We start from the raw sequence: 254052 nt of genomic DNA, 5'->3' as shown, positions 1-254052 counted from the left end.
AGTGGCAAACAGCTCCCAGATCTGCTGGGGAAAATCTGCCAAGCGTTACAGAGCTCGCTGTGCCCCCGTAGTGTCAGGGCTGGTTGTGCAGGAGAAGCTGCTTTGTGCCCTGTGTTTTTCTCCAGAGGTCGCTGGCAGGTCGCCTGCACCGTGCCCAGCAGGGCAGCTCCACGGGGCACTAACATGGGCAGCCACACAGCCACGAGTGTGGGCAGCAGCCAGGACAGCTGGGTGAGGCTGGCTCCACACTGCTGGGTGCTCCCTGGGCCATTCTGCTGGCTCCACACTGCTGGGTGCTCCCTGGGCCATTCTGCTGGCTCCACACTGCTGGGTGCTCCCTGGGCCATTCTGCTGGCTCCAGAGTCTGCTGGGTGCTCCCTGGGCCATTCTGCTGGCTCCACACTGCTGGGTGCTCCCTGGGCCATTCTGCTGGCTCCAGAGTGTGCTGGGTGCTCCCTGGGCATTCTGCTGGCTCCACACTGCTGGGTGCTCCCTGGGCCACTCTGCTGGCTCCACCCTGCTGGGTGCTCCCTGGGCCATTCTGCTGGCTCCAGAGTGTGCTGGGTGCTCCCTGGGCCATTCTGCTGGCTCCAGAGTGTGCTGGGTGCTCCCTGGGCCATTCTGCTGGCTCCAGAGTGTGCTGGGTGCTCCCTGGGCCATTCTGCTGGCTCCAGAGTGTGCTGGGTGCTCCCTGGGCCATTCTGCTGGCTCCACACTGCTGGGTGCTCCCTGGGCCACTCTGCTGGCTCCAGAGTGTGCTGGGTGCTCCCTAGGCCACTCTGCTGGCTCCAGAGTGTGCTGGGTGCTCCCTGGGCCATTCTGCTGGCTCCAGAGTGTGCTGGGTGCTCCCTGGGCCATTCTGCTGGCTCCACAGGGTGCTGGGTGCTCCCTGGGCCATTCTGCTGGCTCCAGAGTGTGCTGGGTGCTCCCTGGGCCATTCTGCTGGCTCCAGAGTGTGCTGGGTGCTCCCTAGGCCATTCTGCTGGCTCCAGAGTGTGCTGGGTGCTCTCTAGGCCATTCTGCTGGCTCCAGAGTGTGCTGGGTGCTCCCTGGGCCATTCTGCTGGCTCCAGAGTGTGCTGGGTGCTCCCTGGGCCACTCTGCTGGCTCCAGAGTGTGCTGGGTGCTCCCTGGGCCACTCTGCTGGCTCCAGAGTGTGCTGGGTGCTCCCTGGGCCACTCTGCTGGCTCCAGAGTGTGCTGGGTGCTCCCTGGGCCACTCTGCTGGCTCCAGAGTGTGCTGGGTGCTCCCTAGGCCATTCTGCTGGCTCCACAGGGTGCTGGGTGCTCCCTGGGCCATTCTGCTGGCTCCACAGGGTGCTGGGTGCTCCCTGGGCCATTCTGCTGGCTCCAGAGTCTGCTGGGTGCTCCCTGGGCCATTCTGCTGGCTCCAGAGTGTGCTGGGTGCTCCCTGGGCCATTCTGCTGGCTCCACAGGGTGCTGGGTGCTCCCTGGGCCATTCTGCTGGCCCCACAGCATGCTGAGCCCTCCCTGGGCCATTCTGCTCCAGCAGAATGCAGAGTGACTCCCTTTCAGGCTGGGGTGCCTGGCAGAAGGGTCACTTCAGCAGCACACCAGTGTTTCAGCCTGGGCACACTGCCACCACTGCCACAGGGCCACCACAACCCCCTGCCCACAGCTCTGCCACACTGCTGAGCACCACCCTGGACTTGGAGCTGCTGCTTGTGCTGCCTCCCAGTCAATTCCAGAGGACCTTGGGCTCGTGCTGGCTGGCTTCTCCTGGGAAATGCCTGCTCCAGGTAGCCCCAGCAGTGTCCTTGCTTCCTGAATGGTGGCTTTTCATAACGATTAAAGAGTGTGTGTTGGGGAGGAGAGAAGTCTAATAAAAGCTTTGTTGAAAGGATGGAGCTGTTTGAAGTGCATTTCCCATCTACCTTTGCTTGGCTGCCATATATGGATTTTTGTTCTTGTCCTTTCTTTCCTAATGAGGAGATAACAGGCCAGGGGGAGGTTCAGCAAGAACACCCAGGCTACAGAAATACTTCTCTGATGCTTCTGCCTGGATAACTCAAAGCTCCATTTCCAAGGGGTTGCTTTGGTGGACCCTGTGCAACTTCTGCCAAGGGACAAAAGGAGCACTGGAGTGTGCTCAGCCCTCCCAGACAAAGCAGCATCTTATTCCTCTGGACAGTGCTCAGCAGGGAATTGTCTGCTATCACTCCAGCCCAAGGCCAGCTCCCTCTGACCTGCAGTGCCTTCACAAAAGGTCAAAAGGCCCCATGCATGAGCCAACATACCTTTGGGCCCCACTGGCCAGGTTTAACAGGATTTGTGAGATAACACAAATCTTAAGACACGAGAGAGAGCATCGCTTACCTGCCTGGTAATGATTTGCCTCTGGGCTGGCAGGGCTTGGCAGGAGCAATGACTTTCCCATTGGAACTCAAGTGAGTCACCACAGCTGAGCAGGCTTTGCAGCTTGTCCTTGCTGTCCTGGATGGGATATTGGCCTCATGAGAGTAAAGCTGTGCAAATAAAGACACCAGTGTGGAGCAGCCCCGGTGTGTGGGCTGTGCTGGGACCAGCTGTGTGCCACCCTGGCTCTGGTGCTTGTGCCTAAGGAGAAAAGTCACAGAGAGAGAGAGAGTGAGGACAGTAAGAGACACAGGGGCTTGATGCTCCCTTCACTTTTTATCAGGAAGCAAAACTTCCTACACCAGCTGGCCTTCAGGAAGGAGGCAGGTGGGTGAAGATAGCCAGCAGCTCCCCGGCCATATCCCTACACATGGGCAGGGGACAGTGGGTGGGGAAAATGTGCTCAGATGCTGTGTGGGGAGCAGGTGAGCAAAGTCTGGGTATGTTCAGGGTTGATTTGCTCTCCCAGGTCGGCAGCTCGTAGCCAAACAGGGCTAACGGCCGGGGGAAGTAACAGCGTTATTAACAGCACGAGCTTCTGGCAGTAAATTAAAAATCTTGGCTGCCGCCCTTGGCTCTGCTCTTGCCTCTTAGAAGACATTAATATCACAGCTCCCCAGCATTCCCATTATCACTTCATTAAGGATCCAATAATGATAAATGTGGATGGTTTTATTTTGCACAGAGCCTGATTAATGGCCAATAATTCACTAGGTGTTAATGGGGCCCTTCCTTTATGGAGGCATTGGAAGGGGCTGCCTTTCATCTCCTCCACAAGCCACAATTTTCACCATTTTCGCTAATGTGACAGATATAACACAAACCTTGCAAGAGTGGCTGAGGCCTCTTGAGAAACCTTGAAGAGCATCGTGCCTGGGGCAGCCCTTGCTGTCGTGGCCATTCCTCAGCATCTTTTTCCTCTTTTTCCTCTTCCTCCTCCCCTGTGCTGCTGGCAGTGCCTGCATATCCCAGGATATTTGGGGACAAAAGCAGAGCAGCAGTGCAGTCACTGAGGCTCTCCACACAGGTGTGGTGCAGAAGGGTGTTTGTGCGCCACCCTTGCAAGGGGGTGCAATGCAAGGAGTGGGCTCGTGCCGGCCTCACCCCAAAGCAGCCTGGCACCCCTCATCTGCATCCCAGGAGGGCTGGGGAGCCTGGGATGCAGGATGAGCTCAGGCTGAGGCCAGCAGTCCCCCTCCAGCCCCCGGGGACAGCTCTGGTGGCTCCTCTGAGGCCGGCTCCCGTGGCACAGGGGCTGCTCTCTGCCGCAGGAGCCCGGCGTAGTGCACGGCTTCAATCCCTATATGAAGTGGGATGTATAATCACATAGGAATAAAAAGCCATACAAGACAGCAGGCTGGGAGATGCTCCGTGCTGGAGGATGATGGGACAGTCCCTCTGCCCGGGCTGCCACGGCCCTGCTGGGATGGAGCCGGACCCCAGGGAGCCCCAGGATCCCCCCAGCCCCTGCATGGGGTCTGTGGGGACACACAGGAGCCCTGCGTCAAGCAGAGGATAGAGGCGATGTGTCAGCCAGGAGAAGGCTTGGGAGGCCCCAGAGCTGCTGCAGAGGGAGCCCCAGGAGGTGCCAGCACTTGCTCCCAGCTCTCCTAGCTAACAAGGGCCTCCCATCCCAACTCCCTGCTAGGAGCTGCGATAAGACCTGCTCTGTGCAGCACCCAGACCTCCTTCCCTCTCACAGTGCCCATGTGGGAGCACCACCCTGCAGGAGCTCCTCCAGCCTCGTATCCCTCTGCTTGTACCACCATTGTACCACCATTGTCCCCCAAGGCTTTACCAGCCCCACCAAGGCAGTGGGCACCACAACCCTGCAGCCCCACCAAGGCAGTGGGCACCACAACCCTCCAGCCCCACCAAGGCAGTGGGCACCACAACCCTCCAGCACCATCACAAACACCTGGTGAGGGGAGAAAAAAGAGCCAGCCTCCTCCCTGTGGCAGTCAGAGCATCCTTCTCCATCTTACCAGGGAGAGGAGCCCAGCAGCTGGAGCGAGCAGTTGCAGGGAGCTGTCAGCACCCAGCTGTCAGATCCCAAATCCCCTGGCAGCCCATTAGGAGCAGCTCCTGGCTGCCTGCAGGAGCTCTTGACAGGGGACCAGGCACTAACATGGATCCTCCTCTAAGGAGGTGGATGTGGGTGGAGGGAAAGCAGGGAGCTGTTCCTCAGAGAACACTCCGAGAGCAGCACTGGCACAGCCAGGGCAGGGAGCCCACCCAAGCAGTGCTGGGGATGTAGCCAAGGGTGGCCAGCAGAAAGGGCTGTTTGTGCCACCTCCTCTCCCCCTGCCTTTCTGCTCACATCCCAGCAGCAATTCTGGCATCCACAGGATGGGAGAGCTGGAGCAGTGCCTGGGGCAGGAGAGAATGGGTGCTGGGTGCAGGCTCATGCAGTGCAGCCCAGACTGAGAAGGGAAAGGTCTTCTAGCTAAAAAAAAAAAAAAAAAAAAAAAAAACCAAAAAAAAAACAAAACCCCAAACTAACAAACAAAACCAAGACAGACAAATAAAAACTCCACACCAACCTCCCACCAAAAAAAAAAAAAAAAAAACAAAACCAAACAACAAAACCCCCCCAGCAAAGTACCAATACACTCTCTGGTTGCCACACAGCACTAAAAACTCTTTTTGCTGGCCCAAGACAGCACAGCCAGCCAGCAGCCTCCAGCTGAGCACTATGGTGTTGTCTTAAGCAGCTCCAGAGGGGCTGAGCCACCCCAGGACCATCACCCTGGGCTCTCCTTAAGCCAGCAGGAGGAATTCCAAGCCTCAGGCTGCCTTTCCATGCCACAGGGTAGCACTGGGAACATCCACACTCTTCAAAACACTGCCAGAAGCCTTCCTCCACCCCCAGTGCCCAGGTTTCTCCAGGGGCTGGGGCTGTGCAGGAGGGTGGGCTCTGCACATCATCCCTCGTGGGATGTGTCTGCCCACACTGCATGGGCAGAGTCCTGAGGCAAGGCTCTCCACACGTCCCCTCCCTGGGCAGCGCAGGCAGAGGGCTGCCAGACCCCAAGGAAGGGGGATCCATCCCCACAGAAGCTTTTTTCAGTGTAAAACCTGGAGGGTTTGGCTTTCCACATCAGAATTCCAAGGCTGTCACCAAGAGCTGTGAAGAGGTGAGCGTCAAACCACATCTGCGCCACTTTTTGGGAGGATGGAGAGGACGCAGAGGGGGACAGCCTTGGCTTTCCCTCGGCCAGGCTGTGCCACGGAATTTGCCACATTAGGCACCGTGACTCTTTCAGAAGCACAAATCCCACAGTTTGAGGGGCCTGGCCCAACGAAATCCCCAACAAAACGCAGACAGGAACGGAATGGTGCCGGGCATGGGGGTGGCAGGGAGGGGACACTCCCAGGGACCCAACACCTGAGGGCAGCGCCGGGTCCCCATCGCTCCTTCAGTGCTCCAGAGCGAGTCGGCAATTACGGGATCATCAGCTGATGAATTGTAGGAAAAGATGCGTTTGTGAATCACCGCACCCCGGCTGGGTACGAACACTGCCAGCGCTGTATTTGGGAGCAATTACTCTCCCCGAGCATGTGAATCATTAGGTATAATTACCCTAATAAATAAAAGGAAGATAACTCCAGTCTCTAGCCTAATCTAGAACAAGCGATTTTCGAGGAGAGCTGTATGAAATAAAAGCAGGAGCACAAGGCAGAGGGAAAGCAGGGAGAGGAGAGCTTCAAAACCTGGATGTGCTGTTAATCCTTCCCACAGGAGCCAAAGCCAGCCGGCAGCAGTGGAGTCTCTCCCACAGGTCCTCACTGGAGTTTGGTGGCAGAGAATTTGCCATAGAGGGCTCAGTTTGGATGCAGCAGGGTTGTCCCTTCCCAAGGCAGCATCCCACCGGAGCACAACTTCTCTTGGCAAAAGTTTCCCTGCTACAAAAATGCAAACAGGTTAAAAAAAAAAAAAAAAAAAAAAAAAAGCCAAACAGATTTATTTTGGAGACGATGGGGGGAGGGCAACAGTTAGTCTAATGAAACCGTTTTGCTTTTCCCCTGGGAAACACCGGAATGAAAAAAAAGAAAAAAACAACAAAACTCTAAGCCCACCCCACTCAAAGTTGACATTTTGAAACGAAGCAGCAATTTTCTTCTCCACTTAAAATGTCATCACAGACTTTTGCTGTAAAAAAAAAACAGCTTTCCCTGAGTGACATTTTGAGGGGAAATGTTGACTTAAAACCAGAAGGAAACCCCCAGTCCATGCAATGAAATGTTTCGAGCTGAAGTGAGACTCCTTGCAGGGAAATTGATATTTTTTGCAGAGAAAAAACAAAAAACCCACCCCCAGCTACACATATTTAGTGGTTTGAATTTCCCACGGGAAAAACCCATCTCAAGGAGGCAAGACTTTGGGAAAGGATGGAGCAACATCACCACCCTGTTCTGGAAGAAACAGCAAACAGCATCCCTGATTCTGGGCAAGGTTCCTCAAAAGCTTTGCAAAAAATCAGTAGTAGAGTCTGTTTGTCCTAGCAGGTGCCAGGCAGGTGGAGCTGGCTCTGTCCTGTCCCTGCAAGATGCCCAGCCCTCAGTGGGGAAGATGCCAAGGCCAGGGGGTGCTGGCACTGGATTGGGGAGCCCTGGTGAGCAATAGCAGAGTTTATCCCACAGCCTTTGGGGGAGAAATTGGATTTAGTCTGTGACTCATGGGAATCCTGCTTGTTCCCCAGGGAGAAAGAGGATTGTGGCTCACTCCGCCTGTGCTTGCAAGAGGGGCTGGGCTCTGCCCAGAGATGCTCCAGGAGATGGGGCTGGGCCTGCACTCTCCTCTTAGGTGGGGTTTGACCAGGAACAATCTGTGCTCGGGCTCTCCCTGGGGCCACAGTTATTGCTGCCTGGGTTCTGTTTTTTTTAATAAACCTGTAATATGAGAAGCCTGCCCAGGAGAGCACAGGGATTATTGGCAAATATCAGTTCCCATTTGCCAGGCTTGGAGGGGCTTTAGCCACAAGGATTAGCCAGGAGCAGAGGGAGGGACACAAAGCACCGGGATGGGACAGAGCAGAACTGACTCCTTTGAACGCAGGGCTGCAGCAAAATCCTGCAGACAAGGATCCTCCAGCCTCCAAAGGAAAGGCCTGGGTGGGAAGGGCTGTGGAATCCTAATTAGCTTTTTGATATTAATGACTTGGCACAGAAGCAAACAAGGCAGTAACAGTGCCTGGCACAGCTCCTGCTGCCACATCCCAGTCCCGGCACTGGGCAGCCTGCACGAGGGGCTTGGTGGCACAGCCAGGGACGTGGGGACCCAAAGAAGCAGCAGCAGAGGGGGAGACATACCACTGTGGGACAGGAACTGCTCTGGGATGACGGCACAGGGAGGATGCAAAGCATGCAGGATGTGAGGGTACACAGCAGGACATGCTGTGGTTTCTGCCACCATCACCAGGACATGCCACCACTTGCACGGGGGCTTTCTGCACGGCCAAGGCTGAGTCACTTCATCCCAGCAGCCCAAGGGCAGGGCACCCATCACCAGCTGTGCCAACAGGTACCTGCTGGCTTGGAAACACAAGGTGTGCAAATAAGTCTTTGTGCTGGACATCTGTGTCTAATCCCCTTTTAGGGGCTCCAAAAGCTTTTGGGGCACCCAGCAGGCAAACCAAGAGGAGCCATGGGGTGCAGGCCAAGGGCCCATGCCAGGGGTGCTGGGGACACTCTGTTATATTCATGAGAGCTGTTAATTTTCAAATGCTGCAGGGCAGGGAGGGGATGAGCCTCCCTCTTGCCCAGGAACACTCAGTGACCAACAACTTCTTGTGTCCAAGGCTGACAGCTGCTCGAGGAGGCAAAGGGGCTCCCCACACATCACCTCCAGCACTCTGGGTGCAAACCTAAGAGCCACCCACCAGCAGCTGCTGGATGCACAACCCAGCCACAGTCCCACCACCCCTGAGCTCAGTGTGATGCCAAAAACAAGCAACACAAGCACTTCTGTGCGGAAGCATAACCTCAGACACAGCTTTTGCGTCCAGCTCACCTCTCCCCTGCCTATACCAGAATGTCCAGCAACAAGCCCAGCCTGGGAGGACACGAAGTCTACCCCAATACCTGACTAACTTAACTCGACTTATCTACACAGCCCCACAAACAACACCACACCCTCCCCTTTACTGCTTTAACCTCTTATAAACCCTCCTGGAAAGGCAGGAATCGCTGTGTGCTGTGCTGAGCCACCAGAAGTTGATTAAGCCCTAATTAATTGCATTAAGGTCAGCCAATGTACTCTGTTGAGGAAGAAAGCCAATAATTAAACTCCACGTGTGGTGTGCTTCTGCCATTAGCTCCCCAGGCTCGGCGGGTCACAGCCAGCGCCGCTCGCCAGCACATGGCCCTGGCACTCGGGCAATAATGAAGTGCTGGGCATAAAACCATCAGCACTTCAGCGGCCGGGTGGCACAGCCCACCCAGCAGGGCTGGGGACAGCAGGGGGACACGGGCTGCATGGGGAGCATCCTCTGCAGGGCACCCAGAGCAGGAGGTGGCTGTGCCCCTGGGGCTGGCACAGGCCCTGCCTGGGAGGGAAAGGCTCGGGGAAGCCGACAATGGGGTTTTGTGTGGTCCCGACAGGAGCACCTGCCCCGCGCTGGGAGCCGGCCAGGGGCACCATATGGAGGGGAGCTGGCCCTGGCTTGGGGCCAGGCCGGGTGGGACACAGCCCCGAGCCCGGGATGGGACCCTGGGAGCCACTGCCCCTCCAGCCTGGCAATGAGACCAGAGGCACAGAGACGGTGGGCACCAGGTGGGTGTGAGCACCGCTTTGGTCACGGCCACACCAGAGACACTGCAGGAGGGCCCGACCTTGGGGAACCTCGCCTTGCCCTGGGGCTTGGCAGCAGAGCAGGGAGTGACCGAGGGATGGGCAATGGGGTCCCGGCATCTGGGGAGAGGAAGGAGTGCAGGGCACTGGGGGCTCTGCCCCGTCAATCCCGCCCTGGCAGCAAGCTCATTTAAGGCTTTTCTTTGCTCCCAGCTGAAAAAATAAAGGCCAAGGTAATCTGCCTGCCTGTCCCTCTTTGTCTCGGGGATAATAGCAGCCAGCGCAGTGTGGAGCCCCCCAGGGCTTTGCAGATTAGAGCTTTCAGAGATGTCTACAGTGAGTGCCTGGACAAAAACGAGAGGTGGTGGAGCAGAGCAGGACGAAGGGGACCTCACAAGGTCACCCACTCCCTGCCTAACTGCATCTCCCCTCTCTGTACCCTGCCAGTGGCCAGGTGGGTGATGGGATGGTGGCCAGCAGATGGGACAGTGGCACAGTGCTCCTCTGGGCCTCCCAGCTCCAAAGGCTGACCTCTCTGAGGGCAGAGTTATAACTATGTCACAGCAGCTTTTTTTTTATAATTTACATTTTGATGATTCTGATCGTTACACGTCCGAACTGGGGATGGAAATAGAGACAAAACCACGTAACCTGCCACAGAAACCACAACAGTGTGAGCTGCTGCTCCTGTTCTCACAAGGACTTCTCTGCAGGCCACCTACAGAGCCAAAATGACTGGCTGGAGACATGGGAATCGCCGTGCAGGGCTGAGCTGCAGCTGGCTTTTCAATAACTCAAAGGGTCAAGACACCAGAGAAAAAATCCCAAACCAGTTCCCCTATTTCTCATGAGTTTTGTCTGGCAGGAGGCGTTCCAGCCCCGGCAACGAATATCCACTCAGGAATGTCTCATGTTGAAAAGCACACACACAAAAAAAAGGGGGGAGGTGGGAGGAAACCCTAGGCCCGGCCTTCTTTCCGTGTGGCCGAGTTCAAGCGGCTCGGAGAGGGCAGGCAGGGGCAGGCAGGGCTCGGCAGCGCGCAGGGCCGAGCACAGGAGGCGCCATGCCTTGTTCATCCCCCTCCCCACGCTCTGCTCGGGCTGTGCGTGTCCACGCGAGCCCCGGGATGCGGCCGGTGCCCGACCGTGCCCTGCTGCCCTCCGTGCCGTCACCGCACGCGTCACTGCTCCGAACACGGCCCGTGGAGCCGGCGGGCCCGGCCAGCGCTCCCTCCCCACGGCGCTCGGAGCCCCACACTCCGCTCCCGCTCCGCCCGGGTTCATCCAGCTGAGCAAAGCCAGCGGTGCCCAAAGCCACGGCAGCGTCCTGTACGAACTTTCTGGGGACAAGGGAGCGGGCGCTTTGTGTGCGCACCCCGAAAAGCCCCGCATGCCCTCTGTGTGCTGCCCACCGAGCATCACCTCCTCCCTGCCCGCCAGAGCCAGCCTAGCCATGGAGAAGGAACCAGACAGAGCAGAGGGCAGACACAGACGCCAGACAATAAATCCATGGCTAAACCTGTGGTCCTCGAGAGCCCAGCTCCGGGCTGAGCAGAGCCCACCGCTGCTCTGCCCCCTCGGGGTGCCCACACCTTCCCCCGGGCGCAGCACCCACGCCGGCTGCCGCCCGGGGTGATCCACGGCATGCCACTGAAATTTTAGCTCCGGCCTCCGTAGCAGATGGAGATAAGGACAAAACTACTCCCTCGCTTATAAACAAGGGGCCAGATTCTGCCGCCAGCATCCGGCAGGCGATACCCGAGCCGGCGAGGCCGAAGGCAGCCACAAAGCGGCTCCATGCCGGGATCGCAGCCGGATCCGGCAGCCTGCCCGCGGTTCGGGCACGGAGCAGCCCCGGCTTCTCCCTTCACCTGGGGCTGCTGCGAATCCCGGCAGCGCAGGAGGAGCCACGCAGAGCAAAGGCGGCTCGGGGAAATGGGATCCCCGCCTGGGGACGGTATCAAAGACACATGCAAAAGGGAAAATAAAAGACCAACCAACCCCCCCCCCCCCCCGCGTCCCTCATCCTCGTCCCTGCTCCAAACAAAGGCAAACCTGGGCATAGCAGCACACACCTGAAACACAAGCCCCTGAGACCCCAAGCCCCCTGCGAGCCCAGGCCGGCTGAGAGGCCCCCAGCCCCACGGGACCGCCGGGGACCAGCAGCACACACAGACCTGAGTGACAGAGATGCCCAAACCGAGACACGGGGCCCGTGACCAAAATCATGCCGGGGGAAAAGCCCACCCTGGGGAAAGCAGCTCCGTGGAGGTACCTGTGTCAGAGCGGCAGTGCCCCCAGGCGCGGGCCATCCCGACACCGGGAGGTGGCAGGCATTTATTGGGGCTGTCCCCCGCGCTCGGCACCGCGGCTCCGGGGCGGCAGGGGCTGCCATTGGCTCCCGCGCCACCCGGGCAGCATCGCTCTCCAGGGGCTCGCTCTGCCACGGCCAACTTTACAAGGGAAGCATTTTTTTTTTTTTTTTCCCTGCTGAAACAAAGACGAGGGCTCCAGCGAGCGAGAGCACGGATGAGAAAACAGGAGAGGGAGGGGGGGAGAGTGGGCTGGAAAAAAAAAAAAAGTCCACACAAACCCACGGATCTTGAAACAAGAGGGAAGGATAAAAAAGAAACCAGAGGCTGCAGAGGTAGACGTGGAGATGGGAGGATGAAAAATTGCAGAGGGAAGAGGCGGCAGCCGGGAAAGGAGCAGGGAGCTCAGCCGTGTCACATGTATCACATCCCCTGAGAGCCACCGGCCACCCCGGCAGCCCACCGAGGCCACCCGGGACGATGCAGGGAACCTACAGGGAGTCTCTCGCGGGCCGGGGCTCTGCGGGGAGAGGAGATAAGGGCTCGGCCCCTCCGGACACGACTCCTGCCTCCCAGGGTGTCCCCGCTCAGTGGGCTCTCCCCCAGGCGCCCCCGGCCCCACCGAGGTGGCCAGAGCAGTGACCGCTGGGGAAATGGGGGACACCAGCGAGCGGCCCGGGGGTCCCCCGAGGTGTCCCTGCCCCGGATCCACCTGCCACCAGGCAGCCGGAGCCCGACCCACGCCCACGCCAGCCCCCGCCATCCCCCGGCCTCGCTCCCCGCGGGCACCCGAGGAGCCCCATCCCCCCGGGCCGTCCCCAGGACCACCGATCCTCCATCCCGGAGCCTTTCCGCCCGGCCGGCCAGGCAGCCGCCTCCCTCCCGGCAGGACCCAGCCCCGGCTCCGGCCCAGCGCCCCCGGGCAGCGGCAGCAGCGGGAACACCCCCGCGCCGCTCCCATCCCCGGCCCGGTACCGCCGCTCCCGCCGAGCCGGGGCTGCCGCACCTGCCCCGCCGCCCGCTCCTGCCCCGCTCCGAGCTCCCTCCCCTGGAGCGGCCGCGCTGCCGCTGCCGGTGCCGGTGCCGGTGCCGGTCCTACCTGCGCGGCGCCGCCGTCCCCGTCTGCAGCCGCCGCCGACTCGCGCTGCCGCGGGGGCGGGCAGCGGGAAAGGGGGGGCGAGCGCCCCCTCCCCGCCCCCGGCCCTGCCCGGCACCGGCCCCCAGCCCGGCCGGGGCTCCCCGCCCCCTCCGCAGCCTCCGCTGCCCGACAGCCCCTCGGGACCCCCACGGGCTCCGAGCGAGCGCAGGGGGAGCCCGGCCCGGGATGGGGACACGGCCCGCGTGGAGGTCACGGCACACATGTGGGCTCTCAGAGGGAGCCCGGGACAGGGATGCCCACCTTGGGAGACCAAAACATCTCAGGCGGGATGGAGCATCGCCACCGTCCTCTTTCCCGCTGGCTTCTCTCTGAGCAGCGGCAGGTGCAGGGAAGGGCTGTGACTGTCCCTACACACATGGCAGTGGGGTGCTGCAGGTGCATGCTGTGCTGGTGATGCAGCTCTGGGCCCCAACATGCACTCAGTCCCACAAACCACACACACATGAACACTCCTCTGTGTCCTCCAGCTGGCTACTGCCACCCCTGCCAAACCCTCCCGGGCAAGGTGGCTGTCACCCACTGTCCTGGGTGAACCAACTCAAAGGGGACATTGGGGGACATGGTGTTGCACCCCATCCACATACACACAACCTCTTCTGATGTCTCGCCGCTGGTTTGGCTCCCTCTTTATCTCTGAGGGCTGGCATCAAGGTGGCAGAAAAATCCAAGGGGAAAGTGCAGATGTCACCCAGGCTTGGTGTCATTCATCCCCTGCTCACTCCCAGCCCCACAGCGCTGCTGGCTGGAGCGTGGCACGGATGCCAGGCCCTGAACCACGGTGGCAGAGGCGGCCCTGGGGCTTGCCCTGGAAAAGGAGGGGATGGCAGTGTGTGGGAGCTGTGTCCCACGAGTACCAACTTCCCAGGACAGCCTCAGGCTCTACCTTAGCAGCTTGGATTCACCCAAACTCCCCTGCCTCTCATACCCCCTGTCCCAAGCCATGCCATCCCTCTAGCATTAATAAAGCCATTAATTAGTAGATTGGAGATACGGGTCAGAAATGCCACTTTGGAGCAAGCTGGAAGTGCTGCAGCTGGGATCACAGCGATAAGCAGGTTCAAGGAGGCAGAAGATAAGTTAATACCAGGGCCAGTGTTTAATACAGGCAATTCCTGCCCAGGCCATTCTGGAGCCCCGAGCACACCGAGCCCGTGAAGACGAGCAGGGCCGGGCCGGGCCGGGCCGGGCCGGGCTGGGCTGGGCTGGGCTGGGTCCCTCGGGAGAACCGGCGGAGGGGGAGAGCGGGGCCGCGGCTGCCGCGCCGAGCACGGAGCACAGAGTACACAGCACCGAGCACCGAGCACCGCGCACCGAGCACCGAGCACCGAGCACAGAGCCGCCTTTCATTACAAAGGGCCGGGAAGCGGCTCCGCGCTGCCAGCAGCACTGACACCGTGCAAGAGGGGATTTTTCAGGCTGATGCAGCAACAAAGGCAGTTAAATCTAGCCAGGTAAGAGGCTTTCGAGGTTAGCTGGCTGTTCTCACAGCACAGGCTTTCTTTTCTTTTTTTTTTTTTTTTTCTTTCTCCCCCCCTCCTTCTTTCCTCCCTCCTTTTCTAGGGGGAATTATTTTTGGTAATCCATGTGTTGCTGCTCGTTGGGCGCTGGAGCAGAAGTAAGCAGGTAAGCGGCACTTTTATCCCCAGCCCAGCTTCCCACCACGGCCAGGACTCCAGTGAGGGGCTCTGAGCTCAAAGAAAAGCAGCGAGGCTGGGCCAAGGCAGCTGGAGCGGCGCTAAGCTCACAGCAGCTGGGAATTCCTTCTCTTTTTCCATTGAAATGATGGCAGGGGGAAGCTACCTGGAGAGGAGCAGGTTCCACAAGAAGCACCTGCTGCACTGCTGGAGCTGTGTGTGCTGAGGTGTCACTGGGGGGTTTAGGGTGATGGCACCCCCCTGGAGTGCCTCGCTGCCTGGCAGGGCCCAGGGGTGCTGGGCATGGAAAGCCACCCATGACACCCACGTCCGTCCTAGGGCAGGGGATGCTCCCATCACTGCTTCTGCAGGGAGTCCAGGAGGTTCAGGCATCTCAGTGGGACATTGTGGAGATAGATCAGGATGAAGCCCAGACCCTGGAGCCTGTTGAAGGCCTGGAGGGTGTTTCTGAAGGGATTTGTGTTTCTGGAGACCTGCATGCCAGCCCCAGTGCTCCCTAGGGGAACACCCTGGGCTCCCACCAGCCCTGCCAGGTGGAGGATGCTCCAGTGGCCTGTGACTCATCACGTCCTCCCAGTGCTTCACACCAGCAGTGGGATGTGACAGGACCCTGGAGGCTGCAGTGAGCCGTGGCAGTGATCAGTGACTGTGCTGCCACGCAGGGACCCACGGCCCCCTGCCATCCCAGGCTCATGGCCATCACAGCGTGGCCACAACTCACCTCCCTGATGGAGCTCATCGTCTCATCCTCTTCTGGTGGCAGCTCCTCACACGTCAGCTGCTGAGCCCAGGAGCCCCTGTGTGGGTCCAGCTGGGGCAATGGTGTTGCTCCATTCCCTTTGCATCACCCTGGTGCCATGCAGTGCTGGCTGCTTCCTGTAGCTTGTGCCCACACTGTGCTCTGGTTAATGGTGCAGCCACCACCACCGAGGTGCCCAACACCCTGCTCAGACACCTGAACCCTGCCTTGGTGTGGGATGAAGGTGGTTGAAAATCCCTCTTCCTCCCCATCATCCTCCTCTTCTCCCTGCCCAGCCAGCGTCCACCACTGCAACAAGATTAAACCAATTGCACCATTATTTGTTCCATATTTAATAAGGGTTTGAGGAGCAGATCTCCCAGCAAGCCCCTGCTATCAATCAAACCCGCACAGAGTCCCCCTTCGTGCCTGCCTTTCCAAGAAGAAAGAAAACAAAATTGGTCTAATTTATTATTCATTTGTTCATTAAGTCTGTATTAACCAGATATATTATAAAGGAAAACAGGATTGCGCCTTTTGATCAGCAAACCCTCTGCTCATGAATATCCATGAGGCTCCCCCCTGCCCCAGCACCTCTCCCGTGTGATGGAGGGGGCAGTGGTGGGTGCTGGCACCGGGCTGGTCCTGGCACTGCTCAGGGCTGGGAAGCTGCTCTCAGCTCTCAGCTCTGTCTGCTTGCAGGGCACTGGGGATCAGCTGTGCCATCCCACGGCGCTCCAGAGCTCAGCACTGACGAGTGCCCACAGCTGGCAGGGAGAGGCCAAGCCCTGCTGGGCGCAGGAGGCCGTGGGGACGTGCTGGGGGGCACTGGGGTGATGGGCTCCCCTCCCTCGCTGCCTGGGGCTGAGCAGGAAGCCGAGCAGGTGGTGTTTCCTCGGCGTGAACAAGCAGCATATGTGCCTGGATCCCCGGCGCGTGGCGGCGGCGCCGATGCCGCGACTCCCCCTGCGCTGGGGGAGGCACACGGGACCCCCAGTGCCAGGGACGGCCTGCAGGACCAGCACAGACTGCAGGACCAGCAGCAGCACGAATCCCTGCTCCCTGGGATCCTCCATGCGCCTCCCGGGCCATCCCAGGGAGGATGGGAACGCCAGGAGATGTTGCAGGGACTGGCTGGCACCAGGTCATCAGCTCATGGTGGCGGTCCCCCAGAGCCAGCAGCAGCGTGTGGAGAGCCGTGTCCCAGCCCAGCAGGATGGTGGATCCCAGCCCTGCCCGGGAGCTGTTGCACCCTGCAGCAGCAGTGGGCGTACACGCAGAAATGCCACATCCTCATGGATGTCCATGCACCCATGCAGTCCAGCCAGACCTGAAAATAGGTTGGTTTAAAAAATGCATCACTTTGAAGTTATGTAAATGAAAGGCAGCGGCAAACAGAGCATGCTGGCAAAAGGGTTTCCAATTTTTTTTTTTCCTCCTCGCCAGCTTCCTCCAGTTAAAATTGGGTTGCAATTCATTAATAAAGGAACAGTTGTACTGAATAAGCTCCCGTGCTTAAATCAGGACAGAGAAGCGTAATTAACCCAGCTCCAGTCTGATGTGATGGAAGAGGAAAATGCTCTTCTGTTTTGGTCCCTTCCCTTAAAAGCCCGCTGCGTTCTCCCGGCCTCTGGGGAACGGAGCTGAGCTTCTTATTTAAAAATGAAGCTCGCAGCCTGACAGAGCGGGTTCATGTATATATATATAAAAGCTGTCATGATGATATTTTATTCATACCCCTCTTCCCCTTCCCTTTGCTTGGAAAATCCAGGAGCAGCCAGCAGGCAGTGTGGAGAGAGAGAGAGAGAGAAAGCAAGAATCCCCTTTTAAAAGTGAATTACAGATGCAAGTCACATTAGTTGAAGCCCCACGAGGCGGCAGATTCCTGAGTGCCAGGGCTGGCCCCGGCGGCTTGGCCAGCGCAGCCCTGGCACCGCAGCTCCCACCCGTGAGACAGCGGGAGGGGACGGGGGGTGGCACCGGCTGCACTCCACTCATTTGTACAAGATTTGTCCTCGCTCCTCTGAACGCAGCGACCACCTAAATTGCAGCCTCATTAAGGGCCACAAAGGGCTCCCTCTGGCCGTTCCTATAAGTGGGGTTCAGCCCATTGTCCTGGGCTCCAGGTGAGAGGATTCCTTCTCCACCATTATTTCCGGGGCTGGCTCTCCACCTCTCCCCCAGCAGTGTGTCTGGATGAGCCAGACGCTGTCCGGCCGCCGTGGAAGCGGCACGTGGCTCTGCATGTTGATGGAGCATCCCTGCGGCTCGGCTCGGCTCGGCTCTGCCCGGCCCTGCTCCCCCTTCCCCCGCCGCCGCCGCCTCCCCTGCTGCACAAATAGCTGCTCAATGGGGGCATGGGAAGGCAAAGTGGATTTTGGGGGGGTCTTTGGGTGGCGAAGAGCTGCCCACAACAAGGGTGTTGGGTTTGCTGTACAGGGCAGGGAGTCTGGGGAGGCAGAGCAGGACAGAGCGGTCCATTGAAACTGGGAGTATTGCAGGACTGGCTTGATGTGAGAGGCTGAATTCCGCACAGGAGCAGACCCATCAACATCTCCTCTGCCCCTGCTGAAGCCACACTGTGTCACCTGTCCCTGTGTCACCTGGGGTGAGGTGAATGCCCAGAGGGACGCAGCCAGTGATCCCCAGGGCTGTGGGAGCACCCCAGAGGAGCAGCCCTGAGATGGGGACACACAGAAGGAGCTCTGCCATGGGGAGGTGCAGCAGCTCCCCTGTGCCACAGCGCTGCCCAATTACTCTGGGTATGGAGCTGGAGCAGGGGTGGCACTGCTCCATGGCACAACTCCCCCATTCTCTGGGCACCTTCTCCATATTCCTTCTGCTTCACTCCCAATGCCTGCCCGTGTCCACCCCTTGTAGCTCTGCCCCAGGGGATTTTGAGGCTGTAATACTTTTATTAAAACTAACAGGTTGGGTCCCAGAGCCCAGAGATGCTGGGCCCTGCCATGAACCCATCATACCCCCCACGAACAGCTGGGTACTGGCGTGGAGGGAACAGGGCGCTGCCAGGGCTCATCCTGCCCTGCACACACCAGCATGCCTGGAAAGCCTTGATGGGGCAGACTGAATCCCTGGGGATGAAGGAGATGTGGGTGATGCCAGCCAGCCCTTTTGTAGCAGAGATGTTTCTGGTGAGGAGAAAAAAAAGAAAAATCAGTGTTTGTTTCTTTCTGAGAAGATTGCTCTCTGCGCGCTCCTTGTATTTAGTTATTATTAAAGGGTTGTTTTGCTGTCAGTGAAAGCCTGCAATTACAGGCTCTCTCTTCTTTTCCTGGCTGTCACTATTCCCCATGAAAGCATTGCCCACAATTTTAGCATTTCTGCATTTCAATGTAAAGAAAAAGAAATTCGGTTTTGGCTGACACTTGCCATGTGCGCGTGGCTGGTTTCAAACTCCTCTGATTGTCCCCCCACAAAAAACCATCATTTTGGGGGCTCAGACCAGAGCAGAATGTCGATGTGTGCACTAGCAGAGGCTCTTTGGTCTTTGCTTGTTCAATCCATATCCAGGCAAAAAGCTCACAGAAATCTTAACAATGCCAATGCTGTGGTCAGGAAACCAACACCACCTCACACCCTTCTCCCATAAGTGTGCTGTGCAGAAAAAAATACACTATTTTCACTGAAGATCCTTATAAATTTCCCTTGGTCAAATAATTCAAGGCTGATGGCTGGAAACACACTTGGTGCCCTGTATTTGTCTGTGCCAGCTCCACATTGTGCCTGCCGCACCATAAATCCCTTCCCTGACCCCGTGAAACATGGGATATCCCCAGCCAGAACCAGCATCCATGTGGAGCCAGAGATGCAGCAGATGGGGCAGACTTGGCTCTGCTGGACCCCAAACCCTCAACATTCCTGGAGGAATCCCCCCAAAGTTCATGGGGACGCTTCTCCTCCCTCTGAACCCTCCTCCCCGGCTGTATCACCACTAATCTAATGTGGCTAATTTTAAACGAAGCTGCCCTCCCTTGACATGCATCTCCCCGTGGCATTGAAATTAAATGTAGGCTGTAATTTGGCATTTGAGAAGCGAAAGGGATGGTGGCCCTAAGGGAAAAGATAACAGCTTGGCTGTTTGTGTTAAATAGCTGTCTGCGAGCTTCAAACTGCAGCCGGAGATTCAGCTCACGGCGGGCAGGCTGCCAGCCCCCGGCCTGCTTTGGCTGCAGCTCCTCCACAGCAGCAAGCTCGGAGGGGGGATCCAGCCCCGACCCCCCAGAGCATCTCACAGGGCCTCTGCTGCTCCCCAGGCTCCGCGGCTCCTGCTGAGCTGTCTGGCGGGATCCTCGCTCCAGCTCCAGGGATGGATGCACAGCCACGGGGAGGGGGGAGCGCAGGGCTCTGGGCATTCCGAACCTGGCACGGCCATCCCAAGCCCATGCTGCCCCCTGTGAGGTGGTGACATCCCTGCCGAGTGCTGCACCAGTGTGGAATTGCAGCTGGTGATGCTGGCATGTGGCCTCAGCACGGCACACAGGTCCCCAGATTGGCTCCAGACCCCAGCTCTCCTTGCAGGTGAAAGCTCTGTGCCACCTGAGGACTTTGCTTGAAATAAAAGTTTGCTTCCCTCCAATCCAATGTTTCTCATGGCCTGAAACAAAAATTAATTTTAATTTCAAGCTCGCTTTTTTTTTTTTTTTTTTTTTTTTTTTTTTTTTTTTTGTATTTTAATAGATGCTGTTAATAAAAGGGAGACTTTGAGATGGCAATTTCCAGCAGCAGAACATGCCTGTTTTGGGGGCAGTTTGTTTTGAACTGAAAAAAAATTGCCAAGGCAGTGGGAATTTGCCTGTGCCCCTGGGTTCACTGGGGGCACGGGGCAGGTAGGGGATGGAGGAGGCAGATGTCCCCGTGGCCAGGGCCAGCTGCAGCCCAGGGATGGGGATCCGCGATGGGATGGTTACCTGGGGCACCCCCAGCCCTTCATCCTTCCCAGCCCACCCACCTCCATCCCTCTGCCCTCCTCCTTGCCCGCACCCAGTTCCCATTCCCCAGGAGCTGCTCGTCTCTCCCAGCCCTTTGTACCGCTTGTCTCCATCCTCCCCTTTGTTTAGCATTTTAATTATTTTAATTACCTTGTTTGCCAGCTTATCGCGGCGCTCAAACCCATCTGTGTGCGAGCGAGCAGACACAGACTTTTATCTGCAGCCCGCCGTCAGCCCCATTAGCATTTTTTACTCCGGCTTTGGTGGAGGAGAGGAGAAATTTGCATTTCTGCCTGGGCCGGTGGGGCTGGCACGGCCGTCCCTCGCCTCGCAGGGTCACCTCATTCTTCCCAGAAGAATGGGACTAATTTATCTCTCCCCCCTCCTTGTATCCATTTCAAATGAGAGAGTAATATAATGACAAACATAGAGCCCGAGTGGGGGCGATGCCTGAGCCCTGCCATGGGGTTTTCCCTCTCCAGGGAGGCAGGTGAGGTGAATGCTGTCCCCAGGAGCACCCTTGCATCTCCAGGAGCAAGGTGTCTTTGGGGAAAAGCTTCTTTTTGTTGAGTTTGGGTGCTAAAATGCTGCTTGGCGGCAGGGACAGGGGTCAGAGGCAGGGATGCTGGACCCAGCTGCAGATGGGAGGAGATTGGGACATGGCTGGGGCTTCAGGCTGAGGTTAAACAGCAATGCTGCTGCAGTGGCAGCTGCCTTCCAGGTGGGCTGCATGCCCCCCACTGTACTTCAGGGACAAATGAGAGATGTCACTGCTGGAAACCCTCTCCCAGCATCCTTTTAGCAGTACTTAAATGCTCTCCCAAAGAGGCCCAACCACCAATAAACCTGCATCAGCTCACCTTCAAATGCACTTCGGTGCCCTATTTTCACTGCACAACAACAAATTAACAGCCCCAGGTTTGGGAATGACTGCCAGTCCCCCAGCAGGGCTCCCCTGAGTGGCCCAAGACCCCTTTTTACTGCCCCAAAGCATTGCTGTAATCCAGCTGTGAGCTGCACCTGGAGCCCTCTCCCTGTGTGCCAGGCTGGGAGAGCAGGGGTCCCCGAGGGAAAGCTGGGTGGCCAGGGCTGTTCATGGGTACCCAGCTGTGCCATGGTGTGAGCAAGGTGGAAAACACCCCTTGGAGCTGGGCTGGGCAGCCAGGAGCTCATCCTCACACAGGACACCTCATGGAGAAAGAGCAGCCCATGGAGACAAGCTGTTCCATGGAACCAGAAACCCTTGAGGAGAGAGGACGTGCACCCAGGTCAGGATAACACTTGGGGACAGGATATTCCTTAGGCACAGGGCCTCAGTTTAGGACAGGGTGTTCTTTGGGAACAGGAGCCCATCCATGACAGGGCATCCCTTGGGAACAGGATCCCCTGTTCCAGGATAAGAATGCCTCTGTGGGACAAGAGTCCCATCCAGGGCAGGATGTCCCTTTGGGACAGAAATCCCATAAGGACAGACAGGATGCCCTCAGAGCACAGGCCAGGCCCTTTGCTGCCAGGACTCTCAGATCCCCCAACATCTGCTTCTAAACCCTCCTTTAAACACTCAACACACCTCAGTGTGTGAATAAAGGGTCTCACACTTCTGATTAGTCACCACGAAAAATGGAGTGAATTAACCAAATTCCAGAGCAGAAGAAATCTCCTAAAATCCTGCACACCTTTCCTGCACCCAGCAAAGTCCTTTAAGACCCAAGGAAAGGCAATAAAGGCAATTCACTGGTTCCAAATCTGTTAAACAAAGGAATCAGAGACAAAAGGATCCATCAGCCCAGAGAGTCTTGAGGGAGACATGGAGGACAGTGACCCCAGCAGTGAGGAGCCCACCATGTCTCTCCACCACCTGGGAAAGCAGCAGGCCAGTGTTTTACTGAGGTCTGGGCTGCAAAACTTAACAAGGAAGAAATTCAAAAGAGAAACTTTACTAAAATAGCTTTAGGAAATCATCTCACCAAAGGGATAGGAGGAAGAACAAAGGAAGGTGGAGGGAGCAAACCCAAGGGAAGGGAATATCAGGACATGGCACCATTCACTGAGTCTGATAAGGTGATGATGCAGGGGGGAAGGAGGAAGGACTGCCCAGCTGCCTCAGCACAGCCCAGTGCCACTTGCTGGCAAGGCCAGGCTTGGCTGTGTGGTGTGGGTGGTGGTATTGAAGGGCAGGTGAGAGAAGAGCAGCAGCCCCAGTGTCCAGCCATGTCATGCTCTGGGTCACAGCCACTTCCTTCCCAAGCACGTCACCAGCTCCGTGCTCCACTGCTGCTGGAAAGCGTGGCAGATTCCATCCATAATTTACAGGGATATCCATCTGGGAACTGGCTTGACAGGCCTGGGAGAGCAGCACTGCTCTCCTGGCTCCTGCTCTTCTTTTAATTTAAAAATTCTTTACATTGAGGCATGGGATGAATAAGGCCAGGGGCAGGCACCATCCCCTCCCTCCCCTGTCACTGCCTCCTTGCCTTGCCACAGCAGGTCCTTGCAGCTCCCCAGGACACAGTTTGGAGGTGACTCCCACACCTTTAGCTCAGCTTCTCGGGACAGGCTGTCTTGGGAAGCTCCCAGAGATGCTGCAGCTCCAGGGCCGGGCTGGAGGATGCTGGTTGCTGTGGAAACAGCAGGGCCAGATCCAGGGACAGCAGCATTTCCCTGCACCTGGGACCAGCTCCTCTCACCTAGCTTGCAGCTGGAGAGCACAGGATGCAGAGAGCTGTTCTGGTGGCACCGGGCTGTTCCCAGCCCCAGTCTGTCTGCTCCCAGTCCCATTTTCCCCAGGGATCAATGGATTTACCCCCTGCCACCCTGTGTATGTCATGCACAGCATGTTCATTGCACAGGGCTCCCTGGGGTGGAACAAAATGCTTTGTACCTGGGCCACCACCTCTCCCCCAGCCACCTGGGGGATCCAGCCATCCCCCAGGAACAGCGTGGCACAGCCTGGCAGCTGCAGGCCACCACAGCCCAGGCCAGGAAAGCCTTTTGCACCAGCACCACGACTTCACTCAACCAGGGCACCACCCAGGCTCTCCTAAATGTCACCCAGACCTGCAGGAGCTGGGACACAGCGGCACAAGGCACACAGTGCAGCCAAACCCTGCCATCAGCCAGGCTGTGTGCCAGGCTTCCAGGCACCCCAGGCTCATCCCTGCTCCACTCTGGAGCAGCTCAGCTCCTTGCAGGAATGCCAGGATGATGGAGGAGCCTGCCGGAGTGGAGGAAGCCAGGTAAACCTCTCCATCCATCAGGGCCCCCACTTTCTGCTAAGCACATTAGGGGATAATTAAGTAAAAATAGGCCTTCCGACCAGTGTAGCTCATTAAGGGCTAATTAAGTTAATTAGTGCCAGGTGTGGATTGCAGCGCTTGCGCGTGTGGCTGTTGTTTGCTGTAATTGCATTTTCTCAGCAGCTTCCTCCGCCGGGCTGGAGCGCTGCCAACAAGGGAGGGATTCAGTGCCCGCTGTTGGTGCAACACGGGGCAGCTGATGGGCACCCGGCGATGGCACCGCACCAGGGACAGTTAACCCTTCTGTCCCCGTGCCCCCCGAGCGCCTCTCCCACCCCAAAGCCAGCGCCTGACCGTGCCTGTCCCTCTGGTGTGCTCCTCCTGCCTGCACGCAGGGCATGGACAAGAGCCGGTGCCACAGCAGTCCCCAAAAGCAGCCGGGAAGGCGGGGGACAGCCCCCCAGGGACAGCACCGAGAGCAAGAGCCCTGAGGGTGTGTGAGGGTGACAGGCAGGGATGAAGGGCAGGGATGGAGCAGCGAGCACAGCCATGTATGCTGGTCATTCTGGTGCTGAAAGATGAAAGAGGGATGGTGGAGAAAAGGGTGGGGAGGAAGAGAAAAAGGCAAGAAGGAAGCAGAGAGGGTGAGGAGAGATGCTGGGCTCTGATCTCTGCTTCCCGCACCTGGGAGCAATTAGAGCTCCTCCGCCTGTGCCCCGCAGAGACACTGAAGGGATGAAGATGTGACAAAGACCAGGCTATTTTTTGCTGAGGTTACTGTCACTAATAAATGGAAACTCTCCCTTGACACGTGTTCCTGTTCCTTCCAGCGTCTGGGCATTTTGCATCCTCCTGCAAGCGCAGCCTTGGCGGTGGCAGCCTCACTTGGAGCTGACCCACACTCCCCCCAGGGAGGCAAGACTGGTAAACAATTCTGTGAAATACAGCTGAAAGGCACTGAGGGGATGGAAAGGCTGTGCAGGCACCCCATCTCTCTCCCCACGCCATTAATCCACCTGCAGTGAGGCAGGAGCCAGGCAGGGAGCTCCATCCATAGCCCGGGATGGAGGCTGGGGAGCACAGCCAGTGTTCTGGGGCTGCCTTTCCTGCAGCCTCCATCCGTGGAAAGTTCCTGCTGCCTGCACCACTGTGGCAAGGAGATGGGGAAAAGGGAGCTGAAGGGGAGGCAGGAAGAGAGCCGGGTCCTTGCATCCCCACAGTGATCTCTCAGCACTGAGATAATTGTCTGCTGGTGACAGCTGAGGTCAGGCATGACAGATACCTTGGGAAGAGCTCCTGGCTCCGAGGCCTCCCTGCAGCAGCCCAGTTCAATACTGGGGCTGAGAGGTAATTTTCCCACTCTTCCCTAGCACAGGCTGTCTCCGGGTGGATCCAGGTTCAGGTGATGATCCTTCCATCATCCCTGCCTCCAGAGGGCACAGGGCCCCACCAAACAGCTCCACACGTGGGCTGTAATCCCTGGGGAGGGACAGGGAGTAGTTGGGTACCCAGCCTGAAGGCCTGGAGCTCCCATGGGGTGTGATGAGAGCACCCAGGCAGGAGCAGTGCCCACCTGGGGGTCAGTGGGGTGCACATGGATCTGCCTCTGCCCTCCATCCTCCCATGTCCAAAGGAGGCTTTTTCACCTTCCTCTGATGCACCAGGAATGCCTGGAGCACCAGGCCGCCCCACTTCCTCTGCCATGGGAAAGGGGCTGGGCTGGGGGGTCCTGCAGCCCCCTCGGATGGCTGGGAGGCCGGTGGGCACATCCTGGGGCTGGTAACTCATCCCACATTCCCTCTGCACTGGCTTTGCTGCAGGGGGACTTGGCTCAGCTGTCTCCTGCTGCAGTGCTGAGAGTGGGGCAGGGCAGGAGAGCTCAGTGCTGGGCACGGAGAGGCCAGGGTGAGACACGGAGCCTGATGCCACCAACTTGGCACCTGCAGCAGAGAGCTGTGGCCAGGCAGGGCAGCAGACAGGGAGGGAAGCAGGAAGGGCAGCAGGCAGGGAAGGAGGCAGGGCAGCAGGGAGGGCAGCAGGCAGGCAGGGAAGGAGGCAGGGCAGCAGGGAGGGCAGCAGGGAGGGCAGCAGGCAGGCAGCTCTCGGCGGCGGCTCCGCAGCACCCTCGGCTCCCGTCCCCCGGTGCCGGGGCGGCTGACAGGATCATTACAGCCGCTATCTGGGCTCACGGGCTCATCCCTCTCCCTTTCGCCTTTTGCATAATGGATAGGCTGTGAGTAATGGGAAATGGCAGCCCAGCCGCGCTTGCTGGCAGCCCCTTAATGAAGAATATGGAAATCTCATCAGTCCAATCAGGCCAGCAAATGAAACTGCTTTCCCCCGCCGATGTGAGCAGAAGGCTAACGACCCGCGCTCCATCCCGCGCCCAGGAAGCCCCCCCTTCCCTTTTCCGTGTTGACAAGTGAGCTGTGAACTTCATTTTTTCTGGCAAGCAGAGCCCCAGCTCATCTTCCCTGCTCCCCTTCCCCAGGCCTGGGCCAGCAGGTGTACCTGAGCCTTCCGCTTGCTCCTCAAGGGCATCACTCCTCACTCGTGGTGGGGTCACCATCTGCAGGTGTCACCCATCCCCAGCTCCTGGTCCTGCCTTGCATCCTCCTGCTGTGCCCGAGCCTCCCAGCACCAGCTTTGCCATAGGTGCAAGTCGGTAATCCATGGTGAGGATGTGGGACATAGGTGGTCCCCCAGCTGCAGTCACCTGGTACCACTGTGTCCCCACAAGCACTGAGGTCTGCTGGGCTCATGTCCATAGAATCCCAGCACAACTGAGCTTCATGGACTCGTGTCTTCTCCTGGAGTGACACTTGCAAAGAGCTGCAGTGTGAAGAAGCCACTGTTTCCTCTCTTCTCTCCCTTGCCTGTCACCCACAGCCTTGGGCCTGGTACAGGGCACAGGACCATCTCCACTCACCTCCTGCAGCGTGCACCGCCTCTGAGCAAGACCTCCAGTCATGGCCCCTTGCACAGTGACACCCCTGGTTGTGCCAGAACTGGAGCATCTTCCAAGGGGCTCTGAGCCCCAGTCACACAGGGGCCACCTCCCACTTTGGTTCATCTGCAGCCTTGATGATGTACCTTTTGTCCCCTGTCCCCATAAGCACTGTCCCGGTCCTGAGCAGCCTAGAAGTGCCTCCACTTCAGGTCCCACAGGTTTTGCTGTTGCTCTGGGCTTCTGAGCTGTTGTCTCCATGGAGCTATAAAACACTGTCAATTTGGCTACCATGGTGGCCTAGAACTTTGACTTGTGTGTCTGAGAAAGCCTGAAAGACTGAGAAAGTCTATAGTGGGGCACAAGACATTGTCAGTGCTGGGCTCTCAGTCCACACTGGGATCTGTACAAGGATGGTCACCTTGCATAAGGACCTGAGGGATGCGGGTTCTGCTCTGCCTCAGACTCATTGCACTCATTGCTGTTTGCCCTAAATCTGCAACACTTCATAGCTGGACTTGCCGAATCAAAAATGTGGCAAAAACTGGATATTCGCACAGCAGGTCCTGACCTCCTGGGCACCATCCTCTGGCCTTTGCAGCACTTCAGGCAGGGGAGAGCAGCAGCATCCTCGCCTGCATCTGTCTGCTCCGTGGGCAAAGGCAGGAGGCTGGCAGGGAACCGGCCACTCGCTGGTTTGGGGGAATGTTTAATTATTGCTTTTCACAGGCAGTGTGTGGCTCCTAAACTGACGGTGTGAATTTGCCCAGAAACACTGAGGTGGGTTCAGGCTTTAATAAAATCCCCAGCTATGTGTACACCCAGGGCATTCAGCCATGCATAAATACCTTCCGTAGCATATGCTTGTGCTACAGCAGAGGATGCTAGCTCAGGGCTGGAGGAAGCCATTCGTTTCCATGAGTTATAAGATCATATCTGGAAACAACTCTAGCAAGCCAAGATGAGCGCAGCAGCGGAGCTGGCGCTGGTCCCCGGCGCGGGCTGTTTGCACACACCAGTAATGATGTGAACGAGCGGCTGTTCAAGGGGCTGATCAACATCAAACCATTGAAATTAAAGGCTGAGGAGAAGCAGAGCCATAAACATTTATTGCAACACTCTGCATATCATCAGCTGCTGATTTGGAGGCAGTGGGAATGTGCGGCTGAAATAATAGGATTTATCGGAGTCTGAGATGAACTGTCCTTGATGGATGGTTGGAGAAGGGAAACAATGTGCCATCTCCAGCACAAGGCCATTCCTAAAATACAGCAAGGGGGTGGGGGGGCCGTTGCCTTTATTAACACTAATCTCTCTCCATTTTAGAGCCCACACCAGCCATCAGACCCAACTGCAGCTGAATGAGGAAGCCAGCTTGAAGACAATGCGCTGGAATATCCCAGAGGACTGGAAATCAGAGTTGTGGTCTCTCAACACTGAGTGTGTAATTTGCTGGAAAGTTGACACCCTTTCTGCTTTGTCTTGATGCCTTTTCCATTTGTTTGATCCCCTTTAAATTTTAGTCTCTGTTCTTCGGACAGAAAAAGCAAATCTAGGAATTTCTTCAGCTGCTCTCTCTTTGCTTCCCATTTTTTTTCTGTTGCTTCACTAACACAACTCAACTTCATTAGTAATGACACTGACAGTTTGCCTTTTAAAGCAAACTCCATCTCCTGTCACCCACCAATGCAATGGAACCCCACCTTTGGAGGGGAAGCAGCTGCTGTGCTCCCCCCAAACAGCAGGGTAAGGCAGGAGCCGATGGCACTCAGAGCTCAGCTGCTGTAATCAAATCGTCTCCTGTCACCTTGAGCACCCTGTAATGCTCCTACAGCTAACAGGCTGGGAGGAGGAGAGGGCTGAGAAAAGCAGTGTCAGAAGAATGTAGGAAGAGAATAATTTGATAGATTTTTTTTAGTTTGATGGGTTTGTTGTTTTGGTTTTTTTTTTTTTTTTTTAACATTGATCTGAAAATTGAAGTTATGGATTGTTTTTTAAAAGGGAACTTCAGGAAAAAAAAATCTCTCTTCCTCCCTCTTTCTTTCTTTCTCTCTCTCTTCTAACAGTGATCTCAGGGAAGTATTTCCAGGCAAAAGCCTCTGACTTACAGATCATTCAAGGTGTTCATGCACATCAAAGTACCTAATATTTGAAACAGGAGAAAAACCGAACTTAATCAGATTTACAAACAAGTTAGCTTTGGCTGCATTGAACATCTGCTGCAGCCCCCATGGAGAGGAACTGTCTCATACCCCTCCTGGGAACTTTTGGGCAAAGCTGGATGCAGAAAGATCACTGCTGTGACAAACTGGCCTTAATTTGCCCTCTAAAAAGAGGGGGGCAACGTTACAGCTAACCTTTCATCAACACTCTGTGGCACTGACAGGACAAACACATCCGGATCAAGGCAAGAGGAAATGCAACGCTGTCACTGTCCCATCTGAGACATCCCTGAGAGCCCCAAATTTAGAGCACCATTCATACTTCACTGGTCTCTCTACTACCCCCTCAGCACCAGCATCTCTGATAAAACAAGCCTCCCCAGGAGCCTCTAACTCATTTTTCTTGCTCAAATGGGTTGCAGAAGGGACTTGCTTTTGTTTCCACCAACACAAAGCCGAAAAAAACCCTCAAAGCTACATCCGTATGGAATGTGGGTGGTTGGAGAAAAATGGGTTTCCTGCTGCTTTGTATGTCCTAAAGCCTATTAACTGGTACTCTGTCTCTACCACTTCTTGTTTTGCCTGACAGGTTAAGGCCGCGTTGGCTTGATGAGACATTAGTGGCAGAACTTTTCCTGTGCCAGCCTGACACAATTCCCACTCCCACAGCTCCAGTGTCCCCCATTGCTCTTGAAGACACCATTTGAGGATGTTGCACCACATCTTCTCACTGAGAAGGGAGTCTGTAACCCTCTGAAGATTGCTGTGAACTGTGCAGAAACAGAACTGGTTTCCTCAGGGCTGGTGCAGCGAGGGACGAAGGCGGAGTGGGGGAGCAGGGACACCTAAGCAGAGATTTTCTCCCTGTTCAGCTGCTTTGGGCATTTGGCTTCTTGTGGCCCAAGTTCCTCTATCCTCAGTAGTGACAACTGCAGTCCTCGTTCCTGCTTGTGGTCCACAAGCAGCTTTCTTCTGCTGCACCTCCTGACAGAGATCTGTTTGTAAGTCCACCTAAGCCTGCTTCCCCTACCTGCCCTGACTTCCTCTGTCCCACAACATGGAAACATTAAAAACATGAATGCTAACACTCCTGCAAATGCAAGAAAAGGGACCTTTTTGTGTGGCTTCACATCTCAGGCTTGCTCAGGAGCCATTTTCAGCACTTCAAGTTGGAGTGCTTTTGAAAAGGAAAATCAATGCTGAGGCAACGTGCCCAAAAATGAGGGGTCAGTAGGCTGGCGTGGGGGAGGTGCAGGTGATGGAGCAGCAACGGGAGAGTGCCTCCAGTGTGTGATCCCTCATTGTGGCTGAATCACTAACCCTAAACACATAAATCAAGCCCAGCTTGGGGATCACGCCTGCAGGCACACTCTGTTTGATCCAGGAAGGCTCACTTCAGCAGCAGCTTTTGGAAAGACTTTGCCAAGGCTGCACAATGAGAAGGGCTGCTGTGTGTTTCTGTTTTAGCATTGACACATTTGCCCCATTATTCATGGCTGGTCTGCATTTTGCTTCCTCTTGGTTCTCAGCCTGCTTTTTCAGTGGGTTTTCATGCCTTTGAGGCAAGCAGCACTGAAATGGTGCCAGTCCTTTGTCAAGAGCCAACTGGGCATACCCTGGGCTTTAGTTTTTGCTGGCGACAGTCCCAGGAGAAGGTGTCTTGTGGTCCTCCATCACATGTGTTGCCTCTCCTCTCTGCTGTCCAGCTCACTAATCAATTTTTAAATCTATTAGCTGATTTTTTTATTTTTAAGTAGACATGATGAAAGAGTAGGGGTCTCAAAGACAAGCGTTAGGAAAACTGGTGTCCAGACCTTTTTCCTCCATCTTCTTGCAGCGCCAGCTGAAGTGAAAGGCTATGATGTATGAGCTCACTTTTAATCAGGTAATCCAGCTGGGAGAGAGCAATACCATAACAATCCATTCAGGATTAAAGAAAAGCTTCTGGCAGTCCCTCTCACCATCCATAAGACATCCATTGTCTCTGCTACGAGCTGCAGGCTCTTCTCTGCTGGGCAGAGTCCCCCAGGATGGCCAAGCACTGGGACACTGCCCATAGCAGGAGCCACTCACTTCTCAAGGGGTCCTTATCCACTCAAACATCACCAGCTTGGCCTTTATCTTCTGTTTATGCCCCCAGCAGAACTGAACAAAACCCAGTGGCCATCCTTCCCAGCACCCCATCTCTGCCCACGCCTTGGGCTTTGCTCAGGTGCCCTGAAAGCAGAGCAGAGTGGGGCAGGTTGAGTGGGAAACACAACTGCATTGCCAGGAATGGATCCTCAGAGTCTTCTGCCCAAATTGTGGGTTGATTTGAGTGCTCCCAAGACACTATGAAGTCTGAAAGCCAGGAAAAGAGTGGTGCTCTGGGGTTCTCCTCTGAAATAAGCTACCTGAGCCCAGGCACATGTGTGGTCAAGTCAGGCTAGAGTTTCTCTAGGGTGGTTTGGCCACTGCTGAAGCTGCTAGCTGTGCAGGGGGACAAAGGGAAAGATTTGCTTGCCTTTCCTCCATTAAGGCACCACTTGATGTGTGCCCACATTGCTTCTTCTCTGAAATGCAGTGCCAGGAAGGTGCTGCTGCTCTCCCAGTCACTGGCACAAGGAAAGCAAACTGGCTGTCCTTGGCATTTGATATAAGGCTTTCCACAAACACCAGCTAATGGGAATTCCTCACTGGTGTCCCTGGGAGTTTCAATATTGGATGTCAAGGCAGACTTTTGTCTTCTCAGCAGGCAGTTGGACCTGATGTGCTTAACCCTTTGCAGCCCAAACCAGAGGGCGAGGGACTGAGCCTGGCAGGGCCTCAGAGTGGACTCCAGCTCCCTGCTGTGCTTGGCTGCTCCATGCCCTGGCCTCAGCTGCACAGCACTCCTGCTCCTGCAAACTCAGTGCACATCCAGCTTTGTTTTATTGTCAAGGTGCCTCGGAGGACGGGGATCCAGGAGGATTACTGAATGCCTCGCAACTCGGAGCTGGCAGGCGCACGGGGCACACTGAAGGGTTTTGTTTGTGCCTGGTGAGAGCAGCTGTGGGCAGGAGTGGGTGAGCAGGGAAGTTACCAAAAGAGAAATAAGGAAACAAAAGGCGAGTTGGGGCAGGGGGGGTATGTTTGCATGGGGGAGGGCAGGAATTTCTTTTCTTTGTCGGAAAGTCTAAAGTGCCTTTCTTTAGTGCCTCGGTCGCTGCATGGGGCCTTGGTCAATAACATTCCTCCCTCACCCTGCGGAAGGAGACGGGCCAAGCAAGACACGGCTGAATGAAATTCCTCTCACCTCACCCCGTAAACATCCCAAGAGTCTGGCCCCATTATGGCTGGGTACAAAAGTCTGGGTCCGAGGCCGAACAAAAGGATGGGGAAGAAAGTGCAGGTTGCCAGGGCAACGCTGTCCAGGCTGCCTGGTTTTATCAGCAAGGGGCCTGGGTTTTCTGCCTGAGTTACGGGAATATGAGGCAATTTATTTCCACCGCAAGACAGAGGCTTTGGAGGGCAGCCTGGTGAGGTCTGGCTTTGCTTTTGGTGCTCGCAGCAGGGCAGGTGAGGTGGGAGCAGCCCGGGCAGTCTCCAGGGTACCCTGACAGCCAACAGCATCCTGGGGAGCACAGCAATGCCCAGGGAGTGTCCTGCAAAGGGTAACACACAGTGGGGAGCCTCCAGGGGGTCTGTCCAGTCTGCCCTTACAGGGTGTGGGCTCTGTCCCAGCCTCCTCTGCAACACAGGGAGTCTGCTCATGCCTCTGTTCAGAGCCCATTCATCTCCCTTGACTGAGGATGGAGTTATCCCGACTTGGGGATCCCAGTACCCTGGCAGGCTGGGTTAAATTGGGGAAAACTAGTTTTTCAGTAGCTTGACAGAGAGGGTTTTACAGTTTAATTCAGACAGGCTTTGCTATTTGCCTTCCAGATGAAGGCATGGAAAACATGCCTTGTTCTAGGCCTAGTGTTGTCTGCACTAGAGAGGATCTGGTTCATGCCCAGAGAGCATCAAAGTTGCCTCTGACAGGTCTGGATTGCAGTGGGAACATCTGGACCCAGTGTCTGAGGGTCAGAGGAAGCAGGACTGCCAGGCCCCCTGGCACAGCATTTAGCAAAGCTAATGCAAAGCCTTAAAGCTCCCTGAGCCCTTGAGGAATGGACCTGGGATGTGTTGGCCTCACGTTGAAAAGGATGAGTTCAGCTCTGGGAAATTCAGTTCCAGCTGGATTCATATCCTCTCCTACCTGTTTTGAAACAGAGCACCCAAGAAAAAGAATACTCTAGAGATCAGGAAGCAGTGTGGACAACGTCGCAAACTAGCTGACCTAAATCTTAACAAAGGGTGTTATGACACTAAGGAAAATATCATTCAGGCATCCACTCATTACAGTGGCTCTATTGAGTAGCAAAGGTGTTCATGATGTGCCTCCCAGTCAGTCTGAAGAGGATGATAATGCTGGGTGTAGGGTCAACATGCAAGATAATGACAGTACAAAGCCTGAATGTAATAACAAAATAAAACACAACAGTCAGACACGTTGATGTGTTACAGCCAGGACAAGCAGGTATTTGTTTGATTTCCAAACAAGCCAAAATGCCAAAATGCAGGTGTGATGGCAAGGTTTCCAGAGGCAGAACCTCTTGCAGAAGAGAAAGAACCACACTGAATGTTGTGAATGCAGTAGCCATTCCTGGTTTGCTTGATGTTTTTACTGTGGGGCTTGGGGAGTGTGTAGGATGGGTCAGCAGCATGCAAAGACCTGGAACAAAACTTGCAGGCCAGCTCAGTTAAAGGGCTGGAGCAGAACCAGCTCAGCAGGCCGTGGAGAGCATTCGGCCGAGACTGCCTGCTCATCTCAATTCATCTTGACAAATTTCTAGACAAATGCACCAAGCTGTGCTCAATGGAGTGACAGGGAAATTACTAATTAAACTGAAGATGATGGGGTTAGTGGGAAGAAATAGAAGCTGGGCACAGAAGCTGTACCTCTGGACAGAGGCAGTAGCAGGCTGGACAGAGTTCACCACTGGAGTTTCTCTGGAATCGATCCTGGGATTGATCTTGTTTATTCTCTCCATGAATGATGTTGTCATAAGAAGTGGAAGCGCTTAGGTTAAGCCAGCTGATGACGCAGAAGGGGGAGGCATTGTGAATGCAGAGGAGACAGGAGATCAAACAGAAAGCAGCAGACAACCTTGAGCACGGAGACGCAGGAACGAGTTGAAATTCAAGAGCACGAAATGCAAGACTAATCACAGGGTTGGGGTTTTTTGTGCTAGACAGGGAGTGTGTCAGTTGGACATGACTGAGGAGGAGGTGAACTTCGTTGTAGCAGTCATGGGTGATTATGAACCACCAATGAGCTAAAGGCACAAAAAGGCGAACGAGACCCGAGGGGTTTGGGATATTGCCAGTGGAAGCAGGAAATTATTAATAGCATTTGCGAAGTACTGACAAGACCTCATCTAGCATTGGGTAGGAGTCCTGGACAGGTAGGCTGAAATGCTGCCAGAAGCGGTGCAGAAAAATTCTCTGAATATGATCAAGGGAGTTGAGATCCTGTTTCACAAATAAAACAAAAGATGGAAGGAGTTATCTTCTCCATTGGTTTGCTAGTGATATCCAAGCACACCAGAAAACCTCAGTGATTAGAAAGCAAGGATCCTGACAACCCCAGACACCCCATGTCCCTGTGTGTCCTGCCCACTGAAACCACCTGAGCTCTTGCCCTCCACAGGATCTCTCTTGCAGAGAGACCCTTTACACGCTGCTCCTTCCCCCTCCTCGCCTTCTTGCCTGGAAACTGATCCCCACTTCAACTCTAAATAGGCAAAAAGAAAAGGAAAGCCAGCAGACTGGGGCTTTTGTACAGCAAGGCAGATTAGGGGCCTCCCAGGGACTTGCAGCTTGTAAGAGGGAAGGGCTTGGAAAAGGAGGGAGGTAGGGGGGTGGCCCTGCTCTCCTCCACAGACAGTGAAACTCAGACCTGCCTTTGGTCTGCTCCTTGCAAAGTCTTTTTTGTCCACCTTCCTTCCTTTCCCCCCCCCCGCCTGACATTGTGGATCAGCTTTTGGGGGACTAGGATCTTTTCAGTTCCTGCAATGGATTTAATTCCTGAAACGTGTGTCCTGTTCCCCTCTTTCATGCTGAATCAGCAAAGCATTCACCCAAACAAAAGCCAAATCTCCCTCCTAGGGGCAATCAGGAAAAGGGGTCCCTGCAGTGGTCTCTGGTTTGCAGACAAAAGGTTCCTTGGACTATAGACAAGCGGGTTAGTGCCACCATGGATTATAGAAACAGCTGTGGAAGAAGGATTAGCCACCACCTGTGTGACAAAGGCTACAGGTCTCCAGTCCCATGGCAGATGCTTTGTGCTACCTGTCTGCCCAAGCTTGACTCTCAAGGTGCTTTCTTTACTCTCAGCTTGCCTCCCTCAAATGCAAAGTGCTTAGGCTAAGATGAGCCAGACTTGCCTAGACCCAGGCTTGGACAATCTCAGCCTCTTTTAATTTGAATTGACCCATTCCCTCTTTCCTACAGCCCAAGGCCTCTTTCCCTGTGGGCTGTGGGAAATGCAATGCTGGGTACAGGGCAAGCACAGGCCCTGCCAGAGCAGTGCTGGGCACAGGGCAAGCACAGGCCCTGCCAGAGCAGCGCTGGGCACAGGGCAAGCACAGGCCCTGCCAGAGCAGTGCTGGGCACAGGGCAAGCACAGGCCCTGCCAGAGCAGTGCTGGGCACAGGGCAAGCACAGGCCCTGCCAGAGCAATGCTGGGCACAGGGCAAGCACAGGCCCTGCCAGAGCAGTGCTGGGCACAGGGCAAGCACAGGCCCTGCCAGAGCAATGCTGGGCACAGGGCAAGCACAGGCCCTGCCAGAGCAGTGCTGGGCACAGGGCAAGCACAGGCCCTGCCAGAGCAATGCTGGGCACAGGGCAAGCACAGGCCCTGCCAGAGCAGTGCTGGGCACAGGGCAAGCACAGGCCCTGCCAGAGCAATGCTGGGCACAGGGCAAGCACAGGCCCTGCCAGAGCAGTGCTGGGCACAGGGCAAGCACAGGCCCTGCCAGAGCAATGCTGGGCACAGGGCAAGCACAGGCCCTGCCAGAGCAGTGCTGGGCACAGGGCAAGCACAGGCCCTGCCACTGCCCCCCAGGCACTGAGCTGCTCCTCGTGCAGCAGCTTGGTCTGCCATGGGACACTGGCTTTATTAAAGCCTCTTGACCTGAAGGGAAGTTGCCACACCTTTCAAATGCTCTGTAATGTCCTACCTGTTGGTGTGTCCATGCAGCACCCCATCCCTTTAGCCCTTCTGGGCTCAAGCTTTGTCCCCAGCCATAGTGTAGACCCATCCTCTGGTAGGGAACATCCAAAGCTAAAATCATTACCAGTTTTGAAACATTCAGCTATTTCAGTGAACTCAATTGAAAAGCTTTTTAGGAGACTAATAATCCTACCTCCCTAGCAGAGATTGAATAATGTGCAGTAAATCCTGCCTCAGGCTTCGTGCACTGAACAACACTGTGGAAAAGCCTTGTGAGACTTTTTGCTAACAGTGAAAAGTCTGTCCTGTGTGTGGGATGGACATGGGTCGTCTGCAAAATATCTCAGCTGTGAAATGAACACTGAACTTGCTGCAACCAGATTGTTTTGGACAATTTCATGTGTAAATGCATGTATTATTCTATAACAGTCACTTATACAGTCCTTTCTGTCAAAGAGTGTTTGAGTTAAACTTTAAACAAAAAACTTCACCAGAAGAATAATCCAACACTGGAACTGTCTGCCCAGGGAGGCTGAGAGGTCTCCATTCTTGGAGATACTCAAAACCGGCTGAGATGTGGTACAAATCAACCTGCTTATCTGTCTCTGCTTTGAGCCAGGTGGTCGGATGAGGTCTCCAGAAGCTCCTGCCAACTTCAACTGTTCCTTCATTTTCAAAAAGCTGTAGAAGGATGATTTAGCCTCTAAATTTCAGGACACAAAGTTTGCCATGGGAATGACCATCCAGATGCAAAAGCACAGAGCCTGCAACCCCTTGAGCAGAGGGCAAGGAGACACCCTGCTACCCACAGAGCATGAAAAGCCTCTTCGCTTCTTCCATTCAGCCAAGAGAAAAAGACAGCAGTGGTGGCCTGAATTATGGCACTTGTGGGTTTTTCCTGTTGCTGACAATAATGAGGGGCAGCATTAGTTTCCAGGCAACTGATTTGGTGTCTTTCCAAAGGCCTCTGGCAGTGGGGCTTCTCACTGAGGACCCTGTTTTCTTCCCTTCCCTTTGTAAGTATTACACTTTCACCTAAATTGCACTCCACTCTCCTGGTTGCAGGTTTTTTGACATCCTTGCCTTCAATTTTCAGATCCTCACAGTTCTTTTTTTAAACACAGGCTCTCCTTGTGGAAACCCCCATAGTGGGTGGATCTGCAGGGGCAGCAACACCAAGTGAAGTGTGGCAGAGATGAAAAACTGGGCTGGTGAGGGTGGCAGAAGACACAGTGGAAAGGCACAGCCACAGAGAAGGGCATGAGAACCTGGTGCTTCTTGTAATCTGGAACGACAAGACTAAAGGAGAAAGACTGGGAAACTGGGATCAGCACACAACTTTGGCAGACCTTCATGTCTACAAACCTAAAAATGCTACAAACCACTCAAAACAGTTTTATTTTAACTAAACCAAGTCCTCACCTTGGATCGTGGTGATACTGCAGCAGGACCTGAGGCAAGGGGCACCCATGAAGCTGCTAAATGCCACAGCACATTCCCTGCTAAAACTGGGACCACCTCACTGCTGAGCCTGAGACACCTGAAGGAGAATAAAAACAATGGTCTTTACCAGATAAAGCTTAATAAAGCTAGGTATTTCCAAGAACAAAGGAAATTAAATTCTCCAGACTACACTGTAGAAGTGACCCCCAATGTTCTGTGTCCCAAACCCATATATAATTGTAGATGTAATTCTTTTAGGCATAGAGACATGACTTTTTAGAATCAGAATATTTTTCCTGGAATTTTACTTTTAGTCTTTGAAATGGAATGTTCCGGAAGGGAAGGAGAAGTTACAGGTTTCTAGGAATATCAGGGATCAACTGTTTCCTAGCAGAAGGCAAGCCAGGAGCCAAAGGTGATCCCAGTACAGAATCTGCCCTCTCCAGCCAGGGGTTACATCCTGGGAAATGGGGGAACTAGAGCTGGGAATCAGAACGTTCAGACCAAAACAGGGAGGCAGCAAACATTCCATTTCATACAAAATGAAATGAGATCCAACAGGGAAGAGGAGAGGGAAGGTGGAGGGGGATCCATTATTCATGAAGGCAACAGTAGTACAACAGAGCTTGCACAGACCCATGCAGAGCTGGATAAGGTTACTGCAGAAACAAGGGTTGGTAATGGTATGCCAAAGCTCTGCTTCTTGGGTGTAGAAAGAGAGAGCCATTGAATCCTTCCTTTTCCTTTCTTTTCCTTCCCTTTCTCCTTCCCTTCCCTTCCCTTCCCTTCCCTTCCCTTCCCTTCCCTTCCCTTCCCTTCCCTTCCCTTCCCTTCCCTTCCCTTCCCTTCCCTTCCCTTCCCTTCCCTTCCCTTCCCTTCCCTTCCCTTCCCTTCCCTTCCCTTCCCTTCCCTTCCCTTCCCTTCCCTTCCCTTCCCTTCCCTTCCCTTCCCTTCCCTTCCCTTCCCTTCCCTTCCTTTCCCAGCAGATAATGCTGTCCTGGTGTGTATGACATCAGAAACAACCTTCCTTGGAAAGCTCCATTCGTGGTCCTTGGAGGAAGATTTGGGAAGTTAGAAACCTGTAGAGCACAGGAGGAGGGAGAAGCAGACCCCAGAGAGGTGGCAGACACGTGAGATCAAGGTTCTCTGCCTCCCACCAAGGCTGATCCTGATTTCCTCAACAGGGAAACCTCTCAGGGCTTGGTGCTTGTCTCAAATGACAGCATGTGTTTGCTATGGCTCTGTGGTTTCCCACAAAGCAATGATTTTTTTTTTTTCTTTTTTTCCTGTTTGCTGCTTTTTCTTTTTTTTTCTCCTGGAAACCAGAGCTGCTGGCTGCTGTCTGGCAGGCTGGCTGTGGGACACCATTTGCAGATGGATTGGTGAGCAGGTACCTGTGTCATGCTGACTGTTACAACATGGAGGGCATATCCCAGCAGCTGTCCCGAGGAATTAAACATCCCTGGCAGGTTGGACAGGAAACTGGGCTCTGGCTTTGCCCTGCTTGGCTTGGAAGCATCCTGAGAGTGAAAAGGAGAGTGAGCCAAAGGGCTGGATTGGTTTGCAGAGGAAGGGCTGCAGCCTTTATAGCTTTTAATGGCATCACCTGCAGTGGTTTCTGGGACTACTTAAACTGTGTATGATGGGCTAACTCTAACCCTTCTTTCAGGCAACAGTGGTGGCTGTTACCTGCACCACTGTTACTGCTGGAACTCAATCGGGTGTGTGCAAGGAGGGGATTGTTTCCTGGGCACTGGGTGGTGTGTATATACAACACAGATGGTGGGTAGGACAAGCAATGGGAGCATTTTGCTTAAACTGGTATGCTCCTGCTCACCTTTTGGTTGATGTGTAGGGGAGAGGCAATAGGGAGAGGATTATCTATTAAAAACACAATCAGATGTGGAATGTGAATATGGACTGTGGGCTATGAACCAGGGGAAAAAAATCCACCACTCACTGCAATGCTTTTGTTTTGCCTTGAGTAGAAGCAGATCTGAAATCGTGGAGGTGGTAGGAAGTATTTCCTACCCTGGGCAGCTTGTGGAAGGCAGGAATGTGTGCAGCTTGTGCAGTGCAGGTGATCCCTCCACTCAGCAGCTGAGGAGGCAGCAGCAGCTGCAAGCTCATGCCAGCAGCGTGGTGGCCCTGGGATTGGGGCACCCTTGTAGGGGCCACCTTGATGGACCAGAGCATGGGCTGAATCAGGCCCTTGTGCAAAAAGAGCTCTTCCTCAGCTGAGGGAGGCTTTGCAGGATCAGACCCTGCTGGTGCTGCAGGAGGTGCTGACACCAAATCAGTGCATGTCATCACCAGGCTGTGCCTGGAGGGAGGTATGGCTTGAGCACACTGCCTTGGATCATGTTCCATGCATGGTACTAGGGCTGCCAGGCACTGCAGCCAGAACATTTAGTGCTCACCTGGAATAAATTGCATGATATATTTAGAAAGCCTTTTTTTTTCCCCCATTGTTTTTAATTGCATTCAGCTTTTTTGATATTTCTGCCGGTGGTCGGCCACATGGTTTTGCAAAAAAAAAAAAAAAAAAAGCCACCACTGAGCAGCGTGTGGGCCCTGTGTCTGCCTGTGAGCCAGGTCCCATCTGGCTGTAATTACTAGCTTCACATCAGCAGAAGAGTGTAATATTTAAACACAAATGTTTGATGTTTGCATAGCAAACCTCAGGATGGAAAGCTCTTGATAATCAGCCTGCAGGGAGGAGGTGGGCTTGCTGCAGGTGAGCACTGAGGTGTGTGGGATGCAGCAAGGCTTTGTGGGGTTTTATGGGGATAGAGAGAAGAGCAGCACTGAATTCAGAAGCCCTTCATGCTCCATACAGCATTGCACTCCTCATCCTTAGGCCTTTGGACTATAAGCCAGGCAGAGCAGAGTGGTGCAGGGCAGGTGACCCTGCCAGGGATCTCCCATCTCCTCCCACTCAGAACATGTCAGGAGGTCACTGGAGCCTGCAAAATGGTAGAAGAGCTCCTGAAATCAATACAGGCTCCTTGCCCTGAGTAGTAGCCATCAGGATGGATAACAACCCTCGTTAGGTTTCAGCAGCTCAGGCACCAGCTATGCCTGGAGAGCAGGGAGCTGGAGCCAAACTCGTAGAAAAATGGACAATCTATTGCACTGGCCCTCAAAAATTAGGATTGAGACCACAGCAAGCATTACCCACCTTCTCTGGCAGAGATAAGATCCAATCCAAACAGTACCCTTCCAAAGAACCTTCCCCTGCTTGTAGTGGACACAGTGTGTGTGGCACTTTGCTTCTCTGCCCTTCAGTCCCAATCCTTGGGGAAGGAAAACAACAAGCTTGTACTTCACCCTGCTCCAATTGGGACGACAAGTGAGAAAACAGCTTCGTCTGCTCCCAGGCACCTCTGGAAGGTGACAGACACATGTGCTGCCTGCAGCATCCTCTGGTTAGCATTAAGGTCCAAGCACAGCCATGCACACCCAGCCAAATGAGAGTCCTGGAGCTGCTGGCCCCTGTGCCACCTCCTGTAGGGTACACAGCACCCTGGCTTTGTTTCTGACAGAGAAGAAAATCCATGCCTGGAGATGGCTTTTGTTCATAATGCCATCATGGTGCTAGCAGCTGGCTCTTCCTGAGCTTGTCCAGACAAGGTTCAACCTGTCACAACTTGTCATTTTATAAGTGCAGGAGGCTAGAGCCTAGGATAACAGGATAATAATAGGATAACAAATGCCTCCTCACTGTCTCAGGGGGTTTGGGGACCTATTCTCTGCAGCTTGCACACCCAAGGTGAGCCAGCCCCACTGTCGTCACTGCCTCCGAGGAGCATTGCTCATCTCAACAAACTTTAAAGCTGCATCCTGACAGACCAAAATAAATAAATCAATAAATAAATCGTCCGTCTCGTCTACTGGATCCTGCAGTTTATTTCCTCGGCGCTGATGAAAAATAGTTGGATGCTTAGTAGCTTCATGAGACTAATTATGATAAACAGCCCCATCGCTGCTAATATCCGGACATTAATTCCCAGATGGAGCTGCAGAAAATGTCAGGAATGGAAATGTCAGCTCTCTAAAAGGACCTGGCAGGTATTGAAGTGGGGACTGGAACGTCAGCAGAGGAGGGAGTAGGGGGAGATCTGGGAATTAGCAGAATGTCGGTACACATTTGGAAGCTATAATTCCTCTCACTTGGTTGCCCAGTTCCTCACAGCAATGCCACAACTGCAGCTTTCTTCACATTTTGCCTTCTCTGAGCTCTGCTCCCTGGACTGAGGCAAAAGATTGGCACTCACTAAGCAGGTGACAATTTCTTTGTGCAGAAGAAGCTCAGCCTTAAGCTTCAGGAATCTCCTTCCCACTGAGATCCCCAGAAATGTCACCTGGTCTCTGTCTACTGGACACAGCAGTAATTCCCTTTACACTGGGTGTGGGGCAGGCAGGCAGAGAGGCAACAAAAGGTCACACCCAAACTCTGCTCCCATCCTCCTCTGGGTTTCATATCTGCATTCATATTTACATTTCTACAATTACCAGTTGAATATAAAAATACTATGGAAAACAGCAAAAATATTTCTTAGGGTTTTTGTTCTGGTTTTAGGGGGCTTTTGTTTGTTTGTTTGTTGGTTTGCTTGTTTATTTGGATGGAGTTTGTTTCTGGTTTTTTGTTTGTTTTTCACCAACGGTTTAAAATTGTTTCTTGTATTTAAAAGAGCTATTTAAGGAGAATATTCCCTGCCAAGTGAGAGGTACTTCAAGGTAGACGGACCAGCCAGACAAATTGTATGAATGCTCAACTACTGACAGCACTGTGTCAATGATGACAGGAGTCAGGCTGGCACCTGGTGCAATAAATCAGCTGATAAACAAGTTCAAGAAACTCTGTTTTGAAGCCATTTTAAATCAAAAAATATTAGGTTGTCCTCTCTTGGTGCAAAGACATGCACTGGTTTTGCAGCTCTGTTCAGCCTGCTGGTTTAGGCCCTGTTCTCTAGAGCATGTAAAACAGCAGTGTTCTCATGATGATCTATTCCAGCTTTTGGCACATGCTTCCTAGTGGAAAAAATATGAACAGGTTGGGGATTCCTTGATCAGATGCCAGTTGGTTGAAAGAAAGGCTTTTCACAGGAGTCTGTTGCTGTTTGTCAGCAAAGGCTGGAATTTTTGCTCAAAGCCAGATCATTTCAACATTTACCTGCTGAGAGGAGATTTAACATTGAGCCTGACAGGTCTGGTTCAGACCACAGACTTGAACCAGAACTTTCCACAGCCCCCAGCAAGTTCTCTTGAAGCCAAGATGCCTCTGTCTCTCATGAAAAGCTTGAAGTTCCTCTGGAAGCTTCAGGGAAATTTTCCTTTCTATAAAGAAAGCAAGTAATGGGGAAGTAGCTGCACCATATTTGCTGTGGAGCTACAGAGCTCCAAACCTCCTGTGTGTGTTCTGACAGATGACACCTGCATGAAATCTGGCCATTGGTCTGTTGGGATGTCTGAGGAATGTAAGGGTCCAGCTCCAGGGAGTTTGGGAGCTGGAGGGTGGGATACTTGGGAGCACTATAGGTATCATTATTCCAGAGAGGGTTAGTGGCAGAGGTGCTCCCCAGTATGGGCTCTTCTTGGAAAAATCTCCCAACTTACTGGGAGCTTCCTGCCGGCAAGCTCTTTCTGTCAGCAGCCCCATGGAGAACAAGAGCATTGCATTTGAGGCACTTCTGGCCAAATCAGCTGAGCCAATTGTGTGAAAATGGCTCCTGCAAGCTCCTCTGCCCACCACTGCTGAGCTCTCATCCCTGAGGCTTGTTTATCCTCTCCATCCCCACTGCTTCCTGCCTGCTCAGGCTTGGCCCTGGTGATCTTCACTGTCATCTTCCTCCTTGTGGACAGCCCCGTGCTTTTTGTGTGTCTTTCCTGGGGCAGTAACCTCTGCCTGCAAGTTCCCTGGGGAAGCCTTCTGGCTGGGTTAATGGTGTGATCCCCAAAGTGAGAGAACACACAGTGAGGAGATGATGTACTGTGGCACAGTGGTGGAGGTGAAGGATAAACTTAGTTAACAAGAATGTCACTATCAGAGCCAAAGTCTCATTCGCTTTCTGAAGCAAGAACTGGCTGCAAAATACAGAACTTGCAGCTACAAACTGTTCCCTGGTCCCAGCCTGACTGAATTCAAGGTAACAGCCTTGTGTCAAGAGAGCTGTTGAAAGCAGCAGGAATATAAAGAGAATCTGGCTCGATACCACCTCCTCAGAATCAACCTGCCCCTTCAGGAGAAGTGCTGAGGCAACAAGAAGCCAGACCTTGTCCTGGCTCTCCCTGCTCTGTGAGCTTCTCAGAGGTTTGTGTCTTGAGGACTTTCTGTCAAATGTACTTGTTAGCATTGTCAATATGTGGTGCTTTACTCCACATTAATGCTGTATCTTGTGTGTAGGAACACATGTAGGTGTGGAGACAGAGAATTCTAGGGCCTTATTCTCTAGTGGCCTTGTGCTTCAAGGATCATTTACACTTTCAGCAAAATGTGTGTGGGGTGGGGATGGAAACACTGCTAAATCTGATGGGGCCTGCCACCCACGGCAGGGGGTAGGTGCAAGTGATGGAACAAAACAACCAGCACATCATCTCCAAGGTCCACAAAAGTCAGGATTTTTGCTATTTTATTCTTCCTCCCATAACTAAGGGAAGGATGTTTGTAGAAGCGAGTTTTTGTGTGATATGGGGTTTTCTGAGCTATTGGATTTGGATAGATGCAGGAAAGCCAATTGAGTGAAAGTGCAGAGCAGGAAAAGTGGCTCCCACAGCTCAGACCATGTACAAGAAAAGCTGGGCTCTTCAGTCAGAAAACAGCCCCAGACACAGAATGAGCCACTAGCATGTTTTACATATTTTAGCTCACATCCTATCACTTACTGAAACTGGTTTGATTCTCATGTCTGGCAACTGTGTGAGAGCTCTCTCCCTCCCTGTGAATCCAGACTCTGCTAATCTTGGCTCATGCTTCCACTCCAGTGCTGTGACAGGAGACAGGGAGAACAGTGTATTCCTTGTCCCAGAACAGCCCTGCACTAATGAAAATACTGCTAAGTCACTGACCAGCGTGTTTCAGCAGGGACTCAGGAACCTCTTCTTGGAGAACTGTTTTCGTGGGAACTCAGCATCGAATCTGTGGCTTCAAAAGAGCCTATGGAAGAAAAGGAGCACTAAGAGGAACTGTCAGAAGAAAGACAACACTAAACCTTTTGTGCAGAGCCATCCAGGGACTGGATCTCAGCTCAGACTGATATGAGAAGGTGAAAGCACAGAGATGCTCAACTGCGCCAGCCATCACCACTGCCACTTGGAACCTGCCCTTTGCAAATGGGTAAGGAACACATTCCCCTGCCTGGTCTTCCTGGGCTAAAGGAGCACCCATAGAAGCAGGACACAGTGCCAGAACATCCTGCAGCAAGGCTCTGAGAACCAGAAAGGCCTTTTGAGGGCAGGTCAGGTGGCAGCACACGACTGGAGAGCAGGTGGCTCACACACCTGTCTGCTTTCTGTTCTGGCCTGCTGGGTTTGTGAAGGCCCAGCCAGTCAAATCAGTGGGGCTTTCACCTCCTGACTTGCTGAAGTATTTTGTGGTGAACTTTGAAAGCCTGGTCCAAAATGAAGCCCAGCTGACCACAGGAAGGGCAAGACCTGCTGTGAATCCCAGCCCACTGCAGGGGGATGAAGCCAGCACAAAATGGATGCAGATTTTTCCATGCAAAGGGCAACGGGGCTCCACCATTGTTTCCTCTCAATCAGAGAAGCCATCTGGGATGTGACTCCAGGGAACTCCAGCAAGAGCTGTAATTATATCAAACATAATTGAGGCAAGCCAGCAGCGCTCCTGACTTAAGTAAAGCTATGAGGCCAGCAATATGACAGAGGACATACACCTGGGAGTTCCTCCAGCATCCGCTGCTTCCAGTGGGGTGGGAGCAGCTCAGCATGGAGAGCAAACCCCCTCAGAGATCTCCTTGCTGCAGGGGGCTGATCCTGTGCCCACCCTGGCAGCAGCTGAGCATTGCTGTGAGCGAGCTTGATTATCTGGAGAAGCTTGTGCTTCTTGCCTGAGGCTCTGTCTGCCCCACCTTTCTCTGTCCAAACCTCACAGTGCAAATTTTTGGGTGGCACAAATGCCTCACCCCCTTGACTAGCAGGCCCTTTACCCCCGGCAGGTACCCAGGCAGGGAGAGGAGTCAGTGCTCTTGGCCTGGCTCTGCTGCCTCCCATGGCATGACCCCCATCCGGTGCCTCTTTGCCTAATTCTCTGCCCAGTGGGCATCCCTTGGGCCAGCCTGCCAGCTGTGATGTCCTGCTCCTCTGGCCCTGCTTTCTAGGACTTGCACCTCTCCCAGGGGCACAGCTGGGAAGCAGCAGGATTCACTGTCAGCCTGGACTGGACCAGCAGGCATTTGGGGTCTCAAAGGAGCTACAAAGCAGCCCCTGCTCACCCGCCTGTCACAGCTCTCCTCCTGCAGGAGCCTCCACTCCTGTTTCATCCTTCCCTCCTCCTCCTCTGCCCTTTGTACTCCTTCACAGTAGATCTCTTATGGCTTGGGGGTTTTTTTTCTCTTTAAATCTTTTCCTCTCTGCTTTTCCACCTCCTTCCTCTCCCCCAAAATAATCCAAACCTGTTCCTCCTCACTCCCCCGCAGGGCTGGCACTGCTTGTCCCTTCCCCACCATTCCCTCTGTGGGGGACCAGCTTGTCAGGGCCTGTTCAACAGGACTCAGTGCCACTTTTCCCTCTCTAGGGATGACATATTCTCCAGGCCCAGCAGTCCCCCATGCCCACCCAAGGCTTCCATGGGCACACAGGGTTCATTTAGTCTAGCCAAGGTGCAGCTCTACATCAGCACCCCGCCTGCCTCCACTCATTCTGGGGATGGGACAGAGGAAGGATCTGCTGGACCTTCCTGGTCAGCGATCGCAGGGTTGGCAGCCAGCTGGTGCGGGAGGTGGCACTGGGACAGCAGTCATGGCGAATGGGGCTGTCCCCAGGGCATTCGGTGGCTACTTGCCGGGATGCCGAGCACCCTGGGGCTGGCAGCCACGGGCTGCTGGTGGCTCGGTGGCACTGCTCCACAGCCGTACCCTCTGCTGGCAGCTCCGCGTTGGCCCTAGTGCAGTGACTCAGTGGTGACCCTGAAGCGGCACCGGCGACTCCGTGGTGTCGCCGTGGTGGCAATTCAGGGACGCCAGCGGCAACTCCGTAGCGGTGACTCTTAGTTTGCTACAGGGGCTCTGCGATGTCCGTGCGGCGGCAGCTGAAGTGGCACCGGGAGCTTTGCGGTGTCCCTGCGGTGGCTCTGGGGTGGCAGCTGCAACTCGGGGTAGACCCCGCTTCCCCAGGAGAGCGCTCTCCCCCCCCCCCCCCCCCCGGGTCGGCCGTGGTGCGGCCCGCGGCTCGGGCCCGCGCTGCCCCGCGCCGCCTCCGGACCAGCCCAACGGCCCGCGCGGGGGGAGCGGCTGTCTCGGGCTGGAGCCTTCTGCCCTCCCCTGCTCCCGTGGCAACGCCTGCGGCGTCGGGGCGGACTCGGGCCGGTCGGAGCGCACTCGGGCCGGTCGGGGCGGACTCGGTCGGGTCGGACTTGGGTCGGTCGGTGCGTACCGCCCGCAGGCAGAGCCGGGCAGGGTCCCACCGGCCCCCGGAGCAGGGGGCTGCAGGCTCCGAGGAGGGGCTCGGGGTCCGGGCCGGGAGGGCGGACGGACGGGCGCGCAAGTGTGAATCATGAGGGAGTCCCCCGTGCATTCAGCACCTGGGAGCGGCGGGCAGGCCGGGTTCCCCGGAGCCCTGGGAGCGGTTGGTGCCCCGGGTGGGCTCCGGGAGCAGCTGTGGCGCTGCCCCGTCCCCACACGCCGCACGTTAACAGCCCCCGGGCCGCTCCTCCCGCACGCGTGGGCTCTCGGCAGTGAAACCTACAGCAGCGTTTGTTTCACCCGCGCTGTGCCTGGTCAGCGACACAAACCACGTTGTGCCTGGTCAGTGACACAAACCGTGCTGCAGTGACGGTGTAAATGCCTGGCGGGCTGTGCTGCGGCCCCGCGGTGGCTGAGGGCCCAGGCCGTGCCCTGAGCCCCGCGTAACGAGCGGCACCGGCCGGACCCGCCCGCGCCGCTCCCCCCCGGGCCCGGTGTGCTTGCCCGGTGCTTCCCCGCGGAGAAAAGAATGCCTTTAAAAACCCAGAGGAAAATCAATTTTAAAACTCTGCAAATTGTTGGAGGGAATGGGCTGCTATAAAACTCGAAATTACTTTCAACTCTCGTTTTAGAGTAGAAGGGTTTTGAAGTGCGGGATGATGTTTAAAGCGGTTTGTTGAGAGCACATCACCTTGTCTGAGCTTATATTGTAGGGCTTAAATTATAGGAAGAGGGAATTTCTGCATGTTGGTGTCCAGATGGTCTAGTAGCTGGGATTCTGGCTATGCACAGATAAATAGATTTTAGATAAATACTAGATTTCAATCTGTGGTTTTGCTTAGGGGTTAGATGATATTTAAAGTACTATTCTCTAGTTCTGTTGCAATTTTTAGCCATTTTAAACCTTATTTGAAAGAAAAGAGTCCCATTTTGTCAAAGCTTTGGATCAAAGAATTGAAGTAGAGGCAACAGATCAAAAAGCTCATACCAGACGTTGAGCAAGACATGTGGGAGTTTGACTCTTGGATGTGTAAAGCCTGGATTTACCGAGAAATTGTAATTATAGTTTTGCCACAATGACACACAGACGCTGTAACTAATGTTGTGTCAGCAGTGCCATAAGAATATGCTCTCACTTTGAATAGTTCAATTTAGCATAATACCTCGTACCTGGTATATCTAGGAAACATGCTTTTCAGGTGTGAGGGAGCATGACTAAACTAGTGCAGAGATAGGTGTCTCAGCACTCAGGAAAAGATTTTATAGCTAAAGATGGGGCAGCTTGGTGCCAGCCTGATTTTTGCCAGCAAAGAGCAGGGAGATGCTCCCAGGTGTGCAAGGGGTAGAGAAGGGTTACTGAGGAGGGCAGAGAAGCTGCTTTCAGGAAGAAAAGATGAACTGGATTCCTATTTCCTCCACCTTTGTGCCCCTCCTTGTCAAAGGAGAGCCTCAGTCCTGAGGAAAGTGCTCCAAGTAGGGAAGGACTGAAGGCTGTGAATGTGGCAGGTGTCCAGCCTCTTGCCCCCAGCTGGACTGTGAGGGGGCACTGGGCAGTTTCACTGCTCTTCTTCAGGATCCCTCAGACAACCAGGGAATCCTTGAGCACAAACTGTGTGGTACCAGCAGCAATTGCTGGCTGAAAGCTTGAACTGCCATGGTGTGCTCGCTGCAGGATGGAAGGTGTTGTCACCCTGGCAATCCATGCCAAGCTCTGCTGGCCTGGGATGTCACCCCTGGATGGAGGGAGGGGAGGACAGCCCTAGGTCTGCATGCTGCCTATTCTCTCAAGGCAGTTGGTGTGGGAAGCTTGGAAAGAGGGAGCTGCTCTGCAGTAAACTTCTTGGCTCAGCAGTTAGGCCGAGTAAAAGAGAGGGGGTCTCTTCTCATCACTGAAACCAGCGTGGAGACCATTCCTGAGAGGTGCATGGGACCAGCCAAACCTGAAGATAGCTCCCCTCCATACTCTGGGAACCTCCTTGTTGGAAAACCCAGACACATCCCAGCAGCTGGGGTGGCAGGAGAGTAGGATTCCCTTTGTGCTTAGCAGTTCTCCCATATCCACATCAGCTTTAGTGCTCTCAGACAAGCTGTTTTAATGATTTCTTTGGGGAGTTGCTGGGAGAACTTTGGATGCCTTGTTTCGTTCTTTATTTTAAGTGGTGTGTGTCAGGTTTTTTTGCAATTGCAAACACAGGGACCTTCCCTCTGGGCAGCTGGGAAAGCATGATGGATGTTTCTGATCTGGACACTGGGTAGGGGTTTGTTTTATTTTGACATAAGCTCTCAGGATGGACTTTGCAGAGGTGTGAGTGAGCACACAGTGAGCAAAGTAGAAAGAATAAGGCTTGCTGTGGGCTGTGTTGGTACACTCTTCCCCAGTCATGGAAACTTGTCTATCACGGGCAGCAGCCACCTTATTTTGATTCTAGGCAGAGATTGCCAGTCCTGCTAAACTGGGAATGGGTTCAGTCCCTCACCCCTACTAAAGGTTCAGATGAACCTTGTGTCCTGGAGCTGGCTGCTTTAACTGGGTGCTTATAGGGTTCTGGTGGTGGGAGGCACAAGTCCAGCGAGCCCTGTTGGCAGGCTGGCCCTGCTGCCAAGGACAGAGAGGATGCTCAGGTGACACATCAGGAGAGGCCCCGCAGGGCTGTTCCGCCTCGCTGCTTTCTCCCAGCCAGTGCAGCAGGCACCAAAGAGTCCAGCAGTGATTCATCAGGAATCCTTGGATCTTGGCTGATTCCAATCAGTCCTGCTGGGCTGCTAAAATAGATATGGCCAGAGCATAAAATAGCTAATAAAAACAAAATCCTCCATGGAAAATTCATTCTTCAGGGTGTGAGGTTCCAGTTGCCATGCCAAAGCACAGCTGAGAGGAGAGAGATTGGAGATTTTCTAGCTTGAAGGAGGGGAGGGGGTATTATTGATCTCATCTCCCAGGTCTTTCCAATCTGTTCGTTTACTCCATTTCACTTAAAAGATTCGCATCATGGTAACCTTGATTTATTATCTGATTTCTTTTTTTGATTCAACCTCTCAAAATTGTGCACTGGCTTGAACCTGCAGTAATAAACCATCACAGTTATTCCCTCTTATCTCCGGCATGCATGTAATGCTTTCTGTGCTGTACCCGGTTCATTCTCACAGGCAGGCAGCAAGGTGAAATTCTGGAAAGATTGCCCTCTCTCATCAGGAGTATAGGGCAAGCAGAGTTTTCACTCCATTCAAGAGCAGAGCAGAGAGGGCATGGCAGGAAGGGATCTGCTGGCGTTGTCTGCGGGTCAGGATGGGGCTCCAGACAAGTACTGTGCCAGCTGTGGCCTTCAAGACCAGGCAAGGTCATTCCAGAACTTAGCTGTGGAGAGCTGGAGGACTCCTGCTGCAGAGGCTTGGCTGCCTAAGAAGGGTCCTAGCAAGGGTGCAGGAGACAAACCACTAGTCAGGTAGGGCTGGGTGAGGAGGCTGGGTCCAGCCCTGAGCAGGAATTGATCAGTAAGCTGTATTGGCCTGGAGTACCTTTGAGAGATGCCATGGAAAGCTTTGACTCATAATTTATAGGAATAAGCTACACAGGTATGTGTACACCATCATATCAGTGCATGCATGTGCAGGCTGGAGGGGTTTGTGTCACTTTAGCTGTTCTAATTAGTTACAATAGCCATCTCTGTGTTTAGACAAGCCTAAAACCAAGGGTTGCATTATCCTCCTGCCAGAAGTCTGAGAGCTGTTCTTAATTGGTATCTCTGAGTGCACAAAGGTTTTTATAAAATAAAGCTGTACAGCTGTGATATTTGCCCGGACTTGAGTCTCCCAAGGTGGAAGAGCAGAAATTATTTGTGAGCTGAGCAAAAATATCCCCTGCAGGAGGAGAAAGAGGGGAGCTTCTGGCAATATTTTAATATGTGTTAGGTGATGCTTAAACATCTGTCATGAATTATTTAAATGAAAGAGGCAGACTTACACCTGGGAGTAGCTGTGTTGGTATCCTAGGCTGTAGCCTGCTCCCACTGGAGTCAAGTGTGACTAGGTTTTTAAGGGATTTGGGTGCAGCAAGAGTAGTACTTCTCTTGTAGTCCCAGTTTAGTCAGATTCTCCTGGCAGCCTTTTGAACGCTGTCACAGATCAGGGAAGCCCCTGCTGCTTAAGGAAAGCAGCTTTTCTTGTGTATGCTGCTGGTTTTCCCACTCCAAACCCCACCTGGAATAATAAAGTGATCTGTTTCTCCAGGGTTAGTGAGCCTTTGAGGCAGCCACATGAGTCTGATGGCCCCCAGGTCGTGAATGGTGTGGAATCAGGGGATGGAACCTTCCGTGTTACCCACTCATTGCAGCAAGTCAAGGATGTCCAGCACTGTGGGAGGGTGTGGAGGAGTGCCAAAGATACACTGTGTGCCAGGCTCAATGTCTTTCCACTCACAGGAAGCCCAGGGTTACGTCACAGCGTTGTTGTCCTGAGAAGATGGACAAAGCAAGGAAGGAATTGAGGGATTTTCTGAATAGGAGCCAACCTAGCACCAGCAGTGGGGCTTCAGCTGATGTCCCTACTCCAGGACCCTCCACTAGCTCGGGGGTAAGTGCAAAGAGCAGCTCTTTCTCCAGCAGTGTCCTGAAAGGAAAAGCCTGATGGTACAGCTGGTGTGGACACATACAGGCTTCACCCCAGGTCCCAGCCCTTCCTTTGCTCCAAGGCCTTTGTGCAAGACCTTGATCTTTACAAAGTGAAGCCATGAGGCTCATCCTGGTCAGAGCTGTGCTGCCTTCCTCTGTAACCAGTGACAGCACTGTCACAATTGCCTGGTTTGGGATGCCAGTATGGCAGGGCAGGCTGTGGTTGTGGTGATATATGGCAGTAAAACCCTAATGACTGGCTGCCTAATCTGCCCCCAGCCAACATCCTAAGGTGACATCAGGCCACATGCTGCTGGGAGATCCCCTGCCCCTGAACTTTTCAGGTATTTGTGTCTCTGAGCCTTTTCTGACCATTACTCACAGTCTCAGTTGTCCCTAAAGTCTGGTAAAGTCAGTCTTATAGAGACATTTTATCTCTGTACCTCTATGATCCCCACTCACAGTATACCACAACTGTGCTCTGACACTTCCCTTACATTCCAGGGTGCCTCTGGTGGCCCCCACACGTCCCAGTCTTTGGTGAACCAGGCAGAGCAGGAGCAGCACACCCCTAAAGGTAAATGCACTGAGAGGGAGTGAGGTGGGGCAGGAAACTGGGCCATAACTGTTCAGGTTGCCTATAGTGGGCATGCTGGGAATTAGGCTGCTGCCTCTGGGTTCCTGCTCTGCTTTCATTTTCAGTGCTCAGGAATGGTGCTGAGCTGCTTGAATATCCCATGAAAAGTGAATTTCATTTAGAGGTGAAGCAAAGTGATCTGAGTGGGTGATAAAACCCTGCTTCCTTTTCTCCTGGATAGATCAACTTCCCCCAGAGTTCAGGGTGGACTGTGCTGGTGCCTGTGGGAGTTCTGGTCCTGCTGCCAGGAGAACACTGAATTTGCATGTGTTCTTACTGTGCATGGAGCCAGCAGTGTCCCTTTCCTGTGAAAATCATGGAGTATTCTGAGTTAGAAGGGACCCACAAGGATCATCAAGTTAAACTGCTGGCCCAGCACATGACAACCCCAAAAATGGGACCTGCCTGTGAAAGCTGTATTTGTGATTTAGATATAGCCAAAATCATGGCCTTCCCTCATTTATTTATTCTGCACCCAGCTGCACCCCAGAGCAGATTGTTCTCCCTAGATGCAAGGGCTCTGTGTGTACAGAGCTGCTGGTGCCACCTGCTTACAAAAACTTGTGTCATGGATGCTCAAATATAGGAACAGAGAATGGCTGAAAGTTTGCCAGCACTCTCCTGGCCCCTAGAGCACTCCTGGGGATATGGATCATAGACTGGCAGTGGGTGGGAAGAAAGTGTGTGTGTGAGAGGATTTTAGAGAAAGATGGGAGCTGTATATACCACCCTCCTGTGCTTAGATGTGACATTTATTTTCATGAGTGAGGACAAATGACTGCTTCCTCAAGTGAATCTTGACAAGCTAGACTCATCTTTAACAAGTGGAGACAGAACTATTTATGATCTGCTGCTTCTTCAAGGGGGAAGAAGCCATCAGGTTGGAAATGTAAATGCAAATGAAACACTAAGTATTGACATAAATAGTTGATAGTGCACAAAGTGCCATAATGGATGGTGCCAGGATTTGGCAACAATAAAGTGACTAAATTGGAACAGCTGTGCTCCTTGACAACAAATACAAATCAGGGCCATTCTGTAAAGACCCCGGGCAAGAGATGTACACGAGGCTAAAGAGCTGCATTTTAGGGATTCCTCAAAATTACTTTATGGACCATGCAAGTGTTTAAGAGCACATTCATGCCAGGCTAGCTGCCCTTCCTGAGGGAGGGAAGTAGAGAGAGAGGAGCCCGTTAGTGGCTGTTTCCTTTAGTCTCTAAGCAGATAACGTACAGCTCCAAGGGCTGAGCCAGGGGGCATTTTAGAAGGACAAGGGAATGACCTCTTAGAGGACCCTTCCTGTACCTAACCATCCTGAAACATGTCTGGCTTTGGCATTATTGGCTGCTCTGCACAATTGCTTTGAAATCAAGGGTCACATCCATGACTCCAGAAGCACATGCAACACAGTGAACAATTGGGTTCAAAGCCTGACATTCAAAATACCCAATTCCAAACCAGAACCTTGGGTTTCTCCTTGATAGAGTGTGAAAGTTCATCAAAGGAAAATCTCTCTCACTCCACTAAAATCTATTTTTAGTTCAATGCTTAGCTCTGTCTAGGGAATAGTGCTTTTTAAAGCTTGCATGCAATTACTTAATTTAGGTTAAGCTTCAAATTCCCAGTTTGCTGCTGTTCTATTATTTGCAACTTGTTTAGCAATATAAACAGTTTGGTTTATTTATGGGGTAAATGACATGGTTTAATTTCTGCCAGTTCTTGGAAACGTATACTTTTTTCTTAGTCCAAATTTCTGTTGAAAATGTTTGGCCAAATGGTGAGATTGTTGGCTGTTTAACTCAATTTTTTCTCACACCGTTGCTGATGTGAGTGGGTGGTTTGATTGAGCAAAAGCTGAGAAGAGAGAGGTTTGTCCCAAGGTGTGAATAGGCACTTCAGGAGACAAAGATGACCTGTGCAGCTTCTTTTCCCCCATAATATTCATAAACCCTTTATCACTACCTTGACCAAGCTCCTCTCAGCTAGGACTGACTCTTGGTCTCAGGGCCCCCCAGAGAGGCAGGGGGATCCTTTCTGAGGGTGATGGAAGCATTAGAGACAGTAATTGCCCACTGTTATGTAGAGAGTCTGCAGCAAAGCTGGGAACAAACAGAGCTCCTTAGAGCCAGGTCAGTGCCTTGAATCCCAGAAATCTACATGACAGTAATTCTCAGTGGAGTTTTCTTCTATACTATTATTTTGATACTGGAAAACCATAATCACATATTGTAGCAGGAAAAAAAAGGTCTTTCTTTCTGTTTCTAATTTGATGTCTGCTTGATTTCTCTTACAAATCTAGTGAAGTGACTTCTACAGACAACCCAGTACACAGCAGAGTTCTCCTTTGTGTGTGAATGTAAAGCAAAGTGATGCCTGGTGGTTTCAGATGTGTTTCTCTTTGTTTCTTAGTCACAAAATTCAAGGTGCCTTCAAGCTTTAAAAGCCTCATGGAGGATCAAATGGTTGGACCATCCACTGAGATCCTTGCTGAGTCAGATTTCCCTGAACAATCATTTAAGCCCAAAGTGCAGATGCCTTTCAAACGTGTTCCAGGGCAAAACCCTAGGAAGGTTGAAGTAGAGAGGTAAGTAACCAGAAAGTGGCTAGAGGCATCACTGTGGAACAGACACAGCAGATTAGGGTGTTCACTTTTGCTTTTGAGGCATAACATGTCAAAAATCCTTGAGAAAACCTTTTCCTGTAAGGCAGTTGTCTCCAAAGTGGGATGTGTATGAATTGCAGAGGGTGCAGAAGACAATTCACTGGGATGTGGGAAGAAAACATTGTTTATGTCATCTTTTTGTCATTCTTTTTTAATTTCTGGTTTTGTGTATGCTCTATAATGTATTAGTACTGTAGTACAGTATATAATTTATAGATTGGAGTACCTGATCTTTCTAGGCCACTTCCACTGAATTATTTTTTGCTTTAAATGAAGAAATATACATGGATGCAATGTGTACCAAAAATGTTTTTACCAATAGGGGTGCACAGTGAAAAACTGGAGTTGTAGGCATGGGAATGCTTGTAGGCACATTAAGTGGTTATTTCCTCTTCTGATGTAATCCAGGAGGAGACGGCTGTATCTCACCTTTGACATTGCTGAGCTCCTGGCCAGCAAGGGCATAGACTCCAATCAGCTGATGCCAAGGCACTATGACCCTGACAGTATGCCACCTATTGAGGACACAAAAGATTCTGTGTTTCCCATCTACCTCCCATTACAGGTAAGAGAGGACGTGAGTACCTGTGGTCTGTCTCATTGCTTATATCACAGGAGGTTTCTGAGGACACTTAGCCAGTATTGACACAACAAGCAACAAAGCAAGGAAATGCTTTGGAGCTGGCTTGGGCACTGAAGGGTCTCTACAAGATGCTGAGCATCTTCTGCAGGGTGCCCACAACTTCTATCAAAACTAATAGTGCTCCTCACTGGCTTTTGTGTGTCCAAAGGAAAGGTGTCTCATGTTTCCTTCTGAATGCAGGAGTCAGCAGTATTGCTGCAGGAAAACTCTCCAGGTGTTGGTTTGTTCTCCCTAGGAAAGGGCTGGAGGTACAAATACTGCTGCTTGGGAGAAAATTGTCAGCCAAATATCAGCACAGATTTTGCACCTGGACTGATTTCCATATTTTGTAGCCTATTTAGGAACTGCATGTTAATATTTTCCTCTCATGAAATTTTTTATTGGGTGTTTTCTTGTTTCTGGAGTAAATCCTAATTTCCCTCATGTCTTTGCTTTTTAGGTATTTGACAATGATGAATTTGACTGTCGAACTCCAGAAGAGTGGATGTCACTAGGGCTGGAGCCAGGATCTTCTGATAGAAAGCCAGTGCCTGGAAAAGCACTTTTACCTACAGATGATGTACTTGGACATGGTAAAACTTGAATCAGTTCCTGCTCAAGCAGGGCAGCACTAATGGTTACAGGCCTTTTCAGCAGAAGGGAACATGTAGATTCTGATGAGTGTAGCTCTGAAAAGCTGTATCTCATTTTGGCCAGGCTCAGGCAGTCAGAGCCAGAGACCAGGATCTCACTGACTGCCAGTCCTGCCCTGGACCATTTCCACTTTGTTAAAGTTGCCTTTGCCTTTTGGTTTTCTGTCAGCACAGACAGAATTTCTCTTTATTGGTGCATAGCTATCTTCATGGAGTTAGGGTGTTCTAACTCGTAGGGCACAATATGTTCTGCCTGGATTTCTCTGCAAGTACAGGATCAGAAGACTATAGTGAACATACAAGTAGTAAACCTGGGCCAAATTAAGTGATGTGGACATTGTTTTCCAATCATTTGGAGCCTTCTCAGTGAGAAGGCATTACTAGCCAGCTGTGGCTGCAGCTCACTTTAACACATCTGCAGTAGGTTTAAAGCCTGGGAGCTGGCATCTGCAGCTCTGGAGCAGCCTCCAGAGGCTTGGCTGTCTGCAAAACTGAAGCATAAAACATAAACTCTGTGTATCCTTGGGCAGCCAGCACGTGATGGCTGAGTTCTGCCTGCAGCTGTCTTGGGGAATACCACACCTGATCACTCCTCAGGTTGAATGGACAGCAATATGCTGCCCTGACCTCCAGTATCCATATGATATCAATATAAATAGATATCTGTCTGGTGTGTGCAAAACGTTGAAAAGTCTAACCTGTAAAACCTAAGTTCATTATTTAATTGGTCACACAGAAGCTCTGTGAGATTGACTGATATTCAAACAAGCAAATGGATTTGACTGTGGCATCACCACTTGGATCAGGAAAGTCCATTTGCTGGGACTTCAGGAGAACACACTAACCCTGTTTTAATCCTTGGCTCTCTCAGACGACCCCAAAAGCCAGGAGTTGATCTACAAGTGGATTGATGTTGGTGTTCTGGATTATGACAAGGAGACAGATCTCTACTTGGTCCATAAAACAGATGAGAAAGGTCTGGTGCGTGACGAAGAAGGGAGACCCATCATCAATGGAGGAAGAACTCCAGAAGGTGTGTTTCAAATGAGGTCTTTTGGGACCTGTCATATAGTCTGAGAGCCAGTTTATTACCCATGCTTGTCCTAGCTGGACATGAGAAGGACACCAAGAAGTCATTTAATCCCTTTAACTGTTATCTCTGTTGATATGTGTCTGTTAAGCTTATCTGAAAAAACCTCCAGGGAAGAGAACTCCACATCTTAATTTGATCCCGTTTGAGGTTTTCCCTTTGTAGACACCTTTCTTTTTATTCCTTCTCCCTATCCTTCCTGCCTTCAAGAAAAGTAAAATGTTGGGCTTTCTGGGTCAATGCCATTTTGAAAGGGAATGTGGACAGATTAAAATGAAGTACCCTTCTCCTGAAAGGTTTAGAGATGCTCCTTATCTCTTGCTGTCCTCTGCTTTGGTCCCTCATTTTGATCTCCCGCAAGCAGCCCAATTATCCTGTCTATCAAAAAGCTGCTGTCAGCACTGCGAGCCATTCTGAGTTTTGTTGTCCCTGCAGCCTCTGGCAAGCTGTACTTTGATTTCCCAGGAAGAGCTCCACTGCTGCCATGTCAGTACTGGGTGCCTCGGGTGTGCCTGCAGTTCCTGGCCGAGGACCCGCAGGTGTTTGCGGAGCGCGTGGCCTGCGCCGACAGCCTGCGCAAGAGGACGCAGGGGCTGCTCATGTACCACCTGTACGTGGACTGCATGCCCACAGAGGGGCTGGACACCATCAACGAGAAAAGCCTGCAGAGGGTGAAGCGCTTGGCTGTGCAGACTCCCAAAATGAAGGATGAGAAGAGGTAAAGTTTTGGGGTTTTATGGTTGAGATGACTTCTGAGGTATTAGAAAGTTTCTTTTTCTCCCAGCCCCACGACTGAAGAAGTCGAGATTCGTTGGTTCTGCATTTCAAGGTTGTTTGTTTTTTCTTATTTATTGCATTCTTTCTCTGACCTGCTGAGATTTGTCCAGCAGGTCAGGTTGTGGCACAGCCTCCACCTTTGGGGTGGTGTTAACTTTTTATACTAAGAACTATGTGTACTTTATTTACAATAATTTTTCAATACCTATCACCTATGTTAGACAGTGTGTTTCTACTCTAAACCAATCAAAAAGTGTCACCATCTTAGCAGAAGATGGAGGACAAGAAGGAGAAGGACAGGACACGCCTAGATTCTTTCATCTTGCTTCTTAAACCCCCATTCTAAAACCCCAAAATTCTACTTTTTCACTCTGTGACAAATTAACTTTTATTCTACTCAAACTCTTGTGGCTTGTAAATCCTCACACAAAGTTGGTAATTGTTTCCATGGTCTAAAATCAAAGGCACAGGTCTTTTTGACTCCATGCCAAGGTCTCTGAGCCCCTTGCCAGGGCCTCGAGTCACTAGGGCAGCCAGAGGAATGTCCTGGGTCCCAACAGTAAAGCATCCTGTACTTGTCTGGGGGCTCAGCCTTCCATCCATAAACATTGTGGGACTTCATAGGGCTGCAAAACAAGTGTAAGTGGAGGCAGGTCTTGAGCAGCCAACTCACAGACCATGGGTCTCACCTGCCTTCCATTCTGTGCACAAGCACTCCATACAGTTGCCCAGAGTGGCATCAGAAGGAGGCAGATGGCAGCCCCAGGGACACGTGTACAGGTGGGCTGTCAGTGTTCCCAGCTGAAGTAGTTTCCATATGCAGACCCACCAAGCCATGCTTACACCTGCAGTTAAGTGGCCTTCAACAGCAAGAAGGTTGACAAAACATGGCATGGCTGACCTTGCTGTCCTCCCTGTGCTTTTGAGGAACAGATCAGTCATTGCTGTACTGATCTGCAGACCACCCGTTGTCTCCAGAGACCTGGCTGTTGTCTGCTGGTGACCCTTCTACCTATTAACAGCTGCTAAAACAAATCAAAATAAGATCTGCACAGGGGAAGGCAAACAGAACAGGAGATCTCCACCTGAATATAATGGAGTATCTCTTTGTGATGCAGTTCATATTGGGGAGGCATTTTAATGTCCCTGGCCTGATGAATCATGAGCCACTGATGGTGTTGCTGGGAATCAGCCGTGACTGATTGCCTTGCTCAGAAATAGGAAGGTGTGAAGAGCTGCATGGTCTGCCAGCCTGAACTGGAAAGTAGGAGAGTAATTAGTCTCTGTGAGCAGAACTACAGGGATAAAGAAAAGTACTCTGTCTCCTTGAGGTAAAGGATGATGATTTCCTAAGGCAAATGGAGCAGGGTTTCAGCACTTATGTGAGTGTTCTGGCTGAGGAAATGGACAACAGGAGGCAAATGGGAGGCCAGCTTGGATAGCCCACTTTTCCAGAACTGCCAGCTACTTTCTTTAGTTGGTGGTCATTTCTCCTTCCCTCTGTAATGCTTCTACCCAGTGGAGATGTTGCTTTGGACTAAAAAGACACTTAAGAGAGGCTACAGTCCTAGTCCTCAGTCCCTGCTTGCCTCTATCATTAAAAGCCCAGCTGATACCTTTGCTGGCTGCTTCATTGTCTGCACAATTCTCCTGATGTGTTGAGTGGTAGGTGGGCTTCTGGGTTAGCACATTTGGGAGGGAGGGAGAGAGGGGTGGAGTTTGCAGTGAAGCTACAGACATACACATGCTCAGATGCCGTGGGTTCATAGTGTTTCTGTGTCTTGTAACAGCATGTTAGACCAAATAAGCACCCTGGAGAAAGAAGTGAAATTAGACTATAAACACACCATGAACATGATCAGCTTTGACAGAGTCGTCGCTTCCAAACCCGAGATGTTTACTTTTGTTACCCTTCCAGACAAAGAGCAGAAGGAAGCACCAGAGAAAGGTAGGGGACACAGTGAAGCAGTTTGCTTTCTTGTCTTTGATAGGATTCGTGGTTTGCTGTAGGAGCTCTCGGGTTCAGAGTAATAATTAGAGCTCACAAGGGGCAGCAACAGGAGATTATGTGAGACTTTTGAGTATGTCTCCTCTTTTTTAGGGTATATTTCCATGCTCATGTTACCTCAGTATAATTAGAACTCATCAGCTAAGCTGCAGTAGTTCTGCAAGTGTACCCTTAATGGCACCAAATGTTTGGCAGTGTGATTGGCTTACCACTGTGCTAGGGCTGACTGCCTTGCCTTTGCTGTGCCCAGCTGGGAAGTGCCTCAGGTGGGGAAGAGGGCTCAGGCTCCTTCAGAGCCCCAAACAGGAGGAAAATGGCCCCACTAAAAGATGGGAGGGGAGCACATTTTGTGCACTTCAATCTTCCAAAAGCAGGAAGCCTTGAGGTGCTTCACAAGTGGCCTTTCACAGATGAGATGACTCAGCTGTGCCTTGGAGCCTCAGTAGGAAGTTTCTTGAGTTCCAATGTTCTGTCACATGGAGACTTCATGAGCCAAAGCCTTGGGAGGGTCAGGCACCAAGACAGCACCTCAGCCCCTAATGGGAGGCTGCAGAAGGTCTCTGCAGCAGAGCAGAGACTCCCTCTTTCATCCAGCCCTCTGCTGAAGCTGCTGCATGATAAGGCCCTGTGCACTGGAGCAGAGTCCTTTTCACAAGTGTCCCAAAGGGACCTGTACTCTAAAAACAGAAGCTGAAATGGCTGTTGCAGGCAATGACATTATTTCTTTTTTTGGTGCTAGGGATCGTTCCTATCCCAGACTATCCTTTCCGTAAACGACGGAGAGAATTCAACTTCCTCTCACTCCTGGCCAGGCCAGAAGCCATCCATCTCTTTGCACAGGTACAAGATGAGTGCAACAAGGCAGCTGTCCTGTCTCTGTTTAACACAACTGTAACCAAACTTGTCTCTCTGGAGGAATTTGAAGAGATCCAGACTCAGGCCTTCACTCAGGTGAGCAGAGGAGGTGTGAGGGATGAGCACATGGAGCAGGCAGCAGTGCTAGATGATGCAGCAGCTGCAGATTGATCTTCTGGAAACTGATGAGCTGTCAAAGGAGACATCATGTTTGGGGCAGGGAGGAATTAGCATGTGCCTGTCAAATTTATTGGGATATGGGGAGAGTGGGCTGAAAGAGTCATGGTGGTTAGGATCAGCCAATGCTGACCATGCTCTTAGTGTGTTAAACAGGTGCCCATATAGGGCTGCAGCCCTTCTTTCCTTCACCTGGTTTATACACAGATAGGGGTCCTGGTTGGCACTCAAGTTTCTCTTTAATTTTTTTCCTTTTATTTCTTTTTTATTATTTCCCCATCCATCCAGCTGCAAGGCACAAGATCTTTGATTCCTCCTGAAACACTCATGGGGATAATGCTTTTCTACACTCTATGTTCTTTATATGCTTAATTAAATTACTCAGTTTGCAATGCCAATAGAGAGAGTAGGACAAAAATTTGCAGCTCTGTGGTAATTCTCACCAGAGGTTCTTCATGTCCTCTGGCTGAGAGCAGCACATTGCACCCTGGATGTGGCCACATGGAGTAACTTGCACAGGGTTGCACACTAAATCAGTGGCAGAGAATGTGCTGGTCCTTCCCAGTCCTGCGCTGTTTCAGCTAGGCAGTGTTGTCATCCACTCAGTGACTAAGGTTCTTGTAGTACACACAAGCAGCAAGCTGCCTGTGGAGCAGAAGTGACACTTGGTGGTATTTTAATAAATTAAAATACTGCAAACTGCTGCTGCCCTTGGCTTCTTCTGCTCTTTCTTCTCACTTGTCAAGAGAAGACAACATTCTGTCCTTTATGTGCTCATCACACTGTCTACACAACTTTTTGTGAAGGGACCCTGACACAGACAGCTCCAGGGATGCCACTCTATAGAAAAGAGGAAGGAAACTGTGAGCAAAACAGAGAATAGAGCACTCCCACTTTTTAATATCAGGCTTTCTTTTTGTAGGTCTTTTATCAGTGCAGGAGATGTATGACCAGGTTCAGATAACTCATATGTGGGGGGGTGGGGAGGTTGAGAGCTACTTTTAGCTACCACAGCTCTGAGAGAAGAGTTTCCTTTCACAGCAGAGAAAGCTCCAACAACCCCCGTTAGTAGCTCACCTTGCCATACTACTTTCCCATCAGCCCTCAGAGGATTATTCAGCTTGCTTTTTTCTTTGCCCTAGGTTCAGGAGTTTCTCAAGGGTACTTGGATTGATTCCATAAAGACTGCAATAAAGAGCAGCCTTGAAGATGCAGGCAAATGGTTCAACCTGGAGGAGAGTGACTGGGATGCCTACCAGAGCTCCAAGCTGTGTAAGCTGATGGAGCGCATCAGGTTCATGCTCCAGGACTCTCTGCGCTACCTGGTGCAGAACTCGCTCATCAGCTTCACCCAGTTTGTGCTGGATGCTTGCCAGTGTGTCCTGGACTGTTCAGAGGACATGGAATGGGGACCTGACATCACCAACAGTCCCTACGTGTAAGAAAGAAAGAAAAATAAGAAATAGAAAGAGCAGGGGAGAGTAGTGTTGTTGTTTTTTTAACTACTGTTCTGCAAGTGAGCTTTGCTCTGTGTGGGGCCTTTAAGCTGGGCAGTTTTCCCTAATCCTCCACCTGACATGTTCACTGGAGTATGGAGGAAGGACACAGAGCTGGCTGCTCTGTTAGCACAGCTTTCCAGCTGCAGTTACTGATATGGAGCAGCCCATCAGATCCAAGGTCTGCTGCTTTGATGTACTGTTCTAAAGATCAGCCACCTCCAGCGTTCTTGGGGGAGCAAATTGTTACTGCTGATTTTTTTCTGAATGCCAGGAAGAAAACCAGGAGCATGGCTGCTTAATTCTATTCTTGGATGAAACCTCAGAATTGGAATCTATCCTGGGATCTCTAAAGAATACCAAATTTAAGTTATCACAGTGGCTAAAATTTTATTCCATTGGACATTGATTCAAGGATTTTTGCTTTCAGTGATATTAAAGAAAGAACATTTAGAAATGGAAAGCCAGAAGTAAAAAAAGAAAAAAAAAAAAAAACCTGCCACTCACATGAGGCCTCTTACTTTTAAATCAGTGGAAGTCTTGACACTGACTTCAGCTAATCCTGAGCCACGCTGGTCACATGCAAGATTAGAAATACTAATATAACTTCCAGAAGGTGCATTTTAGGAGTATATTGGAGATACTGAATTTGAAAAACTACTCCAGTTTTTCTGTAAAGCAGCTCCAATTCTCAAGATAAGGTTATGACTTTGGGGGACCCTGATATGTCATGATTGATGGTTCCTTCACCTTTGATTAAAAAGAGTTCTCAGTGTCTTTACTGTTAAATTGAGAACACAGTGTTTTATATCTTCATCTGCATGAGACAGTCCTCTTCTCCTCTGCTTTCCTTTCCTGTCCAGGAGGCATTTCCGTATCAGCACCAGAGCAATACAGTTGTGTATCATATTCTCAAAAAGCATCCCTGTTCTTTCTTATCTCTTCCCACCACAGGTCTCAAAGGAATCCACTCTTTTTAACAGACATTGAGCTAGACATCACTGGTGTCCTCTTCAGCCCCTCTGTGGAGAGTGTTGAGACATCTCTCATTTCTCTGTTTGACAACGGGATCCTGGCGACCCACAGCATCCCACAGCTGGAGCAGGTGAACACTTCTGCATCACCAGGGATACAGCTGTGCATGTGCCAGTGCATTGCAGCTCAGCACAGACACCCCTGAGCTTGTACTCAGGGAGGGAGGGAGGTGCACAAGTGGGTACTTGGGAATTCAGTTAAATTACTCTGGGCACAGCACTGTGCCAATGCAGTTCTGTTCTGACAGGATTTCTTCAGTCTCCCCAACCTTGTAGCTCTTTTGTCTGCTGGTTGTTTGTGCTTTGGTGCTGCAGGTTGTGTGGACACATGGACACTCTGGTTGCCCTAAGTGCGTGGTGGCTGGTAAAAGCAGACTCATGAAGGAGTCTTTCCTTCATAAAGGAAATAGCACCGTTTCCAGTTCTGTTTGATGCAAGTGCCCTCTGCATATGCATCCTTCTGTCTGTGAAAGACCTCTCTCCCTAGGTCTTCATTCTTTGAGGAGGAGGGCACATAAAACTGATCAAACAATTCCTGACACGATGTAGAAGTGTGGACTGCAAGAGTTCCCAAAGCTGCCACCAGGGATTGCTTTGCCCCTCACCTGAGGAGGCACAATTAGCTCTGTTTGTCCTGAAAGACCTCTCCCCTTCCTCTTGCAGTATGTGTTGGTGAACATGGAGATCCCAGGCACCCCCATGCTGGAATCAGTGGGTTTGCAAGAGCCAAAAGTAGAAGAGCTACGTGAGGCTCTGCGCTCTGCCATTCGAAAGACTCGGATCCCTCTGCAAGCCTATGGCAAGAAATACGAGAAGTTCTTAGAGATAAATAACAATGACATCCAGTACTTCCTAAAGTAAGTGGCTTCTGACAAAACCCCTGTGACCCCAATGACAAGCCTTTGTGGAAGCTGTTGTGTGGATGTGCTGATGTGAGGGTGTGGGGCTGTTCTGAGACCACGTGCCTCCAATGTGAGATCAGGCCCCTGTCAGAGGCTGCCTTCAGTCATGGGTGACAGTCCATGCTTTTAGAGGACATTGGTGGTGGCACTGGGAATCTCTTCCTGCCTCTGACAGCAGTCACATTCCTGTCATGCTCGTCAGTGTAATTGGAGATATTAATGGCCCTAAAAATGAATCATCCTGTTTGAGAATCCAGTTAGCATACTTGACTCTGACCTCCCTCCTATAGTGTCTGCTCAGGCTTGATAGCATTCTGTAGAAAGTAATGTTTTCTTTTGTTTCAACCTCATTGTTTTCATTGCCAAAACTCTTTCCACCTATTCTGTCCTTTAGCCTCTGTTACTTTAATGGACTTGTGTTTAGGTCTTCTGTTTTCTCCAAACAGTGAGAATGAAGCCCTTTTCTTTTTTCTTATTCCAGCTTAATCAATTTACAAATCCCATCTGATAAATTCCTGTCTCTCCCCAGAATACACTGAATTGCCTACCCTCCCCTGAAGTGCCTCCTGATCTTGCCCTGTTTACACTAGTGCTTTTATTTTTTTCTCTCCCTCTCTTCTTGCCATATTTCCTCTTTCATCTCTTCTTTCTACTCCTTTTCTGCAGCTAGAATATCTGTGTTCTTATTCCACTCTGCACCTATTGTGTAAATGTATGCCTTATTAATTTAATGTCTTGATCCTTTGAGTGGACACAAACAGCCTGGATACTGAAATATTCTAAAGGTCTACACAGCCATTTTTTGTTGGTCTTTTAATTTACAGAAGCTATGAAGAGCAATTTCCACCCACTCAGGAGGTGACAAAGATAGTAGAAACATATTTGTCTGACAAGGAGACCCTGGACCACCTTCTACCTAGTTCTATTATCATTGGCCCCTTTCAAGTCAAGATAGAACACATTAGGCTTAGTCTGTCTGATAAACACAAAGCCCTTGCCACTGCCATGTTGGACATGCTGGCTAAAACCCTCCATTCACAGGTGCAGAAAGTAAGTTAATGGTTCAATGTATTATCTGTTTCTGTCTTGTCTTGTCCTGCTTTTGAAGTTGCTGTGTTTTTGTGAAGTGACTAGAAGGCCACATTAATGAGGGTGTTTTAAAGATCACACTGGGCTGATTACTTAAAATTGAAATTATCGAGGACATATGCAAACCCAACCAAATGAAGAATTAAATATATTTAATAAATTACATGTCTGAAAGCTGTAGCTCTTGAGATTAAATTCTTCAAGACTTTGCCATTTTACAAAAGTATGTTGGTGAATTGAAAAGATCTGTCTAGCAGACAACTGAAAAGTCCTTCTGCTTCATCTGAGGATAACTGGAATATAGGCAACGGCCTCTGCCAGCTGATTGTCTAAATCTGTTATTATCATCATTTTCACTACATACCTGCAGTTCCCCTTCCTCTTTTTTTGGCAGTCTCATTCAATTTGAGCTGCAATGGGTGAGATGGATGGGAAAAGAAAAACCAGAGCAGGACTGTATACTCATCCCTTAGATACCTTCAGAATGGGAAGTGGGTGGATTGGGGCAGGTTTCCCAGTTTGTCTATTAGCACTTGGTGACTCTGATGGTGTTTGCTGTGTCCTGCTACAGATCTGTGAGGCATATGAAGCCATCAGCACCAAAATGCACGAGAGACCAACGAACATCGAGGAGCTGGTTGAGCTGAGGGACTGGCTGAAGGGAGTGCCCGAGCAGCTGGCAGTGCAGGAGGTGGGGCAGGCTGGCTCTCCTTGGCACAGGGCATCAAGGGAAGCGAGGAGGAAATTTGTCAATGCAATGTGTGGTGTCTCAGAAACAGAACTCCAGTATTTTTACTTGCATATCTTTGTGTGCAATGCCACAAGATTCCTGGCTTTGTATTTTTATAATTCCTAAGATTTGTATTTTTAAATATACATATCATAAATTTAAATCTCTTTGCAAAACAAAATAGCAGTTAAAAATCTTGCCTAAAATAGTTACGTATGCATTTTGCTGCATTCATGATCCATTCTGCATTTGTGTACTGAATGGCTATCTTCTAAAAATGAATCCTCTTTTCAAGAAAATCTTTCTGTTACCCAGTGCTCAAATTGCTGTTAATATATTTTTTCTAATAGGACATTTTAGCACTGAGTTATTTCAAAGTTATTTGAAGTGTAAGTCTTTTCCCAGCTGAACAATTGGGGAACAAAGGCATCAAGCTGTAAGCTGACTTGTCCATGCCAATGAGGGAACCTGGAGGATAACCTAAAACACTCAATTTCTGTCCAGCACTTTATCCACTAGGTCACACTTCTTTTCATTCCCATAGAACAGAGGGTGATGATGGCATGATCATTCACAGAACAAGGGGCTGTAAATCCATTCCCACTGTTCACACGGCACAGAAGCAGCCCACATCACTTTAAGCTTGTGTGACTAACGCTCTTCAAAGGCACCTCATGAAAATGAGGTGTACACCAGAGACTTGGAATCAGCATGGTCTAAAGGTGTCTACTTTTTTTCTCTTTCTCTCACCCTGTGCAGCAACTGATTGAGGAAGTCATGGAAGATTACAAGGTCATGGAAGAATTCCTTTACAATCTTACCGAAGAAGATTTCACTGACAAGTGAGCACAAGGCATTTCTCCCACTGTCAAAGTGGGACTCTTCAGCAATTACCATTCTCAGTGCTTCAGGGGCCATGTGTCTATCAAGGGCTCCTGCAGAACTTTTAAGTGTCTCTCAGGCTATATGAGCACTGAATTCTTGAAATGAAGTTTGTAGACAAGAACTGTGAGTTCATGCTGCCTTCTGGCCTGGGGCAAGGCAAACTGATAGCTATTAACCTGTTTAACATAGTAAAGCCCTTTTCTCTGGGTGGTTTTTTGGGGGGTTTTGGGTTTTTTTGAGATACTTGTAAAGTCTGAAAGTGCACAGTTTAGTCTGTGCCTGAAACTAAATGAACACTTCCAAGATAGGAACACTCCCAGGGTTTTCTTAAAGACTAGGAAGAAATTTGAACCCTTATTATTACTGTAGTTCTTCTCCAAGCATCTTCCTCTTAGTTTTATTATTCCAGTTGTGGCCTGACTATGCCCCAATAGCAGAGACAGCTCACAAACACAACTACAAAGTTTCTAAAGCTTGCTCAACCCAGGAAGCACTTCTCTTATGACATGTACTTGGTCCAGTATGTCTGCAAACTGAGTGAGTCTGTGCAGAGTGCTCCTGAAACTAGAAACATGGGGTGCAAGGTGCAAAAACCCCACAGCAGCTGCAGGAAAGCAGCTCAGCCCCAGGCCAGCTTGGAACAGGCATGGCTGTATTCCCACTGCCCAGACCTGCCCCAGGCAGGAGGACTGGTAGGAGATGGCTGCATCCCCAGGTGCTGGAGGGGTGTGACCTCCTGTGAGTGTAGTGTGCAAACCTTGTACTGGCACTGCACGCAGGCTGAGGGTCTAAGTGGAGGCAGAAATGGGTGGGCTATGTCTGAGCAAGAACCAAGAAACCTGCCTTGGCGTGAGCAGCCAATTCCTGCAGCCTTTCTTGGATCTACAATGCTCTCCCCAGGGCACTCTGCAGAATCCAGGGCTTCCCTGTATCTGGGTTACGCTGGCCCCTCACTGCCCTGCTTAACAGGAGACTGGCTTTTTCAGTAGCCCTGAAAAGCCATAAGCTGAGACTCTGACCCCATTTTTTTCAGTTCCTTGCAAATACATTCAAAGACAGACATTCCCTCTGGATGCCAACTGTTATTTTGCTGTCTCCTAGCTTTTCAGCAGTGTAGTGGATTTGTTCCTTTTAAAAAGGCCCTCCACTTCTCCCCAGCTCTCTCCAGCTGAATAGCCTAGTCACAAGGACTGCATATCAACAAGACAAGCTGGAAAAAAATGTTTTGTTGAAACCACATGTGTTTCTGTTGTTGTAAAGCCTCCTTGTTTGGTGGGATTTGGCTTTCTCATTCTGTGATTTTCAGCATTTCAAACATATGCTCAAGAAGCTTGTCTCTTTGTATCATGTGGGTGCAGGTGGACTGCCAGTTACTGGCCAGTGAAAATGTCCATGGAGTCAGAGTCCGTTCGGCTCCAGCACGTAGACGATGAGGAAAGATTTCGCAAAACACAGATTGCGGATCAGAAGGCGTTTCAAGAGAAACTGGAGGAAATGCAGGTATTAAGCCCCTGACAATGAACTGTCCATAGAAGGGCATCTTGAAGCTCTTGTCATCAGCCAAGAGGGAAACTTTCAGATGAGATTTTACTCAGATGAGTTTTGAGGTGAATGTGTTGTTAGACCAAATATTAACACACCCTCCCTTGGTTTTTTGTTGGCTTTTGATTAAGAGTTTCCTTTTTGTGTGAAAGACAAGACTCTGCAGAAATATTCATTTTTCATTGAGAAGGTGTTTATACAGTGCTCCAATTCGTGGTGCTCAGGCAACATGGGCACCTCCTTTTTCTTTTTTGTGTGTTCAGTTCCCTGCAGAGCATCTCCTGTGGTGCGCTGCCATCAAGGGGGAAAATACAGCATTCAGCCATGGAACTCATCTTGTGGGAAAAGACCCTGAAATAACTGCAGAGTTTTGGAGCTGAGATACCTCTGGTGTCTGCTAAAACAGTCTGAATTTTATTTTTTCCTCAGAAACTCTTAAATCCAGGGGGGATAAAAGCCATTTTAGAAAGGTGGAATCACTGACGTAGATTTTCTTGGAAAGAGGTTCCCAAAATGATAATACCCCAACACTGGATAAAAAAACCCAAACACATAAACAAACAAACCCACACAAAATACCAAAGCAAAACCCAAACCAAACAAACAAACCCAAGCCACCGAAACAAAACACAAAATTTATTAGAGAAGCTCTAGATATGTGTTGTTAAACAATTCTTGGAAACAAACTGAGTGACTAGTAGAGCTATCATTTGCACTTTACTGGTTCTGTAGCAAATATCAGCATAAATTCAGCATCAAATTTGGGCACAGACTTATTGTTCCTATTCCTTGGGGATTAAGTGTTGTCACAAAGAGGACAAGCAGTTGGTCATTGCATTTGCAGTTTCCTCCACCTGACCAGTGGTTATTGCTTCTCCTCACCACTTTCATCATGGTCTAAACAGAAATGAAATTGTTTTGGGGGAGGTGAAATCACAAGCATAAAAATCTCGCCTTTGAATGGAACAAAGAGCACACCAGGAAGCTGTTATCTCTAGAAGCAGCACTCAGCTTCAGAGTCCCAACTTATGCCTGCCTTTTCTCTTCCAGCTGACTGTAGGTGGATTTTCTGTCCAGTCAGACGTTAACCAAGCCCATGAGCTGGCTGAAGATGCAAGGGATGTCCGGAAGCAGCTGAAGGAGCTCCAGGAGTTCGCAGTTCTCTACAACAACAGGGAAAGACTCTTTGGCGTCAAAGTTACAGATGTAAGTGTCAGGTCCTGTACCCACAGGACTCTGATTTTTGCTGGGATTTCAGGGTGGTAGGTAGAGCAAATAATGAGACATAGTTCCTCAGGGAGGAATCTTTCATGCTGCTTTGGTTTATCTGGGGAACTGCTCCTCAGTCCTGTAGATGGGCTACACTGCTTCATCACTCCACTGGGCTGCAGAAGAGCCAGTCCCAGGCAAATGTGGAAGGCTGCTCAGGGTCTGATATTTCCACTGTTTCTGTGAGAGACTTTGGATGCCCACAGTGAGATCTGAGAGATGTTCATGTGGAGAAATTGGTTGGGAAGGTCTTGAAGCAGCACTTAGGATGCATCCATTTCTGTGAGGCTGTTGCTGCAGGTCTATGGGTGTGAATGCAAGTGGTTGCAGAGTGGGTGCTGGCAGCTGGCTGGGCTTGGAGCGTGGTGTTCTCCTAAGGCAACAGTTTATATAGTTGTAAACACTCATTTTGCTTGTAGCTGCTCAGCTGCCAGTGAGTCATTGTCATCCACATCCAGCCAAGTCTGGCTGCAGACCAGAAGTGGAGTTCACATGATGATCCTTTCCTACCCTTCAGACTCTGGTTACTTCTCCTTCCCTGTAAGGAGCCAAGTTTTAATATGATAATGGTGTGTGCTTTCACTGATGGTGTGTGGCCTGTCCATCAAAATCTCCTCATTGTGCAGGAGAGCTTTGTAGAGGCAAGTGGAAAGAGTGCTTTCCATGCCACACACATGGTGCAGGCACAGCTCCACTGGATGTACGTTGGCCTGAATGTGTCAAGCCCAGCTCTGCTGGTTGCTCTCCCTTGGAATACATATTGCTGGCCCAGGAGAAGGTAATCTGATATATCCTCTTGGAATACATGTTTTCTCATTGCTGGCTTCAGATTCAAAAAAGAGGTAGGTTTTTTTGGCCTTTGACATGTAGCTGTTGTTTGGAGAGGAATACACTTGTTGTTTACGTTGTTTTTAATTTCTTTCTAAAGTACAGTGGGCTGAACAAGATGCTTAAGGACTTCCAGCCATACTATGATCTCTGGACTACAGTGTCAAACTGGATAAAGTGGAATGTGAGCTGGATGAATGATTCTCTCCTTACAATTGAGGCAGAGGAGCTAGAAAAGAATGTCACTGACTCTGTTAAGACCATGCAGAGATGTGTGAAGCAGTTCAAGGATTCACCAGGTAGATGCACAGTCTGGGGAAAGGAAGTTGGTGCATATCAGCATTTTGATGTGAAGCATGTCACAGAGTGCTCTAAGTAGGGATTATCAGGAAGTCACATGTGTATTAGAGACAGCTGGGAAAATGCTAACAAAGTTATTTTCCGCTTTTTTTCCTGAAACTATGATGATTCACATCTAGATACTAGTTACATGCTAGAAGTACCAGCCACCCTCTGATGTTGCAGTTAGTATTTACTAAGTGTGTATATATATATATATGTATTTATATATATATATATAAAGTGCAGTAATCCAGGCTAGTCACAGAGAGTTACTATATAGCCCACTGGCTAGACGTGTGGGTTTCAGCCTTCATGCAAAGTCAGGCAGCAAGGGAACTTGAATCTGGGTCTGTTTTCAGCAGGTGCTGTTTTCTTGGTCAGTCTTATTTTCTTTATTGGCCAATGCATTTATGGAAAGCCAGAAGAGGTCTTGATTTTTTTATGAATAAAATGAAATTGCAAAATCTGGAAATGATCTCTGCAATATAATAACAATTTTCCTTCTTGCCTGAATGTGTATGAAGTTGAGATGATTGCGCTCAGCCCTTGCAATTCACATGAAGGTCTTTTGACCATTTCTCCTAATAAAGCTGAAATTGAGGCTTCAGTTGTAGCTTAACTTGCCATTCCCTGGTTCTCAGAGATGTGTTGGTCATTCTTTAGAGCTAATTCTAAAATCTCCTGCCAGATGGCTTAGATTGAAATATATTTTGCTGTGGGTGATTTTTGATTCATCCTTTTTAACTTGAACTTGCTCTTAAACAATGCCATGAATCAGCCCCAATGGAGGAGGTGATGAGTGGATGCATGAGTAACTATGAATCATTATGATAAACAGAAATACTAAGAATACCTGCTTATGTTCATTGCAATATTCTTTGGTACCTGGATATTTGTTCTGTCCTTGGCATATCCCCAGCAGGGAGCACGAGGTGATCACATCTTTGCTGCAAGCACACAGTGCAGCCGTGCAGGGTGCAATAAAAGGAGGCACACGCTATAGCCAGATTTTGGAAAGGAAGCAAGTCCCATGTTTTTCACCTACCCATTGTTTTACTCACCACAGCACAACCCCAAAAAAAAGGCATGATGTGAACAGTGCAGAGGCTTTCTAGGGTGCTCCCAGAGAGAAAAACCCTTTCCCTCACTTTGTCCTTGCTATGAGGCAGAAGTACATTTGTCTCTAGCATGGCCATAGGCTGGCAGGGCCTCTCCTGCACACTTTCTGTTTCCAGGCTGGGATCCCAGCCTGCTTCTAGCTCCTTAGTGTCCATCTTCTCTTGAGGGTGACCTGAGCTGTGCTGTGAGATAACTGAAAATGCAGGTTTATTAAGAAGTGAGTGTCTTGAAATGATGACTGTAACTTCCAAAATATCTGCTGGCAGATTATATGCTTCAGTCTATATCAAGGAGTTAAATTTGTCTGCCTCTCTTCTTCTGGTGAGCTCTAGCCTAAGGCACACTTCAGCTTAGCATGGGCTTGCCTGTAACAGGCTTTTGGTAATAGGCAGATCTGCTTTTTGGGAGCGGGCTTGAATCCTGGTTTAGTGGCCGTATAGAGAGAGCCTTCCTATCCTCCTTACTTCAACCTGCATTTTCCAGTGCTCTCACCTGCTGCTTACCTCTACCATGTGACTGCATGCACATCAGGCTTTAGACAGGCTTTAGACAGCTTCTAGAAATTCCTTAAGGCAACTTCCTCACACACTGTTGTTGCTGATTTTCTCCCTGTTGTTCTGATTCTCTTCCTGAAAGACTGCCAGAGTGTGGCCAAGGAGTTTCGAGACAAGATGGACGACTTCAAGCAGTACGTGCCCTTAATCCAGGGGCTGCGCAACCCCGGCATGAGGAGCCGGCACTGGGAGATGCTGTCCAGCCAGGTCAACACCGAAGAGAAGCTGGACCCCAGCATGACATTTGGTCACTGCTTGGAGCTGAACCTGCAGGACCACATGGAGACTGTTCTCAAAGTGGCTGAGACAGCCAGCAAGGAATACGCCATCGAAAGTGTGAGAAGAGAGGACTTGTTGTGTCACTGCTTGCTTCTCAAATGGGTTTCTGCTGAGCAGGCAGTCATTGCCTTGGGTGATGTTCCTGCTGTCCCAGAGTGTTAGACACATTCTGCAGCACAAGTAAAAAGGTTGCTGTCCTTACAGAAGGGAGTGATGACCACACAACTTCCACACAGTAGAAGAACTTATTCTGTCTTGTGCAGAATTTCAGTTGTGGCATTAACAGCACAATGCCTTATGGTTATATTGATCCACTGCTAGGGTCTCACTCATCACTGTGGGATTAGTGAGTGGTTAAGTTAAAATAAATTGATTGTCTGCACTCTGCCATTCAAATGTTATGTCAGAAGGATTAGCTGTGACTGGAAACAGAGATGGCAAATCCTTTAAACCAGTAAACGTGCAGGGAAACCTTTCTAGCTCTGGAGATTCATAGATTAAATAGTCTTTCAGCTTCAGTTCATCAGTTCAGATGTGATCTAAGATGGTCTTGACCTTCTGGCAGCTCTTGTTCTCTGAAATCTCAGGCAAGTTCCCAATGGATAGTTCCCATTTTGTCAAAGCTGTCATTAATCATAGTCATTAATAAGCCCTTTGCTGGCAGCCTCTGTGCATCTAGAGCATAAACAGACCTGGAGGTGAAATTGCCATATTTTCCCCTCAAGGCGTTTGTTTCAGCACTGGTGTAGAACTGTTGAACCTGTGGGCAATGCAGAGGAAATGTGCTGCTGCTGATTGTGTCATGCATAAAATACAGAGCTGCAGTTTCCAGTGGATTCCAGGAGCAAAAATCTGTCATTTTCTAGAGAGTGGCATTAAGAGAGTTGTGGAAGCTGGGATAACCATTTGCAGAAGTTGTATCTGAAAATTAAATTGCTTGTCCCTCTGTTCCAGGCACTCAACAAGATAGAGGCTGAATGGAAATCTGTTTCATTCAGTGTGGTGCTTTACAAAAACACCAATACCTACATACTGAAAAGCACCGATGACATTTCTCAGCTCCTAGATGATCATATTGTCCTGGTTCAGAGCATGTCTTTCTCACCCTTCAAGAAACCTTTTGAGGAGAGGATGAACTTGTGGGAAACTAAGCTGAAGATAACACAGGTACTGGTTTTTACCCACACACGTGTGGGAGGCAGGCAGCTGGGCTGTGCTGCTGTGCTTGGATGTGGACACTGTGCAGTTGCTGCTGGGAACTGGGAGGGCAGTCAAGTATCAGAGATCAAGACAGTATCAGTCTTTAGGGAAGAATAGGGCCTGTGAAAGCCCTCTGACTCTGGGAAAGTAATGCAGCCTTTTTGCTGCCTATTGCAACATGTTTTGGTGGGGCCAGAGCTTGCCTGTTGCTGTGAGTGGTGTTACTGGTCTCTCTAGTCACACTGTACTAAATGGACTGTAGAGATTCTTACAGACCCTGTGAAATCCATTCTAATCATCCACATCTCAGTGTAGGAAAGCACATGGGAGACTGCTGTTTAAGCAGGATCTGCCAGACTGTGCCAGTACTTGCTCATCAAACCAGGAGCACCCAGCAGGACTATGGCAGCAAAACAGCAGTGCTGCAGGAGAAAAGTTCCAAAACTTTTGGAAGGGGGAGTGCTAGGAAGTTGTTAATCATTTGGAAAGCAAATTCCACCTCCTGATGCTGTAGGTAGATTTTAGAAATATGGAAGGTGTAAGTGCTGCATCACCTTTTCTTCTTTCTTTCTTTCTTGTTTTTTTTTTTTTTGTTTTTTTTTTTTTTTTTTTTTTTTTTAACATGTTCCAGTGCACAGTTTGAATTGTTTTGTTGAACAGGTTCATAGCATGGTGTCCTGATATGCTTTTCTTGCTTCCCAATAGGATGTCCTAGAGGAGTGGCTGAACTGTCAGCGCTCTTGGCTCTACTTGGAGCCAATCTTTAGATCAGAGGACATCAAAAGACAGCTCCCACTGGAAAGCCAGCGCTACAACATCGTGGATACGGATTGGAGGGACATCATGAAGAAGGCTAATAAAAACCCTGAGGTATGTGCCTTGATGAAAGCCAGTGCAGGTATCTCAAACACCTTGGAGCTGTGCTCACACAAGGACTATGTCTTTGAGTCATTGTTTTCATAATGGTGTGGACATGAGCAAGACTGTTAACTGCATAGCCTTGCCCAGGGCATTGTGCTGGGTCTCTTCTCTTGGAACTTGGCCTTTTTTTCTGGTGTCTGAATGGACAGATCCACTCTCTGTAGTGCCTTCCACCAAAGTCTCCACCCCAGAAGTTTCCTCCTCCTCAACACACAGAATCGCTGCCTCTTAATCCCTGCCTTACTCTAAAGTAAGGATTCCAGCAACCTCACTTTAGACATTTCTTGTAACCTGCAGTGGTTGTAACCCATAAGGTAACTCCTTCAATTCCCCCTCAAGACTGATTCTCTAAGTTTTTTAGAACCATTGTTTTTGCCTATTTTGGTGCCCTGGTGGCAGTGCTCTGCTCTCTTCTATTCTCCAGTCTCCACTTCCCAGGACTCCTTCGTTGCTTGTATTCCATATTACAAATGTTGGTATATAGGGGAAGTCAGAGATGCTTGTCTCCACAAGGGCTGTGTACCCTTCTTACCCACAAAGCTTACACCTCTCCAGATCCCTGAGAATTCCTGTGAATGAGTCATTTAAATCCCATCAGTAACATCACTGGGCAGCCCAATTATCTCCATTGCCTTATCTCTCACATGCTCAGAATACTGATGCTTCCTCTGTTACACATTCTGTTGTAGGTGATTTCTTTGTGCCCTCATCTAGATTTACTGAAGAAGCTGCAAAATTGTAACCAACTACTTGAACTTGTGCAGAAAGGGCTGAGTGAATATCTGGAGACAAAGAGAACTGCTTTTCCCAGGTAACCCCAAATTTCACTGGGCTAGATTGCATTCCCTCTTTCAGAAAATATGAAAGGAGAGGCTCAGTGCAGTTCATTCTGCCAAGAAAGAGCAAAACCACCTAAGCTTAGGATTTATGCATGGCCTGCAAACATAAGCAAAGCTGTGCCTTTCAATGCTGCCATCTCATGGGGAGAAAACAGGCACACACAAATGTAGTGAGTTAAGGGCAGTCTGGTAGCATTGTTGCATATCTGTGCCTCAGGATTTATGTAGAAAGGGTGGGGTAAAATGAAAATCTCCAAGTAACTTCGTCTCATTCCCTGAAGGAAGACTTGTATTCTTTGATACTCATATAAACCCTCTTTGCTAGGAAATAACTGACTTCTGCAGAGGCAGAAGTCTGTCTCTGCAGAAAGGGAGAGGGCTGGATGGTGGCTGCTCACCTACACAAAGAGATCAGTGAGCAGTCAGCAGCAGTGTCTTCAGCAAAAGGCTTGTTCCCCATCATGCCAGCACTTAGCTCTTGCTGCTGCAGTAAACAGAGCCTCTCCTCATACTTCTCTCTGTGTTTGTAGGTTCTACTTCCTTTCAGATGATGAGCTGCTGGAAATCCTGTCCCAGACCAAAGACCCCACTGCTGTACAACCTCACCTGCACAAGTGCTTTGAGAACATTGCACGGGTAGGCACAGCCAGCACACGGGTGGCTTGGCCCACCTTTGGGAAGCTGTGTTGTGGGAGCTGGAGATCTTCTGAGGTCTGGAGGAATGTTCACATTCTGCTCTATGGAAATGTGTCTCCTGGAAACCTGTACATAGGCATTGGAAGGTGCTGCCTGTCCTGAAGTGGGATTCCAGCAACCTCACTTTAGACATTTCAAAGCCAGGCATCTGCCCATGAACTGGGTACCCTTGGTTGTCCTTCAGACAATGGGGGGAAATAGGCATCTGCCGAGGGTGTCTTAGAGAAATTCACTTAGATAGCCATCCTAGGAAGGGAGGACACTCCCTCTGGAGATGTGTCCATCTCACTGTGAAGGCCAGGAGAAATAGCTCTGACTTAGCTTTCTACTCACAGGCACCTTGTTAGGATTGAATCCCACTCCTGCTGACACCCCCAGAAGGGACAAGGACTGAACAAGCCTGAGCTGAATTAAGTTTCTGCCTTCATCCCTACTTAGGAGCTGGAGTTACCTGGCTATTTTTCCTCTTTGTTATTCCTAATAGACTTCAGACTCCAAAGCTAGTCGCAGCTCAAACCACCACAATACCCAGACAGTAAAACCAATCTCCTAGTCATTAGTTTGGAAAAATAGAAAGGAAATTGAACTGGAAACATGGTGCAAAGCCATTGGAATAAATAAGGGGACTTTCAGTGATATGCTGGGGCACCAGAGAAGCTGTTAAAATTTTACTCTTAAAACCAGGCACTGTGACATCAAGGGAAATTATTTGAATCTACAGAATTGAGCAGGAGTCAAGGGTCTGAATCCTAGACAGGCAATGAGAAATGTTCATCCTACCTATAATTTGATTTGCTTCACTAAAGTCACACCAGCAATGTGAATCTCTTGTTTTCATACAATCGTTTTCTGTTATTTGGAGAGGTCATTTTGCACGTCTTCTCACACTTTATTATCACTACTGGCAACCAAGTTTGGCACCAGGTTTATAATGAGCAAACACTGGTGTAGGCTGGCTGTCCCCCAGGGGCAGGAAGGCAGGCATAGAAAAGAAATCCTTCACTCATATCTCCTGTTGTGCTTCTTCCATTAGCTGAAATTCCAGGAAGACCTACAGATCACACACATGTACTCTGGTGAAGGAGAAGAGGTGAAGCTGTCTTCTGCCATCATTCCTACTGAGAATGTGGAGGACTGGCTGGTGGAAGTGGAGAAAACCATGAGGGCCAGTGTTCGGGACAACATAGAAAAATCAATTGGTGTTTATCCAGAGGTAAGAGTTTTATCATAGACTGCCAGGTCTCTGATGTGTTGGTTCCAGGCTTGCCATGGAGGTCACCAGAGGTGGGGCTGATGAACTTGGGATCTGATCTATTCTATTCTATTCTATTCTATTCTATTCTATTCTATTCTATTCTATTCTATTCTATTCCACTTTCAAAACACAGCCTTTAATACATTTGTGTGACTGTAAGTGCAGAATGGGCAGCTGGGCAAAAAGCTGATGGTTTAGCAGAATGCAAACCCTGCACACTCCCTCACAGCTTTCCTACAGCATGTAACAACCCTGTATGAACCCCATATCTATTCATCTCTCCAGACTACTTCCTCTTTGAAAGGATCTTCTACTTCAGCTCTCATGTCTCACACAGTGTGCTAAGGGCTGGTAAAAGTAATCAAGGCACATGAACTGTTGGTTTCAGTCGGTGCATAGGGGATGCATCATGGCTCTGGTTTCTGTATAAAAGTTATGCTGATGTAAAATTGAAATTTTTAATCTAGGTAATCTATTTCTAATCTATTTTTCAGAAAGGCTGAAAAATAGAGGCCTCAGATGTTTCTGTTACTCTTTCTTATTCAGACTGAAAATTTGAAAGTTAGAATAGGCCAGAGGAGGGGAAACATACTTTTGGGTCTCACAGATTCCTGCTCTTCACCTGCTAATGGCTACTTGTAACTGGTTACTGCAAGTGGCATAGTGGAGAGAAGGTACCTGCTGTACCTGGTGCCTGAAGGTGATTTCTTCACAGCAAGAAGAAGGGAATGAAAAGGAAGGCCTCTTACACAAGAATTCAGTGCTGATTTGTTAAGCATGCCTCTCGGAGCAAGAGGACATAGAAATAAATAAATAAATAAATAAATAGTCTTAGCACCTTTTTTCCCCCTTTCTCACACCTAATTTTGTTTTCTTTTTAAAGACTCCACGTACCAAATGGGTCTTGGAATGGCCTGGCCAAGTGGTCATTGCTGGCTGCCAGATTTTCTGGACAAAGGAAGTGTCTGAAGCTCTGGAGGCTGGAGATTTATCCAGCAGGCTTTACCCACAGCTGAGTGCTCAGGTATGAAAATGAATGTAAGGGTGAGGTTTTGCCAGGTGGAGGCTTTTCAGTCATCAGACCTCAGACAAGTTATAAATAAAGCCAGGACAATACTGGTGGGGAAACAGAGACACAGTTTTGCATAGCACTGTTCAAAACAAGTGATAAAACAGGTTGTCTTCTTATTTATTAGGGTATTTGTCATAATAAACCTCAAAAAATATACAGGATTGATAATGTGATCACCACCTGAACACTATAACAAGGTGAAAGATAACTTCTCCAGGATTACCCAAGAAGCAAAAGGCAAAGAACTGTAGTGTTGAACAGTGGAGGAAACTGCATCCTTCATATCAGTTCTGTGCATCTAATCACACCTAATACCTGAGAGTTATTAGCTCTGGACTTCATACTGGCTCTAACTCATTCTTTTCACCTGAATATGGTAATGGTGTAGGCAAAACTCAGCTCTGAGCCAGCCCTGAGTAATATTTGCTTTCTGAGCAACCATTTGTACTTCTAAAAAGAGAAGAGGCAGAAGTAGCCTGAGCACAGCATATGATCTGAGGCTCAGCATGCCCTGAGTTTGATTGCATTGTGTTGGTACAGAGTGCATGGCTTCAGGGTACTTTCCTTTTGTTCCCAGCTGGGAGATTTGGTGGGCCTGGTCCGTGGGAAGCTGTCCAAGATGCAGAGAGCAGTGCTGTCAGCTCTCATTGTCATCGAGGTGCATGCCAAGGACGTTGCAGCAAGGCTGATTGAAGAGAATGTAACGAGCATGAACGATTTTGAGTGGATCTCCCAGCTCAGGTTAGAGAGCACAGCTGTTGAATCTCACCTGGCTTCCCTGGCCAGTCTCCATTCTCCTTACCCATCAGTTGTGTCCATGGCAAATGGAAGCGGGAGTATGAGACAGATCTAGCTTTGATGGCATCCTCTTTGGCAATAGGAACTAACCCATACCATGATGTTTGACTGTGAAAGGCTGTGCTGTTGCCCAAGGGGTGCAAAGCTTGATCCCAGGTCCTGTGAGAACTCCTGTCCACCCTGTTGTGCTACTTTATCCTTTCTGCTCTCGAGAGGGAAATCCCTTGACAATCAGGTCTCCAAACCTGCAGGCTGTAATCTTGTGAGCTGCTGCTTTGTCTGCCAGGCAGTGTTTGTCTTTCTGATGCCATGTTCACTCACCATTAGATACTACTGGACCAGGGGAGACCTGTACATCAGAGCAGTCAATGCTGAGTTTATCTATGGCTATGAGTATCTGGGCAACACTGGCCGTCTGGTTATCACACCCCTCACTGACAGGTAAAGACATTGATTTCTGGGTAACAAATGCACCTTTTTTTCTCTTTTCTTTTTTTTTTTTTTTTTTTTTTTTTTTTGTTCTGGATGGAGAGGATTAAACCAAGGATCTGACCATTCAGGTCCTACATCTTGATGTATGTAAATAGAATCCATTTGTACAGTAAAGGACTACTTGAGACAAGTGCACAGGAGCACCCTGGCATTGGTTGCTACTGTATTCCGAGTGGGCAGTGCTCAGACTGATTGCTTCCACTCTCCTAATTCTTAATGTAGTGCTCTCATATAAAATGCCCACCTGATAGCTAAGGAGCTCTTCTAGAAACCAGCTAGTGCTCTAGAATATGCAGCAGAAATAATAGTTTTACCCTTTTGTAACTGTCCTTTTTCTGCAGAATGAATTTGTAGCCAGTGGCAGAAGGATTTATCCATGCAGGCCCCCATGAATACTAATCAAGGCCACATAGCTCTAACTCCTTTGCAGAATGCTGCATATCTAAGCAGTTTTGTAGAGTAATGAATGATGGATTCCTCCTTGTCTCCAGCTGTATAGATCATATGTCTCCTTGCTGAAATCAGAAGTACAAATGCTTTTTTTTGTCATCTGGCCTCTTCTTTGTTGTAGGTGTTATCTGACACTTACAGGAGCTCTGCACCTGAAATTTGGAGGAGCACCTGCAGGACCAGCAGGAACAGGCAAAACAGAAACAACAAAAGACCTGGGCAAAGCACTGGCAATCCAAACTGTAGTGTTCAACTGCTCTGACCAACTTGACTTTATGGCAATGGGCAAGTTTTTTAAGGGACTAGCCAGGTACAGTGAAATGCTGAGTGTCATTATTGAGGGATGCTGCACACTGGGAATTGGTATTTTTCATAGTAGCCCAAAAGAACAAAAAAAAGCCCTAGCCAAGGGGGTTACTAACTTCCAGAATGAGCAAGGTTACAAAATTCCAGCCAGAAAGGAGGAACAGTTGATCCAATTATAAAAAAAAAAAAGAGATAAAAAGAGATCCTTGTTCGTTTAAGGTAAAATTAAAATGCTTTGCACTAATCCACAATGCACTAATCCACCTGTGCAAATGTTTGCAGCTTTGGCCTTTATTTTAATATCATCCATGTTGGACTGAGATTCAGCCCACAAGCTGCTTAATCTTAAGAAGAAGAGAATCTGCTGAGAGTATTCAGAATTGAGCAGCCAAGAGAGACTGCTCTAAGCCCTGAGGGATCCTCTCTTCTCTACATTTCAAACAGAGCTGGTCCAATTAGTCTGTTGCACACTGGTGAATCTGAATTAGTTAGTCCAACAAAAGCTGATATTCTTTTCTCAGATGTTTTCTTTGTAAGTAATTTAACTTCTTTCTTAAGCCATGCCTTGTGGGAAGATCACCTTCCTCATATGCATGCTTCCAGCTTTATATATAGTTTTCCAAATTCTGAAAAATGTACGTAAGTGTTGTCTAAACTGTATGTGCTGCACTTACAGCTCAGGTACCAACCAGGAATTCAACATGACACCTCTTTAAAGCTCAAATGTGTAACATGGAGAATTTGTCCCAGGCTCCAGGATTGGATACTGCCATGGGCTCTCATCACATGCACAGCTGGGGTGTCCCCTGAGCCAGGACACAGTGGCTGTGTCACTGTTTGCCATGGGACATCAGGGCCCTTTTGTGTTCACTTCCAGTCTCTGTTATGCCCACCCAGTATGTGGATATATAACTTTTAGAAATTTTGACTGCAAGTTTGCCCCTTGGTGGTGTTCCTGACTCCCTCCATTATTCCTTCCCTGCCCAGCGCTGGTGCCTGGGCTTGCTTCGATGAGTTCAACCGCATCGACATCGAGGTGCTGTCGGTGGTGGCCCAGCAGATCACAACCATCCAGAAAGCACAGCAGCAGAGGGTATGTAAGGCACATGTGGATGCAAAGGCAGGCAAAAAAATCTCCACTTGAGCTAGTTCAGGCAAGTCCTTGTCTCTGCACACACCTTCAAGCTTCACTTCTCAGGGGCAACTCTTAACAGACATCCTTGAGGAGAGGTTTGAACAATGTCCTAACTATGGCACATCACATCAGTCCATTACAGTCAACATCCTCAGGGGAATTTTTAACTTCACCTTAGTCTATGCTGCCAGAGTTGCCCACACTCTCACAGGCTGAAGTACCTCTCAGCTTGAGCTGTAGTGCCAGCAGGCTTTGGTGTGGGAGACGCTCTGACACAGATCCACTGAGCTGATCAAAATTGGAGCTGTGATAAAGGCAGTCAGTGTTCTGACATGAGTTGCTCAGCACCAAATTTGTCTAAATGTGTTAACCAAGCTTTGGTGGATTTACAAAACCCAGTATATATAGAAAAACCCATATTGGTGCACACAGAGTTGCATTGTAAAGTGAATTGTTGTGAACTGTTGGTTTTAATGGAGATTCAGCTGTCAGCCATTCTAGCAGCCAGCCTCTGCTTTGTTCTCTGGAGGCCCAGAAGGGTTAAGACCTGAATCTCCTTGACTTTGGCTTGGAATTAGAAACTTGCTCTCTGTAAATTCTTCTGCATTACTTTATCCCCCATCTGAAATTACTACCTACACAGCTTTAAAAAGGATTTAGGTTCCTCTTTGCCCTCTTTGCCATGAATTAATTCAGGTCTGATCTCTAGTGCAAAATAAATGGAAAGATGTTTGTTTACAGCTGAAGGGATAGAAGTCTGTTCAAGAGTTTAAAAGAAAAAAAAGGAAAATTTTAACCTATCAGTAAATCTTCCACAAGCCCAGTCTTGTATACAGGGAAAAATATTGCTGGTAATACTGGCTTCCTGCAATGGGACCAGATTGAGTCACTACTGTTGTGGGCAGCTGTGTGTGTTTGTTCTTTATGATTTAACAACTGAAAGCTATTGTTCTCCTCTTGGAAGATTCTGTTACACTATTTAGTTTGCAGGTCAGACTCTGTTCTTCAAGGATGATCATATTTTTAATTTTCCAGGTGGAAACCTTCATATTTGAAGGCACAGAGATCCCACTGATGCCATCCTGTGCAGTGTTCGTCACAATGAACCCAGGGTACGCTGGGCGCACGGAGCTGCCCGATAACCTGAAGGTAAGGAGGGCAGGCTGCACAGACAGAGAGAAGAGGGGCAATAAAGGTGCTGGGTGCTGCCTGGACCCACCAGTGTGTCCATGACAAGAGTTAGGGTGTGATGCTTCTGGAGAGTCTCCAGGATCACTTTGAGATTTGAACCACATGTAAGGAAATGGCACTGTTCAGATGCAGTCTGCAGGGATGCTGCAGTGACAGCTGCCAGGCACACTAATCTTGTGTCCTCTAGACAGTCTGGAATGGATACTCAGCCTTTTCAGTTTGCTGGGGAAAAAAACAAGAAACGGCAGTGGTTTGAACATTGTGTTGGATCTGTGTGTTCCAGGCTCTCTTTCGTCCTGTGGCTATGATGGTCCCAGATTACTCCATGATTGCTGAGATCTCACTCTACTCCTTTGGGTTTAATGAAGCCAAAGTCCTTGCAAAGAAGATCACCACAACATTCAAACTATTGTCAGAACAGCTCAGTTCCCAGGTAGATGCCTTAATGTCCAAGATTGTTTTTGAAATGTGAGACTTTCCCAGCCTAGGCATGAAGTATCCAGGTTTTCTTGGTGCCTTGTGCCTTGATAGCATATCTCAGAAAGGTCACTACACCTTTTCTTTTCTTTTCTTTTCTTTTCTTTTCTTTTCTTTTCTTTTCTTTTCTTTTCTTTTCTTTTCTTTTCTTTTCTTTTCTTTTCTTTTCTTTTCTTTTCTTTTCTTTTCTTTTCTTTTCTTTTCTTTTCTTTTCTTTTCTTTTCTTTTCTTTTCTTTTCTTTTCTTTTCTTTTCTTTTCTTTTCTTTTTTTTCCTCCCTTCCCTCCCTCATTTCTGCTCTTGTGGCTAGACTTGGATTCACCTTAAATCCTATTTAGGATTACAATGACAGGACAGTTTAGATAAACAGCCCTACCTGCTTTTCCTTCCATCTAGGATTTTTCATTGTGTACTTATTCTCATCTTCCTGATTCATAGACTGTACAGCTGAGGACTAATTAGTTGGCTGAAGGATACTGAGAATAGGGTTGGATGAAGGAGGAATTGTTCTGAAGGCATGTCATTTTTCTTTTCTTAACTGTTAGCTGAGTGCATGCCTAAGTTTACTTTTTAAGATTGTGCTCCTCTGTCTGATGATACTATTTCCTCTGTGCCTTTTTCAGGATCACTATGACTTTGGGATGAGAGCTGTGAAGACCGTCATCTCAACAGCTGGCAATCTCAAAAGAGAGAATCCTGATATGGATGAGGTAAACATGCTTGTATTTCACACTGACATAGATTATGGAGCCTTTTCTGCAGCCTCATACTAGAGGAAAGATCTCTGAAGTCCTGAATTCTCAAATCCTTGCAGGAGCTGATCTGCCTGCGAGCTATTAGGGATGCCAATGTACCCAAATTCCTGCAGGATGACCTCAAGCTCTTCAATGGTATTGTCTCAGATTTGTTTCCTAATATCAAAGAAACACCTGTTGATTATGGCATCCTGGAAGAGGCCATCCGCAAATCCTGCATCCAGGCAAATCTGAAGGATGTTGATGGTGAGGAGAAAGGCTCTCCACAAGCTCCCTCTGGACCTGGGCTTTTAGTCCAGCATGCTGCCCTAGGAAAGAGGTGTGTGCCCAGGCCCACTCTGCATCATCTTCCTGTACAGGTTTTGTGATTAAATGCATCCAGCTGTACGAGACCACCGTAGTTCGTCACGGCCTGATGCTGGTGGGACCAACAGGTTCTGGGAAGACAAAGGTATGGGTGAGACACTGTGCTGGCCCCAGCAAACCATCACCTACCTAGTGATGCAGTGGGTTGTTTCACAGAAGACCCATACTGACATTTAAAGCTTCTCTCAGATAGAAGTCAGGACACAAAGATGTTGCCTGTTAGTAATAATTTATAGCCATGGGGAGGTATATTACTGGTTCGCTTTTGAGCTGTGAGATTAGACTGAGGCTCATTAGTTCTGCTCATTAGTTCTTTCTAAGGTTGAGACATACTTTGACCTCTCTAGGTGCTTTAGGCCTCTTCCACAGATCTAACTTCCTCCTCCACTGCATATGGAGTGCTTAATTTCTGTGCTTTTATTTCAGTCAAGGGTCTCCATACTATGATACCCTTCACTATGTGTCTTTTCTCACTGCATTTGAATGCAGTTGCTGTAAGAGCAAGTGGCTTTGTTGCTCTGGAGCCATGGCAGTTAAGTCTCTGGCTGTCCTGCTTTTGCAGAGTTATGAAGTCCTGGCAGCTGCAATGACATCACTGAAAGGTCAGCCTGCAGCCAGTGGTGGGACTTACGAAGAAGTCCGCTACTTTGTACTGAATCCCAAATCCATCACAATGGGCCAGCTTTATGGAGAGTTCAACTTGCTAACGCATGAATGGTAAAGTACAAAACCTTCTTTCCTTTCTTCCAGACAGAAAACACTTTTCTGATCTTAAGCGTCTTCTCTCCAAGGCTGAGAACCGTTTGGGGTGGTGGCACAAAACCAGAAGAGATCAAGTCCTTATCCCCACCAAGCTACAATAGCCAGTCACGGCGATTTAAGCTGACATCCCTCATTGTACACTTGGCCCGACTGCCAGCACATGCCCAGACAGTTCCTGCAGCTCAGCTAGCAGCATTAACTGCAGAACAATAATTCAATAGCTTTGGAGCACATGCCCCTGCTCCTAAGATACAGCAGCTTAAAAGAACTTGCTTTGCTTCTGAAGAAAAGTGACCTCCGTACTGCGCACTTGAATTGTTCTGTATAAATACTCTGGTATCCTTGAGTGATGAGGAATGACTTTGAGACATAAAGAGAAATTTCATTGCTGTTGCCAGGGCTCCTGCTTGCTTACATGGTTTGGGAACAAGAACCAATAGCCCACTTGGCCTCTTTATAGTCAGGTCCTACTGCTTGTGTTTCCATATGTGACCTGAGGTTGACTTTGCAGCTCACTTTATCCATAAGCTAGGATGTGAGAAGTAGTGTGAATCTCCCTTTGGCCCTGTCAGCCAGCACTTGTCTCAGGGCAAAACTAATAACTATGTTCTGTAAAATGAGGGAAATTAAACATATATAAAACTAACTACCTCTAGGAAAAGTGCAAGCCATTAAACATTACTGATTCTGTGACCAGAGCTTCCCAGCTTAGGATGTGGTACATATTTGCTGAAGGACATTTTATAGGAGCTCCAATTAAGCTCAACAGTTTATTTATGATGTGACTCTACATGGGCATGTCAATGTGACAAAAAAGAAAATACAGCAATTGTGTAAAATATATTTACAGACAAATCCATCTGCTTTAATCAGCTGAGCTTTAGAACAGACTGTTTTCCCTTGATCTCAATAACAATACCCTGGAATTCACTAGTACTATAAAAATAACAAAGAATTATTTAATAGCAGGAGTCGAGTCCAGGGTCTGAATGGAAACTGTGCTCAAGGTTTCCATGTACAGATTAAATTCTTGCTGTCAACAGCCAGCATTCCTTGTGTCTGCTCTCCTGGTCACCAGCTCCAGCATCACCCGGGTTCACAGGCAGCTGAGGATGGGGAACTTCAGTTATAAAGAGGGGAGGGTCATGCTCTTTAGCCTGGATTTATCATTTTAACCTTGAGAAAAAAAGAGGCACCTCCAGAGAGCAGATGATCTGCCTGTAACCTGAACTGGATGCTAGCAAGGCCTCTTTATTCTTCACTGAGGACATAGATGTTAAAGGGAAGCTTGACATCTTATAGTTAAATGAATTCCAGATCCTGATGCCCAAAGAAGTTGTTTTGTGATGTCACTCAGGCTGAGATGTGTCTCAGTTAAAAAAAAGAATGAGGTGCACCTTTCTGCAGCTCATGGATAAGAGAGACATATGAAGCAGGATAAGATTGCCTTTTGTGGAGGGAACTTTGCCATTTATTTCAGCAAAACCAGAATGGGCCAAGCCCTGCCTTCCTGCTGCCTTTCAGGACAGACGGGATCTTCTCCACACTCATGCGTCGGGGAACCGTGGCCAATGACTCCAGCAAGAAGTGGTACATGTTTGATGGGCCAGTGGATGCTTTGTGGATTGAGAACATGAACACAGTACTTGATGACAATAAGAAGCTGTGCCTCAGCTCAGGGGAAATCATCAAGATGACAGAGGTAACTCATCCCTCCCACTTTTGCTGCATGTAGTCTGTACTCCTTCCTCCCTGCACTGAAATACATATCAAAACTGAGCAGGTCCTTATCCTTTCTTTTCTTTTCTAATTTCTAGGGCATGACCATGATGTTTGAAGTCCAGGATTTGGCTGTTGCTTCCCCTGCCACAGTCTCCCGCTGTGGTATGGTTTACCTGGAACCCAGCATTTTGGGGCTAGACCCTTTCACTGAATGCTGGCTGAAAAATGTGCCAGAAGTCATGCAACGCTTCGCACCCCAGCTGGCATCTCTCTTCAGGAGATTCCTCCAGGTGAGCTTCTGTTCTGTTCCAGACTTTCCATGTCATCTTGATCATCAACCAGTCCAGACATGGCAAGGCCTGGATTTAAATGACATTGTGGGAACATTTCCTACCATAATATCTATCATGGAAACTTCTCTGTGTATTTTGTGGCTTTAATACAGGTTACTCACTGATCTCTGTAGATGTGACTAAGTCTTATTGGTCATTGTAGTTGGTTTTATTTCATTTTAAAATTATCTTCTGGACAAAATCATCCCTAGTGCAGTTCACTAGCTTAGAGTGGAGTCCCTCCAGGGAGAAGGTTGTACAAACAAGTCTTGTTATTTTTACTCTGCTGATAAGCCATTATTTTAATGAAGAACCTGGAGCTACAAAGGAAGGCTCTAAAGGGAGCAAACCATTTAACAGCAGCGATAGCACAAGATGCATGTAACTGTTGCATAGAAGCAAAAGGGAGGCCCAGAGGTTTCTTGGTGTTGAGACTGAACCAAGGGCCTTGTCTTGCTTTTCTCCAGTAAAAAGTGGTAGTACTTGGGATGCAGTTGGAAACAGCATTCTCAGTCAGAGTCTCCCTGCTAAACATAACATGATGGAGGTGAACAAGCAGGTAAAACCAAAGACAGCTGTGCTGGATAGTGACACTGAGCTGTCCCTGCCTGTCTTTCCAGGAGTCCATCGACTTTTTACGAAGCTCTGTGAAGGAGATAATTGCTTCTACAGATGGTAACCTCACAATGAGTCTCCTCGTGCTCTTGGAATGTTTGTATCAGCCATTCATTCCCATCAAGGTAGATTTTCCTACCTCTATCACTGTTCCTTGTGTCTGTAACTCTTAAGGACACTAAGTCATGGAAAGGGTTAGTCACCAGAGAACAAGATGTTGGTGCAGAAAGGTCATGCTGTAGCTCATCTATGTGGCAGAAGGTAATACAGCATCCAGCAAATCACAGGTAAACCTGGAAGGATTATGCTCTGCCCACTGAAGGAACACAAGATAAGCTCTGTGCCTACCAGGCTGGAGGGTAGAGGTTCACTTTTATTTATATAGAGGGAATTGGAGAGTGAGGGGAAAGCAGAGATCAGAGCTGAGCAGTGATGCACTTCAGATTGCAGGTCCTTTGAGAATTAGTATTGAAGAAGGCTGGACAATTTTCAAATTAAAAACCTAAGACTAAATTCTTTTCCCATCTCCTGTTGAGTGACGTTAGTTCAGCAAAGGGAGTCTCTCAAGTACACCAATGAAACAACAAATTTTAATCCACATAATATATTAACAAGGCCTCTGAAAAACTGGCTAGGAAAAACTAGAAGCTGAATAGAATTATGAGCAAATTAAGAAGAGTCTGGGGTTTGTGTGCCATAATTATACCTGAGAATTTTTCTTCTACTTGTCTCTGGTTCTAAGGGACTTAAAACAATTCCCCGGGAGAAGATGGCTCGTATGGGTGAGCTGATTGAGCCTTGGTTTATATTTGCCTTGATCTGGAGTGTGGGAGCTACTGGAGATTCCCAAGGTCGTGAGGCCTTTAGCTCATGGCTCAGGAAGAAGATGTCAAAGGAAAGGGTGAGTAAAGAAAAAGCAGATCTTCTCTCATTGTAGAGAAATTAGTAGTGAGGAATGGGGATCAGAGCTGAGTGCCTGGATATTGCAATGCTGAGAGGGCCCTGACAATGGAGGAATGATGAGGAGGACTCCATTGATATCAGAAGACAAATTAATTGTTTTATTGTACTATATTGTTCTATACATCTAAAACTGAATCTGCCAAGCACTCAACCCTGCACACAACTCTCACACTTCACAGAATCTTGGGACTGTCACCCGACAGTCCCGACACACACACACTCCTGGCCCTGATAGTCCAAGAAAACAAAACACCATCACTTTGGATAAACAATCTTTAATATTGCATTCTACTTTTACACAAACACAGGCACGGCACATGATAAGAGTTGTGTTTTCTTTCTCTGAGGTTCAGAGAATGTGAATCCCAGAAATATTCTTGGGGAGAATTGTGCCTTGCTTTTCTCTGTGAAGAGAAATGTGGGGCTACTCCTGGAGGCTTTGGATGGACTTCCTGTGGGCATCTGGTATGCCACTCTCTCACTGGGACCCCTGGAGCTGGAAGTTCTGGGAGAGACCTGAGCCCCCTGGCCTGGGTAGCATCCCATTAGTAAAGTGTTCCTTGAAGTTGTGCAAATCCTCCTGTGAAGTGAGCTGAGTGGCAGCCAGGTTCATCACAGCTTTATTCTCACAGATCCGCTTACTCTTCCCAGAAGAAGGACTGGTTTATGACTACAAACTGGATGATGCTGGGCTTAGCAGTACTGAAGAAGATGATGAGGATGTCCATAAAGAGGTAAAATATTTAACTTTTAATTCCAAGCTGAGTAATTTAGGAGGAGGGACCAGGAAGTGACACAGTCCTACAGGATTTGGTAGGATTTTCTCATTAAGGGCAAAGAAGAAAGGCCTATGGGAAGCAAACAGGTATGTTTAAATCAAAATTAGGCTTTTCATTGAATCAAGAAGGCAATTTCTTGTCTTCAGAGCTGTGAACCAGATCTTTCAAAGCTGAGCTGAGAGCTGGTCAGTTGAGACCTATGTGTCTCTGTCAGTGCTCAGAAAAGTAGGGGGTGGCAGAGGTGTGGCTGCTGGAGGACAGGGAGGAGCTCATATGGATAGAGCTGTCAGTGTTAGAAAGCAGTGAACAGCAGCAGAAGAGCTATGTGCAGCAGAGTCTGGAATAGCAGCAAGGCAGATAAATATTCCTTCTTTTTCACAAGAGACAGCAGTGTAGGGCATGTCAGGGTCATCTTGACTGACAGTCATCAGACTCTGGACTAAAAGGAATTTAGGAAGCAAGGAAAATGCTTCCCCTTCCTGAAATGAAACAAAGAACCCTACGTGACTGTAAGGTGCTTAACAGAAGGTACCAGTGTGGTCTCTTTGGGAAGGCCACATGGGGTGGTCAGGAATGCAGATTTCTCCTGTATTCTCCAGCACTGCCCTGGCAGAAGCTCTATCTCATTTGTATAGTGGCCTCTGGGAGGCTTATCTGCAGCTTTAGTCTAGCACAAGAGATCCATATCTTGTACAAGTAGAAAACCTCATGTGCCTCTGAGTGTGACATGGGTGATGACACGGAACAGGAAGACAGGAGCCCAGATAAGCCCCCTTTGGCCCTTTGCCATGGGCAGAATTCCTGTTCTTGCAGATGTCACAAGTGCTCCATCCAGCTTTGATCCCAATTCTCAGAAGGCCGGGCAGATGTGTTGCTGCTGGGGCAATGATCTCTAAGTCTTGGGCTCTGTCCCTCCCAAAAGTAACGAGTCAAACACTCCCAGCATTTCCATACAGAAAGGTAAGGGTGGCAAGGCTCAACAGAGGGGCTGGAAACCTGAATTTCTCTTCAGAATCTGAGCTATTACACAAGGAGCAGTGACAGGGAAAATAGCAGAAATAATTTTCCTTTTCGTAGAAGGGATAGATGCCCCCTCTAAGCAGACTCTAATCTTGCAGGTGCACTGGGAGGTGTGGCTGGATGCTACAGCAACGTTCACCATGGTTCCAGACACCAACTTCTGTGACATTATTGTGCCCACGATGAACACAGTCCGAATGGCCTATCTGCTGGAGCTGCTGCTCACCAACTATAAGCCAGTACGTGCCCAGCCTTGTTTTTGAATTTTTGATTCAACCTCTTCTTCTCCCAGTGCAGTCAGAATTTAACAGCTGCCTAATACTTTGAGATTATATCCCACTTCCATGGATTTGTATTTCTCTGCACCAAATCTGTTCTTAAGCACTAAGAGTTATCCATTCTGTCCCCAGGCACCATGTCAGCACCCCAAAGGGATATCAACACACAGTTGTTCAACCAAAATGCAGCAATTGCTAGATAGCCCATGACCATCCCTCTTTACCTGTTTCCCACAGTTCTATTTTGTACTTCTCTGGTTGGATTCCATCCACACCAAGAGATTTTGGTTGGGCAGCTGACCTTACTGAAGAAGCAAGTCCAAGACACCCTCTCCCAACCTTCAAATGCCTAAAAGAGCAGTAACCTCTTTTCTGGCTGCATTTCCTCCAGCCAGTGTCAGAGTTCTGGAAAACAGGCTGCCTGCCTATGATCATGCTGCATTGCTGATTGTGCTTCTAGGTTCTTTGCATTGGTCCCACTGGCACAGGGAAGACTCTCACAATTGCTGACAAGCTCTTGAAGAACTTGCCTAACAAATACATCGCCCACTTCCTGATGTTTTCAGCACGCACCTCTTCTAACCAAACCCAGGATCTCATCGACAGCAAACTGGATAAGAGGCAAGATTCCTTTCTCTGTGTGCAAAGGCAGTATCCCTGAGCTCAGTGTTTCTGTCACCTTGACTATTTAGTTTCACCCCAAGACCTGAAGAGGCCCTGAGCACGGATGGCTGTGGATAACATGTAGGACACACAGCACATCTGAGCTGGGATTGTGAGCACCAATAATAGTTTGTTATAATGGCAAGGAAGTGAGAAGGATTAGTGAGGGTCGGTAAAAGTTGCTCCAATTCTAGTTATTCCAGAAATACTACATTTCACAGCACAGGTGTTTGCAAACCCTGGTGTGGGATCTTTACAGAAAGTGATGAAGGGAGAAAATGCGGCTGCCCACCCGCAGTCCCACTCCCCACAGTAAACAGCTTCCATTTCACCTCCCTGGTCAGCTACTGGTTTGAAGTTTCCAACAGATTCATGGGCTCAAGCTTTGCTTTTATTTGCACTCATTTAGTCCTTGGCATTGAGCATAAGTAGACAAAATTTCACTTGGAGAGAAGCCAGTGCCTCGAACATTGCTCCAGATCTTTTTGATGCAAAGGCCCTTACAAAGGAGTGTATCAAGTGTAAAAAATAGCTAAAACTGTTGACTCAGAAAGCATCCAGAGAAAATAAATCATCCATTTGAATCGAGTTAGAAGTACCTTTCCTGTGTCCTGACACGGGTTCTGTCCTTGCAGGCGGAAGGGAGTGTATGGGCCTCCAGTTGGTCGGTATTTCATATTTTTTATTGATGATTTGAACATGCCCATGCTGGAGCAGTTTGGAGCCCAGCCTCCCATCGAGCTGCTGCGGCAGTGGATGGACCACCACGGCTGGTACGACCGCAAACAGATCGGTACGAGCCACATCCCTGGCCAGAGCTCTTGGCAAGAGCTGGCCTGTTAGATAGGTGTACCTGCCCTGGTGATCTGTGGTGAGGGATTTTAGCTACAACAAAATCATTCCTGATTTTGCACTCTCAAAGGTACTTTTAAGAAGCTGGTAGATATTAATTTCGTCTGTGCCATGGGACCTCCTGGAGGGGGGAGAAATCCTGTCACTCCACGCCTCACTCGCCATTTCAACTACCTCTCCTTCACTGAGATGGATGAAGGCAGCAAGAGGAAGATCTTCTCCACCATTCTTGGCAGCTGGATGAGTAAGTCCTGCAGAAAACTGCCACCTTCTCCTCATGTTGAAAGTCACCTTGATGGCAATGGAGTTTGGAAGGGGAGCAATTAATATTGATGATCTGATCAAAGTGTTGAAAGCTGGAACTTGCAGTAGTCACTCAAAGATGCTTTAGGGAAAGTGTTTTATGAGGCTTAGCAAACAGAGAGTTCAAACCCTATTTAGTCTCAGGGCCAAACTCTGCTGGTGCAAATCAGCAAACTTCAGCTTTGCCTTTCACAGTTTCATTATGTTATCCTATAGCCTGGGCCTTTCAAAGAGGATTTTGTTTGTGATGGGTGATGCAGATATCCTTAACCTCAGCAGGTAAAGCTGGAACTAATTTTTTTGTCTTTTTTTAGATGGACTCCTAGGAGAAAAAAGTTACAGAAATCCAGTGCGTAAGTAAGAGCAGAAAGAGGAGGGGGACTGTAAACAGAACGAGCTGGTGAGCACAGCATGGCACAGCTTACCTGTGCATTCAGCAGACAGACACTTGTCCAGACAACAGCCTTCTGTGGAAGCAGAGCCTTCTGTTACTCTCCATCTGCTGCAGCCTGTGGACAGCTGAGCAGGGTGGATCTGAGCATGGTGCTACAGCCACCATGAAAAAAGGGTTCATTTGGAGTGAAATGAGTCCTCTTATACTTGACAGGGTGGGAATTGAGGATCATCTTTGCAAATATGCCCTCATCTGCAAATCTGCCAGTAGAAAGGAGTGAGAATAGTCAGCTATGGGAGAAGCAAAGCAGAGCTCTCTGAGTGCTTGCAATATGCAGAAGCATCAGTACCTGACTGTGATCTCAGGGGCACACTGAAACACCTAGCTGTGATTTAGAAAGAAATTAAAGGATTTTTGAAAACATGCAAAAAAGTGCAAAATGCTGGTGTGTCACAGGGTTCTACTTCTCCAGGAGTGTTTGTAAAAAACTTCATTGGGAGAAAAAATAATTATGCTCTAAAACTGGCAGCCGTGTTTAAATCTTGCCAGACTATTGCATAAGAAATTATTCCTCAGTGGCTTTGCATTTGCTGAGCATAATGAATTGCAGGGGGTGTAGCTAAGAGGGCACTCACACCTTCTAGCTTAAAAGTAGCTGAGATTTCACTGCAGGAGTGCAAGGAAGGAGAAGGAAAACCTGTCTGGAATATTTCAGGTAGGCATCAATTTCCTGTCTGGCAGTGCCTCCTCTGTTCCTGGGGGGCATGAAGTCTTCACACCACAGAATGGCTGTAAAGCATTCTTCCACCCCCAAATCTGGTTCACATTAGTTGATAAACCCATTAGCAGCTGTGCACTGCAGTGGAGCAGGTGCTTGGACAGGTCCCTCACTGTCTCTGAGAAAAAAGCAGAAAAAAGTGTGTTCCTGCCCAAGTGCTAGCCAGCACTTCTGCCCCTTAGTGCCACCTTCCTGCACCACAAAGACCTTCTCAGCCCAGAGTTACCATCTTGACATCCTCTCTGACTACTTCTGTCTCTGCAGCGGGAGCAGATGCAGTGAAGGACTTGAACGAGCCCTTAGTCGATGCCACGATCTCCGTGTATACGATCATCACATCCCAGCTGCTGCCCACACCAGCAAAGTCACATTACACCTTCAACCTGAGAGACCTCTCTAAGGTGTTCCAGGGCATGCTCATGGCTGAGCCTGGCAAGGTTGAGGTGAGTCTTCCCATCAGCACAGCCCTGCCACCCTGGGCAAGACCAGAAATCACAGAATCACAGGGTTGGAAGAGACCTTTAAAGGTCATCAAGTCCAACCCATGCCCCAACACCTCAATTAAACCATGGCACTCAGTGCCACATCCAATGTTTTTTTAAACACATCCAGGGATTGGGACTCCACCACCTCCCTGGGCAAACCATTCCAGCACTTTATCACTCCTTCTGTAAAAAACTTTTTCCTAATATCCAACCTATATTTCTCTTGGCACAGCTTAAGACTGTGTCCTCTGGTTCTGTCAGGGCTGCCTGGAGAAAGAGACCAACCCCACCTGAGCACAGCCACCTTTCAGGGAGTTGTAGAGAGTGATGAGGTCAGCCCTGAGTCTCCTTTTCTCCAGGCTGAGCACCCCCAGCTCCCTCAGTGGTTCCTGACAGGGTTTGTGTTCCCAGCCCCTCTCCAGCCTCATTGCCTCCTCTGGATGAGCTCAAGTGTCTCAACGTCCCAATCTGAGGGGCCAGAGCTGGACACAGCATTCAAGCCTTGGCATCAGCAGTGCCGAGCACAGGGGCAGAATGACCTCCCTGCTCCTGCTGGCCACACCATTCCTGATCCAGGCCAGGAGCCATTGGTCTTCTTGACCACCAGGGCACTCTGCTGGCTCATGTTCAGTCAGCTGTTGACCAGTACCCCCATGTCATTTTCTGCTGAGCACTGTCCAGCCATACCATCCCCAGCCTATAATGTTGCAGGGGGTTACTGTGGCTAAATAAAAGCATCTTCCAAAAAACATACAATAAAACTGTACAAATTAATTCAAATTGGTGAAAGATAAGAACAAAGAGCATAAAATTTAAATCTCTCAAAGAAAGCCCGACATATGGACAAATAGAGGGATATAAACTGATGCTGTAATGAGCTCTCTGCAAAGCAGCTGTTTTGACAAGAGTTGTTTTTAAGAGGGAAAGCAGCTTCCTCCGCCCAGTTCTTTCTCCGCTCCAGTTGCCTTGTAATGGGAGTGGAGCTGGCCACATGCTGGGCAGGAACCAGCTTTGCTGACAGCAATGCTCATAACACTTCTCTGCTTCTCTCATGGGGGCTGTTTTGCTGGGATTTCCTACCAGAACAAAGAGCACCTGCTGAGACTGTGGTACCACGAGAGCTGCCGGGTCTTCCGTGACCGTTTGGTCAACGACGAGGACCGGAGCTGGTTTGACAACCTAATGACAGAGAAGATGGTGGAGTTTGGCACCACTTTTGAGGAGGTCATTCCTACCCAGCCAGTTCTGTTTGGAGACTTCATGGAGCCAGGTTCCAATGTCAAACTGTACCAAGCAATCGAGAGCCAGGATAAGGTAAGGACCCTGGGAATCACGTTGGGAACTACATCCACATCTTCCCAGTCTTCTACAAACAAAGGAAAACAGTAATAGTAACAATAGTGGTGCTTTAATTAGAGGTATCTGAAACTACAAACCATCCTAGGGGTCTCCTGTGGAATCCTACCACATATATGAATAGTGGCTGTATTAGTTATGATGGGCAGTTGAGGTGGAACAAGCTGTCTCTGCATTGCAATCCTGGAGGCAGCCTGCTATGCCAAATTTCCCAAATGAGTCACACTTGGGACTGAAAAGTGAAATTTGCTGGAAAGAAATGGCACATTACCCCCAAACAATACTACTTTCACCATTAAAGACTTCACAATTGACCTTTACAAGTAATTAATGTTACTGCCAGATTCCCTGTTGGAGAAGATACTGGGAGTACTTGGATAGTGGTAATTAAGCAAAGGCAATGAGTGGTGCGTTTTGCACTCATTATCAGAAACAGATGATTATTCTGTTGTCTCTCCTCTTGTGATAGCTGTGTGACAAGGGCTGGTAATTAACTGAGCTTTCCAACCCCTTTTGCAAAGTAGGTAGGTCTGTCCCCCACTGAGGTGAGCACAGCTGGGACAGCCAGACATAGAGGCAGCTGCACAGTCCCCACTGATGCACACGGGACTTTGGCATCTAGGCAGGGATGTCAGCACTGTATAAATTCCAGCTGGTGTTACTTTCCCAGCTTCACAGGGAGATTGCTGAGGGGGTAGGATCCATGCCCAGATGTCTTCGTGCTTCATCTCCTTCTCTGGCCTGAGGGTGCTGTTGAGGGGACCCTGGGAAGGGCAAGAGAAACTGCTCCTGCAGCTATTCCATGTGATGGCTGGACTGGGAGAGGATTGTGCTCCTCTACTCATCCACAGCCTGTGTTGTTTTCTTCCCCAGCACCTGTACTTTCCAGCCAGAATCCTAACCACAGAATTCAGCAGGAGGCAGTGGTCAGCTATAGAGCAAGGAAACTAACCCAGAGGGAGGCCCTGGAGCAGTATGGATCAGGCAGCCATAAGCTCTTTTATTTTGAACTACACCCTGCTGTTTCTCGAGGCAAACAGCACAGTTGGGAACAGCACACTGTAGTCACTTGCCTGAGTTAGTTTAAGGTCACCATTGAGCAGCTGCTGCCACCACTACTAACTAAATTCAGCACATCCAATGGCAGTTCCTTAGGAGCTCAGAGAAGAGCTGCTCCCAGACTCTGTTAAGCCCCAGGCTCTGCCCTCCCCTACTCCTGGCTGTGCCAGCAGACAGTAACCCCCCCAAACACACACAATTGCTTTTATCTGATAGCCACAACTGAGTGTTTCTGCCCACAGCTGAAGGTGGTGATTGAGGACTACCTGGAGGAGTACAATCAGAGCCACACCCCAGAGCTGAAGCTGGTGCTGTTCATGGATGCCATTCAGCACGTGTGCCGCATCAGCCGGATCCTGCGGCAGGCTCCGGGGAATGCCCTTCTCCTGGGGGTTGGGGGCAGTGGGAGACAGTCTCTCACCAGACTGGCATCTCACATGTAAGTAATGCACTCCCACCTATGCATGGAATGGGGAGCAGCTCCGTTGGGGTTGCCTTCAGAGAATTTCTTTTTCTGCCCTTCCCATGCCAGTTACATGTTTTTCTGGCTGCTGACTCCTCAAATGAGTCAAGAGCTAGGACTCAGTTAACGTGCACGTCTGCACTGGGTTTCTGGCTAGCTCAGATATCTCTGCCTTGTGTAAAACATGCTCCTGGGTTGGTGGCTGTCCTTGGTGCACAAGGACAAGCGTGTGCTCAGGACTCACTGTAGGAGAACAACTTGCTTGAGTCCTTTCACCCTGAGTCCACAAGACATACTGGGAATTGACAGAAGAGAGTGTTTTAATTTGATGTAACTCCACAGGCTTCTCTTTCCATTAGGGCAGAAAATGAATGTTTCCAAATTGAACTGTCCAAAAATTATGGCATGACCGAATGGCGAGATGATGTGAGGAAGATTTTGATGAAGGCAGGCCTTGAAAGTCTACCCAAGACCTTCCTCTTTGTAGACACACAGGTACAGGACTATTAGCACGGTGGATTCCATCTCAAAAGGAATCAGAACACACATCTCTAAGCTCCATAAATTCCCCTACGTGGTATTAAGGAACTTGAAAAAAATGGACACAACTTGTATTTCTTCAGTAGCCCATATTCATCAGCTTATAAAATAGCCCCAGGGAAACTAGAGGTGGTGCATTTATTGCTAGAGGGTCTGTAGAGCTGTGTGTGAGTGGGTGGAGTCTTCTCTTGCTCAAGGAAGCTTCCTTCAGTTCCATCCAATGGTTTAGTAGGCACATAGATTTCAGCTGTCTGAAACTAAGCACTACTGGCCACTGATGTTAGAAGTCCTAAGTTAAATGATTCTTTCCCTTTTCAAAAAGAGAGTAGATTTAGAACCTTACGCCTGCTGGTTCCACAGGATAATGCTGGCTGTAAACTGTAACTTGCTAATGAGTAGGCCAATTTCCACTTCTGGAATCACAGTTATGTTCCCCATAGGCTTTTTTACTGCCTTCATTATCATAGGAACCATTCCCTTGTGGCAGAGCCCTGAGCAGTGAGATGAGCATCAGTCAAATGCTACTTGTTCTTGCAGCCTTTTCCCTGCAGTGAGAAGCATATGTGGGAGCAAAGGGGCCCAGGAGGATGCATTTAGTCAAGGAAATGGATGCTGTGTATTTCTGATGTAGCAAAGGTGGAGAGGTGAATGTAGCACTGGAGGGAGATCGTCCCACAGCCTGTGACACATCCCTACAATTACTCTGTCTCCCACATTGATAAGCTTTATTCTAATAATGAAGTGTTCTGTGCTGGAGGAATGAAGACCTGGAGCAAGCAAGGTGTCTGGGGTCTGGCTGCAGAGGCAGGGAAAAAGAGCCTGAGCTCAATTTGTCTGTAAGGAGACAGGGAATGGGCAGAAGGATGGTTTTTCTCAAACACAGCCTCCCACCCCTGATATGGCTGAAATATGGCTGTTTAATTGGGAGTGCTGGACAAGAATCAGAGTGTGCCTTTCTGAAGCCAAGTCATCACAAAAATTGTTTCTTATAACTGAGGCTGAGAGCTGTATTTATGCAGAAATTATCTTCATGGCATGTGAGACATGAGTGTCTTCTGAATTAAGAAACTGCCTTTTTTTTTTCTTTTACCATCTACTTAGATTAAAAATGAATCCTTCCTGGAAGACATCAACAACTTGCTCAACTCTGGTGACATTCCCAACATTTATAGTCCTGAGGAAGAAGACCAGATCATGACAGCTATGAAGCCCATTGTTCGAGACCTGGGCCAGCAGCCCACCAAAGCCAATTTGATGGCTGCATACGTAGCACGGGTCCGCAGCAATATCCACCTGGTCCTGTGCATGAGGTACACTTCAGCCTAACCTCCATGCTTTGAATGCTAATTATTCCCTCCTTATCCCTTGCCTTTTATCACTGTGTAATGGGATCTTTATTTCCAAGCCCCAGCCTTTGGAGAAGGAGGAAGAATAGGAATATGGTTTGCATAACACCTTCCCCTAGGACTAGAATTTATTTTTTTTACACTTTGCTGGTCCAAGATGAAATTTGAATTTTTCAAGAGTATGATTATGTGTGATTCAGGTGAAACACAAGGTGTCTCCTCCTCTCTGCACCATTGAATTTGGGGCTCAGTTGCCCCATGTTTACTCATTAATCCAATGCATAGTCCATAACCAGCTTGCTCCCCTGCCAGAGGGATACCAGAAGGTACAGGGCATTCTCAGTGCAAGAACAAGTACAAAAATCAGGGCCATGGTTATGGTTTGGTGATGTGATCTTTGCACACACCTGCTTGAAATAAACTTCAGAACACATTTATTTTTTTATCCCTTAGGTTTGTCCCTAGAGAGGCACCCGTAAAACATCACCCTACTACGATTGTAATACTTCCAGAATATCCCGAGCCAAGGAATGAGCTCAGACATGCACCTTTGGGCACACAGCTCACTGCCTGAACTGTCATTCCCCTTTTCCCTCCTTCCCTGGGTGTATTCCTGTCCCTCTTGCTCCACGAAGTATCAGGGTGGTTCTGTGGAAGGAAAGATCTTTTGTCCTGTATGCAGAGCCAGCTGTAACACATCTTCTCTGCACGCCTTGCCCTCAGCCCCATCGGAGAAGTGTTCCGTGCACGCTTGAGGCAGTTCCCCTCCCTGGTGAACTGCTGCACCATTGACTGGTTCAATGAGTGGCCTGCTGAAGCCCTGCAGAGCGTGGCCTCCTCCTTCCTGAACGAGCTCCCCCTGCTTGGCAGCGGCACTGAGGATACCACCGGGATGGTACGTGCCACATGTGAGAATACTGTGCTCCCACGAGTTCAGTGTGCTGTGTCTCTGCATGCACCAAGGCAACGGGTGCGGGGCTCACCTTCAGAATAGTCCTACCCTGCAGCAGAAATGTTCCATGGCAGGATCATTCAAATGCAGAGCTGCATAGCTTTTGTATGTTTTGAAACAGGCTTGGCCATTTGTCAGCCCTCTGTGGCACTAAAGCCCCACCACACACATGAGCTCTGCTCTGACTGTATGGTTTGGTTCTTCATAAGCCCCTTTTGTGCTCTCTGGGCATCACATAGATTTGCCTTTCATATGTTCAGTACTGAATGTTTCTTTCCTTTGTTTCCTTTCCTTTCCTTGTTTCTTTCCTTTCTCCTTGTAGATTCAAGTATGTGTAGCAATCCACCAGAGTGTGGCAAAGAAGTGCCAGTTGTTCTTAGCAGAATTGGGCAGACACAATTATATCACTCCCAAAAGCTACCTGGAGTTCCTCAGCATCTTCAGTTCCCTCATTGGAAAGAAGCAACAGGAACTGAAGACAGCCAAGAACAGGATGCAAAGTGGCCTAGACAAGGTTTGTCCTTCATGCCCAGGAAGGTTTTGGGGCCACCCCTTACACCCTCTGAGCAGTGTATTTACCACTGCAGAGATGCAGTAAGATGTCCCACACATGTCCTGTGTAACAGGAAAAAACTCAGGCTAAAGCAAGGGGGAACTATGCCTTCTGCCAGGGCCAGGCTTTCTGAAGGTCTGAGTCTGTAACAGCTCTAAACAATAGTGATCCCCAGTCTTTGGGGACCACAGACCTCTGTGTAGCTCAGTTCTCAGTATGTTCCTTATTAACCTTGTAATTGAAAGCCCTCTAACAGAAACATTGTTCTGCTGCCTCATGGCCACGAGCTTTATGAAGTAATGCCTAACATGTGCAGGCAGCATCAGGCACTGCTGGTTATAAGCACACCAGTGTCAGATTGTTGCTTAAGCAGGAGCCAGGGCAAGACCTGTGCTTTGCACAGCCCAACATATGGCAGGGAGCACCCTCCAGAGCAGCTCAGCTCTTTCCTAGGGCTTTCCATGGCTGCTGCCCCTGCTCTGAGCTCTGCTTTGCTCCCACAGCTCCTGCGAACAGCAGAGGATGTAGCCAAGATGCAGGAGGAGCTGGAGTCCTCCCGCCCTCTCCTGGCACAGGCAGCCAAGGACACCGAGGCAACCATCGAACAGATAAAGGTACTGCTGCAGGCAGCCTGCGCTGACTCTGCTCAGACGGGACACAGGCTGCAGGGGCCTGGCAGGGATTGTGCAAAATCCTGCTTGTCCAGAGGTAAAAACGCCTCAGACTGGCACGGCAGATATTTGTGCAGAGCTGCAGTGCCAGCACAAACTGCCTCCTGCTGGAGTCCTGCTCTGCTGCTGGTGAGCACCAGTTGTTGCAGAAGCAATGGCTCCCGTGCTCCTGTCTGAAAGCACCACCCAGGGTCAGTCAGCCTAGACCCTTGCAAGCACAGTCTAGCAACACTAACACAATCCTGAGGGGGCCTGAGCAGCTCTAAGCAAGACTCATTGTTGAACAGGATCATTCCTCCACATCCCATCCCCAGGGAGCTGATCCAGCTGCAGCGTGTCCCTCAGACCTCAAGGACCATCACACAGCCACTCATGCCACTTCAGAAGAGGGAACTGTTCTGTGTTGTTGTCACTGCCTTCTCTCCTTGTGTTCCTCCTGCCTGTCTCCTGCTGTGGGACAGGAAAGAGGGACACTAACATAACACAGCTCTGCATGCAGAATGGAAAGACTCTGCAATCACCTCAATTCCCTCCTTCCACACAGCAGATAAGGATTTGGCTGTATTCCACAATTCCTTTGTGCCTCCTGGTAGTGTTTTAACCTTTGGGGTATGCAGAAGTGGTAGTTTTAGAAACAAATCCCTAAGCATCTCTTCCTATTCCTCCATCTCCCTACAAATTTGCAACCCTATGCATCCTCTACTTGTGCCAATAGGAAAATGGGCAGAGCAGCTAATTCCTGCAAGACTAACATCACTTCAGGCACAGCCAGAGCTGGAGCTTGTGGATGGTTTATACAAGCTGACAAAAACCTTCTCCCAGTATGGTGCAGGAAGGGCATCCCCTGCAGCAGTTAGGTCCCTGAGGTCTGCTGGAAGAAGACACAAGCTGCCAGGACAGCTGTGATCCTTTCCTAGCAGTGCCAAGCCAAGCTCTGCCTCCAGCATGCTCCTGAGGCTGTCTCTGTTGCAGGTGGACACAGCTGTGGCTGAAAAGACAAGAATTGCTGTGCAGGCTGAGGAGGCAAAGGCCAATGAGAAAGCTCAGAAAGCCCAAGCCATTGCAGATGATGCTCAGAAGGACTTGGCTGAAGCCCTCCCAGCCCTGGATGCTGCTCTTGCCAGCCTGAAGAACCTCAACAGAAATGATGTTACAGAGGTAACTGTGTCAAGGGAGAGGGTGGCAGAGCTGGGTCTGGTCAAGGACAGCATCTCCTTTGCAGTAATTCCCTTTCAATAGGCTTGCAACATCCCCAGCCTTTTCCTCCATCCATCCATCCATCCATCCCCCTGGGCTCACCCTGGGCAGCTGCCCATGCAGCTCCTCACCTTCACTCCTTCAGATGCAGGGAAGGGCAGAAAGGCAGCGAGTGGCCCCTGTGTGTTTCTAGCATGTCCTGGAGAGGCTGTGGAGGAGAGCTTACCCCACATGCCTGTCCACAAGGGTAGGTACCACCAAGCAACCCCAAGTACTGGCTGTGCAACACAGGGACAGAGAGCTGGCAGCACCCTGAACCTGCAGGTTCTTTGAAAAGGGATCCACCACAGGCAGAGAAGAGGGAGCAGGCTGAATTCAGGGAATACTGGCTTGAAATAGGCTAGTGAGAGAAGGAAGGGTGATTCTGAACCTGCAAGCATCACAGCCAAGACAGCACACTCAATAAGTACAGATTTCACCACACAGGTACAGGCTTATTGCTCTGCAGTTGAGAGTAACAGACCTTTTTATTCTCCCAAAAACACACAAAACCTCTTTCCTCAGAAAGTAGGGAAAGACACAGACAATGTTGGTCCACTTGCCCCCAGCACCCATCCTCTTGTAGAGCTGGCACAAGAAGTGTCTTTTCTATCCAAAGCTTCCAATGCCACAAGATGCATCACTTTCTTACAGGTCATCTAAACCAGCCCCCAGAAACTCTGTATTTAAGGATTAAGCTCCTAGTTTCTTTTAAATCCAGCTGCCAGGTCATGACACCAGAGCAGAGACCACGAGAGTTCTCTCCCAGTCCAGAATTAAGGACCCAGCCCAGCCAAAAGAGGACACCACTACTGTGGCAGGGAGCAAGGATCCCTTGGACGTACTCCTTTCCATAGGGCAGCTCCCTCGGGGGTCCCTTGGAGGAGGCTGATGCCTGCTTCTCCCCCTCCTCCACCTCCTGCCTCAGCCTGTCCCCATTGCAGTAAAAATACACATAAAGGCTGCACTCTGCCTGCAGCATGGGGCTCTCCAGAGACCTGCACTTCACCCCCAAGTCGCTCAGGAGGTCTGCCAGCTTTTGGTAGAGGTCTTCCTCCACGATGATCAACTGCTCCATCAGCTCAGAGATCTCCTGAGGGACAGAGCCCAAACTCATGTGAATATGGAGAAATAAGGGGATTTTCCTAATACCTGTGGAACAGCCCCCCAGAAACAAACTACCCACCCAGCTCTGGCCTCCACACCCTCCCAGTCTAAGGGGAGGCTTACTGGGACACCTTGGCTAAGGCACCCCAATCTCAAAACTGAGCAGCACATGCGAGACACAGTGAGAATCACCTTTATCTCACAGCCATGCACTGCCTCACTGGATGTTTCTGGGACAAGACAAGGATCACACCCAGCTCCCCTCCCTCTGTGGCTGAGAGGCAGCCAGGTGTCCCCCCTGCACCCAGGGAGGATGGCAGGGGGTCCCCAGTGTTGGCCCTGCCACCCAGCAGGGCCCAGGGGAGGGGCAGTGCTGCCTTACCGGCGAGGAGAGCTGCAGCTGGTTGGAGCTGCTGTACAGCTGGTGGTAGAGCACTTCCATGGAGGACTCCAGGGCAGACACCTGGGGCAGAGGAGCTTCCAGCTGGGCTTCCAGTGCCCTCTTGTCCTGAACCAGCTGGGAGCATTTGGCTGCCAAGACCGCATAGCTGCAGAAGGGCTGCTGCTTCTTCTGATCCTTCCCCATCAGCATGTCTTTGCTTTCAAGTCCATATGAGCCACCTTCAACTCCTGCTTCACCACTTTCTTCTCCTCCTCCAAATACTTCTGCTCCTGCTGCAGCTTGTTTGTCCAAGCCAACAGCTTCCTGTACCTCCAGAGCTGGAGGTCATGGTAGTGCTTCAGCTCCTGAAGCTCCTGCTGCAGGGCCTCTTGAGAGGGCCCCTCATCCACTATGGAGCTCGGGAGCTGCAGGACCTGGCAGAACATCTGCAGGGCCTCCTCCAAGGCATCACCTTCCAGGATGGGTTTGCCTGCAGCCAGCCGGGCCTCATAGGCCTCCACCTCAGCTGGGCTCAGCACGTTCTCCTCACCCACTGTGCTGCAGAACCACTCGAGGAACTGCTTTGTCTCAGGACAGTCAAAGAGCCACTCAAAGTCCTTCTCACAGAGGGTATCTGCATGGGGGTAGATCAGCCTCAGCTTTGCCATAAAGTCTGCTGCTCTGTTGACAGTGTCCAGTGGGAAGGCCTGAGAATACCTCCAGCTGAAGATGGCAAGGATGGTCAGCACTAGGAGAAAAAGCAGAAGTCATCCTCAGAGGTCCTGACAGCCACAGTCATCCCAAGGCTGCTGCAGCAGCACTGCTAGGTGCCTGATTGAGGGGAGACTCAAGCAGTCCCTCCACAAGTGCTGAAGACCAGCTCATGGCTGTGGTGGGGTACAAGAAAAATGAGAGCCCACAGAACAAGGGAGAAAGCCTGCCTGTGTCCCATTTCCATAGAGCCTTCTCCCTAGGACCATACAGATTTATCTCCTTTGCCAATAAATATTCAGCCCATAGCAACACACCTATTAGAGTAGCAGAGCAGGCTTTTTCAGCCTGTTTGGTTTGTTCCATGCCCTTTCTGATAACCAGCTTTCCTTTCAAATGCCTCTGTCCTTCCTGCCTGTGTATTGCATCCCTGAAGTGTCCTGCCTCTGGTGCCAGTGTCCTCTGGCCCAGCTGAGGGAGGGATGAGCCCCCCATCTCGCAGAGAATCAGGTTAACCCCGTTTTCCATTTGGGTTTTACAGGTACGAGCCCTGCAGCGGCCTCCCCTTGGTGTGAAGATTGTGATTGAAGCTGTCTGCATTATGCATGGAAAAAAGCCCAAAAAGGTGGCAGGAGAAAAGATAGGCACCAAGGTGGATGATTACTGGGAGCCAGGCAGGGCCCTCCTCCAGGACCCAGTGCAGTTCCTGAACAGCCTGTATGATTATGATAAGGTAAGCAGTGGCAGAAGGAGGCTGTGACTGGGATCAGGTATTGCCTCACAGACATCTTCTCACAGAAGTAACAAACTGAGCTCCTTGGGGGCAACACTCTTCAGCAGCACCAAGGGTATTTGGCCTGGAAGCCCACATGTGAGTTGGGAAAGGATTTACCCAATCCCATAGTTGTGTCTCCCAGACCTCAACATGCAGTTATTTGATTCCTCTTGCTCCAGTTTGATGCCTTGATCATCCTGTCAGGTCCTGGGGTGCTGCTGCCTCTGGGGGAAACCCTTAGGAGATCAGTGATGAGCATGCTAGAGATCTGACTGAGGGGAGTCTCCTTCTCTCCCACCGTTCCTTGCAGGACAACATTCCAGACAGTGTGATCAAGGCCATCCAGCCCTACATTGACAATGAGGAGTTCCAGCCAGCTGCCATTGCCAAGGTGTCCAAAGCCTGCACCTCCATCTGCCAGTGGGTGCGTGCCATGCACAAGTACCACTTTGTGGCCAAGGTCGTGGAGCCCAAGCGGGTAAGAAACTGTGAGCCAGCTGCCTTTGGTGTTCAGGAACACAGTACTGGCAGCTCCCTTCTGCAGGAGCTGCTGGCAATCACTGCATTCTACAGGTCAGGTTGCAATGCGTTCGTCATCCAGGGATTGGATTAACTGAGATATTGAGATATCAGTAGCTAGCCCTAATCAGCAAGAGCTTTTATGGAAAACCAACTCTTGCTTCAAGATCTCTGGCTTTTGGGGGAAGAGCCTGACCACCTTCCCACTGTTTCCTTGTGCATGTCCCCAGAAAGCCTTGCGGGAGGCAGAGGAGGACCTGCGTGCCACCCAGGCGGTCCTTGACGAAGCCAAGGGACGCCTGAAGGAGGTTGAAGATGGCATTGCCAACCTGCAAGCCACGTACGAGGCCTGCAAAGCCAATAAGGAGGAGTTGGAGAGGAAGTGTGAGCTGTGTGTGGAGAGATTGGCCCGTGCTGACGTGGTAAGGGACAGAGCTAGCTTCTGCCTGCTTATATGAGGCAACTGAATTCCAGATCAAGCAGCACAGTGGAGAAAACATCCCTGTGCCTGCAGCTCATGACAGTCCTAGGCTGAAGCTACCTGGCCTGATCCCAGCTGCTCAAACAGGTCTGGAAAGCTAAGCTAGCCAGGCACTGATGTAAAAAGCTGCTGTCCTCCTGTGCACAGCTTCCTCAGCTAACAATAGGTCTTCCAGGACCTCTGAAAGCTGCCCAGTAATCCCAGGATTGAGTGCTTAAACCAAATAGAATTTAGAATATGTCAGGGGTCATCCCAACCTCTGGTCACCTGCAGCATTACCCAGAGAGCAGCAGGTCCAGGACACAAGGTTAGACCTCAGAGCAGCTCTCACATGTGCATCTTATCCCACAGCTCATCAACAGCTTGGCTGATGAGAAGGTGCGCTGGCAGGACACTGTGGAGAGCCTGGATGACAAAATCACCAACAGCTCTGGGGACGTGCTGTTTGCAGCTGGCTTTGTGGCCTACCTGGGCCCTTTCACAGTAAGTGTGCAGTGATCAGCACACAGTTTGCAGCTCTCCTGGCCAGAGAGAAAGGAATAGGACACAAGGGTGCAAGATCCCTCCAGGATCTCTGTCCACTTGTGGAAGAGGCTGCACGGGGCCCATCTGAATGGGAACAGGAGGGTTTAGATACTCACAGTAGACTGGGTACAACTTAAAGGAGGGCTGAGATGGTGTTTCTCATGGCAGGGAGACTACCGTGCAGCACTGTGCAAGGAGTGGATAGAGGAGCTGGCCAACAATGACATTCCCCACAGTGAGGATGCAAGCCTCATCAGCACCCTTGGAGACCCCGTGGAAATCCGCTCCTGGCAGGCAAGTCTCAAAAAAAACCCCAAACCAAACAATACTTGAGGAAGAAGGGGCCTCAGGTAAAGTCCAGAACTGTCAGCTCAGCACTCCCCAGGATCCCCTGGACCAAAGGGGCAGGCCCCCACACCAAGGAGCTGGATAATGGCCACACTGCAGAACTGGAATTACTGCAGCAGTATAAACAGCATCAACAGCATAAAGAGCATCAACCTTGCCCTGTAAGGCTTGTCCTTTACCAATGCCAGGCCCAGAGCCAAGCACTGGCCATAGCCTGCCCAAGCCTGACCCCACAGCACAGCCCCACCCCAGGGCTTGGCTGCTGGCAGAGGTACCTTCACCACCATGCCCTGTCTACCCTCTGGGAGCACTCAGGGGCCAGGGCAGCAAGGGCTTCTCTCTGGTCACCCATGCACACTACCAGGTGTGCCAACAACTTTTTCTACCCTGTCAGATTGCTGGTTTACCCAACGATGCCCTGTCTGTGGAGAACGGGGTGATAACCCGATTCTCCCTGCGCTGGAATCACTACATAGACCCACAAGGACAAGCAAACAAGTGGATCAAGAATCTGGTAAGAGGTGTGGGGAGGAAAGCCAGATCTGCCAGGACAGGGAAAACAGCTTTCTGCCAGGAGCTGTGCAGAGCAACCTCAGGCTTTGGGCTCTAGAGCTGCAATGCCTCATGCTGTGCCAGCCCAGCCCAACAAGCACCAGACAGTCTCCACACCCACATTCATCCCAGGTGGATTTCCCTTCCCAGGGAATACAGCACAGGGCAGGAAGAGCCCTCATATAAGCAAGCAAGGCAGCAAGCAAATCCCGTTCCCCACTCTGATGAGTGTCCACTAACATTCTGGGAGGCTTCACCTCACAAAACAACACCAGCATCTCCCATAATGATTTTCAGTTTTCTAGCACAGAAGGATTAGGGTGGCTTTACCTGGCTTCCCAGTGCATTCCCTACTGCCAAAGTGCTGAAAACACTGACTAGCACCTCTTGTACCCTTCTGAAGGATCAGGCAGGAGGCTGAGGCAGCTGCTCCTGCTTTGCTCCCTGAGAGCTTTTCCCACCCACCTGCTCTCACTTTGTAGGCTCTGCCCTGAATTAGCAGTGTGGGGCTCCAGAAGGATATGGCTCTGTGAAGGAGATGGTCCCTATTGCCCCCCTTTTCTGCTGCCTCATTCAGCTGTCTCTAGTGCCTGCTGATGTAGGATAAACTTGCCAAAATAGCCAAAGTCTAGCTGAGCAAGACAAGCTGTTATTTCTGCTGTCCCAGAGAGCTAAATCAAGCCAGTGAGAGGTGTACTGTGCACCAGAGCTGGATGTGAAGGTGGCAGGACACCACAGAAACCCTGCCCTCCCCTACTGCCTTCCAGGAGAGAGAAAACAGCCTGGAGGTGGCCAAGCTGAGTGACCGGGACTTCCTCTCCACTCTGGAGAACACCATTACCTTTGGGAAGCCCTTCCTGCTGGAGAACGTCGGCGAGGAGCTGGATCCAGTCCTTGAGCCTGTCCTGCTGAAAGAGGTCTGGTGTCTCCCCTTGCCAAGGGGGGCAGGGGGTGCCTGGCTGAGCTGTAAGGGCCAGCTGGCCAGGGTGCCATGGAGTGGGGTGTGTTTGTAGGTCTCCGTGGGCAGGCAGAACTCACATGGATGGGTGAGTCCCATGCCTTGGCCAGGGCTCCAACACCCTGACAGCCTCCTGCACACACTGGTGCTCTGCCAGCAGGCACCTCTGCCTGGGAGGCAGGGCCATGAAACACAGCTGCTGTCTTCACATTCAGGCCTTTAGTCCCACAGGCAATCTTGGAGCTCCTCTGTCCTGAGAGCCTTCTGACTCTCCTGACTGCAGAGCCCGGGGCAGAGCAGGATGCCTTCCCTCACAAGAGGGAGCCATCCCAGCCTTCCTGTGCTTGTCCTTCTCTGGTACAGACCTTCAAACAGCAAGGCAGCACCGTGCTGAAGCTGGGGGATACAGTGGTCCCCTACCATGACGATTTCAAGATGTACATCACCACCAAGCTGCCCAACCCTCACTACAGCCCTGAGGTCTCCACAAAGCTCACCCTCATCAACTTCACTCTCTCACCCAGGTACCTGCTTTCACCCCATCAGTTGCCCATGCTGCTCAGCCTCATTCTGCAGTCCCCAGCCCCTCAGGCATGCTGCCCCCTCACCTACCACCCTCACATCCATGGCTTTTGTTGTAGTGGCTTGGAGGACCAGCTGTTGGGAGAAGTGGTGGCTGCAGAGCGGCCTGACTTAGAAGAAGACAGAAACCAGCTAATTGTTAGCAATGCCCAGATGCGTCAGGAGCTAAAGGTGATAGAAGATCAGATCCTGTATAGGCTCAGCACTTCTGAAGGAAACCCTGTAGATGACTTGGAGCTCATCAAAGTGTTGGAGGCCTCCAAGCTGAAGGCAGGAGAGATCCAGGTCAGAAATGAAAGGTGCTGTCCCCCCTGCAGCTGTGCATCCCCTGCCAGCACTTCACTAACCATGACATCGCTTCTGTCCTCCAGATCAAGGTGGCAGTGGCAGAGCAGACAGAGAAGGACATCAACATCACCCGCATGCAGTATGTGCCTGTGGCTGTCCGCTCGCAAATCCTCTACTTCTGTGTCTCAGACCTGTCCAACGTGGACCCCATGTACCAGTACTCCCTCGAGTGGTTCCTCAACATCTTCCTCCTGGGGATCCGTAACTCTGAGAAAGCAGGTGCCTGCCCAGAGCAGTCCTCTCCTCTCCTCTCCTCTCCTCTCCTCTCCTCTCCTCTCCTCTCCTCTCCTCTCCTCTCCTCTCCTCTCCTCTCCTCTCCTCTCCTCTCCTCTCCTCTCCTCTCCTCTCCTCTCCTCTCCTCTCCTCTCCTCTCCTCTCCTCTCCTCTCCTCTCCTCTCCTCTCCTCTCCTCTCCTCTCTGTGTGTGAGAGCAGCATCTGTCCTTCCTGGGCAGGGTGTGGGTGTGCCCCTGTGACCAGGTACCCAGAGGTGACCTAGATGGCACCCTCCACATCCCTCATGGCACTTGCCATCCTTGTCTGTTGTTGCCTTTTTTCCAGACGAGCTGACGGAGCGGGTGAAGAACATCAACAACTACATCACCTTCAGTCTGTACTCCAATGTGTGCCGCAGCCTCTTCGAGAAGCACAAGCTCATGTTTGCCTTCCTGGTCAGCGCCCGCATCCTGATGAACGAGGGCAAGATCAATATGGTGAGCAAATCACCTCAGTCCTTGAGGGGATCCCATCAGGGCAGCTCAGGCACAGCCTGCTCAGCCCCTAGAACTGTGTGCTAGGTGGGAAAGGAGCCTTGTTCCCTGGGGTTAGTGACAGGCTTGGCAGCCTGCTGGACAAAGACAGGGCCTCTCTCTTTATTCAGCTTTCCAACTGTTCTCTGTGTCTACATGCAGAGCTGCCTGAATCCCCTGCAGCTTTTGCCAGTTTGCTGCCTGGCTGCTGCAAAGGTTAATGAGTTCAGAGGGAGCAGGCAGGGGTTAGCAGAGAGTGGCAGCTGAGCAGTCACTGTATTGATCTCACCAGACCCTCCAGCTCAGCTACCCCTTGACACACGCACCTGGCAGGGGAGAAGCCAGAAGTACAACAGGATTTTAATTGGATATGGCACCCTGTGCCATGGGCTCAGGTGGGTAGGCTGTTATCCATTACCAAATCCTATCCTGTTCCCAGGATGAGTGGCGGTACCTGCTGTCAGGAGGGGCCATAAAGGAGATGAAGGAAAACCCAGCTCCATCCTGGCTGAATGAGAGAGCATGGGGAGACATCCTGGCCTTGAGCAGCTTGAAGAATTTCTCTGGCTTTGACAATGATTTTGCAGGCAGCCTTGAAGGGTTCAGGACCATTTTTGACAGCCAGAGCCCTCACAGGCAAGTGTCCCCTGCTTTGTCAGCTTAGGTCTACTGCACGTGACATCCTTGGGAGAGCAAGAGGAGCTGATACAGCCACAGTGCCAGCTCTGCTCCCAGTGCAGGGCCATGCAAGGGAAAGGATGAGGCTTTGCCTTGCCTCCTCCCGGGTGGCCATTGCACAAGGCAGAGCCTTATCCCAGTGCCTTATCCTAGCAGTATCTGCTGCTTCCCAGTGGAAGCAGTTCTGGCTTGCCTGCTGATGGTTTCAGAGCTACAGCCAACAACCTCAGCCAAGGGACTGGAAGGTCCTTGTCCCTTATGAAGCCCCAATGGCTGCTGCAGGCAACTTGGGTACTTCTCGTGGAGTGTGGGATCTGGCACATCCCCCCAAAATGCACCTAATTGCTTTGCAGAGAGCCTTTGCCTGGGAAGTGGGAAGAGGAGCTTGATGCCTTCCAGAAGCTGCTGGTGCTGCGATGTCTGCGTGGAGACAAGGTCACCAACGCCATGCAGGACTTTGTGGTGCGGAACCTGGACCAGCGCTTCATCGAGCCACAGGTAACCAGCCAGGAGCAGGTGCTGCTGGGGACAGGAAGGGAGCAGGAGGCCTCAGGCTTGTGACAAATGGGCCACCAATTGCAGAGAGGTGGCCCTCTACAGCCACAGTGTTCCTCCCACAGCTGGTTTTTCCGTACCTATGTCTCAGATGAGGGATAGCCTTTCTGATGCCCACCAGTTAAACCACACTAGGAGGGGGCAGATGCTGCAGGTGTAGAAGGGAAGAGTTTGAATGACAAATGGGAAAGTGTTTCATGGCCTGACCATAATGCAGCCAGAGGAGAGCTGTATGTGGTTCTCACTGATCATGTTCCTGGCCTTGGCACCTAAGAGGACACTGGAGTCTTGGAGGAGAGCTGGAGGCCAGGAAGGTTGAGGAGGTGCTGAGGTGTGTTCCACTACAGCCTCCCCACTCTAACCAACTCTCAATTGCAGACCAGTGACCTCTCAGTCGTGTTTAAGGACTCCACTGCCACCACCCCCCTGGTGTTCGTGCTGTCCCCAGGCACTGACCCCGCTGCTGACCTCTACAAGTTTGCTGAAGAAATGAAGTTCTCACAAAAGCTCTCTGCCATTTCTCTGGGCCAAGGACAGGTAGGCTGTCAGTGCATTCCTGGAACAGCGGTGTCCTGGCACTCGTATCAACCTCACCAAGCTCCAAGTAGGTCAAACACTTGCAGCACTGTGAAAATACCCTCATGCCCCAGGGCCCTTACTCACCAACCTTCTGCTTCTACCCCTTTGAGGTGGGAGCTGCAGCAACTCCTACTACAGTGCCTTCTAACTTCCCAAATCCATCTGCAGACCTTCTATTCCCTCCACCCTCCCTCACAGGCTTGTAAAAGCTGTAAAAAATGTTGCTGTGCCATCAAACAGCAAAGATCCAGCTGAGCCATGGGGGCAGAGCCAGGCCATAGCTCTGGACAGCCATCTCCAGGGAGCTGCCTCCCTGTCCTGCTCAGCAGAGCACAGCATGCCATGGGAAGGGTCTGTGAGCTCTCCCTTTGTGCCTCTGCAGGGCCCCCGTGCTGAAGCCATGTTGCACAGTGCCATGGAGCAGGGCAACTGGGTCTTCTTCCAGAACTGCCACCTGGCCCCCAGCTGGATGCCTTCACTGGAGAGACTCATCGAGGCCATCGACCCCAGCAAGGTGAAATGTTTTATAGCAGGCAGGAGGCTGGAGCCTGGGAGGAGGCCAGCCCTAGTTCAGACCCATCCATAGGCTCTTACAGCACCAGAGGGTCAGTGCAGGAGCAGCTGCAGGGGCTGTGCCTGCACCCTCTGAGCACTTGCTGCCTTCTGGACCTCCAGGTGCATCCAGACTTTCGCCTCTGGCTCACCAGTCTGCCTAGCAACCACTTCCCTGTGTCCATTCTCCAGAATGGCTCCAAGATGACCATTGAGCCCCCCCGGGGGGTCAAGGCCAACCTGCTCAAGTCCTACATTAGTTTCAGTGATGACTTCTTGAATTCTTGCTCCAAGGTAAGACCCAGATTGTGCTTTGGCTTGCTGTCCCCATTCTGTGCCTGCTCCAATGTATGCTTTCTACCTGGAAAGCTCCTCTCCAGGCATAGATCTTTCTCCCCATTGGAGAATCCATGTGATAAAGGAGGTGTTTCTCATAAACTCACATCTGAAAGTTTTACTTTGAGAAACGGAAGCAACAGTATTTTGGAGGCCTGGCATAAGGACTTGCAGCTCTCTTTAAGCAAGCAGTGAGCCATGGCCTTCTCCAGCACAGCACCAGTGACTGAGGTTTCCCCCTCTCCAAGCTCAAGCTGGCACTCCTGAATTGGCATATTTGCTCTGCCAGGTCCCAGCAGGACCCAACTCCCTCCAAGGATGTCTCCTCCCAAGCTGAGCGACTCTCCCTGTTTCCCACAGGTTACGGAGTTTAAATCCTTGTTGCTGTCACTTTGCTTCTTCCATGGGAACATGCTGGAGAGGAGAAAGTTTGGGCCTCTGGGGTTCAATATCCCCTATGAGTTCACAGATGGAGACCTCCGCATCTGCATCAGTCAGCTGCAAATGTTCTTGAATGAATATGCAGAAATTCCCTACAAGGTGAGAGCTGCCCCTCCTGCAAGGGAACAGGCTCAAGATGCAGACATGGATCAGAACCACGGATCAGAACCACGGTGGGGTCTCTTGCAGGTTCTGAAATACACAGCTGGGGAGATCAACTACGGCGGCCGCGTGACCGATGACTGGGACCGGCGCTGCATCATGAGCATTTTGGAGGATTTCTACAAACCTGAGGTTTTAAGTCCTGACTTTGCCTATTCAGAATCAGGTGTCTACAAGCAGATCAGTACCTCTTCTGACCTCAATGTAAGTATTCAAGTCACAAATTGCAGCTCATAGTTCCAAGGGGATTGTCACAATGCAAAGGGGATCTCTCCTCTCCAAAGCCCACTGCATTTTCAGGTCCCTGGTGGAATATAAGTTTGTAAGAACCTAGGGATTTTCAGCTGGTCTTGGTCTCAGAGTCTTTGTGGATTCCTCTCTAGGGCTACCTCCAATATGTTAAGGGCCTGCCTCTCAACGACAGCCCAGAGCTCTTTGGTTTACACGACAATGCCGACATCACCTTCGCTCAGAACGAGACCTTTGCACTGCTGGGGGCCATTGCACAGCTGCAGCCCAAGACCATCTCACTGGGAGGCCGCAGCAGGGAAGAGGTGGGTGCCCCAGTGCTGACAGTGCTCTGGCAGCCAGTGCCCAGTGTGGGCAGTGAGCCCAAGCACCAGCTCTCAGCAGGTGCCACCCTGCCTGCTGGGTGCCAGTGATGGCACTGCCGTGCCAGCGTTAGCTCTCCCCCTTCTCAGCAGCCATGGGGCTGGATTAGAAGGATGCTGCCACTTGCTGCTTTCCTTCCAGATTGTGGAGGAGACCTCCAAGGACATCCTGGCAAAGCTGCCTGACACCATGAACGTGCAGGAAGTAATCGAGAAATACCCACTGCTCTATGAAGAATCCATGAACACAGTGCTGGTGCAGGAGGTGATCAGGTAAAGCTCCTGTGGGATCATGTCCTAGGGAACAGCAGAGATGTGCAGGCCCCTGCTGCCACCCACCTTTGGGGAACCTCAGCACAACAGTGGGGTTGGCAGTCACAGTAACAACTGTGTTGTCCCAGCCAGGACCTTTGGCTGAGTCTGTCTCCATCTGTAACAGTCAGCAGTTTAGGGCTGGGGGAGCAGCTGAGACCCTGTTGAAGAGGATTGGGGCTGGCATGGAGGAGCTTCACTTGTGTATAAAGATCCACACCCTCTCTGGGCAGGCAATGGGTGATAAACCACTGTACAGAGTCACTCTGCTCCCTCTGCCCTTTCTCTGTAGGTACAACAAGCTCCTGGAGGAGGTTGACTTAAGTCTGAAGGATTTGCTGAAAGCTCTCAAGGGCCTGGTGGTGATGTCCTCTCGGCTGGAGCTGATGGCCACCAGTTTGTACAACAACACTGTTCCTGAAATTTGGAATTCCAAGGTATGTGCCCCAGCCAGCCCAACTGCTGCCAGAGCTCACCCAAAGCAGAGGAATGGGTTATCAGCTGCTGCTGGACTGGGCTGTCTCCCATGGAGCTGGCTCTTGGTGCCCTGGCACGGAGGTGTCTCCTGCCCAGTGCAGCTCCAGTTGTTCGCAGCCCCTGGGCTCTGGGCAGCTCTCAGCAGCTGAGGCACAAGGTCTAGGCTGTCCTTGACTGCATTCAGCACTCCCTCTGTGGTGCCCCACAGGCCTATCCATCCCTGAAGCCATTGGCATCGTGGGTGAATGACTTGGTGCAGCGGATTGAATTCATGCAGAACTGGATCAGCCATGGGATCCCCTCTGTGTTCTGGATCAGTGGATTCTTCTTCCCCCAAGCCTTCCTCACCGGGACACTGCAGAACTTTGCCAGGAAGTCTGTCATCTCCATCGACACCATCTCGTTTAGCTTCCAGGTCAGTAAATCAGGTGGAGAGTCTGAATTTATTTGGAATCTCCTGCTAGAAAGCCACAAAGGCCCTGACCTGCCCAAGAGGTGAAGCCACCAGGCTACCCAGCTGCCTATGGCTCCATCATCCTCTTTGTGCTTGGATACACCCACCCACCCACATTGCCAGACACCTCCCCAACGCTGGCAGGGGCTTCTGCTCCCAGACCTGGCCTCATCCCCCTCCACCAGCCCTGTCCCAGGCTGTCCCTCTGAGAGCTGTGGCATGCTGTCTTTTGGCAGCGCTTAACTAAGAGCTGCTTAAGAGGCTTGTTTGGGCTGAGCCGCCAGGGACACGCCTTGAGGCAGGGCCCGGCGGCCCCTCCCCGTGGCAGGTCATGAAGGAGTCGGTGAAGGAGCTGACGCAGCAGCCCAAGGTGGGCTGCTACATCCACGGCTTGTTCCTGGAGGGCGCCCGCTGGGACGCGGCCGAGGGTAAGCTGGCGGAGTCCCGCCCCAAGGAGCTGTACACGGACATGGCTGTCATCTGGCTGCTGCCTGTCGCCAACCGCAAGCCTCCGGAATCCGGCTCCTACCTGTGCCCCATCTATAAGACTCTCACTCGCGCAGGTAGGTGCCCTAAAGGCAGACTTGCAGAAGCAGGGGAGCTGCAGGAGCGGCTAGGAGGGGCAGCAGGGAGTTCCTCCTGCCATACATGGGCATAGAGAAGGCACTGTTGGCAGTGGCCAGCCACGGAGAAAAGACTTCTCCTGCTGTGGCTGGGAGACAGAGCAGCAGGCACCCTGGCTCTGCAGCAGTGCCCGTGGCCAGGCTCCCCTCAAGCCCACGAGCCCATTTGCCCCAGCCCTGCTCAGCCAGTCACCGGGCTTAGGGTGGGGACAAGGGCTTCTGGATGGGGTCAGTGTGCAGCAGCAGCACCCTCTCACCCTCGCTTCCCCCATTACAGGCACGTTGTCAACAACGGGCCACTCCACCAACTACGTGATTGCTGTGGAGATCCCTACGGACAAGCCAGAGAAGCACTGGATCAAACGGGGCACGGCCCTGATCTGTGCCCTGGACTTTTAGCCAGAAAATGCAGTGAGCCGAGGAACCCACTGCAGCTGAGGATCTGAGCTGGGCTGCTGCCCCCTCTCCTCGTGCCCTCCTTCTGCTGAGGTGAGTCCTGCCCTTCCCCTGCTGAGGTGTGTCAATAAATGGAGCCTGGTATTGTTGCACTCCCCATTACTTCAAATCTCTACACCAAACAGAGCTGCCAGCAGGGGTAACAGGGCCTGGAGCTGGCACGTGGTGCTCCCAGCCCCACTGCCCCCCACCCCCTTCCCTCACACACCTCTTCCATGGCTGGCCATTACAGGATAGCTTTATTCCTTCAGACAGATCCATTATTTACAGCACTTGATATTAGACACAGCAAGAGACAGAAGGATTTTCTTTCCTTCAACAAATACCAAAAGAACTGTTTCATAGTCAAGATCTGCACACATATTGAAAAAAATTCAGTCCTCTCCTGTGGCAGCTCCACCCCAGGACAGCGCTGGGGAGCAGTGCTCACCTCTGGTATCTCAGATTTCTGCCAGGCTCCTGGGGGCTGGCAGGAGGCAGCCAGGCTGTACCAGCAAGCTCTGGTTAGCAGCCAGGGGGAAGAGATGTGGGCTCCCTCTGCTGCTGCCCCCATCCCGCCTCCACCATTGCAGCAACCCTGCCAAGAGGCTTTACCAAGCCACAGCCAGAGTCCACCCTCGTGCCATGTCCAGCACCCCCAAGGCCACCATCTGCACCTGGTCTGTTCACAATTCACGGGCTTTCTCTGGGCCTGCTGCAATGCTGTGTCACCCACAGGCATTGCCAGGGCCACAGAGATGGTCCCAAGGAGAGCAGCCAGGGCAGCAAGAGGCACCGGCCACTCCCAGCACCGCCACAGAGGGCTGGGGACAAGGCCCAGCTCCAGAGATGAGCCTACCCACCCTCATCCACTAACAGAGCTGCCATGGTCCTCTGGAGAGCCAGGCTACATGGGGAAGGTGTCACCATCCCCAGGAGCTCAGCCAGCCCTGGGCAGTGCAGTGTGGGGTGGGTGCAGAAGAAGCTCTGTCCTGAAGCCACCTTGCTAAGAATGGCCAGAGTCTGGGTTAGGACCAAAAATCAGTTTGGGGAAAGGAGGGAGAAGGATAAAAAACATGAACATCATGAAAACATGAACATCCCAGGGAAGCACAGAGCTGAAGGCCCAGACACAGGAGGACACAAGCCACAGCCAGCTGTGGCCAGCACAGCCTCACGTGGGCATTGCCAGTGTTCCCACAAGGCCAGACCCATCCCCAGCTGGGTGGGCTCTTTCCCTCCAGTCACAGTCCTCAGCCAGGGCGCTGAGACAGAGGTGACAAGGTCTGGCTGCTGCCATGGCGTGGTCAGGCAGCCGAGCACTCCAGACCCCCTTTGGCTGCAGGGACTCCTCCAGACAGGTTCTTGCCTTTCACAGCTCAGGCGCAGAGAAAAACCCGATTTCCCTTTGTCCCCAGGCTCCACCTGGGCAGAGGGCTTGTCACTGTGGTCCCTTTCCTTGGGCAAAAGGTAACATAGATGCAAGTGCCAGTGCCCAAAGCCACAAAGCCCAACTGCTGCCTGCAGCCCTGGCTACTGGCGCTTGGCCTTGTAGGGGCGGGAGCGTTTCCGGCGGTCCGGCTTCCTCTGCTTGTGCAGGCGGCCGATGCTGACGCCCTGCCGCCGGCGCACCGAGATGTTCTGCTCCACCAGGCTGGCCAGCATGCCTGCAGGGAGAGCACACACACGGCCTGGAGGGCTGGGATCACCCATCCCACAGGGCAGCCCTGCCTCTCTCACTCAAAAGCCAGCACTGGGCACCCCTTGGGACTATGAAGTGGAAGGAGAAAGCAGAAATCTGTAGCTCCCCAGGTGGAGCGTCAGCCTGTGCCCCAGGCCTGGCCTGAAGAGGGAGCCAGGCAAGGTGAGCAGCCCAGGCTCCCAGCTGCTGCTCCTTCACACTCAGTGCCCCAAACCCTCTGCCCCATGAACTCAGCTCACCTTCCTGGGCCAGCATGGATATGAAGGTACAGATGAACTCGTCATAGTTGTGGGTTCTCCTCTGATCATCGATCTACAAAGAGACAAATCCACAAATAATCCACAAGCAGGGGGCAGGGAGAAGGGACAGTTCAAGGTTAACAGGGGACAAAGAACTGGCATGCCTGGCCCAGGCCACAGACTAGGGAGACTGAAGCAGGAAGGGACCCATCTCCCAGCCTATCTTAGGCCAGTGCACAACTGGAACTGTCTCCATCCCAGTTCAGATGCCAGCATGTTCCCAAAGAGCAGCTGGGAAGAGGTGAAGGTGGGCAGGGGAGGTATCTCTGCTGACTCTCCCCTGCCTCCTATCAGTGCTGATGTTCATCCCAGCACTGTATCACCCTCCCCCAGGCTGCCAGTGCTGGCCCAGGGCTGTGGTCTGTCCTGGTAACAGCTCTGCCCTGCTGGGCTCTTTGGTAACAGGGACAAGACTGAATATTCCTCATCACCATTATCAGGTGAACCACTCTCCCTCCATTTTTACATAAAAGCACCCCAGACAAAAGCCTTTGGGCAGCTAAAACAAGCCAGCAGCACACCTTGAATTTCTTCCTCTTCTCTACCTCCTCCTTCAGGCAGGCCTCATAGTTTGCAATCTCTGCTTCCACACACTTGAGCAGTGCCAGCAGCTCCTGCGGGATCAAGCAGACCAAACATGAGCACAGACCCAGCCACAGCCCAGGAGCCAGCAGGGTGAGCTGGCAGGTGCTCCTCTCTCTGTTAGGAGAGGGATGATTCATCAAAGGAAAAACACTCGCATGGGGAAAATGAGGAGATCAGTTCATTGTAGGGAATGCACTATGGCTAACCCCAGGGGAGATGAGTTCTGCCCCAGCCCCAGGGTTTTGGGACAGGAGAAAGGCTGCCTGTGTCCCAGAATCCACCCTCCCCCACCCTCCAACCCCAGGGCTGCTTCCCTTCAAAACTAAAATCTGAAGACTTCCCTTTGGAATAGCAGTTCCTACCCAGCTCTCCTCCAGGCAGCCCTTGGTGCCCTTGTGCTGCCTCAGCCTGGTAGTGCCCCTAGCTGGAGGGCACAGACAGGCTGTGAGTTACCAGCAGGCTGGGGCTTGGGGTGCAGGGTCTCACGAGCTCCTGGCCCAGAAGAGAGCACAGCAAGCTGAACATCTCAGCTGCAGAGACAGCGTCTGTGCCCACTACCAAGGCAAAGGTCCCCAAGCTGACACGAGGCACAAAACCTGCACTGCCCTGTGCCTCGAGGCACGGCTGCGACGACACGCGAGGGGACACCGTGCACATGCAGTTCAGCCACTGCCAGCGCTGCTGCGCCTCCGGGTGAGCTCCACGTTCCCAGGGCTGTCGCAGCACAAAACTCACCTTGGGAGAATACTTTTCCCCCCCAGGGTGATCACTGGTCCTGCCAAGTCCCACCTTCTCTTTGCTGTCACTGGCCTCACTGCCCTCCTTCTCCTCCAGTTTGATCGTAACCGGGGCCTCTTCGCCGGGCTTGATGGAAGAGGGGGAGTTTTTCCCATCTACACACAGGGGAAGGAAGCATTAGGAGCCACCACAAAGGACTGGCATCCCCCCCCAAAGTCAAAGGACACTGTCCTGTCACCCCTGTGAAGCAGGCACTGACCTGCAGCAGCCAGCGGGCAGAAGACGCCGTCCTCGGTGAGGTGCAGCAGGCCGGAGCTGACGATGGGCCCCAGGTCCCTGATGGCGCGGTTGTAGCGCAGGCAGTCGAGGCGCAGCAGCCCGTCCTCCTCGCCGAACAGCACCTTGGAGATGTGCGAGGTGACGGGGCTGGAGGGGCGCGTGGCGTTGGCCGAGCGGATGGGCGAGCGCAGCGGCGAGTTGAAGGCGCTGCCGATCTCGGAGGCCGTGTCCGTGCTCTCGTTGCTGGGCGTGGGGGACGGCTGGGAGTGCGTGACCACGGCCACGGCGGCGCCCCCGCCGCTCGTCTTGATGGACAGGGGGATGGAAAGGTCCTTCTGAGACTCCTTCAGCTTCTCAGCCAGGACGTTGATGGTGTTGGGCTGCAGCACGGAGAGCTGGCCATCTGCGGCCCCTGCCACGTGCTCTTGCTTCACTTGCCCTTTCCTCTTGTACCTGCCCAGAAACACAGCGGGGGAAGTGAGCAGCTGGTGGAAAGAGGTGAGGCCCACCATGGACACTGCCAGCTCTGTGCTCAGCAGTCCAGGCTGCCTGCCGGGATGAAGCAAGGTCTGAAACGTCACCCACAGCACCACCAGTTTCTCTTGCAGCACCTCAGCACCACTGAGCCCCACAGCCTCAGGGCTCCCTACACTGCTGGGGGGCACAGTGTGCTGTGTACCCCCTGCTCTTCTTCCAAAGCCCCCAGTGCTCCCTTGCTGTGACCCCAACTTCCTGGCCTCAGCAGCAGTCCAAGCACACCAACACTGTCACCAGGAGCTGAAGTGGCAATCAGCACTGTGGAACCGAGGTTCCTCAAAGCCCCAAAGCCTGCTGCCAGTACACAGTTACTCTCAGGAGGCTGAAATTCAGGGTTGGCTGTGAAGAGCTACAGAAGGACTTTACAAAACCCAGTGAGTGAAAAGTAAAATGGCAGGTGAAGAGAAGAATGGAATTATCAAGATCTAAGGAAGGAGGTTAGGAAAGTCCTTGTTGACAGGTCTGCAAATGTCAGCTCCCAGCCCCCCACCCACAGCTCAAGCTGTCACCTGATGGCTGAGTTGGTGTTACGAACTTCCTCCTCATCATCATCATCATAGTCATCCTCATCATCCGAGTACTGCTGGTGCTGTCGGACTGGGACCCGGTTGCGACCCACTCCTGCTGCAAGGTCTTCCTCCTCCTGCAACACACCACTGCTGAAGGCCTGCTGGCAGCAGGGCAAGGAGGAAGAACCCACTGGACTCATCCTTGGTCTAGCCCAACACCAGGACTTGGCTCTTTAGAGAGGAAACAGGGACCCCTCCCCATTTTTGTTCAGTTTACCCACATTAGGGTAAATCTCCTTTGTCAGGTCAGTCCTTATTTACCCTCTCTCCCCCCAGCCTGGGTTAGTGCTGGGCCAGGCTTAGGCCAGCTGACAGCTGTGGTCCCAGAGAGGGGAGGGAGTGCAGGCAAAGAGCTCAGCTTGAATCAGCTGTGCTGCCAGCCTGGCACTCCAGCCTACCTGCATGGGGGACTTGGCATAGTTGTGGTTATCCAGGAAGGCTGGCAGTCTCTGCACAATGGGGTTGGGGTTTGCTGGAGGGGCCCCATTGATGCCGCTCGCTGCTGTCTTTGGCACCGGTTTGGATTTGCTGGGTGGGCTCTGCGTGGCCGTGGGGTGGCCCTGGCTGGTGGCTTCATCAGTGCCATCTGCCACACAAGCACAGCACAGCCTTTCATCACCAGCACTGCCACCTTTTACTCAATGTTTTCTACCACCCCTTACCCAGGTGAGAGAAGAGCTCTAACACTCTCCCAGACTGCACCTCCATCTGTCACCGGTGTCCCCAAACTCCAGCCCTCCAACACAGCCCCAGACACACAGGCATCACCATACCCAGCACAGTGCACATAGAGCAGGGCTCACAGAAAAGAAAGTGAAGCTGACAACAAAACTGCCCCAAGCTCCAGGTCAGCCAGCTGTTGTCACCACCCTGTGCTCACCCCATGGCAGGCCAGGCTGGCAGCACTGCTGGTACAAGGCCATACCTGGATGAGTGCTCTCTGGAGTCACAGTCTTGCTGCTGGCTGGCTTTGCCTCTTCACCAGGCTGAGACTCCTGAGACTTCTGGGTCTGGATCAGCTCAGGCTGAGTTACTCGGATAAGCTGTAAAGCAAATGACAGAGAAGCTGCATGCTGGACCAGCAATGACCCAAACCACATCCTTCCCACTCAGTCACTGCAGAGCTTATGGGGGTGAGCCAACACCAAGTGCCCAGGCCTTGCCCTCCCTCAGGGGCTGGGCTGCCCTACCTGCTGCAAGGCCTCCAGCACAGTCTGGCGGTTCATCTTCAGGATGTGCAGCTTGGACTCGTACTTCATCCTGCGGTCAGGCACCACGGCCATCAGGTTGAAGCGGATGTCGTGGTACGGCTCCCTGCAGGAAGGGCAGAGCCCTCAGCCACAGGATCATGGTGACAGCCCCATCCCACCTCCTGCCCAGGCACTGAACACTAACACACCCATGGCTTCTCCCAAAACCAGGTCAACCTCACAGTGGCCAATGAAGCAGTACAAGGTTTCTTCAGCTACCACACAAAACACTCTGAGAGTCACAGGTTAGCTGAGGTGAGAAGAGACCTATGAGACTCATCTGCTCCAGGCCCTGCTGCAGCAGGATCACCCAGAGCTGGTCACAGGACAACATCCAGACAGCAACTGAATAGCTCCAAAGATGGAGATTCCATCTTTAGGCAACCTGTGGCAGTCACCCTCATGCCCAAGCATCCAAGAGGCCCAGCTCAAGACCAGAAGCACCACTCCTTCTCCTATGGACTTGAGCTAACACAGACCTAACCAGGCCACTCCTAAGGCTGTGCAGCATTTGCAGGGACTCTGCATCACACAGGGAATGCATGCTGTACAGGCAAGAGGCAGAGCACCTGCACCTCTCCATAGGCAACGTCCACTTCCACAAGCTGCCACTCAGAAACCACAGGACAAATAATCCAGGGGAACATGGCAAGGGGCCAGTGCTTGCCCCCTGGGCCAGGACATTACCCTGCAGTGGCCAGGCCAATGCGCTCCATGATCACTCTCCTGGCTTTGTCCGTCCATTCCTCGTCATCTGCCCACGGCCCTGTGAGAACAACACACAGCTGCACTGAGCAAAGCAGGCCATGCTGAAGTAAACCAGGTACAGGAAGTGGGTACCTTACCAAGGGACTGACAGACAGAAACCTGGCAGGGATAAATAACTGCCTGGATGATGGAACTGAGGGGTCAAGTTGTAAGAGAAGGGAGTAACCTGGGCAGCCCAGTGGGATCTGTTTGGACCAGCTGTCTCAACACACAGTGGTTATTTGGCACAAGGAGATAAATTCTCCTTGCTATATGAAGTTATTTCAAAGCTGAAGGACCTTATGGCCCCGAGCAACTGGGAGGAAAATGGAAAAACAAAAGCAATGCATGTAGAAATAACGTTCTAGGCACAGTCCCCAACCTAGAACGCACAGGCTCCAAAATTAGCCGTCAAAACTCAGGACAAATCTGGGAGCCATTGGAGTCTGGGAGCCAGTTAACTAAGAGGCAATGAAAAACAATACACTTGAACACTCCAGGGTGCTATTCATCCATGTCAAGAGGCAGGAACAGGTGGCTCTTACCGTGGTCAATGGGATAGACCTTCAGCCCATCGAGCTCAAAGAGCCGTCCCTTGATGGGCACGTAGCTGACAAAGTGAAACGCCTCCATGGTCCGCACGGCGCTGATCCCGTTCTGCTTCTCCGGCAGGTGCCGTGGCTCTGGCCTGCGAGGGACAGGGGCCATGGAGAGCCTGCCTCCTCCAGATGGGGGCAGCTGCAGGCCCCTCACTCACCTGGCATGGCTGTTGTGGGCCTTGGCCAGCTCTGGGGCGTTGCCGATGGCATAGCCTTTGCTCTGCAGCCAACAGCAAGAGAGGACAACAGCTGAGATGTGACAGGGAACAAATAAAATGCTTCACCTTCCCACTCCCTCCCTCCATCTACCCACAGGAGCAGGACAGGAACCCTCAGGCACATCCTCTACCCTTCTGAGTTACAGGTAAAGTCCAAGATGGAAAAAGCACACAATTTCTACAGAATAAATTAAAGCTGGAGAAAAACAAAGTTCACAATAGGTCTGAAGGGAGGAGGACTTTTGATTACAGGGAGTAAATGACAGAAGGCTCAGAGCTGCACCCAGTCTAAAGGGGACCAAGGCTCTGAGCAAGGCAAGGCAGGAATATGAGAGAGAAGAGGCAGGCCTGCTGCAGTGTGCAGCCACAGAGGCAGGGAAGGAGCCAGCTCATGAACAGCATCACCCCAAAAGGGGAGCGAGAGGCAGAGCCAGCTGTGCCACCCCTGCACAGCCCTGCCCAACCCTGCCCCTACCTCAGGGCTAAAGCCTTTGGTGAAATCCTTCATGCGGCTCAACGTGGGGCCCAGGTCAACATTGTTGCAGTTCAGGAGGACGCTCAGCAGGGCATGGGTGGCACAGGAATTGGGGATCAGCTAGAGAGTAACACAAAGACCAACTTAACCAGCAGGAACAAGGCAGCCTTTCAACAACCCCTGTGTGGACAATACTCAACTGAAAGCACTGATGCAAGAACCATCAGCACTTGTGAGAGCAGCGACCTGACCTCAGCTCTCAGAGGAAGGAGGAAAATCAGTATCACTGAGTGAGCCTCACCATGCCTCACGAGCATCTGCTCACAGTGCAGGCCACAGCCTCCCAGCCTTCACTGGATTCTCTCCAACCTGGAGCTCAGGGAAGAGGAGCTGCCCTCATGACCAGCAAGATCAGTGCAGCCTATCAGTCCCACACTGCTTCCCTGAGGTGCCACAGGAGACACCCCACACACACCTTCCCCCAGGCTGGAGCCTACCTGGTGAGCAAAGAACATGTTATTGACGATGTCATCGTCGATCACCGACGTCTCGTCCACCAGCGTGGAGACCTTGCGGCGCGAGCGGCGCTCCTCAATCCACTTGAACAGGAAGATGAACCCATACACGGGGCTGCAGAGAAAGCAGCAGAGCTCTGCACCAGCCACACCACTGGGCTGCTCTGCACAGCATCAGAAACCTCTGATTCACAGCACCAGTGCCATCCTTCTGGCACTGACCATCCCTGCCACAACACTGCTGAGGACACTCCCGAGCTGATGCTCCAGGCTCAGCCTACAATCAAGCTTGAAAACTTTGGGGATTGACAAGTCTTAAGAGGCTGAAGACAAAGAAATGGGAAAATCCCCTCTGGCCACTGAATGACCCTCCTTTTACACTCACCTTGGATTCATTTCTGAGAGGAATTCAGCAATGGCTTTTAAGAAGCGACAGCCTCAAAGCCTTTTCACAGCACCAGGACAGGGAGAAAGCCCACACTGCAGCCACACCACCTCTCCATGGTGAGAGGGAGGTGAATCCCTTGGAGGATGTCCCCCAGCTGCCCCAAACCTGAGGAAGCCCTCCTGGTCCATCACTCACAGCTCTGACCTCCATGACAGACAAGCTCACACAGCCCCTCTGAACACCTGGCCATGAGTTCCCAGGCCCACAGACCACTCTGCTCAGCACAACTCACACTTTCAGGCCTCTGACTCACCCTTGGCATTTGCTCTGCAGATCATAAATCTCTTCTACCTGCACTCCCTTGACCCCTGCAGACAAAGAAGAGAAGCTGGTGTAAGGCCTACCAAAAAGGACAGGGTAATATCAGGCACAAAACCAACTCCTCAGAAAGGTTTCTAGGACTTACCAAAATCTTCAACCAGGAGTGTGAAAAGACCTGAAAGGAACAAAACCAACAGGTTACTTCTGGCTGAAGAGAGCAGAGAGGAAACCCACTGCCATCATCCCCTGAGAGTCCCACGTGGTCCCAGGCCAAGGCACAGCCAGAGATTCCACAGCAGAGGCACCAGGATCACACCCAGTGCCAGCAGTGGGGCTGCTGAGCTCAGAGTGCTCCAACAACCTTCATCCCTCCATCCTCTTCCTCAAGGGAACCTGAACCAACTCTTCCCTGCCAGAGCCCACTGCAGCTGGCTGCCAAGTGAGCAGTACTGCAGAGAGCACCTAAATCACACACACACTTGTAACCAGAGAAATAAATGACTGAAGATATCACTAGATACTTTAGAAAATATAATTTCGGTTCATGTTAGTGAAAATCATTGAGGGGAGATCCAGATCACAGCAACAGGGCTGCAGGGAAGTCCAAGGGCTGAAAGAAGCTCATCTTCATCTCCCGGTCTCTTTGGGGGAACCAAATCCAACAGCCTGTCTCCAGTGGCTACAAATTACAGGAGGATATAACCAGGGACACAGAGACAACCACAAGAAAACAAGGATTATCAGATATCTGAGCAGCAGCTGCCCCTCTGATGCTGGAGCAAAGGCAGTCAGCCCAATTCTCAGGCAGTCACTCTGCCTGTGGAGGAAGCGAGTTCGAGACTGGAATAACAAATCTGCTTTCTTAGCTCCCTTAGAAAGGCTGCTGAAAGCCTGGGAGGAAGTCCAGGGAATACCAATAAGAAGGATTAAATCCAGAGAAACATCCCTGTAAGCAATGGATTTAAGGACCCTGATGTATGTGACTCAATTAAGAAGAGCCCAAGGGGCTTCCACACCAAAGCTGAAATGATTAAAACAGGGAGGAAACTCTTGGGAGCAAAAAGTCTTCATTAATTCAGCAGAAAACATTGTATTACTTACAAAATGGTCAGTGAGAAGCAATATGCTGTGGAAATAACATGCTTCAAACCAGTGGGAGGCCAGGCCATTACACCACACCCCATCACCTTCCTGGTCCCTTCCAGCCCCACTGTTTTCTCTGGCATATTTCAGCATTTCATTTTACCTCAGCACCCACAAGAGGCACAGCCCTGCTGCTCTCCTGGAACACTCCAACACCCACACCACATCATAGGGCTTGGCTGGACACATCCTGGTGTCCACGAGCTCACACAACACTATGCCAGCAGCCTGCATGTCCCCAGGGCTCTCCTCCCCACCCAAACCTGGATCCAGCGACCCTTCCTGACCAGTAAAGCACCCACAGATTCCACCCCAAGCCCTAAGCAGAGCCAGTGGGGAGACATTCAGCTACTGGGATGTGCTGGAAGCAGAGAGCAGCACATGGGTCACTCCTAACTTCTGTCCTAGCTGCCACCCCTGCATCCAAACTGCCACACAGACAAGAAACCTGCCTCTGCCCAGACTTTGTCCCCCAAGCAAATAACCTTCCCTCCCAGCTGTGGGAATCCAAACCATGTCCTGGGACTTTCTGCCATGATGAAGGCCAGGAGGGGAATGATTTCAGCCTTTTCCAAGTACCAGTAAAGAGAATAAAGAGCAGCAAAACTGGGGGTGACCGTGACACCAACACCAGACAGAATCCTTTGCTGAGTGCAAGAGACAAGGATAATTCCAGACGTCACATTTCCTCACCCACAGCCCCAAAAACTCACCACCCCATCCCAGAGAGCAGCTCCCAGCCTTGCAGAGGACAGCCCCATTCCACACTACAGCGACCCAGAGGGTTAAAACAACATTTCAGACAACACCAGCTCTAGCCCTAAATCCCAACCCTGAAACAACTCCATCACTCTGCCACAGCACCCACCGCAGGGCAGCGGGAAAGGGACAGCCCTGCCTTGTGCTCCCGCACCGCCCCAGCCCCCAAAACTTCACCCGCACACTCCACACCCGCACCCCCTCCAAACTTTACCAGCTCACCCCCAGCCCCCCCAAAACTCCCCCCGTGCACCCCAAATCCCATCGCTACACCCCACACCCGCAGCCCGCCTCTGCAGCCTCCCTGGCCCGTCCGCCACGTCCCCCCCAGCCAGGCCCCGCCGCCCGCGTGTCCCTCAGAGCCCCTCGGCCGCCCCGAGCTGTGCCCCGGCCCGTCCCCGGCCGCGCCCGCTGCGCAGAGCGGTGTCCCGGCTCACCGGGGTCGCTCTCCAGCTCCAGCCAGCCCTTATTCATCTTCCCGCGGGCCGGGCCGCGCCGCCATGTCCGGCCCCCACTGCGGGCCCCGCCGGCGCTCCCCGCGCTGCGTCACCGCACGCGCTGATGTCACCCGGCCGCGACACGCCGCCATGCTGGGGCGGGGGGGGACGGGCGGGCCCGGGAATGGGCCGGGATCGCCTGGGAATGGTCCGGGAATGGTCCGGGAATGGCCTGGGAATGGTCCGGGAATGGCCTGGGAATGGGCCGGGATCGCCTGGGAATGGGCCGGGATTGCCTGGGAATGGGCCGGGATCGCCTGGGAATGGGCCGGGATTGCCTGGGAATGGGCCGGGAATGGCCTGGGAAACTGCTCTGAGGGAGAGCCCGGGAATGGCCTGGGAAACTGCTCTGAAGGAGAGCCAGGGAATGGCCTGAGAATGACCCGGGAATGGCCCGGGAATGGTCCGGCAGGGCCTGGGAATTGTCCCGGAATGGCCTGGGAAACTGCTCTGAGGCAGAGCCCGGGAATGGCCTGGGAATGGCCCGGTGTTCCCTGGAAATCTGCTCTGAGCAGGAGGAGGCCCCGGAGCTTTTGCTGCTACCCATCCGTACTGTAACTTTAGGTTTTCGTGAATATTAAAATGGATTTACATGTGTGGTGTTAAAGCAACTTTGTTGTAAAGATACAGTTTGTATTTCTGCTGCTAATTGAGCTTGGTGAAATAGCTGATGTGAGCGTGCCTGTGTTACACTCCCTGCTGGCATGGGATAACATCCCATGGACACAGGATGAGGACACCTGTACAGGTGTGCAGCCATCAGCACTCACTGTCTGAAGGCACTGTGGGCCAAAACTGCAGGTGGTGATAAAATTGATTAAACCCACAGCCAAGGAATACACGTGCTCTAGAAGGGTGGAACCAAGGAGGAGCCATGCTAAAGTTTCTGGAATATGTAAAATAGTTTGGGGAAACGTTTAGTATGCATAATTGTTTATGAATATGTAACTGGCTAATGCCATAGAAGTGGTACATGGAGGGTGTTTCCAAATAGCAGGAGTGCTCTTGGCTGAGACACACCTGGCCATAATAATCTTTGCTTTATGGGCTTTATCTCCTATTGTCCTTTATTAACTGTTTAAAGTTTTACAGGACAGTAAATGTGTTTTTCACAGCACAGTGAATCTGTTTTACATTCTTTCTAGCGCAGGGTGTGCAGGAAGGATGGATGTCTGGAGCTTATGGCCCCTAAAGCAGTAGGGTTTGTCACATCTCTCTGTGTTTCTGGTGACTGATTTCCAGCCTCTCTTCTCTCCCTTTCCTCACTGTGTGCTGCTACTTCCCTTTATTGTCTGGGGAGTTCAGCTATTGGCACATGCTCATCAGCTTTATGCCTGCAGTTCTCCAGACATTTTAATACTCAACGCTTGTTCAGTTCTGTCCTGTGCCTCAGGGACCCTCTGTGACACCCCACAGCACTGCTGGGGACAGGCCTCCCCCAGAAGAGCAACCTGCAGGGCTGCAGGATGGAGCCCGTGCCCCGTGCTCATAACAGAGGCTCTGAAAATTTACATGTTGGGCAGAAAGAAATAGCAAGAATAATAATGTGGGTGCATCTGCCTGCTGGGGCTGTGGTGTTGTTTTGTTTGTCTGTGGGGTTTTTTGGGGATGGTGATGATGATGATGGGGCTCACTCAGGCTCAGCAGCCTGAGTTGCCCTGGTGGTGAGGGGCTGCACTGCCCAGCCTCTGATGATGATGATGATGATGGGGCTCAGACTCAGCAGCCCGGGCTGCCCTGTTGGTGAGGGCTGCACTGCCCAGCCTCTCCTCCCAGCAGCTGTCAAAGGATGAGAGGGACACAGTCTTCAGCTGCACCAGGGGAGGTGTTGGACATGAGGGAGAATTTATTCACAGCACAGGTGATCAGACCTTGGAACAGGCTGCTCAGGGAGGTGTGGGGTCACTGTTCCTGGGGGTGTTGAAGGCAAGGCTGGCTGTGGCATTTGTGCCATGGTCTGGTGACACAGCAGTGTCGGCTCACAGCCTGGGCTCAGGGGTCTGTTCCAGCCCAGTGGGGGCTGTGATTGTGTGCTGAAGGTGTGAGCCCTGGCCTGGCCAGCAGCCCCACCGTGGCTGCCTGGGAGGCCGGCAGGCTGCCAGCACTTCCTTGGGAAGCGGGATAAAAATAGGAGTGGCTTTGTTCTGGGGCCGTTCCCACGCCCGCCCGGCCTCAAGGATCCCCTCACCCCACCCTGCCCCGGGACAGTGCCAGGCCCAGGTGGGACTGCTCCCCCTGCAGAAACCGAGGCGCCCGGGGTGCTGCCTCCTCCCAGCCCCAGGTGCATTGTACTGCATGTGTGTTGTACTGCACACGGGTTCTTACACACGTGTGGGTGTGCACATGGCTGCTCAGCCCCTCCTTGGCAGTTCCTAGGGTCACAGGTTGCCTCAGGTGGCTGGTGATCACCAGAGACAAGGCTGCAGAATGCTGCCCTGAAAAAATCTCTCCTGCTCCAGCCTTAGTGGTAAATCCACCCAGGAGCACCAGGCTGAGCCACCCCGGAGATTTACTGGGAGCAGGCACAGTGTACCCCCAAAAGGGGGCACTATTTAGGGGACTGTTTGCTCCTGGGGTCTGCTCCTGCTCAATCTGAAGCATTGCTGGCCCTTGTGCCACCTCCAGCCTGTCACAGCTCACCTCAGGCCAGGTCCCAAAGGCAGCAGAGCCCTCAGAGCCCCTCCTGCTGCCTCCCCCAGCGTGGGCAGCCCAGCCCTGCTCCGTGGGGCACAGGGGTGCACAGGTCAGTGCAGGCACTGCAGAGCTCTGTAATCCAGGCCCCGGGGAATCACACTCCTGTCTCATTCCAGGCTTTTCAACCCGGTCCCTCCCTGTCTCTGCATGCTGGCTGCTGTTCACCTGTGCCCCCCAGGCCTGCAATTATCCAGATCCAGGTGCTTGGCTCCATAAATCATCACCACCCGCACTGCTCCCGTCCCTGCAGAAATGTCCCAGCCTGCCAGCCCCACCACAGCTCTCCCATCCCAGGAGGTTGCAGGACAGGTGGGACAGGGAGGAGAAGAGGGCAGGACCCCCAGTCCGTCTCTGGGATGGGGCAGTGCTCCCAGGGAGCCGCTGCTGCAGCACAAACACCCACGGGGAGGAGAGATGATATCACGACCTGGCTTTGTGTGAGCTATTTAGGGCCTTTTAATTATTATTACTATTATTATTATTATTTTTCTTTCCCGTTCCTGCAGCTCTGAACAATGCCGGTCCCGGCGGGGCGGCGGTTCACACCATTGTGTGGGGCTGCGCTGCCTCAGGAAGGGGCCGATCCTTATCACCCCCAGCTCAGTGAGTGAGCTCATGCCTGCTGAGGAAAGCAAGCAACACCTTGCTGGCAGACTGGAGGTGCCCTCCATGCTCCTACCCCCAACCCCTGCGTTTGGGGGAGGCCCTGGGTGCTGCTTTAGCTCTGCCAGGCAGCAGGAGCCCACCCAAACCAGCCCTGCCAGGCCACCCGCCAGCAGAAACCACCCCCGGTGTGCTGCAGCCCCCCAAACTCTGCTGGGGCTGCCCTCTGCCTGTTCCTGCTTCCACCTGGGCACAGTGACAGTGGTGACATTATTGATTCTCCCAGTGTTTACCCAGGAACAGGTCTAACCTGCCCACAGCCGTTTGCTTTTCTCCCCAGCCCTGTCCAGCCTTAAAACTGTGAGATGTGTAGTGGGGAGCTGCACCCAGGAACAGCTGGCACTGCTGAGCATATCCCAGTGCCGAGGGAAGGTAGGCAGGAGCCCTGTCCCCCAGGACACACCCTGGGTGGCACAGCACAGCACTGGCTCCCCAGGCACAGCAGGTGACAGAGCTCCTCCTGCACAGAGCCTTTTTGGGATGATGCTGGCTTTCCCCCATACAGATGAGCAGGCATCATCTTCCCCAGGCTCTGTGCTGGTGTGGGAAGAGCCTGGAGCCATCAGCCGCTCCCCACGGTGCCACACATGGCCTCAATATTCACAGAGGGACCCAGGCAGCACCTGGGTGACAGCATGGCCTGGGTGGCACCGTGCCACTGTGCCCCAGCCCACCCAGGCACCACGGCCCCCACCTGCTGCATCACCTGCAAGAGCAAGGGGGGCCAACATGTCCTACCTCACTGCGTGTTTGTGAGGTGACTCTGCAGCCCCTGAGGGTGACAGGGACCTGCCCATCCAGGGGGAACAGGCAGGCAGCACTGCAAGCCACCCAGCAGCAGGTGAAGAGGCCCCAGCAGCAGCACAGGGAGCTGGTCCCTGCCCACGGCTGCCCCACGTCCGTCCCTGCCCTCCCTAAGTGGCCGGTGCGTGCCGGGGCACGCGGTTCCTCTCGCTGTGGGCTTTGCCTGTCCGTCCCTTCTTGGCCACGTCCACGCCAGCCAGGACCAGCTTGGCCTGGGCCAGCTTGCTCTTGCGGTGCTGGGGGCGGCTGCTGCACCAGAGGCGGGCGCAGTACTCCTCCACGCGCCGCGGGTTCGGGGAGCTCACCAGGTGCATGATGTCCTTGAACCAGCTCTTGGGAGCCTGTGGCACCAGCCGGGGCTCGGGGCACAGCAGGGCTGGGAGCTCGTCGCCCGGGCCCCGGGGGAAGGAGTGAGCCAGCTGCTGGCTGGGGATGACCCGCAGGGCGGTCTTGGCCACGGTCTGGGTGAAGCCGTGCTCCAGCGTTTTGCAGTAGTAGGTGCCGGCGTCGTGCCGGTGCAGCCTGCGGAACAGCAGCCCCTGCTCCGTCTGCACGATCCGCTCGTCCGTCTTCACCTGCGGGCCACCGGGGGTTGGGAAGGTCCGGGAGTGCCCCCACGTCCCTCCCGTGTCCCCCCAACGGGAGCAGGGCAGGGGAGCCTCACCTCGTCCCGCTGCTCGTCGGGCGGCCTCTGCACAAACCACTGCACGCTGGCCTGCGGGGAGCGGGGCACGCACTCCAGGAAGGTGCTGTTGTCCTCTGCCCCGTAGAGCACCTTCTCCTCAACGCTCTCAAAATCGTCCACTAGGGCAAACACAGGCACAGGCTGGCAGGGAGGGCACAGCCAGGCTTCCACCTGCCCCCACCAGGTGCCAGCCCCCCTTGGCCACCTGCCCAGGTGCCATCCCCTTCTCTCCCAGCAGCCAGCCCCAGCTCCAGCAGCACCCACCTTCTCTCGGGTCATGCCCTGGTCTCTGAGATGGGCAGATGAGGGTGCCCACATGGCACCCTCTGTGTGCTAGGGCTGTGCATGTCAGGCCATCCTGGGGCACTGTGAGGAGCCCCCAGCCCTGGGGCCCCCAGTGTCTCACCGGTCAGGTTCTGGTCCAGGCACTGGTGGGCAGGGTTGGCGTGGCGCCCGTCCTGGCGGCGCTGGCGGCGCTTGCCCGAGGGCTGGTAGTGGGTGCAGGCAGTGCCATCCCAGGCACAGTAGGGATCCCTGGCCAGGCAGCACTCGGCACAGGCAGTGCCGTAGGACTCGCACTGGTGCAGCCGCACCTGGGCCACGCCCAGGCTGGAGCCCACGTAGAGCGTTTGCTGGGGGAACAGCACCAAGGTGGTGAGGTTGGCAACCCCCATGGGCTCAGTGCCTGGACACTCCAGGGCACACATCACAGGGCTTTAGGAGGCTGTGACCACAGCTGGACACCTGCCTGGTCCCCAGCCCCGTGGCTGAGCCATGTCTGTACTCACACGTTTGACAGAGATCTCCATCTGGGTGATGGGCACAGGCACCTGTAGGGGAGGGGAGTGGACATCAGGCTGGCATAATCCCCAGCACAGACAGCCTGGCTCATTCAGAGCCACCAGGGCTTGGCAGAGCATCAGGAATGTTTTGGGGGAGGGTGAAAATACCCCCAGCCAGCCTCTGCCCTCACGACCCTGAGACAATGCAGTGACAGCCCTGACCCTCCATCCCTACATGTGTCCCCAACCTAAGCCCACCCCACTGCCCCCTCCCTTGCAAGTGGGGCAGTAAATGTCACCTTAAAAACCTGCAGCTCCTCCAGGATGACTTCTTCAGTCATGGCTGAGTTTGTCTTCTGCATGACCACCACCTTGAGCACTGAGCCAGCATCTGGGGGCCCAGGAGGATGGAGGTGTGAGCACCCTGCATCTCACAGCCCAGGGGGTGCCCACTGGGACCCCCAGCTCTGCAGCTCCTTCCTGCACTCTGCCCCTGCTGCTCACCTGTGCCGAGGAAGAGGATGTCGTGCTGCCCGTCCTCGGCCTCCACCCTGTCCACCACGAGCCGGCGCGGCCGCTGGGGCAGGTCAGTCTTCACCAGGAGGGGCCGGCGGTGCCGGGGCAGCACGGGCTGGAACATGAGGGGGTGGGCACGGGCAAAGTGCAGCACCTCGTCGGGGAAGTCCTTGGTGGTGCCGTACTGCCGCCGGGGCTGGTTGGTGGTCTTGCTGGGACACTGCAGGGACAGAGGGGACCAACTCAGCCCAGACACCCAGCACCCATCACTCCTTCCCCCTCCATCGTCCCTCAGAGATGTCTTGGGCCCCCCTCTGCCTTCCAGTTTGGCATCCATCTCTTCCAGCCCTGTGCCAGAGCTTGGCAAAGCACCAGCTGACCTCTCCAGCAGGTGAGAAATGGGCATGGCTCCATCACAAGCCCAGAAGAGCAGCTGGAGGAGGGGAGGGACCTGGATCTCCAGGGAGTCACTCACCACGCCCGGCCGTGGGTAGGGCACCCTGCCCTCGTAGGCAGCCCACTGGTGATGGGGGCTGTCCCGGTGGGCAAAGGGCCCGTTGAACACCTCCCTGATGTCAGCCATGCGGTACACACAGACAGCAGAGCCCCGGAAAACGTGGCTGCAAGGGGATGGACAGGGGGTTGAGCAGAGCCATGCTTGGCACTGCTGGCAGCAGGGGCACTGACATCCCCAAAACACATGGGGAGCAGCCAGCAACCCTTAGTGACAGTGACAGGGCAGGTCATGGGCAGCTGCAGCTGGATGTCCCCAGAGGCTGGAGCTGGAGCACCCACCTGACAGTGCTGAAAAGGGCATAGATCTCTGGGTTCTTCCTATCCTTCGTTCTCAGCAAGAAGACATCCTCTGGAAATGAAAGCATGGGCTTTTTCCTGAAATCCAACCAAGTGACTAGCCCCAGTGAGATACAGCTCCATCTGTACAGAGCTGTATCTCACTTACCCAGCTCACTCCTTACCCAGCTCATCAAAGTAGGTGTCAATGCCATCAGGGCCAGGGACTGAGCACACCAGCCGGGCCTTGTTGAAGGTGCTCCACTTGTTTACCAGCACCCTCTGGCCACCAGCATCGTTCTGCAGGGACAGGGAGTATCAGGGCCACTGCTGTGACTGGTGCATCCCTGTCCCCCACGGTCCCCACCAGCATCCTACCACGCAGACACGCCCCACACGGCTGACAATGGCGTGCTCCCTGCTGTCTGCCTCCACCACCTTCTCCGTGAAGAAGAAATAGGCTTTGTCATTGTCCCGGTCATCGTTGTCTGGGATCAAGTGGGCTGCCACAAACTTGGGATCTGCAAGCAAGAGCCGGTCATGTCAGGTTGGGAGAGAGGGCACAGCCACCACCTCCAGAGCCCCAGTCCATGCTGGGGCTGGGTGCCAGCCAGCAGCACACCCAGACCTTGCTGTCCTGGTGCCTGTCCCTGCTCTTAGCTGGCATGGAGGATGCTGCAGCACGGCCACAAGGCTGGTGGTCCCTGTCTGGGGGCGATGGAAGGGCAGGGGGCGATGGAGGGGCAGAGGGCAGCTGTTACCGTGCAGCAGGCGCTGATCCACCTCCGTGCGCAGGGCGGAGCGCGTCCCCATGCTGCGGAACACGCCGGGATCGCGCCCCAGGAAATCTGCCGTGAGGCCGGCGTACAGCTCCCCTCCTGCAAACACACCCAGCTGCTGCCACGGGCACCGGCCCTGGGACACCCCCGAGGTCCCACGTCCCCAGGAGGACACCCACCGATGACGGTGCTGGCGAAGGCGCGGCTGGGCTCGTGCGGGCACCGGCCCCGGCCGCTCTCCATGCTGGCAGCGTCCAGGCTGAAGGTGTGCTGGGGAGGGAGCAGGCAGGTGAGCCCTGGGCCATGCTGGGGCCACCTCTGCTCCCTGCCCCACCTGCACCTCACTCAGGGCACCCAAAGGACCATCTGGAAGCAGCATCCACGCTTTCTGAGGCAAGACTGATCCCATGAGGGTGCATGGCAGCTGAAGGGGACCCACCAGCCCTGTTGCTTGCTCGCCTGCCTGGCCAGAGTGATCATGGTACAGACAGGGCCAGGCTGTGGGGAGGGCTCTGAGGGGTGTGCCATTCCACCCCAGTCAACTTGATTTATGAGCAGTGAGCTGGAGAAGAGAAAATGCCACCCCTACCTCAGCCCCTAGCAGGACACCAGCCCCTGGGGACAGGTTTATAAAGGGGATCCCAGACCAGACAGGTGGGAAAGCTGGACAGGGAGTAGCAGAAGGACAAAGGGACAACAGGGAGCTGGTTCCTGACACTCCCCCCACCACCAGTACTCAGGTTAGAGCAAACAGCACATCCAGCATCCCCCTGCAGTCCCAAGGCCCCTCAGGAGAGAGGCAGGCAGTAGGGACCCACATTCCAGGGCTGTCCTGCTGGGGATGCTGCCCTACCTCGCCACGGTGCCCCACGTAGATGAAGGTGCACATGGGGTGGAAGGCGCCTGTCCCGCAGGCCAGCAGGTGTGTCCGGTTGTAGGGATGCAGCACACGGACATAGTTGGCACAGTCAGTCTGGGGGCACAGCAGGGACAGGAAGGGTCACTGGGTATTGGTGCTGTGCCCACCCCAGCTCCCTGCCTCAGCCTGGGGCCCTGCCACAGTGGGAGAGCCCCAGCCCTGGCTCCCGGGGCTCCACCCAGGCTCCCTGCCTCCAGCCTGGTGCCAGGGATCTGGGGTGGCAGCTTGTGCCCACTGACAGGGCTGGCATGGACTTCATCTGGGTGGGCCCCAGCCCACTGCAAAACTACAGGGCTTTTTACTGCTCCTCCTGCTGCCCAGAGCATCCCAGGGAACCACACAGGATCCAGCTGCCATCTCCTGCCCACAGGCGCCTGTGCACTCACCCTGTGGCACAGTGCACGCTGGCCAGGGCACCAACATCACCTGCCCTGCAAGCTGCACACCCTGCCCCGAGCCCCTGGCGCCCAGGACGTGACCAGATGCAGGGACATCCTTCCCCGTCACGTTCCTGCTTACGCCAGGGATGAAACAAAAGGAGGAAACAGTGGAGACAGAGACAGAGACCCACAGGCATCCTGGGCTGCCTCCAGAACAGCCCTGCTCGCTGCCGTCTGGAATTGTCCCCTTCTCTGAGGGACGGCAGCAGTGACATTCCCAGGCTGGAGACCTGCCACCTCTGACTTTGTGCATTTTCTCCTGGCAGTTCCCATTGGAAAGGGCTCCCATCCTTCTCCACCATTAGCTTGGCAGCTGCCCCGGCCAGCACCAGCCCTGCCTGCCCTCCATTGTCCCCTGCACAGCGGGATGCAGGCCCCTCCTCTGCTGGGAACACCGCTGCCCAGCTGCCCCGGGGGCTCCCAGCCTCCTGCTGTTTATTTTCCCTTTGCAAAGAGCCTCTAAAATAGCAAGGGAAAAAAAAATATACGTTCAAGAAAAATAAAAAGTTGAGCCTGGCCTGGCTTGGATCTGTCGGTGAGAGCTGGTAAAATAAACACAGAGAGCAGAACAGGGACTCCTGGGAGTAATTTGTCTGGGCCAGGGGAGCCTTGGGGACTTTCTCCCCGCCACAGTCCTGCTTCATATTGGGCAGGAGGATGCAAAAACGGGTAAGGTTTAGGGAACAAGGTCACCAAACCTGAGCCAGTTACAGATTTCCCACCATCGGGGACAGCCAGGATGGGGCAGGCAGTGTTGCTGGGGTCTGGAGCACAGCATGGGGGTTTGGGTCCCTCCAAGCTGCAGTCCCAGAGCCTAGCTAACCCTGCCTGCTCGTGCTGCCACATTGGGACATGCTGGCCACCACTCTGTGGCCACAGGGCTGAGCAGAGCAACTAAGACAGGTTTCCAGAGCCTGGAGCAAGCCTATTGCATGGCCAGGACTGGCCATGGACTCCCAGCCTCAGTTTCCCTCTTGCACAAGGATTAACTGGCCCCTGAGCCCCAGGGCCATCCCTGGCAGGTGACATGGCACAGCCCCAACATGGGAGGAGCCATCTGTCACAAGGGGACCCATCTGGCACCCCCAGCTCACAGCAGAGCACACACGGGGAGAGACTCACCCCTGGGTCCTTCCCCTTCTGAAGACACTCCTCCGTCTGCCCAGGGCGGGGTGGCCAATAGATCTGGAACACAAAGGGTCTGCTGGAGCAGGGAGGGGGGACAACAGGCACCCAGCCATGCAAATCCACATCCCCAGGCTGCCAATGGCAACAGGACAGAGAGAGGGACCACAGCTCCCTGGAGCCCACCCAGCCCAGGACTCCCACCCCACAACTCCAAGCAGGACCCTTCCTCCTGGGCAGATGCAGCCTGGCAGTCACAGCCCACAGCTGGGCTGGATTTGGGTGGTCATGCTGGGAATGGCTGGAGCTGCCCTGGAAGGGGGTGGGCTTGTGGGTGGCCTGGGGAAAGGGTGCCCAGGGGACAGCAGGAGTGATGGAGTCCCTGTCCCCCACAGCCTTTGGCAGCTCTCAGACCGAGGGCAGCTTGGGTACACAAGCCCTTGACCCCACTGCAGTGACCCAGCTCGCTGAGGGGCACTTCATTTCCTCCTCCTCTCTCTTCAGCTAGAAACAGCCCAGAGCTGTGTTTGAAAAACAAAAAGTCAAAGTGGAGAGGATGAAAGAGGAGGGGAGCCAGCACCCAGCATCATCATTCTGGTCCATCATCTCTCCCACCAAGGAACCAGGAGAGATTTGGGGGCATTGCCAGAGGACCTCTAGCACAATTTCTTGCAGTGAGGGATCCTTTTAGCTCCTTGTCTCTGCAGGCTTTCAGGTGAATATTTGCCCTGTGAAAGGGATGCCCAGATGGGGATGGGCATCACTCCATCTCCCAGTGGCAGTTTCTTAGAAGAGTGGAGTCCAAAACAATGCTCAGTGCCCAGGAATCACTGGTGAGCTGCACCACCAGTCTCCTAGGCTGATGATCATGACTAACTGCCAGCTAATTTCCCTCCAGCCACCTCAGCCAGCCTGCCCTTGCCAGGCACTACAAGTTTACAGAATAATTTCGAGGCACTTGAGATGAGGCCATGCCCAGGGCAGGCCTTGCTGCAGAGTAACTTTGCCCGGCTCAGTTGGACACCGACAGGCCCACAGGGGGCCAGGGTGGGGACAGACACCCCAGGAGCACCCAGCTCACCTCCTTGGCACCTGCAGTGGCCCCATCCAGGAGCAGGGAGTAGAGCACATCCTTGCCCCCGAGGAAGAGCCGGTCGCGGTACTCATCCAGGTAGAGGCAGCGCAGGCCCAGGGAGCCACGGTGGCCAAAGAACAGCACGGAGCGGTTGGAGGCTAAAAGCTCTGCCAGGAAGAGATGAAAGCATCATCAGCAGGAGCCATCCCAGCCCCAAGGGTTCCTCTGAGCTGCTGAGTGTCATGGAGCTGTGCTGGAGTCAGCAGAGCTGCTCACAGCCACCCCAGCCTGCAGCATCTGCCTCATGGACACCCCAGCCCCAGCCTGCCACGAGTGCTGCTCTCCCTGCCAGCCAAGGACAAAGCTGCAGAGCCAGCAATCAGCAGCAGGGTCCCAGGAAAGGCTGCCACCCCCAGCAAGGTTTGGCTGAACCAGCCCAGACTCCCACTGTGGATGTGCCACAGCAAGCTGGGCTGGGCAGTGCCACCAGCGCCAGGCTGGGATGGAGGCGAGGCCGGACACGGGGTGGGTGCAAGGCAGGTCCTGACCCTGCTGGGTGCCAGCCAAGGACACAATAGCAGGCACCCAGCCAGTGCCATGGGGAAACTGCCACACAAAGCCCGCTGCTGCCACTGCCACCAGAACTCACTGACAGGAAGGTTTCCTCCATGGCACAGACCAGGCACTTGGGAAGAGGCACCAGCATGGGGGTATCCCAGGGATGGACATCACATCCCAGACAACAGGGTCTGACAGCCAAAGCCCCCAGAGCAAGTCCAAGCCTGAAACTCGTGCAATGCCTCACAGTGATGATGACATGGGGGCAGTGGCTCAACTGGTTTCAGTAGGAAATTACTTTCAGGGTCATCGAGCCAGCACAGTGGTGCCCACAGAGCTGCCACAGCTGCCAGAGGGAGAGGGCCAGAGGGAACGGCTCAGCTTCACAGGGCTCTGAGAACCCATCCCGACCCCAGGCCAGGCCACTGTGCCTGCCAGACAGAGAAGGAGAGGACAAAGCACCATTGATGAGCACAGCTCTGTCCCCAAACACCCTCCAGCCCGGAAGAGTGCCAGCCACTGCAGCTGACCCCAGGGAAAAACCCAGCCCCAGCATCTCCCACACACATCCCCAGAAGAGGGAGATGGTGCTGGGACAAACCCAGTCACCACAGGTCAGGACACTGGGCTACCAAGTCCTGCTCTTGCTGGGGGGACATTTGTCGCTTCCAGGAAGGAGGTGGCCAGTGACATAATTCCCATCCTGGTGGAAATGCCTCTTCTAGGCCCTGCAAGGGGGACAAGGCCCATCCCCAGCAGGGGACAGCAGACACCTTCACCCCGCCACACATCCTATCCCTGCTCAGGGGCAGTCCCAGTGCCCCAGGGGCATGGGGGATACAGCCCCAGCGCTCCATCCCCATTGGAAACACCTCTGTGCCTGCAAGCAGGGCTGGCTCCAGGCAGTGCTGGTCCTTCCACCCAGTCTGGCACCCTCCTCCCGGTGTCCCACAGCACCAGGTCCTCCCACATGGCCGGGTCCAGCCCAGGAAAACGCTGTCGTCTCCTTCTACTCTTGCCCAGCAATAATATTTTCCCAGCTCAAAACAACACTGGCAAAGTCGGCAGGCTCCTTTCATTGTTTCAGGCAAGGCTTCCCCTTCTCCCCCAGACCTGGAGAATTCCTCCTGCGCCTCGGGTTACAGTGGCTCAGGGCTCCTTCCCCTGCAATCCCCAGGGACCAGCCCTTTGCCATGCCCATCCATCCCTGGGACACCCTCACCCCAGGGTGGGGGTCCCAGGGGAGGGACAGCAAAGAGCCCAGGACAATGCTGCTGGTCCTCACAACAGCAAAATGTTCTTTCCCCTCTCACATGAGCCACTGCTGGAAGCTGAAACAAAAGGGAAAGAGTGGCTGGAAGTGTGAGGGAGGGCTGGGTACACGGCCACCCCTGCACCCACAGCACAGTGCCTGTCCCTGTCACCCCACAGAGTCACCTCACAGCCAGAGCCAGCAGCCACGCAGAGCCCAGGACGAGGAGCTCTGCACAAACAGCCTCAGCTCACCACGGTTTTCATTTCAGAGACTCTAATGTCTTTAATTGAAATTTTCTTTTTCTTTTTTCTTCCCCCGGGGAGAAGGCGGTGGCAGAATTTGTTTCATGGGAAATTTCAGTTGCTGTTTCCAATTTGGAAAACGAATGGAATAACCAGCTTAAGGGAAAAAAAAAAAAAAAAAAAAAAAAAAAAAAAAAAAAAAAAGCAGCTTCCAAAGGTGGCTGGCTTCCCGTGGGAGGCTGAGGAGCTTCCACCCCGCCCCGGGCAGCTCCTCGCACCTGGGAAATGGACTTTGTGCTGGACAGGATCAGACACTGAGCCAGACACCGAGCCCCGCGATTCACCCCTGCTGAGACCCCAGGTCCCCTCACCCTGCGCCAAGGCCAGCCTGAGGACACCAGGTCACATCCCGGGGCAGAGCCATGAGCCACGCCGGGCTCGCAGGATGAGGGATGGGGGGCACTGTGTGCCTCAGTTTCCCGTTCCACAGACCCGCAGACCCTGGGGTCACCTGCTGTGCCCCAGGACAGAACAAGGGGTGCAAAAACCCGGGAACCCCCAGCCCAGGCAGCAGAGGAGCGATTTCCCCTGGCCCTGCAGCTCCCGAGGCTCTGGAAGTGCTGGGCTGCCCAGGTCTGTCCCCCTCCTGGGAAGGAAGGGGGAAGATATACATTATATAATTTATTTTATGTTGCATTTTTTACAGCAGGTTCATTGCTTTGAGGCCGGGAGGAGACTGGGGCGCCCCAGGCTCTGTCAGGTTTGGCTGGAGCAGCCCATGGATTAGGCTGGCAGAGCGGGGGATGCGGCGAGCCAGAGCAGGATCACAGGGAGAGCTTTAATTAAACCCGAGCGCTGCCCCCGCACCCCCGAGGGGGCCCGGCACCCGCACCCCAGCGCGACGGGGCTCGGGGGTGCACCGGGACCCCCAAACAGCCGGGGGCAGGATGCTGAGCACCCGCCCGGCGCAGGAGCCAAAGCGCGCGGGGCCAGCACACCGCCGTGCCTCAGTTTCCCCGCACGCCGCGGGGGAGCCGAGCGCCCACGGCAGCGGCGGGGCTGGCGCGGAGCCCGGCGGCACCGGCACATCCCTGTCCCCCGTCCCCGCCACCCCGCTCCTCTCTTCCTCCTCCTCCTCCTCGGGAGTCCCCTACGTCCCGCTGGGGAGCGGAGGGTGCAGAGCAGCCACCCACGAAACCCCAGCACAATTTGCCCACAAACCGCACCAAAACCCCGCATTTGGGAGCAGTTCCCGCAGCTGAGGCTCCCCACGTCCCCAAGCCTGTCCCCTGAGGTCACCCTCGCTGGCCACCCCCGTCCCGTCCCGCAGCAGGTGCCCCCGGCCCGGCTCACCGCGGTAGGACAGGCGCAGCCGGGGCAGGCTGAGCCCCGCCGTCCAGAGCCAGCACAGCGACAGCGACACCGTCGCGGCCGCCCGCATCCCGCCGCCGCGCCCTCGGCCCGCCGGGGCACCGAGCCTTTATGGGGCCGCCATCCGACCGCCCCCGGCCCGCCCCGGCCCGCCCCGGCCCGGCCCCGCCAAACCCCGGCCCCGGGCGGCGGGGATGCGCGGGGACACGGCCCCATCTCCCGGGGGGACCCGAGAGCTCCGCGCACCTCGAAGTGTCTCTGCCGGCGACGCTTTAGTGCAATACAGCAGCTTCTGACCTCGCTGCAGTCCCCTTCCCCCCAGTGACCCTGGGGAGCAAGGCAGGGAAGCTCTGGTCCCCCAGCCTGGCACTGCTGAAGGAGCAGGAGAGGCCACACAGACCTGCCCCCAAGGAGGATGCTCGGCGTGCTGTGATCGCCCAGCATCAGCAAGCACACAGCTGCCAGTCCCATCTCAGTGCCAGGGAAGCTGGGGACAGCAGGCCAGATGGGGAGGGGAATGAGCAGGGTGCCATAGGCGGGGCATAGGGTGCCACAGGTAGCCCTGGCACCCCGACAGGGCAGGGGAAAGCAAAGGTGCCAACATCCTGGGCAAGGATCCTGGCCAGCAAGGACCCCACGGTACCCACACCCTTCCTGTGCCATCCTCCCCCTGGGCTGCTGGGTCACTGGATGTGGTACTATGAGACCTCAGATGCCAACTTCCCCTGGGAGCCTCATCACACAGCAAGTGTGTCCTGCACCCAAAAATGTTGGACTTCCCCCTGCACTGGATGGAGGGAGGGGAAGGAGGAGAAGAGCTGGTGGCTTCTCCCTCAGTGCTTCATCGCCACCAGCCTCATCTCTTCTCCCAGCCCAGCACAAGGTACCCTCATTATCCCCAGCCCCCAAGGGTTCCAGCAGCTTTTTTAATTAAAACAGAGGTCAGGAGGCTGGGGAGCCCTGGCTCAGTCCCACCTTTTGTAATGGAGCAGTTCTGGCAGCCTCCTGAGCCGTGTAAAACCACCTCAGTTCACTCCTGGCCCTTGGTTTCCCCAGGAAGCCACACGGCCAGGACAGATCCCACACCCTGGGGCACTGGGAGCCGCACAGGGCTGGGAACGAGCAGGGAGGAGGAGGAGGAGCAGCCAAGGCAGCTCTGGCAGGTGAGCAGAGGTGCCTGCCCAGACCCGCTCGCTGCCTGCCCTGACCAGAGGGTCTGTGCAAGCGGCAGAAGCTCAGGAGGGATGGAAGGAGGGAGGGAGCAGGATGAGCCCCAGTGCCCGTCCCCTGAGGCTGATCGGGAGCAGAGGCCCTCAGCCTGCCCGGGCAGGATCCTGCCTGCACTGCTGTCATGCAGACAATGAGCCCAGGGCAGGAGAACCACCCCAGCAAACTGCACTGCACCAGGAAATCTGCAGTGCCTCAGTGAGACCCCGTGGGTAGCACCAGCACGGACAGACAAACAGACACACTGCCCCGCTCCAGGCTGTGCTTACCACTGAGATTTATTGATAGGGAGAGTGGGCAGCACTGGCCCCAGCTCCCCCAGCAAGGGGGCAGGGAGGCAGGACCAGGCATGGGGAGGCAGAGTGGGGCACTGGCCAGCCCCTCACCACCCAGCCAGTGCAGCCAGAGATGGCACAGGGAGAGGGGGAGGCACTGACAACACCAGGAAAGGCTGGAGGCACCTGGGCACGAGGCTCTGCTGGCACCTGACCACGGGGGACACAACCCTGTGGGTGTCCCCATCAGGCCAGCCCTGAACACAGCCAACATGGCACGATGCCATCTACATGCCCAGCACCAGAGCAGGTATTTGCTGTGCCCAGAGCCCCTGCCCCTCTTTTTAAAGCCTGTGTCTCTCTGCTTGGCACTCCCTGCCCCTCGCCAGGCGCTCAGCCCTCCGTGGGCAGCGGGGGCACTGAGGCCAGGGCAGTCAGGAGGCGGGCGTAGATCTCGATGCCCCGCAGGAAGATTTGCTCGTTCAGGAACTCGTTGTGGTCATGGAGCAGCACCGGTGTGCGGTTCATGGGGGAAAAGCCAATAGCAGGGTGTCCTGCCTGGAGATGGGGACACACAGAGTGAGGTCACAGCCCCCTTTCACCTGCACAGCTGCTGCTCGGGGCTGTGGCCTCACCCGGGCGAGGCCCTGTGGCAGGCTGGCAGCACACTCACCGCTCGGATGTAGCGGCTGTCAGTGGCAGCTGGGAAGATCTCCAGCTTGAGCTGCAGCTTCCTGCCAAGACAGACCCTGTGTCAGCAGAGTCCCCTGTCCTACTCACACCCCGTGGGCAAAGAGACTGTGCCAGGACATCCCTCAGCCCTGCAGGACACTCAATCCCACACCTTTTGAGGGGCAACAGGGAGATGCTTTGGCAAATCCCCATCCCAGCCCCTGACATGACCTCAGAGGCCCCCAGGGACCACCTGGCTTCCACCAGAGGATGTCCCTGCCAAGGTCCTGCCCTTCCTAGGGACACTACTTACATGTCCCTGCAGACCCCACTGAAGGCCTTCCACCATGGGTCCGAGTCCTCAGTGGAGGTGATGTGTTGGTCCATGCATTTCTGACAAGAGGCAGAGGGCAGATGAAGGGGCGAGGGGGTGGCATTTGGCAGGGGAGGGACAGGGGAGGCCAGGTAGCTGAGATCCCTCACCTGGTGGAACTCAAAGGTGACACCTTCCCCAGCATCACGGCACCACGTGGCCACCTGCTTCTCGAAGGCCTGGGCAGAGACCAGAGGAGGGGTGAGAGCAGGGTACCCTCATCCCACTCCTCTCCCGGGTGGGGCTGGCATGGTGCCCACCTTCAGGTCCACGGTGGGTGGGATGCGGATGTCAAAGCTGGCAGCCATCTCGGAGGGCACCACGTTGAAGGAGACACCCCCCTCCAGCATGGTCATGTTGAGAGAGGTGACATCCCCCAGGGTCAGGCTTGAGTCGGACTTGAGCCTTGGGGGATGCAAGGGACACTCACTATCTGCCACCTGGGGAGATGTGCTTCCCTACCCTGCTGTCACCCAAAATGGGGAAACTGAGGCACAGGGCAGCAGCACCAGATCATAGCCTGGCTTGGGATCCCAAAGCCCCCCTTCATGGACTGAAATAATCCTGCTGCCCATCTCCTACCTCTGCTTCTCGCTCTCCCTGAAGGCCAGGAAGGAGGTGATGACTTTGTGCTGGGGAGGGAAGGGCAGTGGGTGAGGACCAGCCCCATGGGCAGGGGCCTGGCAGCCCAGGGCAGGCATGGGGGTGCACAGGAGGTACCCCCTCTCTCACCAGCTTCTCAGCTGCCGTGTTGCTGATGAAGCGGGACCCATGCCCGGGGCTACCCGCGCACTTCACCTTTATCCCTGCAGGCGTGGAGGGAAGGGTTGAGCAGAAAGCCTGGGATAGCATCAGTGCCCCAGCACCCAGGAGAGCCAAGGACAGGGCAGTGGGCACACAGATACTCACACCATGGGCTCCTCTCACCATAGAAGACACTGAAGGTGTCAGATGGGCTGGCCAGGCCTGTGGTGGGCACAGACAGAGGGTGAGTGGGACATGGAGGTACCAAAATACTGCTCTGTCCTAGCAGCATTTTCCTCCAGACTGGCACCTGCCCAGGGGAAGGATCCCCCAAGGGGGTCCCTGGAAGCAAGTGGGGTGCTGGTGCCTGGGGAGTGATGCCAAGAGGAGACACATCCCAGTGCCAGCCCTACCAATACTCACCCTCATCCATGGCAAAGCCCACGTTGAGTGCTTTAAACTCAGGGCGCTGCACGAACATCTCCATGCCCTTGTGTCCTCCCACCTCCTCATCTGTGGGGGAGAGCCTGGCATGGAGGGAGGAACTGGGGCATCCCCCAGCCCACCACCTCTAGTCCTCCTTCCATGCCAGCCTGGATGCCACCAGCACAACTGATGTCCTTGGACATGGAAACCTCTCCAGCCTTGAGCTAGGGGAGGTCACAACCTGGGGAGCCTGGCTGCCATGGGAGACTCCCCAGCACCACCCAGCTGCCAGCCCCCCTGTACCTCCTGAGAGGGGACAGCCTGGGGACTCACCAGGCACAAAGGTGAGGTGGATGGTGCGGGCAAAAGATTTCCCTTCTGTCTTCAGCCTCCGGATGGCCTCAAGGTACCTTGCAAGGGAAAGCAGTGTATGGTCATTGTGGAGGAGAGGGGCTTGTGTGCTCTGAGCCACCTCAGGGCAGAAGTAGCACCTCTGGCCCCAGGGACCCTGAGGATAGTGGCATCCTGTCCTGCATCACTCAGGGACACCACCAGCACCGTGCTCACCCAGCAGGTGCTGAGCCCTCCACTCACTGGATGGAGACGCACTTCATGTCCTGGGCACCCCGGGCGTAGATGTTGCCTTGTGAGTCTTTAACTGCCTCGAAGGGGGGATAGGTCCAGTGCTCCTGCAGGGAAGAGCGTCCACGATGGCAGAGGGGCACAGAAGGCACCAGCTCCCATCCACCCTGCCTCCTCTCCATGCCCTTCCCACCCCTCGCTCTGTTCCAGCACCTCGAAGACAGGCACAACGTCAGTGTGGGAGTTGAGGAGGATGGAGCGCAGGCGGGGGTTCGTGCCCTGCCACGTCAGGACCAGCACCACACGGCCCTGGCACACCTGTGGGACAGAGGCAGGATGTCACCAGGGTCCAGGAGGGGGACAGAAAGGTTTGGATTAGCAAGCTGGAGCCGAAAAGCATCAGCTTGGGAAAAGTTTCTGGATGCCACCTGCCACCCCCTTCTCCACTGGGAGAGGAGCAGGCCTGCCTAAACCCCCACAGCCAGACAGAACCTGGCTGCAGGTGCCAAACCTGGCTGAAAATTCAGAGGAGGGAAGACAAACCCAGCATGTTCCCCTGGTGCAAGGGAGTCTCCCAGGACAGCCAGGGCCCAGCAGGAAGGATGGCCCCAGCCAAGGTGACGCTGCCAGGTCCCCTGCTAATCATAGCACAGGCAGCTGCAGAGGTCAGCAGGGAGCAGCCGGAATAGCGGCTCAAGGAAGGGCTCAGGTCAGCAGGGGATTACAGGCAGAGGGATTCACTCCTGCCTCGCTCTGGGTGCAGGCAGAGGAGCATTGTGGTCACTGAGGAGCCAAGCACGGGTGGATAGATGGATGGATGGATGGATGGATGGGTGGGTGGACAGACTGAAGGCTGTTTCTCAGCTTGCTCACCTCCACTTTCTGGCAGGCCAAGCCCAGCTCGGTGCCGACACGTTCCAGAAACTGGACAGCTGCATCTGGGGAAGAGTGGGGAAGGCCACATTTACACTGGGGTCATTCACTGCAAACCCCCAGGGGCCCCAAGACTCTGTGGGGTTCCCAGAGCAAGGAAAGAGGTGACAAAAGAGGACAGGTGCTGCAGGTCCTGGACACAAGAAGTGGCCATGAACAGGGATGGGAGAAGCTCATCATCATCCCTTTGGGGTGACAACTTGGGAAATATGAAAAAAAAAATTGAAAGGGGGTGAGTTCAGGGGGAGTGTTTCTCCAGTGGAGTTTAGGGAGCTCCTCAGTGATAAAATATACTTTAGTAGGAAGACATAAATGTTAACAGAAAGAGATCTACACAGAAGGAAATCACCCATCCCAGGGCAGCATGGAAAGTGGAGCAAGGGACACGGGGCTAGAAGAAGCAAACAGCAGCTCTGAGGGCACTTGAGATGTCCCTGCCCCAACCAAAGGCACCAGCAGAGATAAGGCACAAGGAGTTTGCTCCTTAACACCACGATCAAAACAGCCCCAGTACAGGACTTGGGCACCTTGGTCCAAAGATCAGAGCTGCAAAGCTGCATTACCCAGTCCCCACATGGCTCCCCGTCCTGTCCCCCCATCCTCACCGTAGTCAGGTTTAGGGTGGACAGTGTCAATCCTCAGGTACTCCCGGAAAAGCGTAACCGAGGGGTTCTCTGAGGCCCCCGCGCTCTTCCCAGGCTTCCCAGGTGCCATGTCTGGGAGCAGGGCTGCAAAGCTCTGGGGAAAGAGCTGCAAGATGGTTAATCACCCACCAGCCCCTCCAAAGTCCGCCTGCACGCTTGGTCGTCACAGAAACCGAAGGGAGATGGGGCAAAGGTCTCCCCCATAGGACTCTGGGACATTGCCACCATGGGAGAGATCCCCCCCACTTGGGTACAGGGCAGGATGGGGTGTGCCCATCATTCATTCTTCCCCCAAAACACATGTTCCTGCCTCAAACACAGTGCCAGGACAGGCTGTGATGCCCAAGGGGTGAAATCCAGGGAAGGGCTAGCTGGGAGGAAAGGGGGGCAGCTAGGCGGGGGAGTATGAAGAGGGGTAAAGGGGAAGAATGGTATGTTGGGTGGTAGTTGGGATTATCCAGGGGTTAGAGGTCTGTGGGAATGCTGGGGCATGCAGGCAGGGAAGGCAGCATGCTGGTGTAAGGGGGTGCAGGTAGGGAAAGGGGGCTACTGCCTGGCTAGGGGGTGCAGGAGAGCTGCAAGGAAAGGCTCTGGGGGTGCAGGGAAATGGGGATGGGGAAGGGGGATTGAGTGTTAACAGAGGCCAGATGTACTGGGGGAACACACGAGGGTGACAGGCTACTGTGGGAGCTGTTTGGGGAAAGCTGGGGGAGCAGGAGGATGTGGGGTGCTTAGGGGCACATGGGGGTTCAGCAGGAGGGGTGAACGGGGGGTATGGCAGCAGGGGGTGCACAGAGGCCATGAGGGTGCAGTGGGACTGTGGTCAGGGGGCAGGGGTACGGTGGCTGGGGGTGCCAAGGGGCACACACAGGGGGGGTACAGGGGTACCATGGCTGGGGGGCAGGCAGGGGGCACAGTGGGGTGCAGGGGCACTGCAGCTGGGATGCAGGAACACCACGGTTAGACCTGTGGGCAGCGCAGGGGCACGGGCAGGGCTGCAGGGGTACTGCGGCCAGGGGGGTACGGGGGAAGCAGAGGGCAGGCAGGACACCGTGGTTAGGGCTGCAGAGCGGCGTTCCTGGGGTGCAGGCATAGAAGTTACAGGAGTGCACGGGCAGAAGGGCAGAGGGGCGCTGGACAGCGTGGTTAGGAGTGCAGGGGGTGCAGAAGAGCGCGGCAAGGGAGTGCAGGACAGGAGAGGAGAGGTGCAAGGGGGGGTGCAGGATACCTCGGCCCGGGTTTAAGGGGGGCCAAGGCACCGCGGCACCCACCCGCGGGGTGCCCGGCCCCGCTGCCCGGCCCCGGCCCTACCTCCGCGCTGCCGCCGCCGGCGCTGCCCGCCCGGCCCCGCTCCGCCCGCCGCGCTCCGCCCGCTCCGCCCGCTCCGCCCCGCCGGCAGCAGCGGGCAGGAGGCGGGCAGGGGCGGGCCGGGAGCGCAGGAGGGGCACGGGGCACCCTCCCGGCCCCGCACTAGCGGCAGGGAGATGGGGCTGGAGCTCGAGGAGCCCCGCGGCGCTTGGGGACACACGCAGAAACCAGAGCAGCATCAGTTTATTGGCCTCGTGACAGACTGTCCCTCCTGCCAGCAAGGGACACCTCCAGTCCCACCCCCCGCCGTCCTGGGGATATCCCAGGAGGGAACCGCATCCCTCATGCCAGCTGTCTGCGGCTCCCAGCCGCCCGGAGGCCCCTCTGTTGGCAGGGAGGAGGCAGTGCTCACTTCAGCTGGCGCAGGAAGCCCAGCAGGGCCCGGTGGAACTCCTCTGGCTTGTCCAGGTAGCAGGCATGGCCAGCACCTGACAGCACGGCCACACGGTGCTTAGGGAGGTGCTGGAGGTTCTGCAGGGCCTGGGGAGCCAGGCCAGTGTCACGGTCACCATACAGGATCAGAGTGGGCGTCTTGGTAAGGGGAGAGAGAAAACAAGAGCAGCTGTCAGAGGGGTTAATGGCCACCACACTCCCCCTGGGCTGTGCCCACCTCCATCCATCATCACAGGGGCTGCAAAGCTGAGGGGAGGCAGGTGCCAGCACCCCCATGAGCTGGGGGTCACAGGTCCCCCTCACTCACCCCAAAACAGTGCCACCCTCCACATCACCCTGCAGCCAGCTGGCCCACAAGGCTCACCAATACCCAGGGCAGCCCCCAAGAGCCCAAAAACCCACCTGGACTGCACGGTACTGCTCAGCAGTGAAATCCTTGGTGCCCACGGGTGCGATGGGCACAAAGCCGGCCAGCCGGTCCCCGTGTGCCAGGAGGAAGGGCAGGGAAAAGCGGCCACTCATGGAGGGGCTGATGAGAACAGGCCTCTGCATGCCCAGCTCCTGCAGGACACGGTCCAGGAACGCCCTCCGGCCCTGTGCTGTCAGCGCCATCTCCGCTGGGGGAGAATCCCCGAAGCCTGGTATGGGGAAGAGGGCATGGGGTGGTCAGGGGGCATCGTGCAGCCTGCAATGGTCTCTCCTCACCAGGGTTCAGGGGCGTGGCAAAAGATGGACACTCGGTCAAGCCCCAGGGTTGTAGAGTCACAGCCATCAATGCCGCAGGACACAGAGAAATCCCAGGCACAGTGCCCCAGGCATCACCAGCAGCTACCCAGAGCCCTCCCTGAAGAGATCCAGAGCCCAGCAGTGACTAAGGCAAGGGACGGGATCTGCCCAAAGAGATCAGCTAAGCACAGCGCCACGCTCCTACCGGGCAGATCTATGGCAACCGCACGGTAGCCCTCTCCAGCGAGCAGTGCCAGTGTGCCCAAGGCCTCCCACGTCTTGGAGGTGAACGCCTGGCCGTGCAGGAACAGGACATCAGGCCTGGGGGGGGAAAGACAGGTGGGAAGGGGCTCAGGAAGGCTGCTGTGCCTGCAGCGTCCAGCAGACCGGCCCCAGGGCCTCCACCTGCAGCTGCCGGCGGGCTGACCCACCTCCCGGGGCCCGCAGCTGCGGCGGGAGCCTCCCTGTAGAACACGGGGGGCTCTCCCGCAGCCATCCCCGTCCGCACGGTGCCGTTGGCCGCCCGCCAGGCCCGCTTCCCCTCGTCAGGCCGTGAGCGCCGGGCGGCCGGGAGCAGGAGGTACAGGAGGAGAGCGAGGAGCGTCCCGAGGAGCAGCAGCCACAGCCGGCTGCGGGCAAGCAGCATCTCCGCTCCTGCTGGAGGAGAGCGGCTGCGCGGGGCTGCGGGACCCCAGCCCGGCTGCTGCGGGGAAACAGGTCCCGGTCCCCGCTGCTCTGCTCAGCTGCGGCCCAGGTCGAGCCCCCGCCCGGCTCCACCGGCCCCGCTCGGCCCCGGCCCTGCCGCCCCCGGCCCGCCGCGCACGGCGCCGCTGCGCCCTCGGGCCCCGCCTGGCGGCAGCCCGCGGCACTACTGCCCCGAAGGACTCAACGGCCGGGGCTCGTAGCGGAGCCCGGCTCGGGCGACAGGCTGGGGCTCGGCCAAGCTTGGCAGAGCTCTGCAGAACTCGGCTATGTTCGTCAAGGGCTCGGCGGCTCTCGCCACAGCTCGGGCAGGGCTCGGTACTGCAGGGCAGAGTTCGGGCCCTGGTCTGCAGCGCTCGGCCTGGCTCGGTAGAGTTCGGGTAGGGCTCGGTTTCGCTCGGCAATACTCGGCTCTGCTCGGGAAAGCTCGGCTTCACTCGGCGGGGCAGGGCCCGGCCCGGCGGGCCCCAGCGGTTCCCGGGGCCGCCCCGGACCTTGCGCTCCATGACGCGGTGCCGCCGTTCTCTCGCCCGCCCCGCCGCTCTTTGGCCCCGGGGCGCGGCACCCCCAGTGCCGTGGTGCGGCGGGGAGGAGGCGAGCGGCGGCCGGCGCCGTGTGCGGAGCAGCAGGTAAGGGCTGCAGGCCCAGCGATGGACGGGGAAACTGAGGCAGGGGCGGGCCCCTGAGGCCGCCTGGCACATCGGTGACGCCGGTGGTGCCACCACAGTGAAGATGATGCCGGTGTGACCCTTCACAGCCCTCTTGCCACCACTGGGCAGAAGGTCCATCAGCCCTCCCGTCCTGTCACCCCAGTTAACAGCGCCCGGGTCCCCAGGCATGGCCGCCCCGCGGGTCACCGAGAGCACCGTCACGGTGCAAGGACAGAGCCTCTTCTACCGCCGGGCTGAGCCGGCCCAGGCAGTGCCCAGGCTGACCGTGCTGCTGCTGCATGGCATCCGCTTCTCCTCCGAAACCTGGCTGCAGGTGGGGACGCTGGCCACGCTGGCCGAGAATGGCTACCGAGCCGTGGCCATCGACCTGCCGGGTAAGGTGTGGTGAGCACAGCCCTATCAGGCGGGGTAGCCACCGGTTTGTGGTGGCAGGATGGCAACGCCCGTGTCCTGCTCTGCTGTGCTGGCTTCTCCCTGTCATTTGGGCAGAGTGGAGCCTGACAGGGCCACTTGTGTCTCGCACGATTCAGGGCTGGGGCGCTCGAAGGATGCTGTGGCCCCAGCACCCGTGGGCCAGCCAGCACCAGCGGCGTTCCTGAAGGCAGTTTCAGAGGCTCTGGACCTGGGTCCAGCTGTGGTGATCAGCCCATCGCTCAGTGGCATGTACTCGCTGCCCTGCCTCTTAGAGCACAGCCAGCTGTTCAAGGCCTATGTACCTGTGGCACCCATCTGCACTGAGAAATTCACGGCGCAGCAGTATGCCCAGATCAAAGTACGGCCTGGAAGGGCACTGGGGAGGGCAGGGAACTGGGAGGAGATGGTGCAGAGGGGACCCTGGCACTGGGGTTGAGCAGGGGAAAGGCCAAATAGGCCAAGAACCCTGTTGCCACTGAAAGAGCAGAACCTGATGATGAAGGAATGTAAATGTGGGATAGTGGGAAGTAAAGAAGGGACAACCCAGGAGTCTGAGCTTCAGTTTCCCTTTGTCATACTGGGTGGGGGAGAAGGGCAAGTGACTCCCCGCCAGGATGTCCCTGGCAAGGAGGAGCAAGTGCCTGTCTGGGTGACCCTTGCAGGCTCAGGGTGCTTTCCCCTTCTACAGACCCCCACGCTGATTGTGTACGGGGACCAGGATGCAGACCTGGGGCAGACCAGTCTGAACAACCTGAAGCACCTCCCTGAGCACCAGGTGCTGCTGCTGCAGGGTGCAGGACATGCCTGCTACCTGGACAAGCCCAATGAGTGGCACCGTGGACTCCTGGACTTCCTGCAGCAGCTGAAGTGAGGAGGATGGGACCACAGAGCAGGAGGATGTGACCAGCCTACCCACCCCTCTGCACATGCACCCTTGTGCCAACCCAGGCACTCACACTGCACTGGCCCACACCAGCACCCACTCTCTTGAGACCAAATAAAACCCCAAGCTCTGCCACTGCTTTCCTGCCACATTCATCCTGCTTCTTTTCCACCTTTCCCACCTCCTTCCCCCAACCCTACCTTCATGGCTGCTGTCCCACACAGGTTTGGGGGCTGACAGCAGGGAAGATGCAGCCACTGAGGGATGGTACATTTGGGGATTGTGGATGAGTGAGTGCCAGCCTTGCTGGAGCCCACGCATCACTCCTGATGGGACCCCCATGAACCTCAGAGGGTGCCCAGGGAGCCCTGGGGCTGTGTTAAGGGACAGGTGAGTCTCCCAAGGCAGTGACATCCGTGTCCCCAGCTGGCCAGCTTCCTCTTCATCCTCCTCTTCCTCCTCCTACCCCTCCTGGCATGCGCCCAAGTCCAGGGTAATCCACATGGGCTTAAAAGGGAGCTGCCAGGCCTGGGAGGCTCCTGCCCGTGCCCAGCACCCAGGGGAGATGGGGTGATTTACCCACAGAGTGGCTGCCATGGGCAGATGAGGGGGTGGGCAGGGAGGCTGGACAGACAGGGGCAAGACCCCTGGCTGCCCCCTGCCTGCTCTGCCTTTGGTGCTGCTGCACCGGGCACTCGGGGGCACAGATGGAGCCGGCAGCAGGGTGCCCCCCCAGTGCCCCCCCTTCCCCAAGCTTGCCTGGCTTTAGCTGCTTACGCCAGGGCCCAGGAGGATTTAGTGGGGGAGGTAAGGGGCGGGGGGGCACTTTTCTGTGGGTGCAGGATGCCCGTGTGTGGGACACAAGGCAGTGCCAGGGGTGCAGGAGCTGGTCTCTGCCCTGGCAGTCTGGCAGCACCCCTGTATGGAGCATCCCTGGCCCCCCAGATGGCTCAGCTCCCCTGTTGCTGTCCCGACCCCCCCATTCACGGGTGCCTCCTGCCCCTGCAGGCACCACCCCGCAGCAGCAGCCCGGGGTGCCAGCGGGCCTTGGGGTGCCAGCTGCCCCATCCCTGCCCGCTCCGGTGTCCTTGAGCCCTCGAGCCCTGCCAGCTGATCGGCTTCCAGGAAAAAAAACACGCAATTACAAAGAGGGGCGATGTGTGAGCCAAAGGGAGGGGGGCCGGGGGGGCCAGGAATGTCCCCAGCGGTGGCAGATGGCCTTACCCAGGGTGCATTGTTCCTTTTAGTGTCTCTTATCCGCTGTAATAGGATCCCGGAGGGAGGGATGTGGGAGAGGGGAAGAGCGAGGGGGGCCCCGGCGTGGACCGGGGTGGGGGCCGGGGCTGCCAGCTTGGCCCTGGCCTGTCAAGCGGCTCATTGTTCCTGCCCCGGGTGTCACTGGGCGCCGCCGGGGACAATGTGGCACTGAGAGGGGCGGCCGGCGGCGGAGGGACGAGGCGCACACAAAGGTACCCGCCCGGCCCCACTCCCGCGGGGACCTGGGGGCTTGGGGCAGCCGGGAGGGCGAGAACTGAGAGGTTTCCCCAGGGACGGGGTGGGGGCTTCCTCCTGTCGTCCCCCCTCCCTTTGTCACCCGAAGGTGCCCCGAAGGACGGGCGGTGCCCAGCTTGGTGGCTGTCCCAGTGCCAGCCGTGGCAGGTGGCCTGTGCCCATCACCGGGGCCTTTGGCGTCTCTGCCAGCCCGCCTCACCTGGGGGAGAGCCCCCTGCCCGCAGACCCCCCAGGCGTTGTCTGTGGCAGCGGGGGGGCCACCCGTGGCCCTGCTGCGTTCCCCTGTCCCATCGCCAGCCTCATCCCTCTTCCCGCGGCGGGGTCTTTGTCCCTGGCGGGCTCCTGCTGCCATTCATCCCAGGGGAATGGGGACCCTCGCTGTCCCTGCCGGCACCCCGCACCTCTCCGGCTGCCGCGGGCAGGGTGCATCCCTGCCTCCCCCTCCGCCCCACTCCGGGCTCCCTGCACCAGGATCGGCAATATTCCCCCTCTCCAGTGCCTCCACCTTTCCCCAGCCCGCGGTAACGGGGGGTGCAGACTGGGTGTTCAAACCCCTCCAGGGGTGCGAGCACGGCGCTTGGGGGCTGCGACCCCCCGTTCCCCTGATGCAGGAGATGTGCTGGAGCGGTGACGAGTCCTGCCAGCACCTAAAATAGCCGCCCCCCCCCCCGCCATGCCCGCGGCCGCGGCCCCAGCCTCAACACGGGTGCTTTGTTTCAAAGCTGCTTGGCATCGCCCAGCCCGCCGGGAGCCAGCGGTGCCGCAGCCGCCCACCCGGGCCTGCACACACACTGATTGTCCGGCTCCCGGGGCCCCGGCCGCCCACGGCCGCCCGGGCACACGGTCCGGGGGCCCTGGGGAGCTCCAGGAGGGGACACGGTGCAGCCGCGTCAGTCTGCAGGCATCATGCTGTGCTTTGGTTGGGGTGGTCCCCATCTAGGAGCTTGCCTCAGTGTCCCCTGGGGCTTTGTGCATGGGCACGGGGAAGGGAGGAGGAGAAAAAAGGTGGCTTGCATAGCTTGTGAGACCACCCAGGGCACCTCTGTTCTCCCCACTGTTTGCATTTGCAGACAGAACCCTATCCCACAGCCATGCTCCACACGCCTTGCCTCATCCCCCTGTGTCCATCCAGTTCTGACTTTGTGCAGCTCAAGCACACACATAGCAGTGGGTCCCTTTTGGGGATAAAGGGTGCCTGTGGGGTGCCATGGGGCCACGTGAGCCTCGCCTGCCAGAGGAGGGCACAGTGCTGCCCCTGCCTCAGTTTGCCATTCCCCAGCCATAGGATATTCAAGCTGCAGATCTGGGGGTGGGGGGTTAGCTGGGGCATGTCCCCTTTCTGAAGACCACCGTGTCCCACAGGCTCATCTCGCCCTCCCGCCATGGCATCGCCGGACGGAGCCAGTGGCGTGGGTGGCAGTCCTGAGGAGACAGAGCTCAGCATCACCCTGACCCTCCGCATGCTCATGCATGGCAAGGTAATGGCAGGGGGCTCAGTGCCACTGAGGGGACAGCGATGCCTGGGCTGAGGGGCCAGCTGGAGCTCCAGCTCCTCACCAGGCCCTGTTTTCTGTGCCCTGTTTTCTTCCCATGCTCCCAGTCTCCCCTAGGAATAGCATTCCCAGAAGGATTTCTCTCCCCATCCTAAGCCAGGGAGGGGCACATTCCCATGCCCCAGTGTCACTAGTTAAGTCACCAGTGTCTCTGGGGCAGTCTGCCTGTTGCCAGGCTGTGGGCAGAGGAGGGATGTGGCATGCAGGGAGCCACCTCTTGACAGTTCCACTCTTCTCTGCCTTTTCAGGAGATCGGCAGCATCATTGGCAAGGTAAGATTTGGGGTCCGGTGTGTTGCCAGCACTTGGGCCCCCTGGACCTGACCACCCACTCTGTTCCTTTATCTGCAGAAAGGAGAGACTGTTAAGAGGATACGAGAGCAGGTAAGGGCGTGCTGGTGGGCTGCCAGGTCCTGCTGCCTGTCATGCCTGTACCTGGCAGCTCCCACGTGCCTGCCCCCCTAAATCCCAGGTGGGGAAAACAAAGCAGCACCCCAGGGATGGCTGCCTGGGGCAGGTGGGAAGGCATCCGTATCCTCCTGTGAGGCTATCCCTGGGGGAAGTCCTGAAGCACAGGGCTTGTGACATCCCTAACGGGGTGTGACACTGTCCCCAGAGCACTGCACGCATCACTATCTCGGAAGGGTCCTGCCCCGAGCGCATCACCACCATCACCGGCTCCACCGACGCCGTCTTCCGCGCTGTCTCCATGATCGCCTTCAAGCTGGAGGAGGTAGAGAGCCCTCCTAAATCCCCACCAGGTGCCCCCACACCTGTGGGATCCTGGGGTCTGATGCTGCATCCCACATCCCTCACAGGACCTGGGAGCAGGGGGCGATGGGGTGTCAGCAGGCAGAGCCCCGGTGACCCTGCGCCTCGTCATCCCCGCCAGCCAGTGCGGCTCCCTCATCGGCAAGGCGGGAGCCAAGATCCGGGAGATCCGGGAGGTGAGCCTGAGGGGAGCCTGGAGGGCACAGAGCCCTGGGGGCACAGAGCCCTGGATGAAGGGGCTGACATGGTCCCACAGGGGCTGAGGGAGGTGATGCAGGAGAGGGAGCATCGCTCTGCAGGTCCTGCAATGGGCCCTGGGGGCTCAGGAAGGGGACAGGGGAGGTGTGAGGTGCTGAGCCCTGGCAGGGAGCTGTTGGGGAATGCCAGCATCTCTCTGCTTCCTGCAGAGCACAGGGGCACAGGTGCAGGTGGCTGGTGACTTGCTGCCCAACTCCACTGAACGGGCTGTCACGGTCTCGGGGGTGCCGGACACCATCATCCAGTGCGTGAGGCAGATCTGCGCTGTCATCCTGGAGGTACCTGCCAAGCCCCCTGCCCAGCCCTGCTACCCACCTCTCCCTTCCCAAGGCTTCCCATGCCCATCTGGACCCAAACACCAGGGTTCCCCTGTGTGGAAACCCATAGGAGCACTCTGTCTTTGTAGTGCTGGGGGCTGTGCCCAGCTTGCTGGGGGCATAAGGGGGCAGAGGGTCCTTGGGCTACAGGGGCATTCAGCTTCATCTCTCATCTCCTCCACCTCCTTCCTTCTGTCTCCAGTCGCCTCCGAAGGGGGCCACCATACCCTACCACCCTGGTCTGTCCCTGGGCACCATCCTGCTCTCTGCCAATCAGGTAAGAAGCCACAGCATCTCGGAGGTGGCCAGGAGGGCAGCCTCTACCAGCAAGGGGCAACTCTGGTGGGCTCAGGGTAGTCTCTCTGCCCCAGGGGGGAGTGACCTGAGGCAATGGTCCTCACCTGACTCCCCACTGATGCCCTTTTTTTCTCTCCCCAGGGCTTCTCCATGCAGGGCCAGTACAGCGGGGTCTCTCCTGCAGAGGTGAGTCTGTCCATGAGGCAATGGGGTCTGTGCCCACCAGGATGGGTACTGCTGGGAATGCCTGCCTTGGAAGGCACTGGGGCACAGCTGACTCTGCCATCACCCCTAACACCTCCTTCCTCCTCTTGGCACTGTCTGGGCAGGTGACGAAGCTGCAGCAGCTGTCAGGGCATGCGCTTCCCTTCGCCCCCCTGGGCCATGCACCCACCATGGTGCCAGGTGAGCATCTCCCATGCTCCCCCGAGGCTGGGTGTGCCCCTCCTGATCCTCCCTGACACCTGGCCCTGATGAAGGGGTTTCCCTCCTCTGCACCCTTTCCAGTCCCAGCCCCCCCAGCATGTCTGCCTGCCCCTCCAGCACAACCTTGTCGTTGTTTTCCTGGGGTCACTGCACCCACCAGTGCTCCCCAGGCCTGCAGTGGGAGAGCACCAGCACCAAATTATGCCTTGTGTCTATGTCCTGTCTTCCTTTCCTCTCCCCAGCAATCCTCCAGGTTTGTCCTCAGGGCCACTCATCATCCCAGTATGGGGCTGGGGTAAGGGCACAGAGCTACTGGAGAGCTGCCCCTTCATTGCTGACATCCCTGTCTCTCTCTCCAGGTCTGGATGCCAGCTCCCAGAGCAGCTCCCAGGAGTTCCTGGTGCCCAATGACGTATGTATTGGTCTGGGAATGACAAGGGGGACCACAGCTTGTCCCCACCCTTGTGGCACTTTGCAGAGGCCAGCACCCACTGATGCACACAGTGGAGGCTCTGCCAGAGCTTAGGAGCAGGAGGGAGTAGCTGGGGCAGAAGAAAGGGGAAACTGAAACACAGGACAGGGGGAAGAGTTTGCCAAGGAAAGGCCTTGGCATGTGGGACAATGCCAGCAAGAGGGTCTTAGGTGAGACCAAAAAGCAGGGTTTGCTCAAGGAAAGCAGTGTCCTGCCCTCCTAGTGCCTTCCACAGTTTCACCCCTGAGGTGTAGGTGGTGTCTGGGTGAGCCCCTTGGAGCTCCCTGCTTGGCAATCTGCCCTGGCCTCTCCTGGCTCAGCCCATGCCATCCCTGCCCTTTCAGCTCATCGGCTGCATCATCGGCCGGCACGGCAGCAAGATCAGCGAGATCAGGCAGATGTCAGGTGCCCACATCAAGATTGGCAACCAGACCGAGGGCTCCAGTGAGCGGCACGTGACCATCACAGGGACCCCTGTCAGCATCACCCTGGCTCAGTACCTCATCACAGCCTGGTAGGTGCCACCCTGGGGGGACTCATGCTGGGTGCTAGTGAGGGTTGGGAGGATCCACAGCATCCTCAGGAAGAATGAGCTGGGTGGTGCTTTGAGATCCTGAGGTGGCAGGTGCAGGACCCGTGACCCACCAGATCTGAGGCCCAGTTTTTTAACCCAGGATGTGCCATGGATACTTGTGCCAGAAGGGATGGGGTGCGCAGCTCCTGCACCCCAACCTTGTGGTGGGAGAACAACTCTGTCACCATGGTACTCACCATCATCCTTCTCTCTTTCTTCCCCAGCTTAGAGACTGCTAAATCTACCTCCCAGGTGCCACCAGGCCCTGGCTCCGTGGACCTCGGCATGGGCTTCTCGCAGCCCCTCGGCCCAGGCTCCGGTGCGGCTCTCCCCGCCGTGGCCCCGGCGCCCCCGGCCCTGCTGGGCACCCCCTATGCCATCTCCCTCTCCAACTTCATCGGCCTCAAGCCCGTGTCCTTCCTGGCACTGTCCCCCTCCTCCGTGGCAGGTCCCAATGGTGGCACCACCACCTACACGACCAAGATCTCGGCGGCCAACGGCACCAAGAAAGCTGACCGGCAGAAGTTCTCGCCCTACTGAACCCCACTGGTGGCTGGGCCAGGGGGTACAGGGTGCTACTCAGTAGCAGGGACACCTTCCTGCCACCCACCCTGATCTCAGCCTCTGCCAGGTGCCCCATGTCCCCCACCCCAGGGAAGGGAAGGGTCTTCCTGGTGGTGATGCCTGCTGGAGGAAGGGGCAGTTTTGTTGCCTGCTGTCCATCCCAGCAGCTCTGTGCCCCCCTCCCTGATTTTCTGCACAGAGACCATGTGTCCCAGTATTGGGTGGAGGGGCTGTCCCTGCTGGCCTAGGGTCCCTTCTCCCAGTGCCCTGTGCTGGTGTGAGACCCCTACTTCCTGCTCCTCACCCTGCCTCCCCTGCCATCCTGCTCATGCCCACACTCCATCTGGCACCCCAAAGCCAGGTCCCACTGGATGAGGGCTGCCTGGCCTCTCCAGGAGTCCCACTTCCACTGGCTCTGGTGGGGGGCCCTCCCTGGGCCACCCTGGGCCAACCCCATCCAAGAGCCAGTCCCTGCTGGCTTGGAAATGCTGTATATATATGAGTCTATATTTTTTCCTCCTTTGTAACTTATCAATGGTTTAATAAAAAGATAAAATTTACAAGAAAATGACAATAATAATAATAATAATAATAATAATATTCCCTACCCTGGGTGGAGACTTCCCCCAGAGCAGAGGTGGCCCCAGCTCCTGGGTACTTGGGTGGTGGATGGAAAGACATCCCTGTGTCTAGGGGAGGATGCTGGCCTTCAGCCCCATCTCTCTGGGGGGTCTTCCTGGAGCCCCTCCCTGCCACAGGGAGGCCATAGGGCAGTTTTCCCTCAGGCCTTCAGTTACTTCTGGAGTAGGACATCTCCAACCCACCATGCCAACACCATCCCTGGGACCTTTGTGGGCAGGCAGAGGGTGATGTACCCCTGCAGCATTCCCCAAAAGGGTCCAGTCCCCCTTCTAGCAGCGGGGACCCTATGGGAGTCCCCAGGCCCTTCAAAAGCAATGAGACTGAAGAGGAACAGCAGGTCCTGATCCCCTCTGGCTGCTGCTGCCCTGGGGCAGCCCACACAGCCACCCCCCACCACCCTGTGTCACCAAGTCCAACCCAGCGTGCCCTTGGCTGGCAGCCCAAGTTGGCACGTGGCACTGCTGACCAGGCCTCAAACTGGGCCGCTGTGTCCATAAACAGCCTGGTATGGACCCCCAGACAGCCAGTTCCCCCCCAGGGGGGTGATCCCTGCCAGCTGAGAGGGACAGAGGGCATGGCCAGGCGTGGCCACAGGCATTGCACGCTGCCATGCCAGCAGGACAAACAGTGACACAGCCAGATCCAGCCCTGTGGGTGTGTCCCCCGATCAGTGTCACAGGGAGCAGAATCTCCTCCACACAGACATTAGTTTTGGGTTAAACAGCCAAGGATGGAAGTCTCTGTGTCTGCCATCCAGGCTCAGCAGGGGCTGGGCCCTGGTGTTACTGGTGTTAGTGGCATTAGCTGGAATGTTGCCCCTGGATCAGGGGACATTGGCCCTTCCTGTCTGCCAGGCGTGCTCCCACCCAGGCAATGGAGATGGAGATGGAGGTGTCCCATCCCCTGCCCCTGTGCAGGAGCCCCCTGGCATCCCATGTCTTGAGGAGAGCCCATCCCTAGAACTGGGCTGTGCTGGAGCCAGAGACAATTCCAGCCTGCAGAAGAGAGATGTGACTTCCTCAGATCTGCTACCTTCTCCCAGCAGAGAAAACATCTTTCAACATAAGCTCAGAGAAGAGGCAAAACCTGCACAAGGACTCCTCCAAATCCAAGAGATTGGGTCCGAGCAGGGCTCAATGGGTCCCTGGCAGGTCTCCTGCCCAGCACAGTGGGACAGATCCTGCCTCTCAGCTGCTCTCTTCCCCAGGAACTTGACTTGGGGTGGGGAAGCTTGTTGTGGTCTGGTCCAGCCTGTTCCTGGGGCTGGGGCTGATGCAGCTGGTGTGCATCTCCAGTGTGCAAGTTGCTCTCTGGAGGAACTGCAAGAAGTTTTCCTGCACAGAAGCCTCTGAGATGGTAAGACAGAGCTCCTGACCAAGTGGATGGTTGAGACAGCTGCGCCGCAGCCGGGCCAGCTCCTCGCGGATTTGGCGGTTCAGCAACCCGTAGAAGAAAGGATTAACAGCAAAGGAGGAGTAGGCAATCCAGGTGACCACCATCTCCCCGTGCCCACCACCCACAGTGACAAGAGGGACAGAGGAGTGCAAGTGGAAAGCAAAGAAAGGCAGCCAGCAGCACAAGAACTGTCCCACAATGAGCACCAAGGTGAGGATGGCCTTGTTGCTTCCCAGCAGGCGATCTGGGATCAGCCTGGGCAGCATCAGGATCCAGGCAGTGAGGATGGTCACCTGGCTGGCGATGGAGTCACATCGGTGTCTGGGTGCCACTGCCTGTGCTGGCACGGGTGCCTGCTGCAGGGACGCAGTCCGGGCCACGCGGTAGATGCTGGAGTAGACGGCGAGGATAATGATGGTGGGCAGAATAAAGCAGGTGATGCTGAAGAGGATCACAAAAACCTTCTTGTGGGCCCCGGGGCTCCAGTACACCGTGCAGCGGCTGGCACTGGTGGCCCCGTTGCCATGAGGCCATGCCACTAGTGCCAAGACAGTGATGAGAACAGACTTGACCCAAATGAAAACCACTCCAGCCACCGCCAGCCTGATGGTCATCTTGACCTCATACCTCAGGGGGTGGATGATGTAGTAGTACCGCTCCACGCTGATGATGCAGATGGTGAGAATGGAGGCACTGATGAAGCAGATGTTCAGGAATATCACGGCCTTGCACTCAGCAATGCTGTAGATAACCCAGTTGAAATAGGAGGAGCTGGAGATGATCCCCAGGGGCATGAGGAAAATGGCTGAGAGGAGATTGACCACACAGAGGTGGCAGACAAAGATGAACTTCCTGAAAAGGGGCGTTTTGAGGATGATGACCAAAACCACGATGTTGGCCACCAGGGCGGTGAGGGTGAGCAGGATCATGCAGAAGAGGCCCACCACCTCCTGGCCAATGGAGTGCTCGGGGATGGAGAGCAGCTCTAGGCTGTCCGTGGTGTTTGACCCCGTCCAGCTCGGCATCCCCCTCCAGGGCTAAGCCAGCAGCTCTGGTGCCCGGGCAGCAAGGGCTCTTCTCCTGTGTCCCAGAGAGGGTAACCCCACCACAACCATGGCTGCTACCTTCTCCTTGCCTGTTGGGATCAGGAGCCAGGTGTGAAGGGAACGAACCAAAATGGAGAAGAGCCACAGAGAAACACAGAGACAACCAGCACACTTCCCAGGTGCTGGAGGAGGGAGAGGTAGCCAGTGAAGACATATCACCCTGGCTCTCCCAAAGCTGCCACCCAGGCTGTCCCCAACCCTGCCAGGGACCCCATCCCCCCTCTCCAATGGCACCAGTATGTCCTGAGGTGGGACAGCACAACTCGCCTGTCCCAACCCTCTCGCTCTGGCCACAGGGGCCCCCAGGGTGGGTGGGATTCAGCGCACCTTTGCTCCTGGGGAGATGGGCGATGCTCCTCTCCTCTGGGGGTCCTGCTTGCTGCTGTTGCTGGTTCTGTTGCTCCCGCAGCAGAGCGAGGCTGCCGGCCCTGTGTGAGGCCACGCTCGCCCGTCCCCGCTCCCGTCACCGCTCGTCATCCTGTTTGCCTGCAGCCCGCCAGCTGCGGATGGCACCAGCTGTCACTCCCGGCACTGCCTGCACTGCCTGCACCCGTGGCAGTCCCACGGGCACAGCTGCTGGGTCCTAGCAGCCGGCAGGGGCTCAGGAAGGGGGGATCGGGGTTCCTGAGCCCTGTGCCCCCAGAATGGCCCCCCACTGCACCAGGCCTGGTCCTTCCACAGGAACACCTCAGCCCTTCCTTGGGCTCAGGGGACAGAGCTACAGGCAGGTCTGCAGCAAATCATCTCCACTGGCACAGGGTATCACAGGGTGACTGATAACCAGGAGCATCAGGGTGACACAGCTGGGAGTTGCTCTTCCCTGGCAGCCTGGGCACCTGGACATGTGTTCAAGGGACACACGTGAGCACAGAGAGGGGCTTGGCATGGGTGCCAGCCTGGGGCAGGACAGCAGGCATGGCATGAGGTATGGCACTAGAGGGAGGGCAGGCACTCGCCCTCAGGATCGATGGAGGAATTCCTCCATGCCCAGGCAGGGCAGCAGATCTCGCTCATCCTCTGTAGCTCTGATGCCACAGGGCGGGCATGAGCCGTGTGCCTTGCTACGGTGATGAGAGCAGCTGGCTCTTAAAAACAGCTTTCATCTGAAGGCTTCAGCCCCTCAAGAGCCACCCATGCCATCCCTTCAGGGACCCACTGACACCTCTCCCTCCAGCACACCCGCCTTGCTGGGCAGGAAAGAGAGAGCAGCACCCAGTGCAAGGCATAGTGCTTTTATTGACAGTCAAAGCAAGCTCAGTGCCCATGCCAGCCTGTCCCTCGCCAAGTCCCCGGTGGGGTGGCCAGGGAGTCCAGATCACTGTGCTCTGGGCTGGTGGGTGTGACCTCCTGGCGCTGGGCCAGGGCCAGGGTGCTCCCAGGCACCCTCAGAAGCGGAGCTGCACAAGGTAGCGGAGCCGGCACTGGCTCTCCTTGTAGATGAGGTACTCGCTCTGGCTGAAGGAGGAGTCCTTGTAGGCGGGCATGGGGATGGGCTTGCCCTGGCACACCAGCACCTTCTTGCCATCCAGCAGCATCTCCTCGTCCTGTGCAGGATCTGGGCCAAAGACACCCCGGCACACATGAAACCTGAGATCTGGCCTCTCTCCCCCCGCCCTGTGTGCAGCACAACCCCAGAGCTGCCACAGCCCTGCTGCCCGCAGCTCACCCGGCTCCGTGCGGCCACAGGCCAGGACACTGTCATAGCCAGCAGGTGGCTCACGCAGCGTGGGGTCGTCGCTGGTGATGCGGTAGGGCTTGCCCAGGGCCACCTCCGACAGGAACATGATGCCAACATTCTTAGATGTACGGCCCACTGCCATGGGAGAAAAGGGAATGATATCACCATTCCTGGCACTCCCATCTGGTTGTGCCCGGGCCACGCTGGAGCACCGGGACCAATCGCCATGGCAGGGAAGGGGCTCGGCAAGCCCACAGCTGCCTGGCAGGGGGTATGCAAGGGCAGCCAGGCTCACACAGACCCTGTGGGCATCACAGGCAGCCCAGCCTCACCATAGCTGGCTGACTTGCTGTTCTCAGAGGCAAAGTAGATGCCCCTGCCGACGCGGCCGCCGGAGTGGGGCATGATGCGCAGCCCGCTCCTCAGGATGGCCGCCACCACCGCCACGCTCGTGCCGTGCCACAGCAGCCGCCGGTGCTCCAGCAGCTCGTGGGCCTTGAAACGCTCATCCTGCAGAGATCAGACATAAAGGCTGTCCACAGAGGGACACATGGGGCCCAGGGGTGGAGGATTGCCACCCACCTCCCCAGTCCAGCTCCAATGCCTGGCTGGAGGGGCAGGAGAGTGGGTGCCTGTTCAGCTCTGGCCAGCTGGGCTGAATGCCCTCCTGGGTGGAGAAGCCCTAAAGCAATCCTGGGGTGCAGCCATGGCTTCCCCACTGTGACATGGGAGATTCACCTCCTCCTCACCTCGCCATCTCGGGCCACCTGCCAGATGTTGAGGATGTGGAGTTTGCGCCCAGTCTGCATCACATAGGTCTGGATCAGCTGCCAAGGGGGAGGCAAAAAAGCTGTGTCATTCCAGGCAGCCATCTCAGCAATGCCCACGATCCCCCTGGGACTGTAGAAGGCTTTGGGGTGCCCACAGGCCTGACATAATTGTTTCCCATTATGGGACACTGTGGCACAAGCAGCACCTGGTATTCCCGGGAGGCCGGGTCAAGCAGGGAGAGCTGGCAACACAGCAGGGCATAATCCTGATCCAGTGGATGGGCAACTTCTTTCTCCTCCTCCTCCTTCTCCTTCTGAGCCTGCAGGCTCTGTGCAAGCTCAATGTCAGCCAGCACCTGGCAGGGACAGAGCAGGGACATCCTCAGCACCAGTGCTGGGCACTGTACCAGAGAACCAGGGCAAGCCCAGCCTCCTGCCAGCAGCTCCTGCCCCACCAGGGAGGGATGCCAGGCACCGTGTGCTTGGCACCTCACCAGCAGCATGTCCTTCTTGGCACGCAGCAGCTCAGGGGAGTTGATGGTGGGTGGCCGTGCCCGCCCAAAGTTGTGTGGGACGATGGTGTAGAAGCGTGAGGAGAGTTCCTCCAGGCGGGTGGCCTGGGGGGGCTGCTCCCTCAGAGCTGCCTCCAGCTCCTCCAGTGCCTCAAAGCCCCTTGCTATCTGCTGCTTGCTCAGCTTCCCCAGAGGCATCTTCTTCACATCTGCAGGGGAGGACAAGGTGAACCCATCCACCCCACTCGCCCTGCAGCTACCTCTAAGAACCTCCAGTATCACCATGGGCAAGTGTGAGCACCAGCATGGGGTGTCCACAGTCCCACCAGGTGCCAGGATATCAGAGGGGGTGCTCTAAAACCCATCAGCACCTCTGCTCCGTTCACCTCCCCACCTGCACCCCCCGACAGAGCCCATGCCACCCATCAGCCACCAGCTCCTACCGATGTTCATGGTCTGCATGGCATCCCGGAACATGTCACTGCTGAAGATCAGGGACACCAGGTCCTGCGTGGCTCTGTCCAAGGTGCAGGGCAGCACCCGCTGCTTGCACACCTTGTCCCCATCCACAGCATCCACCTGCAGACATCCCACATCAGCTGTGGGCCTGCAGGCGGCTGTGGGAGCACAGCACCAGGGCTGCCCACTCTGTGAGGAGAGCCCGGTCCTGGGGCAGCAGAGCAATGAGCAGGTGCTGCGTCCACTTCCATGGCCACCCACAAGGCCGTGTTTCTCATTCAGGATGCCCTCGTACTCCATTTTAACCCATTAGCCCCAAATCTCTGCCAGCAAGCTGCTTCAGCAAGCACCCAGACCGCCCTCAAAACCCATCCCATCCTGCTGACCCTCTTGGATGTCCTGGTGTTCAGTGGGCCAGGAGTGCAATGAGAACCATCCCACCACAGTGACAAGCTCTCTCAGTACTCACCCTGAGTGTAGCCTCCACCTCCTGCCCAGCCCCTGGCTGCACCTCAATGAGCGTGTACTTCCCAGGGTGGGCAACAAAGTTCTCCCTTGTTGCCCAGCTGTTCTTGGTCTTCTCCCGAAACTTCTTCTCAAAGTCCTTCTTGGCGGCCTCCAGGGAGGCACAGGGCATGAGCTTGGACTGGCCTGGCTCTCCCTGGCAGTGGAGAGCAGCGGTCAGGAGCTCCCCTGCATCCCTGCTCCACCAGCCCCATGCCAGTGGAAGCGGGCAGGCAGGAGCAAGGGGATAGCAAGGCTGTGGGGCAGTGAGCAGGAATGTGCTGAGCCACCAGCTCAGGAAGACACCCCAGGACCCCTTGCTGGGCTCTCACACTCACATTCACTGCAGGGACAGGTGCCACATGCCCCAGACAGGCAGGCTATGTTGTGTGGGGAAAAGTCCTTTAAGTCCCCCATTAAAGTGCTATAGCAGGACACTTGGGTGCTTGCTTTGGGACCAGGCACCACCAGGCTCACCCTCAGTTTTTGGGGCTCTGAAGGCAGGGTGGGGCCAGCTGAGGTGCAGGGGATGAGCGATGCCCAGGGGGACTCACCACGCGGCCCCAGCGGCTCCAGACACTGTAGGCACCATCGTGCTCCAGGAGCTGGATGATGTAGAACTTGTTGTTGTTGGCACTGATGTTGGTCTGGTTCAGGGTGCAGTCATAGTCCTCATAGACCTACAGCGAGTGACATGGCCCGGGCTGGCACCTGGGAGCGTTCGGGGAAGGAGAGGGGGCAGAAATGTCCCAGTGGGAACACACGGGGTCTGCAAGGGAAATTGGGGCTGCCCCTGTGTCAGCAGGGCAGGGGCTGGTCTGAGACTGCCCCAAGCCTCCCCCCCTGCCCCTCTGAGCAGCCCAGCCCTGCTCTCACCCGGGCACCCGGCGCTGAGCTCAGCGGGCACAGCCCATCAATCGTGGCGGGCGGCTTCTCCTTGGCAGCGGTTTTCAGGGTTGCCAAGGTGGAGCTCCAGGTGTCGTCCTCCTCTTCCACTTTCGGTTTCTTTTCCCTGCTGTCTGGCTGCTTCGAGGAGGAAGCTTGGCGCTTGGAAGCCATGACTGAGCCCCCCCTGCTGTCACCGGTCAGCACAGCCTTAATCCCCCAGAAAAATCCTTGGGGACAGCAGAGGGAGAGGTGAGAGATGCCATGCTGCCCTTCCGGGAAAGTCCAGCGGGCTGTGCCCTGATTTCCCTGTGCCTTCAGCCCACAGCAGGGCTGGAGGAGGGGATGGGACCTCTGCCCACAATCCTGCCCCTGTGCTCAGGGTGGGTGGAAGAGCCTCTGAGCACCCTTCAGCCCCTGAGGGACCCCAGAGTGGAAAGAGCCCAGTGACACAGAGCTGAGGGGGAGCACAGGGGAGCTGTGTCCCCACCTCCCCTCACCAGGACCCCCCAGTCCACACGAGTGTGTCCCCAAGGCTCGGTCAGCTCTGTGCCCCCAGGGACATACGAGAGGGGAAACAATGCAACCACACACCACCTGACACGAAATGTCATCCCTCAGTCGCTCTCAAGAGCAGTGAAATGCTTTGATTTGGGCAGGAGGGGGCTCGGACAGCCCTTGTGTGCTGTGCCCCTGCCATCCCAGCTGAGGACAGCAGTGGGGACAGGGGGACAGGCTGTGTCCTACCTGCTCCTGCTGCCCGGGGCTGCCTGCAAGAGCTGCCGGGAACCTCCAGGCTGGCCGGGCAGCCTGCCCAGAGGAGAAACTTTTTCCTTAGGCAGCACCCGGGGATGACAGCGGAAACAGCTGAGACGCCTCCGGGCAGCAGCGCATGCACCCTGTGACAGAGCTGCCTGCTGCTCGGCTCCACTGCCTGCACTGTCTGTACTGCCGTCTGTCTGTCTGTCTGTCTCTCTGCAGTGCCTGCCTGCAGTGCCTGCACTGCCTGTACTCTCTGTGTGTCTGTCTGCACTGCCTGTCTGCTTGCACTGCCTGTACTGTCTGTCTGTACTGCCTGTCTGTCTGCAGTGCCTGCACTGTCTATACTGCCTGTCTGTACTGCCTGTACTGTCTGTCTGCACTGCCTGTCTGTCTTGCTGTTTGTCTGTACTGCCTGTTACTGCACTGCCTGCACTGCCTGTCTGTCTGTCTGCACTTCCTGTCTGCCTGTACTGCCTGTCTGTCTGTACTGCCTGCACTGCCAAGCAGTCCCTGGATGAGGTGTGACCCTGACCCCACCCTGCTCTCCGGCCAGCCCCACTCCGCCATGCCCTTAGACTAACAAAACGGTCTTGAAAAAAATAAATATGGCACAATTTTGTGTATCATTTTAAAATATATTTTGTTGGGTCCCAAGCAAACTCTCAGGACTGAGGGTCAGGCAGTGAGGAGGACCTGACTGCATTTGAATGTGGTTTGATGGGCTCTCAGCAGCCTCTGCCTGCTCCTGCCATGCTCCGAAGGGTCCAGGTCCAGGCAGGAGAGCTGTGCAGGAGCAGGCACTGTGCTGGTGCCATGGGAAGGGGGCAGAGGGGACCTTGGTGCTGGGAATATGGAGAGGACAACATTGCTGGGGCCAAAGTCTGGTTGGCTTTGCAGGTCCTGGGCTTGGCCATGGGAGCCCAGGCAGTGCAGGTGGGGATACAGCCCCATGTCCTCCCTTGGGGACAGAAATTATTCACTTTTAACTGAGGCAGGTGCCCCCCAAAGGGACCATAGGCCATGACAACTATTTAGCTACTGACAGGGGGAGGAGCTGAGGTTCTTCACTGTGGAGAAGAGAGGACTCCAGGAGGAACTTAAGACCCCCTTCGAGTCCCCAGAGGGGCTCCAAGTCGGCTGGAGAGGGGCTTTGGATGGGGCATACGGTAACAGCACAAGGGATAACTGCTTTCAACTGACAGCAGTTTTGGATGGTTCATGAGGAGGAAATGCACTGCGGCGAGGCACGGGGAGCTGTTTCACAGAGCAGTTGCGCTGCCCTATTCCTGGCAGTGTCCAGAGTTAGGCTGGACGGGGCTCAAAGCATCCCGCTCCCATGATGGGGGGGGAGGCCGCACCGCAGGGCCCTTAATGGCGGCAGCGCCTCTCCCTAACTACATTTCCCGGCGTGCCGCGCGGCCGCTGCGCCTGCGCCCCGATTGGAAGCTTCCAGTCGGGGCGCGAGGTGGCTGCTGGGTACAAGACGGGCGGTCCCTTAGGCGCCATTTTGTGGCGAGGTAGCGAGAGGGACTGTGCGGGTGTGCTTGGCGTGTGGTGCCGGATCGTGCTGTGCCTGGTGCCTGCGGATCCTGGGCGGCGGCATGGGCTCGGACAAGCGGTGAGTGGCGGCGGGAGGGCGAGGGGAGACGGGAGGACGGGTGGTGGGGGTCGCGGCGGGCGCTTCACGCTCTGAGCTCGGCCCGCTGTGCCCCGCAGGGTGAGCCGGACGGAGCGGAGCGGCCGCTACGGCTCCATCGTGGAGAGGGAGGACCGCGACGAGCGGGAGTCCCGCAGCCGGCGGAGGGATGACTACAAGAGGTCCAGCGAGGAGCGCCGCGGTGACCGCTATGATGACTATCGCGACTACGATAGCAGAGACTACGACAACCGAGACTACGACAGCCGCGATAGCCGAGACTGCCGCGACTACGACAGTCGGGACTACGACAGCCGAGACAGCCGGGTCTGCCGAGACTACGATAGTCGCGACAGCCGCGATTGCCGAGACTACGATAGCCGAGATTGCCGCGACTACGACAGCCGGGACAGCCGAGACTACGATTGCCGGGACTACGATAGTCGGGATTGCCGAGACTACGACAGTCGCGATAGCCGAGACTATGATAGAGACTACGACAGCCGCGATTACGATAGCCCCGAGGTGAGCGGGGCCGGGGCCGGTACTGCGGGGCGGAGGGCGCCGGGAGCGGGTTGGAGCCCGGAGCGCTGCCCGGGGCCGTGCGGAGCAGCCCCGGGCCGGCGGGCGGTGTCGGTGTCACCGTCCGTTCGTGTGGCACTGTGGGGACACCGCGGGGATCGCCGTGCCTAACCGTGGCCGCTGGCTTCCAGAGGGAGCGGGAGCGCAGGAACAGCGACAAGTCGGAGGACGGGTACCATTCCGATGGCGACTACGGCGAGCACGACTACCGGAACGATATTAACGATGAGAAAGAAAGCAAGACCATCATGTTGCGTGGGCTCCCCATCACGGTCACGGAGAACGATGTGAGTAGCCGGGCAGGGCCGTGCCTGCCTTGCCCCCGGGCAGGGCCGTGCCGGAGCGGCTGCTGCCATTTTGTTGAGCGCTGCATCATGGTGGCCGCTCTCTAGCGCTGTCGCGCTGCCATTTTGAGTTCTGAAAGCATTTAAACTCCCAGTGTTAAGTAATAGAGGTCAGTTCAATGTTAAACAGTCCCTTTCAGACGGAACGAACTGTGAATATTCGTTTTTTCACGGATGTTTTTTTCTAAGAGTGAATTTTAAACTATCTGCTCCTTGCCGCTTTTCTGTGTGGGAGGGAAGAGGCAGATTTTTTCTGCTGCTTCGCTCCACTGCAGGGAGGGGGGAGGGGGACAGAGACAAAGAGGTGGCAATCACCAGTTTTTCTGCTCTTTATCGAGGCCAGAACTTGTGACCGATGGGGTCACACACAGTCACCGAGCTCCTTAGCCGAGCACAGCCCCGCACAAAGCTGCTTTGTGTGGGCACAGCTGTGGGAGTCAAAATGGCTGCTGCCGAGCTGAGGGAGCAAGTACTAAAGAGCTTGGTGCTTGCTTGTCTGACGTATTTATTTGAAAGATGTTAAAGCTTTAAGGTTTCTTATCTATGGTAACTTTTTAGGGTTTCTCTTCTTACTGGGTTATTTTGGTTACCAACATATAAGCTCTATTTGAGGGGTAAAAGCTGAGCCCAGTTTGTTTCCAGTCAAGACTCCGCCTCTGCCTTCGATGTGTATATGCCTTCATTGCTAACACAGGGAATACATTTGCACCATTTCTACAATGCAGATTTTTTCCTTTGCTTTTTCGTTGGTTGCTTGTTACCCTCTTGATTTTGAGGGTTCCTAATCACCATATAGTGCTGTAACATTTTCGTGAGTGTTTGAAATCAAGTGTAGGTTCCTGTATACAAATGAGACAGTCCAGTCGGACATTACACAGAACACTTTAGAACAGTTCTTGTTTGAGATAATGGTGCAGTTCTACAGTTGTGCAATAACTGTAGCATAATTTATAGGAATGGTTATTTCTGGACTCAGAGTGTAGACAATGCATCTTGCAACGTGGAGTTGAATTCTTACATTAACGCTGCTTCTGGTTGTGTACACAATTCTCTTTCTTTTCTACATTTTTCATAAGAAAAATTCACTTGCATACTGGTATTATTTCCAGTCAGCATATAAATGGGCAGCTTTAGATAAGTTTTTGTTCTGATGAGCAGCCCTGTTGCCTGTAATGTACTTTGAATTCTGTGAAAGCTGCTGAAAAACCTTGTGTCTTCTGCTCTAGAATTAAAGAATTTGTTAGTGTTGGTTTTTCCTCCATGCCTCTGCACAGTGGCTGAGGCTGCCTGTGCCACAGCAGCTTTGTTACACCAGCAAAACTGACATTTCTTTGGCTTTTTATGGGATGACACGTTCTTTACAAATCTGCTTTATCTTGGGAAACTGATGAGATCTTTAGCATGAGGCTTAGGAATACATTGATCATGGAGCCTTGCAGTGCAGGCTTCTTGTTTTTCATTGCTAGGAGCAAAGGGATACCAGTACTGTTCTTTTTAAAATCTTGGGATCCTGCACAGATCTATGACCAAATACTGAGAACACTGACCAATAATCTGTTCTGTGGCTGAGAACACACAATCATAAGGGTTCAGGTTCTGGATGATTCAATGTCCTGAGTGAGAATTACAGTTACGGACTTGGATGCTCATCAGCCCCTGTTGGCTTCTCAGTAAATGTCTTCTTTGTCTTTGAGATACTGTCAAAAACATTGTTTTGTGTATCTCTTTCATGGTACTGCAAGGTAGGTGGTTTCTGTGACTTCTTTCTGCCAAGCTATGAAAATTTTAACTGTTGGATCAAAATCTCCTGCAGATTCGTGAGCTTATTGAGTCCTTTGAAGGTCCTCAGCCTGCAGACGTGAGGCTGATGAAGAGAAAGACAGGTGAGAGCTCTTAATCCAGTTTTTGACATCACCTTCCTCTTCCCCAGCCCAAAAGAGTATCCAGAATTGTCCCCAAACTGCAAGCACATGCAATTAAAAAAAAAAAAAGGTTTGCCATGGCTAAGGAATGTGGCTTTTTGGAAGACTTAGATAGCTGGTCAACATGTTAAAAGAAGTCTGTCTACAGGGGGTTTTGTTAACAGGTATTGGTAAGTAATAATAGTGTAAACCCATTTAATAGTATGTAGTGTGTTGCATGGTTACCCTTAAAGATGGATTCAGATGGAGTGAAATGTAGCCAGTTAAGGCAGCTTGGTTCCTTGCCATGGCAAAATAACGAGCAGATCCCAGCAGTTGACTGACGTCGCATTTGTAAAGCTGCTTTGTCATGAAGTAATGAAGCAGTTGGAGAGAGATTCACCTGTTTTAAAGGAACTGACTAACACAAGTATCCCGTCTATATCTGAATGCTGTCTCTAGGTGTAAGCCGTGGTTTCGCCTTCGTGGAGTTTTATCACTTTCAAGATGCTACCAGCTGGATGGAAGCCAATCAGGTTGCTTCACTCACCAAGTCTAGATATTCCTGAAAATGGAACAAGTCTGTACAGTTTAATGAGAAAAAAAAAAAAAAAAAAAAGGAAAAAATAGAGGTGGAAGGAGTGGTTTGTTCCATAACAGTGATTTAAAGAATAAAAGCTTTGTATATATTAAAATTTGTAACATAAAAGATAAAATTAAGAGAAAAAGTTCTACTTTGGTAAAAGGTGCCATTGTTTTAAATGACTTGGTTTCCATTTAATTGGCTTATGAAGATTTGGCTAGTATTCGTTAAAAAATCCTAGCTTATTTCCACTTGATGTTTCCTTCTCTGTTGTCAGAGAAAGCACCACATCTCTGTGTTGCATTGGTATTAACCCTGAAAGAGAAGTGTCAGTTCTTGGCAATAATCTGTTACCCCAGTTAAAGAGGGGGAACTGGCTCTCATAAAGAAAAAAGCATATTCATTTCAACTAAATTAGGCAGACAGTGAGATCTCACATCTGTTAGACACTGTATTTTGGCTTTTTTGTTACTATGACTTGATAAGGAGCCAAAATGCAGTAAGAATCCTCTGGTTTGTTTTCCTGTGAGATTTTCCTGTAGCCCTGCAAACAGTTTCACTTGCTTTCGCTACTTTGAGATTCATAACCTATTTTAACAGCAGAACTTAAAAATACTCTCAAAGTGAGCAAAGTGTCAAATCACAGATCTTTTTTTCCTGCACCTGAATATTTGATGCAGCAGTCCTATGACAACACTATGACTGGTTTTCTGCTCTGTTGATGTTATAATAAAGAAACGGCACCATCATGGGATTCATGGCAGTTCCAGCAGATGGAAGTTGTCATATGCCTTGTGCTGGCATAGTGTTTCATATGTCCCACACTATGGATGACATCCCCAGCCAGAGAGCAGCTTTCAAATTCTGTTTCCTGACGTGCTGCTCAGTAGGGCAGGTGGCTGTTGGGGAGAGACCAATACCAAGAAATTAATGCTGAGCATATTTTCAGAAATTAATTTTTTTTTAATATATACAAAGCTATACTGATGCATAATTTATTGAAATACACTCAAATTCACTCCAGTAAGCAACCACCTTAGTAGTAGGGAAAACATAGCCTGTCCCCAGCAGCCGGGTTGCTGCCTGTTAGATGACAGAACGATGTATTGCAACTATGCCAGCAGCCTTGTTTCTATGTGTGCACATCCAGTGAGTGCTGGGCCCTCCAACCCTCCCTCCTGCCGGTAGGAGCAATGGCTTTGCCCTGTTCAGTCGTGCAGAATGTGAGAGCCTTATTCATGCTACGTGCTAGATCTGTGTCAGACCCTGTTATCAGAAAAGCCACTGGTCCTGACACTGATACTCTGCAGAAAGCCAACCTGCTATAAAAATGGTTCTGCCGTTGCAGTGTCTGGGGTGTGGCCTCTAATATGCACTTCCTCACATGTGCTTCCACCTGTTTGACCAAAATATGTTGAGAGCCATATTTTGAAAGGTCCTTCTGCATACCCACGCTTGGCAAAGCGTGAGGCTGAGAGTCAAGGCTTCTTAATAGCTGTAAATTCCTAACTCCTCTGAAGTCAGAGTGAGAGGACATGCTGAAAGCATTATGAACTTTTCCTACCCCTGGAGAAGCTTCACGTGCAAACTAGTTACTCATTTTGGAGAGCTCTTGCCTGAACGAAGAACACAAACCTCTTGTGCAGGCTTCCAATTGAACTGATGCAGTAGTCAAATGAAACCACTCTTGAGTTATGTTTCAGTTGATGGCACTTGTAATCCAGCCTTCAAGAAGTCTAAGCAGGGTCCCTTTGGGAGGAATTACTGTATTTTCAAGGGGACACTTCTGAAGTGTGCTTGGAAAAGTAAATCCAAATGTGGTTAAAAGGTCTGGGGTGTTTGGAGTAGGGGATGAAGTGAAGCAGTCACCTAAGGACGTGTTTAGAAAGTCTCACAGTGCTATACCAGAAGTGAATAGAAATGGGGGCAAAGAGACTCCTAAAAATGTGTTAATCTGAATGCAGCAGATTAGGACTCTGTCTCCTTCGAGACACTTTCTGGTTCCATGTCAGCGTTTAGTGTTTGGCAGCTTTTTCTACACTCCCTGATTCTGTTTATCTTTGCTCCACATCCCATTCTCTTACTGCCCTCGTCCTCCTCTCTGCAGGATTGGATGGGCAGGGTGTAGGTGGCGGTGGTTGTCCTCCACATCCTCCCCATATGTTGTCCATTTAATTCAGGAGCACTGATTCCTCCGAAGGGTGCTCTGCCATGGGAAAATGGACGTGTGTGTCTTGATACAGGAATAATTGAAACCACTTTTTTTGCAGAAAAAGCTGGTGATCCAAGGGAAGCAGATTGCAATGCACTACAGCAACCCAAGGCCTAAATTTGAGGATTGGCTCTGCAACAAGGTACAGCACATGTTTCTGTGAGAGTTTGTCTTACTCTGGAGCTCACTGCTTGCTCAGTGGTTTAAAGAAAGTGGCACCTAAATCAGACCTGCTCCTGCTCCCATAAAGTTAAATTATTCCCCAGCATGTGTTCCCTTCTAACACTGCTTTTAGTGACTGTTGTGACTACACTTGGGATTGTAAGCCAGAGACTACTCAGTTAAAATAACTAATGTGGGATGACTAGGCAGAAGGTAGCTGGGATGTTCTGGAAAGCAGCTGTGATGCAGATAAGGGTGGCTTTTGATGTTCTGGATTATTCTGGTGGGTGGGGCTTTGTTGTGTTACTTTATGTGACTGTCTGGGTTTTGTTAGTGTACAGCAAATGCAGCATTACTAAAATTACCCAAGTTCTTACTGGGCTTCTGTTGTTTGTCACAGTGCTGCCTTTACAACTTCAGGAGGAGGCTCAAATGCTTCCGCTGTGGAGCGGACAAGTTTGGTACGTTACCATCATCTCTTTCATGGCCAGCTTGTGGGAAACTCTCTGGCCTATGTAGGAACCAGAGTTCCATGTAGGTTCTAGACTGGCTTATGAAATGCTGAGCTTGAAGTGAATGGACCATGTCCTGACTGAAATATTTTCTCTTCATACAAAGATTCAGAACAGGAGGTACCACCTGGGGCAGCAGAAGCCGTTCAGTCTGTGGATTATTACTGTGATAGTAAGTGATCTTTGACTTACTCTAGAATGTGAAACCTAAACACACATACTAAAAATCCTTTCTGTACCTCAGCCTGCCTGCTGAAGGACTTGAAACACTGCAAAGTTATGATGTGCACTGCTAATGTCATCCTTTTTCTCCTCAGCCATCATTCTTCGAAACATTGCTCCTCACACAGTGGTGGAATCCATCATGACTGCCTTGTCCCCCTATGCCTCTCTGGCAGTCAATAATATTCGTCTCATCAAAGACAAGCAGACTCAGCAGAACAGAGGCTTTGCGTTTGTGCAGCTGTCTTCTGCCATGGTGAGGACTTCACTGGTGTTCTGGAGAGAATCAGCTGCTTAACCTCCTTCTCTGCATTGCAGCATTTAGAGCCCTGAGCTGTCTCTAGGACTGTCCCCCTTCAAGGAGTGTTGATGGATGCAGTGTGTCAAAGCTGATAATATGTAGCTGCAGTTTGAAAGGTGGTGGGACGTTGGGAGCAGGTTGAAAATCTATTTTGGTAGCAGAGTTCTGTTCTGAATTGCAGCTTAGCTTCGTGCTTTGATTGCAGAAGTACTGCTGTGGGATCATACTTTGACAGATTCTGAGATCTGGGGCATACAGTGTGGGAGCACGTGCATAGAGTTAGGCTTCTTCCACCTGGAGAAGAGAGGAGGAGGCAGATGTTGCTCTTCTTTGCAGCATCCAGTGGGAAGGTGTAAGGACAGCAGAAACATTCTCAAGGAGAGGACAAAAGGGAGTAGCCATAAATTAAAACACAGGAAATTGCAGAGATATGAGAAAAGCCTCCTAAGTTTCAGGGAGGTCTTGTGCTGGCTTGGGGTCTATGAAGGGCAGTGAATCTCTGTTCCTGGATGTGACATAGTGCTGGCTGGGTTAACCATTGGATTGAATGATTTTAAAGGTCCTTTCCAACCTGAATGATTCATTGAGTCTGTACATGAAACTCGAGCAGCAGTGTGATCTGTTTGGACCTGCTTTAATCAGAGGAAAGGGTTGCATTAAAACAGGTGCCTAATCTGTTTTTGCTGTTCCATTTGGAGTAGTTTGTGTCTTGATGAAGCTGAGCTTCTGGAACATATTTAATACTATGTGACCCAGGGAAAGGCTCAGTATTTTCACATGGGCTAACAGGGGTCTCACTGTGCTCTTCTGCACGTGTGTAATGTGAGGAGATGGAGGTGTTTTTACATCTTTAGCTCTTTTCAGTGGCTCTACATGAAAAGGTGGAGTTTGGGGGACTTATGGATCCCCCTCAGTATAAACTGCCCTTCATAATAATGAGTATTTTTTTTTGTAGGATGCTTCTCAACTGCTACAAATTTTACAAAGTCTTCAGCCACCGCTAAAAATTGATGGCAAAACAATTGGTGTTGACTTTGCAAAGAGTGCCAGAAAGTGAGTGTGATAGCAGTCAATTGCAATTTTGGTTTTTGCTTTTTTTTTTTTTTATTCACATACCCACCCCTTCCCTTTATATTGGATGGTTTCTTCTTGTCACCCACGCTTTTATTAAGCTTATTCTAACTCCAAAGTTTTACTTCCCATAAGTCACTTGTGTTGCATGCATCCTGCTCTTCACTGTGTACCCGGAGAGTCAAAGCAGTGTTCCCCACAACCCTGCTTCCATCCTCTGAAGATAACACTGTAACTGTTTGTGGGCACAGCACATTTGTTTCCTTGGAGACCTTCTGACTTGTTACCAACTCTACAACAATGAACCTGAAGTTCCTTTACTTGCCAAGCAATGTTTTGGCTCCTGTTATAAAACATTCTGAATGTTTCATAACTGCCAAGAAGTCCATGTGTGAGGGCAGACTCCACCTCCTTGCACAGGGAGACACTTCAGTAAAAAGCAGAACTTACTCAGGTGCCTGATTTTTGTGATTGCAGAGACCTGCTTCTCCCAGACGGTAACAGAGTCAGCGCCTTCTCTGTGGCAAGTACAGCCATTGCTGCAGCCCAGTGGTCATCCACCCAGGTATGATTTGGAGACTGCTACTCATAGTCCTGCTTTCCTGAAAATTGAAATGCAGACTGTGTAATTGCCCTGCTGGCCACCTGCTTGGTTCAGTTTGATGGCAGATTCAGCCATGACAGATCTGGTCCACACACAATCAGTGTCCAGTTTGGAGCCTAGGCAGTGAGGTGCATGAAATTATTTAATAAAGTCCCTGACAAATTATTTAACCTGTCCCTGACCAATAGTATCTTGAATTTCAGCCACAGACTGGAGAGGGCAGCACCCTTGACTACAGCTATCTCCAGTCAGGACAGGAGGGATACTCACAGTATGCTCAGGTTAGTGGTAGAGATTATGCTCTAAGCAGTAGGTTGTCATAATTCGGGTATGCAGATTACTCACCTTGTGTTGTCATTCATTTCCCTTTACAGTATTCCCAGGATTATCAGCAGTACTACCAAAATCAAGGAGGAGTGTTGGACACAGACACAGCTACCATATCAGGTAGTGTTTCCAGCATCTTAGAAGCAGTTGTTTGTAATTATAATTTTGCAGTAGTGTTTTGTTGTTTGGCTGCACAGAAGACTTGGCTCATTTTGCTCTCAGGATGTCTGAATGAGGATACATTACTAGAGAGCTGTAGCAGATTTGTTGAAGTGGAATCTCTCGTGCAAGATGAGAGAGAAGCCTTAGTTTCAGACTGTTGACAAAGGCTTTGAACTTATGTTAGCAGTGTAAGCAGCTCTAGCAAATGTTCGGCACTAAGAGCTGTAGAGGCCAGGAATTGCTGACTTTGGGAGCAGAATGTTTCCTCCTGAAAAGGAAACTATTCCTTCTCTGGGTAGAAGATACCCACTGTGTATCTATCTCCTTTAGAACGTTTATTTCCTTGTTTGGCTGCTGGAGCTGGAATTAGTAGCTGGAACTATAAACACAGTAATTTTAGCCCGAGGATGCAGTAGTTTTACAAATTAGTTGGCTTATACATTGCTGCTCTCTTTTGGCAGGAGCTCCGGTCACTACAACAACAGCTGCAGTCGTGTCCCAGAGTCCTCAGCTGTACAATCAGCAGACAAACTCACCTGACTCTCCGGTAATTACAGCCCCGATGAGTCCTTGCTTTCAAAGCCTGGCATATGTGGCTTAGCTGTAGCCTTTGATTTTTTAAGTGGGTGGTACAGCAAAGCTTCTGAGTGTCCGTGGGTTAGTCACAGTGCTTGTGGTCATAAGTCACCTGCCATTTCTTTGGAATGGTTTTGTTCTTAGCTAAAGGTGAGTGCCAAGCATGCTGGTGAGGAGGAGTTAGCTGTCGTACGCGTAGGGTGCGCTGCTCACGCCTTGGCTCGCTGTCCTTGTTTTCTTGGTGACAGATTTTCTAATTGAGGGTTGTGGTTTGGGTTTTTTTCAGACACAATCAGCACCACCTACCACTAGCACTCAGGCACAGGCAGCTCCTCCGACTGGCGTAGTGCCTGGAACCAAGTACGGTAAGTGCTCGGGAGCTGCTCTTGGGGACCGGTTTCTGTCACTGTAGCAATAAAGCTCAGCTTTGGCCATGTGCTCCATCACCCTGTCATGGTGAAGCTGCCCCTGGAGAGCGTTGGCTGCATGAGCCCTTTACAGACGTGTCTGCCGTTGTGGCTGCTGTAATCTCCGAATTTTACCTGAAATGTAGAAAGATACCTGTCTGAATTCGTCTGGAACGACCATGTCCCACGCTTTAATTTTTTTACAGCTGTCCCTGATACTTCCACCTACCAATATGATGAATCTTCAGGATATTATTATGATCCTATAACAGGGCTCTACTATGATCCTAATTCCCAGGTAAACGCAAGTTCTTCCCACATGTCTTAACTGTTAAGGTCCATTAGTTTCCTATCTCTCATCATACGAGTGACATTTGAAGTGCACAACATACCAAATGTTGCAGATAACTCTCAGCAGTGTATGTAGGGCTGGGACTTGATTTCCCTCTGGTATAGCCCTGCATTTTTCTCTCCTTTTCCTTAATTTTCCTCCACATTTGGCCCATATAGGATTAGCACTTGTCACAGCCACTATAACTGAGCTATTTTGTTGCGGAGTGCCCAGCAAAGTGCACCCAGCTCTGGGCTCTGGTGGGTCGTCTCTTGGGAGAAGCAAAAGATTCTCCATAGTGCTGTTGGGCAGAACCACCTGTGTTTGGGGACAGAGGCTTCAGCCACTTCCTGCCTTTCGACTCCTCTGTGGAGTCTGCAAAACTTGTTTGGACTCTACAAAACGCCTTCCCGTGTGGTGCAGTAGTGTGAATCAGCTTGTTTGGGTTCTCCCGTGGACACTGAGCTTGTGTGAGGTGTTTAACTGCCTGCTTCTCCTTTCCTCTGGCAGTATTACTACAATGCCTTAACCCAGCAGTACCTGTACTGGGATGGCGAAAAGGAGACCTACATGCCTGCAGCAGAAGGTGTCACGTACCAACAGACAGCTACCACAACCACCACCAAAGAAGTGAAAGAGAAGAAAGAGAAACCTAAAAGTAAAACAGCCCAACAGGTAAAAGACAGAATGGGTTCATTACTGGGATGAAATCTTCTCTGTGGAATGGGATATTTCTCCTTTCTCATGAGAAAGGAAATCCTAGGTTATTCAGTGAGGTGCATGCCTTCAATTTGCAGGCACTGTGGGGGGCTGAGGAGAGGTGGAGTTGGCAAGGCTTCAGTGCAGAAATAAGCTCTGCATAGGAGTGCTTATGGAATGCTGCCAGGATCAGTGGGAGTATAACTGAGCCATCACATAGAGGATTAGCTTGATAAGAAGGGTTTGTACAGTAAAAGCAGCAAGCCGTGTTATCTTTGAACGCTGTATACAGGGAAACACCTGCACTGCATCCAGTGTTCTGTGGTTTAAAAATAAAAGGTAGTGGGTTGACTTGTTCTGAAACTGCATGTGAGATTGAACGGGTGTCATAAGAGATTGATAGCTTTGAGAGGAGCTGTGTGAGCAAACCACTCTGCATTTCAGATTGCTAAAGACATGGAGCGCTGGGCAAAGAGTTTGAACAAGCAGAAAGAGAACTTCAAGAACAGCTTCCAGCCACTGAGTACCAGGGAGGAGGAGCGGAAGGAATCAGCAGCTGCAGATGCAGGCTTTGCCCTCTTTGAGAAAAAGGTGAAGGTGCTGGCAGTGGTGTATGCTGGGGTTCCTGTGACAGAGAGCTCTGTGCTCATGGCATTCTTGTCTCATCCAGGGAGCTCTGTCTGAGCGACAGCAGATCTTGCCAGAGGTGTTGAAAAATGGAGATGATGAAAATCCACTAAAGGTGAGTATGGTAGAGGAGCTCTAGCCAAAACTTGCTTTCAAACCTGGATTTCCATGGCATTACCTGTAAAAAGTGGTGCTGATGATTGCAGCGATGTGGTCCAGGTGCAGTAGGTTGGGTGACTGAGATACACTGAGGACAGCTGTGATTCTTCTTAGCCTTGGGCTCAGTTGGGGTTTTGAGGTTTCTACATAGGCTGTACTTAGAAGTATTGTTTGGCTAATGGCAACTGTCTTGCAGTTGGTGTGTGGTATGTACTTCTTGTGAGTTGCAGTACTCACAAGTGTGGGCCCAGTACTCAATACACCTAGTGAGGGTGGCTTGAGGGACCCTGCAACAAAGGTGGCAGAGAACGCTGAACTACTTAACACGTTTGTTTCAGTCTTCACTGCCAAGGCCAGCCCTTAGGGATCCCTGACACAGGGGAACTGAGAAAAGGATCTAGCACTGGAAGGTTTCCTAGAGAGACTCTGGAGTCTCGTTTCCTAGAGATGCTCAGAGGTCATCAGGACACAGTCCTGAGCAGTATGTGCTAGTGGCAGACCCTGCTTAAGCAGGAGGGTTGGACTGGTTGACCTCCAGTGGTCCTCTCCAACCTCAGGCATTCTGTGATTTCATCCTTAGTAATGGGAGCATGCTGTTCCTCCTGTGATACACATCTGCAGCCTTTGTTCCCTCTTTGTGCTCTCTGAACTGTGGCACTGTTGCACTCCCCTAATGCTCTTTGCTTTTCAGCGTGGCCTTGTGGCTGCCTACAGTGGTGACAGCGATAACGATGAGGACTTGCTGGAAAGAATGGAGAATGAGGAGGAGAAGCTGACTGACTGGAAGAAGATGGCTTGTCTGCTGTGTAGAAGGCAGTTCCCAAACAAAGATGCTCTGATTCGTCACCAGCAGCTGTCCGACTTGCACAAGGTAGTTACGCTATGTAGTGAGGAAAACACTGGGGTTGTCATAATTAGGTGTGTAAACCAAAAACCATGAGGCGTGGTGCTGTTTGGAAAAGTGTTTTTCTTAGAGCAAAAGTCAGCAGGTGGATTTTTCCTCTCCCAAAAGTCAGCTACTTCATTTAAGAAGAACTGTTGTGGATTTCATGTTGTTAAAGTGAATCTCTCTTCTTGTTTCAGCAAAACATGGATATCTACAGGAGATCGAAGCTTTCCGAGCAGGAACTTGAAGCCTTGGAGCTGCGTGAGAGAGAGGTCAGTGTTGAGATGAGCAGATGAGCAGCTAATGGAAAACCTGTGCAGGTGATCTGTTGAGCTCTCCTTATCCTGACACACGTCACTGGAGATAATCCTTGTAAGCCAACCCCTTTTCCAGTCAAGGTTCAGAGCTGCCCTGTTGGATGGAGAGAAGTGTCCTGTGTCCCACAGATCTGGCTTAGCATGGAAGGCTCATTCCACCTCTAGCTCAGGGCTGCCAGGCTGGGGCTAGAAACCTGCAAGTCTCTTCTTACCCCAGTGCTGGTTCAGATGGTGCTCCAGGGACTTGGGTCTTGGGCTCTGCTGTTGGTGCTGTTGGTATTAGTGGGCTGCAGTCTAAAGCATTCTGACTCCCATTTATCTGACTCCCATTTATCTGACTCCCATAACTCAAAGCTGAACAAAAGTGTCTTGAAGTCCATGCTAACTGTAATTGCTTTGTGCAGATGAAATACAGAGACAGAGCAGCTGAGAGGCGGGAAAAGTACGGCATCCCCGAGCCGCCGGAGCCCAAGCGCAAGAAGGTCTACGATGCAGGCACAGTGTACGTATCTGAGAGCTCCTCAGCAGCTGTCTCAGTGCACCATCAGCAGTGAGGGTGGCTTGTTAGTTAACTCTTCTCTTCTTCCTGCAGGAATTACGAGCAGCCCACCAAAGATGGCCTTGACAACAGTAATATCGGGAACAAGATGCTGCAGGCCATGGGCTGGAGGGAAGGTTCAGGCTTGGGAAGGAAGTGTCAGGGCATCACAGCACCCATTGAGGTAAGTAAAGAGGGATGTCTCCTTGAGGAGGTTTGGTGCCTTTGTTTTTTTCTTGTTTAACCAGAAGCACTTGCTGCTGAAGAGCTCTGAAGGAATAAACTGCCAGCCACTGCAAAGCTGCCTCTGTTTATGTTGGCCTCTGCTAATGTTTGTCCCATTGCATGCTGAAGCAGAGGCATGGCTGTGCCTTCCTCCCTTTGGCATTTGAGTCCTGAGGCACTCTGGCCCCAGTACACCAGGAGGGGCTGCCCTCCCTCCAGTTGTTGCCTTTCCTGGCCTTGCCTGTGCTCAAGCTTGTGCTGTTAGGAGCTGTTCTGCACAATTGGACTGGGGCCAGAGTAGTGTGAGGTATGGGGTATTCCGTGTGCTCCAGTCTCTTGGTGTCCATGGTAGTATTTATGGCTGTAGAGATCCCCAGGGAAGCTGGGTGGATTGATGGGATTTTTGGTGGTGGTTTGGCCCTCACTGCAGAGCTGAAGTGTGTCCCTTCCCTTGCAGGCCCAGGTACGAATGAGAGGAGCTGGCTTGGGAGCCAAGGGCAGCTCCTACGGCGTCTCCACGGCGGATTCGTACAAAGACGCGGTGCGGAAAGCCATGTTCGCTCGCTTCACGGAGATGGAGTGACCCCTGCCTGCAGAGCACTTCTTGATAGCAAGAACTGACTGTTAAACTCTGTAGCCTTGGTGACCTGGCTGTATGCTGGCTTTGGTTTAGAGTTGACCATTTCATTCCCTTGGACGTTGTTCCCTGCTCAGCATGTAACAAACACTTCCATGAGCAGATTGTTTGAACTGACTCAACTTCATGCTGGAGAGCTCCTGGTTAGACCAAAGGGGATGGCTGATCTTTATATGGTCGTGTATATAGTGTAATGTATTCTGTGTTCTAGCATGTTGTCCAGGTGCTGCTCCTGCCCCCTGGAGCAGCAGCAGGACCTGTTAGCTGTGCTTTCAAACTGTCTCTGCTCTCCTTTTGTTGTATTGTCTGTCTTTGTTTTTTTGGAGAATTTTCCTGTACATTTTGTATGATACATCTTTGTATAGACTTTTTGAAGACTTTGATTCTAGTTGCCAATTTGGCTCATTTCCAAATGAAATACATCCAAAAATTATCCTATTTCTGTTTCTCGGTGGGTGAATGAAGAATTAAGTTGCCAATGCTACTTGTCCTTTCTGTCATTCTGCTTCTTCCCTGATGAGACTTCATCCTGGAGTTTCCGTTCCATGCAGTTCTCCACTCGCCTCCCTCCTTTCTCCCTGTGCTGTGCCTTGTTCTCAGCATCTTTCTCACAGCTCCAGCCTGGATGGTGGCTGGTGCAGCATCAGATCTCTCTGCAGCCCTTCTTGCCATCCCTGTGGGAGCAGGAGAGGTGCAGCAGCAGTGTCTGCACTTGCCCAGAGCTCTGGGTGTTACTTGCTGGCCCTTTGGTGGGCAGGGAGGGGGGTGACGTGTGGCACCTCTGGGAAGGTTCCTGTGCTCCACCTCGGCTTCTTCTGGGCTGCCTCGGTGCTGTGGGGGAGCTGCAGGCTGGGTGATGGGAGGATGAGGTTCCCCAGAGGTGTCCTGCAGCCGTTCCGTTACTGCCTTTCTGTTCTCTGCTGTGCTGTGCCTTGTTCACGCTCCTCTTCACAAGAGCCAGGGTAATCAGAGCCCATCTCAGCCCTGAGCTCTGCCTTTGCTGGTGCTGTTAGCTGTGGGGCTGTGGGGTCTTGCTCAGCCTTCACACACAGCTGAGCCGACAGTGGGCTCTCCTGATGTCCAGGTGGGTGTAAGAAGGGGTAGGATGAACCAGGAGCAGCTTCACCGTTCATGCTTGGTGCAAAGCCCTTCTGGGGGTCAAGGCCAGCATCCTCTGGCTCCTTTTTGGAATGGGTGAATCCTGCTTTGCCGGCTGCTCTAGCTGCACCTCTGCCCCTGTTGCACTGTCACGCTGCTGCCTGATTTTTGAGGGGTGCCTGGCGTGGGATGAGCCAAGCTGGGGAATGCCCCCAGTTCTGCATCAGGACCGGGACCGCAGGGCTTGGGGACCCTGCCAGAGTGGCCGGGCCGTTCCACCAGGTGGCAGGCGTGGCCCAGCTTGACAGTGTCTGTGCCGGGCTCCAGGGCTTCTCCCTAGCCTGTGACATTCCCTCTTCGGCTCCACAGAGGAAGCCGGCTGGCTTGAAACAACCTCAAAGTGACGGTTCCAGCTTCCCCTGAGGGGGGTGACAGGGAAGGCCGCCCTGGTGCACTGCGATGGGGCCCGTGTGCCCTTGGCAGCCTCCCCCACTCCCTGTGTGTCCCACTGGCCGCTGAAGTGCTCTGCTGCTCTGGGCTGTAAATGGGGGGGTTTGTTTCCCAGCAGGTGGGTTCGATGGATCGATAAAGTGCATTTGTGTAGCTCAGCTTCTTCCCAGCCCATCGATCCCTGTCCCAGTGCGTCCTCCTGCCGAGGGGTGATGCTGCGGGCACGGGGGGAGGGCCTGCAGTGGGCACAGCGGTGTTCTGTCACATTCACTCCTTCCTTGCTGTAGCCAAGCGCTGCCCAGTGCCCATGCCCCAGGAGCATGCCATGGGGGCACAGGGATCTGCTGATGGGAATAACTGCTAGAAGGGGATGCCCAAAGCAGGGTCCCTTCCTGGGGCAAGGCTTCAATGGGGTCCTGGGCTTGCAACCACCCCCTCTTGTCAGACGGTTAAAGCCGACATTCCTGGGCTAGGGCACTGCTGCTGGGTGCCCAGGGAACAAGAGAAGCTGGGGAGAGGGGGGTTTGCAGCCTCGCCACTCCCAGGCAGGCCCTGAGCCCCATGCCAGGCGCTGGAGCAGGGCACGGAGGCACCACCGCCTGCCAGCGCCCGCGCCTCCAATTTAGGCAGCGCAGCGCGGCTGTTCGTGACTGAATGCACCGTGGCCCACAGCCTCCAGAGGGACGTGGTGTCCCTGCCTCCCCGGGGACCGACCTCTGCGGGCGGGAGGAGAAGCCCTGGGCTGGGGCCAGCCCCAGAAGTGTGCAGTGACAAGGCAGGGTCCCCCTCGGAGCAGGGAGGGAGCTGCCTTGGGCATGGCTTGCAGGGCTGCCAGTGCACCAGTCCCACTTGGGGCTGAGCAGCTGAGCCTGAGCCAGGATGCCCCAAAAAGGTGCAGGGGCACTGTCAAAGTGCTGGGGGGCTGAAGCTGGTCCCACCAGGAATGCAGAGGGACACAGCATACTGGAGAGAGGCTTGTGTAGCCTGGCAGGGGCAGGAGGAGATGCAGCTCAGTCCCTGGATGGGCAGAGCTTCACTGCACTCCTTTGCTTCAGTTTCCCTATGGCTGAGCAGCCTCAAGGTCTGTCTGTGGCTGACAAAGGAAAAGTAAAGGCACCAAGCCCCAGAGCAGGTGGAGACCCCAGGCTAGGGAGGAAGGGGGGATGCTCAACGGTGTGACATGAGCCCTTTGCCATGGGCAACAGGTACATGGGAGCAGGACTGCAGCCAGGGGCTCTTTCCAGGCACAGGGCAGCTGCAGGGTGATTTTTAGGGCCTCGGCTCCAACAGGCCTGCAGCTCCTTCCAGCACCTACAATATGCAGAATCTAAGGCCCCTGTTGGAGTAGTTACAAAGTTTGAGATTTTTCTGGCTGGCTTTCAGCATTATTAATGTCAAATTCCCAAGCCTGCTATGCCCTGGCTTTCCGGGAGGCCTTTGGAGCTCCTGCGTGCTAATTGAAGCGAGGAATGCAGCCAAACCATCAGTGTGAACAGCTTTCCTCCTGAGTGTTCCTTAATCACCGGAGTTACCAACCCATGGCAGAGCTCAGCACTCTGCATGGCCAGCCCCAGACTCTCCTGCACTGTCACTGGAATTCTGCCTGCAGGCAGGAACACATCCTTGTGTTTGGGGCTGCCAGAGGCTCCATGACTCTCTGTGGATTGGGTTGGCTTTCCTGCATTCCCCCCGCCAAAAAGCCTCCTGTGCCCAGCAGGACAGGCATGGAGAGAGCTGGGACCATGGGCTGTGCTCATGCTGAGTGTCAGCCAAAGCCAGGCACCCACAGCTCCATGGGGTTTGTATCCTGGTGCCAAAGGGGCATCTGACGGGGGAGGTGGTGTTTGCTGCCGTGGGAGAGCCTGGGGCAGGGGCACAGTCAGCGTGTGAGGTTATGCACCTGTGTGTCCATGTGTGTGCTCCTGCTCCTCTCCAGTGCCTTTCCCCACGCTGCCTCAGGCTGCTTCCTTTTCTCTTCCCCACCATGTTGGTCCATCCTCTCCTGAGCTACTAAATTACTTCATAACTGCCCTGGAACGGTTTTCCCTATTTTACCCAAATGCCCCACAACCCCCTGGCCCTGGTTTCAGCTGTGGGGCTCTGCTGGGAGGATGGGCAGGGCCATGGTGCAGCATCCTGCCAGCACACCATGGGTGCTGCTGTGGCACCCTGCCTGTTTGGGATGCTCAAAGGGCAGGAAAAGGACAGAGGAGGAGGAGGATGCACAGATAAAGGGGGTTGGGAAGGGTATGGGCACCCTGCTCCAGGTGCTCACTACACCAGCACCCCTCCTGCCCCTTGGCATGGAACACCTGTGGCCCTGCCCCAGCCGCCATGTCATCCTGGACACTTCATCCCCAGCCCCACAGCACCAGGCTGGGTGAGGAAGGGGAGGTGTGTCCCTTATCCCTTGGCTATTCTACTTGGATGTGATTTTGGGAACTGCATGGTCCAGGTTTCTCCACTGGGGTGGAAAGAAAAGCGTGGTTTTAATTGACTCGCCATCTGCAGCAACGTGGACACCATTTGCAGCCCTGGGGGGTGGGGTGTGGGGGCTCTTGTTGTTGGGAAAAACTAAAAACAGATGGGGGCTGGGATCCCGGAGCCTGGGACCTGTGGCTACATCCAGCACGCTTATCCCCGATCCAGGCAGCTCACGCTGTCCTGAGCCCTTGGGCATCTTCCAATGCCAGGCTCTCCCAGGGGAGATGCTCCAGCCTTGCAGAAATGCTGGAACGTGCAGATTTGGAGGGTAAAGAAGCGGTTTTCCCAGCAGAGACTCTTCCCTGCCTGCGGCAATGAGCCGTCCATCAGCAGCAATGAGCCCCGGGCAGCGGAGAGGATGGAGACAAGAGGGGGCTGTGCGGGGGCACCGAGGGGCTGCGGGCCGGCAGTGCCAGCCTCGCTGCGGGCAGCCCTGGGGACGCAGGGACAGAGCCAGAGCCTGGCCGTGGGGAAAACCTGAACCCCGTGAGCCCCACAGAGCCCGCGGGCTGACAGCGGTGAGCAGCCCAGGCCCTCACCAGGTGTGGGAGCGGGGGAGGAGGGAGGGGAGCTTGAATGGGAGACGATTTCATGTCAAAAACGTTTTCACAGGAATTTGTCACCACCTACAAAAATCTCTTTACCTCCACCCATTTTTTTTTCCCCTTTAGCAGCAACCAGACCTGCGAGGTGTGTGCATGCAGGTGCAATTGAGAAACTGAGACTGGGCCTTTTTTTGCTCCAGCTCCTAAAAAAATTTATATGGTGCTTGTTCCCCTCCTCCAAAGCCTAGTTTGGGGAGAGACAAACTGCTTCCTGCAGCACCAAAAACCAGGCAAGAGAAGCATTTTCCCCAGCATATCCCAGTGCAGTTCTCCCAGGACCCTGTCCTGGGCACCCCAAAACATCTGTCGGCTCTGGAAGCCGCTTCAACCCCGCGGCCCCAGCCCCATCCGTGCCCCCGGCGGGATGTGCCCGCAGCATCATTAGCGCTCGTCTGGCCGCCGCCGCGGCGGTTTGAACCTGTTTGAAATGCACTTGAAAAGGGTGGATTTGATGGGAGGAATGTGACGGGTTTTTGTTCTCCGAGCCCCCCGGTTGAAGCTGCGCGTAATGAAGAGCTGTGACTTTCACTCGGGTTATTTTGGGATGGACTACTTTTTTTTCCGAGCTGGTGGAAGACCATCAAAGCGGCGCTTTGAAAAATGTCCCAGTGTATAAATAACTCTGCTGAGAGCAGAATATCGCGGGCTCCCGCGCGCGGCGCGCCGAGGCAGACGGCATCTGCCGTGCGACGATGCATTATAAAAAGGAATTATTCATCCCTTCCTCTAATTAGCTGGGTACAGCTCCCCCGCGCAGCAGCAGCCGCGGCCCGGCATGGGGAGCGCTCCCGGCCATGCCAGCAGAGCGGGAGCTGCTCCCGGGGTCCCTCCGTGTGTCCCCCCAGGCCCCCAGCAGCGGCGGCGGGTGGGAGCAGCGAGCTGGGGCTGCCATCCACGGGGGAACTGCGAGGTGGGCGAGGTGGTGCGGGAAAACCCGGCTGTCTGCGGGACCCACTGGGGCTGGAAACACCTGATCTGCTGCCTCGGCATCCCTCCCACCGAAACCCCAGCAAAGGGAGCAGGGTGGGGGCGAGTCCTTGGTACCCTGCTAGCTCACAGCTTCCAAAGCTGGGGGTTTTGGTGCCTGCATCTCGCTGGGTGTGTGCGAGTGTTACATGGGGCATCCCCCGAGAAACAGCCTGCAGCCACAGGAGCCACATAGCTCAGACAGAGACTCGGAGATGCGCGGCACAGTCGCACCCAGGGGTGGGTTTTCAGGAGATACGGGAGGGATGGGACCAGCAAAGGGAGCCCCGTGCCCCAGAGGGAAGTGGCCATGGTGGCAGCAGCCAGGCAGGCTCAGCACCACGGCTGTGCCCTGGCAAGGACACAGTACTTGGGACCTCCCGGGAGGGAAACTAATTTTAGGAGTGCTCCGGAGGGGCTATTTTGGACCCTTTGCTCTGCGTGAGTCACCTGCTATTTTTCAACCCCAGTGGGGCTATTTCCGTGGCAGAGTGATTTACACGGACTGGGACAATGCTGCTGGCACTCTCCTGGGGTCCTGGAGCCCACAGCAATGCTGGGTACACAACCCACTCCCCAAACAGGCTGCAGAGAGGTCCCCAGGCTGCCTGCTGGGGCTCCCAGCAACTCCTGCAGTGCCAGGGATGCCCAGAGCAAGGTGAACCAACCTGGAGCCCATCCCACCACCCTGCCACCATCTCAAAGGACTGTATGGTTGGGCTTGGAGCTCCTTATTCCTCTCGCTCCATTGTTTCTGAGGAGAGATGGATGGGGCGAGGTTGGAAATTGTGATGGGGTAGTGATGCAGCCGCTGGTTGTGGGGAGGGAGACATCTCTGCCTCGGGCGCTCGGGGCTGAAGAGCCCTGCTCCCCAGCACACCGGGCTCCTCCCTCCCCAAAACCTGCCGCTTCCGAGCCCGCCAGGCAAAAACCTGTCTGTTTCGGGGTTGTCAGAGCAACGTGATGCACCTTTCAGTTACCACGGCAACCTCGGCGAGAAGTTTTTAAAATTCAGGCAAGGTAATTTCTCCTCGCGCTGCGATTTCGTTATCGCCTGGCTTGCCATTCCCCAGGGGAGCAGCGTCCTGCCTCACTCCTCCGCCAGCAAGGTGGGATCTCGGAGATAAGAAAGGCAGAGTGTGAGGAGGGGGAGCGAGCGGGTGCTCTCCCTGCTCCCCGTTAACAGCTCTGGCCCCAGAGATGTACGCTGGTAATTAATGAGATTGGGGGGCAGGTGATGAGCGCTCTGAGCTTAGGGAGAGCAGGGAGATGGGAGAGAGAGGAGGAGGAGGAATGGAGGCAAGGGCGGGTGGTGAGGAGGGTTGATAGGACAGAAGAAGGAGTGAAGGCAAGGGTTGATGTCTGGTGGATAGATAGGGGAGCAGGAGGGATGAAGATGAGGGTAGATGGTGGGGAGGATGCCTGGGTGAGCCATGCCAGGGGACCCTGCTAGCACCCTGCTCTGCCTGTGGGGATGGATGGATGGATGGATGGATGGATGGATGGATGGATGGATGGATGGATGGATGGATGGATGGATGGACGGATGGATATCTCCAGCTACCAACCAGATAGCAGACAAAGAAACCATCCTGGGGTGGGTCACAGGGCCTGTGTAACCCCAGCAGTTTGCACTGCTGTCCCATCATTTCTTGCTGTGAGGAGCAGAGCTGGTGTTCTCTATCACGCCTTCATGTCCCAGCCCTCAGCACACTGCAGGTCTCTCTCGTGCTGCCCCAGACCCTGCAGGAGTAGGAAGGGGATTCTGCAGCGCTGGCAAAGCCTTGACAGCCTTGTCCAACCCAGCCCCCTCCTGCTTACCCCAGTCCAGAGGAGAAACTCAGGACTAATATTATGGTTTGGAGGGTCAGCGAAGCCATAGGGTTGAAGGTTCATTTTGTGAAGGGGAGGGAGAGGCAGGCACGAACACAGGGCTGCTTGTTCTCTGCCTGCCCTGCCCCACGGGCTGTGTGGCTGCCAGGGAGCACACGGGCCTGAGGAGCACGCTGGCCCCAGCCCATATGTTGTTTATCATAAAGAGCTAACAAGCTTAATTAGGGATGTGTCTGTGATAAGGTTATCAACTCGTAAACACTCAGGTCCCCCTGACAGGAGCCCAGCAGCTGCTGACTGAGCCCCTCATCAGGGAGCAGAGCAAATCTAGTCAGGGGGATGCTCACTCTGGAAAGTTTTATTCTGCCTGTGGCACTGGTGGCTGGGGCAGGGCATGCGGGGCTGCACTGATGGAGGAAGTGGCAGAAGGCAGAGGGCTGGATTCTGCTCCAGCAGGATCATTCCAGCCTGCAGGACAGGCTCTTGGCCCACCATTATGTTCCAGAGGGATCACCCACTGGAAGGGACAGAAGGGGCATTCCCAGCCCCCCAGATGGAGATGCCCACAGGAGCAGCCAGATTCCCAGGGGGACCTGTGGACACGTCTTGTGAGGACATGGCCCCAAGGAGAGGCATGGCCAGCCAGAGAGCTGGAGGGGGAGGGAGGAGGAGTGTGGGAGCTCCTGGCTGTGAAGGCGGGGAAGGCTCCTTTCCAGTTCTCTGAGTTTCTTGAGCGAGAATCTGACAGCCCTGAGCAAGGCTCCCCGTCCTTGTGGGCTGTTGGCACAGTCTCACCACGCTGCTGGGAGCCGGCTGTTCTGTCCCCTCTGCTGCCTGCTCACTCTGGAACCCAATGGTGGGAGCTGAGGGGGCAGCTCTGACAGCCAGAGCCAGTGTGCACCACAGGGACGTGCTCCTGCTGCAGGGAGCTGGGGACAGGATGCAAACAGGGCTGTGCACAAGCCGCCATCTCCAGGGCTGGCTATCCACTGTAAAGTCTGGCACATTCATTCCTCCATGCAGGCAACAGCAATTCCCACTCCCTGGCTGCCTTTGCTAATGGAGCTGGCCCTGGGCGAGGGCTACAGCACGTGGGATGCTCATCTCCAGCCATCCTTCCTGGGGACTCAGGCTGTCACTGTCCCCCGCAGCGCTGCCATCAGCCCGGGGGGACAAGGCAGCAGCATCTTGTCACCGGTACCTGCTGCAGTGCCTTCCTTAATGACGAGCTCTGCTTGCCTGTCCCCCAATTAACTCTGCTGTGCCGGCTCATTAGGCTGCACACACTGGGAAACGCTGCAGCAAGAGGGATGCTGCAGTCTCACAGGCGTGCAGGGCCCGCTCAGGGATGCACAGGGAGGTGTGTGTGTGTGTGTGTGTGTGTGTGTGTGTGTGTGTGTGTGTGTGTGTGTGTGTATGAGTCTGTGTGTCTGTGTGTGTGTGTGTGTGTGTGTGTGTGTCTGTGTATTTGTGTGTGTGTGTGTGTCTGTGTGTGTGTGCCCTCGGTGCTGCTCACACACACGTGCTGGCACAGGTACCTGTGTGCCTGGGCACTGACCCCCGTGCTCCAGCAGCACCCACACCCTGCCGCCTGCTCCTCCCGTGATTGCAGCAATGAAGGGCGATGGAAACTTTTCAGGCAAAGTGCTTGGAGCTGCTGTCTCTGGGCTGGGGCTCTGCCAGGGCCCTGCCCTGCCCACCCCGAGCCGAGGAGCTGCCATGGGGCAGGATGCATGGGGCAGGCAGGATGCATGGGGCAGGCAGGATCCATTGGCAGGATGCATGGGGCAGGATCCATGGGCAGGATCCATTGGCAGGATGCATGGGGCAGGATCCATTGGCAGGATCCATTGGCAGGATCCATGGGCAGGATCCATTGGCAGGATCCGTGGGGCAGGATCCATTGGCAGGATCCGTGGGGCAGGATCCATTGGCAGGATGCATGGGGCAGGATCCATTGGCAGGATCCATTGGCAGGATCCGTGGGGCAGGATCCATTGGCAGGATCCATTGGCAGGATCCGTGGGGCAGGATCCATTGGCAGGATGCATGGGGCAGGATCCATTGGCAGGATCCATTGGCAGGATCCATTGGCAGGATCCATGGGCAGGATCCATTGGCAGGATCCATGGGGCAGGATCCATTGGCAGGATCCATGGGGCAGGATCCATTGGCAGGATCCATTGGCAGGATCCATTGGCAGGATCCATGGGGCAGGATCCATTGGCAGGATCCATGGGCAGGATCCATGGGGCAGGATCCGTGGGGCAGGATCCATTGGCAGGATCCATTGGCAGGATCCATTGGCAGGATCCATGGGGCAGGATCCATTGGCAGGATCCATTGGCAGGATCCATTGGCAGGATCCATGGGGCAGGATCCATGGGGCAGGATCCATTGGCAGGATCCATTGGCAGGATCCATTGGCAGGATCCGTGGGGCAGGATCCATGGGGCAGGCAGGATCCATTGGCAGGATGCCTGGGGCAGGATCCATGGGGCAGGATCCATTGGCAGGATCCATGGGGCAGGCAGGATCCATTGGCAGGATCCATTGGCAGGATCCATTGGCAGGATCCATGGGGCAGGATCCATGGGGCAGGATCCATTGGCAGGATCCATTGGCAGGATCCGTGGGGCAGGATCCACGGGGCGGGATCCATTGGCAGGATCCATTGGCAGGCAGGATCCATGGGGCAGGCAGGATCCATTGGCAGGATCCATGGGGCAGGATCCATTGGCAGGATCCATTGGCAGGATCCATTGGCAGGATGCTGCCCCGGGCGCCCCGCTGCCCCCCCGGGCCGGAGGACGTGCGGGCAGAGCGGCCGTGTCTGGCACATGGGCGCTGCCCGGGGCTCTTGGCCCCGCTCCGGGAGGGCAGCAGGTGACGGAAAGCGAGCCCCGGCCTGGCCGGGGATCAAAGGCGGCTCAGCTGCGGACACCCGACGCCACCTGCCCGGGCGCGGGAAGGATCCGGGATGTCCTTGCTCCCACGGGCACATCGCCATCCGGCGGAGGCGTGAGGGCTCTCCGAGCGCTGGGTGCCCACCAGGAACCGCCTGGGCCCACCAGCTCCGGGGGCCCCGGATGAGCTGGGGCTGGGAATCCCAGAGCCACGAAACGGGGCCAGGCGTCCCCAGCCCTGCCTCAGTTTACCCCCTGCCAAAGGCCTCCCCGCCCTGATGTCGCCTCTGGGGAGGACACGTTGATGCCTGGGCCGTGGGAGGAGAGGGGAGATCTGTCCAGCCAGCCCCCCGTGAGGACGTACCCTGCTCCCTCCCTGCCGCTGAGCACCAGGGTGCTTTTCTGAGAGCAGACCTGCCCCTCATCGCCACGGGGTAAATCCGAGCTCGGGGCCAGGCTGAGGAATTTCTGCGCTGGCCGCCCGGGGCTCACCCCGTCCTGCTCGGGCAGCCCTTTCCCCTCCGTCAGCGCCTGCCATGTGCGTCCCGCTGCCGCCGCCTCCTCCCGCCTCATCCCCCGCTCCATAAATCACACACGGCCCCTCCCGAGCTGTCCGCGGGGCTGGGGTCTGCCAGCTCGTTTGAAGTAGCCAAGGCATCCTCTGAACGAGCTGCCCCCGGCCCTCCCGACCCCCGGCCCCAGCAGCTCTGTCTGCAGCACCCCGTGTCGCTGTCTCCCCGCTCCAGTAGCAGCAGCGGCTCTGTCACCTCCCCGTTTCTCACACCTCCATCCCAGGGCGCCAGTAAATCCCCTGACCCACAGCTGCCCTGGACATTTTTTCCTACTGTGTCTCCTGCCTTCTCAACACGTTTGGCTCCGCGGTCTCCGCTCCCGGCGCGTCCCCTCAGCCCTGCAGGAGCCGGGGGTCGGTGCTGCATCCCGCAGGATCTCCGGAGGGCAGCCCTGGCTGCTCGTACCCCCACGCCGACACATCCTGCTGCAGCATTCCCGTGCCTGAGGGGGCGAGCGAGGGGGGCGGCAAGAAACAGTGAGCCAGTTCTGAAGTCTGTCACCTTCCTGCAAAGCTGGACGAGTCTTAAGATAGCAATGCTGGGAGCTGGGAAATGTGTTTTCTCCGAGTTTGTGGCAGGTTTGTAGCTCAGGTGAATGCTCCCGGCTCGGGGTGATTCATCCCAATTTAATTTCCCAGCTGGCTTTGGCACCGCTCGGTGCCTCTCAGCCCCTGACAGCATCTTCCCAAGACACGGAACCCCCGGGATGTTTTTCTCCTCCATCCCTTCTTTGGCCGGAGGGGGATATTGGGTAAATCGCATCCTTCCTTTGCCAGGCCGCCCACGTCCCTCCCACGCTCCATCCCGGAGCTGCCGGCCCTGCTTTGATCCGTGCCCTGCGGGGTCAGGTCCCCGCGGGGCTCCGGGACATCCCGCCCCCGCTGGTCGGGCATCCCCGGGATCCCCCGGCCCCCCTGGAACAGGAACAGCCGGGACACGCGGATCTGTGCCTGCCCCCTGCCCCGAGCGCTGTGTCACACCGACCCCTGAGCAGGCTCTGCCTTCACACTCGGCTGCTGCCTCCCAGGCATGCCCAGCACGCTGAGGGCAAGGCCCCGAACCCACCCTGAGCACAGGGGCCCTCTGGGGCAGGAGCCCTCCCAAAGGTGGTGGGAGCACCTGCATTTCCCTCCAGCGGCTCTTCCAGCCCAGTCTGGCGCTCACCTTCGGTGCAGCAGCAGCTCCCCCCACCCAGCCCTCCCTGGTGGGTTGCATATTTTTAGCTGACAAAGACAAGGGGAAGAAAGAAAGAGAGAGAGAGAAGAGAAACAAAGAGGAAAAAGGCTCCTTTTTTGTGGGGTTTTGAAAAAAATGGAAATTACCCTGCAGAGGAGGGGAGAAGGGCCGGGGGGTTTCAAAGCATCTTCTTCTCCCTGGAAGTGATATGGAGAAGATGCTCCAGGCCATGTGGCCTTCAGTGGCTTTGAAGTTGAGGCAGCAGCTGGGGAGGGATGTGGTGAAGGGCAAGGCAGGGAGACAGCTTCCCCCAAGGCACGTGCTGGCACCAGCATCAGCTGCCTGAGCCTCCCTGACCTTGGAGAGGGGGCACGCCCCCAGCAAGGAGCCAGCCCGGGGGTGAGGGGGCTGTGGGGTGCAGGGAAGGGTCCCGGTGCAGCAGGGATGGGGCTCAGATCCTGCATCCCGCTCCTCTTGGGCCTGCCGGTTGCCACGGCGACCCGGGAGCAGGAGCATCATTTCCACGGGATGTCGCTGGGAAAGGGAGAGGCAGGCTGTGGTTCTGGGAGAGGGCTGGGGAGGCAGCATGGGGCTCTCCCGGTTCCTTCAGTCTCCACAGAGAACCCTTTCACCAGCATTCCCACCACAGAGCCGGGCTGGGCTGGGCTGACCATCCCTCCTCCACCCCAGAGGGATGCTGGGGCTGGCTGGGCCATGCCCGGCTGGGACATCCATCCCTCTGTCCTGGCTGGAATGGGGCAGCCACCACTGGACACATCCCAGGGCAGGGTCCTGGAGCTGAGCACTTGCTGAGTCACACAGCCAAAATCCTCTCCAAGTGCCTGGTGCTGTTATCCCTGTGAGCTGATCCAGCTCCCGGACCAACTTCTCTGGGAGGACCCACGTGCATGGACGTGTCCCAGTTTCTTGCAGCCCTTGAGCCATTCCAGCTGCCTCTGTCCTGTCCCTTGCAGCTCCTCTGTGCACACCAATGCCCGCAGCAGCACCACTGACCCACTTACGTGGCACACTGGCACGTCAGGGCTGTGCCACAGAGCTGCTGGCCCCCACCCTCTGCCCACACTCCCTCCCCATGTCAGGAAAGCCCCTGGACACCCCAGAAAATTGGGAAGTTATCTAAAAACTATTGAGTTATTCGGTTATCCTTCTCACACAGATAACAGTGAGCATCTCCCTATATCTGTGGGGGCTGGGAGTGGCCCCAGGCAGCAGTGAAGCTCAGCCCAGGCACTCTGGATGCAGCCCTTGATCTGAGGATGCTGCTGCTCCTGGCCCAGTGGCTCCTGGTGCCACCTCCTGCATGGCCACTGCAGCCACAGGACCTCAGCCTCTCCTAAAACAGGAAAAGGGTCTCATAGCCCTCCAAAACAGTGGTATTCACAGATTTGGTGTGCATGGGGATGTGTTGGAAGGGACACACCCACACTGTGACACATCCCTGCCCTGCTGTGCTCACCCCTGTGCCCCGGTGTCCCTCCACATCAGCCCCCCAGCACAGAGCACCCCTTGGCAATGTGGGGTGTTGGGACTGGCTCACTGGGACCCAGAGCCACCAGTGCAGGGCTGTTTGCCATTGGCACAGCTCCTGCCCATTCCCATGGCAGCCTGTGGGGTGACACAGATGTGGTCCCACACCATGCTTTGGTCCCATGTGAACCAGAGGGCACCAGGGATCCTCAGGCACGGCCAGGCATGGGCACCATGCTGCTGCTGCTGCTGCAGAGCCCGGGGCTGTGCCTGTGGGGCCAGGCTGGATGGATGAAGGATGGGTGAGGTGAGGCTGGCTTCACCCAGAGGTGGGTGATGGCTCCTTCCTCCGGAGCACGGAGAGCTGCAAGGATGGGTGACCTCAGCATTGCCAGCCAGACTGCAGGAATGCCAGGAGCGGGCATCCCTCCTGCCCCTCTGGCTTAGAAACCATCACGGGGCAGAGCAGGGTGGGCACCACGGTCAGGCTTGGTGCAGGCAGCACCAGCCACCCTCTGCCCACGGTCCTGGGCAGGGCTGGTGTGCCAGCACTGCCCTCGCAGGCGTCCTGACTGCAGCTGGGAAGGGAAAAGCCTCAGTCCCGGGGCAGCGCTTACTGCAGCAGTTTCAGGAGCCTCAGCCTCTCCCAGCCCCATGCCCATCAGTACCTCACACCGCAGACACGCCAGGCACTCATCTCCCCCCGCTCGGTGTCCCGTTGTGCCTGGGGACCCCAGCAGGACGCGAGCCGGCCCTCGCTATCGACCGGCCGGAGCTGCTCCTCAAACGCCCTTGCCGCGGGCGCTGGGCAGCACATCGATCATGGCCTTTCATGTCCTCGCTGCACCTTTCCGGGCACAGCGAGCTCCCGCCGGGCTGCCCCCTGCACAAAAGGCTGCTTTGGCCAGCGCCTGCCACACTCACGGCCCCTCAGCCCCCTGTCCATGGCCCTCTGCCCGCTGCCCTCCTGCCTCAGTTTCCCCAGCAGCAGCAGCAGAGCTCAGAGCGCGGTGACGCTGTGGGCACTGCCCGGGCTGGGGGCAGCTCTGCCAGCTGCGGGCACACCTGGATGGCCAAACCCGCTCTGCCAGGGGATGACAGGCTCGGTTTGTCCCCGTGTCCCCCTGGACACACCCAGGGGGTGCCTCTGCCCGGCCTCTGGCCTCGCTGGGGCCTCGCTCAGCCCCGGGGCTCAGACCCCTCCGCTGCCGCCCGGGGTCCCGCAGGGGCACCGCTCCGGCACAGCCCCCGGAGGCTTTCCCAGCTCATCACGGTGCGAGGCAGAGGAGATGACATCCCTGCTCCTGCCAAGACAAACACGGCGCCTTCCAAACACGCAGGGCTTGGCAAGTCCCCGCCTCGGCCATCGATCACCGAGCCCGCCGAGCCGCAGCCCGCAGCACCCCATCCGTGGGCAGAGCAGGGCAGAGGGGGCTTGGGGGGGTCTCAATGAACCCCCCTCGCCTCTCCCCGCCCTGCCAGCTGGGGGTGCAGATCCCACCCTCATACCCTGCCCGGGGCTGGGGCTTTCCTCGGGCTCCTGACGCCCCCGGGGCGCTGGGCAATGCCAGGGGTCGGTGCCACCCTGGGCACGCAGAGAGTGCCCGGCAGGGCCAGCCCGTCCCCGGGGGGGCTGTGCCGGAGGGTGCCCTGCAGCGGCTGGCTTAGCCCCAGGCAGAAAGTTGGCCAGAGCCAGCTCCAGGCTCTTACAATAATAAACCGAGCTCGGGCAAGCATTTGTCACTGGGCTGGAGCGGGAAAGGACCAGATATCCCAAACATCTGGGGGAGGGAGCGTGGGAGGCAGAGGGCAGCCAGGGAGGTCCTGGAGGGGCCGGGCAGGGTCTGTCCTCTGCACAGTGTCCTAAAATGGTGGCAGCAGAGCGTGGCATCACCACGTCAGCCCTTCCAGAGGGCTCGGTTCAGCCTGGAGGGGCAAATCCCGCTCCTCCCTCGCATCCCGTCCCCTGCAGCGGTTCCTGAGCTGGGAGCTGCTGAGGTTTCGTGCGAAGCTGGTGTCTCTGAGAGCTGTGCAGGGGGGTACAGGCAGCTGGGGGGGACTGGGGGATGGAGGCTGCTCTCGTGGCGTTGCCAGGCTAAGGCAGACTGGAAGAGGAGGCTGTGGCACGGCTGTCTCTGTGCACCGAGGTGTGCCCATGTCAGGAGCCACCCTGGGGGGAGACGCTGAGCCATCCTGCCCCCTTTACTGTCCCACATCTGCAGGGACATCGGCAGCTGGAGCTCTCCTGGGGGCTGGGGCACCCCCAGAATTGCTTCCTACAGCGGGCTGGGAAGGGCAGAGGCTTCATGGGGGTGGGAAGGGCAGAGGGCGATGGGCCAGGGAAGGTCCAGCCCTTCATCTCTCACCCCTCTGCCTGCCCTGCAGCCCTCGCAGCATCCCTGCCCCGCAGTACAGCTCCTCCCTTCTCCCATCCTGCATCCACCATTCCCTACATCCCCCTGCCTGCATCCCTCTGCCTGCACCCCCCTGCCTGCATCCCCCAGAGCCTGCATCCCCCTGCCTGCACCCCCCTGCCTGCATCCCCCTGCCTGCATCCCCCTGCCTGCACCCCCCTGCCTGCATGCCAAGAGCCTGGATCCCCCAGAGCCTGGATCCCCCAGAGCCTGGATCCCCCTGCCTGCAACGCCCGGCCCTCCCCAGCCCCAGTTCTCCTCAGGGTGGGTGCCCAGGATGGTGCCAGGCTGCGGGCACCCTGGGGGCGCTGGCAGTGCGGGGGTCGCTGCTGGCAGTCAGACCCGCGGCGGGCAGCGAGGGGCAGAGCCGCTCCCTTCCCTTCCCTTCCCTTCCCTTCCCTTCCCTTCCCTTCCCTTCCCTTCCCTTCCCTTCCCTTCCCTTCCCTTCCCTTCCCTTCCCTTCCCTTCCCTTCCCTTCCCTTCCCTTCCCTTCCCTTCCCTTCCCTTCCCTTCCCTTCCCTTCCCTTCCCTTCCCTTCCCTTCCCTTCCCTTCCCTTCCCTTCCCTTCCCTTCCCTTCCCTTCCCTTCCCTTCCCTTCCCTTCCCTTCCCGCCGCGGGACGAGGAGCGGGCCAGCAGAGGGTTAAGCGGCGTCTGGCGGCGGGAAGGGGACCGGGAGGAGGGGGGCGATGGAGGAGTTTGTTTAATAGCTGGAGACAAGCTATGCAGCTGTGCAGGTCGGACGGGCCCTGCAGCCCCCGGCCCGCCGCCCCTCCCGGCCGTGCCCGGGCAGGCAGCACAGGCAGCAGGGCAGGCAGGCTGGCACGGCGCTGGCAGCTGGGCAGCCTCAGCAGGGTTATAAAAAAGTTATAAAAAGCAGGAATGCTTCCCCCAGAGCAGCACAGGGCAGGCAATGCCTGCCAGCCCGGCAGGGGATGGTGGCACCGCCCTGGGGTGACACTGAGGGCACACGGGGTGCTGGGGACACTCCGGTGCTGGGGCACGGCCCAGAGGGCTGAGCAACCCCTCAGGTCCTTGCAGGCTCCCTGTGGTGGGTGGCAGCGGGCCGGTCCCCAGGCTGGCTCAGAGGGGCACCAAATCCAGCCCGGGCAGCCAGCTCCCCCTGGCACCGTGGCACTCCCTGGGCACCCACCCCGCTGCTCCCCGGCATCCCCGGCTGGGGCAGGCGGGACAGGCACCCCTGGCCCCCAGGAGGAGGTGCGAGACGACAGGCAGGTGGGGCACAGATGGCCAGAGATGGAGCTGGCACGGGCTGAGCCCAGGCATCCCAGAGCTGCCAGGGCCTCTGCACCACCACGCAGCAGGGACAGGACAGGGACGGGCTGGGAATGGGGAATGGGCACAGGAACAGGGATGAGGACAAGGATAGGGAGGGGAATGGAAATTGGGACAGGAAAAGGGATGGGGATGGGAACAGGAATCATGGTGAGGACAGGAAAAGGGATGGGAATGGGAATGAGGGCAGGGATAGGGATGGGAATGGGGAGAGGAAAAAGGATACAAATGAGAATGGGAACAGGTATAGGGATGAGAATGAGGTGGGGATGGAGATAAAGATGGGGATAGGAATTGGGACAGGAACAAGAATGAAGACAGGGATAGGGTGCTGAGTAGGTAGTGACTATCCACCCCAGGCCTGGCAGGGGCTGAGGAGGCAAAAAGCAGCTTGCAGGAGCTGGAAGAGGCAGGCAGTCACTCTCAGCCATGGCATGGATGTGGCCACATCAGCACTTCCCATCCCTGGTGCTGGGGGAAGAGCTCATGGAGTGGGGAAGGGTCCAAGGGTCAGTGCACGAACAGAGGATGCAGTCACCCACCCCTCAGAGAGGCTTGGAAGTGTAAAGAAGCTGGGGGCCAATTAACCTCACTGGCTAATTAGGACAGGAAGCCACAGGCTTAAACTGCAGCAGGGGAGAAGGAAGTTACAGGAAGGCTGATTTATAACTATGGGGACTTGGGAGAGTTAATGGCTCAGTTCTGGGTTAATGATACACAGGGAGGTCCAGGACCCTTTCCGTGCCAGCAAGCCATGGACCGTGGGGATGGAGGGGATGGTGGGGACCCAGCTGCTCCTTTGTGGGTCTCCAGGACACCCACACCTATTTTGGGGGCCAGGTCTTGGGAGGTGGGTGCTCTCTGGCATCACACCAATACAGCTTGGGGGAGCACCCGCAGCCCCCCAGCATCAGGCAGGGAGTGCAGGGGCGCTGAGAGCCTCTGGCTGTGGCTGCCCCACTTAAATTCGCTGCCAAATGTGTGTCACCACCCCCAGAACTGAAACTGGAGGCTGCACCGGAGCCCAGTGGCCCTGGAGTGCCTGGGGGGGCCAGGTGATCTGCCACCACCACAGCCCGGTGTGTGAGGTGCCAGCACAGAGGACAAGGTGCCCCAAAGCATCATCCAGCTCACCAGCTGCCAGCAGAGAAAGTGAGACTGGAAATTCAGGACAGCCTTTGTGTTTGGACCAGATCACGAGAGACTGGGGCTCCGAGGGGAAAATAAAACCTCTCCTTAGAAATTCTTTTATCCCAGGGAGCTCCCGCGTATCGTGTTTCGGGCCATTTATTTGTGCTGCTGACTGGGGCCGCTGCTGCCGCCCTCCCGCACACAGAGTGGCTGCTGATGAGAATCTGGTGACAAACTCCTCATTTTTCAGAGGAAGACAGAGCAGATGTGCGAGGGTGAAGGACGGCGCCAGCTTATTTCTGCGGAGCCATCCCTGGGAAAAGAAGAGGCAGCAGGGGGCAGATCACGGCGGGGCTGGCAGCAGACAGCCTCCGCGCCCCCTCCTCAGGCAGCAGCAGCGCCTGGGTGACAAGGTGACCCTGGGGGTGGGAACCCTGCCCTGTGGATTTCCCCTCTTCCTGTGGGGTACCTAGGGGGATGGAGGGGCGCTGGGACAGGGCAGGGGTCTGTGCTCAGGGGAGGAGTTATTCCAGCAGCAATGCCTGCTTGTGGGTGGCTGCTGCTCTCCATTCCCCGGTCTTTGTGCTGGAATGCCTTGGCTCCCCCTGCCCTGCTCCCATCCAAGAAGCCTTGGCTCAGAGGAGATGATGGGTCTTAGATCAGGGCACCTTCTGCTCCAGCACGCGTCGTTGTAGTTTTTCAGCATCCTTAACGCCTCATTACCCCATCTGGGAGCAGGTAAGCAGAAGGAGAGGCTGCAAACCTCTGCATAGATCCTCTTAGGCCAAGGGGGAAGGTCCTGTTGGGATTGGGGGGCATGGGGCCAAGCCCTGTGGTGCTTGCAGGGGGCTGTACCCACACCTGGGTGAGGAGGCCCTGGCAGAGGCTGCCAGCTTGGCAGAAACAGAGCAGGGGAACTGAGACACACGCCTGGCACTTGGGGGACTCCAAGGTGTCCCCTTCAGGCAGGAAGGACCAGAGCAGAGCTACAGAGCTCAGTGCACAGCACCCGCTGTGCAGGGGGACGGTGCTGGGCAGGGATCACCAGTGCCAGCCCCGGAGGGAACGGTGCCAGGAAGGGATACCCGGGAGCCAGCGGGTCCTGGATGCCAGGCACAGGTACCGAGCAGGGATCCCCAGGTGCCAGCAGCCCCAGGGCGGCGGGATGCCGTGCAACCAGAGCGGGCAGGGCTCACCCTCCTGCCCCGGGCTGAGGGCTGGGGTCACCCGTGGGGGTACCCGGGCTGGGGGCGGCAGAATGGGCAAGGTGGGGCTGGGGACGTCGCCCCACTCCCGGCATCTGGAGATGCCGCGTCTGGGAGTCGGTTTTGGTTTCTCAGGGGAGCCGGAGCTCTCACAAAGCCGCCGACTCGCCGGGGCTCGGCTCCCCGCAGACCCCGCCGCCCCGGGCCGCCCCCCGCCGCGGCAGACAAAGGAGGGACGGCACTTATTTATCCGCCTCCTTCCCGGGACCGGCGGGAGGCTGCCGGGCTGCGGAGGTGCGGCGAGGCACCGGCGGGCGGGCGGGGCGCGGCGGGGCAGCGCCGGCACCCCGCAACAAAGGGCCGGAGCGGGAGGTGAGCGGCGGGGGCGGCGCCGGGGCTCGAACCTGCGGCCCGGGGCGGTGGGAGGGGCCGGGGGAGGGCCGTGCGAGGGACGCCCCCCGCGGCGGGCCCAGAGCGGGGCCCAGTGGGGGCCGGCCCCGCCCGGTGCCCGCCCCGCCCCGCCCGGCGCTCACGGGCCGGGGCCGCGGCGGCAGTGCGGCCGAGCGATGGCGGGGGGCCGCGGGACCCCGGCGCGGCGCTGAGCCCCGCGCCCTCCCAGCGCCCCGCCGCCCCGGGACCCCGCGGAGGTAAGAGCGGCGGCGGAGCGATGCCCGGCGCGGGGGGCGCCCCGGGAAAACTTTCCGCCGCTCGGAACTCGCGCGTGTGGGTCCCCCCCGCCGCGAGTTGCCGGTGGAGCGGGCAGGTGGGGCTCGGGCTGCCGCCGCCGGTGCGGTGCCGGGACCCCGTCCCCGAGCCGCCGGCGGCACCGGGCGCGCTGGGGACCCCGCTCCCCGCCTCGCAGCGGGGTTATACCGAGGTGGGGACACCCTGCCGGTGCCCCTGCTCCGGGAGCCGCGGCTGGGCGGGCGCGCCCCGGTGCCGCTCGGGGCGGGGGGACCGGCGCAGGGGACGGGGGCTGGCGGGGAGCTGCCGGGGCACGGGGCTTGCGGCAGGGCTCGGCGGCGAGCGGGTGCCCGGGGAGGGGTGCCGGGGCAGACGCACACGCCGGAGAACGGCCGGCAGCCGGAGCGGGCTGGCGGAGCCCGCCCGGTGGGACGGCGAGCCCCGGCAGGAGCCGGGCGCGCTGGGGCTGCGCGGAGGGCGCCCGGGCGGGGGGCGCCGGGGACAGCCGGCGCTCCCTGGGGACAGGCCAGGCGTGCCAGAGCGCAAAGTTGTGCAAAGTTATTTCCCGTGTGCGCGGGGCCGCGCTGGGCAGTTAGCGTTATTGTATTATGTTATGTTATTTTTTTTTCCCCCCCTATTTTTCCCCCCTTCCCACTGATGGCATCGCGCGCCGTGGCCGGAGGTGGGCCAGGCTCCCCTCCCACTGCCTATCCTGCCGCTATTGCTTTTCCCTCCCGAAATGTTTCCTGCTCTCTCCCGAGGCCGCGGGGAGCGGGCGTGCAGGCAGCCCTACCCCTGGGTCCCCCCGGCTTCTCCCGAGGCGTCCCCTGAGCCCTCTTTGGGGCTTCGATCCCAAAATGAGTCCCCGTTCCAGACGAGAAAACCTTTCCCTAATTGCTGGGGCTCGGCGGCGCGGGGCTGACCAGCCCGGGGAAGGGGGGATAAAGCCGAGTGGGATTTTGATCTTCCTGCGGCAGCACAAGCAATGGCCAAACTTTAATTGCTAAAAAACTCCTCCAAGCCCAGACAGCCCGGGGGCTGGAGGGCAGGAATGCGGCCGCTCTCCCCTGGAGTTCTCCGTTTCCCCCGAGTGCAGATGACCCTGGAAATGGACATTTCCTGGCCAAGGTGCACTCCAGCGGCCCGTTTCCCTTTTTTGCTTCCTTGGAATTTGCCTTTCCCAGCCGGGTCTGTGTGCCCCCCACTCACCGCCGGCCCTTTCCCCTCTCCTCGCCCTGCGCTCGCTGCGCTCCCCTCCTCTCCCTCTTTTCCTTTGTTTGCCATCTCGCTCCCTGTCTCTGACGCGTACGCCGCTCCATCCAAATGCAATAGTAGGATTTGCCAGAATTATTTCCTAAAGCTGCCGGGGAGAGGGGGGAGGTTTGGATGGAGGGGGGTTATTTAACTGCAACCAACTGGAGTTTTGGCTGGTGGAGGAATTGGGGGTGCAGGCTGTCCCGGCCTGGCGCTGATGGGAAGGGCAGAGCCTGGGAATGGGTGGGAGAAGGCAGCCTGAAAAGGGACCGAATACCAGTACAATGGAGCAGAGCTGGGTGTGCTCAGGGACAGAGGAGCAAATTGAAATATTTACTGACCCCAAAGGCAAGAAGGAAAAAAAAAAAATACACAGCCCCAGGGAGCAGCGGTGCCACCGCACTCGGGGTCCTGCCCTGCTGCTGGTGACAGTGCTGCTGCCCTTGCCCAGCCGGGGGCTGGCGGTGTGGGTGCTGTGCCCGGCAGGAGAGGCCAGCCAGACCACCCGGGTGGGGTGCGGGATTGCTCCCCTTGCAGCTCAGCATCTCTCTCCGGGGTGCCCCAAAGGGTTCCCACCACCCATCCAGCTCTGTGGGTGTGCCTGTCCCCTGTGGGTGGCAGCTGGCAGAGCCCTGCAGGGCATGGCTTCGCCGGGGTGTCACGGTGGGGACCCTGTTCCCACAGAGCTGCCCCCTGTGCCCGGGCTGCCTGGATGCTCCCCGCATGCCTGAGTGCTGTGGCACGGTGCATCCCACCCCGGCGTGCAGCTCCCTGGGGACACCAGGGGCTTCCCACCGCCCAAATCCTGCCTGGGGTGCCCTGGACTCCCCCAGGAGGGTGCTGCCTCGGGAGAGGGGCCTGACCGGGGCATGGTGTGTCCAGGAGGGGCCGTGGGGCACGTGGGGGGCACTGTGCCCGTGCCCCGTGCCGGGGTGCGTGTGTGGCTCGCTGGAGGCAGCTTGGCGGGCTCCGCTCAGTGCCGGAGCCCCAGGGAGTCCAGCTGCCTGGCACACAGGCAGGGCTTTTTTTTTTTTTTCCCCTCTTCTTTTTCTTCCTCTTTTATTTATGAAAAAAAAAAATCCTTTTTTTTTTTTTTTTTTTTTTTTTTTTTTTGTACGTTCTTGGAATAATGAAGTCCAGATTTCCTTCATGTTGGAAAGATTTGATCCCAGCTCTGCTTGCTGTGGCTTTGCTGGGGGCTGGGAGGAGAGGTGGGGAGGCAAGGGCTGGCAGTGGGACCCCTTTGGGTGCTGGGGCAGGGAGAGCCAGCCCAGTGGGGGGCTGGGGATGCTGCAGCTGAGGGGGGCAGCCAGGAGGGATGGAGGGATGCTCCTCACCTGGCCAGCTGGGCTGGAGGAGGGTGCTGCAGCAGCTCTCGCCGTGCTTGCCTCGCCCTGCTGCTCACCAGGGAGGCGAGGCTGTGGCCCCCCGATTTGTGCAGCCTGCAGAGCGGGGTTCAGCACCCAGAGGATGCTGTGGGTGATGGAGAGCGGGATGAGGGGCTTGTGCCCCTCGGGGGTGGTGGGTGCAGTGCACTGACCTCCCTCCCACGTGTGCCCCCTTGGCAGGCTCGGCTCCCCAGGCTGCCCTCGGTGTGGGCGCCCCGGCGCGTGCCCACCATGCCCGTGGTCGGAGTCCTGCTCTGGGCCACCCTGCTGACTCTGGGCTGGCGGGCTGCCCACCCCAAGGACCACGGCCTCGCTACCCCCAGGGTGCAGCTCTCCTTCAAAGGTAAGGGACTGGTTGTTGGACTGGGGGGCTGGGTGGGACCCCAAGGTGGAGGAAACCACGGGCACCCCAGTACAGGCTCCTCCTCCTCCTCTTCCTCCTCGTTTGGGGGGCACCAGTGATCTGCACCGTCACAATCTCCCCGGGGATCCATATTCAGGTGTGGCTGCGCTCCCAATCTGCACCAGCACTCGGTGCAGTCTTGGGGTGCTGGTGCCTGCCTAGTGCCCCAGTGTGCTCCCTGTTGTGGGTGGGTGGCTCCCTCCATCTGGCCAGGCTGGGTGCTGAGGTGCAGCAGCCCCCCCGGCAGCACCCCGGTTCCAGACAGCAGCTTGACGCCGCCCCGACCCCCCCAGCTGGTATTAACGCCTGGGAGCTGGCAGGGAGCCGGGAGAGGCAGCAGGGGAGGGTGCTGGGTGGGGGGAAGGGGCTTAACCCTTTCATTCCGGGGCTGCTGAGCCCACCCAGCCGCTCCAGGAGCTGTGGGGGGACCCCTGGGTCAGCTCTGGGGTGCACATTGGCCGAGGGGTTTGTGTTGAGCTCCTGTTTGGAGGTTGCTGAGAAGGGCGGGCTGAGGCTGATGAGGCAGGTCCCAGGGCTGCAAACCTGGAGGAGTGGAACAGGAATTGTTCCTGCTGTGGGTTTGCCTGCTTGGATGTGTGTCAGGAGGTGACAGACACGAGGAGTCTCATGTCTGCCTCCCCTCGGGGTCTGTGGGAGAGCTGGGGCTGTGCTGCCCGTGCCCTTCCTTTGCTGTCCCACTGTGCCTTTGCCCTCTGGTCACCTGCTGAAGGTGTGAGCCCAGGGACGTGGTGGCAGAGCTGGTGGTGAGCCCAGCAGAGCCAGGCAGGAGGGGCTGGGGGGCTGACAGCAAATGCAGTGAAGCAGCAATAGCCATGGGTGTTACAGGCTGGTCTTGACAGAAAAAATGGCTGGTATGAAGAGTCTGGGGACAAGTCCAGGCTGGAAAGCAGTGAGCAAGTTCCTCCCCAGAGGCAGGCGCCACTTTCCTCTCCAAACAGCGTTTTTAGAGGGTTTGGGGGCTGCTGGGGCACTTTAGCTGCTGTACAGATGCTTCTCTACCTTGGCTTAAAACACCTCATCCTCGCAGCTGTGGAGAGGGGAGGCTCCAGCAGTCCCAGCTGGACCTGGTGCCCACTGCCGCGGTGTGCTCCAGGAGTGAGATTAATTCTGGATAGGCACGGTTAAGCTTGCTGTGCCACAAGTTAGGGGCTGGTTTGGGGTTGGTTTTTTTCGGCCCCAGCTGGCTGGAGCAATGGTTCCTGGCTGTGCTCAGGATCTGCAGTCCTTCTCCCTCCTGCCTGAGGTGTGGCAGGGCTCCCCCTGCTCTCACTGCCTAGAGGGGGCATTTGTGGTGGGAGAAGGGCTGATTTGCACTGGCACAAGGAGAAGAAATGCCAGTGGTGTGCTGGATCCAAGCACATTGGGGTTGGGAAGGGGTGCCCCTCGCCTCCTTCCTGCCTGTACTCTGGCAAGGGTGGCAGTGGTGGAGGATTCTCCCAGGGTTTTCCTCGAGGGCCAGCTGGGAGCCTCACACCAAACTGCTGGTGAGCATCTTCCTGAGGTGATCATCCATGTGCAGCCTCCCTGAAGCCCGAGAGCCATGAGATCTGGGGTGACAGTGGTGCTGGGTGGATGGTCCAGCCCCTTCTCTTGCCTCTAGAGGCAGGGATGATACCCAAATGCCCCAAACCTCCCAGTGCAGCTGCAGACAGTGGGGTGGGGAGTGATGGGTCTGGGCTGGGGACATTGCTGTGATGAGCTGGGCTGGGCTCTGCTCTCAGGGATGGCTGTGCTGCCACAGGGCACCAGTGGCTGTACAGTCACAGCTGCTGGGTTGGGGTTGGGTCTCCAGCACAGCATCCCTCTGGCTAAAGCATCCCAGTGCAGGGTGGGATGGGGGTGACCTCGTGGCCAGGCTGCTGGGGAGGGAGGGGCCGTGTCCCCAGGGGTGTCCCCGGCGCCGTGGCCGGGTGGCTGTGCTGCCTGGAGCGCTGCCAGCCGCGGGAGCGTCTCTGGGTTTGTTTGCCTTCACTGTTATCGCGCGCCAGGGGTTTGTCGCAGCTCCCCGGGGCCTGCGTCATCCTCCACGGAGCCCCGGCGTCTGAGAGCAGGGAAAAAATACAGCTGAGAAGTGCTGGAGCGATAGGAAAGGGGTGGGAGCTGGGCTGCAGTGCCCTGTGCAGGGTGATGGCCGGGCAGGGTCAGTCCTCCACCCGTGGTCTCTTTACGTCTGTCCTCCTCTCAAGGCTTTCCTGTCCGTGTGTCGGCGGGAGGAAGGTGACCAGCATGGAAAGAACAGTGCTGGGAGCGGCTCCGGCACAGCTCCCTTTTGCCAACAGCTCTTCCCAGATCCCAGCCCAGCGCTGGCCAGAAATAGGGTGGATATTTTTAATCATCTCCGTGCTAACAATCCACTCACTCCCCACACTGCCGTGCACATCCTGCGCTCCCCTCTGCTGCGGGCCTTCCTCCGGGCCGGGGGCTCGGGCACCGGAGAGGCTGGCCCGTTCCCCACGGGCATGCAGGAGGTGATGGTGATGATGGTGATTCATCCCTCCGTGTCCTGCTCCCTGTCCAGCGTGGGAACAGCGTGCGGGAAGGAAGGGTGGGCTCCGGCCCCGCATCAGGGCGGGAAGCCCTCGAGGTCAGGGCTCTCCGTGGGGCTTCCAAACGGGAGCTGCTCCTGCAGCGAGGGGAGCAGCCCTGCTGGCACCTCTCGGAAAAGCTGTGGCTGAGCTCCAGCCGGGGGCAGCCCCGGCGGGGAGGGCCGGGGTGAGAGGCAGGGCAGTTCCTGCAGGGGAAAAAAAATGACTTTAAAAAGAATGAACTGAGCGTGGAGTCTCCTCTGGGCTGCACTGCCAGCCCCCTGCCTGGCCTCACTCCTGCCTGCCTCGTGCCTCAGTTTCCCCTCCCGCCCCGCTGGCATCTCTGCTGGTGGCCAGGAGATACCGGCACGCTTGATCCGGGCCGGGGGGTGGCAGATGGCTGGAGAGGAGCCCGGGCAGGGCACCATGTCCTGGGGGCCACCCAGGCGCCCTCCTAAGCTGCTGCAGCTGTGGGCACTGCTTGGTGACAGCAGGATGGGATAAACAGGGGGTGCGAGCCGGGCCGAGGGCTTAGGGACAGCCAGTGCTGGGAATGTGCTGGGAACACCGGCCCTGTTGGTCCCCACCCTGCCGTGGGTGCCCCGTGCTGCTCCTCAGGCCCCGTAAGGGTCAGGGGGATGCCGCAGCCCCCTTTGGCGTGCCCGAAGGGGCGGGGCCGTGGGGCTGAACCCTGTGACCCCTAAGAGGATTTCTCCGGCTGGGACAGTGGGGGGCTGCGGCAGAGCCCCTCCACCCGCTGGGACCGGCTGCTGCTGGGGCTGAGCTGCCTGGCTCCGGCTGCGAGGCTCCATAAGCTCCTTAAACCCTCCCTCCCCCAAAAACCCTGCGCTATTTCAGCCCCCCCAAGCCTGTGTCTAATAAGCCAGTTATCCCTCAAATTAACAGCGCTCTTTATGGAACAGCATGGCCCTTCCCGGGGTGCTGGCAGGGGTGCTGGGGCACAGAGCAGAGGGCCTGGAGCAGCCGCGGTTCCCACCCGGCACCGTGCCCTCTCTTCGGGGGCTGCGGAAAGAAATCGTGTCCAAACATTAAACAAAAGAGCCCAAACAGCAGTGGCTTAGGGCACCTCCGCTCAGCACTTTGCTTTTGGGGTGATTGAAGTATTTTTTCTGAAGCCGGGCTCTTTCCTGAAGGGGATTTCGTGCTGCTGGAGCATCCCCCGACCCAGCCAGGAGCCCGGTCTCCACTGCTCAGGGATGCTCGGTGGGGATGGGTTCCCCTCGCAGCGCTGCTCCTTGGGGCACAGGCACACACCAGCGCTTGGGGCAGGCTGGCCCGGGGATGAATCAGCGGTTTCCGCTGAAAAAATGTGGGTTTTCTTTTCATTTTTTTAATTGTTTTTTGGCTTGCGCCCAAGCGGGCGGGCTGCGATGGCTGCGGGAGCACCCGGCCGGCACCTCCTTCATCCCGGGGGATCTGAGCCGGGCAGCGGCCGTAGCACCTGTCTGTCTGTCTGTCTGTCCTGTGCCGCGGGTGCCGGTACGGGGCGGTGCTCCAGCGGGCTGGAGATGGCCGGGGCTGGAAGGCAGCTAGCGGGAACAGGAGTTATTTCATCTCCCGAGCCCCTGCAAGGCAGCTTCGGTTTCCTCCCACCTGTGAATCGGTTAAATGGGAAAAGAGCTTGGCTGGGGGCCACGGAAACTCTCTTATTACATGTAATTAGCTTAATTACATCATAAATAACCCATCAAGGGGTAGCGGAGTGACGCTCAAACAAATAAGCAATTCTGCTTTCATCGGACGACCCACCCAGCTCTTTGATCAGCCCCAATAACAACAAATGCTTTAACCACGAGAGGGGACACATCCAGCCCCCCATCCCTCTCCTGGCATCGCTCCCCATCCTGCCCCTCTGACGCATACCCAAAAAGCTGCATCTCAAATTCCGAGCAGGGAAAAAATTTAGTAGGGAACATAATCAAAATTTGGGGCACGCTTTTACATTTGTGGGATGAAACGCTGCAGGATGGAGATGGGATTTATCCCTGCTGTGCCAGGCTCCCTTGGGATCAGTGCTGGGCTTCTCCATCGGCATTTAAAGTGAATTCATTCTTCCCCATGCAAAGAAAGGGCTCCCGAAAGGCGCTGGCTCCGCCAGCCGGGGTGGGGGGGGCGGGAGTGCGGTTATTGAATATAAACACGCCGTGTAATTTACATGCTAATTATGTTGAATGCGCTACAAGCCCATAATTAGAATCTAATTAGGTGAGAGCGGCTGTAATTGGTTTTGGGGAATGCAGTGATGGTGCACCTGGGGAGGTGACCCGCGCGGGTCGCAATGGCATTAACTCTTCATGCGGGCGCCCTGGAGATGTTTGGGGGAGTCGGGAGGGTTTGGGGGACTGGGCTGGGGTGAGGAGTCCCACGGGGTGCGCGGTTTATCGAGAACCCCCAAAATCTCCCCTTTCCTTTGGAGATCAGCGCCGCTCTCCGTGCCAGTGGGCGATGAATGGGGACCACTCACCCCTGCGCGATGGGGGCCAGCGATGGTGGACAGCTGCCGGAGCCGGGAATGCAGCCCGAAACTGGCATTGCAGGGGGAATTTGGCTTTGCAGAGCCTGCAGCGGGGCGGCGGTGCCGCGGGCAAGGCTGAGCATGGCGCCCTGCTGCCAGCCTGGGGCTGCTGGCCGCCGGCATCGCTCCGGGGCGCGGGGTAATTGCGGCGCAGAGCCCGAGGACACGGAGCCATGGAGGCAGCGGAGTCCCGGGGGCGCCTCGGCGGGGGCTCCGCGGAATGCTGCGAGGGGACGGTCCCCACGGAGGCCACCCTGGCTGTGATGCCGAGCGGCTCCTGGCTCCGGTGCTCGGCAATTAAAATAGGATTAGGCTCCCGGCCAGCCGGGGAAGCTGTGTCGGTGCTGGGGTTGGCGATGGCGAAGCAGGAGGGAATTTGCTCGTTGGGGCGCGTCGGTGGGAGCGGGATTGTGCAGCCCCTGCCCCTCGGCATCCCCAGGGACACCCCATGGCTGCGGGGGCAGCTCTGGGGGCACAGGGACACTGGGGATTAGGCAGGGCCGTGGCGGTTTGGAGGTCAGAGGTGGTGGCAGGGTCCTGGCCGCCCCACCATTGTGTTGGCAGAGGGCGTCACGGGGCAGCGGGTCCGGCACCGCCCTGCCTCGGGAGCGCCCCTCTGATCGCTGGGCCGTGGGGGCTGAATGGAGCCACCACGGGGGCCAGGGCCCTTTGTGCTGCTGGCCCTGTCCCCTGGCAGGCCCTGGAGACGCCCATCCGCATGGATGTGGGATATCCGGGGCTGTCACTGGCATGGAACCCTCCACCACCCAGTGTCCCGGCGCTCCAGGATCCCGGGGCTGTTGGTGCTGGTGTTCCCAGGCTTGGCAGGGATCACGGATGAGGGGCTGTCCTGGCATGGGGGCTGCTGCCCAGTTTAATTGCCATCCCTGTCTCTGCCTGCAGTTCCGTCATTGGCAGCTGGGGACGGAGCTCTTCTGCTCTGCCTGTGTCACTCGCTGCCAGAGCCACCCTGCCTTTCCTGATCCCGAGCCTGTGACACCACCAGTGTACTGAGGGAAGCACCAGCCTACCCCCAGAGTGTGGGGCACACACCTGTACACACACCCAGAGTGTGGGGCACACACCTGTACACACACACACACACACACCCAGAGCGTGGGGCACACACCTGTACACACACCCAGTGTGGGGCACACACCTGTACACACACACACACACACCCAGAGCGTGGGGCACACACCTGTACACACACCCAGTGTGGGGCACACACCTGTACACACACACACACACACACCCAGAGTGTGGGGCACACACCTGTACACACCCAGAGTGTGGGGCACACACCTGTACACACACACAGTGTGGGGCACACACCTGTACACACCCAGAGTGTGGGGCACACACCTGTACACACACACAGTGTGGGGCACACACCTGTACACACCCAGAGTGTGGGGCACACACCTGTACACACACACAGTGTGGGGCACACACCTGTACACACCCAGAGTGAGGGGCACACACCTGTACACACACACACACACACAGTGTGGGGCACACACCTGTACACACCCAGAGTGAGGGGCACACACCTGTACACACACACACACAGTGTGGGGCACACACCTGTACACACCCAGAGTGAGGGGCACACACCTGCACACACCTGTACACACACAATGTACAGCCCAGTGGGGCAGCCTCAGGACACAGGACAGGCAGGGGGCAGCCCCAGAGTGCCATGGCACAGTCAGGGACCAGCACAGGCTGGGGACGCCATGGGTGGCATGTGAGCCAGCAGCAGGGAGCATCTGGAGCCCAGATGGGACAGGCAGGAGGAGGAGCCTGCCCTGGGTGGGTGAGCTGGCCCCCCATCCTTGGCACTGTTCCACTGCAGCACCTCTGCCATGGCTCCCCCGCCTGCAGCCCAAACTCCAGCCCTTGCTCATGCCCACCGTGCTCATCCCTCCCTGCAGCCCTGGCACACAGGCAGGCCCCGAGCCCCCAGGCCTGCAGGGGTTCCTGTCACGGCTGTGACACCGTTCCCACAGCCAGCCCCCACAGTTCCCATTCCACGTGTGTGCTCTGGCCTCGCTGCTGCGGCTGAGCACATCCAGATCTGCGCAGGGGCGGCACTGGGGACCATCAACCGCTGCCAGCCGTGGGACAGAGGGGCTGCCCTGCATGGGAGGGACCCTGGGGGCACCTGTGGGACACTCCAGTCCCTTGTGCAGCCCGGAGGTCAGGGGATGTGCAGGCACTTGGCCTCGTGCTGGCAGTGGAAGCTGGCTGCTGGAGCCCTGCCCGGTGCTGCCTGGAAGCCAGGGTGATGCTTCCTGACACTGACCTGCAGGACCCTGCTCTGCTCGTCCCCTGGAAGGGTCCCCAGAGCTGCTCCTGGTGCCTCCTGTGACACTCTCCACGGGGTGAAGGTGCTCATTGGATCAGTGCATCATGGATGTGTCACCCGATGGCTGTTGGTGGCATCCAAAGAGAATGACAACGCCAAAGAGTATGGCATCGGGGGCAGATGGCATCCCATGAGGGTGACATCCAATGGCTGAGGATGGCATCTGATTGTTGCTTGTGGCATCCAAAGAGGGTGACACCTTTTAAAAGTGCGGTGTCTCCAAAGTCGTTGGCTTCAGAGGCTGATGGCATCACGTGGAGGTGGCATCCAATGGCTGTTGATGGCATCCTGAGAGAGCAGCACCTCCAAAAGGAAGCATATGGGCAAGATGACATCCCATGGGGATGGCATCTGATGGCTTGGAGTGGTATCCAAAGGGGTGGCATCCAGGGCAGATGTCATCCCATGGAGGTGGCATCTGATATTTGGGGGTGGTATCCAAAGAGGGTGACACCTCCAAGGGGAGTGACTCCTCCAAAGAGTGGCATCTCCAAAGAGGTGGCCTCCAGGACATTGTATCCTGTTGGGGCAGGGTGCTCTGTCTTACTCGTGCCCTGGCCCTGCCGCGTGGTTCTTGGCACTGGCCCACATCATCTGCAGCACTTCTGCCTTCCATCTGGCTGCCTCGTTGCACTTGTGAATATTCATGACCCTCATTATCCTCTTTCACTCCTTGCTCCCACACTTAGACTAAAAATAACTTTCCAGGGGGGGATGGGGTGTGCGGGGCGGGGGGGAGGCTCATCACCTCCCCTGGAGCTCGTTCCCTGGGGTCCCAGCTCTCCATCCTAGGAGCCAAAGGCTTGGCTGGAACATCTAGTCATGGTGCAGGGGGAGGATGATGCTGGAAATTTCGGGAGCTATGGTCTCTGGGCTGAGGTGGCAGAGAGCTCTGGTCTCCTGCCCCATCTCAATGGCAACCTTCACTCCCTGCTGTGGGGTGCTGGATCTCCTGAACCCGGGTTCTGCTGGCCACTCTTGGTTGTCCCAGTTGGCCATGAGCATCTCTGTCATTGTCCCTTGTCCCGCATAGAGGTGGCAGTATCATGGTGCTCGTGGGGTGGAAAGCAGGCACCTCCTCTCATGGGCTGTCCTCCAGCTGGGCCCAGCTTGGACTCAGGGGTGACACTGGGGTCCCTGGGGTACTGACACCTTCCCTTTGCCCTGTAGAGCTGAAGGCCACGGGCACAGCACACTTCTTCAACTTCCTCCTCAACTCCAGCGACTACCGCATCCTGCTGAAGGATGAGGACCACGACCGCATGTACGTGGGCAGCAAGGACTACGTGCTGTCGCTGGACCTGCACGACATCAACCGCGAGCCCCTCATCGTAAGGGCAGGGCAGGGCAGGGCAGGGCGAGCAGGTGGAAGGGGGAATGGGGCATTTTGGGGACCTTTTGGATGCCAGGGCAGGAGCTCGATGGGCATAGCTGGTGCTGGTGGGGCCAGGTGGGAGTCCTGGTCTCCCTGGGTTGGTGTTTCCACAGATCCATTGGCCCGCGTCCCAGCAGAGGATCGAGGAGTGCATCCTGTCAGGCAAGAACAGCAATGTGAGTACCCACCATGAACCCCCTTCTGGTAGTGGGGTGGGGCTGGTGCCTGGCACTGGAGTGGGATTTGTGTCCCTGTATCCTGCTCTGGAAACGCCACCCCCTAGCACGTACAGCTGTGTTGGGATGGGATGGTGATGCAGAGTGTTGCAGTGTCCTGTCACCCATTCTGTTCCAGCCAGGCAGGTCCTGAAGAGCTTTCTGGGCAGTAGGAGGCCAAGCTCCCCGTGCTGCTTCCTCCTACCAGCCAGGACTGGGCCCTCTGGCTGCCAACTTGTGAACCATGCCATCCCCTGATCCATGCTGTCCCATGCCACATGCCATCCAATGATCTGTTCCATGCCCACCCCAGCACCACCCCACAGCAATCTACAGCCCCCGTGCTTGGGTTGATGTGTTCTCCTCTGCTTCCCAGGGGGAGTGTGGCAACTTCATCCGCCTGATCCAGCCCTGGAACCGGACACACCTCTACGTGTGCGGCACCGGCGCCTACAACCCCATCTGTGCCTTCGTCAACCGCGGGCGCAAAGCCCAGGTGAGGGGCGGGAGGGATGGGCTGCTGAGCTGTGTCTGCCAAGGGGGTGCTGGGCTGTGTCTGCCAAGGGGGTGCTGGGCTGCTGTGTGCCACAGGGGTGCTGAGCTGCTGTGTGCCACAGAGATGCTGGGCTGCTGTGTGCCACAGGGATGCTGGGCTGCTGTGTGCCACAGGGGTGCTGAGCTGTGTCTGGCACAGGGGTGCTGAGCTGCTGTGTGCCACAGGGGTGCTGAGCTGTGTCTGGCACAGGGATGCTGGGCTGCTGTGTGCCACAGGGGTGCTGAGCTGTGTCTGGCACGGGGCTGCTGAGCTGTATCTGGCACAGGGGTGCTGGGCTGCTGTGTGCCACAGGGGTGCTGGGCTGCTGTCTGGCACAGGGGTGCTGGCACAGCCACCAGGAGGCTGCAGTGGGGTGCGTGCTTGGCTCATCTCTGCTGGCTGCTGGGGAGGTGAAGGTTGTGGGCAAGGGCAGTCTGGGTGTGAGCATGGCTAACAGTGTTGTGCTGCTGAGAGGGGCCAAGCCATCTCCACAGACCAAGGACTTCTCTTCACGCTGGAACTTGGCTGTACTCTGTGGCAGCTCGCACACAACGTGCCCTCCCACCCTGCTGGCTGCAGCCACTGCTGGATCTCCACTGGGACAAGGGACATGCCAACCCAGCTTCCCACTTGCTGCCAGTCTCCTGAGCCCCTCACCGCAGATTCCAAGGATGCCAGCACCGGTGCTGCACCGGGAGAGCCGTGCAGGGATTGTGCCAGCTCGTGTGGCCATGTCAGGAACACCTCTGGATGGGTGTCACCCAGTACCAAGGACCACAGCGTGCAGTGAGAGGGTGGCAGAGCTGCATGCCGCCAGGCAGGAGGTGTGGCAGACAGAGGAGCGTTTCCAGGACAGCCTTGGGAGGGAGCTGGTCTCTGCAAGTGGCAGCATGAGCATCCCAGGGCTCCCAAGCCCTGTGAGGTGTCTGTCCTCTCTGTGCTGGAGTGACAGGTCCCAGGCTGTGTCTTCTCCTGAGGCTGGAGAGGGAGTCACCACTGATGGAGGATCACGGCGCTGGATACGAAAGAAGGGTGTCTGCCTCAGAGCCCCCAAACCTGGCATGGGCACTGAGAGAGGGGGATGCTGCTCAGACATCCCAAATTGGGATTGGATTGGGTCTGAACGGGGGAGTGGCAGCATATGAGGAGGACCTGGGGTGCCAGTGCAGTGGAGGACAGCACTGGCTGGCCAGCAGGGTCAGTGGCAGTGTGGAAGTGTTCAGTGACCCCGTGGCGCTCATAGCTTTGATGCTGAGGCGTTGCTCATCAGTGCAGGAGGAACGAGGTGGCAGGTGCCATTTCTGAGCCCCCAGGTGTGAGCCCAGCCTGGCTGGCTGTGGGCAACCATCTCTCCACTCTCTCCTACCCCATGCTAAGGGCACCCCAGTTCTGTGGGAGAGAGCAGGATCCATCCTGGAGAAGCTCCTGCTGGAGGCCAGCCCAGCCTGGAGCATGAAGGAGCCCAGGGGCACAGCAGTGCTGCTGCTCAGTGGGCATCCATCACCCATCTCCCGGGGTCCCCTGCTGCCCCCTGCCCTGGGGGTCCTTCCCCTGCTGGTGCTAACTCTCTGCCCTGCTCCTTTTCCCCAGGGGTTCCCGCCGAGCCAGCCGGGAGGCCGGGGAAGCAGCTCCACCGACAGCCCCCTCAGCCCGAGACCAGCACAGAGCAAGGTGGGAACGGGTCTGGGAGCCCGCCTGGCACAGGGGCGCCATGCCAGAGCTGCGGGCTCCTCCTCCCACTGGCATGCTTGGACCCTGGGCATGGCCGGCACCGCCCCCTTCCCTCCCAGCGCAGCATCTCCGGCCCGGCCTGGCGGCGGCTCTCCTCCTCCTCCTCCCACTAACTCCTTCCTCCCAGCCCGTGTAGGATCCCCCCATCCTAGGGGGGACACTGTCAGGGATGGTGGCTCTCCACCCACCACTGCCTTTGCCTGCTCCAGGCTTGCTGTGTCCCTTGGAAGTGGGACTGTGTGTCAGCAGAGCCACGGGGCTTGGAGTGATTCGGGGAGGATGCCCCAGTAATGTGCAGAATGTGTTGGGGTAGGACCTACAGAGACTTTACTGAGCAGCTGCTTCACCTTGCCCCGAGAGGGGCTTATGTCATCCTGGCAGTCAAGTGCACTCAGGGAGGTGACAGCATCCCCAGCTCCTGGGAGCACCCCAGTGTGCAGCCCGCCCTGACAGTGTCACCCCCAGCCTCTCCCCCCGGACTAACACGGGCAGTGCATGGGCTGGGGAGCATGGGGGACATGGGCACCCTGGTGCAGCCTGGGGCTCCCCCAGCTCCTCGGGTGGGTGGGGGCAAAGGGTGATGCTTGGCAGTGAGCATCTCCCAGACTGTGGGCAGTTCCCCAGAGCCAGCTGGGAAAAGGCCGTGTCCATTTTAGCCCCCTCAGGTCACCCCTGCTGGGCCTGTCATGGTCACCCCTGTGTCCCAGCAGGAGCTCCCTGGGGCTGCCAGCACGAGCTTCCTGGCAGCTCTGGTGCATTTCCAGGTGTGTTAGCTGATCAGCAGGGCCAGCACCACAATGGCTCCTGTGTTGCCTGGTCAGGAGGGTGAGATGGTGCAGCCAGTGCCAGGGCTGTGCTGGAGAGACAGAGGTTGTCCATGTGAGGTGGTTGCCCACTTCAGGAGCAGGGCCAGCAGTGGGCAGAGGTGTTTTGATGGTGATGGTGGCACAGACTGCACAGTGCCGTGATGGGATGGTGAAACATGGCTGTGCCCTTCTCTGGGCAGCTGGTGTGAGCAAACCCTCCAGTGGGAGATGCCCACAGTGAGATCCCAGCCCCTCACCCTCTCTTGTTCTTCCCAGAGCCTGGGCTCCCTGCTGGCCTCTCAGTGGAGGGTGGCTGTCACTGTGTCTGTCACCCATGTGCCAAAGCCAGGGCACAGGGCCCGTGGGCATCTGCCCAATTTGGTTGCTTAAGGTCCCCCATGCCCAGGCTCCCCATGGGTGCTCTGTGCTGCTGCTTTGTCTCAGCTGAAGGTGGTCCTTCTGCCACAGTGAGAAGTGACCTGGCTGGGCCAGCCTGACAGAGGATTTTGGAAGTGCCTCCAGAGGCAGTGTGGGTCTCACTCCTGGCTGGCAATGTGTGATGGTGCCAGGGATGGCCACGGGAAGGCAGAAGCGACGGTAGGGAGGCATCCCATGGAGCAGACACAGCATCTCACCATGTGAAGAAAAGCACTGGAAAATGGCCCCTGGCAAGAGAAGTGCAGTGGGTCCAGCAGCCAAGCTGTGCTGAGCTGTGCTGCAGGGCAGGCCCTGCCTGCTGAAGCTGCTGGGGCTGTGTGACCTTGCTGGGCAAGTGACAATGTGCAGCACAGCCAGCTGGAGTGAAGAGGCTGTCAGAGGGGGATGTTTTCCCAGACCTGGAGGATGGATGCCCCACTTCAGCTTGATGGCTCAGCCAAGTCTCCAAGTGGTGGAGGGCATGGAGAAGAAGCCAGCATCTTTGGAGGAGTTGCTCACAGGAGCTTCAGCTTCTCAGGAGACCTGCAGACCCCTTCCACGTCTGTCCTCGCTGCTGTGCACCGTCCTGGAGGAGGCTGCCTCTCCTGGGGGGCTTTGGGAGCTGTCACATGAGTGGAGGGGTGAAAGTCTAACCAGCTGCTCTATTTGCTTCCTTCTCCAGGATTACATCTTCTACCTGGAGCCAGACAAGCTGGAGTCGGGCAAGGGGAAGTGTTCCTACGACCCCAAAGTAGACACTGTCTCTGCATTAATAAGTGAGTCCTGTGGCTCCCTGGAGCCAGTGCTTCCTGTTCTGGGCAGAGGGAATATGCAGTGGGATGGAACAGCTGCTCCCAGAGGAGCAGGGTTCCTGCTCTGCCACCCCTGCCTGCCTCAGCTGGCCAAGCACCTGAGCCAGCAGAGGAGGAGATCGTGGTTACAGACCAGTGTCAACCTCCAGAACTCTCTGGGATGGTCACAGGCAGTGGCTCTTGGTTGCCTGGTGGCTACTGGCCAGGTCTGGGGCTGGCAGTTGAAGAAGGTGGGTGGATGGGATGAGGTGGGCATTCCTGGCTGACCTCTGCCCTCTGCAGATGAGGAGCTTTATGCTGGTGTGTACATCGACTTCATGGGCACGGACGCGGCCATCTTCCGCACCATGGGCAAGCAGACAGCCATGAGGACAGACCAGTACAACTCCCGCTGGCTCAACGGTGAGTGCAGGGGACACTGGCCCAGATGCTCTGGGGACATCATGGCTCCAGGCCTAGAGGTGGGACCTGACATGTGGGACTGCCTCCTTCTCCAGAACGGAGACAGCAGCCAGGATGGATGGATGGGTGGATTGATGATAGATAGATAGATGAATTGATGATGGATGGATGGATGGATGGATGGATGGATGGATGGATGGATGGATGGATGATGGATGAATTGTACATGGATGGGTGGATTGATGATGGATGGATGGATGAATTAATCATGGATGGATGGATGGATTGATGATGGATAGATGAATTGATGGACAGATGGATGGATGATGGATGAATTGATCATGGATGGATGGATGGGAAGGCACACAGAAGCAGAGCTAGCTGTGTGTGGCAGTGACAGACATGCCTGGAGCTTTACTGGGTGGAGGGAGCAGACTGGTGAGAGATGGGGCTGGCCCTGTCAGTGTCAGTGCATGGGTTTGTGCAGCGCTGAGATGTCACCCGTGTCGCCTGCAGTCGGTGACCCCGAATGTTCATCTGCCCCCCTCGGAGCACCCCTGCCTGCGGGGCAGCAGCTGAGTAAACACAGCAGAGCAGATGGGATCATCCTGCCGGGCTGGGGAGCCAGCAGGGTGGTAACCTGAAGAGGGGGAGCTGTCAGCACAGGCTGGACACGGGCTGATGGATGGCAGGGAGAAGCTTCCTGAGAAGCTTCCATGCTGTGTGGTTCCTTCCTGGGGAAGACTGGTTCCCACCACCTTGCTCGTAGAGCTGATGTATCTCTTCAACCTGTGGACCTCAGGAATGCTCCCAGGGGCCCCAGAGATGCTTCAAGCCTCTCCTGGTGTGTTAGAGATCACAAGAGACACTCAGAGATACAGCTCTCACTCTGACAGCGTGAGAGATGTGATGTTTCAGCAGAGGGGGGCTCAGCATCCTGCTGTGACATGGAGCAGGGGTGCCACCGGGCTGATGGTGCCATGCTGTGCTGTGCCATTCCAGACCCAGCCTTTGTCCGTGCCCAGCTCATCCCTGACAGCAGCGAGAGGAATGATGACAAGCTCTACTTCTTCTTCCGAGAGAAGTCGGCTGATGCCCCGCTGAGTCCTGGGGTCTATTCCCGCATCGGCCGCATCTGCCTGGTAGGTGTAGCGGAGGAGAGGCGGGAAGCAGGCCAGGAGGTGGGCAGGGGGACAGGCAGGGCTCAGCACAGGGGTCTCACTGTTGCAGAATGACGATGGGGGCCACTGCTGCCTTGTGAACAAGTGGAGCACCTTCCTGAAGGCCCGGCTGGTCTGCTCTGTGCCGGGACCCGATGGAATTGAAACGCACTTCGACGAGCTCCGTGAGTGTGCCAGGAAAGGGATGGGAGCCTTCTCTACCCCTGCAGGCTTGGGGGGCACCCTGGGCAGAGCTGGGGACACCCCTGCTGCCCCCTGCCTCTTGCTCTTCCATGGGTAACTGCTCTGCCTGTACCCTGGTGTCCCTGCCTACCTTCCCTATGGTGACGCCTCCATCTTTCTGTCCCAAGAGGACGTCTTCATCCAGCAGACTCAGGACACCAAGAACCCTATTATCTACGCTGTGTTCTCTGCTTCAGGGTGAGTGCTGACCCTCCTGGCATAGTGCAGGAGAGGAGGGGGTTTCAGCTGGGCGTCTGTCCTGGCAATGCCATGACAAAGGGTGGCAGCAGGTCCTTGCCCCCAGGTCGGTCTTCAAAGGCTCTGCTGTGTGTGTCTACTCGATGGCTGACATCCGCATGGTCTTCAACGGGCCCTTTGCCCACAAGGAGGGACCCAACTACCAGTGGATGCCCTACACAGGAAAAATGCCCTACCCCCGCCCAGGCACCGTAAGTTACCCCCGGGCACCGTGGGTATGTGAGCCAGCGCCTGCCAGGCAGCCGGCACCCTCAGACCTGTGCTCGGGCACCAGCTCACCAAGCCCCGGCGATGTTTGTGCCACAGTGCCCTGGGGGGACCTTCACCCCGTCCATGAAGTCGACCAAGGACTACCCCGACGAGGTGATCAACTTCATGCGCGCGCACCCGCTGATGTTCCACGCCGTGTACCCCACGCACCGCCGGCCGCTGGTGCTGCGCACCAACGTCAACTACCGCTTCACCACCGTGGCCGTGGACCAGGTGGACGCGGCAGACGGGCGCTATGAGGTGCTTTTCCTGGGCACAGGTACCCACGCCGCGCACCGCGGGAACGCAGCATGCTCCGCCGCGGCCCGGAGGGCACGGGCACCACCAGGGCTGGCCAGAGCACGGTGCCCTCCACCGCTAGGGCGGGGTGTGGGGCTGAGAATGCCCCCCTGAGAGCCCTCTGCCCCTCCTCCAGGCTACAGACTGTTCTTTCCCTGTCCCAGTGCCATCCCACAGACCCTGCTGTCCTGCCTGGTCCTTCCCTTAGCCCGGCTCCCGTCCCTGAAGCCAGTGATCCAGCATGATCTTCCCATCCTCGGGATCCTGCCATGCAGCCTGATCCTGCCCCTGTCCTGGTGCCTGTTCCAGGGGCCTCATCATGCAGACTCATCCTTTCCTGGCCTTAGCACCCACCCATTCCTATTGCCCATGCTAAGCCCGTCATCATCCAGCCTTGCGCCTTACCTACCCGGTTGCCCATCCCAGAGGCACTGACATCCAGCCCTGTCCTTCCCAGATCTCAGTGCCCATCCTAGGGGCACTACCATCCAGGCCAGTGCTTCCCCTGCATCCCAGAGCACCCCTGATCCATCTGGTCCTTCTCCTGCCCTGGTGCATGTCTGCATGCTGCTCTGGGCACTCTCTGGCACTCTGGTGGCACTCTCTAGACACAGCTGGTTACCTGAGCTGGCACACTCCATAGCTAGCTGCCACAGCAGGAGAGAGATGGGGATGGGCCTGGGGGATCCTTCCTTTCCACAGGCCCAGCAGGGATGCCCTTCACAGACAGGGAGGGCATGGGTGCCCAGGGTAGCACTGAGCACCTGGACACTGTGGTGTCTTGCAGATCGGGGCACCGTGCAGAAGGTCATTGTGCTCCCCCGGGATGACATGGAGACAGAGGAGCTCATGCTGGAGGAGATTGAAGTGTTCAAGGTAAGGGCTGGCATGTCCTCCACCCTCTGCTGAGTGTTCTTGACCCTGCCAACCAATCCCTTGGGACAGCAGCCAGCCCCTTGAGTTACCAGCCATTCCCTGGGACAGTAGAGAGCCCCTTGGGACATCAGCCAGTCCCTTGGGACACTAGTTACCTCTGTGCTAGCTCTGGAGGGACTCCAGGCTTTGGTCCTCCTGCTTGCTGCCCACTCACATCTCCCCCTGCCTGCTCTGCCTGCTCCAGCTGCCTGTGGGGGGTCTGGAGTGCCCACCCCAGGGCTGTTAGCATCAGTCCAAGCACATATTCCTCCATCTCCTTCATTCCTGCTCTCATCCAGGTGCCAGCCCCCATCAAGACGATGACCATCTCCTCCAAGAGGGTGAGTCCTAGCAGAGGCTGGGTGGGCAGATCCCCGTCCCTGTCCCAGCGGTGGCATTGCCCAGCATCACCACAGCCCCTGAGCAGGGTGTTTGCAGGGCCCTGATGCAGTGGGGATGAGGCAGTATCTCAGCCTGTCCTCCTTGTTCCCCACAGCAACAGCTGTATGTGTCCTCGGCCGTAGGCGTGACGCACCTGGCGCTGCACCGCTGCGACGTGTACGGGGAGGCCTGTGCCGACTGCTGCCTGGCACGGGACCCCTACTGCGCCTGGGACGGCAGCGCCTGCACCCGCTACTCCGCCTCCTCCAAGAGGTACAGCGTGGCCAGGGAGGGCAGGGAGGGCAGGGGGCACCCCGGGCACAGGCTGCCCCTCTCAGCTCCCGCTTCCCACAGGCGCAGCCGGCGGCAGGACGTGCGGCACGGCAACCCCATCCGACAGTGCCGCGGCTACAACTCCAACGGTGAGCGCGGCCGGGACAAGGCTCCAGCATGGGACACCCGGGAGGGGAGGCTGAGGGCACAGGGCTGCCTGGGGACACAGGGATTCCTTGGCAGGGATGGTTTTGTGGGTGGATGTAGGGGAAGATACGTGGATGAATGGGTGGGTGGTGGATGAGTGGGTAGTTGTAGGGGGGAAGATGAGCACTGATGAGTGGAAACATTGGGAATGAGAACAAGCACTGATGAATGGGTTGGTTCGTGGATGGATGGATGGATGGATGGATGGATGGATGGATACTTTGGGGAGAAGATGGAACATATTTGGATGGATGGATGGATGGATGGATGGATGGATGGATGGATGGATGGATGGATGGATGGATGGATGGACGGAGACATTGGGGAGGAGATGGAACATACTTGGATGCAGTGGGTTTGGGGGTGACCTGGCTGCCCGTGGCCCCCCTGCAGCCAACAAGAACACGGTGGAGGCCGTGCAGTACGGGGTGGAGGGCAGCACAGCCTTCCTGGAGTGCCAGCCCCGCTCGCCCCAGGCCAGCATCAAGTGGCTGCTGCAGAAGGACAACAGCGACCGGCGGAAGGAGGTAGGGCAGGGCAGGGCAGCGCTGGGGCGCGGGGTGCCGGGTGCCAGCGCTGAGCCGTGCCCCCATCTGCCCGGGGGTGCCAGCGCTGAGCCGTGCCCCCTGTGCTGTGCCCCCAGGTGCGCGTAGAGGGCCGGGTGCTGCGCACGGAGCAGGGCCTGCTGCTGCGCGCCCTGCAGCTCAGCGACAGCGGCCTCTACTCCTGCACCGCCACCGAGAACAACTTCAAGCACACGGTGACCAAGGTGCAGCTCCGCGTCCTCAGCAGCCGCGCCGTGCACACCGTGCTGGTCCAGGCGGAGAGCCCGGCCCCCGGCCTGCCCGGCGCCCCCACTCCCCGCTACCAGGACCTGCTGCAGCTCCTCAGCCAGCCCGAAATGGGACTGCTGGACCAGTACTGCCAGGGCTACTGGAGGCACACGGCCGCCAGCCCCCCGCAGCCGCTGGCCGGCCTCAAAGCCAAGGAGCAGCAGGAGCAGAAGAAGCCTCGGAACCGCCGGAATCACCAGCCAGAGACCTATGGGCATACATGAAACCGTCATCAGGGACTTTGCTAGCACAGTGGTCTATTTTTCCCCCCTTTTAATATTAAAAATATCTATAAATAAATATATATATATATATATATACACATCCACGCACGCACACACACGCAGACACACGTGCTCTCCCCTCCCACAGGAGGTGGTATTTATTTGTAGGCTGTACATAGGCACTGGGGTGGTGCTGCCCCCACCTCCCAGCTCCAGGGAGGAGCAGGGGCCCCTGAGGTGGCTTCAGCCACCATCGCTGTCTTTCCCCCTGCCAAGGACCCCCAGATCCTGCTGCGCAGGGACCGTGGGTCACCACAGCCCCTCTGCCACACGGCTGGGACACCGTGCTGGGGGATGGATGTCCCTGTGTGGGAGGGCCTGGGGAGGGCAGGGAGGAGGCAGTGCCAGACAAGGGCTGCCCGCTGCAAGCTGGGCGTGACCATCATAGTTCTGTGCCTCAGTTTCCCCACTGGGTTATGGAGGAGCAAGTGCTCTCTGTGGGGAAGCTGTAGACCACCAGGCAAGCTGAGGAGGAGGGGCAAGGGTGCATGGCTCTGTCCCCTCCCTGCGGGCTTGGCAGGGGTGAGATGGGACCTCAAGGTGGGACCGAGGTGTCCAGGCAATAGTGGGGGCTTGGCCCCAGGGTCGTTGGATGCAGAAGGGAAGGAGAAGGAGCCACACTGGTGTAAAACCTTGAGCAGCTGCTGGAGCTTGGTGACAGTGGCACCCAGAGGGGTTTGGGGCACCCAGCCCATCAGCCACCCTCCTTGGGCACCCCGGTGGGTGTGGAGGGCTGTAAATAGCTGTACATGGGAACACAGGGGTGACCAGGGCTGATAGGTGCCCGTGCTGCCCGGGGTACCCCCAAATAAAGGCTGGCTTTGGGACAGACGTGGGCGCCTGCTGTGCTCTGTAGGGGACGGGCCTGGCCCCATCACGACACCCTCTGAGCCCTGCCAGGGCTGCCCTGGGGGCTCTGGCTCACTGCTGGGGCAGCACAGGGGCTGTGGGCAGGTGCCACGAGTGGGTGGCACTGCTGTGTGTTGGGGTACACCGGGCTGGGCTGGTGCCCCCACTGGGTGTTGAGGAAGGCACTGGGAGCACTCAGGGTCACTGCTGGGGGCACAGAGAAGTGCTGTGGGCCCTGAGGAAAGTTCTGGAGCACCAGGATACTGGTACTGGCAGCATGGAGCAGGGGAGAAACAGCAGAGGGCACTGAGGATGGTAGTGGGAGATGCTGGGAACACCTTGATTGATACGGGGGTGGTACCAAGCTCTTCTGAGTAGTTACAGCAGCCACTGAGGTCAGTTCTGAAAGTTCTGGGCTCTATTGGAGGTAGTACTGGGCACACTGGAGGTTGATACTGGGAGAACTGGGAGAAGTGCTGAGGCATTAGGGTTTGGTAGTCGGAGCTGGTGGTACTGGGCAGTACTGGGAGCAGCGGAGGGGAAGTGGTGATGGTTCTCTAGGGTGCCTGGGGGTCGTAGTGGGCAGTACTGGGCTGTGGCAGGGCAATGGAGGTGGTGCTGTGCTCCTCTGGCCAGTCCTGAGAGGCCCTGCTGTGAGCACTGGGCTGTACTGGGAGCACTGGGCTGTACTGGGAGCACTGGGCTGTACTGGGAGCTGCACTGGGATGTACTGGGAGCCCTGGACTGTACTGGGAGCTGCACTGGGCTGTACTGGGAGTTGCACTGGGCTGTACTGGGAGCTGCACTGGGCTGTACTGGGAGCTGCACTGGGATGTACTGGGAGCACTGGGCTGTACTGGGAGCACTGGGCTGTACTGGGAGCCCTGGGCTGTACTGGGAGCTGCACTGGGCTGTACTGGGAGCACTGGGCTGTACTGGGAGCACTGGTCTGTACTGGGAGCACTGGACTGTACTGGGAGCACTGGGCTGTACTGGGAGCTGCGCTGGGCTGTACTGGGAGCACTGGGCTGTACTGGGAGCACTGGGCTGTACTGGGAGCTGCGCTGGGCTGTACTGGGAGCACTGGGCTGTACTGGGAGCTGCGCTGGGCTGTATGGGAGCACTGGGCTGTACTGGGAGCACTGGGCTGTACTGGGAGCACTGGGCTGTACTGGGAGCTGCACTGGGCTGTACTGGGAGCTGCACTGGGCTGTACTGGGAGCACTGGGCTGTACTGGGAGCACTGGGCTGTACTGGGAGCTGCACTGGGCTGTACTGGGAGCACTGGGCTGTACTGGGAGCACTGGGCTGTACTGGGAGCTGCGCTGGGCTGTACTGGGAGCTGCACTGGGCTGTACTGGGAGCTGCGCTGGGCTGTACTGGGAGCTGCGCTGGGCTGTACTGGGAGCTGCACTGGGCTGTACTGGGAGCTGCGCTGGGCTGTACTGGGAGCACTGGGCTGTACTGGGAGCTGCACTGGGATGTACTGGGAGCACTGCTCTGTACTGGGAGCTGCACTGGGCTGTACTGGGAGCTGCACTGGGCTGTACTGGGAGCTGCGCTGGGCTGTACTGGGAGCACTGGGCTGTACTGGGAGCTGCACTGGGCTGTACTGGGAGCACTGGGCTGTACTGGGAGCACTGGGCTGTACTGGGAGCTGCGCTGGGCTGTACTGGGAGCTGCGCTGGGCTGTACTGGGAGCTGCACTGGGCTGTACTGGGAGCTGCGCTGGGCTGTACTGGGAGCACTGGGCTGTACTGGGAGCACTGGGCTGTACTGGGAGCTGCGCTGGGCTGTACTGGGAGCACTGGGCTGTACTGGAGCTGCGCTGGGCTGTACTGGGAGCACTGGGCTGTACTGGGAGCTGCACTGGGCTGTACTGGGAGCTGCGCTGGGCTGTACTGGGAGCACTGGGCTATACTGGGAGCTGCACTGGGCTGTACTGGGAGCACTGGGCTGTACTGGGAGCTGCACTGGGCTGTACTGGGAGCACTGGGCTGTACTGGGAGCTGCACTGGCCTGTACTGGGAGCTGCACTGGGCTGTACTGGGAGCACTGGGCTGTACTGGGAGCTGCACTGGGCTGTACTGGGAGCACTGGGCTGTACTGGGAGCTGCACTGGGCTGTACTGGGAGCTGCACTGGGCTGTACTGGGAGCACTGGGCTGTACTGGGAGCTGCACTGGGCTGTACTGGGAGCACTGGGCTGTACTGGGAGCTGCGCTGGGCTGTACTGGGAGCACTGGGCTGCACTGGGAGCTGCACTGGGCTGTACTGGGAGCACTGGGCTGTACTGGGAGCTGCGCTGGGCTGTACTGGGAGCTGCGCTGGGCGCTCCCGCCCTCTGGCGGCCGAGCGGGGCACTGCAGGAGAGCCGCGGCGCGGGGACGGGGAGCGCTGGGGACAGAAGGGGGATACAGGGGAGAACTGGGCTGTACTGGGGTCACTGGGGCAGCCCTGGCCAGGCCTGGAGCCACCAGAGGTGGGGGGACACTGAGGAGTTCCTTGGGATACTCAGTTTTGCTGCGGTGGCCTCATGGTGGTGGCAATGGGGGGCGCGGTGGCACTGGGGGGCACTAGGGCCATAACAGCGGGGCACTGGGAAGGCACACTGAGGGACCCAGAGACATTGGGAGGCCTCGCTGCCTTTGGGGTGGTAGCACAGAGGCGGCACTGCAGTGTCCCTGGGCGTTGGACTGGGTTTGTTTGGACTGGGGCAGGAGGGGCATGGTCCCCACACAGGAACTGGAATTGCCTGGGAGCGCTGGGATTTCTTCCATAGTCACTGCACAGCGTTACTGGAGAGGCTTTGGGAACCCTGCGGAGGGTATGCAGGTATCCCCGAGGACATGGTGCAGGTGTTGCTGCAGGGCCTGGGGACACTGTGCAGGTGACACTGAGCTGGCCTGGTGGCGCTGGGAGTGTACTGGTGGCACTGGGAGCGGCTGCGCAGGCACACTGAGAAGTGCACCCAGAGGGCATGGAGACATTAGTGGAGGGTTCTGGAAGGGTCCCTGGGGACACAGGGTGTGCTGACTGAGGCTGACATTCTGTCACTGTGGGGAGGGCCCATGGGGACACGGACATGGCTGACTGGGGTGGGACAGTGGGCACTGCTCCAGAGCAGGGGGTTTGACCAGGTGAGATGGGGACAGTGGGGACATTAGCTCCCCCTGTGACCCGATCCCAGCAGACACAGTGGGGACATTAGCTCCCCCTCTGACCCGATCCCAGCAGACACACCATCCCACCCCAGTTCCAAACCCCTGGGGTCCACAGCAGAGCTGGAGATGGGCAGGAGTCCCACTTGCCCCAGGGTGGCCGGGTCACTGCCCCATCCCCGGGGGCCGGTGGGGCCGGGGCACCCTCCCGGCAGAAGTGCTGACTCCGGGAACCTCGGGATTGCTGAGCTCAGCCCGCTGCAGATTGCAGGGGGTTTATCGGGGGGGCCCAGCTTAAGCCCCCCGGCGGGCGGCCCCGCGGGACCTTGGCCCCGTCCTTGTCGCACACGGGCGGGCGGCGGCGGCAGCGGCGGCGGCGGGCGCGGGAGCGAGCGCTGGAGGCGGCGGGAGGCTGGAGCTCGCTGCCCATCCTGGTGCTGACCTCCAAGGAGCGGGCGCTGAACCGCAGGGCTGCGGGGCTGACCATGGGAGCCGGGGCCAGCGCCGAGGAGAAGCATTCCCGAGAGCTGGAGAAGAAGCTCAAGGAAGATGCTGAGAAGGATGCCAGGACCGTCAAGCTGCTGCTGCTGGGTAAGGGGGACACAAAACCCGGGGGGACATACCCATCCCTTGAGCATCTCACCCTAACAGCCCACCCAATGCATCCCGGAAACCTAACAGTGCCCCTCAACCCAACCAGTGCCCCTAAACCCAACCAGGACCCCTCAACCCAACCAGCACCCCTCAACCCAACCAGCGCCCCTCAACCCAACCAGCGCCCCTCAACCCAACCAGCGCCCCTCAACCCAACCAGCGCCCCTCAACCCAACCAGCACCCCTCAACCCAACCTGTGCCCCTCAACCCAGCCAGTGCCCCTCAACCCAACCAGTGCCCCTCAACCCAACCAGTGCCCCTCAACCCAACCTGTGCCCCTCAACCCAACCAGTGCCCCTCAACCCAACCTGTGCCCCTAAACCCAACCAGCACCCCTCAACCCAACCTGTGCCCCTCAACCCAACCTGTGCCCCTAAACCCAACCAGTGCCCCTCAACCCAGCCTGTGCCCCTCAACCCAGCCAGTGCCCCTCAACCCAACCTGTGCCCCTCAACCCAACCAGTGCCCCTCAACCCAACCAGTGCCCCTCAACCCAACCAGCACCCCTCAACCCAACCAGCACACCCCACAACTGCTCCCAAACCCAACCAGCCAATCCAACATTCCTCTGGCTCCCAGATGGACCCCAAACCCAAGCAGCCCACCCTCACAGTCCATTCAACTTTCTCCTGACTCACTCAGAACCCTTAAAACCAAGCAGCCCACCCCAACATCAACCCCATTCCCAGCAGCCCTAAACCAAACCTCCCCTTCTCAAGAGCCCACCAAGTGTTTCCCTGATCCCTCCAGCACCTTTGAACCAAACCAGCACAACCCAGGAGTGTCCCCAACAGCCTCCCACTGCCAGGCAGCCCTAATGCCAACCAACCCCTCCCCAATAAAACACCCAAAGTTTCCCTGGCCCCACTCTAAACCAAATCAGTTCAACAGTCCCCAGGCCCCTGCTCCTAAGCACCCCTAAACACAGTCAGCCCACTCTAGCAGTCCTCTGACCCCCACAGCACCCCTAAAGCCAAGCAGCCAACCCAAAAAGCCCACCCAATGTTTCCTTTTCCCTCGGCACCCCTAAACCCAACCAGCCACCCCAACAGCCCCCCCATTCCCAGGATCCCTTAAACCAGCTCATCCCGCCTTGCTCAGCACCCCTTACCATGTGCCCCAAACACAACAGACCATCTCAACAAGAAGATGAGATCCTGAGATCCTAAGGTCCCAAGATCAACCCTAAGATCCCCTGTTTTCCATATATCCTTCAACCCAACCAGCCCTCCTAACATTGCCCCACGCCCAGGTCCCAAACCCAACCAAACCACCTTAAGAGCCTTCGCCCACACTACCTACCCCCACCCCAGCCTGTGAGCACCCCCATGCTCCTGGGGACCCCCATGCAGCCCATCCCACCACCCCATGCCTGTCCCTGGAGCCCCCTTGTGCTGTGTGTCCCTCCCAGTGCTTCCCAGTCCCCCAGGGGTGCCTGAGGATTGGGGTGCTGTGTGTGTGGTGGGGCCTTGGGTGGCATCACTGTCCTCACAGCCTGGCCCAGGACACATCTGCCTGCACAGCCACAGGTTTGGGGCATTGCGTGGTGGGTGGCAGGGTTGCGATGTCACCATGTCCCCAACCCCTCCCCTGGGCTCCTGAGAGTGTCCTGGCTGAGCTGCTTCAGATCCCATTAGATGCAGCGGCTCAGGCTAACCTTAATGCCACTGGCACCAGGCCGTTAATCCCCCTGCACACCCACGGAGGCAGCACAGCCAGCAGTGCCCACAGCCATGCCAGGCACCAAGGCTCTCAGAGAGCCAGCCCAGGCTCAGCTGGGAGTGCCCATGGCCCCACCATGACCCTGCTTTGTCCCCTTAGGAGCGGGGGAGTCGGGGAAGAGCACCATTGTCAAGCAGATGAAGTAAGTGCCAAGGGGGGGGGGGGGTCACTTGATGGTGCCCACCATGCACAGTGTCTGTCCCACACTGCAGCCATGGTGTGCCCATTCCACTGTGCCTGAGTGCCCCGTGCCACTGCCATGGGGTGCATCCGTCCTGTGGCTCAGCTCCATGGCACCCAGCTCAGCCCCACGCCTGTGATCTTCCCTGGCCAGGATCATCCACCAGGACGGTTACTCGCTGGAGGAATGCCTGGAGTTCATTGCCATCATTTACAGCAACACTCTCCAGTCCATGCTGTCCATCGTGCGGGCCATGACCACCCTCAACATCCAGTACGGGGACACGGCTCGCCAGGTGAGGAGCATCCATGTGGGACAGGGGTTCCCCGCAGCCCCCAGACCCCGCTGACCCCCTGTCCCTCACAGGACGATGCCCGTAAGCTGCTGCACCTCTCAGACACCATCGAGGAGGGGACCATGCCCAAGGAGATGTCAGAAATCATCGGGCGGCTCTGGAAGGACTCTGGCATCCAAGCCTGCTTTGACCGCGCCTCCGAGTACCAGCTCAACGACTCTGCGGGCTAGTACGTGCTGGGCGCGGGGAGCGCGGGTGGGACGGGCATCAGGGGTTCCAACCCGTGTCTCATGCCCACCGCGTGCCTGGCCAGCTACCTGTCAGACCTGGAGCGCCTGGTGACCCCCGGCTACGTCCCCACAGAGCAGGACGTGCTGCGCTCCCGCGTCAAGACAACCGGCATCATCGAGACCCAGTTCTCCTTCAAAGACCTCAACTTCAGGTGGGGGCCAGGCCCCAGCGAGGGCTGGTGCTGGGGGGTGGGCAGGGAGGGGGTGCTGACCCTCCTTTGTCCTGCCCAGGATGTTCGATGTGGGTGGACAGCGCTCAGAGAGGAAGAAGTGGATCCACTGCTTTGAGGGCGTGACCTGCATCATCTTCATCGCGGCGCTCAGTGCCTACGACATGGTCCTGGTGGAGGATGATGAAGTGGTGAGGAACGCTCACCACCTCACAGCCCCTCTGCTTCGCCCCAGCCATGACACGGGTGTCACCACGGGGCTGTGTCCCTCCGCAGAACCGCATGCACGAGAGCCTGCACCTCTTCAACAGCATCTGCAACCACCGCTACTTTGCCACCACCTCCATCGTCCTCTTCCTCAACAAGAAGGACGTTTTCCTGGAGAAGATCAAGAAGGCCCACCTCAGCATCTGCTTCCCCGACTATGACGGTGAGTGGGGCGGTGGCTGGGGGTGCTGCCGGAGGGCTGGGTGCCACCACCCCCGCAGGAGTCCCCACCAGGTGTCCTCAGCACCCCGCGCAAGTGGTGCCGCATGAGCCTCGCTGAGGGAGAGTACGAGCTTTACCCACCTGAGGGAGCCCTGGGTAATCCCGGGCCGGCATTCTGGCGGGGGGCCAGCCCAGGAAGGGATCCTGCTCACTGCCCCACCACCAGGTCCCAACACCTACGACGATGCGGGCAACTACATCAAGCTGCAGTTCCTGGAGCTGAACATGCGGCGGGACGTGAAGGAGATCTACTCCCACATGACCTGCGCCACCGATACCGAGAACGTCAAGTTCGTCTTTGACGCCGTCACTGACATCATCATCAAGGAGAACCTCAAGGACTGCGGGCTGTTCTGAGCCCCGGCCGAGCACCCCCACCCGGGACCAGCCCCACCGCTGACCCCATTCCACCTCCACAACCATCCCCGCTTGCCCCACACCCCCGGGATTTGACCTGCCCAGCTCCAAAGCCACCCCCGGTGAAGTGGGGGGGCTGGGGGGGCACAATCTCACACCCCCTCCCCACCCACTCTCCCACTGTGGGGTCCCCAGTTCTGCTGGGGGTCTCTGGGGCTCCAGGTCCCAGGGGCACCTGGATAACCCTGTATACTTTGGGGTGCTGCAGGTAACCCCAGAGCTGTGGGGGACGGGGGTTCCCTTGGGTGCTGAGGGTCCCTGACTACCCCTTGGAGCAGAGGGGTGTTTGGGGGTCCTGGGTGTCCCTAGGTACTTGAGGGATCCTGGGGTGTCCCCGGGTTCCCTTTAGCCCTGACAGGTGCTGGGGTTCCCAGATGACCCTTGGCATTGGGGACACTGGGGGTTTTGGGTGCCCCTTGGTGTTGGGAGTCCCTGGTACCCCTTGGAACTGAGGGGTGCTAGGGGTTCCCTTGGGTGCTGGGGGGTCCAGGTGCCCTCTGAAGCTCTGGGTGCTGGGGTGGTCCCTTGGGTGCTGCTGGGTGTCCATGGGTGCCCCCCTGGAGCTGGAGGTACTGGGAGTCTCCACAAAGCCCAGAGCTGGGGGTCCTTTGGGTGTGGGGTGTCCATGGGTGATCCCTGGGGCTGGGGGTTCCTGGGGGCTGCTGGCTGCAAGGGGTGCTACATGTCCCTCTGGGCTGCAGATCATTGGGTGTTTCTGGGTCCTGGGCGACCCCAGGGACTGACTGTGTGATACTGCTGCCACCATGTCACCGCTGCAGAGCCAGGGGGTGGTCATGTGTTTGTTCCCCCCCACCCCACAGCCCCTCGGGGCAGGGCTCAGCCCTGCAGCAGCATCCCAGCAACACCCCCAAGGGTCCCCCCACTGCCCTCACCTCCCACGACCAGGGACTTCTCCCGACCCCAGTGGGATGCCAACCCACCCTGTGTCCCTCTCCCACCCCTGGGGCCCACCCCAACCCTCCCACAGAGGTGAAGCCCCCCTGCCCACTCCCATGCCACACAGGGCATTTCAGTATATATAACGTTTCTCTCTCTCTTTTTTTTTTTTCCTTTCTACATTTTATTATTTCAAACGACGTGAACAGTTTGGTAAAACATCCTGTGGGAAAAGCGAGGCCGCAGGCACCGGCTGGAGGGTCCCCCTGGGCTGGGGGGACAGCGGGGGCCGCTCTGTACAGCGGGCTCTCCTCGCCCAACGCAACAGCTAGCCCTAAAAACTAGGCTTAGAAAGAGGGGGGGGATAGAGGCAGTGGGCAGCACCCCCTGCCCACCCTCCTGCCCGAGCTGCCCATCGGCAGGGGGGCAGCAAGGCGGGGTGGGGTGCAGACCCTCCCCCCCAAAGGCACACGGTTGGGGGGTGGGCTGGCCACGGAGGATGCCACCACCACGTAGCACTTGATGCTTTTAAATAGTTTGGTAAAAAGGTTTGTTTAAAAAGTAACCTGTGCCCAACCGGTGTGGTGTGGTTTTTTTTTTTTGCATGGTTTTGGGTTTGGTTTTGTCGTTTTTTCTTTTTTTTTTTTTTTTTCCTTTTTTTCTTTCTTCTTTCTTTTCTGGTTATTCAAAGGAATGTCATCGGTCGTGTTTGTGGCTGGGTGGGCATCCCTGAGGGGACCCTGTGCCCCCCGTGCCAGGAACACTTGCAATGTAAACAGTGAGAGCACCAAGGCTCGGAGTGAATGAAATGGGGGCTGAAGGGTTGAGGGGGTACAAACCAAGATTAAAAACTTGTCTTCCCTGGAAGGGCAACGCCGGCGAGGAGGAGGACAATGGTGGGGGGCAAACACGGCCAGCAGGGGGTACGTGGGCCCTGCCACCATGCTGACACTCAAAAAGTCTCTTTACGTGGTGGGTGGAGGAATGAATCAGAAGAGAAGCAGGAGTGGGAGATGGTGTGGTCCTTCCTTTGCAGCTCCTAGGAGAGAGAGGTGGTGAGCAGGGGAGGGTCTGGGGAAGGGCAGCCTGCAGCTGAAGGATGGTCCATGACCACCACCCACCTGAGCCTCAGAAGAGACCACAGTCCTTCAGGTTGTTTTTGATGATGACGTCGGTGACGGCGTCGAAGACGAACTGCACGTTCTTGGTGTCCGTGGCACAGGTGAAGTGGGTGTAGATCTCCTTGGTGTCCTTTCTCTTGTTCAGGTCCTCAAACTTGCTCTGGATGTAGCTGGCTGCCTCATCATACTTGTTGGCCCCTGGGCAAGAAGAGACACTGGGCTGCCCCACAGTTGCCCACGGCCACCAAAGGGTTTGGGCTTGGCTTGGCCCTCCACAGCCACTGTCCTGTTGCCAAATTGAGGCTCCAAAGGCAGAATGACCCCCAGATAACCCCCCTTCAAGACAGCTGCCCCTTGTGTTGGGCATCACTCCTCCCACATCTCCTGGGGCAACCCAAGCACCCATCACACCCCACTTGCTGCCCCAACCCACTGCTCCTGCCAGGAGGGCAGGGGGCACAGAGGCTCCCAGTGATACCTGTGTACTCAGGGAAGCAGATGGTGAGGGAGCTGTGCACAATCTTCTCCTCAAAGAGGTCCTTCTTGTTGAGGAAGAGGATGATGGACGTGTCTGTGAACCACTTGTTATTGCAGATGCTGTCAAACAGCTTCATGCTCTCATGCATCCGGTTCTGGCAGGGAAGAAAGCAGCATGAGCCAGGCAGGGACCCCCAGGCAGACCCACCCCACTGCTCCCCAGACTGCCACCCCCCATGCTCCTGCCTGCCTGGGCACGGGACGGCAATGGCCCTGCAAGGCTTGGGCCACCCTGGCCAGGGCACTGGTGGCCACCAGAGGAGGGGCTGCCCCCCCAGCCCCCCACAGAGGGGACAGCTCATGGCACTGGTTCCATGCCCATGACTCACCATCTCCTCATCTTCAGCCAGCACCAGGTCATAGGCACTGAGGGCCACACAGAAGATGATGGCTGTCACCCCCTCGAAGCAGTGGATCCACTTCTTCCGCTCCGAGCGCTGGCCTCCCACGTCGAACATCCTGCAGCAGGGGGTGACACGGGATGGATGGCAGCTCCCAGCTCCACCACCCTCACCCCATGCCCTGCCTCAGTGTCCCCAGCTGCTGCAGCAGGAGCAGCACTGGTGCAGGCAGAGCACGGTGCCTCTGCCCCAGGGATTTTGCCAGTACTGAGGATCTGCCCTGGCTCCTGCTGCCAGGACAGTGCCCAGGCTCATTTCCCAGCCAAAGCAAATCCCTGACGTGAGCTGGGGCAGGATCAGGCGACCTTTCCCAGGGGTTGTCAGTGTCATGGTCCCCAGAGACCTGCTCCAGAGCAGGCACAGCAGAGCTTTGCCAGAGACCTTGGACCAAGGGGAGCCAAGTCAGCATGGGCTCAGCAGGATTGTGGCAGCAGCAGGGCTCGGGGATGATCCCGATGCACCATGTGCCTCTCCCTCCACGGGCAGCAGAGGATGCCCTGCCTCCATGGAGAAGAGCCCAGCAGCAGCATTCCACATCCACTGCCATGCCCAATGCCAACTGCTTGGCTGGAGGGAAGGCTTCCCCACTGGGACACGCTGCATTCCCCCAGACCACCCTCACTGCCACCCCCAAAGTGCTGCCCTGGCAAAGCACAACCAAGTGTCTCCATTCTACCAGGGTGGCATCGGGGTCCCTGTGAGCCCCCTGCATTCAGAGAGGACCCCAGCAGATCTTTCTGACATCAGCTCTGTTGCCATGGGACTAAATTCCCTGGGGATGTGCACAATGGCAGCTTTCTGCCTCCGAAACTGGAGCCCTTATTATTTCCCCTGGGTTTTCAGTGGAAAGCAACCACAGGGTACCAGCAGGCAGCGCTGCCACTGCCTGACCCCGAGCCCCCAGCTCCTGCCCAGCGCCCTTCCTGCAGCGGAAGCAGCGTCACAGCAGCGGGAGGAGGGACGCCTTCCCCCTCCCCTCCTCGCCAGAGCCTGGATCCGCCCCCAGGATCTCTGAAGTGTTCTCTGAAGTGTTTTTGAGGCTGTTCCAGCTATTTCAGCGGTTTCCGCTCTCTGAAGCGGCAGTTCCCGCCATGAGCAAACCAGGAGGTGGGGAGAACTGAGTGCACACAGCGTGCACCATGCTCCATCTGAACAGGGGGAGGAAGGGGTTTTTTTGCTTTCAAAAAGGCAAAAGGGAAAGATGTCAGACATACTTGAAGTGCAGGTCCTTAAAGGTGAAGTGAGTCTCTACAATGCCCGTGGTCTTCACCCTGGTGCGCAGCACATCCTGCTGGGTGGGGATGTAGTCAGCACGGGCTATCCTCTCCAGGTCGTTCAGGTAGCTGGGGACAAAGAGAAAAAGCGCTGTGGGAGCTGGACCGTGGGGCACAATCCACCCAGATCCCATGGGACATCCCCTGTGCACCTCCCAGCATTGTTCAGTTGGCGTGGGCAGTGCCAAGCTGGGGTGCACAGCAGAGTCCCCATGTGCATCCCGGGGTAACCCCACATCCCTGCCAGACACAGGCAGGGCAGGACACCAGTGGCCAGGGACGCACAGGACCGAGGGACTGGGGGCAGTGTGCTGGCACTGGGAGCCAGGCAGAGGATGCAGCCGGGGCTGAGGGGCTCACCCCGTTTCCCTGGCCGTTTGCACGGGGGGAAATGGCAAGAGGAAAATATTCAGTGCTATGGCAACCAGCCGCAGTGCCGGCGGAAACAATCGATGGCGCCGTGCCATTTATAGTCAAAAACACAAAGGGACGGCGTCCTGGGAGGAAGCAGGAGGTGGGAGGCAGGAGACACAGGGAGCAGCGCCGTGGGGGGCTGCAGGAGGCCTGACCCCCCGGGAGCATCGCCCGCCTGGCTGCCCGCACAGCCACAGGTGGTGGCCGGGTCCCCAGTGTGCAACACCCACCAGGACTGATGAGGGCTGCCAGGGAGATCGAGGCAGGTCTTGATTTCTCCCGCTCACATTGCTTTAATTGGGTTACTACAAACGGGCTCCTTTAAGCAAATTAGGCTTGTCTTAATTAAGGCATTTGTGGCCCTGTAATCTGGTGAAAGCCAGATTACAGCCCGCGAGGCCACAGGGATCCTTGGCTCCGACTGCAGCACAGCCACTCGCCAGCTGCTGGGAAACCCTGCAGCGTGTCAGGGCAAGGCCAGGGCTGGAGGTGCCCCAGGAGCCTGCTGTGGGTGTGAGGGTGGGGGACCTGCACATTACTGCTGCAGAGCAGCTCAAAAACAGCCGGAAACACACATGGCCTCTGGCTACGAAAAACAGGAAACGCCACAGCAGGGCCCTGCGCAGCGCCACAGGCTCTTGGACACTGCATCCAGCCCCAGGGTGCTGCCGAGCACCACCCCGGCGCTGTTGGAACTCCCAGAGGCAGAGGAGGACCAGGATGGGGGCTGCTGTGCTGCAGAGGGCTGGGGCACAGGTGGGCTGTGTGCTGGGTGGGCACGGGGCTCCTCATTCCCACACTGTCCTGCTCTAGCAGCACCGTGGGCACATCATCCCTGTGTGATGGGCAAAGGATTGGCCACTGCACAGGGATCTCCACAGGGCTGGAAAAAGGCTGGAGCAACAGCTTGAAGGTGCTCCTAATTAATGGTTGTCCAACCCCCACCATGTGCTAAACGCTGCATAATGGCACTGACAGCGACAGCCACTTGGCAGACACTGTGCAGATACACCTGCTCCAAGTGTGTGTGCAAGCTCCTTGGCACCTGCTGGGTGTTCTGTGCTTCCAAACCAGCACCCACTGCCAGGGAAGTGCCAGGGCTGGCTGGGGAGTGATGGGGCTGAGCAGACAGGGGCTGGGGAAGGTGGGGTGTGACCATCAGGAGGAAGTGAAAGCTGCGGGTGCTGGGGGAAAGAGCTGACAGGATTTCTCCAGGTCTGGGGCTTGCCAGGAGCTTTCCTGCAGTCTCCTCCCCACGGTGACCTCAGTGCAAAAGAGAGACCTGACACTGCTATGCATGAGGGGACAGCTGGGGAATGGGATGGCAGCAAGTCCCAAGTGTGCAGGGATCCCAGGCAAGACCAGGCTTGATGGGGTGTTCCTGGCACACCATGAGCTCCCCCCCACACTGCTTTACCATAAAGGGTCTGGGTGGAGAGGGTAGGAGGGCACTGTGCAAGCTGAACACAGACTCAGCTGTATTGCTCTCTCCAGCAATGGTACATTAGGCAGATTAACTTTATTTATTAATCTCTTCAAAAATAAACCCAACCAGCTGCAGCAATCTACCTAAACACCAATTTGCTGGGTAATGCACAAGTATACTGCCAAGTCTTTCTGCATAAAAACAGTTAAAAGAAAAAGAGAAGCCTCTTGAACATCCTACTCATCCTCTTGAGACCTAGAGTGTCTCCAGGGCTTTCCTTGGGAATTTTTCCTGCCTTGACAGCCCATGAAGGGTGATGAGGATGGGCTGTGCTCATGAGTGGGCAGCCAGTGGAGAGCCTCTCCTGGGGAAGGGCAGAGGGGACAGAGCAGTGGCAGGAGGGGGATGCCCCAGTGCCCCCCTCCCAGGGTACACACACCCCGCCAGAGAAGGAAACAGCTTTCGAAACATCCGCCTTCCCAGTTCCGCTCGGGCTCAGCCCCAGCACCCTGCGGGAAGTGGCAGCACCAGCTCCTAAGCCTGGCGAGGGTGAACAGCAGCCCCTGGGGGAATTTCTGCTGCTTGATAAAAGCACTGTGGCTCCCAGGGCTCACTGAGCTGGGGCAGAGGAGGGGGCACTCACTAGGCAGCAGAGTCGTTCAGCTGGTACTCTCGGGAGCGGTTGAAGCAAGCCTGCACCCCGTTGTCAGCCCACAGTCTCCGGATAACGTTGGCCAGGTCCTCAGGCATGATGCCCTGCTCCTCAGCAGTGGAGGAGAGTGCAAACAGCTGCCGAGCATCATCCTGCAGAGATAAAACAGCTGAGCATTGGCACGGACTTATTGAAGCTCACTCACTCAAAGGATCTGATGGGAGCCCACCAGGGAACAGCAGGGCTTGGGCTGAGCCACCTTTAATCCTAGTCCAGTCTTGGGCACATCTGTTTTAGCCACCAAGAACCTCCCTCCCTGCCAGGCACAGTGGGAGAAGGATGGCACTCACCGCTCTGGAGGAGTCTCCAAAGTCAATCTGCAGGTTCCCCATTGCCTTGATGATAGCCATAATGGACTGGATGGTGTTGCTGTAGACCACAGCTTTGTACTGCCGGCACTCCTCCTCTGAATAGCCATCCTCATGGATGATCCTGGGGCAGGGAAAAGACACAGGACAGGTCAGCCCTTTGTGGGGTATCCCAGGATGCTGCTCCCCACCCATGCTCTGTGGCAACACCGATTGGGAGCTTTCCCTGTCAGACACTGGTTTTGGAGCCTGTGGCCAATGCCTGAGCAGTGCCAGCCACAGTGACAGTGCAGGGACCACTCACTTCATCTGTTTGACGATGGTGCTCTTCCCAGACTCGCCAGCACCTGTGGAGAAATGAGAAGGGATGAGGTCCTGTGCAGAGCCAGAAACCCTTACCCTACTGGGACACCCGCCCAGCCCACAGAGGGAGTGCAGCAGGTGCTTCAGCCATTGGAGAAGCAGCATTAGCCAGAGCAGATGACTGGATCTACACTGGAAACGTCAGGACCAAAAAAAGAGGGAACAAAAGTAGAGCCTGGGGGGCCCTCACAATAGGTCCCAAGGGAAGAAATGACACCTGCTCTGGGCCAGGAAAATGGCATCAACACACTAACGTTTTCCCCACAATCCTCACATGCCACAGCTGATGGGCAATTCTGGCTTTGGCTGAACCTGGGGACTCCCTGTGACAAGGGGACCAAGCCCTGTCCATCACCTGCCATCCCATCTCCAGGCAGAACCTGAGATGCCACATCCCACATCCCCTCTGTGCTGAGGAACAATGGAGCACCAGCCCCAGCACATATGCAGCAGCCAGGATGCAGGGATGCTTGTGCCACAAAGTACAGGCAGGGAACTGGGGAATAAGTTGCCACCTCCAGCAGCAGCTCGAGCGATCCCAGCGGGCTCAGCTGCCCCCAGGCTGGCTCTGAAATAGCGAGCACTTCCCAGCCTGCCGGCTCCTGAGCCCCAGCCTGCTGTGGAGGCGGCTGCCAGCAGGGAGAGCCGGTGGCTTTTGGGGTCGTTTTGTTTTTCAGCATCCAATCGCAGGGTTCTGTGAGTTCAGCGAGAGAACCAGAGTGCCTAAGGTTCTCCCTCCCCCACCCTGTCCCCTAGGGACGTCACCCCACGCAGGCAATGTGCAGCTCAGCTCAGCCCTCCCTCCGCTGGCTGAGAGCAGGGAACAAGCAAAGTCACCCTGGCTGCAAGAAAGGGGAAGCCAAAAGGGGAAGCTGCAAGAGGCATGTCCCTTGTCCCCTCTCTGTGCAGGGAGTGTCACGAGATGGATGAGTGCCTGGCCCGTCTTGCCCCAGGACCCCCAGCAGGATGAAGCCCCTTTGGCCAGGGACAAGTGTGGTCCCTGCCTCCAGGTCAAATCCCAGAGGATGTCCCAAGCAAAGTCCATCCCTGTGTCCTCTCACAGCCCTTCTTGTGGGTCCCCCCAGTGCTACCCTCGGCCCTGGAGCTGCCCTTACAGGGGGCCCCAAGCAAGATGGTGCCAGCATGGCCACAGAGGGGACAGAGATTACAGAGGAGGTTAAAAAAAATCAGAAAAAAAAGCAGCAGATTATGCTAAAATTAACTGGGAAAAACAGGGCCCATCATGCCAGCTGAGACATGGTGGCAGGGAACAAACTCCTTGTACCCATGTCAGCAGCCTGAACACCACCAGGTGACAGGCATGCACCCCCAGGGACACCACTGCAGGCAGTGCTCAGGGCATGGAGCGCCCTGATGCCGGGGCCATACTGAGGCTCCAGAGACCCTGCATTTCCCACTGGAGCACCTTGCTCCGGGGTCCCCATGCTGTGTGTGCCAAGGGAGGGGCTCTGCTCAGCTCAGAGGTCACAGCCCAGCACAGCAGGGGCTCTCAGCCCTGCTGAGCCATCCTCCCCCAGGATGCTGACGCGGCACCGGGAACAGCCCGGCCAGCGCTCGTGGTCAGTGCTGGCAGCTCCTGCCTGGAGCTGGGAGCAGGGGGAAGGACTCAGTGTAGCCCTTCATTTTTTCCATTAGGTATCTCTAGTTTCTAACACCATCCCATAGCACTGGGTCTGGTGGCCAGTGGCATTCACTCAATCCTTTCACACTGGGTGCCTGGACAGGGAAACTGAGGCAGGTGGCAAGCAAGAACCTGGATTATCAGCATCTCTGAGATGAGGTGCCAGACACCCATTCCCAGCTCCTCCTCTCTCTGACCCTGCCTGACATTTTCTCCCTGCCAGGAGGGAACAACCCTGCCGGGGCCTCCTGCTTTCCCCGGGCTGGGTGACAGTCACAGAGTGACCGTCACCAAGGCTGGCTATTTCCTTGCAAACTTCCTCCACATCTCCCAGCTCCTTCCCATCCCCCTGAGGAAGGCAGCCATGTTCCAAGTCAGCACCTCTGCCTCTCAGCAGAGGAGACTGCACACTTGCAGTGAGCAGGAATTTGGATGTGAATTAACAGCCCCCCCTCCCCACACGGGGGACCCTCCCCAGCCCCCTCCATGAGCACGGCAGAGGGGAAGGATTTCCAATCCCCGGAAAACCCCAGCTGCCGCCCATTCAGCCCCAAAACAATTCCTGGGCTGGATGCCAACTGCCAGTTCCCACCCTGCAGCCCAGCCCGGGCAGGATGAGGCAGTGTCAGAGGAGCTCTGGACTCCTGTGCCTGCATTCAGGGTGGGGTGGAGACCCCCCATTAGCATGGGCTGACCCCAGGGCTGTGCTTCCTCCAGCCCTGCCTCTCTGCAGGCAGCGCTCGTTCCCAGGGCAGAGCCTGGCAAAAACAGGACGAGAGCTCTCTCTTGGGCTCATTTCCTCCTTTCTTTGTTAAAAATAATCTCCAAAAATTTAAAATAAGCAAGCAGCTGTCTGGCTCCAGAACTCCCTGCTAATCCACTGGCAAAAACTTTATTGAGACAACATATATATTCTGCAGGCCATGATTTATGGTGCTTTCTGGACAGCAGATATTTAGTGCAATATATGCACATACTTCTGGGCAGCACCTACATAATCCCTGTATTTTAGGAGCTGGCCACAGGTTTCAGGATCCACCTCACCCCCCATCACTGACAGGGAATTTTCCATTTTTCCACACGGCACAATCCTTTCAAATATTCAGGCATAGATGGAAGCAATGCATAGCTGGAAAATTCTCATTATGGGGGAAAAGTTGAAATTCAATCCACCAGCAGGTCCAGAGCCATCCCCAGCACCCAGAGGCCCATCCCCTGCTGCTGTCCCGGCAAGCTTTCCCAACCTGGCAAACAGCAGCTATTATTTGAGCATGGATTTACAGATGGGTTTTAGCTCTGGACAAACCCACCAATCCCCTCCCCTGCAGGACAGACAGACAGCAGGACAGAGGGACGGCTGCAGAGCCCACCCCCCTTGGCACCTGCGAGGTCCCCACCATCAAATGGGACGGACAAAGGGGTGTGTTAAAAGCAGAGTTACCCAAACGACTCTAATAACAAAAAGAGATTCCCCTCGACATTTTCCTTCCTACCCAAAATAGATGGAAAATTGCTGTAAAAATAATCACATTTTTTTAAAACCCCACAGTGACACAGGGCGTTTTTCCCAAGGGCCATCCCATTCCAGCACAGGGCTGGCTGCTTCCCAGAAGGAGCCGTGCATCGTTGGCTGGTGGAATGCCACGTCCTCAGGCAGGACCTCAGAAAATTGGGGGGTGCAGACCCCCTGTCCAAGGCAGCTGATAAAGATACAAAAAAAAAAAAAAAAAAACCAACACAAAAATAAATAAAACAGAAAGAAATAAATTGGCAGCACGAAGGATGCTCAGGGCACACAGAGAGGAGGTGGGCTGGGGATGGTTTCCCAGAGGGAGCATGGAAAATGCACCCCCGGTGCCAACAAGGGCTGCTGGTGTCCACAAGCTGGACAAAACTATCCTTGTGCTGGGCTTTTTCCAGGAATCCTGAAACTTTGCTGCTCTGTTTCTGCCCCTGCCATGGCCAGAGTGCTCCCTCTCCCCCTGCACCACTGCTGCCATGTGCCCTCAGGCCTGGGTGCCATTATCCCATCCACCCTGCCCTGACGGGATGGGGCCTCACCCTCTGGCACAGCCGGGATGCTGCCAGCACCCGAATCCCCCTGGCTGGGTTTTCCACACCCGAATCCCCCCGGCTGGGTTTTCCACACCTGAATCCCCCCGGCTGGGTTTCCACACCCGAATCCCCCCGGCTGGGTTTTCCACACCCGAATCCCCCCGGCTGGGTTTTCCACCAGGGATGGAGGATTACTCAGCTCCCCTGGCTCCGGTGATTCAAGCAGTCTCCGGGCCGGAAAGCCGCGCTCCGGCCTGGAGCAGGAAACCCGGTGGCAGCGGAAAGGCCAGGCCAGCCCTGGCTGCAGCACCAGTGCCTGGGGACACTGTGATCCGTGCCCTGGGCAGCTCAGACCAGGGGACACCATAAAGCTATACATATATATAGGTGAAGACAGATATATATATTTCTGTGCTTTTTGATACATGTAAATCAATGTATACGTTGTTCCATAAAAATGTAAGATAGTGCAGGTATATCTATACACACACACAAAAGTTAAAATATAAAATGCATTTCTAATGTACATCTGTAAAAATATATGCTAAACATACACATATAAGCCTGCTGCTTCCTCTGGGCAAAGTCTAAGTGCTCATCTTGGAGCAGAGGGCAGCTGCCAGCCCCTAGGACATCACCAGTAGGGGCATTGTAGTGACCCATCCCATCCCAACCTATCCCAAGCTGATACACCAACTTCAGAGGTTGGACATCATATCCCTCTGGATTTAACAGCACTGAGTTCTTCCCTGGTCCCCCTCACTGTGACACCTCCTAGCCCATCACAAAAAACAGCATTAGGGCTCCCAGTGTTCCCACTGAAGGGAGAACCCAAGCCCTTCAACAGCCAGGACAGAGGAAGGAGCAAGGGCAGAAACAACCCCCAAGACAGGACCAAGCACAGCAAAGCAGGCGGCTCACACAGAACCCAGGGCAATTCTGGAGCGACACAACCTCTGAAAGTCACAGCTGGTCCCTCCCTTCCTCTATTTTTATGCAAGCCCCAAAAAAAAAAAAAAAACAAAAAACTAAAAAAAAAAAAAACTAAAAAAAAAAAGCTGCTTCCGAGCCCTGCCCAGCCGCTGTCTGTCCCAGGCAGGATCTGGTACAGGCAGTCCTACATGACGTACCCTGGTGCCACCACGCCAGCAAGGGCAGTGCCCTCATGCCAGGGTCTGCACAGACCCCTGGGATTAACATCATCACCCTACCAGTGCCTTCTCAACCTCTAACACAGCTGGGAAATCTTTCACTTTCCTAATCCTCCAAAGATAAGAAATAAGGGGCTTTGAGCACAGCAATCACTTGTCTGCTGCCAATCCTCAATCCCCCTGGAGCATCCCAGCTCCCACAGGCAAGGAGGTGGCTTGGCCAGAACACTGCTGCCCAGCAGAAACAGCCACTGAGTGCAGGGCTTTGTGTGCTAGGGATGGTGAGGAGCTGACAGTGGCACCAGGAGGTGCTGGAAGTATGGGGCAGATGCTCCAGGTGCTTTTAGGAGTCAGTGATGGCTCCTGGCCCCTCCCAGCACCAAAACCGTGGGAGACTGGTGGTTTCCAGTAGCAGGAAGGGACACATTCTTTGTTTGGGGGGAATTGCTTTGCCTGGGGGATATTGCTTCATTCTCCAGTCCTCTCTCCACCAGAGACTGGAGCTTCAAACTATCTGGCAGACACTCACTTTGCCAGAGCAAACAGCACAGGAAAACCTGAAGGCATGGACAGGAGCCACAGCAGGAGCATGTGTGTGCCCATGCCTGCAGAGCAGTGTGACACTGGGGCATCCTGGCTGTCCCCACTGCCCTGACAGTGTGCCACTGGGGCATCCTGGCTGTCCCCATTGCCCTGACAGTGTGCCACTGGTGGGTCCTGGCTGTCCCCACTGCCCTGACAGTGTGCCATTGGGGCATCCTGGCTGTCCCCATTGCCCTGACAGTGTGCCACTGGTGGGTCCTGGCTGTCCCCACTGCCCTGACAGTGTGTCCATGCCTCCCCAGCTCAGCCACCAGGGCAGAGGAAAGGCAGGAGGCGGCTCATGCCCACATACAGAGCACAGCACAGACCTGAGGCACCTGCAGCAGTCAGTCCCAAGCCTTCTCTGCTCCTACACTGCTGATGCCATCACCACACACCGAGACTGGTGCCTTCCACTCACACCCTGCCCTGCCTGGCAGTGGTGCCCCAGCTCCAAAGCTCAGCTGTGGGACACCATGAGTTGACACCAAAAATATGCCACACTTGGAAGAGACATTCCCTCTTCATGCTGTAGGTTGATGCAGCACAAAGGGTGAAGCTGTTTTTCTCTTTAGTTTTTGCCTCCCTTTTTCTGGATGGAGGACCCTGGGGCTCTGCCTTGCTGAGAGTGATGAGGAGCTGTGGTGCTCACCAAACAGCATGTGAGGCCTCAGGTCTCCTCAAAGCTTCCCCTGACCATGGGGGAAAAAAAATAAACCATACAAAGGACGAGCAGCAGGGAGGTGGGAGCATCCCCCCAGCACTGGGTCCCACCTCACAGAGGGGACATGTCACAAGCCCCAGGGGACAGTGCTGGCCACACCTGCCCAGCAGCTCCCTGCTGGCTTGGGAGGATTTTCCGGCCAAGGCTCAGCTCGGAAATGGGCAGTGCTGACCCAAGGCTCTGGTGCTATTGACACCTGAACAGCTGCAAGGGGAAGAAAAGGCCATTTTTCTTAATGTACAAAAAGAGCCATTTTGCTCTATTTTTGGCTTTAGAAAGCAGCTGAGATCAGAAATGCCGCTTGTAAACACTGGCCCCAGCAGAAGGGAGTGAGGACATCCTCTTCCTCCTCCTGCCTCCACTTCAGGACAGAGCAAGGCCCGGGAAAGGGATGTCAGCCAGTCAGCCTACAGCACAATCCTGCTCCTTGGTGACGCTCAGCACCAACAGGATGGGCCCTCCCTGCCCAGGCACCCAGAGCTCACAGCACCAGGTGACACTGCCTGCACAGTCCCAGGAGCCTCCCGAGGCTGCAGGTGCCAAACCCCCTTGGCCAGCGACCTCCCCAGTGCTCCCCACCAGGCCCTGGGCTGAGAGGAGCAGACCTGGCAGCAAAGCCAGCACGGAGCAGCTCACAGCAAAGAGCCACCACATGCTCCTCCACTATCCCACGGGATTCCACTCCCCTCACTCTCCCTTCCACAGGAAAAAAACGGGGCAGCGAGTGGGCCCAACCATGGAGCTCCCCAGACAGCACAGACCCCCTCCCAATGTCCCCAGGAGGGGTTTTGTTGCCAGCACTGCTCGTGCCAAGGCAAAAAGAATCAAAATAAAACAGAACGCAAAAGAGCCGCACTCTGATAAAGGAGCATTTTGAGGCGTTAATTACGTATTTCTCAAGGCAGGCAGGGGTTGAGCAAATAAAGGCCTGCCGGATTTCAGCGTGACTTCCTGCTGCTGGCAGCTTCCTCTGCAGACAGCAGATGAGTCCAAAGACATTTTCTGTCAGGGTTCCCTCTGTCCCGCTGCCCCACGGTGCCACCGGAGCCCCGCAGCTCCCAGCTCGCACCTGGCGGGAGGCCCTCCCTGGGAATTTCGCAAAGGGAATAAAAAACCCAACTGGGAGAGTCATTAAGAGAAATAATGAATTAAAATAACGAAGTGCTGCCTTGCCCGCAGGCACAGGGCAGGGCTGTGAACGCCCATGGGAGCATCACCAGGGTGCTTTGAAGAGGAAAGCGGCCCGTTATCAGAGAGCCCGTGGGCTGTGGGGGGCCCTGCCCACGGCAGGCAATGGCCCAAGACCCCCAAACCCCCACGGAGAGGGCAGGGTGATGGAGAGGCTCGGGCCCGTCCCAGGGCTCCAGCGGGGAAGACACGGGGCCATGGGTGGCTCTCAGCCCCGTTACCTCCACCACAGCCAGAGGCCAGGGTAAGAGCAGCGCAGAGAGGAGTCCAGGGATCCTGGGCAGCTGGGACGGGGTGCCCGAGCTTGCAGGACCTTTGCTGGGGGGGGGACATCCAACAGGTGAGTGGGGACGCCCCCACCTTTGTCCCAAAGGGATGGACAATGACCAGCCAGGAGCACAGTACCATAGTGGGGTGGCAGCTAATTCTGGGGGGATCCCCACAGCCCAGGGTGGGGTGGCAGCCTCTCTGAGGGGCACCCAAGGCTTGCTGTAGGGCCAGCACCCCACTGCCAGGGGGATCTCCAAAGCCTGGAATGGGCTGGCATCCTGCTCACAGAGGGGTGGGGAAAAACCCCAATGTGGAGGGGACCCAGCGTCTGCTGTGGGTACAGGGCACCATTCCTGTGGGGGAACCCTGGGAGCTGGGATGGGGTCAACATCCCATTCCTGGGGGGAGAGACCATGGGAGCTGGGATGGAGCCAACATCCCATTCCTGGGGAGGGGGGGGATCCGTGGAGACTGGGATAAGATCAATAACCCCCTCCTGGAGGGACTCCCTAGGATCTCAGATTGGATCAACATCTCACTCTTGGGGGGGATGCCTGGGATGGGATCAACACCCCAGTCCTCGGGAGGATGCCTGGGACCTGGGATGGGATCAACACCCCACTCCTGGGGGGGATCCCTGGGATTTGGGATGGGATCAACACCCCACTCCTAGAGGAGATCCCTCAGACCGGGGATGGGATCAACACTCGACTCCTGGGGGAAACCCTACGGCCTGCTGCTCCATCGGAGGGGGGGAACCCGGAAGCCTGGGGCGGGGCAGGCCCCGGTTCCCGGGGACATCCCCGTGGCCCGAGATGGAGCCCACAGCTCACCGTGGGGAGAGCCCGAACCCTGGGCTGGGGCCAGCATCCCACAGACGGGGGATCCCCGGGGCGGGGCGGGGCACTCCGGGCGCTGGTACCCAGGATGGCCCCGGGGCAGCGGGGGGCGGAGGCGGCGAGGCCGCCCGGTTCCGGCCGGGCCGAGCCGGGCCGGGCGAAGCAGCCAAGATGGGGGGCCCGGGGGTGGGGCCCGGGGGTCTTACCCAGCAGCAGCAGTTTCACCTCCCGCGCTGCCTTCTCGCCGTCCTCCCGCAGGTTCTTGTCGATCATGCGAGAGCGCTCGGCGGCCGCCTTGTCCTCGGCGCTCACGGTGCAGCCCATGGCGGCGGCGGCGGCGGCTGCTGCGCGCCCGCGGCTCTGCCGGCCCGGCCCGGCCCGCCCCGACAGGCCCCGCCCTGCGAGCCCGGGGACGGGGCCTACCGGGGCGGGGCCAACGGGGCGGGGCCAGTGGGCGGGGCGCTGTCGGGGCGGGGCTGGTGGGCGGGGCTTGCGGGGCGGGGCCGCTCGGTGTCGGCGCGCGGGCCCTCAGGCGGCAGCGGCCGGTAACGGCGGGGGAGGGGCGGGGGGACACGGGCTGTGAGGGACGGCAGGGAGCAGGGACACGGGGTGGCCCGGGATAAAGCACGGTGTGTCCCGGGATGGACGTGTGCGGGGGACACGGCGTATCCCGGGATAGACATAGGGAGGGACACGGTGTGTCCCGGGATAGACATAGGGAGGGACACGGTGTGTCCCGGGATAGACATAGGGAGGGACACGGTGTGTCCCGGGATGGACGTGTGCGTGGGACACGGCGTGTCCCGGGATAGACGTGTGCGGGGGACACGGTGTGTCCCGGGATAGACGTGTGGGAGGGACACGGTGTGTCCCAGGACACACATTGGAGGGAGATGGAGTCTGGGTGCTGCGTTTTGGGGCCCTTTGGGTGCAGAGCAGTGGGTGCAGAGCAGTGGGTGCAGCCCCGGGAACAGCGGTTTGGGTGATGCTGTGTTTCAGGGCTACCTTCTGTAGAGTCTCGGCGTCACAGGGTGGTGGCTCAGAGCTTGAGCATCTCTCACTCCTCAGGGTCCCCTGCTGCAGGGGAGGGAGCTCCTTGGCAAGTTCTGGGGCTGGCGGTGCCTGTGACAGGGGATGGGGCAGGATGGGACTGGGCAGGATGGGGCATCTCCAGGTTTCTCCCAGGACAGGGGCTCCCTCAGGCGCTTGCCCTGTCCCCCATCTCCCAGGGCTGCTCCCTGAGGAACCAGAACTCCCCACAGGTCCTGAGGAGGTGGCCAGGTGTGCCCACTGACCCAGGGGGCTGGTCCGTGCCCAGGCAGCCACCCTCACTCCATGCCAGCCCCACAGCATTGCCTCATGCCTGCCCAGGCCCTGCAGCCCCTCCACACTGGCACCGGCTGAGCAGGATGAGGGCAGCCAGGGATGCTCTCCACTCAGAATGCCAGGGGAAGGGTACAGCATTCCCCGTGGGGTCTGCAGGCCTGCGCCCGTGGGCCTGCTGTGGGGGAGCAGGGCTGTTCCCGTGGGAGCGGGCTGCCGAGCTAATAAGGCTTTGCTAACGAGCTGGCACTGAGCCCAGAGCTGGGGCCAGCTGAGGGAGTGAGGGGCCAGGGCCGGGGGGGCTCACTCCGCACTGTGCCATGGGCGAGGGCTGGGGGCTGGCCCTGAGGGCACTGGGGGCACCCACTGCCCTGGCACCACGCACAAGACGCCCCAGCACCGCCTCCCTGGAGCCCTGCTTCCAGAGCAGCCCCAGCA

The 254052-nt window shown here is 55.4% G+C and overlaps 13 protein-coding genes across 18 annotated transcripts; 6 read left to right on the top strand and 7 right to left on the bottom strand.

Annotated features, from left to right (window-relative positions):
* The first annotated feature begins 51105 nt into the window (after positions 1-51105).
* On the top strand, positions 51106-117232 carry DNAH1 (dynein axonemal heavy chain 1). Its single transcript, XM_058032093.1, has 78 exons — positions 51106-51216; positions 51759-51831; positions 54301-54475; positions 54962-55118; positions 55636-55768; positions 56700-56861; positions 57384-57636; positions 59486-59643; positions 60443-60654; positions 61878-62173; positions 63186-63336; positions 63929-64122; positions 64992-65217; positions 65828-65947; positions 66746-66828; positions 68230-68371; positions 69464-69619; positions 70611-70809; positions 72608-72861; positions 73759-73971; positions 74710-74874; positions 75615-75736; positions 76295-76400; positions 77494-77673; positions 78599-78739; positions 79365-79528; positions 79913-80026; positions 80649-80837; positions 81821-81926; positions 83004-83117; positions 83443-83592; positions 84259-84345; positions 84450-84636; positions 84750-84841; positions 85319-85473; positions 87043-87220; positions 87336-87530; positions 88193-88312; positions 88930-89088; positions 89783-89884; positions 91048-91188; positions 91688-91848; positions 92526-92683; positions 92813-92986; positions 93360-93398; positions 94482-94660; positions 95786-96016; positions 97360-97556; positions 97940-98075; positions 99222-99430; positions 100190-100361; positions 100741-100932; positions 101475-101585; positions 102615-102800; positions 105620-105811; positions 106164-106331; positions 106603-106794; positions 107205-107336; positions 107547-107672; positions 108121-108240; positions 109046-109195; positions 109600-109760; positions 109878-110103; positions 110190-110385; positions 110726-110877; positions 111353-111549; positions 111945-112089; positions 112525-112683; positions 113108-113239; positions 113401-113571; positions 113974-114153; positions 114244-114420; positions 114600-114770; positions 114970-115100; positions 115432-115576; positions 115825-116031; positions 116399-116633; positions 116971-117232. Exons 1-78 carry the CDS (start codon positions 51106-51108, stop codon positions 117090-117092), a joined length of 12567 nt encoding a protein of 4188 aa, XP_057888076.1. The 3' UTR covers positions 117093-117232.
* Positions 117233-117371: 139 nt separating this feature from the next.
* Positions 117372-128766, bottom strand: BAP1 (BRCA1 associated protein 1). 3 transcript variants are annotated; one of them, XM_058032175.1, is made up of 17 exons: positions 128690-128766; positions 126496-126525; positions 126343-126397; positions 125624-125756; positions 125127-125246; positions 124592-124653; positions 124380-124522; positions 123775-123853; positions 123028-123151; positions 122763-122880; positions 122236-122423; positions 121778-121911; positions 120712-121184; positions 120450-120607; positions 119651-119743; positions 119070-119142; positions 117372-118795 (listed from the first exon to the last, which is right to left on the bottom strand). In XM_058032175.1, exons 1-17 carry the CDS (start codon positions 128724-128726, stop codon positions 118662-118664), a joined length of 2154 nt encoding a protein of 717 aa, XP_057888158.1. In that variant the 5' UTR covers positions 128727-128766; the 3' UTR covers positions 117372-118661. The 3 variants fall into 3 exon arrangements, with proteins under 3 accessions (XP_057888158.1, XP_057888159.1, XP_057888160.1); XM_058032176.1 differs by having other exon boundaries at positions 120504-120607; XM_058032177.1 differs by lacking the exon at positions 125127-125246.
* A 3109-nt stretch (positions 128767-131875) lies between these two features.
* Positions 131876-143519, bottom strand: SEMA3G (semaphorin 3G). The gene is made up of 16 exons (XM_058031766.1): positions 143432-143519; positions 140030-140190; positions 138946-139008; positions 137318-137437; positions 136644-136734; positions 136447-136563; positions 136064-136206; positions 135871-135985; positions 135689-135758; positions 135369-135513; positions 134882-135113; positions 134677-134768; positions 134384-134425; positions 134002-134227; positions 133575-133714; positions 131876-133485 (listed from the first exon to the last, which is right to left on the bottom strand). The coding sequence occupies exons 1-16, from the start codon at positions 143517-143519 to the stop codon at positions 133021-133023; spliced, it is 2310 nt and encodes a 769-aa protein (XP_057887749.1). The 3' UTR covers positions 131876-133020.
* A 1426-nt stretch (positions 143520-144945) lies between these two features.
* ACY1 (aminoacylase 1) lies at positions 144946-150872 on the bottom strand. Its single transcript, XM_058031880.1, is given in 17 exon segments — positions 144946-145509; positions 145625-145685; positions 145937-146016; positions 146107-146175; positions 146257-146401; positions 146579-146628; positions 146729-146802; positions 146906-146962; positions 147164-147253; positions 147500-147576; positions 147761-147855; positions 147962-148066; positions 148622-148686; positions 149287-149431; positions 150637-150705; positions 150707-150764; positions 150766-150872. Coding segments are annotated over 17 exon segments (1512 nt in total). The 3' UTR covers positions 144946-145344.
* A 169-nt stretch (positions 150873-151041) lies between these two features.
* ABHD14A (abhydrolase domain containing 14A) lies at positions 151042-152609 on the bottom strand. The gene is made up of 4 exons (XM_058031881.1): positions 152244-152609; positions 152018-152133; positions 151489-151724; positions 151042-151224 (listed from the first exon to the last, which is right to left on the bottom strand). Exons 1-4 carry the CDS (start codon positions 152456-152458, stop codon positions 151042-151044), a joined length of 750 nt encoding a protein of 249 aa, XP_057887864.1. The 5' UTR covers positions 152459-152609.
* A 120-nt stretch (positions 152610-152729) lies between these two features.
* Positions 152730-154631, top strand: ABHD14B (abhydrolase domain containing 14B). 3 transcript variants are annotated; one of them, XM_058031989.1, is made up of 4 exons: positions 152730-152894; positions 153328-153559; positions 153716-153957; positions 154288-154631. In XM_058031989.1, the coding sequence occupies exons 1-4, from the start codon at positions 152784-152786 to the stop codon at positions 154468-154470; spliced, it is 768 nt and encodes a 255-aa protein (XP_057887972.1). In that variant the 5' UTR covers positions 152730-152783; the 3' UTR covers positions 154471-154631. The 3 variants fall into 3 exon arrangements, with proteins under 3 accessions (XP_057887972.1, XP_057887975.1, XP_057887974.1); XM_058031992.1 differs by lacking the exon at positions 152730-152894 and adding an exon at positions 153016-153143; XM_058031991.1 differs by lacking the exon at positions 152730-152894 and adding an exon at positions 153016-153143 and having other exon boundaries at positions 153272-153559.
* A 2683-nt stretch (positions 154632-157314) lies between these two features.
* Positions 157315-161701, top strand: PCBP4 (poly(rC) binding protein 4). The gene is made up of 12 exons (XM_058031934.1): positions 157315-157472; positions 157796-157819; positions 157898-157930; positions 158163-158279; positions 158365-158493; positions 158725-158853; positions 159095-159169; positions 159331-159375; positions 159519-159594; positions 159975-160027; positions 160432-160601; positions 160886-161701. The coding sequence occupies exons 1-12, from the start codon at positions 157377-157379 to the stop codon at positions 161199-161201; spliced, it is 1263 nt and encodes a 420-aa protein (XP_057887917.1). The 5' UTR covers positions 157315-157376; the 3' UTR covers positions 161202-161701.
* Positions 161702-161878: 177 nt separating this feature from the next.
* LOC131088209 (probable G-protein coupled receptor) lies at positions 161879-164733 on the bottom strand. Its single transcript, XM_058032065.1, has 2 exons — positions 164696-164733; positions 161879-164397 (listed from the first exon to the last, which is right to left on the bottom strand). The coding sequence occupies exon 2, from the start codon at positions 164285-164287 to the stop codon at positions 163055-163057; it is 1233 nt and encodes a 410-aa protein (XP_057888048.1). The 5' UTR covers positions 164288-164397; positions 164696-164733; the 3' UTR covers positions 161879-163054.
* A 906-nt stretch (positions 164734-165639) lies between these two features.
* PARP3 (poly(ADP-ribose) polymerase family member 3) lies at positions 165640-169966 on the bottom strand. The gene is made up of 11 exons (XM_058032031.1): positions 169924-169966; positions 169168-169406; positions 168846-168971; positions 168257-168448; positions 167772-167907; positions 167311-167537; positions 167023-167172; positions 166796-166873; positions 166379-166556; positions 166035-166181; positions 165640-165923 (listed from the first exon to the last, which is right to left on the bottom strand). Exons 2-11 carry the CDS (start codon positions 169348-169350, stop codon positions 165754-165756), a joined length of 1587 nt encoding a protein of 528 aa, XP_057888014.1. The 5' UTR covers positions 169351-169406; positions 169924-169966; the 3' UTR covers positions 165640-165753.
* Positions 169967-171419: 1453 nt separating this feature from the next.
* Positions 171420-186438, top strand: RBM5 (RNA binding motif protein 5). Its single transcript, XM_058031744.1, has 24 exons — positions 171420-171556; positions 171655-172099; positions 172288-172443; positions 174314-174383; positions 174864-174937; positions 177255-177338; positions 177759-177819; positions 177977-178042; positions 178188-178348; positions 179349-179446; positions 179942-180029; positions 180272-180349; positions 180443-180515; positions 181019-181104; positions 181420-181498; positions 181747-181838; positions 182382-182546; positions 183015-183161; positions 183241-183312; positions 184048-184227; positions 184440-184514; positions 184964-185061; positions 185152-185281; positions 185780-186438. The coding sequence occupies exons 1-24, from the start codon at positions 171540-171542 to the stop codon at positions 185903-185905; spliced, it is 2721 nt and encodes a 906-aa protein (XP_057887727.1). The 5' UTR covers positions 171420-171539; the 3' UTR covers positions 185906-186438.
* A 19767-nt stretch (positions 186439-206205) lies between these two features.
* Positions 206206-228967, top strand: SEMA3F (semaphorin 3F). 2 transcript variants are annotated; one of them, XM_058032063.1, is made up of 19 exons: positions 206206-206228; positions 209088-209250; positions 217934-218094; positions 218252-218314; positions 218730-218849; positions 220479-220559; positions 222525-222618; positions 222937-223056; positions 224059-224198; positions 224287-224401; positions 224588-224657; positions 224764-224908; positions 225024-225246; positions 226054-226142; positions 226481-226522; positions 226678-226835; positions 226917-226984; positions 227436-227569; positions 227686-228967. In XM_058032063.1, exons 2-19 carry the CDS (start codon positions 209139-209141, stop codon positions 228097-228099), a joined length of 2349 nt encoding a protein of 782 aa, XP_057888046.1. In that variant the 5' UTR covers positions 206206-206228; positions 209088-209138; the 3' UTR covers positions 228100-228967. The 2 variants fall into 2 exon arrangements, with proteins under 2 accessions (XP_057888046.1, XP_057888045.1); XM_058032062.1 differs by lacking the exon at positions 220479-220559.
* A 3686-nt stretch (positions 228968-232653) lies between these two features.
* Positions 232654-236327, top strand: GNAT1 (G protein subunit alpha transducin 1). Its single transcript, XM_058031827.1, has 8 exons — positions 232654-232759; positions 234645-234687; positions 234880-235021; positions 235093-235250; positions 235335-235463; positions 235543-235672; positions 235758-235911; positions 236137-236327. Exons 1-8 carry the CDS (start codon positions 232654-232656, stop codon positions 236325-236327), a joined length of 1053 nt encoding a protein of 350 aa, XP_057887810.1.
* Positions 236328-237460: 1133 nt separating this feature from the next.
* Positions 237461-252654, bottom strand: GNAI2 (G protein subunit alpha i2). The gene is made up of 9 exons (XM_058031925.1): positions 252498-252654; positions 243782-243824; positions 243460-243601; positions 243101-243261; positions 240558-240686; positions 239272-239401; positions 238884-239037; positions 238406-238603; positions 237461-238323 (listed from the first exon to the last, which is right to left on the bottom strand). Exons 1-8 carry the CDS (start codon positions 252613-252615, stop codon positions 238413-238415), a joined length of 1068 nt encoding a protein of 355 aa, XP_057887908.1. The 5' UTR covers positions 252616-252654; the 3' UTR covers positions 237461-238323; positions 238406-238412.
* Positions 252655-254052: the final 1398 nt, after the last annotated feature.

Source organism: Melospiza georgiana, chromosome 11 (assembly GCF_028018845.1).
Source record: "Melospiza georgiana isolate bMelGeo1 chromosome 11, bMelGeo1.pri, whole genome shotgun sequence".
Lineage (NCBI taxonomy): Eukaryota > Metazoa > Chordata > Aves > Passeriformes > Passerellidae > Melospiza > Melospiza georgiana.
This window is presented reverse-complemented; position numbering and strand designations above follow the sequence as displayed.

Coding starts and splice junctions, on each gene's coding strand:
- DNAH1 (XM_058032093.1), top strand. CDS start 51,106: ATGGACAAAGCAAGGAAGGAATTGAGGGATTTTCTGAATAGGAGCCAA. Junction 93,399..94,481: donor AAGTTACAGAAATCCAGTGC/GTAAGTAAGAGC, acceptor CTGTCTCTGCAG/CGGGAGCAGATGCAGTGAAG. Junction 113,572..113,973: donor TCTTGAATTCTTGCTCCAAG/GTAAGACCCAGA, acceptor TGTTTCCCACAG/GTTACGGAGTTTAAATCCTT.
- BAP1 (XM_058032175.1), bottom strand. CDS start 128,726: ATGAATAAGGGCTGGCTGGAGCTGGAGAGCGACCCCG. Junction 124,654..125,126: donor CCAAAGGCTTTAGCCCTGAG/GTAGGGGCAGGG, acceptor TGTTGGCTGCAG/AGCAAAGGCTATGCCATCGG. Junction 123,152..123,774: donor ATTGGCCTGGCCACTGCAGG/GTAATGTCCTGG, acceptor CCCTTCCTGCAG/GGAGCCGTACCACGACATCC.
- SEMA3G (XM_058031766.1), bottom strand. CDS start 143,519: ATGCGGGCGGCCGCGACGGTGTCGCTGTCGCTGTGCTGGCTCTGGACG. Junction 136,207..136,446: donor GGATCAGCGCCTGCTGCACG/GTAACAGCTGCC, acceptor TCTTGCTTGCAG/ATCCCAAGTTTGTGGCAGCC. Junction 133,486..133,574: donor CCGACGAGCAGCGGGACGAG/GTGAGGCTCCCC, acceptor GGTGGCCCGCAG/GTGAAGACGGACGAGCGGAT.
- ABHD14A (XM_058031881.1), bottom strand. CDS start 152,458: ATGCTGCTTGCCCGCAGCCGGCTGTGGCTGCTGCTCCTCGGGACGCTC. Junction 152,134..152,243: donor GCAGCTGCGGGCCCCGGGAG/GTGGGTCAGCCC, acceptor TTCCCCCCCCAG/GCCTGATGTCCTGTTCCTGC. Junction 151,225..151,488: donor AGCAGTACCGTGCAGTCCAG/GTGGGTTTTTGG, acceptor CCCCTTACCAAG/ACGCCCACTCTGATCCTGTA.
- ABHD14B (XM_058031989.1), top strand. CDS start 152,784: ATGTTCGTCAAGGGCTCGGCGGCTCTCGCCACAGCTCGGGCAGGGCTC. Junction 152,895..153,327: donor CCTGGCTCGGTAGAGTTCGG/GTAGGGCTCGGT, acceptor CTGTCACCCCAG/TTAACAGCGCCCGGGTCCCC. Junction 153,958..154,287: donor AGCAGTATGCCCAGATCAAA/GTACGGCCTGGA, acceptor CCCCTTCTACAG/ACCCCCACGCTGATTGTGTA.
- PCBP4 (XM_058031934.1), top strand. CDS start 157,377: ATGGCATCGCCGGACGGAGCCAGTGGCGTGGGTGGCAGTCCTGAGGAG. Junction 160,028..160,431: donor AGTTCCTGGTGCCCAATGAC/GTATGTATTGGT, acceptor CTGCCCTTTCAG/CTCATCGGCTGCATCATCGG. Junction 160,602..160,885: donor CAGTACCTCATCACAGCCTG/GTAGGTGCCACC, acceptor TTTCTTCCCCAG/CTTAGAGACTGCTAAATCTA.
- LOC131088209 (XM_058032065.1), bottom strand. CDS start 164,287: ATGCCGAGCTGGACGGGGTCAAACACCACGGACAGCCTAGAGCTGCTC.
- PARP3 (XM_058032031.1), bottom strand. CDS start 169,350: ATGGCTTCCAAGCGCCAAGCTTCCTCCTCGAAGCAGCCAGACAGCAGG. Junction 168,972..169,167: donor GCTCAGCGCCGGGTGCCCGG/GTGAGAGCAGGG, acceptor CACTCGCTGTAG/GTCTATGAGGACTATGACTG. Junction 166,557..166,795: donor AGGTGGCCCGAGATGGCGAG/GTGAGGAGGAGG, acceptor TGATCTCTGCAG/GATGAGCGTTTCAAGGCCCA.
- RBM5 (XM_058031744.1), top strand. Junction 180,516..181,018: donor AGACACAGCTACCATATCAG/GTAGTGTTTCCA, acceptor CTCTTTTGGCAG/GAGCTCCGGTCACTACAACA. Junction 183,162..183,240: donor TTGCCCTCTTTGAGAAAAAG/GTGAAGGTGCTG, acceptor TGTCTCATCCAG/GGAGCTCTGTCTGAGCGACA.
- SEMA3F (XM_058032063.1), top strand. CDS start 209,139: ATGCCCGTGGTCGGAGTCCTGCTCTGGGCCACCCTGCTGACTCTGGGC. Junction 224,909..225,023: donor CCTACCCCCGCCCAGGCACC/GTAAGTTACCCC, acceptor TTTGTGCCACAG/TGCCCTGGGGGGACCTTCAC. Junction 227,570..227,685: donor ACAGCGACCGGCGGAAGGAG/GTAGGGCAGGGC, acceptor CTGTGCCCCCAG/GTGCGCGTAGAGGGCCGGGT.
- GNAT1 (XM_058031827.1), top strand. CDS start 232,654: ATGGGAGCCGGGGCCAGCGCCGAGGAGAAGCATTCCCGAGAGCTGGAG. Junction 235,464..235,542: donor TTCAAAGACCTCAACTTCAG/GTGGGGGCCAGG, acceptor TGTCCTGCCCAG/GATGTTCGATGTGGGTGGAC. Junction 235,912..236,136: donor CTGCTTCCCCGACTATGACG/GTGAGTGGGGCG, acceptor CCCCACCACCAG/GTCCCAACACCTACGACGAT.
- GNAI2 (XM_058031925.1), bottom strand. CDS start 252,615: ATGGGCTGCACCGTGAGCGCCGAGGACAAGGCGGCCGCCGAGCGCTCT. Junction 243,602..243,781: donor ACCATCGTCAAACAGATGAA/GTGAGTGGTCCC, acceptor TCCCTGCCCCAG/GATCATCCATGAGGATGGCT. Junction 239,402..240,557: donor TTTAAGGACCTGCACTTCAA/GTATGTCTGACA, acceptor CCCCTGCTGCAG/GATGTTCGACGTGGGAGGCC.